This window comes from Somniosus microcephalus, chromosome 13 (assembly GCF_052327205.1).
Source record: "Somniosus microcephalus isolate GS21.2 chromosome 13, FLI_Smic_1.0, whole genome shotgun sequence".
Classification (NCBI taxonomy): domain Eukaryota; kingdom Metazoa; phylum Chordata; class Chondrichthyes; order Squaliformes; family Somniosidae; genus Somniosus; species Somniosus microcephalus.
Genome location: NC_140999.1, coordinates 43,602,968 through 43,891,325, shown reverse-complemented (window position 1 = coordinate 43,891,325; position 288,358 = coordinate 43,602,968). Strand labels below are relative to the sequence as shown.

Below are 288,358 nucleotides of genomic sequence, written 5' to 3'. Positions count from 1 at the left end.
TTTATCCAATAGCGATCATAACATGATCGAGTTCAACGTAGTGTTTTGAAAGGGAGAAATGTGAAACAGCTACTAAGATTCTAGATTTGGGTATGGCCAACTTTAAAGGGATGAGACAGAGACTGTCCACAGTAAACTGAGCAAATCTGTTAATGGGTGAAACGACAGAAGATCAATGGGAGATGTTCAAAAAAGAATTTAACGTGATACAGAACCAGTTTATACCCTTGAGGGGCAAGAGCTCTACTTGCCAAAAAAAACAGCCATGGGTGACTAAAGAGGTGAGGGGCAGCATAAAAAGAAAAGAAAAAGCATACAAAAATGCAAAAAATAGCACAGATCCTGGTGAATGGGAAAGATACAAAGAACAACAAAGGGTCACAAAACAGATAGAGCTACAAAAAGGGAATATGAAAAGGAACTTGCAAGGGATATCAAAATCAACACAAAGAATTTTTACAATTATATTAGGGAAAAGAGGGCGGTCAGGAGCAATGCTGGCCCCTTAAAAACTGAAAGCGGTGATATTGTCAGTGGTAATAAGGAAATGTTGAATAATTACTTTGTGTCAATATTTACAGAAGAGGACAACATGCCACAAATCCCAAGGAAGCTAATATTAAATCAGGGACAGGGACTCAATAAAATTAACGTAAGTAAATTAACAGTAATGAAGAAAATAATGGCACTAAAGAGTGACAAATCCCCAGGACCAGATGGTTTCCATCCCAGGGTTTTAAAGGAAGTAGGTGAGAACATTGCAGATGCCCTAACTATAATCTTCCAAAGATGACTGTTCTGACAAAAGGTCATCGATCTGAAACGTTAACTCTATTTCTCTCTCCACAGATGCTGCCTGACGTGCTGAGTATTTCCAGCATTTTCTGTTTTTATTTATAATCTTCCAAAGTTTTCTTGAGTCAGGAACTGCTCCTTTAGATTGCAAAGTTGTGCATGTCACTCTGCTGTTTAAGAATGGCGAGAGAGGGAAACCAGGGAATTATAGAGCAGTTAGCCTAACATCTGTTGTCGGGAAATTGCTAGAGTCTATAATTAAGGATAGGGCGACTGAACACCTTGAAAATTTTCAGTTGATCAGAGAGAGCCAGCATGGATTTGTGAAAGGTAGATCATGCCTGACAAACTTGATTGAATATTTTGAGGAGGTGACTAAAGTAGTGGACAGGGGAATGTCTATGGATGTAATTTATATGGACTTCCAGAAGGCATTTGATAAAGCCCCACATAAAAGACTGTTAACTAAGGTAGAAGCCAGTGGCAAATTATTGACCTGGTTAAGAAATTGGCTGAGCGGCAGGAGACAGAGAGTAGGGATAATGGGTAGGTACTCAAATTGGCAGGATGTGACTAGTGGTGTCCTGCAGGGATCTGTGTTGGGGCCTCAACTATTCACAATATTTATTAACGACTTAGATGACGGCATAGCAAGTCATATATCCAAATTTGCCGATGACACAAAGATAGGCGGCATTGTAGGCAGTATAGATGAAAGCATAAAATTACAAAGGGATAGCGACTGATTAAGTGTCTGGGCAAAACTGTGTCAAATGGATTTCAGTGTAGGAAAATGTGAGGTCATCCAAAAGGATAGAACAGGGTACTTTCTAAATGGTGAAAAGCTAAAAACAGTGGAGGTCCAAAGAGACTTGGGGGTCCAGGTATATAGATCATTAAAATGCCATGGACAGGTACAGAATAATTTAAAAGGCTAATGGAATGCTGGCCTTTATATTTAGAGGACTAGAATACAAGGGGTTAGAAGTTCTGCTGGAGCTGTACAAAACCCTGGTTAGATCACACCTGGAGCACTGTGAGCAGTTCTGAGCACCACACCTTAGGAAGGATATATTAGCCTTGGAGGGAGTGCAGCGTAGGTTTACCAGAATGATACCTGGACTTCAAGGGTTAAGTCACAAGGAGAGATTACACAAATTAGGGTTGTATTCCCTAGAATTTAGAAGGTTAAGGGGTGATCTGATCGAAGTTTTCAGGATATTAAGGGGAACAGATAGGGTCGATAGAGAAACTATTTCCGTCGGTTGGGGATTCGAGGACTAGGGGGCATAGTCTAAAAATTAGCCAGACCTTTCAGGCGTGAAATTAGGAAACACTTCTACACACAAAGAATGGTAGAAGTTTGGAACTCTCTTCTGCAAATGGCAGTTAATGCTAGATGAATTGTTAATTTTAAATCAGAGATTGATAGCTTTTTGTTAACTAAAGCTATTAAGGGATATGGGCCAAAGGCAGGTATGTGAAGTTACGTCGCAGATCAGCCATGATCTCATTGAATGGTGGAACAGGGTCGAGGGGCTCAATGGCCTACTCCTATTCCTACGTTCCTAGGGAGCCCTGGTGGGTATCATAATGCTCCCTGTACTACTACTGAAAGATAGTGTCAGATAATGGAGAATCTAGAACTCAGGGTTATAGTCTTAGGATAAGGGGTCGGCCATTTAGAACTGAGATGAGAAATTTCTTCGCTCAGAGGGTTGCGAATCTTTGGAATTCTCTACCTCAGCAGGCTGTGGATGCTCAGTCGATGAGTATATTCAAGGCTGAGATCTATAGATTTTTGGGTATTAAGGGATATGGCGATAGTGCGGGAAAGTGGAGTTGATGTAGAAGATCGGCCATGATCTTATTGATTGGCGGAGCAGGCTCGAGGGGCTGTATGGCCTACTCCTGCTCCCATTTCTTACGTTCTTATAACATAAAGGGAAAAACAGTCTAGTTGCAGGAAAGGTTTTATATCTGGTACACAGCAACAGAAATAACATGCTGGTAAATCTAAAATACAAGAGAACTCAGTTTGAAAATCTAGTTCTGAATGAATAATCAATTAAGCTCAGAATTTTCTACTGTAAAACATGAAATTGATAAAGTTTCTGCTCAACTGTCTTGGTCCATCCTAGCATCTGGCAGTGTGTATAACTGATATTAGTACAATGCTTAAAAGCCACTTACGGCAACAGTGAATTTCAGCTTAACTCAGTTGGTGCCCGAGTTCCTGAGTCGGAAGTTTGTAGGTTCTAGCTCCGCTCTAGAACATGAGCACATGATCTAGGCTGACACTCCAGTGAAGTACTATGGCAGCACTGTATCGTCCGAGGTGCTATCTTTAGGATAAGATGGTAAGCTGATGTGCTGTTTGTTTGTTCAGGTGGGACAATCTCGGGGACCTTTCAAAGAAGAGCAGAAAGTTTTCCCACTGTCTGGCTAACGTTCTTCTCAACCAACACCGAAACAGGTTGCTGTTTGAGGGATCTTGCTCTGCAAAACTGCCTTTGCCTACATAACAACTGTGACTGCATTATTGTATGAAATGCTTTGAGACATCCTAAGGACTGTTTAGAGCTAATTGCAACATTCTTAAGCCTAGAGTTCCTGTTTGGTGTAAGGTTTAAATATATTTTAATAGTTCTGTGTTCATTCCTGCAGGTTGTTAAATTGCACACCAAATTGGGTAAGCCGATTCCCTCTACAGAGCCAGTTGTAGTGAATTCAACGTCTGTTACAGTGAATAAGACAGTGAGCAGTGCCACCACAACAGCCACAGTACCAGCAGCCAGCCAGATGCCTCCCAAGCCAGCTGCTGCCTTCACGAACAATACAAGCAAACCACCTACACTAGCAGTGAAGAAGCCTGTAACACCCAAAATAACATTTGTTGGTATGTTAAAAATTTTGAACTATGTCAAATGTGTCTTTTCCTAGCCTCTGGTCTGTTTGCAGTGTAAAGATTCAGCTACTGCATGTAGCTCATTACTCTGTATGTAGCTCTCCTGATAGTTCAGTCTGTAATTATACTGTGGAACAGAGCTGTGCAAACCAGAAAAGTTTGTGGTTCAGTCTCCAGTTGAATAGCTGATCTCGGCGGCAGCAATTGGGGTTGGGAGGGTCGAAACAATCAGCCCGGTTGCTGTTCCTGATCACTATCCAGATCCCTGTTGGAAAGTCTGTTTGTGGATATCAGATGAGGGCTCTGCTGATGCTGCCCACTTCCTGGTGAATACCCTGTCAACGCTCACTGTTTTGGCCACTTGGGCAATGTACTAGAAGGCGCCCATACACTAGAGTGAGTCTGACCTCCGGAGACACGGAGAGGGAAGCTATCCATGGAACAGGTTTTTGTAAGTGTTTTTCATGCTAAATACGGTATGTAAGTACACTTTACACTAGCTTTGTGGAGGGGAACCTATTTTATAAAATACTAATGTTTCTGTTGTGCCAAAATTAATATACATTCAATTCAGATTTTATTAGCTAGGCACCTTGCACATCTAAAAGAAGAATGCAGTCTTGAGTTAATGGGTCAATATAATCTCATCATGTTATTTAATAGGTGGCTGTATCTTTAACTAGAAAATTGAAACACTTCATTATTGGTACACATGGTTTGTGTAATTAAGTGGAAGTTGAAGCACAGTGTGTGTACCTCAGTGTAGGTCAATCCAGATTGAATTTGACACTTGCTATTTGTTGGTGAGCGGTTTTCAATCCTATCTGCTTGATTGGTCTTTTAGGGAAAGAGGTTACTGAATTGGACTTGATGTTAGGTTCCGTGTTAATCGCAGGATACTGTTAAATCAACTGTCCTTTACAACTTGCACTGCAACATTTAAACAAATTGTTCATAAAACTGAGTTCATTTTGGAGAGGCTGCAGAGTGTATAATTTTTATTAGGAGCCATATCCCCAGGTAGACCATGCAAGAATTTATATTCTGTGTGATAAGTGAGCGGGGAGACTCTTGGATTACAGTTGTGTCAGTGCAAACAGGTTTTGCACTAGAGTCTGGGCCCAACTTGACTGGAGCAAAGTGGAGTCGGAGCTTTCATTGCACTCTGGAACAGGTTGGGCCATGACTCTGGATTTGCACTGTTCTGTACCAATGCTACAATTGTAGTACAAATGCATCCTTGAGGAAGGTCTTGCACCTATTACAACAATCTAGGTTTCAGTTTGTGATGATCTGTAATTTCCAGACTAGGTGTACTGGTACAGTAATTGCATGCACTGTATACATTGGCAAATACACACTGCAACCTAGCTTCTGTTTGACGAAATTCAAAGACTTCTCTTCTGCATTCAAAGGAGGAAACAAATTACAGACGATGGGAAACAAAATGGAAGAAGTTAAAGTCCCAAATGCTAAGCCAGAGCCCCAGATGCAGGAATTCAAGCCTGAGCAGATCGCAGCACCAGTGCCAGCTTCCACTATCCCAGCGCAGCTTCAGAACGATGTTCAGCCTGTAGGCCACGATTATGTAGAAGAGGTAGCTATGCCCTCTTCAGTTTTAGTAGCTGTGTCTAAAACATTTATAGAACAATTTACTTATTCCACTATTCACCACTCCAGGGAAGGGAGGTGTTCAGTTCCTAATGGAGAATATTTGTTTAGAACTGAGAATTTTTAATAACTGTTACAATAATGTGTAATAGGGAAGGAGAGTCTACAGAGAATTGTTTTCATTATAAATAATCTTTCCCTTGTTCCTCTTCCCTTACCTACCCCAAATTTCCTTTCCTTTTAACTAACATTTTTTGAGGCAGGCTCCTTGTTACTAATGCACGTTTTATTCATGCTCTGCAGAGTTGAAGAAACTGATAGTTATTCCCAGGACAGTGAGGAGAAAACTTGAGCAGGGTGCCCCTTCTGATTATTTACAGCAACTCCTATGGTATACGCACGCACACACACACGCACACATTGTAGTAGATAGAGTCAAGACCAAGTATCGCCTTCAGGTGAAGTGGGGTTAGAAGCTGGGGGATATTTAGTCCAGGGTGAGCAGATGCAATTTATTGATACAGTGACAAAGTGCATGCAGATGTTGGCCTGGTATTACTAGTTGATCTCCTGTGGCATTGTACACAGTAAGTCAGGGAATGTGATTTCTCTCTTGCCTGTCTCTACTGTCTTTGTGCTGCTGTTTTCTATCTCTCCTCTCTATCTGTCTTCCCTTTTGTGTCGCAGGTGGGCATGGAGCTGCCAACGGCTTCAGGGGCTGCATTTGGGATGGGGGGGGGGGGGGGGGAGGTGGTTGCAGGGGAAATGTGGCCCTCAGCAGCTCCCTTTCTAACTCCCTTCCTCCATCACTTGTGCTCTCGCCTGTGCCATTGTGTTCCATTAGCCCTTCTTTGTACCACTAGCTGCTCCTCTTCCCACCCTCTCGATCCATTTATCCTCTCCCCTCTCGATCCTTTTATCCTCTCCCCTCTCTTTCCCCTTTGCTTTACTGTCACTCGCCTTAACCCTCCATCCACTCCCACTTTTAGAAAATTAAAGTAAATTGATGGAGAAAATTTCTAGAACACAGCTGTGTAATCAGAACGTTTCTCATTCCTTTTTAAAAACAAAACACTGAAATTTGCCTCTATAAAGCTTTGAAACGTGTCCTCTAACCTCAAATAATTTTGAAAATATTTTGAGCAGACTGCTCGAAGCTAAAGGCAAAAATATTCCTTGCTACAGCTGATTGAGCAGTACTGATGCCTCAGGAATTGTGCACATTGCACATGCTCAGACTGCACAGTCCTAATTCACCTTACAGCATCATAGTTCTGGGCAAAGCTATCCGCACCAAGCCCAAGCTTTTGGCAGAGGCTGTGGCCTTTGAGTAAAAACTTCAATGGAGGCATTAAAAGATAATTCAGTGTTTAACTTTAATCATGTTCTGACATAATTAATTTTTTGATTTTTAAAAAATATTTTGATTAAACATTTATTTTGGACATTAGAAATTACAGTTAGAGGGGGGAAAAGCAGATTTAAAACATATTGAGAAACCATTTTGAGAATTGTGGAAGCCAGGAGGCCCGATTGCACAATTAATGATGAGTTTATATAGGTGTTTCCATTTTAAACATCAATAATGGTTGGGAAGTTGGCAAAAACGTGACAACCGATCATGTAGGGAGTTTAAAAAGCTATTTTGACTTGATTGCTTTGCTGTTGCATTTTTGTGACATGTTTCTCAGGTTTTGGTAGTACGTGTCTGCATGTTTGTTCGCCTGTCCTACCCAAGTTAATCTTCCTACTTTGCTCATGCAGTTTCTGTAATTGTACTTCATTTAGGTCCGTAATGATGAAGGAAAAGTGATCAGATTTCACTGTAAGCTTTGTGAATGTAGCTTTAATGATCCTAACGCAAAGGACATGCATTTGAAAGGTCGCAGGCATAGGCTGCAGTACAAGGTAAGGACTTCAATATTGTATGTTTGACTTCAATACACAATTGTGTTTGCTTCTCGTGTTGGGATCGCTGAATATAGGGCATTGGTGCTGGTGCTCTGTGTATGGGGCATTGGTGAATACTGCACTGTGTATGGGGCATTGGTGAATGCTGCACTGTATGGGGCATTGGGGATTGCTGCACTGTGTATGGGGCATTGGGGATTGGTGCACTGTGTATGGGGCATTGGGGATTGGTGCACTGTTTATGGGGCATTGGTGAATACTGCACTGTGTATGGGGCATTGGTGAATACTGCACTGTGTATGGGGCATTGGTGAATACTGCACTGTGTATGGGGCATTGGTGAATACTGCACTGTGTATGGGGCATTGGGGATTGCTGCACTGTGTATGGGGCATTGGTGAATGCTGCACTGTGTATGGGGCATTGGTGAATGCTGCACTGTATGGGGCATTGGGGATTGGTGCACTGTTTATGGGGCATTGGTGAATACTGCACTGTGTATGGGGCATTGGTGAATGCTGCACTGTGTATGGGGCATTGGTGAATGCTGCACTGTGTATGGGGCATTGGGGATTGGTGCACTGTGTATGGGGCATTGGTGATTGGTGCACTGTGTATGGGGCATTGGTGAATGCTGCACTGTGTATGGGGCATTGGGGATTGCTGCACTGTGTATGGGGCATTGGTGAATGCTGCACTGTGTATGGGGCATTGGTGATTGGTGCACTGTGTATGGGGCATTGGTGAATGCTGCACTGTGTATGGGGCATTGGTGAATGCTGCACTGTGTATGGGGCATTGGTGAATGCTGCACTGTATGGGGCATTGGTGAATGCTGCACTGTGTGGGGCATTGGTGAATGCTGCACTGTGTATGGGGCATTGGTGATTGGTGCACTGTGTATGGGGCATTGGTGATTGGTGCACTGTGTATGGGGCATTGGTGATTGGTGCACTGTGTATGGGGCATTGGTGATTGGTGCACTGTGTATGGGGCATTGGTGAATGCTGCACTGTATGGGGCATTGGTGAATGCTGCACTGTGTGGGGCATTGGTGAATGCTGCACTGTGTATGGGGCATTGGTGATTGGTGCACTGTGTATGGGGCATTGGTGATTGGTGCACTGTGTATGGGGCATTGGTGATTGGTGCACTGTGTATGGGGCATTGGTGATTGGTGCACTGTGTATGGGGCATTGGTGATTGGTGCACTGTGTATGGGGCATTGGTGAATGCTGCACTGTGTATGGGGCATTGGTGAATGCTGCACTGTGTATGGGGCATTGGTGAATGCTGCACTGTATGGGGCATTGGTGAATGCTGCACTGTGTATGGGGCATTGGTGATTGGTGCACTGTGTATGGGGCATTGGTGAATGCTGCACTGTGTATGGGGCATTGGTGAATGCTGCACTGTGTATGGGGCATTGGTGAATGCTGCACTGTGTATGGGGCATTGGTGAATGCTGCACTGTGTATGGGGCATTGGTGAATGCTGCACTGTGTATGGGGCATTGCTGATTGGTGCACTGTGTATGGGGCATTGGTGAATGCTGCACTGTGTATGGGGCATTGGTGAATGCTGCACTGTGTATGGGGCATTGGTGAATGCTGCACTGTATGGGGCATTGGTGAATGCTGCACTGTGTATGGGGCATTGGTGAATGCTGCACTGTGTATGGGGCATTGGTGAATGCTGCACTGTGTATGGGGCATTGGTGAATGCTGCACTGTGTATGGGGCATTGGTGAATGCTGCACTGTGTATGGGGCATTGGTGAATGCTGCACTGTGTATGGGGCATTGGTGATTGGTGCACTGTGTATGGGGCATTGGTGAATGCTACACATTTGCGTATAGGGCATAATTGCGTATAGATCTAATTTAGTTTATAAACCGCTTCTTAAGGATTTTTGTTGCGGTACCAGTAAGCCTTCACTGGTATTTTTTTGGAGAATGTTGGGGATTAGGAATGGTGGGGATTAGGAGTACACTGTTTCTGCTGGTTTCTTTGAAGTGGCTAATTAAGTTAAGTAAAGTAAAAGTCCTTCTGCTTTGCAGAGTTGAGGGCTAGGAGTGTGCTGCTTTTCATTGCTGAGTTGATGGATACTTAATAGAACAGAGAGTGTTAATTGGGGATGGAGAAAGCCTCGGTGAGCATCTGTTTGGTTTGCAACCCATGTGGGATGGGAGTATTGCTGTTTGAGTGCAGACTACGGTGGGCCATTCTCCGATGCTTTGAGTGGCATTGTTTTGCTTTGTTGCCACAGCTCCTGAGTGTATCTCTTCATACTGCATATTGTCCATGTCTTGAGTGACTTGACTGGATTTTTAAAAAAAAAAGCATTTTCCTATTTTCTTGGAGTGCAGCTTGCCGTAGCTTTCAATGCTGAGCCGGTTCTTTTCATCTGTGTGCAAAGGCTGTGGTGCTGTTTTGTGTTGGATATTATTGGTCTGCAGCAGTCACGCAGCACAGGAGATGAAGCGTGAAAACGTTTCTAAATATTTAGATCCCTGTAATGTTTTATTTTACTCAGTGAAATCTGGTGCAGCAATCATCTGTTTAAGTTAGTAGTTTTTCTTTTGGCTAAGTGTATAAGTGGCTCACAAATTTGTTTCTGCACCGATTTCAGGTAGTGACTTTATTGTGTGTTGTTCTGACGTTAGTTCAGATTGCCTTTCCTCTGCTCTCCCTGTGACTGGCTCACATATGTCCTGAAAACGGATGTGAGATAAGTGGTTAACATGGTGGTCGCAATGTGCATGTGCCAAGCGCCACAGCATTATTGTGAACAAGTGTGATAAGGTGCCCCCTCGGGGTGGGCCGGGAACATAGAAAAGAAAAGCTGCGCATAGGCATTTAATGGAATAAATCGTGTGTGTTTTATAGAAACATAGAAGATAGGAACAGGAGTAGGCCATTCGGCCCTTCGAGCCTGCTCCGCCATTCAACGAGATCATGGCTGATCATCCAAACCCTAGCACCCGGTCCCGACACCGACAACCATCCCACTCGAGCCCTATCCCCGTAACCCCACGTATTTAATCCCCCCTAACACTAAGGGCCAATTTTTATCATGGCCAATCAACCTAACCCGCACATCTTTGGACTGTGGGAGGAAACCGGAGCACCCGGAGGAAACCCACGCAAACACGGGGAGAATGTGCATCAGATTCCACAGATCTTTGGAGTGCAGCTTGCCGTAGCTTTCAATGCTGCACCGGTTCTTTGCATCTGTGTGCAAAGGCTGTGGTGCTGTTTTGTGTTGGAGCGCAAGCACAGGCCTACAAATCTGGTTCGGCATGTTTAGTGAGCAGGAGTAAAGCACTGGATCTAATGACCGATCTCAAATCTGTGTTTCCTCTGCCGCTGGAATCTTGGTAGTTTTTAATAGCAAGTGCTATCGATGGGCACATGGGTAAAAGCACGGAATCTGGCACTGCAGTGATTGAAAGTTTAATGACTACTGAGTTGGCTGTACATAAAAGCATTTTTGTGTGATATACTTGAAATGGTACTTCACGATTAAGTACAAAGAGTTCTAAATTAAGTGCCAGCCAGCAATCTCTTTTTATAGGACTAATCTAAGCTATAAGGCCATTTCATTCCATGGAGCTGTTTCATGCTGGGAACTTCATCCTCCGGTGCCTGAGGTCCATTAGTTCAGATTTTTGAGTCCTTTACTTCTGTCTAAACGTTTGCTAGGTTTTGGCAGACATTCAAGACCAGCTCTGACCTCCCTGATTGTTCAGCATCTTTCAAAATGCTCCCCTGCTGTAACAGGCCTTTCCTTTCCAAAGACACGTGGAAGGGCATAATTAGTTGTGCCCTATCGCACGTTCATCTTGACCTGTTCTCCGTTCAATCGTGTCTTTAGTTATGTTTGTTCAATATTTGCATTTGTATTTTCAATCATCATTCAAATGCAAAAATAAAATTGCTTTGCTTTGCTGGAAAGGAGGAGCCATATACAGTACAGGTAGACTATCCTTTATCCGCACTTCTGAAAACCGAAAGTTTTTTTGTGGAGCGTAAGTCGTGCGCACGACATAACCCGAGTGGCGCCAAACATGACCCGACGCAGCCGATGCTTTTTGACCTGATTTGCGGGCCAGCTTAGCGTAGGAATCAACCGATATCCGGCTTTCCCACAACTGGCGGCGGCAGTCGAGCCTCAGACTCCCGCTAAGTCAAGGAATTCAGATACGGAGCAGGGGGAGCTGTAAACAGACTGGGAGCGGCAGCACAGAGAAGCAGGAAGGGGAATGAGACATGGAACAGTCGCAAGAGGTAGCCTGAACTTTTAAAATTTATATTAAATACAAATACTAATTACCAAATTAATTTAATGTTCAGAGTTTCCCAGTCTGAAGTAATACCTTCTGAAATCCGAAAATTTCCAAAAACCGAAACACAGCTGGTCCCAAGGTTTTCGGATAAGGGATAGTCGACCTGTACTGGGATAAAATGCAGGAGATGATGATTTTGGTTTATCGGATATTTAGACCTAAGACGACATGCAGGAATTAAAATAACCTAAGCCCAAGGAAATAAAATGAAGAAGTGCTGGAAATGCAAAGCAAGCCAATCAACATCTGAAAGAGTTGCAGGTTAATGTTTCGGGTGAATCCCTGTAGATTGCACCTGAAACATTAATCACGCTCTATCCTTTTCAGATGTTGACCTGCTGTGTGTGTCTGGCATTTTCTGTTCAATTTTCTTTGGCATTTTATAGTTTTTCTCCATTTTAAGCAAGGGGAAATCAGCTGGAATAAATACTGGTTCAGAAATGGATTTGGGTTAAGTTTGGTTAAGAGATCCTTAAATTCAATGGACTTTTTAGCTCTGTTTCTACTGAAGCGTGTGTGTGTGTTAGTTTCTGAAAATATATGTACTGTATCCTTTTTTTATTTTAAGAACTTTTGGTTGAGTCCAGTGAGTGAAGCTGAACTAAAGTATTTTTAATATGTTGCGATAATGCTTATTCATTTTTTTTATTTTAAAAAGAAAAAAGTGAATCCAGACCTTCAGGTTGAAATAAAACCAAGTATCCGAGCCAGGAAAATTCATGAGGAGAAAATGAGGAAACAAATGCAGAAGGAGGAGTACTGGAGAAGAAGAGAGGAGGAAGAGCGCTGGCGAATGGAAATGAGGTTAACACAACATTTTGGCTGGAAGCTGATCCACAAAACTATTCTTTCGGCAGGCTCTTGTCAGTCATGTTCCTTGCATGGCTGCTATAATTTAATCAATCAAAAATCTCGTAATCCTTTTAAGGAATGTTTTTTGAAATTAAGCAAAAATATTGAGAGCCCACATGTAAAAGTTACTGGTAAAGATGGCCTGCCGAGCTGGTGGAGCAGCAAGAGACCTTAAACCTTGGTTGTACTGGTCAGAACTGACACCTTGTAACCTGCATATCACGCTAGATGCTGAATATTGCGGCCTTGCTTTCAGATCAGAGGAAAACCACCTTGTCTGCCTGTGCATTGTGCAATCCAAAGCCCGCTCAGGCTGATGAAGGCTCCTTCACATCGGAGTCTACCAACACTTGTGTAGCAGAAATTTGTACAAGCTGTCATCCCTTTGCATTACATGCAATCCTGTTTTCTATTTGATTGAAAGGTTGTTTCGACTTGCACTAAGAAAAAATGGGCTTTCTAACGGTCCTCTGTCATGAATGGCAGAAATAACTGAACACATTTTTTAAAAAGGGGGACTTCCAGGTTCTTCAGCCATTACCACAAAAAACAGATTAACTGTTCATTCATCTCTCAGCTGTTCATGGAACATTGTGTGCCAAATGGCTGCCACGTTCACCTACATAAGTGACTGCACTTCAAAGTAGTTAATTGTATGGGAGATGCTTTGGGATGTTTGAGTGGTGCAATAAGAGGTACATCTGTGTTTCTAATGTCTTGTTTTCCTCTTTTGCAGGCGGTATGAAGAGGAGATGTATTGGAGGAGGGTGGAGGAAGAGCACATTTACTGGGAAGAGCAACGTCGCAGGTTAGCACCAGACTGGCACCCGCCACCACTCATGGGAAGACTGGGCATGCCACAAGCACCTGCACCCATGGTATGTTTCGCGCCCATGGTATTTCACACTCATTCAAACAGGAGCTCCTTAATGGGTCACAATTTAGAATGCATTGTGCCATAGAAACTGTTTAATCACAAACTGCCCTCTATCCCCCATAGCAGTACTGGAGGGATAAACCGTTCCCTCTACAGCTTTCAAGCACTCAATTCAGTAAATGTAGTCAGCGTTACAGAGCATAATAGTTTTACATTACAGCTATTTAAATATTGTTAAAACTGTTACTAGAATGTTGTCTCTTTCCTCGTTTCACCATCCCCAACTTTTCACAATGTGAACGGAAAACAGCACTCTGCAAATCCACTTTGGAAATGCTTTTGAATATATCTGGCAACCAATGTTCTGGTCCCGCGCAGCTGTTTTACCAGCTTTTCAATGGAAAAACTACGCATGCGCGGAAATTTAAATGGATCGCGCAACCAAAAATTAGAGGGAATATTGCTGGCAACCCTCAAGTCAGTAGTGTACTCACAGTGAATGAATGCTTCAGTTTGCACATTGTGCTTAAATGGCACAGCCTGACTGCTGCAAAAACAATAGCCCTATAAGCTTGCATGTGGTATGTTTTGTCCCTTCATGTTCTGAAGCCATTGACTCATGCTTGACATAAAGGAGATAATTGGCTTGGGTTCCTGCTCCTGATCGCAATTCAGTGATCCCTACTGGAAAAGTACTCGTGACGATTGGGTGAGGACCGGGTCAGGCTTGGCTGTAATTACCCCCACCCCTCAATTGAATAGATTGCCAGCACTCACTTTTAAACTCTTCATGAAGAGTGGACACTGGAGTAAGAGAGCGACCCGTGCCCATGCTGCTGTATCCCAGAAAGAGTTGGTGCCTTTGAGAAGTTGGTTTAGCAGGCGTAATGAGGGGCGGAGAACGCTCCAATAAGGTGGAGAAGCAGTTGGAACAAAGTCTTTGCCAGGCCATTGTGGAGTAGTGTGCACACATACTGGAGAATATTGTATGGCATTAGCCAGCATCAGCTTCTGAAAGCTCCATATAACATTTTCCCCAAATGTAAAGAGAAAATGTGTTTAATGACGTTTGCTGTAGTGAAATTTCCCCTCATACTGAGGGGAATCCTTTATTGGGGCAGAAACCTGAAGGTTCTGTTAGTTTCCTAGGTTCATAGTCTTGCTGCTTCCAACAGGTAAGGGGCTCATCATTCATACTTAATTCTAAAATGACAACAGAAGTTGCTATAGCCTGCTTTGCAGCAGTGTAGTAAATGTTCACACTCTATTTCCTTTTGAAGCGTTCTTGTTACAGAAGAAGGCGTGAGATGTGGCATATGAATATGGCTGTATATTAACTATTGTATTTAAATGTTTCAGCCTCCCCGCCGTCCTGATTCCTCAGACGATCGCTACATCATGACAAAACATGCTAACATCTATCCCACAGAAGAAGAATTGCAGGCCGTGCAGAGGATCGTCTCTCAAACAGAGCGGGCTCTCAAGCTGGTGTCCGATGTTATTTCTGACCAAGAAGGTCTTAAAAAAGATGGAGAAAATAAGGAGAAGGGGTAAGAAACCTGGAGCTGTGACTCTAATGAACCAGGGCAGCCACATCTTGTGATGTTGCCGTAAAACTGGTATATAGGTTTTTTGATGCCGGTTTTTACTGTGGTGATAGAATTTTTATTTAAAAAAGGAACTTGCATTTATACAGTGCCGAAACTGAGTGTTTCAGAACTATGAATTGCAGTAATTAATATGTAAGCAAGTCTGCCGGCCATTTTGCATACAGCAAATTCCCACCCACAGCAACAAAGTGAATCTCCAGCTAATCTGTTTTGTTGATATTGGTTGAGGGATGAATGTTTGCCAGGACACAAGGAGAACTCCCAGCTCCTTTTCCAATAGTGCCAGGAAATCGTTGACGTCCACCTGAATGGGCAGCTGGTGACTCTGTTTAATTTCTTGCTGACAATGCAGCACACTCTCTGTACTACACTGGATTGTGGGAGTTAAACCACAACCTCCTGACTCAGGAAGCGTGTTACCAACTGAGCCAAGTTAACAACTTAAGCAGCTTAATTCACCTGAGTATGATTTCAACCATTAGGGAATGAAATGCAGCACCACAGAACAATTTTCTCAACTCCTAAGATGCCCTCTCCTGCTGGGTTATATGGGTTCATTGGGCACCAGGTGCCCTTCAGTACCTTGTCCAAGTGGTGGTTCTTCACATTTTTAGCCTGGGCCTTCAATGTTACAGAATCATACAGCACAGAAGCAGGCCACTTGGCCTGTCGTGCCTGTGCCAGCTCTTTGAAAGAGCTGTCCAATTTAGTCCCACACCCCGGCCTTTTCCCTATAACCCTGCAAATTAGTCCTCTTCAAGTACTGTACTTGTCAAATTGCCTTTTGAAAGTTCCTGTGGAATCTGATTCCACCACCATTTCGGGTAGTGCGTTCCAGTTCTTAACCCTCTAGAAAAACTTCACCTTTTTTTCTTTTGACAATTATTTTTAAATCTGTGACCTCTGGTTACTGACCCCCACTTGCCAGAGGAAATGGTTCCTCTCTACTTGCTCTATCAAAACCCCAAATAATTTTGAATACCTCTGTTAGGTCTTCCCTTAACCTTATCTGCTCTAACAATTTCAGCTTCTCCAACCTCTCCACATAACTCAGATCCCTCATCCCTGGTAATGTGGCTATGCTACTGGGAAATGGTAGAAGGTCCAAGACGGACCTCATTCTGGTCACCCACGCTATGTCCCCATGTTTCCAGGGAGATTCACTGGGTAAGGAGCAGGAACAATGGATGAGTTTCTCTCTCCCCTCCCCCAAGCCCAATGCAATGGCACTAAGGCCAATCATCATGTCCCCTCCTGCCGCTCATCTCCGATCAGCAAACTCCATGCAAACCAGCAGTTAAACTGGAGACCTTCCTAGTACCACACAAAGCAGTAACCCTCTAGTACCTCACTCGCTGGTGTATTCACCCAATGGCCATCAGAGTTGTGTTGACAAATTTGATTTCACACCTCGTGTATATAAAGTTTGCTAGAATATTCGATTAATGTCTAACAGCCACTTCAACAATGTTCTAATTCAGACTTTTTGTTCATTTTGTTGTATACAAGTAGAGTTGCAGTAAGTTAGCCTCTTAAAAAGATCAGCAGACTTGACTTGACTGACTTTTTGTGACCTGACTGCAATGTCTAGGGTGCAGTACTTGACTGTTATAATCTGCAGTTTATTAATGCTGACTTGTTTTCTGAGGGCTAACTGCTCTTTCACTGTGATCTCAGTTCACAATGAGTAGCTTACTGCAGCTAAGCCCAGGGGAAGGTTACCTCACATATCCTGCTTGTCCTGTCATTTGCCAAATACACTGCCTACAGGATTTCTAATGTGTCTGCCAGCCATTTGTTGTGTATAGTTCAGGCTAGGTTTCCTTTGGTGTATACAAAGATATACTTACTGCACAGTGGGGAAAAAATCTAAAGCTGGTCGTTGGTGGCAACTAGCAAGCCTTTCTACTTGACTGTAATTCAAGCGTCTTTAGAGAATAGATGTTTATTGTGCTCTAATATGCTAGTGTGGTTATTAACTTTTTGTTGCGAGCCATTGAGGGTTGCTGTTGCAGGCCTAACGTGCAGCATCTCTGCCTGCATTAATTAAGTTTTTAAAACAAGCCTCACTTTTGTGACTGGGCAGTTGGAGCTGATTCAATCAGTGGAGTTTAGCGAATCCATCATTGGAGGCAGTCATGCTGTTTTTCCAATCTTTGCACCATTGGATATGGCACTGGTCTCCTGTGGCCCTTCCAACTATTTCTGCCACTAAAGTATAATTGATAACTCTGGATTTTTATCAACCTGTTGTCTAATCCCAGCCGCCTTGATGTGGAGCTTTCAGTAAACCCTCCCTCTGAATAGGATTTTTTTGTTGAGAAAGTATCACTTCATTGTTATCTTATTTCCTATGAGGGATTGCCTGTTCTTCTCTAGGACCCATGTAAAGTATACTATGAGGAGGGAGTAGTATTTTGTGTTAAATGTTGTAAGTGTCAAGTAGGGTTGTTCGGCTATTTTGGGAGATTACCGATAAATAGCTGGGTGAGTCCTCTTCTTGGCTTATCTTTGCTCTAAGCAGCAGACTCTAAACTATGGTGAGGTCAGTGATTGCAAAGGTCTGATCACCCTCTGATCTGTTCGTAGATCAATAAATTGTGTCTGCTGATTATGCCCTCTGTCTCCAGAGTTGGAGTTTTTTCTCTGAGCTTGATCCAAGGGATTGGGATTAGCAGTACCTTTCTCTGGTGTAGCTATCTTATACATTAAGCAATGTTTGCAACCAGCTCTGGCCCTCGTTTCTCACTTCCCCCCCCCGCCCCCCAACCCCAAGAAGAGTTGGATAGGAGACATGTGCCAGGCCTGTCCCCGTTGTCCTTCCCTCTTGTGTTAGCTCTGGAGTCATTTGATGCACATCTCAAAGTCTGCGTAGTAATTGAAGGGATACGGATTGTCGGTAATCTTGCCGTGCACTGATGCATTTGTTTTTTTTGGATTTACTAATGCTTCCCATATTCATTAGTTTGGAAGCCTTTCTGGAGTGTAATTTTTCCAGTTATTACTGATGCCTTAGGATAGTCAATGGCTAGGAGGATGGTTCGAGCTCCACTCCAGGACTTGAGCGCATAATGTAGGCTGCCACTTCAGTATGGTTAGGAGTGTCAGGGGTGCTGTCTTTCTAATGAAGCACCAATCTGTTCAGATAGATTGCATGGCACTATTTAAAGAAGTGCAGTCCGCAGGAAGCTATCCCAAAAGCTATCCTAAAATTACCACCTCAACCAGTGCCATCAAAAGAACATTTCATTGGTCATTATCTCGCTTGTGGGATCTTTCAGTGAGTAAATAGTTATCACGTTTACCCATGTAAGTGACTGCTCTTCAAAACGTAAGTGATTTGGATGTGAAGTGTTGGCCGTTCTCAGAATGTGATAAGGTGCTATATAAAATGCATATTATTTTCTGTTATTGCTACTGTTCTTTTGTCCTCTACTGGCTGCCTTTGTGGCTTCAGACTTGCGATATTTGTGTAGTGTGAATGTTTGTTTTAAAGATGTTGGTAGCTTTGTTAGAAAGTGCGACTGAAATGTGTTTTATTTTTAACAAGACTTTAACAGCAATACAGTGAGTGAATTTAATGCTGCTGCACTCCATGCTTTATCCTTGTTTACCCTGCCCTCTAGTGGCAATAAGGAAGTGATGCAATGATGAGCATGATTGGCTTGCTTGGGACTGTTGTAGATGGACAAATAACTTTGCCAGATTCTACAATGTCAGTTTAAAATTATTTGGGTGCATTACATTTTGAGCTGAATTGCAAACTGACTTAAAATACTTTCATGTGAACATATAACTGAATTGACATTTTGCTAATGCTGTCAGATTACTCGCTATTTAGACCACTTTAGCTGATGTTTAAAGGACTTTCTGCCATGTTTTCACAGAAAAGGTGACCTTGGAACACGGGTGCTGAAAGGAGTCATGCGTGTTGGCGTGTTGGCAAAAGGATTGCTCCTGCGTGGAGATCGGAATGTTAATCTTATCCTGCTCTCTGCCCACAAACCCACAAAAGCCCTTCTGGAGAAAATTTCAGCTAACCTGCCCAAACAACTCTTGGTAACCATCTTTTAACTTCATACTGAAGCGAACGTCTGTTGTATCAGGCTCTACAGAGCTTGTTCTGTGTTCTGACAGATTCTGGGGAAAATCTGACAATCTTATTTAAATTCTTAATAGCCACATTTGACACTTTCAAAGATCTGTCTAGGGCATGAAGATAATTGTGTAAAGTGACTTGGTTACTTCAGTTTAAGGAAACCATTCCATTTCATTTATAGACCGATTTGTACTGCAGTTCTATCCATTATTAAACTGATTTAAAACCCAATGTGAGTTGTCATGATTCTATGAATTGTGCAACTCAGTGAATGCAACCAAATGACCTGAAAGGAAGATGATTTTCTTGCCTCTTATAAAGGTGCTGACTCTTGTTTGGATATGGTTCCACAGGCACCCTTTCGTACCTTGGCCAAGAGGCCGATTGTTCATGTGCAAGTCTAGGTGAGTGGTGGCGGATTGTTTGACTGTGAGGGTGAAATATCACTGCAAAGCCCAATTCTGTATTCACCCACCATCTGCTAACGCACTTTCCAGTAGAATAATGATCATGGGCAGGAACACTGGTTGATTTGTCCCCTCCCTAGCCCCAGGGCACTGAGGCCAATTATAGTCCCTCCTCCAGTAGCTGAAATCAGCTAACTTCAAGCAATAGGAATTAGTCCTGGCTCAGCTCAGCTCAGAATTATTTATCAGTGTTACTGGTTTTGTATTGTTACATTGCACAACAGAAGGAAACTCTGCACCTTGAAAGATTGTCTCATAATTGGCTGTTTTATGGTCTTGGGCTTCAGATTTTTCCACACAAACGGTTTGGATTTTTGCTTCACAGACCGTAACGGAAGAGTTATATGAATTGAAAACCTGCCCCTGTGAGTCTTGCATCTTACTTTCTACGAATAAAGAGCCCAAGATGCAGGTCACAATTTCACTGACATCCCCCGTCATGCGAGACGATGTCGTGAAGGATAAAGGTGAGATTCACACAGTGGTTTTAAATAACGTTGCAAGAAAAACCTACGGGTCACTGGCATTTACCTGAATCACTGGGCTGGAATGGAGTTTGGCCACAAATTTCACAATGGCATGGAGAGATTACAAGTGTAACACAACCTACTTCTAATACAGGTAGCACAAACCTTTTTTCCATTGGTTTTGTGCTTACCGTTTAATTTTCTTCCCCGCTACCCTCAGTTCTGCTCAGCTCACAGTTTCTCAGTTCGTAACTGTAGAAAACTTGTTAACGTTCTGATGGCTTGTTCAGTATTTCAGCTCTCGTTTGCACATCACAACTATTAACTAACTGCTGTACTTTGGGACTATCCCCTCTTTATTTTTAAGATGCAACCACTGCCCCAGTGCAAGATCCGTCAGATGTATTGAACAAGCAAAAATGCCTTGAGGGTCTGGCTGCCCTTCGTCATGCCAAGTGGTTCCAGGTAAAAATATACTGTATAGCAGTTTATTTTTCAGTATTTGTTAACCATAGGCACGGCCACTGATTTATGGTAACTGTCAGATTCCATTTTTGATGGGGATACTGTGATTTCTACCTGGTTTTGGAGTCGCATTACATGATTTGGTCAGTCTTCAGTTAGAGCCATGAATTTATGTTGAGTGACTCAATCAAATTTGTTTCTTTAAAAAAAAAGAAAAGATGAGAGAAAATGCTGGAAATCAAACAAAAAATTCTGGAAATACACAGAAGGTCCCTCAACATTTGGAAAGAAAAAAAAAAGTTAACTCCAACTCTACTAACGAAGGGTCTGCACGCAAACGGTTAACTTGTTTTTTTTAATCTTTACAGCTGCCGACAACCCTGTGTTTTTCTACATTTTTTGTTTCCATTATATTACATGGGATTCCAGCAATTTTAGCTGTATTTTGGGAATCAAACTGTGATACTAGACGATTAATCAGTGGCCTTGGCTACATGCATCCATTTTATTTAGGAATCTTCAGCAGAACCAAGAGAATTGCCGCTCTGTTGAAACTCTTATCTTCTGCAACATGTGCACGGGTGGCTTGGATAATCTATCGGTGAAGCATTTATGGACATTATTCTTAATTTTCAGAAATTTACACATGTACATCTTGCTTCTGTGGCATTTTCAGGAGCACAGTGCTGCAGTAAGTCAGCGTAGTGGTGTGTACTGGAAGAGTGGGTGGGTCTGAGGCGGGCACCTGTAAAACTGGTCCTCCTGCAATGTGAGATCCTTGGACGTGATTATGAACACTTCTCTAAACTGTAGGTGATGGAGTGACCAACAGAATAGACACTGTAAATAGGAGAGGCATATATAACAGAAAAAACAATGGTAATATATGTGTGGAATGAACTTGGATTTAAATAACACTTGATCACATTGCCCAGGATGGCTCATTGTGCTTCAGATCCAATGAATTATTTTCTAAAGTGCAGTTACTGTTGATGTGGTGGGTGAACGTGTAGCTACAGGAAACTTTGGTTTATCCGGAGGTTGTATGTCCAGAATACTCGATCTAATGGCAAAAATCAGGAGCCGTTTTCTCTAAGTTTTTTTTAGATCTCGTTCTTTTTTTTTCTCAGTCAGCCACTGCAAGGTCTGTAGCTATAGCAACAGCTTCAGCTACAGACGCTTGCAGCTGCAGCCGACTCTTTAGAAGCTGTTGCTAAGCAACAGTGTTTGTTGTCAGAAACGGAGATGAAAACCTCCGTATGCTTCAACATTAACTTTGTATGTCCGGCAGTTTTGAGAGATCGGCAACACGCCGGTCCCGTCGGTGCCGGATATCACAAAGTTTCCTGTAGTTCTGTATGTGCATTTTCGATCTACGAGATGACAATTACAGGGCTAGTGATTTGTCATGGGGTTACGTCCTGACACATCAGTTTTAATAGGCAGTATGCTTTTAAAATGCTGGTGTGTTCCAGATGTCTCGGAGCGGCTGCAGGGCATTCTGGGGGGGGGGCGGTGAACAGCCAGTTGTCGTGGTGCATATAGGTACCAACGATATAGGTAAAAAATGGGATGAGGTCCTAAAAGCTGAATATAGGGAGTTAGGAGGTAAATTTAAAAAATAGGACCTCCAAGGTAGTAATCTCAGGATTGCTACCAGTGCCACGTGCTAGTCAGAGTAGAAATAGAAGGATATTTCAGATGAACACGTGGCTAGAAGAATGGTGCAAGGGGGAGGGATTCAAATTCCTGGGACATTGGAACCGGTTCTGGGGGAGGTGGGACCAGTACAAACTGGACGGTTTGCACCTGGGCAGGACCGGGACCGATGTCCTAGGGGGAGTGTTTGCTAGTGCTGTTGGGGAGGGTTTAAACTAAAACGGCAGGGGGTTGGGAACCTGTGCAGGGAGACAGAGGAAAGGGAAGCAAGGATAGAAGCAAAAGACAGGAAGGAGAAAAGCAAAAGTGGAAGTCAGAGAAATCAAGGGTGTAAATCAAACATGGCCGCAATAAACAATAATTCTGAAAGGTCTAAGAGTGTTAAAAAAAACAAGCCTGAAGGCTTTGTGTCTTAATGCGAAGAGCATTCGTAATAAGGTGGATGAATTAGCTGCGCAAATAGATGTAAACAGATATGATATAATTGGGATTACGGAGACATGGCTCCAGGGTAACCAAGGCTGGGAATTCAATATCCAGGGGTATTCAATATTCAGGAAGGACAGGCAAACAGGTGGTGGGGTAGCATTACTGGTTAAAGAAGAGATTAACACAATAGTAAGGAAGGATATTAGCTTTGATGATGTGGAATCTGTATGGATAGAGCTGAGAAATACCAAGGGGCAGAAAACGTTAGTGGGAGTTGTATACAGACCCCCAAACAGTAATGCTGAGGTTGGGGATGGCATTAAACGGGAAATTAGAGATGCGTGCAATAAGGGCACAGCAGTTATCATGGGTGACTTTAATCTACATATAGATTGGTCTAACCAAATTAGTAACAATACTGTGGAAGAGGAATTCCTAACGTGTATACAAAATGGTTTCCTGGACCAATATGTCGAGGAACCAACTAGAGATCAGGCCATCTTAGACTGGGTATTATGTAATGAGAAAGGATTAATTAGCAATCTTGTTGTGCAAGGCCCCTTGAGGAGGAGCGATCATAATATAAAATTCTTCATTAAGATGGAGAGTGAAGTAGTTGATTCAGAGACTTGGGTACTGAATTTAAATAAAGGAAACTACGATGGTATGAGGTGCGAGTTGGCTAGGATGAATTGGGGAATGTTAGTTAAAGGGTTGATGGTGAATAGGCAATGGCAAACATTTAAAGATCGCACGGATGAACTACAGCATTTGTTCATCCCTGTTTGGCATAAAAATAAAACAAAAAAGGTGACTCAACATTGGCTAACAAGGAAATTAGGGATAGCATAAGATCCAAGGAGAAGACATATAAATTGGCCAGAAAAAGCAGCAAACCTGAGGATTGGGAGCAGTTTAGGATTCAGCAAAGGAGGACAAAGGGATTAATTAAGATGGGGAAAATAGATTTTGAGAGTAAGCTTGCAAGGAACATAAAAACTGACTGTAAAATCTTCTATAGATATGTGAAAAGAAAAAGATTGGTAAAGTCAAGCGTAGGTCCCTTGCAGTCAGAATCAGGGGAATTTATAATCGGGAACAAAGACATGGCAGACCAATTAAATACATACTTTGGTTCTGTCTTCACAAAGGAGGACACAAATAAACTCCCAGAGATGTCGGGGAACATAGGGTCCAATGAGAGGGAGGAACTGAATGAAGTCAGTATTTGTAGGGAAATGGTGTTCGGGAAATTGACGGGATTGAAGGCCGATAAATCCCCAGGGCCTGATAATCTACATCCTAGGGTATTTAAGGAAGTGGCCCTAGAAATAGTAGATGCATTGCTGGTCATCTTCCAAAATTCTATAGACTCTGGAACAGTTCCCATGGATTGGAGGGTAGCTAATGTAACCCCACTATTTAAAAAAGGTGGTAGAGAGAAAACGGGGAATTATAGACCGGTAAGCCTGACAGCAGTAGTGGGGAAAATGCTAGAGTCCATTATAAAAAATGTAATAGCAGAGCACTTGGAAAACAGTGACAGGATCGGACAAAATCAACATGGATTTACAAAAGGTAAATCATGCTTGACTAATCTACTGGAATTATTTGAGGATGTAACTGGTAGAATAGATAAGGGAGAACCAGTGAATGTGGTGTATTTGGACTTTCAGAAGGCTTTCGATAAGGTCCCGCATAAGAGACTAGCGTGCAAAGTTTAAAGCACATGGGATTGGGGGTAAGGTACTGACTTGGATAGAAAACTGGTTGGCAGACAGGAAGCAAAGAGTTGGAATAAACGGGTCTTTTTCCGAGTGGAAGGCAGTGACTATTGGGGTACCGCAGGGATCGGTGCTAGGACCCCAGTTATTCATAATATATATTAATGATCTAGATGAGGGAACTAGATGTAATATCTCCAAGTTTGCAGACGACACAAAGCTGGGTGGGCGTGTGTGCTGTGAGGAGGATGCAGAGAAACTCCAGTACGATTTGGACAGATTGGGCAGATGCATGGCAGATGCAGTATAATGTGGATAAATGCGAGGTTATCCACTTTGGTGGCAAAAACAGGAAGGCAGGTTATTATCTGAACGGCAATAGATTGGGAAAAGGGGAAGTGCAACGAGACCTCGGTGTCCTTGTGCACCAGTCGGTTAAGGTAAGCATGCAGGTGCAGCAGGCGGTTAAGAAGACAAATGGTATGCTGGCCTTCATAGCAAGAGGATTCGAGTACAGGAGCAAGGATGTCTTGCTGCAGTTGTACAGGACCTTGGTGAGAACACACCTTGAGCATTGTGTGCAGTTTTGGTCGCCTTATCTGAGGAAGGATGTTCTTGCCATGGAGGGCGTGCAGCGAAGATTCACCAGACTGATACTGGGATGGCAGGAATGACATATGAAGAGAGATTGGGTCGATTAGGCTTATGTTCGCTAGAGTTTAGAAGAATGAGAGGGGATCTCATTGAAACTTATAAAGTTCTAACAGGACTAGACAGACTAGATGTAGGAAGGCTGTTCCCGATGGCGGGGGAGTCCAGAACCAGGGATCACAGTCTAAAGATAAGGGGTAAGCCATTTAGGACTGAGATGAGGAGGAATTTCTTCACCCAGAGAGTGGTGAACCTGTGGCATTCTCTACCACAGAAGACAGTTGAGGCCAATTCATTTAAATATATTCAAGAAGGAGTTAGATATGTTTCTTAAGGCTAAGGGGATCAAGGGATATGGGGGGAAAGCAGGGACAGGGTACTGAATTTGGATGATCAGCCATGATCGCATTGAATGGCGGAGCAGGCCCGAGGGGCCGAATGGCCTATTCCTGCTCCTTTCTTCTATGTTTCTAAGTACAGCTACAGCACTAGCATCTACCCCACAATGTGGATGGCATCCTTAGTCTCTCTTTTCTTGTTATTGGCAACAGGAGAGGGGAAGGGGGTCGTGCAGTTTATGTGTTTTACGAGTACATCTTGTGTTTTTTTTGCTGACGCTGCCCTCGAATCTTTGATACATTACGTTTTCCATAAATTCCTTCCCTCCATCCAAGATATATCTGCCTAATGTTAGCAACTTTAAAATTTATAAAGCACTAACTTTGGCGAAAGCAGTTTCACAATCAGCTGTTGAGTCCACATTACTTTTAGTGTACATCAAAGCTCTTGTGGGTTGTGAATACAGAAATACTTCATGTTACTTTCAAACTATCTCTGCATTGTGGATTTGACGTTGCTGAATAATGTTTCATTTTCTTTCCAAACTTGAAGGCTAGGGCTAATGGCTTGCAATCCTGCGTGATCGTCATACGAATTCTGCGTGACCTGTGTCAGCGAGTGCCAACGTGGGGAGCCTTGCCAGACTGGGTGAGTATGCAACTGCCATGTGGTGAATCTTTCACACCAGATTCTTCTGTTGCGAGGTGATCCTAGTAAAGTTAGAAATCGTTCTCCTCCCCACCTCCCCCCATCAGTTTCTTTTTCCACCCAAAGATTTCTGCTGAGGTATGATTCCACGAGCACAGGCAGCACTCTAGTAATTCACCCAAGTTATTAATATGTAAGCCTAGACACTTCAATTTCAGCAAACTATTCATGAAGACCACCGTAGCTAAATTGAAACCTCCTTATTGGATGTCCATGTGGGAATCACTGGATAATGATCAGGAGTGGAAACCCTGGCTGTTCTTCTTTCTAACCTGTGTCACTGAGGCAAGTTCGAATGTGACCCCCCGCCCCCGTTGCCCAAGCTGTGATTGGCCAACTGAGCACAAACCATGATGGTGCTAATAGATGCTCTGGTCCAATTAAGCCAGTTGCACTTTGAGTCTAATATTTTGTCCATTTCACTTGATGATTGTCCACTATTTCTGGGAGGAGGTTTATTGCTGCTGCTTCCGTCCAAAAAACTGAGGATGATTCCACTGTGTTCCTTCAAATGGTGGAAATGGAATGGCGGCGCGCACAGACGCAGCGGCTTTGCTTCTCCCAGGACGGTGCTATTTACGGTTAATGTTATTTGTACTGGACTCATGGGAGCTTGCAAGATCACATTTTGTTGTTCATGTACTTGTGCATTGAACAATGACAATAAAGTTGAATTATTATTATTATTCAAATCGCGTAGCACCTGTGCTCTCAAATTCCAGGCCACTTGCACTGCAATGGCTGAATCGCTACATCCTGATCTCTTCTGGGACTTTCAAGGCAGCAGTGAAAATAAGGTTTCTTTCAATACTTGAAAGATGCAGTTTCTTCATGTCTCAAGTCTAGTCAGCAGCTGTCAGTTCTCACCTTTGATCACACCGTTAGTCTTCCTTTATCTGTTGATATTTTCGGCCTCTTAATTTTCTTTGACCTCAAGGGGAACTCGCGCATGTAGCACTCGACCATCTTCAGATGGCTGAATACAATGCAGTCACTCCTAAAGGAACCAAGGCCCTGGTGATTTATCTCCGCTGTTGCCACTGCCTTTATTTCCCGCCCCCCCCCCGGCACCATTTCTGCTAGAATGTGGGTTGACAGTGTATTTATGCAAAGGTTGAACTTGTCTATGGTTGGTAATCCAGTTTTGATGTGCTTGAGATGAATAGTTCTTTTCACTTGATATTTTAAATTGAGCTACCCACTACTGTTCTGCAGAAAAGGTCAACTTGCTTTGAGTATACTGTATATAACCCCTTGGAAAATAGGTGCAGAGCAACTTTAATACCCCATTTCTTTTTTAAACAGGCTATGGAGCTGCTTGTGGAGAAAGCCATTAGCAGTTCTTCAGGCCCACTGAGTCCTGGTGATGCAATGCGGAGGGTATTGGAATCTGTTGCCTCTGGAGTTCTCCTTCCAGGTTAGTCTCGCTTGCTTGTTTTGGGAGTAGGGTAAATAGTGAATCTTCTTCCTTTGGCTCATCATCTGTGCAAGGCATTCATTGTCCTTTCTTCAAAATTATATAATGAATTTTGTGCTCAAGGTGAAGGATGTCAGTGTTGGGAATGGAATACCTTCTGTTCTGGGCACCCAGTGGCAGCATCAAATGCTCTCGGGTCAAGTATAGCAATTTTCTGCAGCTTAAAGCTCTCAACACTATCTTATCCAACACTTAAAGCACATTAGTTGCAAGGTGTTGCTCCTTTAACACTGTCCTAATAGTATGAATTATCTCCAACCTTGGATGAGCAACCCTGTTGGAGCATTTTTCCACTTACTATGCCAGCTATTCTATGGCCTCTCTGAGCAAATTAGGGGTGGTTTTATGCTGCGAGATTGTGCCAGATAGGAAGTAGATTGAGACGGCCCTCAGCTCATTTCATGTAGAACTCTTACAACCAGTAGACTGATGAAACATTAATCCGTTCACCCTGGACTGAATTTGAGCCCAGGCACAGACTGTACAATCCTGTGGCTGTCTCCCATTATATATCCGATCCATGGTTTAGAAGGGGGAAATGAGAACAGAAATGTACTGAGCTATTTGTCAACCCTGGTAGTATGCGAGTGAACTTGGACTTCTGCGATAAGATGCAGGATGGTGAGTGGATATCTGTGGACACCCAAGTCTGATTTTGTTAGATGACATTGAAACCTTTCTGCCTCGATTTAAAAAAAAAACTCAAGCATATAGGCACCAGAATGTCATTGTATTACGGCAACGACTTATACTGTTGTGTGCATATGTTTGTTGGATTCATTCTCCATTTTAGCAATCCTGTGGATCTTTCTCAAAATAATTTTTTGTTGTACTGACCATTCTGTTCAGCTTTTAATACAATGAAGACAAAGCCTATTTTTGCACTAAATCTTCACAAAACTAGGGGTGGGGGCTAGCCTCCTGTTCTTCCTTCCCCAACTAAAAAATACCGAATTAGTTTTAAGCATTTTTTCCCCAACTTTGTACCTCTGATAGCCACCCAAGCTATATGGCCAGCTTAGATAGGCCACCGAAGACTGAAATTGCAGCCCAAGGATGATGGACCTTCCACTGGGAAAAAGAAAGGATAGTGTTGGTGCCTTCATGCTGCTTGAGGTTGGCCAGGATAGGGGGGTGCCATGTGTGACAAGACAGGTGCTCTGAGGGATGTTATTTGGGTTTGGAGCTTTGTACAAAAGCTTGCCAAACACTTCTAGCATCACCTGCTAACTCCCCAAACTAGGGTGTGCACAGTAAGGTTTTTGGTGATACGAGAATGATAGGTTTTGTAACTGTTACATCACCAGACACTGAGTAAAGAAACGATTTGAGTGGTAGCCCCAGTTGTATATTTTTTAATTAAAGCCTGGTTGTACAGTTTAACCAGGGAATGCAATTTCTTGCTACAGATGGCCCTGGACTTCTGGATCCCTGTGAAAAAGACCACTCGGATGCCCTGTCCTGCATGAGCCATCAGCAGCGAGAGGATATTACAGCTAGTGCACAGGTGAGGTTTTTGTGCTGGGCTCATGTCCATTGCAGCAGTGTTACTTTTTCTGCAATCAGATTCTCAAAAAATGTGATGAAAGAAAAAAATGCAAATGTCTGGAATCTGAAATGAAAATAGAAAATGCAAGGCAAGTCCAACAACGTCCAAAAGAGGGAGAGGCAACTTTGCTACTTTATTATTTCAGGGGCCTTAGGGATTTTTGCATCTGGTACCCTCCCCTAAGAAATGAGAGACCAACTGTGCACTGCTAACATTTCAGGGGTATTGAAAGTAAGTGGTCTCTGATATCTGATGGTACTGCGCAGACCTTGTTGCGCAGTTACTTAATTGGCTTATTTTCCTCAACAACAAAAAAATTATATCCTAAGAGTAACCATTAATTCTAGGAATGCTGAAAATCCAGCTATTTAATTTCTTGGAGCAGACTAATTCTTATTGGTGGGCCCGCCCACAGCAGGAGCTGACCTGATAAAATGTGCATATCAGGAAAGTGGTTTGCATTGGAACTGTGGGCGCTTAAGTTTCTGTTGCGCTGAAGTAGAGAGACATGTAGGATGCGTTCCAAGGTTGGAGACAGGAAGTGGCTGCCAAGCGGGAGAGGAAAAGAGTTAGCGGTGGCACGACAACGACAGTTTATATAGCGTCTTTAACATAGTAAAATGTCGCAAGTGCTTCAGGAGCGTTATCAAAAAAAATTTGACACTGAGCCACATGAGATATTAGGGCAGATGCTTGGTGAAAGAGGTAGATTTTAAGGAGCGTCTTAAAGGAGGAAAGAGAGGTTTAGAGAGGGAAATCCAGTGCTTAGGGCCTTGGCAGCTGAAGGCACGGCCACCAATGGTTGAGCGATTAAAATTGGGGATGCTCAAGAGGCCAGAATTGGCGGAGATGTGGGGGGAGGTCTGAAGAAGATTAGAGATGGGGACAATTAGAATGGTTGAAGAGACTAATTTTTAAAGGTCCAGGAAACTTTGTGCTATCCGGCACCCACGGGACCGAGCTACTGCCGTTGCCTCAAAACTTCCGGATAGACCAGCGTCAATGTTATCAGATAGGAGCTTTTCATCTCCGTATCTGACAACAAAGACTGTTGCTTAGCAACAGCTTGTCAGCACTCGGCCCGTGGCTTGGAAGCGTCTCTGAAGCTGTTGCTAAGATACAGAGACGCTTTCTAGAGCCTGCCGTATCTGACCACAAACACTGTTGCTCAGCAACAGCTTGTAAACACTCGGCCCAGTAGCTTGGAAGCGTCTCTGAAGCTGTTGCTAAGCGACAAAGACGCTTTCCAGAGCCTGCCTGTGAAAAGAATGCTAGGAGAAGAAAAAAAACCTAACCAAAACGGCTGCTGATTTCTGCCGTTAGAGCGAAGTTGCCGGACATTCAACCTCCGGATAGCACAAAGTTTCCTGTATTTGAAAGCAAGGACGGAGATGCAAATTGGAGGGGTCCAGGAAGGGAATTTAGAGAATAGGGGTGTAATGGATGAATAGCGCAAACTATCTATGCATTTGGCCAGTTGTTGTTGTCGAGCCCCATGCTGGAACATTTATATAATGAGGATGGCCTTCCATTTCAGAGCAAGTCTCTGGATGTTTGTGTTTATTCATTTCTCTCCACTTCTCTTTGAAGATGATGTCTCATGTTGCGCAAGTGACTGTTTTTCGCGTATGAGCGCAAACTGTGAATGTTGGCAGAATATTTGACATGGGGGGGGGTTAATCACACCCGAGCCTGATCCTGTCATCAGCCTAAATCTACACAGGAGAATTGTCCAAGAGTCACTGGATAGTGATCAACAGTGGGAAATTTGACTCTTATTTTGTCTTTGCTCCTCTCGCCCAGGACATTACCCAGCCAGTTGTAGCTGCCCTAAACGTGGGGATTGTGTTTTTTTTAATAAAATCAAACTTTAATGTTCAGTTTTGTCTGATTCAGGATGTGGTATGGGTGCAAAAAGACTGCACTAAAACACCTATTCTGTCAAACTTTTTAAAAATCAAAATTCTTCAATTTTGTGAATGTAAGTTGTGCATTCACTTCAAGTGGAAGACATCTAACCCTGTTCTATGTGCTGTAAGCCACTATAAAAATGAAAAAAATCAGCACTAAAAATCCAAAATAAAAACAGAAAATACTAGAAGTGCACAGCGTGCCCATCAGTATCTGAGAGAAAAGACCGGTTGATGCTTTGGGTGGAGACTCTAGTTTTATCCTGGAGTAACATTTTGTGGGGGGTCCCTTCATTCCTCTTTCAGGTGCATATTTCCAGCATTTTCTGTGATTATTTTTAATGAAAACCAGTGGGGGGGGGTTGTGAGGAGGTGTCCATTGATCATCTTTGTTATTTTAAGTTAATTGTATCTTTACCCTCCCAGCATGCGTTGAGGTTGCTGGCGTTTAGGCAGATTCACAAAGTTCTTGGGATGGATCCACTGCCCCAGGCGAAGCCTCGGTTTAATATGCGAAACCGCAAACGGAGACGGGACACCAGCGAAACAGCAGAAGGGGAAGGAGAAGGAAAGAAAGACAAAAAGGACAGCGATGCAGGAGACGTCTAGACCTGTTCTAAGTGATGCTAAATTTTCAAGATTTCAATTTTTTTATATAAGTTGCTGTTTAGTCTGAGACATTTGCAATTTTAGTGTTTTACTTGAATAACAATGTACTGTAGATTTGTTTTAAACTGTGCTTAATGAGTAATAAATTGCATCATTCCATAAAAGATCATGTTGCCCACGGCAACAGCTCCCCTTCTCTTTCCTCCCACTCACTCACTTCCCCATTCCCCACGAGAAATAAAACCTTTGCCAAGTGAGTTGGCCCAGTCTGAAAACCCATCTTTTCATGATTTTAAAACCAAAGTTGACTCCGTGCTTCCCTGGCTGGGATGAGGCTGCTTTCTGTTATAAACTGGTTAAAATTGGTACGGTATTTTAATTGCATTCAGTTGAAAGATGGGGTATACTTTTGCCAGACAACAAAATAGATGTGCCCTTTTTTGTGTTGAGAGCTGATTTTATAGTTCACACACACTTAACTGAACCTAGCGCTTTATTCCTTGCTGTATTCTACATGAGCACGTTGAGACCGTAGGGCCCCATTTAAGTAAATAAAAATTGTGCAGACCTCAGAAACTCAGCACTAAGATGTGACATCAAATTTGTGGCGCACAGTCTATTTAGAAAATCGGGAGGCCGTCCACTGTGATCATGGAGTCTGGTATGCATGCCATTATGTACACTACAGTGCTGTTTACCGACTCAAAGCGTACACTTATGCTGAAACCAGAGAGGTAGGTTTACAACTTTAGAAATTGTTTTAGGAAAGATTGGTTTGACTGGCCTAACTCCTAAAGCGGCTCTTCTGCTTGGTTTGAAGTTGCCTGTTTCCAATAAGTTTCGCTTTTTGATGGTGCCAGAAATCGGATCCTTTTCCCAACCGTGTCTTTTATTTTCTGAAACTCGACGAGCGGGCCTCTCATTTGGCTCAATACTAAAGTGTTTTCTTTTTGTAGCTCAGCTGAAGAGAGAATTTCTCTAACTACTGTAGACCTCTCCTGCATGGATTTTCGTCAGCAGTGATCATCACCCATGTGTCGGGATACCTTTTGAGGTTCCGGATATTTTTTAAGGTTATTTCCAGCTCCTTTTATTCTATTTCCAGATTTCCCCGTTTTGGTGATTCAAATTTAACAATTCAGTTTTCCAAAACACATTCTCCTGTTGCAGAGCACATGAGGATAAATTAACCTGGCAAACCTGCCATAGAAGCGATCCCTAGTTCAGTAAAATAGTTTACTGTTTGTGTTTTTTTTAAAATGTACTGATAATCCAGTTTGAAGGCAAACCTTTCTCTGTTTTAAAAAAAATAACTTTTTTCTGGTTCCCCAGATTAGATGGAAGTTGATAACCTGGTAATATATGGGCCCTGTGGATGGTTTCGGGTGGGCGGGGAGGAAAGAACCTAAACTCAAAGTCCTTTTTTTTTTAAAGTTCTCTAGCTGATTGTTATTGTAAGACCGTGCCTGCCTTGCGGCACCTTTCAGCCCTCTCGATGGATCGGTCCAGCAGCTATTTGGGTGCTGAATTGTCCTGACACTTGCGTGTTGTGAACTGTGGGTGATATCACGACTCGACAGCTTGTGCACCAAAATTGCCTGGCACTCATAACTATAAAATCCCTTCTAATGTGCATAAAATGTACAGTTAATCCGGTTACACTATTCACATTTGTATAGGTAGGAAATGCCTCTCGCACTGTAAGCATACCCGATTCGGTTTCACCTATTGAAGTGTTATTTCTATTGAAATGTGGCTTTGTCCTCAGCTCTGTGGTATTTAAAAACGTGTATTCAATTTTTTGTCAGCTGTGTATTACAATACTGAACTAGCGTAAAAGTGCTAATGAAAAAAAAAGCAGTGTCGAGGATCTCTATGTAATTGGATCCTTTTTATGCTATGAGGTAGCTGTTGACACACTGCAACTCTATGAAGATAACTGGGAAATAAAATCCTTACTGAACGACTGCATGTTCTGACAGTGCTTTTTGTTGCATCCAGAATTTCTGTAAATATGTTTTTGAATTTCACTGCATAGTGACCGATTTCCCAGTGAGGTGCTGGATTTGTTTGCGAGACATACTTTGGTAAGTCAATAAAGTTTATTCAACGTGGTATCTGTTTACTAAAGGGTTATTTGTGTTTTCATTCGTATCCTCCACATACTGCTGGATTAAACCAGTTGGAAATTGTTGGGGGGGGGAGAGGGGAAAGAGAGTACCTGCAAAATTTTGCATACTAGCTGCCCCCATGGCCTAATGAAGCCACCATCCAGTGCAGTGCTTATCCATAAACCAGAAATGTCGCAAGTGTGACCCCTGGCTGTGCGTTTATCTGATCTCGAAGGCAGTTATTGGGGTATGATAATTGGCCTCCGTGTCACTGAGCTAAGGAGGGGAGAAATCAGCCCGCGTTCTCATTCCTGATCACTATTCAGTGAGCCTTGCTGGGAAGTGAATGTGTGTGGATGTCTGATGGCAAAATCAGACTAGGCTGAGATGCCTTCTGTTGAATAACTCACCAGAATTCAGTTATCTGGGCCACTTCGGCAAGCTAATACTGAGCCTCTTTATTAAGTCCTTCAGTTTTCTGAGAGCTCCGAGTATCGCCATCATTCAGAATTCTATTGGCCAGGTTTCTCTCTATCCTTGTTAAGACTAGCATTTTGAGATTGGGACTGCTAAGATCTAGGCTGTTCTGTCCCATACTTGCTTTAAGTGCTTTGGCAACTTAGCTTTGTAAGTTTAATGGAAATATAATATTCCTGCCAGAAATGGATAATCATTTTGTGGAATCCTTCAGTTAAGATCACCCTCTACATTTATAATTATCATTTTAAGCACTAGCGGATAACACTACTCGCATTAATTTGATACTGTGTTTTTAAAGGAGTGGTGTGTTATTCTGCTAAATTGAATCTTCCCTTTAAGGCTAGAAGGTCTTAATTGAATGAACACTGGCTGAATGCAGTGAATGGTTAACTGGCATTCAGGCTAGTTTTAGTGCAAAGATCCATTAAAAGGTTACAGATATTGTGCCTCTTTACATTCCAAATTTGCTGCTTTTTTTTTTACTGTGTGTCCCAAAAAAATTGCATTAGATGGAAATGAGATGGACAGGAAGTATGCACTGAAATATCATTTTATAATAAATGTATAAACTTTACAGGTGTAACTGTAACCGTAGAGCATTTCCATGGTTTAGTTTTGAAAATTTTGTTGAAACCACATGAATATTGCATGTACACAAAAAATTCCTTGGATGTGACGTATAAATACATAATAAATGTGATGGTAATAAGTTGATAGGAAAAATTGTCATTGGATCAGGTTGAGAAGGTAATGGTGAGGCCTAAATATTAATCAGGATTGGTCAGAATAGAATACTAAATGTGAAGAGGACTTGGTTTGTTGATAAATGAGAATTATTTCTGACCAAGGCAACTCTCTTGAGGATCTTGAATATTTGGGATTAGTGAAGTGTAATTTGGAATCCAGACACCAACTTAACTGGTACGTCACTCAACTGAGCTTGTGTATCTTGCAGCTGGTAGTGTTGGCAACGGCGCAAGTCATAGTCACAACTTGAGAAGAATATACTTAAAAGTAAGGAACCTTAGTACCTAGGGCTGTATTATTTATTTAGTATTGCTTTTGACTGCCAGGGAGGATATTCTGTTTGGCAGAATCACTATTTACAAATCTTGGGTTCAAATCGAAGCCCCTAGTAGAGTACTACTTGGGTAGAATCCGTATGTGGGCAGTAATGAATGGGACATTAACTGGTTTTCATAGATTCATAGAAACTTACAACACAACAGAAGGAGGCCATTCGGCCCGTCGTGCCTGTGCTGGCTCTTTGAAAGCGCAGTCGTGCTTAGTCCCACATCCCCGCTTTTTGTCCCTAACCCTGTAAGTTGCTCATCCTCAAGCACCTGTCCGACTCGGTTTTAAAATTATTTGTGGAATCAGCTTCCACCACCTTTTTCAGGGAGAGCGTTCCAGATCCCAACAACTCTTAAGTGGAAAAAAGTTCTCCTCATCTCCCCTCTAGACTTTTTTCCAATGATTTTAAATCTATGCCCTCTGGTTATTGAGGGAATATTTTTTCCCTATTTACTCCATCAGAACCTCTCATCATCTTAAACATCTATTAGGTCACCTCTTAACCTTCTCTGTTCCAAGGAGAACAGTCCAACCTCTCCTCAAAGCAAGTCCCTCATCCCTGGTAACATCCTGGTAAACCTCTTTATCCTTTCTAAGGCCTTTACATCTTTCCTGAAGTGTGATGCCCAGAATTGTCCACAATACTCCAGCTGAGGCCTAACCAGTAATTTATAAAGTTCTAGCATGATCTCTTTGCTTTTACATTCTATGCCTCTATTTATAAAACCAAGTAACCCATATGCTTTTTTTGACCACATTATCAACTTGCCGTGCCATCTTTAAGAATTTGTTATATGGACACCAAGGTCTCTCTGCTCATCTGCACTTTTCAAAAACATGCCATTTATAGTATACTGTCTTTCCATATTATTCCTCCCAAAGTACATCCACTTCACACTTCTCTGGATTGAACTCCATTTACCATGCTTCTGCCCATTTCACCAGCCTGAAGTCTATAATTATCCTTATGATCATCTATTTTGCCAAGTTTCATATCATCTGCAAACTTTATAATGCTGCTTCCTACACCCGAGTCTAGGTTGTTTATAAAAAATTGCTCCTGTTGCCCATTTTTCTCTCCACCCTTTTCCTTTCCCCAAGGGGCTGACTCTTGGTACAGTTCCACAGATACTTGTCCAAATTCTCATTATTTGTGAGAAAGAAAGAACTTGCAATTATGTAATCCTGTCGTCTGGATGCCCACAGTGCTTTACACATAAGAAGTGCAGTCCCCGTTATGTAGGCAAACACCGTCTTAGGGCATTTTACAACATTAAAGGCGTGTTATAAATCCAATTTGTTGACGGCCAATTTGAGCACAGCAATGTCCTCACATCAGTAAATAGATTAAATAACCTGTTAGTCTCTTTCTGGCGGTGATTGTTGGGGGAGAAATATTGACCAGGATGCAAGGAGAATTCCCTGCTCTTCAGATCGTTTCATGGGATCTGGTGATGGCAGGAATCGGTGGAGAGGAGGAAGGCGGTTGAGACGTCTAACTGAAGAGGAGTGGAGCACAGATGCCAAGGGCTCTCAGTTGGTAGGCCCGATAGCAGACCTCTGGGGGAGCGAGAGAAGTGCCGGAGATGAAGGTAGGCCCGAGAGTGGACCTGTGGAAGAGCGAGCGTCAGGGAGCGAGTTTTTTTAAAGAAAAGCTAAAAGTGACGTCAGCAGAAGGGAAGGAGCTAATTGGTAAGCAGCTGGTGACTTTTTTTAAGTCCTCAGTTTATTTCTGTTAAGTTAGTTAATAGTCTGATAAATAGAGGCATGGCAGGAATAGTGGAATACACATCTTGTGCCATGTGAGAACTCCAGGATGCTTCCCGTGTCCTGGACAACCATATGTGCAGGAAATGTCGTCAGCTGGAGAAGCTGAAGCTCCAGGTTTTGGAGCTTGAGCCAGCAGCAGGTGCATCCGTGAGGCTGAGAACTATGTGGATAGCACCTTTCAGCAGGTGGTTACCTCGCAGCTCAAGAGTGCAGGCAGAGAGGGAATGGGTGACCGCCAGACAGACGAGGAGATCCAGGCAGGTAGTGTAGGAGTCACCTGAGTGCATCGCGCTCTCTAACCAGTGTTCAGGACTGAATACTGGTGAGGGCGATGGTTCCTCTGAGGAGTACGGCCAGAGCCAAGAACGTGGCACCACGGATGGCTCAGCTTTACGGTGGGAGGAGGAAGATGGGGAAAGAAATAGTGGTAGGGGATGCAATAGTATGGGGAACAGACAGGCGTTTCTGCAGCCACAGACATGATTCCAGGATGGCTATGTTGCCTCCCTGGCGCTAGGGTCAAGGATGTCACTGAGCGGCTGCAGGACATTCTGAGGGCGGGGGGGGGGGGTGGTGAACAGCCAGAGGTCGTGGTCCATATCAGTATCAACAACATAGGTAAAAAGAGGGATGAGGTCCTGCAATCGGATTTTAGGGAGCTAGGAAAAAGATTAATAAGCAGGACCTCAAAGGTAGTAATCTCTGGATTGCTCCTGGTGCCACAAGCTAGTGAGTATAGAAATAGGGAGATAGAGCAGATGAATGCGCGGTTGGAGAGATGGTGCAGGAGGGAAGGCTTTTGATTCCTGGAACATTGGGACTGGTTCTGGGGGAAATGGGAACTGTACAGGCTGGATGCGTTGCACCTCAACATAGTCGGGACCAATATCCTCGCAGGGTGGGGGGTTGCTAGTGTTACTGGGGAGGGTTTAAACTAATTTGGCAGGGGGGTGAGCACCAGGATGTAGCATTAAAAAGGAGAAACAAGGCGCACAAAGGATTGGGAGAGACGGATAGCACTAGAGTAAGAGATAGTATGGTATTAGGTGGGGTCAGACAGAGAATACAAGGTCTAAGATAGGTTTACAGTGCGTGTGTGTAAATGCACAAAGCCTGGTAAATGAGATTAGTGAGCTGCAGGTGCAAATAGCTACATGGGAATATGATGATGGAGACCTGGCTCAAAAAAGGACAGAATTGGGTTTTAAATATTCCTGAATATAAGGTGTTCAGGAAAGATAGGGAAGGAAAGAAAGGATGTTGGGTGGCAGTATTGGTTAAGGAGAATATTACAATACTGGAGAGAGATGTCCTGGAGGGGTCAAGGACAGAATCTATTTGGTTAGAGTTAGGAAACAATCGAAGTACCATTACACTACTAGGTGTATTCTATAGATCACCAGCTAGTGGGAAGGATATAGAGGAGCAAATTTGCAGGGAAATTACAGAGGGCTGCCAGAACTATAGAGTAGTGATAATGGGGGACTTCAATTATCCGAATATAGACTGGGATAGTAATAGTGTAAAGGGCAGAGAGGGGGAAGAATTTCTGAAGTGTGTTCAAGCAAACTTTCTTGATCAGTATGTTTCTGGCCCAACAAGGAAGGAGGCATTGCTGGATCTGGTTCTGGGGAATGAGGTGGGTCAAGTGTCAGTAGGGGAGCAGTGATCACAGTATCATAACGTTTAGATTAGCTATGGAAAAGGGCAAGGAGCAATCTAGAGTAAAAATACTTAATTGGAGGAGGGCCAATTTCAGTGGGTCGAGAACGGATCTGGCCCGGGTAAATTGGAATCAAAGATTGGCAGGCAAAACTGTATTCGAACAATGGGCTGCTTTTAAAGAGGCGATGATTCGGGTACAGTCGAGGTACATTCCCACGAGGGGGAAAGGTAGGGCAACCAAAGTCAGACCTCTCTGGATAACGAAAGAGAGAGAGAGAGAGAGTAAGATGAAGCAGATAAAGGGGGCATATGACAGATGTCAGATTGTGGGGAAGCTTTTAGAAACGATAATCCGGGACAAAATTAACAGTCGCTTGGACAAGTCTGGATTAATTAAGGAAAGCTAGCACGGATTTGTTAAAGGCAATTCATGTTTAACTAACTTGATTGAGTTTTTTGATGAGATAACACAGAGGGTTGATGAGGTCAATGCAGTTGATGTGGTGTACATGGACTTCCAAAAGGTGTTTGATAAAGTGCCACATAATAGACTTTCTAGCAAAGTTGAAGCCCATGGAATAAAAGGGACAGTGGCAGCATGGATATGAAATTGGCTAAGTGACGGGAAACAGAGAGTAGTGGTGAGCAGTTGTTTTTCGGACTGGAGGGATCGGTACTAGGACCACTGCTTTTCTTGATATAAATGACTTGGACTTGGGTGGTGTACAGGGCACAATTTCAAAATTTGCAGATGACACAGAACTTAGTATAGTGAACAGTGAGGAGGATAGTGATAGACTTCAAGAGAACATAGGCTGGTAGAATGAGCGGACATGCGGCAGATGAAATTTAACGCAGAAAAGTGTGAAATTATAATTTGGTAGGAAGAACAAGGAGAGGCAATATAAACTAAAGTGTACAATTCTAAAGGGGTGCTGGAACAGAGAGACCTGGGGGTATATGTGCACAAATCATTGAAGGTGGCAGGGCAGGTGGAGAAAGCGGTTAAAAAAGGATACGAGATCTTGGGCTTCATAAATAGAGGCATAGAGTACAAAAGCAAGGAAGTTATGATGAACCTTTATAAAACACTGGTTTGGCCTCAACTGGAGTACTGTGTCCAATTCTGGGCACCGCGCTTCAGGAAGGATGTGAAGGCCTTAGAGAGGGTGCAGAAAAGATTTACAAGAATGGTTCCAAGGATAAGGGACTTCAGTTTTGTGGATAGACTGGAGAAGCTGGAGAAACTGTTCCCATTGGTGGAAGGGTCGAGAACCAGAGGACACAGATTTAAGGTGGTTGGCAGAAGAACCAAAGGCAACGTGAGGAAAAACATTTTTACGCAGCGAGTGGTTAGGATCTGGAATGCACTGCCTGAAAGGGTAGTGGAGGCAGACTCAATCGAGCCTTTCAAAAGGGAATTGGATAAGTTCCTGAAGGAAAAAAATGTGCAGGGCTACGGGGAGAGGGCGCGGGAATGGGACTAGCTGAAGTGCTCTGGCAGAGAGATGGCACGGACTCGACGGGCTGAATGGCCTCCTGTGCTGGAACCATTCTATGATTCTATCTTTTCCAGTCACCTGAACAGGTAGACAAAACCTTGGGTTTGATATCTCGTCTCTGAGTCCCTCAGTACTACACTGAAGTGTCAGCCTAGATTATGTGCTCAAATCCTCCAGTGGAGCTTTATTAACCTCAGACAGGAGTGTGAAACCAATGAGCCAAGGAAACACGTTATCATCTAGTGAATATCTAACTGCTAAATATCACAACCGAGCCAGAACTAGTTCTCTTCCCCATCATATGCCCCCAATGTCCACATGCATGAACCTTTCAGTAAATAAACACATTTTATGCATGAAAAGTGGTTCTTAAACACTTTTGTATCTGTCCATTTTAATCGGAGGACTTGCTGCCAACAAGTGGATGTCATACCTTGTACTGTAAATACGTCCGCTGGGTAGATACATGTTTAACTTTTCTGGTCACCAAAAGCAGGCAAATACCAGAGCTGTCAACATGTGGCAAAACCCAAGTGTGAGCTTTTGCCAGCTATATCCTGATGTATTGGCTCACACCAAAGACACAATTTTGGCTAAAAATGGCAAACTATTTTTGTCACATAGGCCACGTGTGAAGGTCAAGTAGAACTAGCATTTGTGTAGCCTTTTGTGCCTTCCAATTAATTACAGTTGGGTGAACAAGCAGTCAGATGCCTTGTCTTCCTTCCAGTTTGCTTGGCTAAGGGAGTTGCAGATTGATTTATTTCACTCCAATAAAGTGAGCTTCCTATGGCGACAGAACCATCTCCAAGTCCTTAGCAATAGTGAGAGCCCTCTGTTAAACCTATAGGCCTAGAAATTCAGTTGGCTGCGCCAGCCGTTAGCGCCTTAGGAGGAGTAGATGTCGGGCGCTAGGCGGGTTGCACCCGGGCGCAGCGCGAACTGCGCCTCGCCCCAACTTCACTAGCGATTTAGCGCCGGCGCAAAGTCTTTGCGCGCGCTCAGCTGCGCGCGCAGATCATGACGTCATTTGCTCGTGCAACGCCCTTTGTGCGCCCCCAACTGGAACTTCAGTCGCGCCGCCCCATTGTGCGCCTGGCGCCCCTAGCGACTGTGAAGTGGAACGGTGCTCAGCCGATGCGGGGCGCGGGGGACGCAAATTAAAGGGCACTCATCCTGCAATATAAAAGGCTGCCATTTTGCAGCACACCTTCTTGCGAAACGGATCTTTGGAGAGAGACCAAGGTAGGTAGCTTTCTGCTTTGGCCCAACACTCGGACAGGTACTTCTAGGCTTCAGGCCACAGCTTTCAAAAAGTTTTTGCCTTCATTGACGTTGTTTGCCAGCATATTATGGGGGCTGCAATGGGTGTCAACGCAGGCTTTCTCAATTACATCCAAAGGGCTCACAGACGCCGTGAGAGAGTGGCAGCCCTGGTTAGACGGAGAGGGGGCAACAGGCGTCGGCAAAGGAGGCCTTACCCACGCAGGCTATACCGCCAGCAGTTCTCCTATCTCCAGATGTCTGAGGAGCAGTGTGTTCGGAGGCTGCGATTCAGAAGGGAGGTGGTCACAGAGATCTGCCAGCTGCTTGCCATTGATCTGCAGCCACAGCTGAGGAGCAGGACGTCTCTGTCGGTGGCAGTGAAGGTGACGGTGGCTCTCAACTTTTGTGCCACCGGCTCCTTCCAATCCGCTACTGGGGACATTGCCAACATCTCCCAGTTCGCCGTGCATTGCTGCATCCGCCAGGTGACCAATGCCCTTTTCAAAAGGAGACGTCAGTTCATCTCCTTCTCCATGGCTCTTGACAAGCAGCAACAGCGTGCAATGGGCTTTGCAGCATTCACGGGCTTCCCCATGGGGCAGGGCGCCATTGACTGCGCGCATGTGGCTTTGCGGGCACCTCTGGAGAATGCCGAGGATTACCGCAACCGGAAGGGCTACCATTCGCTGAACGTACAGCTGGTGTGTAACCACAGGCAGCTCATCCTAGCTGTCAATGCCCGCTTTCCAGGCAGCAGCCACGATGCCTTCATCCTGCGACAGACTTCTGTGGCAGACATGTTCCAGGCACAGCCTCGCCCACGAGGATGGCTTATCGGGGACAAAGGCTATCCTTTGTGTACCTGGCTGATGACCCCGCTCCGTGCGCCCAGCACCCCTGCTGAAGAGCGATACAACGAGAGCCATCAAGCGACCAGGAACATCATCGAACAAACAATCGGCGTCCTGAAGCAACGGTTCCGCTGTCTCGATCGTTCCGGTGGAGCCCTGCAGTATTCTCCGGAGCGAGTCTCCCATTGCGTGGTCGTTTGCTGCATGGTGCACAACCTGGCTATCCGCAGGACTCAGCCACTGCCACCACAGATTGAAGGACCACCTCAGGAGGAGGAGGAGGAGGAGGAGGACCAGCACAGGAGGGAGGCACAAAGTGCAAGGGCCGCCCGTCGCCGGCTTATTGAACGTCGGTTCTAGGCCCCCTCTCGGACTGGCTTGTACCAATGTCAGCAGATGAATGTAGCCGCTCCACAAGCCCTCAGCCGAGCAGGGCAACCAGGACTTAACCAAAAAACCATGCACACTGCAATTTAACAACAAAAATTTATTGAACACCTCTGCCCTTCACACATTACATGCTCATGTGGAGAAGCCCCCTCCAAAAACACAAAACTACCAGTCTCGGCCTTACAAAAAGAAAGAAGGACACCAGTCTCGGCCTTACAAAAATAAAGAAAGACACCAGTCTCGGCCTTACACAAATAAAGAAAGACACCAGTCTCGGCCTTACACAAATAAAGAAAGACACCAGTCTCGGCCTTACACAAATAAAGAAAGACACCAGTCTCGGCCTTACACAAAAAAAGATAGACACCAGTCTCAGCCTTACACAAAAAACGATAGATACCAGTCTCGGCCTTCATATATCAAAAAACACAACAGCCTCGGCCTTCATATATAAAAAAACCTTCTCGGCCTCATACATAAAAAAAAACACATGGCCACACTTCTACTTTTTCTCCTGCGAGGGTGATCCACCTCGCTTCCGCGAGTGGCCCCTTCCTGCCCTGCAGCTCCTCCTCAATGGGACCCCAGCGGCTGCAGCAAGGCTGGGGGAAGGCTGCTGAGGGGCAGATGGCGAGACGGCAAATGCCCTTGGGGGTCGGCCTGCACCAGCTCTGGCCTTGGAGTGGCCGGCTGCTGACTGCTCCAACTCTTGCTGGGCGGCAGCAGTGTGTCCAGCAGCTCCTGGCAGCTGCAATGGCGGAGTGGCAGTGTCGGCTGCAGGAATGGTGGCAACCTGGCAGATCGCAGGTGCTCACTGGTCGCCTGACACATTGGCACTTGCACGGGCCAGCACTGCAGCATGCGCAGCAAACAGCTGAAGGACAGACTGCTGGGCTGCTGCTGCGCGGCGAGTGCCCTGGCGATGCCTGGCTGATCCAACGAGGGTGGCAGCAGTTAGTGCCCGTGTGGCCCTGGTCTGTGTCTGCATCACACCAGCCAGTGAATGGACGGCACGACTGAGCACTTGGCTAGAAGCCGACTGTGCTGCCGCGAAGTCCTGCAGACTCCTGGCCTGTGCTGCCGCAATGTCCTGCAGACTGCTGGCCTGTGCTGCATTGATGTCCTGCAGACTCCTGGCCTGTGCTGCATTGAACTGTTCCAGACTCCTGGCCTGTGCTGCACTGAATTGTTGCAGACTCCTGGCCTGTGCTGCCCCGAATTCCTGCACACTCCTTGCCAGTGACTCTATGGAGTCAGGCATCCTTCCCACTGCAGCCATGAGCTCAGTGTGCCTGCGCTCAGCCTGGATGGCCATTTCCTCTAGGAGGCGCACCTCCTCTGCGCTGACCGTCGCAGGACTGGAGGCCGCACTCACCCTCTGGGGAAAAGTCCGCCGAGCTTCCCCACCCCTCCCGCGTTGCTGCAGGCTGCTGGGCCCCGGAGCTTCACTCTCCTCCAACCCTTCCCCCCGGCTCCCCTCCAGGGAAGACGTGTCCCCTACATCGCCATGGGCTGGCACGGCTGAGGGTGGCACTGATGGGCCGGCTTCCTCCTCTTCCTCGTCTTCCGAAGGGCTGACAGTGGCAGCTTGAGGGCCCGCCTCCTCACCTGGCGATTCACCATCTGAAAGCAGGAAGGCACAAGAGTAGCTTTAGAGTGAGGACAGGGCGGCAGCGAGGGAGGCATGAGTGGTGCCATTCACCGCATTGGTCGGACAGTGGCAAAGGATGCTGATCTGATGCGCAAGTGGAACGAGAGAGGTCCAAAAGGTGGTGCCCTTACCATTGGTGCCCAGAACAGGGTCGGCATCTCCAGTGGCGACGGGGCCAATCAGCCGGCCTCCCATAATGCGCTCCACACGCTGGTTGAGGTCGGAGAGCTCTTTGAGGTCAGGACGGCCTCCCCCGGTCTCAGTTTGGTTGCGCCGGTTGTGCGCAATTTTGGCCTGCAAGAGAAAGGACGGCCTCTAAGTACAGTGTGTAGCCCTGATCTTGTCTGCACTGCCTCCCATGGTCGAATAGCTTGTACAGTGTGTAGCCCTGATCTTGTCTGCACTGCCTCCCATGGTCGAATAGCTTGGACAGTGTGTAAAGTGCTGAATGTGCAATTGATTTTCATGCCAGGCCCATAGCTGCTAGATGAGGGCTGGCCATTAGGGCTTTCAGGTCCCTTTGCCCACAATGTGAGGTGCACATGCAAGGATGAGGAGGACACTGGAAAGGGTACTCACCCTGACAATCCGAGTGAGGTCGTTGAACTTCTTCCGGCATTGTACAGGAGTCCTGGCAAGCACGCTGTTGGAAGACACCCTGTTGGACACCTCCCTCCAGGCTTTCCGGTAGGCGCTGGGCAGCGGCCTCTTGCCACCTTCTGGGTACAAAACATGGCGCCTGCGCTCCACTGTGCCAACCAGCAGCCTCAGGTCACCATCACTGAAGCGCTGCGCTCTCTCCCTGGCTTTCTCCATAGTCCTGGGCATTGTACAGGTGAAGCTGAAGTGGTCAGGCCTAGGTTGAGGGCTTCAGTGTGCAGGGCGTGGCAGGCAAACAAATCCACCCTCCCCCTTTAAGAGATGACCGGCGCCAGAGTGTCTGCCGTCAATCAAGAACTCGCCGCACCTGCGCTGCGCCCGGCCTCGGGGGTATCGCTCAGCACCGCCGGCTTAGCGCCTAAAGATAGTCGTGCATCGCCTGTTTTTGCGCAGCAGCAACCTCTTGGGGCGATGCGACTGAATATCAGCGAACGGGGCGTGACTTTGCGCCGGGCGCAAACTTTAGCGGCCGCCCGACTTTACCGCCCCAAAAGTGGCTATACTGAATTTCTAGGCCATAGTGCCTATTGGGCTTTTACTGCCACTCTGCTGAGATAGCCCCTCCCCTACCTCTGCTCCCGCTCCATATTGATGGGCGCAATTTTGCCAGCCCTGGGGAGGCGGGTATGGAGGTGGGACTGCAGGGAAAATGGCAGAACATGGAGGCGGGTAGGGATTAAAACCTATTAACTGCCTGTTAACAGGTAGTTAACAGGCACAAAATAGGATTAGCCCCTTTTTTCCTTCAAGTGTGGGCTTCCCGAAGGCTCTGAAACCTGCCAGGTCAGCGAGGCGAGTACTGGGCTTGCGGGGGTCGGGGGGTGCAAAAGTGTGCTGTGAAGGTAAGTGATGGGTGCAAGAGTGGAGAGGTGAGTATCTGAGGTAAGTGCAAAGTGTTAGTAAAAGTGTACTTTGTTTCTTCCTGCAGGTTTCAGTTGGATTGTATGCGGAGAGTCTCGGACCTCCGTGGTAGAGATGACAGATGGCAGTTGCATTCTCAGATGCAACAACCATCTCATTTCTGCAAAAGAAAGAGGTTTGATGAGGTCTTGAATCAAGACCTCATCAAACCACAGAGAATGTCACTGTTTGACAGCTTCACAGAGCTGGGCGGGCTTAACGAGGCCAATCAAAGGAAAATAGCGTGGGTTGGCCAGAAGTTGATGGAGGCGGGACTGAAACCCGACAAGTGGGAGTCCCGCCTCCAAAAGCTCCTCATTGAGAAAATCACCCCCCATGTTTCTCAAGCGGGAGGATGGAAGATTGCAATTTCTTGAGTGAAAAGCATGCTTTGGTAGGTATGACGAACTGAAAATGAAAATGGAAGAGTGAAAATCCCACAGCCAAGAGGGCTGTGAAAATGAGATGGGAATAAAAGCATAAAGATACTTTGTCGTCCTTGCAATGACTTGTCCAGTGTTGATGGCTCTGAATATAAAGTGTCTGTTTGCACCCAAGTGGTTCAGTAAATGCACCACCCGGTCATGCAAACTGGGAAAATCACAGGTTCTATCCCTGGAGTCTGATCAACGGGGGTGACAGATGGAAGACCAAGTCCTATACTGCAGGATGTCATTGGAGTCGATGAGACAGAAGACATAGTAAATCAAGAAGTAGTGTTTAATTTACTCCCAAGTTTTGGTTTTTAAAGCCTGTGGACTGGAAGAAGAGGGGAAGACTGGCGGGGGTAACAAATGTAGTTAAAATAAGAAATAAAAACAGAAAATGCTGGAGAAACTCAACAGGTCAGGCAGCATCTGTGAAGAGAGAAACAGTTAACGTTTCAGGTTGATGACCTTTCGTCAGAACTGACTAGTTAATGTAAGAGTGTGATTGGGTCTTCAGCATAGCAGGATGCGGGCACAAGCATGACTAGTAATGTTGAGGGAAGGACAAGCTATCAGATGACAAGTGATTGGATTGTCGCTGTATGATCCAATTCTCACTTCCTGCTACCATATAATCCTCGGCTGGTTGTGATGTAAGCCCCCAAAGTGTGGACTAAGTGATATACAAAGTCGACAACACTGGCTTGTTGTAAGAAAGACAGACCCAATAATTGAAGTAAAAACGGTTTATTCAGGCCTGGGGAGCTATGGCTCTTGCGTCCCAACACAAGGCTCCAACTCCACCGAATCTCTTGAGGTTCACACAGTTATACAAAAATTAAGGCCCTGCCCTAAAGGCGGGGATAAGCTTATTAACATATACAGAATTATAGTTAAATTGTAATTATAAAACCGTGACATTCCATTCTTCCAGTCGCTTACAAATCTCACATTTCGTTATCAGTTGGTCCTGTTACTTTCTCATGACCCCGGGCCTCAACTTTATTACTTTACGATCGTCCATTTGCTGTTGTCAGATGGCTTGGTCTTTTTAAGTATTTCTCTAAGATAGTAGATCTTTCCAAAGCGGGCAATCCGCAGACTTTCTGTCTCTCCCTTGAATTATTTCTACAGAGCAAAAACACTTTAGTTAGTTAAAAGAATAGAACCCAGTTGAGCTTCACACTTAACAAACCCTTAAGTGCAAAGGTGTCGACTCGCGTGGCCGAACCCATATATCTCTCCCTCTTTCTAAGGGGTTGTTTTGACAGTTTTAATCTCTCAGCAGTTAACCCGTAGTCCTGTTTAAACCTTATCTAGGTTTATACAACTTTTACAGACTTCTATTGTTCAACTCAGAGCACGAATTAACCTATTCCCTCCATTTTGTATATTGGTGTTACAGATGAATCCTGGTTTGTTTCACCTTATTAAATCCAATTTTTAATATCTTACTTCAGTTGCATTCGCCCAATCCTATTATGGGCCTCCTGTGTGCAACCGTGGGAGCAAAACAAAAATTCAGGATTTTTTTTCAAAACGATCAAAAAATGCGAATACCACAAAATCTGAAATAGAAAATGCTGGAAATAGGCAGCAGGTCTGTCAACATCTGGAGAGAGAAATGACAGGCTAGCGTTTTGGGCGAGAACCCACAGTCGGGGAACAAAGAAGAGTTGAGAGAAGAACTGCTGCTCTTTAACGGGAGCCAATATGCCTGACTTGTCACCATTGCCTGTGCTTCCCTCCCCTTTGTTTAATTTAGTCCAATAAAGGACTTAGCGTCCAATTCAGGAGAGTCCCCACTTACCTTTTCCCTTTCCAGATGTGGAATGGACCTGCTGTGTATTTCCAGCATCTTCTGTTTTTTACAGTGCTGAAATTACATCAAAGCTATTACAAATAATCCAAGTATCAGTTTCAAGGTTTGTAGTGTTGTTTTGACTCAATTCTTCTATTCCTAAATAAAGTAAGAGAAAGAAGAACTTGCAATTATATAGTACTTTCACATCCTCCGTGCATTCCAAAATGCTTCACCGTTAATTTTTTTAAACTTTTTCTGAAGTGTAATTGCTGTGTTGTGTTGGCAGCCAATTTGCACATACTAAGGTCCCACAAAAGAGCAATTAATCTGTTTTGTGGTGGGATGAAGAATGGGCAGGTCACCAGGAAAACTCCCTGCTCATGTTTGGAGGAAAATGCCATGGCATCTTTCACATCCACCTGAACAGAGGGGGCCTCTGTTTCTCATTGCATCTGAAAGACGACAACTCCCACAGTGCAGCACTCCTTCAGCACTGCCTAGGTTATGTGTTCATGGTCTGACTCGGGTAAGTGAGCTATCACTGAGCCAAGCTGGCACCTGGGTTACTGCAGAGCCTGTTATGTGATACTGCGTAAAAGTGGACCATACGTTTTGATTCTTCATCTATGCTGAGTTAACTGACCTCGGGGAGAATGGCAGTAGGGGTGGTACAGTTAGCCTCTTGTGTGGGACCTTATCGAAGGCCTCCTGAAAATCCAAATACACCACATCTACCGGTTCCCCTTTGTCTACTCCACTAGTTACATCCTCAAAGAACTCCAATAAGTTTGTTAAACAGGATTTCCCTTTCATAAATCCATGTTGACTCTGCCCAATCTTTTAGTCTCTAAGTGCCCAGTTATTACATCCTTTATAATAGATTCCAGCATTTTCCCAACTACTGATCTGAGGCTAACAGGTCTGTAATTCCCTGTTTTCTCTCTCCTTTCTTAAATAGCAGGGTTACATTTGCTATCCTCCAATCTACAGGAACCGTTACAGAATCTAGAATTTTGGAAGTTGACAACCAATGTGTCCACTATCCCAATGGCCACCTCTTTCAAAACCCTAGGATGTAGGTCATCCAGTCCTTGGCATTTATCGACTTTTAGTCCCATTAATTTTGCTAGTACTGTTTTTTTCTAATAATTTCTTTAAGTTCCTCATTCTCGCCACACCCTTGGTTTTCTTGTATTTCTGGGAGGTCTTTTGTGTCTTCCTCCGTAAAGACAGAAACAAAGTATTTAATTTCTCTGCCATTTCTTCATTCCCCATTATAAATTCTCCCATCTCTGACTATAAAGGACCTACATTTACCTTGGCCAGTCTTTTCCTTTTCACATACCAACATTGGTCTATTTCTGCGCTGTAAATACATTCGGCCCAACAGATCCGTGCCGGTGTTTATGCTCAACACGAGCCTCCTCCCACCCTTCTTCATCTAACGCCATCAACATTTCCTTCTATTCCTTTCTCCCTCATGTGTTTATCTAGCTTCCCCTTAAATGCATTTCTGCTAGTCACCGCAGCTCGACATCATCCAGGACAAAACAGCCTGCTTGATTATCACCCCATCCACCACCTTAAACATTCATTCCCTCCACCACCGGCGTACTGTGGCTGCAGTGTGTACCATCTACAAGATGTACTGCAGCAACTCCCAAACCCGCGACCTCTACCACCTAGAGGGACAAGGGCAGCATGCGCATGGGAACACCACCACCTCCAAGTTCCCCTCCAAGTCACACAACATCCTGACTTGGAAATACATTGCCGTTGCTTCATCGTCACTGGGTCAAAATCCTGGAACTCCCTCCCTAACAGCACTGTGGGAGTACCTTCATCGCATGAACTGCAGCGGTTCAAGAAGGCGGCTTACCACCACCTTCTCAAGGGCAATTAGGGTTGGGCAATAACTGCTGGCCTTGCCAGCAATGCGCACATCCCAAGAACTATTTTTTTTTTAAAGTACTTCTTGTGGTAGCAAGTTGCACATTCTAACCATGCTCTGGGTAAATAAGTTTCTCCTGAATTCCCTATTGGATTTATCAGTGACTTTTATATTTTGGCCCCTAGTTCTAGTTTCCCCCGCATGTGGAAACATTTTCTTTACATCTACCCTATCAAACCCTTTCATAATCTTAAAGACCTCTATCAGGTCACCCCTCAGTCTTCTCTTTTCTAAAGAAAAGAGCCCCAGCCTATTGAATCTTTTCTGATGGGTATAACCTCTCAGTTCTGATATCATTCTAGTAAACCTTTTTTGCACCTTCTCCAGTGCCTCTATCTTTTTTATAATATGGTGACCAAAACTGTTCACTGTTTTCCAAGTGTGGACTAACCAAGGTTCTATATAAGTTTAACATAACTTCTCTGCTTTTCAATTCTATCTCTAGAAATTAACCCGAGTGTTTGGTTTGCTTTTCTTTTTATGGCCTTAACCTGTGTTGCTACTTTTATTGGAAGTTAAAGTAAGTTTTGGGATAATTCTTGCTGATCTTCTCTGCACTCTGCCTGTATACCTCTTTTGAAGTGTGAAGGCCAGAATTGCACACAATATTCCAACTGAGGTCTTAAAGAAAGACTTGTATTTATATAGCAAGACCTAAGGACATCCCAAAGTGCTTTACAACCAATTAAATACTTTTGAAGTGTAGTAACCGTACCATCATTGTCAGTTCCCTTACCATGAACACCTTGGGTGGGGTGGGGTGGGGTTACCATTCACCAGCAGCTTAACTGGACCAGTCATAACACCATGGTTACAAGAGCAAGGCAGATGCTGGGTTCTCAGATGAGCGGCTCATCTCCTGATCCCTTAAAACCTCTTCACCAACTACAAGGCAGGCGTGTGAACTTAAGAACATAAGAAATAGGAGCAGGAGTAGGCCATTCGGCCCTTCGAGCCTGCTCCACCATTCAATAAGATCATGGCCAATCTTCTACCTCATCTCCACTTTCCTGCACTATCCCCATATCCAGTGAGTCCCTTAATATCCAAAAATATATCGATCTCTGTCTTGAATATACTCAACAACTAAGCATCCACAGCCCTCTGGGGTAGAGAATTCCAAAGATTCACCAGCCTCTGAGTGAAGACATTTCTCCTCATCTCAGTCCTAAATGGCCGACCCCTGGTTCTAGACTCCCCAGCCAGGGGAAACATCCTCCCTGCATCTACCCTGTCAAGCCCTGTAAGAATTTTGTATGTTTCAATGAGATCACCTCTCAGTCTTCTAAACTCTAGAGAATATAGGCCTAGTCTACCCAATCTCTCCATCCCAGGAATCAGTCTGGTGAACCTTCATTGCACTCCCTCTATGGCAAGTATATAGTGGGATGGAATACTCACCACTTACTTGGGTGGGTGTAGCTGCAACACTCAAGGAGCTTGACACAATCTAATATGGAGCAGTCTGCTTGATTGGTGCACCTACCTCAATATCCACCCCTTCATTACCAGTGCATTGCAGCAACTCACCAAGCTTACTTAGACAGCACCTCCCAGAAGGACAAGAGCAGCAATAGCATTGTAATGAAATCTGTTTGTCTTGGTCCTGTATTCGTTTTGCACTCATGTATATTACCCTCCCCCACTGTGTATAGTTTCACTTCCTCTTTCCTGACTAACCTGGGAGGTTCCAGGTCTTGGCTCTTGGCTCCGCCCCTGACTTCTCTTACATAAAGATCCCAGGATCTGTATGACTCATTCCTGTGAACCAGTCGGCGTGTTGAGATGTTAGCTCTGATCTTAGTGACTAAAAACCAACTTGTTTAAGTCTATAACTTCTAGTTTTGTGGTTATTGAAGGCCCATCAATTTTAATCACTAAAGAATACTAGGATGGATCGACTCCTAAAACCAGAGCGTCTGGACTTGGATCCACATTCTGCTGGAGCATCAAATCAATTTGGACAATGTCACTATCTGCTGGCACAACCAGCAAGACCACGATCTAAATCTTGCGAGATTTTTAAAAACTGCCCTAAAGCTGAATCTAACCTACAACGAAGACAAATGTGTCTTCAACACAACCTGTCTCTGTATCCTCGGCTGTGTGGTGGAAGATGGTGTAATTGGACCGGACCCTGACTGATTACGCCCCCTAAAGGAACTACCCCTGCCACACAATCCCAAAGCTTTAAAAAGGTGCCTGGGATTTTTTTCGTATTATGCCCAATGGGTGCCCAATTACTCTGATAAGGCCCGACCCCTCATTAAATCGACGTCCTTCCCACTATCAGTTGAAGCTCAGGAGGCTTTCACCAGTATTAAACAGGACATTGAAAGGGCTGCAGTGTGTGCAGTGGACGAATGCATTCCCTTTCAAGTCGAAAGCGATGCGTCAGACTTTGCCTTAGCTGCGACCTTCAATCAGGCTGAGAGAGATTGTGGCCTTCTTCTCCCGAACCCTTCAGGGACCTGAAATCAGGCACTCTTCTGTCGAGAAGGAGGCACAGGCTATAGTGGAGGCAGTGCGGCACTGGAGACACTACCTAGCCGGCAAACATTTCACCCTGCTCACCGACCAGCGGTCGGTGGCTTTCATGTTTAATAACAAAGGGGGAAAATCAAGAATGACAAAATACTCAGGTGGAGGATCGAACTAGCCACGTTCGACTATGATATTATGCACAGGCCGGGAGCCCTTAATGAACCCCCAGATGCCCTATCGCAGGGAATGTGTGCCAGCATTCATACGGACAAATTACAGGGTCTCCACAATGACCTCTGTCACCCAGGGGTCACCCGACTATACCATTTTATAAAGTCCCGCAATCTGCCCCACTCCATCGAGGAGGTCAGGGCAATGACCAGAGCCTGCCGCATCTGTGCGGAATGCAAGCCTCGTTTCTACAGGCCTGACCGTGCACACCTTATCAAAGCCACACGGCCATTCGAGCGCCTAAGTCTGGACTTCAAGGAACCCCTTCCCTCTGCTGACCGTAACGTATACTTCCTCAATATCATTGATGAATATTCCCGCTTCCCCTTCGCCATTCCCTGCCCAGACATGACCAGTGCCACGGTCATCAAGTGTCTCTGTAATCTATTCTGCATGTTTGGCATGCCGAACTACATACACAGCGATAGGGGGACGTCATTCATGAGTGACGAGCTGCACCAGTTCTTGCTCTCGAAGGGGATAGCCACTAGCAGAACCACTAGCTAAAACGGACCCCCTTGTGGAAAAGGTACAGCTCCATGCAAACCCTCAGTACGCCTATATCGAATACTCTGACGGGCGAGAGGACACTGTTTCCATAAATGACCTCGCTCCCTCGGGGAGCGGAGAGAACGATGGGAGACTACCCGATGAAGACCCACACTACAAAGAGACAGGACGCCCAGAGGTATCAATACCCAACTTTAACCTGGAGGACACTGCAGATAACCTGGAAGACACTGCGGAGGCCCGGACAGCGGAGGAACCAGAATCCACTCCCCTAGAGGCACCCCAACCGGCTTTGCGCCGATCACTGAGAACTGCAAAACCTCCTGACAGACTCACTTATACCAACTTTTAAGAAACATCACCCCGATGGACTAAATCTATAGAAGGGGTGAATGTAATGAAATCTGTTTGTCTTGGTCCTGTATTCGTTTTGCACTCATGTATATTACCCTCCCCCACTGTGTATAGTTTCACTTCCTCTTTCCCGACTAACCTGGGAGGTTCCAGGTCTTGGCTCTTGGCTCCGCCCCTGACTTCTCTTACATAAAGATCCCAGGATCTGTATGACTCATTCCTGTGAACCAGTCGGCGTGTTGAGATGTTAGCTCTGATCTTAGTGATTAAAAGCCAACTTGTTTAAGTCTATAACTTCTAGTTTTGTGGTTATTGAAGGCCCATCAAGCATAGAACATTATTACCTCCAAGTTACCATCCTGACTTGGGTATATACCACTGTTTCTTCTTTGTTGCTGGGTCAAACTCCTGGAATTACCTAATTAATGCCATTGTGGGAGCACTATCACCACAACAACAATTTGTATTTATATAGTGCCTTTAGCATAGTAAAACATCCCCACGCGATTCACAGGAGCATTATCAAACAAAATTTGACACCGAGCCACATAAGGAGATATTAGGACAGGTGTACAAAAGCTTGGCCAAAGGCGTGTCTTAAAGGAGGAGAGAGAGATAGAGAGGTGGAGAGGTTTAGGGAGGAAATTCCAGAGCCTAGGGCCCAGGCAGCTGAAACCACATTTCCATTAGGGTATATCCAGTTAATATTAGGTTAGTTGAAGCCACCCATTATTTCTATATTATTACCGGTACAGATCATTCTAATCTTATCCTGTTGTCATTCTCCTTTATCTACTCTGGCGGGCTGTAGCAGACTCCAATTGTTATCCCACTTTAACTCTATCCAGATTGTTGCATTTTTTTTTCTTTCCCTGAACTATTGCTTCAATTTCTTTGACATTCAGGTTTTCCCATGCACGTAAAGCTGCCTCTCCTCCCCTATTATTTCTATCTTTTCTGAACAATATCTTTGAATATTGAATTCACTCCCAACGAACAATGTTTGCGCAGTCCCGATGACATCAAAATTCCTTCTGTTATGTTTTTTCCAGTTCCAGCATTTTATTCCTCGAGCTTCCAGCATTCAGGTAAAGACACAAGGAAAAGCTCCCCTTCTGCACTTCCAGCACATACCGAGAGTTGGGAGTGCACATCACTAAACTGCACACACCCAGCCCATGATTTACAATTCAAAAAAAAATTTGCATTATTGCACCTTCAATCTTAACTTGGGGTCTTCATTAATTTTATTTATTACGCTTAAAATCAATTCCTTTATCTTCTCCTTACCCCTAAGCCTTGATCCCAACCTCTATTATTCACTGAATTTCTTGTTCCCGTCCTATTTAGATGCAGCCCATCTTTCCTCTGCTGGGAAGTGTGTGTGTACACAGGACCTGGGTCGGCCGTGAAACTTCCTGCAGTTGAGCAGCTGGCTGGCAAACTATCCAGCGTCACACAAGAGGAATAGCCGTTTGGAGGACATACTAGAGGGCAAGGGAGTACTGCTGCACCCAGTGGGAGTCAGCTCCTCCAGGAGAGGAAAGGGGGGTAAAAGGCTTCAGTGTTTAAACTGCCACATAGATAGGCCAGTTATTTTTGACACAATAACACATTTGTTTAATGACCTGTGTGTCCTTTGGAACAGGTGCCTTAACAAAATGCCCATGCCCTATAAAAAGGCATGTACGGATCACACACCCCTATTTCTAGGCTCAGACTTCGGTGCATACTGAGGGAGTGCTGCATTGTCAGAGAGATGAGATGTTAAAATGTCAGCCTGTTCAGGCGGACATAAAAGATCCTGTGGCGACAATAACAACTTGCATTTATATAGCACCTTTAACGTAGAAAATGGGCTATTGAAAAAAGCACGACCTGTATGGCTGAATTTCACAGTGGGCAGAAAGGAGACACTGACTTGTCGAAAACATGGGAGCACGGGACTGAGATTCACGCACAATGAGAGAGTTACTGGTAGACTCAAATTTCTCTCACCCCAGCGAGGAACAGTGACAGATTGCCAGTTTCCTGAGAACACGGGGAACTTAAAACCACTACATTAACTTGAAACATTGGCCAGCAAGCCCTGTCAGCAAGCCTGCTCTGAGTTAGGCAAATGCAATGATAGCGGGTTGCTCCCTCTAAATCAGTGCCAGTAGCAGAGGCTATTCCTTTACCTTGTTGGCAAATATTTATTACCAAAATACGCCAGTATTCCTGTGAAAAGTGTCAACATCATTCTCCAACGCTGGAGCTCAGATCAGAAGAGGAAATGATCCAGCTGATCAGCAACCAACAGGAAGAGCTCTCCTTGGGTAACTAACGTTGAAACACTAATTAGCTGTGTGCTTCAGTGAAACCATTGACGTGACTTCTCTGCATCCTCTTTTTATGTCAAAGTGAAATGCAACGATAGAGAATCTGCACAGTTTCTGCCTTCCTGGCAATTGCGCAAGATTACCACAATACAAGCAATTAGCTGTGGGCTTCCTCCGAATGCCAGGAGACGGCAGCCCTGAAACTGTAATCACTGATTCCCATACAAAGCCCTGTGCGGTAAGTAACAGCACTCATTTCTGCTCGCTGACTGTAATCTCTCTCATATCGTTTGGTTAACTGATTAAAATAAGGTTGTCTTGAGATTAACAATGACCACAGACCTTTTGCCAGCTTGTCCTTTACTGAAGCTGCTCTCATGAGGATTTTGCCCCTGCTCTTCTCATTGTGTGATTTCGATTGGCATATGGGGGAGGGGGGGCATGGCTCTTTGAAATAAATGTTATTGAGAAACACCAGGACAAGTTCTATTGTGCAGCAAGGCTGCAAAAATGTTAAACTGAAGATGAGGTAAACGAAGTAGTTGTTATTAAGCACTCCCAAGCTTGAGTTTATAAAGTCTGTAGATTAGGAGAGGGAAGGGAAGACTCAAGGAGGTTATAAAAAAAAGAAAGACTTGCATTTATATAGCGCCTTTCATGACCACCGGACGTCACCGTGCACTTTACAGCCAATGAAGTAGTTTTTGAAGTGTAGTCACTGTTGTAATGTAGGGAACATGGCAGCTAATGTGTGCACAGCAAGGTCCCACAAACAGCAATGTGATAATGACCAGATATTCTGTTTTAGTGATGTTGATTAAGGGATAAATATTGGCTGGGACACCGGGGATAACTCCCCTACTCTTCTTCCAGATAGTGCTATGGGATCTTTCACGTCCACCTGGGGGCCTCAGTTTAACGTCTCAACCAAAAGACAGCACCTCCGACAGTGCAGCACAGCACTGGAGTGTCAGCCTAGATTTTTGTGCTCAAGTCTCTGGAGTGGGACTATGAACCCACAACCTTCCGACTCAGAGGTGAGGGCGCTACCCACTGAGCCACAGCTGACATAGTTAACAGTTCCACAGTTTTGAAGTCCTGGGAAAGATGACAGTAGGAGACAGTGCAATTAGTCTCTCTGCGGAGTAACCTCTCTTAAATCAGTCCACTCAAAATTCTCAAATTGGTTACTGTATTCTGCTCACTGCTGGCCAGTGTCTGAAATGCTCTTGTTTCAATGGGTCATTTCCCATAACTTAAAGGGAGTGGCTTTTTTTTAACTTGTATATTTAAAATAAAACTAAAATGAACTTGTCTTTGTTTCAGAGGAAGTTGCTAAATTTAGCTTGGAAAATACCTGAACTACCAGTGCTGTTTAGTGCAGTTTTATCATCTTGCCAGATAGATAATGGCAGCTCAGAAGTTTCAGAGTTTGAGAAATATTAATACAGAATTTACAAATCATGTCCTTTGTTACAATAATGTTTGTGGTAATTTGTGAAAATTAGAATCTAACTCATATTACTGAGGTGGCCAAGACATGGTTCATGAGCCACCTGCGGGGCTTTGGATATGATTGTCAGTAGATTGGCTCTCTGCTTGGATGGACATCCCGAATGCTGTACTCGGAAGTACCATTTTCTGTAGAAGCAAATTTTCAGGGAAGTGGGATTTGGCGGGGAGCAGGAGCGGCACTAGCGTTTTATAAGCAGGACTGAAGCGAGACCAGGACTTTATAGGTGGGACCAGCACTCACTGACCACCAGGTTAGTGTTGAGGGAGCAGAAGTGAGCAAATTGACCAATACCTGATGACTGTGCCATGGATTAACGTCAGATTCAGCTTTGTTGCCAATAACGGATTGTAGGGTTTCAGCCTCAATAACCCAAATCCTGAAATTTTCTGCATATTGGATTCCTTTTGGGGAGTGGGTAGGGGTTGCCAACCCTCCAGGACTGCCCTGGAGTCTCCAGGAATTAAAGATTAATCTCCCAGACACTGCGAGCAAGCCCGGAAACAAATCATAGGGGCAATAAAATAAAATGGTGTGTTTTTTTTTTCCATTTTCTCTAAACACTTTTGTTTATTAGTTCTTAAAATATTGGAGATGGCCGGGGTGAGGCGATTGGAGATGGGGGGTCATGTGATGAAATCTCCAGGAATACGTCCAACCAGAGATGGCAACCCTAGGATTGGGGGAGTGAAGTGAAACCCAGCAGTATGATGTGAAATCTTTGTAACAAAGGCGAGGGGAAATGGGCAGAAATCGCACACAAGTGTCTCGACCGATGCTGAGCTGAAGTCTTTCCACCCAAGGTGGGCCGTGCAAGTGTTTTAAAAGTGTCGGCACTGCATTGAAGTACAGGTGATCAGTTCTTGTGCTTTCGATGACACTCCTGAGCACAAATGAACCGACCTCTGTAAAACTGATGGCTCTGTGGAGGTGAATCTTGGCATCTCTCTCAAGCGGTAATGGAAAAGGACTTGTTCTTTGTCAGATGCAAATTTATTTTTCCGGCTCTTAAGCTTCGAAAGGATGCCCTCCTCCCGAATATTGCAAGTTTGTCTTCTGGCGATGTCACTTCAGGCATTTCTTTCTGATACAAAATATTTATTTTGCAGATCAGCCTCTTATAATCTAGCAAAGATTACATCCTATCATAAAAATAGTGCCATTGCAAGTTTCTCCACATCTCTCCTGAAGGAGTCTTGCTGGCGTACAGATCTTCAAGCAGGCGCCAGTACCTTTCCATTCTTCACGTGTGAGCCTAGACAGTGAATCTCATCAGGGTATTCGGCCATTGGGGCATCACAGCCGAGTCTGCTATGGTCCTCAGCAAGCACCCATCCTGTGCACTTTCCAGTAGGAGTCACTGGACTGACTGCTGCCCCAGTTCAGGTCACTAGCTCAGTGCAAAATGAGGTCAAACCTGGGATCTTCTGATCTGTTTTGATCAGCACCACACAGGGCACTGCATTTACCCAAAGATCCAGTGGGGGAAGCCATGGGTTCGATTAAAAGGCAAAAGTTAATCTTAGTCAACTACATCATGCAGAAATAAGTTCGAATTTGCTCCCCCGGTATCTCAGTTGCTTAAAGGCCAGAAAGGTTTGATCCCTGGTATGTGTTAGGTTAGCCAATCACAGCAATGCCCTCAGTAACCCTGGGCGAAGGAGAGGAAAGTAAGCCAGGGTTCCTACTCCTGAGCACTATGCAGTGTCTTCTGCTGGTCACTGAGCCAAGAGAGGATTGAGCTCATCTGGGATGCCCCAACTTGCCTCCCTGTTGACAACTAAGTCACAAGTTTCTGTGGATCCCACTCCTGGTGTAAGACCACCAGGAGTGCAGCAGCAGCAGCAGGGCTGATGAACTACCTGGCTTAAGCAGCTTGGGGTGGAATCTCTGCCCACACTCTCTCCCCACCACCCCACCCCACGCCGCCAATATAGTCCAAGACAACAGGCAGGGCTGAGCTCGAGGGGGGGAATTCCCAAGCCGCAAATTTCCCTGGTTCCAGCCTCCTTACTGCTGAGTGCCCTGTACACTGGGATCATTCCTGGATCCTGGCCTGGACCCTCCCCCCAAACATTTGCCTCCACCACAGTGCTGGCTGGTGGGGCCTAATAGAGCGTGCTCCCTGTGTTGGTAGTGCCAGCAATAAACGGCTGGCCAGCGATACATTTCCTCCCTCCTGGCAACCCAAGACCCATCCAAAATGGCACGGGCACCCACCAATTAGATGCTAATGAGGTGGCCTCCCACTGACCCAGGATACTTTGGCGAGGGCAGAGGCAGAGGTCGCCAGCAGCTCCTCCACCGCACTTACGTCAATGGGACAGTTCTGCGTTTTTTTGGTCTAAACTCTTCTATGAAGAACTTTGCTGAGGTGCTAGGGTGGGAGGCGACACAACAGAGGGCCATGTCCCAGCGCCAGATAACGTTGGGCTAGAAATTTGTCTTAGGCATCAGCACAAAATGGGCGCTATTGGATCGGATTGACTGCCATATTGGGCGGGGAGCGTAACAGCCAGTCAATACAATACCGCCTGTTTTGCGCTACTGCCCAAGTTCAATTTCTACCCCAACATTTTCAGTAGAGGAGCAAAGTTGGGGTAAGCGATTGGAAATAAGATCACATTTGGACCACCACAGATTATAGCTCAGAGTCTGCACAAGGTAAGAACAAGTTTGGCGTGTGACTATGAAAGGGGAAGTATTATGTTCATGTCAAACATCTGTTTTGTTCATATTTAGAACAAGTATAGGGTTACTGAGCTCAGTTGGAACACTTGAACAAAGATATGTGGTTGCACCTGCTGATGTAGGGCCCCTGGCTATTAAAGCTTATTTTGGGATAAGGAGTTTCAAGAGGAAACTGATTAACATACCATAGGTTGCTGGTTAACTAAACGGTGCAGACTGACATTCAGCTTCGTGACAATTACTCGCTGTCTGTGGCTTTAATGCTCAGCAATTTATTGGTATCAATTTCTCTGCAACAAGCCTGCACATGCTGAGGGGAACTGGGCAATGCAGTGGGGTTAATAAAAAGACTTTTCACCTTGGGCCTGAGCTCATAATCCAGCCCCAACAGAGAGGATGATAGTTGATAGGATGATAATGCAGGGTCAAGGGGCTAAATGGCCTACTCTTGTTCCTATCGTCTCTATCTTCTGGCTGTAAAAGTGCCATGTAAACTGAGTTTGGGCAGTGGGAACAGAGTTCCTAGTGAGTGTAGTCCCGGAGCATAAACCTGACCTTAAACAACAATCTCAAATGGCTAGTATCTAACCTGTACTGTACCTGACCTAGGCATGTTTGATGGGACAGTGTAGAGGGTGCTTTGCTCTGTAATCCAGTATAGACTAAGGACCAGCTATCCCAGTACAGACTGAGGACCAGCTATTGCAGTACAGACTGAGGACCAGCTATCCCAGTACAGACTGAGGACCAGCTATCCCAGTACAGACTGAGGACCAGCTATCCCAGTACAGACAGAGGACTAGCTATCCCAGTACAGACTGAGGACCAGCTATCCCAGTACAGACTGTGGACCAGCTATCCCCGTACAGACTGAGGACCAGCTATCCCAGTACAGACTGAGGACCAGCTATCCCAGTACAGACTGAGGACCAGCTATCCCAGTACAGACTGAGGCTAGCTATCCCAGTACAGACTGAGGCTAGCTATCCCAGTACAGACTGAGGACCAGCTATCCCAGTACAGACTGAGGCTCAGCTATCCCAGTACAGACAGAGGACCAGCTATCCCAGTACAGACAGAGGACTAGCTATCCCAGTACAGACTGAGGACCAGCTATCCCAGTACAGACTGTGGACCAGCTATCCCCGTACAGACTGAGGACCAGCTATCCCAGTACAGACTGAGGACCAGCTATCCCAGTACAGACTGAGGACCAGCTATCCCAGTACAGACTGAGGCTAGTTATCCCAGTACAGACTGAGGCTAGCTATCCCAGTACAGACTGAGGACCAGCTATCCCAGTACAGACTGAGGCTCAGCTATCCCAGTACAGACAGAGGACCAGCTATCCCAGTACAGACTGAGGACCAGCTATCCCAGTACAGACTGAGGACCAGCTATCCCAGTACAGACTAAGGACCAGCTATCCCAGTACAGACTGAGGACCAGCTATTCCAGTACAGACTGAGGACCAGCTATCCCAGTACAGACTGAGGACCAGCTATCCCAGTACAGACAGAGGACTAGCTATCCCAGTACAGACTGAGGCCCAGCTATCCCAGTACAGACTGAGGGCCAGCTATCCCAGTACAGACTTGTGAAGGAATAAGCCATATTTCAGAAAGATACACCATAATATGAACAGAATTCTGATGTTTATTAATACATGATATACTGGGTTTAAAAATCTAAAGCCTCGGAGACACAGGCTGCAAACAGAAATACAGGCTTCTGAGATAAAGATCAGTTGTTTAACAAAGTTGTAAACATACAGGCCTAGAAATTCAGTTGCTTGCGCCACCAGTTTGCGCCCAAAGAGGCCACTCAGAGGCTTTAGCGCCTCTGGCCACAACCACCGCGATATTTAGCGGGGCGCTAATGGCAGCATTAGCCTGTAGCGCTGCGCCGCCACCGATGATGTCATCGGTGTGCGCAGCACCCCGCTACCGCCCCGAGTGCCATATTAGGTCGCGCCCGCCTCTTCCGCGCCGGCCGCAAACAGCGACCGGTACACAGGGGCCTACCTGTGGCGGTAGTGGGGCGAGTTAAGGTGGAGGTGCGGCCGGCCACTTTTTCGGCGGCCGCCTGCCCGCACCTCCGTCCCCGGCCTCCTACACCCCCCCCCTCGCGGCATTGCCGGCTGTTTCCCGAGAGCCCGGCACTTCTCCTTGGTGCCGGGCTCATTTGCCGGCACTCGTGAGCGGGGATCGCGCTGTTGCAGGCACCTCCCCCTTAACAGTGGGAGGAAGGCCTGCAGTACCGCAGCCTGCCGTGCCGCAGCGGGTGGCGCTACGGCACTTTGTGCACCGATATTCAGTTTCAGCGCCCCAAGCGGGGCGCCGAAAGCCTTGTTTAGCAGCCGGCTTCCACTTGGGGCGCTGAAACTGAATATCCCGATGGCGCAAGTGGCTCCGCGCGCAGCGGTAATTCCTGTGCCCAGGCGAGCTTGGCGCCCCAAACTGAATTTTTAGCCCACAAGCTTTGAAATGGGAATTAGTTAAATGTACTAAAACAATGACCCTATTGAAATGGCAGTTTGACGTTCCAGAGGGTCTGGAGTTTGGGAAAAACACAATGAAAAGACCCAAGTGAAGTGTTGGAAACCAACACGTTGAACAGAAACACAAACATTAAAAGAGGCATGTGCCTTTGAAAAGATGACATCAAGTAAAAGAAACACCTGCTGGTCAAATAGTTTTTATGTTAAACTTGGAAGACAGGAAACACAAGATTGAGATAGCTAGAAAACAAGTAAACACTCAGTCAAAGTGTCTTTAATTTATACATAGTAAATATGATACCAACACTTTGAAGATATGACTTCAATAGATACACCAAGCAATTACATTGTGTTTGTATTGAACTTGGAGCAGTTAGGAGACTCGAAGTCTGTTAAACCAGCTAAAAGTGATATTAAGAATTGAATGGAAAATCTTCGATAAGAATGGCATCAAACAGAAACCATTGCTGTCATATTGTTTTTATGGTGGTTTTTGAAACACCTAAAGGTAGAGACATAATTATGCATGCAGCAGTTGAATTGACAGTAAGAATAGAAGGCATTCAACAGAGAAAATGAATAAGACAATTAGCTTACATCAGCAGAGAACTTCAAAGAATAAACCACTGCAAAAAGGGTATAATAGATAGACCTTTTCAAATAGAAAGTCAGAAGTCGCTGAGCGGGCCAAGCATTTCTCAACTTTACAGGCACCATCTGTAAGTTTTTAACTTTGAGTCTCGGGGATCAAACGGTACTATAACTTGATTTTGGTGGATGTTCTGGATTTAGAGATAAATAAGAAATGTAGAAATGTAACGAAGTAAAGATTTGAGAATAAGGATCTCTGAGAAATAAGAAATGTAAGCTATTTGTATTTTGAATTGTTAATGTTGCGACTGACTCAACAGCTGTTAAATGAATGTCGGCTCTTAAATAAAACTATATATTTTTATAATTGTCTCAGAGTATTTCTGTATAAACTCATAAACCCGATTTCTGTACACTCTTTTGTAAGGAGTTCCAGAATTCTGGGGGGGTATTCCGGACCCTCATAATATCCGGAAGGTTACAGTCTAGTTAAACTTATTAAAAGTGCAATCTGGAGGATGGTAACATCTTCAGTCATTTCTTTTCTTTAGGGAGAGATAGCCTGAACCTTTAGACCCATTTAAGCATCTTATAGAATTCGGCTATCTCTAACTTTAGTTGAAGGTGAACGTCTGGGGAATGCACCTGATCTGGGGTAGCCCGAAAATGGCTAGGACTTGTAATTATCCCTTCAGACTGAGGCCCTTATCCCAGTAGAGACTGAGGCCCAGCTATCCCAGTACAGACTGAGGCCCAGCTATCCCAGTACAGACTGAGGCCCAGCTATCCCAGTACAGACTGAGGCCCAACTATCACAGTACAGACTGAGGCCCAGCTATCCCAGTACAGACTGAGGCCCAGCTATCCCAGTACAGACTGAGGCTAGCAATCCCAGTACAGACTGAGGCTAGCTATTCCAGTACAGACAGAGGACTACCTATCCCAGTCCAGACTGAGGGCTAGCTATCCCAGTACAGACTGAGGACTAGCTATCCCAGTACAGACTGAGGACCAGCTATCCCAGGACAGACTGAGGACCAGCTATCCCAGTACAGACTGAGGACCAGCTATCCCAGTACAGATTGAGGCCCAGCTATCCCAGTACAGACTGAGGCCCAGCTATCCCAGTACAGACTGAGGCTAGCTATCCCAGTACAGACTGAGGCTAGCTATCCCAGTATAGACTGAGGACCAGCTATCCCAGTACATACTGAGGACCAGCTATCCCAGTACAGACTGAGGCCCAGCTATCCCAGTACAGACTGAGGCTAGCTATCCCAGTACAGACTGAGGACTGGCTATTCCAGTACAGACTGAGGACCAGCTATCCCAGTACAGACTGTGGACCAGCTATCCCCGTACAGACTGAGGACCAGCTATCCCAGTACAGACTGAGGACCAGCTATCCCAGTACAGACTGAGGGCCAGCTATCCCAGTACAGACTTGTGAAGGAATAAGCCATATTTCAGAAAGATAAACCATAATATGAACAGAATTCTGATGTTTATTAATACATGATATACTGGGTTTAAAAATCTAAAGCCTCGGAGACACAGGCTGCAAACAGAAATACAGGCTTCTGAGATAAAGATCAGTTGTTTAACAAAGTTGTAAACATACAAGCTTTGAAATGGGAATTAGTTAAATGTACTAAAACAATGATCCTATTGAAATGGCAGTTTGACGTTCCAGAGGGTCTGGAGTTTGGGAAAAACACAATGAAAAGACCCAAGTGAAGTGTTGGAAACCAACACGTTGAACAGAAACACAAACATTAAAAGAGGCATGTGCCTTTGAAAAGATGACATCAAGTAAAAGAAACACCTGCTGGTCAAATAGTTTTTATGTTAAACTTGGAAGACAGGAAACACAAGATTGAGATAGCTAGAAAACAAGTAAACACTCAGTCAAAGTGTCTTTAATTTATACATAGTAAATATGATACCAACACTTTGAAGATATGACTTCAATAGATACACCAAGCAATTACATTGTGTTTGTATTGAACTTGGAGCAGTTAGGAGACTCGAAGTCTGTTAAACCAGCTAAAAGTGATATTAAGAATTGAATGGAAAATCTTCGATAAGAATGGCATCAAACAGAAACCATTGCTGTCATATTGTTTTTATGGTGGTTTTTGAAACACCTAAAGGTAGAGACATAATTATGCATGCAGCAGTTGAATTGACAGTAAGAATAGAAAGCATTCAACAGAGAGAATGAATAAGACAATTAGCTTACATCAGCAGAGAACTTCAAAGAATAAACCACTGCAAAAAGGGTATAACAGATAGACCTTTTCAGACAGAAAGTCAGAAGTCGCTGAACGGGCCAAGCATTTCTCAACTTTACAGGCACCATCTGTAAGTTTTTAACTTTGAGTCTCGGGGATCAAACGGTACTATAACTTGATTTTGGTGGATGTTCTGGATTTAGAGATAAATAAGAAATGTAGAAATGTAACGAAGTAAAGATTTGAGAATAAGGATCTCTGAGAAATAAGAAATGTAAGCTATTTGTATTTTGAATTGTTAATGTTGCGACTGACTCAACAGCTGTTAAATGAATGTCGGCTCTTAAATAAAACTATATATTTTTATAATTGTCTCAGAGTATTTCTGTATAAACTCATAAACCCAATTTCTGTACACTCTTTTGTAAGGAGTTCCAGAATTCTGGGGGGTATTCCGAACCCTCATAATATCCGGAAGGTTACAGTCTAGTTAAACTTATTAAAAGTGCAATCTGGAGGACGGTAACATCTTCAGTCGTTTCTTTTCTTTAGGGAGAGATAGACTGAATCTTTAGCCCCATTTAAGCGTCTTATAGAATTCGGCTATCTCTAACTTTAGTTGAAGGTGAACATCTGGGGAATGCACCTGATCTGGGGTAGCCCGAAAAAGGCTAGGACTTGTAATTATCCCTTCAGACTGAGGCCCTTATCCCAGTAGAGACTGAGGCCCAGCTATCCCAGTACAGACTGAGGCCCAGCTATCCCAGTACAGACTGAGGCCCAGCTATCCCAGTACAGACTGAGGCCCAGCTATCCCAGTACAGACTGAGGCCCAGCTATCCCAGTACAGACTGAGGCCCAGCTATCCCAGTACAGACTGAGGCTAGCAATCCCAGTACAGACTGAGGCTAGCTATTCCAGTACAGACAGAGGACTACCTATCCCAGTCCAGACTGAGGGCTAGCTATCCCAGTACAGACTGAGGACTAGCTATCCCAGTACAGACTGAGGACCAGCTATCCCAGGACAGACTGAGGACCAGCTATCCCAGTACAGACTGAGGACCAGCTATCCCAGTACAGACTGAGGCCCAGCTATCCCAGTACAGACTGAGGCCCAGCTATCCCAGTACAGACTGAGGCTAGCTATCCCAGTACAGACTGAGGCTAGCTATCCCAGTATAGACTGAGGACCAGCTATCCCAGTACAGACTGAGGCTAGCTATCCCAGTACAGACTGAGGACCAGCTATCCCAGTACAGACTGAGGACCAGCTATCCCAGTACAGACTGAGGCTAGCTATCCCAGTACAGACTGAGGACCAGCCATCCCAATACAGACTGTGGACCAGCTATCTCAGTACAGACTGAGGACCAGCTATCCCCATACAGACTGAGGACCAGCTAGCCCAGTACAGACTGAGGCTAGCAATCCCAGTACAGACTGAGGCTAGCTATTCCAGTACAGACAGAGGACTACCTATCCCAGTCCAGACTGAGGGCTAGCTATCCCAGTACAGACTGAGGGCTAGCTATCCCAGTACAGACTGAGGACCAGCTATCCCAGTACAGACTGAGGACCAGCTATCCCAGTACAGGCTGAGGACCAGCTATCCCAGTACAGGCTGAGGCCCAGCTATCCCAGTACAGACTGAGGCTAGCTATCCCAGTACAGACTGAGGACCAGCTATCTCAGTACAGGCTGTGCACCAGCTATCCCCATACAGACTGAGGACCAGCTATCCCAGTACAGACTAAGGACCAGCTATCCAAGTACAGACTGAGGTCCAGCTATCCCAGTACAGGCTGAGGCCCAGCTATCCCAGTACAGACTGAGGACTAGCTATCCCAGTACAGGTTGGGTGATTGGGCAGATGTATGGCAGATGCAGTATAACATGGATAAATGCGAGGTTATCCACTTTGGTGGCTAAAACAGGAAGGCAGATTATTATCTGAATGGCAATAGATTGGGAGAAGGGAAAGTGCAACGAGACCTGGGTGTCCTTGTGCACCAGTCGCTGAAGGTAAGCATGCAGGTGCAGCAGGCGGTTAAGAGAGCAAATGGTATGTTGGCCTTCGTAGCGAGAGGATTCGAGTAGAGGAGCAAGGATGTCTTGCTGCAGTACAGGGCCTTGGTGAGACCACACCTTGAGTATTGTGTGCAGTTTTGGTCGCCTTATCTGAGGAAGGATGTTCTTGCCTTGGAGGGAGTGCAGCGAAGATTCACCAGACTGATATCTGGGATGGCAGGAATGACGTATGAGGAGAGATTGGGTCGATTGGGCTTATACTCGCTGGAGTTTAGAAGAATGAGAGGGGATCTCATTGAAACTTATAAAATTCTAACAGGACTAGACAAACTAGATGCAGGAAGGATGTTCCCGATGGCGGGGGAGTCCAGAACCAGGGGTCACAGTCTAAAGATAAGGGGTAAGCCATTTAGGACAGAGATGAAGAGGAATTTCTTCACCCAGAGAGTGGTGAACCTGTGGAATTCTCTACCACAGAAGGCAGTTGAGGCCAATTCATTAAATATATTCAAGAAGGAGTTAGATATATTTCTTAAGGCTAAAGGGATCAAGGGATATGGGGAGAAGGCAGGGACAGGGTACTCAGTTTGGATGATCAGCCATGATCTCATTGAATGGCGGAGCAGGCTCGAGGGGCCGAATGGCCTACTCCTGCTCCTATCTTCTATGTTTCTATGTTACAGACTGAGGACCAGCTATCCCCGTACAGACTGAGGACCAGCTATCCCAGTACAGACTGGGGACCAGCTATCCCAGTACAGACTGAGGACCAGCTATCCCAGTACAGACTGATGACCAGCTATCCCAGTACAGACTGAGGACCAGCTATCCCAGTACAGACAGAGGACTACCTATCCCAGGACAGACTGAGGACCAGCTATTCCAGTACAGACTGAGGACCAGCTATCCCAGTACAGACTGAGGACCAGCTATCCCAGTACAGACTGAGGACCAGCTATCCCAGTACAGACTGAAGACCAGCTATCCCAGTACAGACTGAGGACCAGCCATCCCAGTAAAGACTGAGGACCAGCTATCCCAGTACAGACTGATGACCAGCTATCCCAGTACAGACTGAGGCCCAGCTATCCCAGTACAGACTGAGGACCAGCTATCCCAGTACAGACTGAGGCCAGCTATCCCAGTACAGACTGAGAGCCAGCTATCCCAGTACAGACTGAGAGCCAGCTATCCCAGTACAGACTGAGGACCATCTATCCCCGTACAGACTGAGGACCAGCTCTCCCAGTACAGAGTGAGGACCGGCTATCCCAGTACAGACTGAGGACCAGCTATCCCAGTGCAGACTGAGGACCATCTATCCCCTTTCAGACTGAGGACCGGCTATCCCAGTACAGACTGAGGACCAGCTATTCCAGTACAGACTGAGGACTAGCTATCTCAGTACAGACTGAGGACCAGCTATCCCAGTACAGACTGAGGACCAGCTATCTCAGTACAGACTGAGGACCAGCTATCCCAGTACAGACTGTGGACCAGCTATCCCGGTACAGACTGAGGAACAGGCATCCCCGTACAGACTGAGGACCAGCTATCCCAGTACAGACTGCGGGCCAGCTATCCCAGTAGAGACTGAGGACCAGCTATCCCAGTACAGGCTGAGGCCCAGCTATCCCAGTACAGACTGAGGACCAGCTATCCCAGTACAGACTGAGGACCAGCTATCCCAGTACAGACTGAGGACCAGCTATCCCAGTACAGACTGAGGCCCAGCTATCCCAGTACAGACTGAGGACTAGCTATCCCAGTACAGGTTGGGTGATTGGGCAGATGTATGGCAGATGCAGTATAACGTGGATAAATGCGAGGTTATCCACTTTGGTGGCAAAAACAGGAAGGCAGATTATTATCTGAACAGCAATAGATTGGGAGAAGGGGAAGTGCAACGAGACCTGGGTGTCCTTGTGCACCAGTCGCTGAAGGTAAGCATGCAGGTGCAGCAGGCGGTTAAGAGGGCAAATGGTATGTTGGCCTTCGTATCGAGAGGATTCGAGTACAGGAACAAGGAAGTCTTGCTGCAGTTGTACAGGGCCTTCGTGAGACCACACCTTGAGTATTGTGTGCAGTTTTGGTCGCCTTATCTGAGGAAGGATGTTCTTGCCTTGGAGGGAGTGCAGCGAAGATTCACCAGACTGACATCTGAGATGGCAGGAATGACGTATGAGGAGAGATTGTGTCGATTGGGCTTATACTCACTGGAGTTTAGAAGATTGAGAGGGGATCTCATCGAAACCTATAAAATTCTGTCAGGCAGGAAGGATGTTTCTGATGGCCGGGGAGTCCAGAACCAGGGGTCATAGTCTAAGGATAAGGGGTAAGCCATTTAGGACTGAAATGAGGAGGAATTTCTTCACCCAGAGAGTGGTGAACCTGTGGAATTCTCTGCCACAGAGGGCGGTGGAGGCCAGTTCATTAAATATATTCAAGAAAGAGTTGGATATATTTCTTAAGGCTCAAGGGATCAAGGGATATGGGGAGAAGGCAGGAACAGGGTACTGAGTTTGGATGATCAGCCATGATCTCATTGAATGGCGGAGCAGCTCGAGGGGCCGAATGGCCAACTCCTGCTCCTATCTTCTATGTTTCTATGTTACAGACTGAGGACCAGCTATCCCCGTACAGACTGAGGACCAGCTATCCCCGTACAGACTGAGGACCAGCTATCCCAGTACAGACTGGGGACCAGCTATCCCAGTACAGACTGGGGACCAGCTATCCCAGTACAGACTGAGGACCATCTATCCCAGTACAGACTGAGGACCAGCTATTCCAGTACAGACTGATGACCAGCTATCCCAGTACAGACTGATGACCAGCTATCCCAGTACAGACTGAGGACCAGCTATCCCAGTACAGACTGAGGACCAGCTAACCCCATACAGACTGAGGACCAGCTATCCCAGTACTGACTGAGGACCAGCTATCCCAGTACAGACTGAGGACCAGCTATCCCAGTACAGACTGAGGACCAGCTATCCCAGTACAGACTAATTCAGAGACAATGTAGCACTTGGTGAAAATGTGACTCTGAGGATTGCCGGGCTTTGACATGGGCATGTCATGTTTGCATGTTAATGGTTTTTCATTCAGTGTTAAATGGGCCCTGAATTTAACACTGCAGAGATTTGGCTTCCTTTAAATAGTTACTAAGGCTGCAATCGTGTGAAATATTTCCCAATATACAGGCAGGACATGAAACATTTTCTTCCTTGTTCTGGACATTATGGAGACGTGAAAAGCTTCTCTGGCCAAAATGAGCCAGTGTAAATAGTCACTGACCACTGTTTTCAATCTGGTATTACAATGGCCAGTTTAAGTAAGTTAGAGCTGGACACAAAATAGCAACAGAAAATGCTGGAAAAACTCAGTAGGCCAGGCAACATCCGTGGAGAGAAATTAGAGTTGACGTTTCGGGTCTAACCCTTTTTCAAAACTGGACACATCCTGGCTGAGCAGGGCCTCCAGATCTGGTGTCTGTACCAGAATCTGCAGTCACTTTCAAAGCCCCCCAACAAAACGTCAGTTGCCCAGCTGGTTCACCCTGAACCAGAGTAAGAAGGTATGGGCACCCCAGGTTCAAGATGTATGAGGTCACATTGAGAGGGGAGGGGCCAGGGGGAGGGGGAGAGTTGCGCAGGGATGACCCTGAGGATGCCAACACAAAAACAATTCTGGTTCCCTCAGAACCAGTCAAGCTAGAACAAGTTCCTACTGTGTTTGAGGAATGCTATCATTCAAAGAATGACTAGGGTCAGTTGATGCATTGTATCTAATCTTCCCTGGTAGCCTATTGCACAACTTGTAGTGTATGTGCTTTAAGTCAGAACTACTTTTTACAGCTCCTGTATACTGTAGTACCGGCAGTGACCACACCGGTATATAAGCTGTGCTCATGCCTCTGTACCCCAGTCTAGAGATCACCCTCCTCCAGTAAAGACCTGTTATTTGTTTATGTACAGCATCCGTGTAATTATTTATCCACTGAACCACGGATCTAACAGTGGCGACGAGTGTTGATGCGAATCTACCTGCAACATAAAAAATAAAAAAAATAAAAATAGTCGAGTCCAGGAACACGGGCGTCGACCGCGAGCAACCGCCCAGCAGTCAGGCAGAGATCCAACTTCGCTGGGGAGGCTGTGGAGAGCCGGGCTTGGTTCCCCAGCCACAACGAGCAGTAAGAGACCGACGACAGGTCCAGAGCAGACCCTTCCCGAGCAGCGGCGGCTGGAGCCGACCGACGGCATAGAGAGAGAGCCGGGCAGCATCGACGGGGTAAGAAAGAGGGTGAAGAGAGCAGGGCGCAGCCAGGGGTTGATCATCGAACGGCGTCGAGGAAAAATACTGCAAACCGGAGAGAGAGAGGGTAAGAAACAGCCGGGTTCTAGACTGAGCGGCGTCGACAAATATCAAGAGAAGAACGCGCAGAGCACAGCCAGGGATCACGGGCTGATCAGGGTCCGCGGGGCGAAGCAAGGGGAGACGCCATTGAGCCGCGGAGAAGCAGGGAGAGTGCGGGAGGCGCCATTGAGCCGCGGAGAAGAAGGAAGAGCGCGGGAGACGCCATTTTGCAAAGCCGCAGCGGAGAAGACGGGCGCGCGCGGGATGGAAGGAAAGCGCGGGAGATGCCATTTTGTGCCAGCGGAGAAGAAGGGGAAGCGCGGGAGGCGCCATTGGGGATAGTTAACGCACAACCAAGGATGCCGAAGAGTGGCAGTATCTCTACATTCGACAATGAAGTCGAAGATTGGGCGACATATGTGGAACGTATTGAGGTGTACTGCAGGGCGAATGAAGTGCCAGATGTTAATAAAGCACTGGTTCTGTTAAATTCCATGGGTGCAAAAACTTATGGGTTACTGCGAAATCTAATAACCCCAGAGAAGCCGGTAAACAAGAATTTTGAAAGTATAGTAGAAATCCTACAGGACCACTTAAATCCCACACCGCTGCTGATAGCAGAACGATTTAAGTTCCATAAAAGGAACCAACACAAAGACGAAAGCAATGCTGAGTACCTAACGGAACTGCGCAAGCTATCGAAATACTGCCAGTTTGGAGCGGGACTAGCAGACACGTTAAGGGACAAGTTTGTGTGTGGGCTACAAAGTGAAGGAACCCAGAAACGGCTTCTATCAGAAAAGGACCTTACGCTGGACAAAGCTTTCAATATGGCAGTATCACACGAAGCAGCCGCAAGGGGCGCTGCAGAGATACAACGGAGACCACAAGAATATGGCACCAACGAAATGACCTATGGAACAGGGAAGTGCTATCGCTGCGGCAGAACAACACATGACCAGAAAGATTGTTGGTTCAAGGACCAAGTGTGCAGACAGTGTGGGAAAGCAGGACACATAGCAAGAGTCTGCAGGTCGTACAAAAAGGTACACCAGGTGATGGACAGTGGTTCAGACGAACAGAAAAGTGACACAGACTCCGGAAGCAAGGAGCTGGGTTGTCTGAAACTACATAATGTAACCGAAATGGAGGATCAACAGACTATCTGGGTTACACTCAAGATAGACGGAGTCCAAGTGGAAATGGAATTGGACACAGGGTGAGCTCTAACAGTCATAAATCAAAGAGACTGCAAGCCGCTATTTTCACACATACCCTTGAAAGCTACAGAGATTGTCTTGAAGACGTATACGGGGCAAAAAGTCTACCCCAAAGGAAAAATAAGGGTGAAAGTGACATATAAAGGTCAGGAAATACCTAAAATTGATATATATGTATTGCCAAATGGAGGACCACCACTGCTAGGACGTGAATGGATCCGGAAGATACATTTAGATTGGCATTCCATACAGGCACTGAAGGTGGAGGCCAAAAAGGATGACGACGTTACACCTGGATGACTGTCAAAAATGCTAACTGACGCAAAAGAAGTGTTCCAGGAGGGACTAGGAACACTAAAAGGAATAACAGCAACAATTAAAATAGAGGATAATGCAAGCCCAAAGTTTCTGAAGGCCAGACCAGTGCCTTATGCGATCAGACCAGCGGTTGAAGCAGAGCTGGAAGGGTTGGAGCGTTCAGGAGTACTGTCCAAAGTGGACTGGAGCGAGTGGGCTACACCCATCATTCCTGTAATGAAGAGGTCGTTGAGTAATACGCCTGGGGAACCAAAGAAGGTCCGCATCTGTGGGGATTTTAAGGTGACAGTGAACCCAGTCCTTCACACGGTGCAATATCCGCTTCCACGAATTGAGGATATTTTCGCCTCGCTATCTGGTGGTAAACGCTTCACCAAAATTGATCTAGCCCAGGCGTACTTGCAAATGGAGGTAGAAGAAGCTTCGAAACATTACCTTACGATCAACACCCATAAATGTCTCTATCAATACAACCGGCTGGTGTTTGGAGTAGCCTCGGCTCCGGCTATCTGGCAAAGGGCGATGGATCAGGTCCTGCAAGGGATTCCAGGGACCCAGTGTTATTTGGATGACATCTTGGTCACGGGCGAAAATGACGGTGATCACCTCGCTAACTTGGAGAAGGTGCTCGCTAGATTAAAGGAATATGGGCTATGAGCTAATCGCCACAAGTGCGAGTTTTTCCAGAAACAGATCTCGTATTGCGGCCACGTCATCGATGAAGAGGGGTTACATAAGTCCCCTGACAAGATTGAGGCAGTAGTCAAGGCTCCAGCACCGGAAAATGTGTCACAATTGAGGTCGTTCCTCGGGCTGGTAAACTATTACCACAAGCCAAATTTGTCTATGGTATTACACCCGCTGAACACCCTACTGCAAACAGGGGTACCATGGAAGTGGGATGACGAACGTAGACGAGCTTTCCAGAAGTGTAAAGAATTGATCACATCAAAAGAGGTGTTGGTCCATTTCAACCCAGCACTACCAATTCGTTTGGCATGTGATGCATCACCCTACGGCATTGGAGCGGTGCTGTCGTACAAATTCCCAGACGGGTTGGAGAGGCCAGTAGCCTTTGCGTCTCGGTCACTAACCTCAGCCGAGCGGAACTACGCCCAGATTGACAGGGAGGCCCTCAGCCTAGTATGGGGAGTAAAAAAATTCAACCATTATCTGCATGGGCAGAAGTTCACCTTGCTGACTGACCACCAACCACTTGTCTCCATCTTTAATCCTAAGAAGGGCGTTCCAGTGATGACTGCACAGCGGTTACAAAGATGGTCCCTGTTTCTAGGGGCGAATCAATATGAAATAGAATATAAAGGCACGAAACAGCATGGGACGCTGATGGGCTATCGCGCCTGCCACTGCCTACGGTGGAGGAAGCACCAGCAGTGGACCCTATCGAGATATTTTATTCGTCGATAATTGAACGATTGCCAGTAACAAACGCGGATATAGAGAAGGAGACCCGCAATGATCCGACGCTGTCACGGGTATATGAATTGACGGTGAGGGGATGGCCAACACATGGCGACTCACTGTTGCCAGCATTCTCATCCAGAAGAGAACAGCTGTCAGTATGCCAGGGGACAGTGATGTGTGGATCCAGTGGTGATTCCACCCAAGTTAAGGGAGAGAGTGCTAAAGGAGCTACATGAAGATCATCTGGGGGGAGTGAAAATGAAAAGCCTTGCTAGGGCTTATGTGTGGTGGCCGGGAATCGATCAACAAATCGAAGACCTAACTAAGAGCTGCTTAGGATGCCAGAAGGTCCAAAATGCACCACCACATGCCCCTCTACACCCATGGGAGTGGCCCTCCTCTCCATGGCAACGGGTGCACATTGATTTCGCTGGTCCATTCATGGACTCAATGTTCTTAATAGCAGTGGATGCTCATTCAAAGTGGCCTGAGGTGATAAAGATGTCTTCAACCACTACAGAGAAAACGATTGCAGTCCTACGGACCATATTTGCCAGAAACGGTTTGCCAGAGCAGATCTGCTCTGATAATGGACCACAGTTTGTGTCCGACGAGTTCCAAAAATTCATGAAAAGGAATGGGGTAAGGCATTACACATCCGCCCCGTATCATCCAGCCACCAATGGATTGGCTGAGAGGTTCGTACAAACCTTTAAGAAGGCGATAAAGGCCATGTGCGACGAGGAAATTCCACTACAGCATAAGATGGACAATTTCTTATTAGCCTACCGAAACGCGACACATGCAGTTACCAACCAGACCCCGGCCATGATGTTCTTTAACCGAAGGTTGAGATCTCGTCTGGATTTGCTCAGACCAAATGTGCGAAGAAATGTTGAGGACAAACAATTCCAGCACATCAACGAGAAGCCGACAAGGAGCTTCAATGTAGTGCAACCAGTCTTGGGCCGGGACTATCGAACAGAGAAGTGGCAACCCGGGGCCATTAATATACACAGTGGATGTCGAGGAGAACATTGTGAGACGCCACGTCGATCAGATCTTAGCGTCACAGGAAGGCGTCAACCCCATGTCTCGAGTACCTGGGGATGAACCCGACATACCGGTAGCATCTACTTCAGACCCAGTAGCAGTGGAACCCGATGAACTACCCGATGAAAAGGGGTCAGAATCGCCTCTGCACCAAGAACAAGAACCTCCGGAAAGGTGCTATCCCGAAAGGGTCAGGAAGCCGCCCCAAAGACTGAATCTATAAATGGACTTTTGTTATTGAATGTACATGTAAAAATGTAATTGTTATTTGAATATTAAGGGGGTATTATTAATCTAAAAAGGGAGGAATTGTAGTGTATGTGCTTTAAGTCAGAACTACTTTTTACAGGTCCTGTATACTGTAGTACCGGCAGTGACCACACCGGTATATAAGCTGTGCGCATGCCTCTGTACCCCAGTCTAGAGATCACCCTCCTCCAGTAAAGACCTGTTATTTGTTTATGTACAGCATCCGTGTAATTATTTATCCACTGAACCACGGATCTAACACAACTCAATTACCCTTTTGATTGATAAAGCTCCCCTGTCTTCCCTTCTTAATCTTAACTTCCTCATGTTAACCTGTACCCCCCTTGTTTTTGAATCCTTTAGACAGGGAACAATTTGCCTGAATCAACTTAGCCAAGGCCCTTCAACATTTTGAAAACTTCAATTAGGATGCCTCAAAGTCTCCTCTTCTCCAAAGTAAACTAACACAACTTCCTAAACCTCTGTGTCAGCCATAGCTTAGTTGGTAGAACTCTCACCTTTGAGTTTGTGGGTTCAAGTCCCACTCCAGGGTCTTGAGCACAAAAATCTAAGCTGACACTCCAGTGCAATACTGAAGGAGTGTTCCACTGTTGGAGGTGCAGTCTTTCGGATGAGATGTTAAACCAATGTCTGCCCACTCCGGTGGATGTAAAAAGATCCCATGGCACGATTTTGAAGAAGAGCAGGAGAGTTATCCCCAGTGTCCTAGAAAGTTACAGCACAAAAGGAGGCCATTTCGGCCCATCGTGTCTGCGCCAGCCAACAAAGAGCTATCCAGCCTAATCCCATTTCCCAGCTCTTGCTCCGTAGCCCTGCAGGTTAGAGCATCCCAAATGCACATCCAAGCACTTTTTAAATGTGGTTAGGGTTCCTGCCTCTACCATCCTTTCAGGCAGTGAGTTCCAGACCCCCACAACCCTCTGGGTGAAAAAAAATCCCCTCAAATCCCCTCTAAACCTTCCACCAATTACTTTAAATCTGTGCCCCCTGGTTTTTGACCCTTCTGCTAAGGGAAATAGGTCCTTTCTATCCACTTTATCTATGCCCCTCGTAATTTTATACACCTCAATAAGGTCTCCCCTCAGCCTCCTCTGTTCCAAGGAAAACAGACCCAGCCTATCCAGTCTTTCCTCATAGCTAAGATTCTCTACTCCTGGCAACATCCTTGTAAATCTCCTCTGTACTCTCTCTAGTGCAATCACATCTTTCCTGTAATGTGGTGACCAGAACTGCACGCAGTACTCTAGCTGAGGCCTAACTAGTGTTTTATACAGTTGAAGCATAACCCCCCTGCTCTTATATTCTATGCCATGGCTAATAAAGGCAAGCATTCTGTATGCCTTTTTAACCACCTTAGCTACTTGGCCTGCTACCTTCAGGGATCTGTGGACATGCACTCCAAGGTCCCTTTGTTCCTCTACGCTACTCAGTGTCCTACTGATTAATGTGTATTCCCTTTCCTTGTTAACCCTACCCAAATGCATTACCTCACACTTCTCCGGATTGCATTCCATTTGCCACTGTTCTGCCCACCTGACCAATTTATTGATATCTTCCTGCAGTCTACAGCTTCCTTCTTCAGTATCAACCACACAGCCAATTTTAGTATCATCTGCAAACTTCTTAATCATACCCCCTATATTCAAATCAAGATCGTTGATATATACCACAAAAAGCAAGGGACCTAGTACTGAGCCCTGCAGAACCCCACTGGAAACAGCCTTCCAGTCACAAAAACACCCATCAACCATTACCCTCTGCTTCCTGTCTCCGAGCCAGTTTTGAATCCAACTTGACACTTTGCCCTGGATTCCATGGGCTTTTAACTTCGTAACCAGTCTGCCATGTGGAACCTTATCAAAAGCCTTGCTAAAGTCCATATACACTACATCAAACGCACTACCCTCATCTACCCTCCTTGTTACCTCCTCAAAAAATTCAATCAAGTTGTCAGACACGACCTTCCCTTAACAAATCCGTGCTGACTATCCTTGATTAATCCATGTCTTTCTAAATGAAGATTTATCCTGTCCTTCAGAATTCTTTCCAATAATTTTCCCACCACCAAGGTTAGGCCAACTGGCCTGTAATTACTCAGTCTATCCTTTTCGCCCATTTTAAACAAGAGTACCACATTAGCAGTCCTCCAGTCCTCCGGCACCACACCAGAAGCCAGAGAAGATTGAAAAATGATGGTCAGGGCCTCTGCTATTTCCTCTTTTGCTTCGCTTAACAGCCTGGGATACATTTCATCCGGGCCTGGGGATTTAGCCGCTTTTAAAACTGCTAAACCCCTTAATACTTCCTCTCTCACTATGTTTATTTCATCTAATACTTTACACTCCTCCCCCCGATAGCAATGTCTGCTTCACCCCTCCTTTGTGAAAACAGATGCAAAGTATTCATTAAGAACCCTACCGACGTCTCCCGCCTCCACACACAGATTACCCACATGATCTCTAATAGACCCTATTCTTTCTTTAGTTATCCTCTTACTCTTAATATATTTATGAAACATCTTTGTGTTTTCCTTGATTTTACTTGCCAATAATTTTTCATGCTCTCTCTTTGCTTTCCTAATATCATTTTTAATTGCACCCTTGCACTTTCTGTACTCTAAAGATTCTGGAGTATTTAGCCCTCAGTATCTGTCATATGCCTCCCTTTTTTTCATTATCCTACCCTCTATGTCTCTAGACATCCAGGGGGCTCTAGATTTGTTGGTCCCACCTTTTTTCTTTAAGGGCACATATTTGGTCTGAACCCTCCTGGCCAATATTTATCCCTGAACCAACATCACAAAACAGATTATCAGGTCATTATCACATTGCTGTTCGTGGGACCTTGCTGTGTGCAAATTGGCTGCCGTGTTTCCTACATTATAACAGTGACTACACTTCAAAAGTACTTCATTGGCTGTAAAGCGCTTTGGGACGTCTTGAGGTCATGAAAGGCGCTATATAAATGCAAGTCTTTCTTTTTTCTTCTCAGAACTTAAATTCAATGGGGGAAAAATTCAGTTGTTTGCGCCTCCCGTTAGCGCCTTAAGAGGGCGCTAATGGGGCGCAAAGCAACTAGCGCCCGGGCGCGGCGATGTTTGCGCCTAATGCAAAACTAATTAGACATTTTGCGGCGGCGCTAAACACTACCGCCACGATCTCTTGCGCCGGCAGATCGTGACGTCAGTCGAGTGTGCAATGCCCCGGTAGCGCCCCGGACCAGATATTGAGTGGCGCCCCCTGCCTTACTGCCTGCTGCTAGCAATGACAGGTTGAGGGGAGCGTTTTGCAGTCAGAAAGGGACTGGGGGAGCGCTATTTAAAGGCGACCGCTTCCTGCCTTTTTTTGTTGGTGACATTTGTGCACCACACATTCTTAGAGAGAGAGAGAGACTTCTGGAGAGATTCAATGCTGTGTGAAGGAGTTTTGGGTACTGAGCAGCACTTTGCAGGTTCATTTTGATATGCACTTCCTTGCTTCGCCAGCGCTCTGACGTAGCGCCTCGCTCCTCAGACTTTGCACCTTAAGACAGGTGTGAAGTGCCTGATTTAGCGCTCCAATCACCTCCAGGGGCGATAAAAGCCAAGTTTGCCGTCGGAGGCAATAATTAGCGCCAGGTGCTAAACTTTGCGCACGGCCGATAATGGCGCCCCAAACGGAGCGATACTGAATTTTTCCCTCAATATATCCAGAATCATCTTCATCTACAGACCAGGTTTTAGCTAGAGTTGGGGATATTCAAGTGGTTCCCATTATTTGCTGCATTTGTATTCTTTGCTCATTGGGCCTGCTGTCTGGAACCAATAGGGTAGGCGCCTAGCCTGATCCCAGGCTTCCACCAATGCCTAGGAGGCTTCAGGGAGGACCCAGGTGTGACACTCCTCTCTGGTTGCCACCCCCCCCCATCTCAAGTGGGAGATGCGGTAGATGTTGTGTATGTAACCTGTTCCACCTTAAGAGAGCTTAAGCCTGTTCCACCTTAAGAGATGTACTACTTTCTCAGGCTGCTGTAGACATAATACCGGGGGTGAACACACCGGTATATAAGCACTGTGCAGTAATCTTGTATTCAGAATAGTCCCTACCTCCAACCAGTAAAGACCTGTTTTTGATTGTTATTAATTAGTCTGTGTCTTAATTAACTAGATAACTCACAGATTTAACACTGGCGACGAGTCTGATTCGGACCCTGCGGCAGTCACTCCACGGCAGCTTCGTCCACAGCCAGGACGTTGCAGAGAGGTTTCCACCCTCTCCACCCCACTGGAAGACATCCTGACCTCGGAGCCTCCATCGGCGACCGTCAGCTTCTTCTCCAGCTTGGTGGTGGGTAAGCCGTTGTCTGAGCCGGGCAGCGACGCGACAGGCAGTCGACCGCGTTGGCCGCACGAACGGGGCTGGGGGAGCCGGAGGAATAGGGCGCGAGAGCCGCTTCGAGCGGGAGGCGTTTCAACAGAGCGATCGCATCTCCTGATAAGGGCCGAGAGCCGCGAGAGCGATCGCATCTCCAGATAAGGGCCGGGAGCCGCGAGAGCGATCGCATCTTCAGATAAGGGCCGCACTCGGGCTGACAGCGTTGGGGGACGGGTGAAGACCGCTAAGCGCGGGAAAACCGCCATTTTGGGGGCGGAGGACGACAGCAAGAGCAGGAAGCCGCCATCTTTGATTGTAAAAAAAAACATCTGAGGAATTACAAATCTGATAAAGTACTACAATGCCTAAACACGGGAATATTAGCACCTTTGATAGTGACATCGAAGATTGGGCCATATATGTTGAAAGAGTAAAAAATTATTGTAAGGCCAATAAAATTCGTGACCAAGATAAAGCTCTAACATTATTAAATTTAATGGGTGCGAAGACATACGGGCAATTGAGACACCTGTTATCACCAGATGAACCGGCGGATAAGACGTTCGATGAGATTGTTACTGTCCTGAAAGATCATCTAAACCCCACGCCGCTGATGCTAGCGGAACGATTTAAATTTTACGACAGAAGGCAACTACAGAATGAAAGCAATGCTGAATATTTACTGGAATTGCGTAAATTAGCGAAATATTGTCAGTTTGGAACGGGACTGACAGATGCACTACGAGACAAATTTGTGTGTGGTTTATTTAAACAAGATACACAAAAGCGACTGCTCGAGGAGAATGAGCTGACGCTTGAGAAGGCGGTCACTATGGCAGCAGCACACGAAGCCGCAGCGAGAGGCACGGCAGTAATGCAGCTACGGTCACTGGAGCTCAGTGCAAACAAATTGGAGTGGAGTTCTGTCAAATGTTATCGTTGTGGAAAGACAACGCATGATCAGAACCAGTGTTGGTTTAAAAACCAAGAATGTAGAACATGTGGTAGGCTTGGACATATAGCTAGAGTATGCAGGTCAGGGAAGAAGACCAGCAACAAGAAGTCACCGCAAGGAAAATACGCAAAGGTACACAAGGTGACCGAACAGGAGTCCAATTCAGACGCTAGCAGTAATGAACTGGCTAGCTTAAGCTGTAATGAACTGGCTAGCTTAAGAGTACTCAACGCTGGTAAGGGTGCAGACCTCCAGACAATTTGGGTCACTCTTCAGATAGAAGGAGTCCAAGTAAAACTGGAATTGGACACTGGATCGGCATTGACGGTCATGAATAAGAAAGATTACGGAAAGTTACTCCAACATATTCCCCTACAGGATACGGGGATTATATTGAAAACATACACGGGGCAAAGAGTGTACCCCATCGGGAAAATAGAGGTTGCAGTGGTCTACAAGGGCGAAGACAGTCAAATAATGGACTTATATGTGATATCTGAAGGAGGTCCTCCACTACTAGGACGGGAGTGGATTAGGAAAATGAATATGGACTGGCATTTCCTACAAACAATAACGAGTGAGAACTCGGTGAAGATAGTCAGCCCAGACTCTGGAACGGATGATGGTAAGCCCAACTCAGGTGCAAAAGACAAAGTTTCAGCACAGAATTCCACTGAGCAACAACAACATAGTTTAACTGTGGATTCTGAGTCTGGCAAGTCTACTGATGTGCCCATTTCTGAGGGACACCGGGCTCGAACTCAACTCCATTTCAAACTACAACAGCAATTAGAACAAATGCTTCGCCGTTTTGAGCAAGAGTTGAATGCAACGAAAGAGTTCTTTGATATAGAGTTGGAGAATCTGGAAAGACAACAGAAGCAGCTGATGGAGAAAATGGAGCAGGAGCACACAAAACGTCTGATGTCAGAGGAGTTAACGGTCAGCCAACTCCTGCATATGCTGAAGGACAGGACTCTGAAATGGGAAAAACTTGAACACGAACTTCAATATTCAAACGAAAGGGGTTTGGAGCTCTCAAAGGTTATTGGAAGAGCTGAGGTGGCAACACAGACTGAGATGACTGCAACAGAGCAGCCCTTGGATGCCAAAAGTACGCTGACTCACGTCAACGTAGAACAACAGACCGCTGAAACAGCTGCTCCGGTAGAGGGATTGAATAGTCCGATCAATCAATCTCCAAAAGAAGTTGAAGTAGTAAAATCTCAAATGAGGTCATTAGTAAGCGACTTGCTGAAAGCCCAGAAAAAGCTGGATGAAGAGGTACGCATGAAGAAGTCTCTTCAGGAAAGATGTCTGGACTTGGAACAAAAGCTGGCTAACGCCCAGCTGGGTATGGAGGAAATAGAAGACCCTCTCGCTGGCCTAGATCAGGACGACACCGAATATTACCATGACCTATTGAGTGACACTGAATATTATAGTGACCTGGTCTGCCCAGCTTGTGATGAAAACTCCCAAAGTGCAGAAACCATGATGAATCACAAAAAGTCTAAGAAACACCGGGAGATGGTGGCGCTACTACTGAAAAAGGAGGAAGAGAAGGAGAAACTTTGCATGCAGCTGGCAGCTGACAGTGGAGCCCAGAGAGGATCCAAGAAGCAGAAAAGGAAAAGTCGAAACAGAAGATGACCCATCTGAACCATTATCACCTCTACCAGATCACACACGTGGTCCCTCCGAGCGGAGCCAAATCAGTTCGGAAGTTCAAGCTGTTAAATCCATGAAAGGACTATTGAATGAGTAACGTGAACCGACTACACCACAGAGATTGAATCTGTGAACTGTTTTCCGCAGAGACTGAATCTGTGATCTGTTTTGACATGAAGTTATATATGTATATATGTTATTATGTTACGTTAAACATGAAGTTATATATGTATATCTGTTATTACGTTAGGTTAAATGGGGGGATGACTATAAAGCTAAGAAGGGAGGAGTGTTGTGTATGTAACCTGTTCCACCTTAAGAGAGCTTAAGCCTGTTCCACCTTAAGAGATGTACTACTTTCTCAGGCTGCTGTAGACGTAATACCGGGGGTGAACACACCGGTATATAAGCACTGTGCAGTAATCTTGTATTCAGAATAGTCCCTACCTCCAACCAGTAAAGACCTGTTTTTGATTGTTATTAATTAGTCTGTGTCTTAATTAACTAGATAACTCACAGATTTAACAGTAGACATTGATGCCTTCCTGTTTGCTGCAGCTCCAATCTGGAGCCAAGTGGAGTGGGACTTACACTTGTTTCTGGTCCTGTTTTGTGGCAAAATCAATTCCCCAAGAATTTCCTTGAGGTTTTCTCCCACTCTGCCACCATAACTTTGGCGGAAACCCCGTTTACGTGCGTAATTGGAATTTCTGCCAAAGTTACAGACTTGGAGTGGAGCGGCCCTGAGGAAATTACCAGCGATAATGCTTAAGAAATTTGTTTTTCTGCACTTGGCTCCTAGAGAGCTGGGTTTGCTTTAAATAACTTCCCACAATGACACTGAGGAAAGCTGATTCCCAGGAACCAGTAGAACAGCATTCCCACAGGGTAATTGTGTCTCTATCGCGCCAGTCCTTTCACAGGATAAGGAACCTTTGTGTTGTGTCTCCTTGTGTTCTTATATACTATATATATTACAGACACTTTTAGTTCATTTTAGTTAGTGCTTTTACTTAGCTGTATTCTTGCTTTTGTTACAGTGCTGCCGCATGGTGCGGAGTGATACAAGATGTCCGGCGCTGCACTGTGCACAGTGTGCCACATAGCAATATAACTACACCATACCAAAGTAGTTCCATTTAACGATGTGATACTATAACAATGTAACATCCCTCTTTCTCAAAAAACTAAAACATGAAATTTAACAATTTAAATTAACAAATATTATATCTAAACTATTATTATCAACTACAAAGAATCATGAGTTTTTTTTTATTCGCGATATCGCTCAGGTGGTTGGATGTTGTCCCTCCATCTTGTGGATTTGGTGGTGACCATTCCTCTCTGCGGTGTTTTGGTGTGTTCCGCTCTCGTTGTTGCTGTTGCTGTCGCCTTTGGAGTTGGAGTGTGCATGCTCGTGGTTGTTTGTTTTGTAGCGCTTGTTTCTGGTGTTGTACTGCTTGTGGTAGCTGGTGTTGTCAATGTTGCTGATGTTGCCTGCTGCTTATCCAGTTCAGGTGAAGGTCTGATGTGGAGTCTGTTCCGTCTGTATTGGTTACCAGGTTCAGTCTCTATGAAGTAGGATCTTGGGAGTATCAGCTTTTCCAATGACCTTGGCTGGATTCCAATTTTCAACACCGGGTCTTGCACATGCACTAATTGTCCATTCAGCAATTCTGGTAGCGTCTTTGCATGTTTATTGTAATGTTTGCTTCCTACGATTTGTGCTTCTGCCAGCTTTTGTCTGAAGTCCTCCTGGTCCTGGGGAGGATGTATTTTTGCTGGTAGTGTAGTCTTAAACTTCCTCCCATTCAGCAATTCCACAGGTGATTTCATGTCTGCTTTCAGTGGTGTTGATCTGAGTGAAAGGAGGGCAAGGTCTTGGTCTTCCCCCATCTCACTACTTTTGATGAGAGCTCTCTTGACAGTCTGGATCTGTCTTTCGATGAACCCGTGTCCCCTTGGGAAATGTGAGGATGAGGTTACTATTTTGAACCCATACTTTTCTGCCAAAGCTCTGAATTCACTCGATGTGAACTAGGTTCCATTGTCGCAGATTACCTTTTCCGGGATTCCTTGTTCAGCAAACAAGCTCTTTGTAATCCTGGTGGTAGTTGTAGCTCTCAAGTCTTTCATCCTTCTCACAAAAGGAAACTTGGAATAGTAATCTGCCACTATGAGATACCATTCTTGATTGCACATGAAGAGATCTGCCCCAACAGTGTGCCATGGTCTTGACGGTATTTCACTAGGTATCATCTCCTCTTTCTGTTGTGCATTTCTGTATTTCTGGCATATACCACATGCAGAGACCATCTGTTCAATATTTTTGTACATGCCTATCCAGTATACAGCTGATCTGGCTTTCAGCTTGCATTTTTCCATTCCCATATGGCCTTCATGTATGAGATGGAGAAGTTGTGTCTGCATCGTCTTTGGCACGATGATCCTCAATCCAGCAAGGAGAATACCATCTTCTACTGCAATATAGTCTTTAATCATCCAGTATTGACGAATTGCCGCCTGTACCTGCTGGATTCTTTCCGGCCACCCCTGTATTACTTGTTGTGTGAGTAGTTGCAATTCCTCATCTTTGCTAGTCTCATCTCTGATTTGACTGAGCTTTGTAGGGGTAACATTCACTAGGTGGTGGATTTTTACTGTTAGGCCCTCCACCTCATGTTTCTCATAAGGTGACAATCGAGACAACGCATCTGCTAGCACCATTTCCTTCCCTGGCTTATATTTAAGCGTGAAGTCATAGCTTTGGAACCTTAGAAGTAGCCTTTGCAGTCTTGCAGGCGCTTTGCACAGATTCTTCTTAATGATCTGTTCTAGTGGACGATGGTCACTCTCTATTGTAAATCGCCTGCCATATAGGTATGTATGGAATTTCTCGCATCCGTACACTACTGCTAATAGTTCTCTTTCTATGTTGGCGTATCTTGTCTCGGCTGGCGTCAAGGCCTTTGATGCGAAAGCTATCGGCTTTCCTTCCTGCACCAGAGCTGCCCCTAGTCCTCTGGTAGAAGCGTCTACTTGCAGAGTGACTGGTTTTCTTCTGTCATAATATGACAGACTTGTTTCCTTGCACAACAGTTCTTGAAGTTGTTTGAAATTCCTTTCGTGTGATTCAGACCATTGGTATTCGGCGTCTTCTTTCAATAGCTCTGTGAGATTTGTTGTATGTTCCGACATGTGTGGGATGAAAGAACTCATGTATTGGACCAAGCCGAGGTAACTCCTCAGCTCTTTCTTATCTTTGGGTGGTTTCATTTCAGCAATCGCCGCAGTCTTCTCTGGACTTGGCTTGACTCCCTCTGGTGTATAAATCATACCGAAGAATTGGCATTCCTTGACTTTAATTATGCACTTATCTGCATTTAACTTGATGCCAGCCTTCCTGGTACGCTCCATGGCCTCATGTAGGTGCATGTCATGGTCTCTTTCATCTGCTCCATAGATCTGAATATCATCAGCTATTCCTATAGCTCCTTCACAGCCTCTGTATGTCTCGTCTATTTTCTGTTGAAAGATATCTTGACTGACCTTTAACCCGAATGGTAGCCTCAGGAATTTGTAACTATAATGTATATACTTTTAAGGAGGGAACTACTTTTTACAGCTCATGTATACCGCAGTACCGGCAGTAACCACACCTGTATATAGCACTGAGTAGTAATCTGTACAGTTCAGTTCCAGAGTGAGCCACGTTGAGTAAACACCTGTTGTACCGTTCCTCCCTGCAGTCTTGTGTCTTATTACTCTCGGACACAACATTGGCGACGAGACAAATTCGATCCTACCTGCAACTCTGCATCACCTCCCAGGGATTTGTTCCTGGAGACCAGTAGATTGGAGGTCAAGGCCAGAGACACGGGCGTCAACCATGGGCAACCGCCCAGTCATCCAGCAGAGACTTGAGAATTGCGGGGGAGGCTGTCGAGAGCCAGGCTTGGCTTTCCAGTCACGGTGGTCCAGCGAAACGGGCTGGCAACAGGTAGTGCGCAGACCCTTCCCGGACAGCGGCGGGCTAGAGCCCGACCGAGCGGCACAGCAAAGGGCCGAGCAGCGTCGACGGGGGAGAGAGAGAGAGGGCAGAGCGCACAGGGCGTAGCCGGTGTTCAGGGGCCGAGCAGCGTCGAGGAGAGGGAGAGAGACGCGCAGAAACCCACGTGGCGCCGCCATTGCCATGAGGACCGCCGAGAGCGGCGTTGGCAGCAGCGCAGGAGAAGCGCGCGAAACCTACAGGGCGCCGCCATTGCCACGAGGACCGCCGAGAGCAGCGTTGGCAGCAGCGGGGGAGGAAGGAAAGCGCGGGAGACGCCATTTTAAGCCATTTTAAACCACACCCAAAATGCCGAAGAGTGGCAGTATCACCGCATTTGACAATGAAGTCGTAGATTGGACTACATATGTCGAACGAATAGAGGTATACTGCAAGGCAAATGAGGTGTCAGATGACAAGAAAGCGCCGGTATTGTTAAATTTAATGGGTGCAAGGACGTATGGCTTATTACGAAATCTAGTAACCCCAGCGAAGCCAGTGGAAAAGAGTTTTGGAGACATAGTGACGATACTACAGGAACATTTAAACACCACACTGCTGCTGATAGCAGAAAGATTCAAGTTTCACAAACGGAACCAGCATAAGGATGAAAGCAATGCTGAATATTTAACAGAACTGCGCAAACTATCGAAACACTGCCAGTTTGGAACGGGACTGGCAGATACCTTAAGGGACAAGTTTGTGTGTGGGCTTCAAAGTGAAGGAACCCAGAAACGGCTTTTATCTGAAAAGGACCTTACGCTGGACAAGGCTTTCAGCATTGCGGTATCATATGAAGCAGCAGCACGGGGCGCTGCAGAGATACAACAGAGACCGCAAGAATATGGCACAAACGAAATGTCATACAGAACAGTGAAGTGCTATCGCTGTGGCAGAACAACACACGACCACAATGATTGCTGGTTCAAAGACAAAGTGTGCAGACAGTGTGGAAAAGTAGGACACATAGCACGAGTCTGCAGGTTGGGAAAGAAAACCAGCAATAAGAAATCTCCAAAAGAAAAGTACAAGAAGGTACATAAGGTGACGGAGAATAGTTCAGATGAACAAAAGAGTGATACTGACTCCGAAAACAGGGAGCTGAGTTGTCTGAAACTACATAATGTGATCAAAACGGAGGATCACCGAACCATTTGCGTCACTCTCAAGATAGCAGGAGTCCAGGTAAAAATGGAATTGGACACAGGATCAGCCCTAACAGTCATAAACTGACGGGACTACGAGCGGCTATTCTCACACATACCCTTGAGAGACACAAAAATTATTTTGAAGACGTACACGGGGCAAAAAGTCTACCCCAAAGGGAAAATAAGGGTGACCGTTATATATAACGGTAAGGAAACACCAAAACTAGACCTGTATGTATTGTAAGATGGAGGACCACCATTACTGGGATGTGAATGGATCCGGAAAATACAGCTGGATTGGCATTCCATACAAGCATTGACAGTGGCTGCCAAAAAGGATGATGACGTCACACCTCGGCGACTGTCAAAGATCCTAACCGACGCGCAAGAAATGTTCCAGCAAGGACTCGGAACACTAAAAGGCATGACAGCAACAATTAAAATCGAAGAAAACGCAAGCCCAAAATTTTTTAAGGCCAGACCGGTACCTTATGCGATCCGCCCAGCCATCGAAGCAGAGCTGGAGAGTTTGGAACATTCAGGAGTACTGTCCAAGGTAGACTGGAGCGAGTGGGCTACACCCATCATCCCTGTGATGAAAAAGTCGTTGAGCAGCACGCCTGGGGAGCCAAGGAAGGTTCGCATCTGTGGGGACTTTAAGGTAACAGTGAACCCGGTCCTTCACACCGTACAATATCCACTTCCGCGGATTGAAGATATTTTCGCCTCGCTATCTGGAGGGAGACGCTTCACTAAGATTGATCTGGCCCAGGCGTATCTGCAAATGGAGATAGAAGAAGCATCAAAAAAATACCTCACAATCAACACCCATAAAGGTCTCTACCAATACAACCGGCTGGTATTCGGGGTAGCACCAGCTCTGGCTATTTGGCAAAGGGCAATGGGTCAAGTCCTGCAAGGGATTCCAGGGACCCAGTGTTATTTGGACGACATCCTGGTCATGGGCGAAAATGACAGTGATCACCTCGCCAACCTGGAGCAGGTGCTCACTAGATTGAAGGAATATGGGCTCCGAGCTAATCGCCACAAATGCGAGTTTTTCCAGAAGCAGATCTCGTATTGTGGCCACGTTATTGATGAAGAGGGGTTACATAAGTCCCCTGAAAAAATTGAGGCAGTAGTCAAGGCTCCAGCAGCAGAAAATGTGTCACAACTGAGGTCGTTCCTCGGGCTGGTGAACTACTACCATAAGTTCTTGCCGAATTTGTCTACAGTACTACACCCACTGAACACCCTACTGCAAACGGGGGTACCATGGAAGTGGAATGACGAATGTAAACGAGCTTTCCAGAAGTGCAAAGAATTGATCACATCAAAAGAGGTGTTGGCTCATTTCAACCCAGCACTACCAATTTGGTTGGCGTGTGATGCATCACCCTATGGTATTGGTGCGGTTCTGTCGCACAAATTCCCGGACGGCTTGGAGAGGCCAGTAGCCTTTGCGTCTCAGTCACTAACCTCAGCCGAGCGTAACTACGCCCAGATTGACAGGGAGGCCCTCAGCCTAGTGTGGGGAGTAAAAAAGTTCAACCACTATCTGCACGGGCAGAAGTTCACCTTGTTGACTGACCACCAACCACTTGTCTCCATCTTTAATCCAAAGAAGGGCGTTCCGGTGATGACTGCGCAACGGCTACAAAGATGGTCCCTTTTTCTAGGGGCGAACCAATATGAAATAGAGTATAAGGGCATGAAACAGCATGGAAACGCTGATGGGCTATCACATCTGCCACTGCCTACTGCGGAGGAAGCACCAGCAGTGGACCCTGTCGAAATATTTTATTCGACTATAATTGAACGCTTGCCAGTAACTAACGCGGATATAGAGAAGGAGACCCGAAATGACCCGACACTGTCTCGGGTATATGATTTGACGGTAAAGGGATGGCCAACACATGGCGACTCACTGTTGCCAGCATTCTCATCCAGAAGAGAACAGCTGTCAGTATGCCAGGGGACCTTGATGTGTGGATCCCGAGTGGTAATTCCACCCAAGTTAAGGGAGAGAGTGCTCAATGAGCTTCACGAAGGCCATCTGGGAGGGGTGAAAATGAAAAGCCTTGCTAGGGCTTATGTGTGGTGGCCGGGGATTGATCAGCAAATCGAGGACCTGACAAAGAGCTGCTCAGGATGCCAGAAGGTCCAAAATGCACCACCACATGCCCCTCTACACCCATGGGAGTGGCCCTCCTCTCCATGGCAACGGGTGCATATTGATTTTGCTGGTCCATTCATGGACTCAATGTTCTTAATAGCCGTGGATGCGCACTCGAAATGGCCTGAGGTGATCAAAATGTCCTCCACCACCACGGAGAAAACGATTGCAGACCTACGGACCATATTTGCCAGGAACGGCTTGCCAGAGCAGATTTGCTCTGATAACGGACCACAGTTTGTGTCCGAAGAGTTTCGGAAATTTATGAGAAGGAATGGGGTAAGGCATTACACATCCGCCCCGTATCATCCAGCCACAAATGGATTGGCGGAGAGGTTCGTACAAACCTTTAAAAAGGCAGTAAGGGCCATGTGCGATGACGACATTCCACTGTAGCATAAGGTGGACAGTTTCCTGTTAGCCTACAGAAATGCGACACATGCAGTTACCAACCAGGCCCCGGCCATGATGTTCTTTAACCGAAGGTTGAGATCTCGTCTGGATTTGCTCAGACCAAATGTACGAAGAAATGTTGAGGATAAGCAATTCCAGCACATCAATGAGAAGCCGACAAGGAACTTCAATGTAGGCCAACCAGTCTTGGCCCGCGACTACCGAACAGAGAAATGGCAACCAGGAATGATATGCACATGGCAGGGGCCACTAATGTACACAGTGGATGTTGGGGAGAACATTGTGAGATGCCATGTCGACCAGATACTAGCGTCACAGGAACGAGTCAACCCCGTGTCTCGCGTACCTGGTGATGAACCGGACATACAGGTAGCATCTACCCCAGAAACAGTAGCATCGGAAGCTGATGAACCAACCGACGATAGGGGGGCAGAATCGCCTCCGCACCAAGAGCAAGACACTCAGGAAAGGCGCTATCCAGAAAGGATCAGGAAGCCGCCCCAAAGACTGAATTTATAAATGGACTATTTTCAGTTAATGTTGCATGTTAAAAGTGTTAACTGTTAAATGAATGTTATGGTACTGTTAATCTAAAAGGGGAGGAATTATAGTGTGTGTACCTTTAAGGGGAGAACTACTTTTTACAGCTCCTGTATACTGTAGTACCGGCAGTGACCACACCTGTATATAAACCCTGAGTAGGGATCTGTACTTTTAGTTTTAGAGTAACCCTCATCCAGTAAACACCTGTTGATTGTTCCTCTGCAGTCTCTGTCGATTTATTGAAGGACACCATGCCGCAAAATTCACGGATTTAACAATCTTCAGTGACGTTTCTGTCAGCTCGTGATGCACTGAGATCAATCTCAACTTCTCGCAGCTGTTTAATCCCAGGATCGCTGGCCCCTCAGTGTTGGTGACATAGAACATGCAGTTGATGTAATTTCTTTTATGTGTCCCTTTGATAAAAGTTATTCCGAGTTGTTTAATCTCACTCCCCCCGTATGTTGTCAGCGTGACATTACTTGCCTTTAAACAACCGCTTTTCGGTTAGCCATCTTCTCTCAGGTTTTTGGGAAAGATCTGCTGGTACAGTCTAAATGGGAGAATGTTGCTCTGAGCCCCTGTGTCATAGAAACATAGAAACATAGAAGATAGGAGCAGGAGTAGGCCATTCGGCCCTTCGAGCCTGCTCCGCCATTCAATGAGATCATGGCTGATCATCCAAATTCAGTACCCTGTCCCTGCCTTCTCCCCATATCCCTTGATCCCTTTAGCCTTAAGAAATATATCCAACTCTTTCTTGAATATATTTAATGAACTGGCCTCCACCGCCCTCTGTGGCAGAGAATTCCACAGGTTCACCACTCTCTGGGTGAAGAAATTCCTCCTCATTTCAGTCCTAAATGGCTTACCCCTTATCCTTAGACTATGACCCCAGGTTCTGGACTCCCCGGCCATCAGAAACATCCTTCCTGCATCTAGTCTGTCCAGGCCTGACAGAATTTTATAGGTTTCGATGAGATCCCCTCTCAATCTTCTAAACTCCAGTGAGTATAAGCCCAATCGACACAATCTCTCCTCATACGTCATTCCTGCCATCCCAGGTATCAGCCTGGTGAATCTTCGCTGCACTCCTTCCATGGCAAGAACGTCCTTCCTCAGGTAAGGCGACCAAAACTGCACACAATACTCAAGGTGCGGTCTCACCAAGGCCCTGTACAACTGTAGCTAGACATCCTTGTTGCTGTACTCGAACCCTCTTGCTACGAAGGCCAACATACCATTTGCCTTCTTAACCGCCTGCTGCACCTGCATGCTTACCTTCAGCGACTGGTGCACAAGAACACCCAGGTCTCTTTGCACTTCCCCTTCTCCCAATCTATTGCCATTCAAATAATAATCTGCCTTCCTGTTTTTGCCACCAAAGTGGATAACCTCACATTTATCCACATTATAGTGCATTTGCCATGTTTCTGCCCAATCACCCAACCTGTCCAAATCGTACTGGAGTTTCACGACATCCTCCTCACAGCTTACCCTCCCACCCAGCTTTGTGTCGTCGGCAAATTTGGAGATATTACATCCAATTCCCTCGTCCAGATCATTAATATATATTGTGAACAGCTGGGGTCCTAGGACCGATCCTTGCGGTACCCCACTAGTCACTGCCTGCCACTCGGAAAACGACCCGTTTATTCCAACTCTTTGCTTTCTGTCCGCCAACCAGTTCTCTATCCAAGTCAATACCTTGCCCCCAATCCCATGTGCCTTAATTTTGCACGCTAATCTCTTATGTGGGACCTTATCGAAAGCCTTCTGAAAGTCCAAATACACCAGCTTCAACTTTAAGTTGATGGTTGTGGGCTGACCTTTGACCTTTTTTTCAATTTGGATGATGGTGTGCAATTCTCTCCTCGGAGTATTTTCCGCTCTGGACATCTCGTGAAGCTGTATCTTTATGGTTTCGATGTTTAGTGCATTGTCGTGATCATCATCATCATCCTGCTCATCCATGGCATGGATATTGTGTTTCTTTCTCTGGTTCTGCTGTCCGCCTTTATTTTTGATGTATGTTCCTCCTTTCTTCATTCTACACCTCTTTTCCCAGTGGTTTAGTTTGCCACATGCATTGCAGCTTGTTCCATATGCTGGACATTTCCTCTTGTCTGTGTAATCGTGCGGTCTTCCACAATTTCTGCACGTTTCCCCCGTTGTCATGTGCATGCCTTTGTGTGTTGTACTTTTCTTTCACTACATCCACTCTGTTGTCCGTCTCAGAAGCCGTCCGCATGTCAGCCGTTTGAGAAATCAGCGTATTCATTTGCTGCTTCATGGCTTCATGAGCTCTCGCAGTATCTATAGCCTCTGTTATTCCGAGCTTTTTTTTTCCTATCAGGGCTTTTTGTACCTCTACATGCGCTGACCCCCATATTAGCTGGTCCACAAGCCTTTCCTCCATTTCCTTAAATTTACACTTGCTGGCTTCATTTCTCAGCCTTGTCAGGAAATTGTCGGATGGTTCACCGGGTTCCTGTCTTAGACTCTGGAATTTGTATCTGTGTATACGGTGATTGGATTTAGGCTCTAGATGGTTGCTGAATTTATCAAAAATTGTCGCTGGGTTTTCCTTTTCCTCTTCAGTCAAACTCCAGCTATTATACAAATCTAGGCCTTTTTCTCCTGTCCACAACAGAATGTAACTAACCTTTTCCTCATTGGTAGTACCCTTCAGGAAGCTGTTGAATGTAAGCTCACATTTCTGTTTGAACTTGCGGAATGCTTCTACTATATCGTCAGCTTCCCAGTTCATGAGGGGTTGCATTTGCACAGTCAGTGCAGCAGCAGCTGTCATTTTAGTTTCCCGTACGATTCACTTTCAATCACCGCAGACACCGGCACTCACAATCAGCTCATAAAATCACTTTTTGTCTTATTCGTAGTTCGTATAGCAGAATTTGTACTCACTTATACCGCTGCCACCATGTTGTGTCTCCTTGTGTTCTTATCTATATATATAAATCGGTACATCTGTCTGTCTGTCTGTCTGTCATTCTGTCATTCTGTCTGTCATTCTGTCTGTCATCGCCTGTGCGTCTGTAGGGCTATGCGCTCAAAAGTTACAGGGCGTACCTACGCGCGCGTTACCTCCAAAGAAAGCTTACGCTTCCAAGACGGTTTTAAGCGTATTTACGTTTCGGCCGGGCTAAAATCGCACCCGCGGTATCCCAAAAACCTTCAACATTCCGCTCATTAGCATCTCATTATCCGCTCATTAGCGACAGAGTGACCTCGAGCTCGACCAATCGTACGCCGGGTTGCTGGCGTGTGCCGCCGGGCCAATCGGTGCGTGTGTGGCCAGGCCTTATCGTTCTGAACCGAGGTGAGTCGCCGCCATCTTGATTCCATACTTTTCCTTTCTTTTTCCCGCTTTCTGCGTCTTTAAAAAAAATGTTGCTTTTAAAACACATATTGTTTTAAAAAAAATGATTTAGAAACGAATTAACTTATCTAATCTCATTAATTTTCCTACATTTCCCCGTTTTTCCAGGTAGGCCTCGAAGCCTCGGCTTCTCCTTCGCACCCACGCCCGAGCTAGGCAGCTCCCGGCCCCACTCGAAGGCTGGAGGGCTGAACCTCAGCCCAGCGCCGCTAGGGTGCGCGCGCAGCAGGAGCTGAGACGCGGCGTCTCTCTCTGGCTCGGCCGGGGGGCGGGGCTTGCTGAGCGTCAAGCGTCACCCTGGCAACCGGCCCCCCGGCCGTCTCGCACAGCCGCAATCGGCGGTCTTCACCTCGGGGGGGGAGGGCCGCGACCCTCGGGGGAGGCCGCGACCCTCGGGGGGGGCGCGACCCTCGGGGGGGGACGAGACCCTCGGGGGGGCGCGACCCTCGGGGGGGGCCGCCAAGTGTCACCCTGGCAACCGCCCCCCCCGGCAGTCTCGCACAGCCGCAATCGGCGGTCTTCACCTCGGGGGGGGGGGCGCGACACTCGGGGGGGCCGCGACCCTCGCGGGGGGCCGCGACCCTCGGGGGGGCGCGACCCACGGGGGGGCCGCGATCCTCGGGGGGGGCGTGACCCTCGGGGAGGGGCCGAGACCCTCGGGGGGGCCGCGACCCTCGGGGGGCCGCGACCCTCGGGGGTCCCCCCGCCCTCCCTCCCCCCCGCGCACCCCCTCCCCTCCCTCCCCCGCCCCTTCCCCTCCCCCTCCCCCCTTCCCTTCCCCCCCCTTCCCCGCCCCCTCTCCCCTTCCCCTCCCCCTCCCCCCTTCCCTTCCCCCCCCTTCTCCCCCCTTCCCTTCCCCCCCTCCCTTCCCCCCTGCCCTCCCTTCCCCCCCACCCCCCCGCCCTCCCTTCCCCCCCTCCCCCCCTTCCCCTCCCCCCTCCCTCCCCTCCCCCCCCCAGTCGCTCTCTCTCTCTCTCTTCCAACAACAACATGCCCTCGAAAAAGCCTCGGCACCGCCGGGCACTTCAGCTAGTCTATATATATAAATCGGTACTTCTGTCCTTCTGTCCTTCTGTCTGTCTGTCTGTCATCGCGTGTGCGTCTGGGGGGTATGCGCTCGAAAGTTACAGGGTGTACCTACACGCGCGTTACCTCCAAAGAAAGCTTACGCTTCCGAGACGGTTTTAAGCGTATTTACGTTTCGGCTGGGCTAAAATCGCGCCCGCGGTATCCCAAAAACCTTCAACGTTCCGCTCATTAGCATCTCATTATCCGCTCATTAGCGACAGACCCTCGGGGGGGGGCCGCGACCCCCGGGGGGCCGCGACCCCCGGGGGGGGCCGCGACCCTCGGGGGGGCCCCCCACCCTCCCTCCCCTCCCTCCCCCCCCCGCACCCCCCCTCCCTCCCCCCCGCACCCCCTCCCTCCCCCCCTTCCCTTCCCCCCTCCCCCCTTCCCCCTTCCCTCCTTCCCCCCTCCCCCTTCCCTTCCCCCCTCCCTTCCCCCCCCCCTCCCTTCCCCCCCTCCCTCCCCCCTCCCTCCCCCCCTCCCTCCTCCCCCCCCCAGTCGCTCTCTCTCTCTCTCTTCCAACAACAACATGCCCTCGAAAAAGCCTCGGCACCGCCGGGCACTTCAGCTAGTACTATATATATTACAGACACTTTTAGTTCATTTTAGTTAGTGCTTTTACTTCGTTGTATTCTTGCTTTTGTTACAGTGCTGCCGCATGGTGCGGAGTGATACAAGATGTCCGGCGCTGCACTGTGCACTGCCCGTGCACAGTGTGCCATATAGCAATATAACTACACCATACCAAAGTAGTTCCATACCAAAGTAGTTCCATTTAACGATGTGATACTATAACAATGTAACACTTTGCTATGCCAGCGTTCTATTCATTTCCTGGGGTAAGTGTTATCAGCTGGGAAGCAGCTCACCTGATCCCCATCCCCAGCGTGTCATCTGTTACTTACAAGAGAAAAATTATTAGTCTTGTGCTGATCACAGTTTGTTAAGTAATGCCTCGATTTTAAAATTCTCATCCTTGTTTTCAAATCCCTCCATGGCCTTGGCCCCTCCCTATCTCTGTAATCTCCTCCAGCTCCACAACCCTCCAAGATATCTGCGCGCCTCTAATTCTGGCCTCTTGAGCAGACCCGATTTTAATCGCTCCACCATTGGTGGCCGTGCCTTCAGCTGCCAAGGCCCTAAGCTCCGGAATTCCCTCCCTAAACCTCTCCGCCTCTCTTTCCTCCTTTAAGATACTCCTTAAAACCTACCTCCTTGACTAAGCTTTTGGTCATCTGCCTTGATATCTCCCTTTGTGGCTTGGTGTCAAATTTTGTTTGATAACGCTCCTGTGAAGCGCCTTGGGATGTTTTACTACATTAACGGTGCTATATAAATACAAGTTGTTGTTGTTGAAGACCTTTCTATTTTCCTTTTATTAATTTGAATTTGTAGCTCCTTGCTCTACTCTTGCAATTTAACTTAAGGTATTTTCCAGATTTACCATTTTCATACTGTCTGGTATCTTATATACCTCCATAAGGTCACCTCTGAGATGTCTCATTTCAAGCCCAAGTCTCTCCAGCCTTCCTTCATAACTCAAGACATTTGATACTAGCAATGAAATCTTGTGGCTCTTCTTTGCACTGCCTCAATGCTTGAATGGCTCCTTGTACCTTGGTAACCAGAATTGGACACAGTACTAAAGGTGTGGTCTGACCAGAATGGCCTCCCCTGACTTGTATTCTACTGTTTTGCCTCTGTCGTTCAACATCCTATTGGCTTTGTTGATTGCTACTCTTCATTGGTTGGTTATGCTGAACGTCAAGTCTACTAAGTCTCCTAGGTCTCTTTCAGCTCTATCTTTAGGTATTTGAACACCATTCATCGAGTAATGTGTTTCTTAGTTTTCTTTCCTATGTACAGTACTTTGCATTTGTCTGCAATAAATTTCATCAACCACTGTTCTGCCCACTTACATACTTGGTGGTATATAAAATAGTAAATGGTATAGAAAAGGTAAATGTGGAACATCGCTTCAAATTAAAATGTAACAGTAGGATAAGGAGGCATGGGTTGAAACTGGCAAAAGGCACATCTAGGACTAATGTCAGGATGTTCTCCACATAGTGATCAACACACGGAATGGACTTCTGAGTAGAGTATTGGAAACAAAAGCCCTGGAATCGTTTAAGAGGTGATTGGATGCTGTGTTGAGGAGATGGTAGCCTCTTTCTGGATGGACAAACTAAGATGGGCCAAATGGCCTTCCTTATCCATATCTATCTTGTGGTTTGGAAACGTGGCGTATCCATCAGGAAAGAAACCTTAAACAAAGTTGCAGACATTTGGGAACACCCTTGGATCAGGAATCCTGGATGATCTGGGGGGGAGAGAATGCCTTGAGTCTGGAATGGAGCCTGTGAAGGATGTATATGTGAGGCTAGACAGAAACAGAGGTTTGATGGTAACGCCTGTGTGTCTCTGTGGTGTTGTTGTTGATTCAGCCCACATGAGTACTTCCTGCTTTGTTACTGGCCTCACTATTAGCTTGGTGCATGAGTCAAGCTGAGGCAGACTAACAGGAGGGTCCGTGGGTGTTGGAGTGGAATGTGGGGAAGTGGGCACCTCACTGCACAGCTGCAAAATCCTCCAGCCGTTACCTTCTTGGAGCTTGTAAGTGCTGTTTTCTATTTTCATCTTCTGACAGACAAATGGAGGTAAAGAATAGAATGTAAAGCTCAGAAAAGGCAGTCAACTTTTGTGTTCATAACCACAAGTAAGAAATTCACTGCAGCTGTTTTTACAGTCACTTCCTCCTGCAAATTCAAACATTCTTTAAAGTCAAATAATTTGAAACCAGATTAGTGATCTGACCCCATGCAGTGTCAGTCTGTAGCTACAGTCCAATTCTTCCAATTTTTTCCACCTTCTCTTACTCTTACTGGGATGCCCCCAGATGTCCTCCGATACCACACCCACGTGTTCTGATATGTCGTTCTTGAAAGAAGAAAGAAAGACTTGCATTTATATAGTACCTTTCATGACCTCAGGACCTCCCAAAGGACTTCACAGCCAATTAAGTACTTTTGAAATGTATTCACTGACGTAATGTAAGAAATGCAGCAGCCAAGTTGCGCACGGGAAGGAACCTCAAACAGCAATGAGATAATGACCAGATTATCTGTTTTTTAGTGATGTTGGTTGAGAGATAAATATTAACCAGGACAGCGGGGAGAACTTCACTGCTCTTCTTCAAAATAGTGCCACGGATCTTTTCCCGAGAGAGCAGACAGGGCCTCGGTTTAACCTCTCATCAAAAAGACGGCATTTCCGACAATGCAGCACTCCCTCAGCACTGCACTGGGAGTATTAACCTAGATTTCATGCTCAAATCTCTGGAGTGGGACTTGAACCTAGAACCTCTGACTCAGAGGTGAGAGTGCTATCAACTAAGCCACAGCTAACATCTTTGAGGGTCTCAATAATCTGACAGTAAAAGGTGAAGGAATAACAACCAGATTTATGGTGATTTCAGGCACCTTTACATACAACAGCTCACTGTTGTCTTACAAATGCCAGCTTGCAGACTAAGTTAACTTGTTCAGTCAGGATTCAACCGCTTGTTGCTCATTTCTAACATTGGTACTTACGGGAACATTTCTAAATGTTCTATTTCCAGGACAAATATGGCAACGCCCATGTTCCTGCTGCATGACTGAATAGTAAAGACTCCTAATATAATGAAATTATTTCTGTGTTTACAGTCAACGCTAGAAATCTAATCCTGCACTGTCCAGTCCCAGGGGATCAGTGCCCACCTGACTGGAAGGGATCCAGATCCCTCCCACTGGAAGAATCTCCCTCACTTTGTAAGACCATTGTTTGAGACTGCTCACATTCTCTGGTCCCGCTGGTTAATTTTCTCCAAGAGTTACTTTTTCCTAAATAGGTTAATCCCCAGGGGTTCTTCTTTTTCATTTTTTATTTTGTCCTTTGATGCGCCTCAATGACTTCAAGACTCAAAGTTAACTGAATAAAACAAGGCTTTTATTAGCAAAGAAAAGATGCCTGTAGCTTCACCTAGCATGCTGCTGTTCTGCTGCAAGACAAGCCTGGGCTTGTCTTAAGTAGGGCCAGGTATGGGCGGAGCTGACACACAAAGGGGGCGGTCCACTATACACAATACAAGGTAAAGCACCGGAGCAGGCAATACAATATATGTAGTTAACTACAGAGTCTGATGAATGACATATTTCATCACATTCACCCCTTCTACAGATTTAGTCTGTCCGGGGGTGTGATAGTCCTCTGTGACCGACATAACGGTTGCGGTGCCGCGGGTGCCGGCTGGGTGTCCCGGGTGGTCTCCTGGGTCTCTGCCGGGGGCGCCACCGGGGTTGTTGAAGGAGTAGGTGGTGGGGGTACCGTTGGCTGGTGTTCTTCCGGGGGTGATGAAAGAATAGTGGGTGGAGTGGGTGGGTAATAGTTGTTGTGGTTGTTGTTGTTGTTGTTGTAGTCGTTGTCGTTGTTGCTGTTGTTACCGGCTGGGGCGAGGTCTTTTATGGACACAGTGTCCTTCCGTCCGTCGGCGTGCTGGACATACGCATATTGTGGGTTGGCGTGGAGCAGGTGCACTGGCTCCACGAGAGGGTCCGTCTTGTGGCCCCTCACATGCTTCCGCAAAAGTACCGGACCTGGGGTGGAGAGCCATGACGGTATGGATATGCCTGAGGTGGATTTCCGGGGAAACACAAACATTAGCTCATGAGGCGTGGCATTAGTGGCGGTACACAATAGTGACCGTATTGAGTGGAGCACATCTGGGAGGACTTCCTGCCAGCGGGAGATAGGGAGGCCCTTGGTCCTTAGAGTTAGGGTGACTGCCCTCCATACTGTCCCATTCTCTCGCTCCACCTGACCGTTACCCCGGGGGTTGTAGCTGGTGGTACGGCTCGTGGCAATCCCCTTGGATAGCATGTACTGGCGTAGCTCTTCACTCATGAAGGACGCCCCCCTATCCGTGTGGATATAGCTTGGCATCCCGAACAGGCAGAACAGGCTGTTGAGGCATTTAATGATCGTGGCGCTGGTCATGTCTGGGCAGGGGAAGGCGAATGGGAAACGGGAGTATTCGTCCACAATGTTCAGGAAGTAAACATTGCGGTCGACGGACGGGAGGGGGCCCTTGAAACCTAAGCTAAGCCGCTCGAAGGGCCGTGTAGCTTTGATTAGGTGGGCTCTATCAGGGCGGTAGAACCGAGGCTTGCACTCAGCGCAAGTGCGGCAGTTCCTGGTCAGGGACCGAACTTCCTCAATCGAGTAGGGTAAGTTGCGGGACTTTATGAAGTGGAACAGCCGTGTGACCCCTGGGTGGCAGAGGTCGTTGTGGAGGGTCTGTAGCCGATCCCCGGTGGCGTTGGCACACATCCCTCGTGAGAGGGCGTCGGGGGATTCGTTAAGGGCCCCCGGCCGGTATATGGTGTCGTACTCGAAGGTGGAGAGCTCGATCCGCCACCTAAGAATCTTATCATTTTTAATCTTCCCCCTCTGTTTATTATTGAACATAAACGCTGCCGACCGCTGGTCGGTAAGTAGGGTGAAGCGTTTGCCGGCTAGGTAGTGCCGCCAGTGGCGCACTGCCTCCACGATGGCTTGGGCCTCCTTTTCCACGGAGGAGTGTCTGATCTCGGGCCCCTGGAGGGTCCTCGAGAAGAAAGCTACGGGCCGCCCCGCCTGGTTGAGGGTGGCCGCCAGGGCAAAGTCAGACGCATCACTTTCCACTTGAAAGGGAGTGTTCTCGTCCACTGCCTGTAGCGTGGCCCGCTCAATATCCTGCTTAATGCTTTTGAAGGCAGCATGGGCCTCAGCAGAGAGCGGGAAAGCGGATACTTTCAAGAGGGGGCGGGCTTTATCGGAGTAGTTGGGGACCCATTGGGCATAATACGAGAATAACCCCAGGCACCTTTTCAGGGCTTTGGGAGTGTTGGGCAGGGGCAGCTCCTGTAGGGGGCGCAATCGGTCGGGGTCTGGTCCGATTTCCCCATTCTCCACCACGCTGCCTAGTATGCAGAGGCGCGTGGTGTTGAAAACGCACTTGTCCTCGTTGTAGGTGAGGTTGAGTTTTTGTGCGGTTTTCAGAAACCTCGCGAGGTTTGAGTCGTGGTCCTGTTGGTTGTGGCCGCAGATGGTGACGTTGTCGAGATAGGGGAAGGTTGCCTGCAAGTGGTGGTCATCGACCATGCGGTCCATCTCCCTCTGAAAGACCGAGACCCCATTCGTCACCCCAAAGGGGACTCTGAGGAACTGGTAGAGGCGTCCGTTTGCCTCGAAGGTGGTGTACGAACGGTCCTCTGATCTGATAGGGAGCTGGTGATACGCTGACTTGAGGTCGATGGTGGAGAACACCCGGTATTGGGCGATTTGGTTCACCATCTCGGATATGCGGGGTAGCGGGTAGGCGTCTAGTTGGGTATAGATGTTGACTGTTTGACTATAGTCAATCACCATCCGCTTCTTCTCGCTACCCCTCACCACCACCACTTGGGCGCGCCACGGGCTGTTGCTGCGTTCAATAATGCGCTCCCTCAGGAGCCTGTCTACCTCGGTCGCGATAAACCGCCTGTCCTCCCAGCTGTACCTCCTGCTTTTGGTCGCTATTGGCCGGCAGTTAGGGGTAAGGTTCGCGAATAGCGAAGGCGACTTTACCTTCAGGGTAGCCAGACCGCACACTGTGAGGGGCGGCTGGGTCCCACCGAAATTGAGCGTGATGCTTTGGTGGTAGCACTGAAAATCCAGGCCCAAGATCACGCTCACACATAAATCCTTCATAATTAACAGTTTAAAATTATTATATACAGTGCCTTTAACGGACAATCGTACCGCGCAGTAACCCGCAATAGTCGATATCTGGGTTTTGTCGGCCATGGAGATCCTGCCCTGAGTAGGGACTATAGTTAGAGAGAGTCGTTGTACCAGATCAGGGTGAATGAAGCTCTCCATGCTCCCGCTGTCAATTAAACATTTAACCTTGCACCCGTTTACCTCGATGTCCACCATCGATTTGGATAGTGGGTGCGGTCTGGACTGGTCCACTGTGATCGACGCCACTGTAGGGCCCTGATCGGGACAAGATGGTGGGCCACACGAGGCCGGGTAAGATGGCGTCCACGATGTCTGCTCGCGAGATGGCGGACCCCACGAGGCCGGACAAGATGGCGTCCAAGATGGCCGCTCCCACGGTGCGCACGCGGCGGTGGCGGTTTTGCCTGCGGGGATCCCTCTGCACACCTTCCCAAAGTGCCCCTTCTTACCGCACTTACAGCAGGTGGTGCCTTTCACCGGGCACAGGTTCCTGGTGTGCTTCGGCTGCCCGCAGAAGTAGCATTTGGGGCCCCGATGCGTCGCGGCGGTCGTAGGGCTTCTGGGGGGAGAGCAAGGCCCCGACGGTGTTGGGCTACCGGGCGGGGAAGCAGAGGCGGCGTGGGCCGCGCGGCCTGACGAGTAGGAATCAGAGTTCTTCTGAGCCACATCCAGCGATCGCGCTGTGTCCACAGCCTGTGTCAGATCTAGGCCCGTTTTCTCTAGCAGTCTCTGCCGGATGTAATTAGAGCTAAGGCCTGCGATAAAGGCATCCTGAATAAGCTCGTCTGTGTATACCGTGGCTTTCACGTCTTTGCATTTGCGTCTTTGCCAAGCACTTTTAGGGTGACTAGAAAGTCCTCTAGCGACTCTCCGGGTCGCTGTGTGCAGGTAGCAAGCAGGTGCCTGGCGTACACCTCGTTGGTAGGCCACTGATAGTGGGCCTTTAGAATGTTGCAGGCATCCAGGTAGGTGGCGGCGTCTTGGATGAGTGGAAAAACCCGGTGGCTTACCCGATTCTGCAGGATCCCGAGTTTCACATCTCCGGTGGCTTTAGAGAATGTGATGGCTTCGGAGTTGGCCATAAAGAATTCCAAGCACTGGAACCAGTGTCCAAACCGTGCTGATGCATCCGAAGCATGCGGGTCCAAATCCAAGCGTTCCGGTTTCAAAAGTTGATCCATCGTTAAAGTTTGCTAATAAAATTGATGCGCCTCAATGACTTCAAGACTCAAAGTTAACTGAATAAAACAAGGCTTTTATTAGCAAAGAAAAGATGCCTGTGGCTTCACCTAGCATGCTGCTGTTCTGCTGCAAGACAAGCCTGGGCTTGTCTTAAGTAGGGCCAGGTATGGGCGGAACCGACACACAAAGGGGGCGGTCCACTATACACAATACAAGGTAAAGCACCGGAGCAGGCAATACAATATATGTAGTTAACTACAGAGTCTGATGAATGACATATTTCATCACATCCTTTTCCTCAGTAATCTGGTGCAATCCATCCACTGAGCTCCCTGCAACATCATTTTCTTTATCTGCCTTAAGTAACAGTTCCTTCTGTTAAGAAACCACTGGTGAGAGGCTGAGGCTTATAACGCAGGACACCACTACACAGTGAAAGAGTAGCTAAATCAGGAAGTAGTGCTTTAGGATAAGCCAATGTTGAATTTTAAAAAGCCTGCAATTGTAGGAGGATGGAAGACTGAGGGAGGTGAGGAGTTCCACAGCTTTTAATATCCTGAGAAAGAATGAGTTAGAGCGGGAGACAGTGTGACAAGTCCTGATTTCAACAATGCAGGAACAGCGATGAAACAAGAGATGAAAATTTGGAGAAGCAATAGTCTTGCTGCCTGAGGAACTTCACCAACTGTTTGAGTTCCTACAACCTCCTGTCGTTTGAGATTTCTACAATTGTCTTATGTAATAATTTATATTTAATGTTTACCTGGCCTTTTAAAAAGATTTATTTTGGTGGATTACTGTGCTCCTGAATGAGTCAATGACCTTTCTCCGCTTTGGGCTTCCCACGATCAGCATAAAGGAGTGATTAATTTGACCTGTGGTCTCTGATCACTTGATTCAAAGCCACATTTGAGAGCCAAGCCCTGCCCTTTGTCCCTCCCATCCTTCTTTCTCCTCTCATATTCTTTTTTTAAAGGCCAGTATTTATAGCCCATTCCTAATTGCCCTTGAGAAGGTGCTGGTGAGCTGCCTTCTTGAACTGCTGTTCTTTGGTACAACTGAGTGGCTTGCTAGGCCACTCAGTTAAGAGTCAACCACATTGCTGTGTGGTCTGGAATCACAGAGACCAGACCAGGTAAGGATGTTAGTGGACATTAGTGAACCAGATGGGTTTTTATGACAATCCAGTAGTTTCATGGTCAACATTACTGATACTAGCTTTTTTAATTCCAGCTATTGTACGGTAGGGGCTGTGAAGTTTAAACAGTTTCTGTGTCTGTTATTTTTCCAAGGAAACAGCAAAAGTAACTAATAAAAATCTCCTCCCGACTCCTCTGATGGTGCCTCTGCCCCTTCACCGCCTTGCGATCACTAGCTTGTGAGTTTGTAATGTAACCTGCCAACTTTTCGCTTTGAACCACAGCAACAACGTGCATATGGATAGCACCATAACTGTAAGGAACATGCCATGTGTGCTTCGCAGATAGGCAGATGGAGAAGTGGATGATCAGCATTTAGACCGAAAGCCGAAAGGAACGATTCAGGCTTCCTACGTGGCACTTTACTCAGCCACCCCCTCAGTTTAAGCTTCTGCTCAGACGTGTTGCCACAGCATGTGGTTTCTACGCTCTACAGCCACTGGACAGGACTCATGGTGAAGAGGCTGGCGAGAGATTACAGGGGGTTCAACTTGATCTGAGGGAGTGCTGCATTGTCGGAGGTGCCGTCTTTTGGATGATATTTTAAACCGCCTCCATCCGCCCTCTTAGGTGGATGTAAAAGTTTCGATGATACTATTTGAAGAAGGGCAGGGGTGGTTTACTGGCCAACATTTATCCCTCAACCAGCATCACTAAAACTAATTATCTGGTGACTTACCTAATTTGCTGGTTGTGGGACCTTGCTGTGTGCAAAATGGCTGCTGCATTACAAACAGTGACTACATTTCAAAAGTGCTTCATTGGCTGTGGAGCAATTTGGGATGTCCTGAAAGGCGCCTTTATCTGCCTCAAGTAACAGGTGAGAGGCCGAGGCCTATAACACAGGACACTGCTACACAGTGAAAGAGTAACTAACTGGGACTGGACAGTCCTGAAAATAGAAAGTTCTTTCTTTCTATTTTTTTCTCTTTGCAACAGGGTAATGGTTGAGGGGCATTTTAACGACTGGAAGGCTGTTTCCAGTGGGGTTCCACAGGGCTCAGTACTCGGTCCCTTACTTTTTGTAGTATATATTAATGATTTAGACTTAAATGCAGGGGGCATGATAAAGAAATTTGCAGATGATACAAAAATTGGCCGTGTGGTTGGCAGTGAGGAGGAAAGCTTTAGACTGCAGGAAGATATCGATGAACTGGTCAGTTGGGCAGAAAAGTGGCAAATGGAATTCAATCCAGGAAAGTGAGGTAATGCATTTGGGGAGGGGCAACAAGGCAAGGGAATACACAATTAATGGGAGGTGTGGAGTGTAGGTCCACAGATCCTTAAAGGTAGCAGGACAGGTCGATAAAGTAATTAAAAAGACATACGAAATGCTTTCCTTTATTAGCTGAGGCATAGAATATAAGAGCAGGGAGGTTATGCTAGAACTGTATACAACACAGGTTAGGCCACTGCTTGAGTACTGCATGCAGTTCTGGTCACCACATTACAGGAAGGATGTGATTGCACTGGAGAGGGTGCAGAGGAGATTTACGAGGATGTTGCCAGGTCTGGAAAACTTTAGCTATGAGGAAAGATTGGCTAGACTGGGGTTCTTTTCCTTGGAACAGAGGAGGCTGAGGGGAGATTTAATTGAGGTGTATAAAATTATGAGGGACCTAGATAGAGTGGATAGGAAGGATCTATTTCCCTTAGCAGAGGGGTCAAGAACCAGGGGGCATAGATTTAAAGTAGTTGATAGAAAGATTAGAGGGGAGATGAGGAAAATTATTTTCACCCGGAGGGTGATGGGGGTCTGGAGCTCACTGCCTGAAAGGGTGGTAGAGGCAGAAACCCTCATCACATTTAAAAAGTACTTGGATGTGCACTTGAAGAGCCGTAACCTACAGGGCTACCGACCTAGTGCTGGAAGGTGGGATTAGGCTGGGTAGCTCTTTCCTGACCGGCATGGACACGATGGGCTGAATGGCCTCCTTCAGTGTTGTAATTTTTCGATGATTCAATATAAATGATAGCCGTCCTGAGTTACAAGCTCATGTCCCACTGGACTTTCAGTATAATTACCCATTCTTGTTTTGACATGGCATAAGCCTATGTTCAAGGCTGTTTCAAAATGTCAGCTCTTTTGAAACTATTGGTCAGCTTCTGCTATTTTCCTGTGGTGCCATGTAGTTCAATGATATAAATCAGGAAGTTGAGGTTACGTGATTTCAAAACTGTGGTTTTAAGAGCCTGTAGATTGTAAGAAAAATGAAAGACTGAGGGAGATGAGGACCAATTTTGAGGTCCCAGGGAAGAATGAGTTAGAGTAGGAGGTGGCGCAATGAATCATAATTTCCATATGTAAAGATGTAGGGTAGGGCTGGGAAATAGGGTGCAGGACCTGGTATATGGAGCTTAGGAGGGACAAGACAGTAAAGTTAAATTCTCTCGATGCCTTCCTGGAATCATATTACCGAAATATAGCTATGGTTTTATCAGACTTGTTCCCCTCACAATCCCACCCATCTCGGGAGCATGTCATCAGCATCGAAACCAACTTACTACTGGACTACCTGAGAACATCCACTTTAATTTAATTTTCTACGGCAATTCATTTAATGAAAGAAATGCAAACAGAAAGAGCTGTGAGTACAGAGCAGGTTGGGCCAGCAACTGGGGGAAAAAAATAAGACAGGTTCACATTATGAACAGTAAGGCCCATTCCAAACATTCACTGTTATTTGGAGCAGAGAAGGGCAAGAGGTGATTTGAGAGATGTGTTTAAAATCATGAAGGGTTTAGATAGAGTAACTAAAGAGAAACTGTTTCCAATGGCTGAAGGGTTGATAGCCAGAGGGCACAGATTTAAGGTGATTGGTGAAAGAACCAGAGGCGACATGAGGAAAAAAATGTTTACGCGAATGGTTAGGATTTGGAATGCACTGCCTGATAGGATGGTGGAAACAGATTCAATAGTAGCCTTCAAAAGGGAATTGGATAAATACTGGAAGGAGAAAAAATTGCAGGGATCTGGGGAAAGAGCTGGGGAGTGGGACTAACTGGATTGCTCTTCGAAAGAGCCAGCGCAGACTCGATGGGCCGAATGGCCTCCTTCTGTGCTGCACTATTCTATGATTCTATGATTTTTCCCTCTTCCTGCGCATTTTCTGTGTTTAATTTCAGATGCCCAGCGATTGTACTTTTTGTATCTCACTGTAGACGTATTTTAAGTCTTCTTCTGAAGTCATCACTGTGATATTTTGGCATTGTGTGACAAATCTTTGAATCGTACGAGAGCTGGCACCAGATTCTGATGCTGGAGGCAATTGTGTCCCAAGGAAACATCTATCACGAGCCTCCGTGCCAGTGTTCTGCCTTCTGGGACGAGATAACATCGCCTATTAGAGCCACATTTCAGGCCGGGTGGCGTGGCCTCTCCCAATGTACAAGCACATCATTTTCACAGAGTGCAAGAAACATAAAAGTCTCATTACACAGCAATAAGGCAAGCAATTAGGTTTGTTATTTTAACCTACTTTGCCCACCCATGGTTTACTTAGAAGCTTTTTTTCAATTATTATTTCCGATTCCTTTGAAGTCACTTTTGCTGCTGGACTGATTGAATAACTAAGTCTCTCTCTGTCTCTCTCTCTCAGTTGTTCAGTGCTACTAAAATCAGGCCTCCTCTTGACTTCCTCTTCGTGGTTATCCTAAGCTCTAAATGCCCCCATGCCACACACACTTCTTCCACATTGTGTGGAAATCGAGACTCATCACGTGGTCCCCTACTCTAATTCATTCTTTCGTAGGACCTCAAAACCCATGGAACTCTTCACCTCCCTCAGACTCCCTTTCCTGCCACTATCATCAGTATTTTAAAACCCGAGCTTGGTGTCACCCGACCACTTCTTCTAGATTTACCTCTTCTCTCTTACTCGTTCTGCCATTGGTGATGTCCTGTACTCTGCACCTTAGCCCTTCACCTTAAGTAAAGTTGATATACCGATGGGGTGAGAAGATATACTGATAGGGTGAGAGGATATACTGATGGGGTGAGAGGATATACTGATGGGGTGAGAAGATATACTGATAGGGTGAGAGGATATACTGATGGGGTGAGAGGATATACTGATGGGGTGAGAGGATATACTGATAGGGTGAGAGGATATACCGATGGGGTGAGAAGATATACTGATAGGGTGAGAGGATATACTGATGGGGTGAGAGGATATACTGATAGGGTGAGAGGATATACTGATGGGGTGAGAGGATATACTGATAGGGTGAGAGGATATACCGATGGGGTGAGAGGATATACTGATGGGGTGAGAGGATATACCGATGGGGTGAGAGGATATACTGATGGGGTGAGAGGATATACCGATGGGGTGAGAGGATATACTGATGGGGTGAGAGGATATACTGATGGGGTGAGAGGATATACTGATGGGGTGAGAGGATATACTGATAGGGTGAGAGGATATACTGATGGGGTGAGAGGATATACTGATAGGGTGAGAGGATATACTGATGGGGTGAGAGGATATACTGATGGGGTGAGTGGATATACTGATAGGGTGAGAGGATATACTGATAGGGTGAGAGGATATACTGATAGGGTGAGAGGATATACTGATAGGGTGAGAGGATATACTGATGGGGTGAGAGGATATACTGATGGGGTGAGAGGATATACTGATGGGGTGAGAGGATATACTGATGGGGTGAGAGGATATACTGATAGGGTGAGAGGATATACTGATGGGGTGAGAGGATATACTGATGGGGTGAGAGGATATACTGATGGGGTGAGTGGATATACTGATGGGGTGAGAGGATATACTGATGGGGTGAGAGGGAGTAAGTTGGGAGGAGACTCATGTGGAGCATAAACACGGGCATAGACCATTTGGGCCGAATGGCCTGTTTCTACGCTGTAAATTCGATGTAATTCTAAATAAAGTTCTAAATGAAGTTACAGAATGCTGTACAGAGACATCAGTTCCACAAACTAAATGTCAATATTTCATAATACCCAGGAGGGACACACTTCTAAATGCTGCATGTTTTCTTGGAAATAACTCACTTTCTGTCATTTACTGTATTGTAAGCCTGATTTAGAAGCATGCCACTTTATTGAAAAAATATTTTTGTTGGGGTAATTCCTTCCTTATCCTTTTAACAGATTTGTAAAGCTAGAGACAGTAATATGTCTGGAGCGAGCCTTTGGCTTCAGTGGTAGCATTCCCGCCTCTAGAGTCAGAAGGTGCAGGGTTCAAACCCCACTCCAGACGGTCCCAATGAGTGGAGTTGGTGCTCCGACTCTGTCCCAATGAGTGGAGTTGGTGCTCCGACTCTGTCCCAATGAGTGGAGTTGGTGCTCCGACTCTGTCCCAATGAGTGGAGTTGGTGCTCCGACTCTGTCCCAATGAGTGGAGTTGGTGCTCCGACTCTGTCCCAATGAGTGGAGTTGGTGCTCCGACTCTGAATTCTGGGTTGACATCTAGCGGGAAACGCGTGTCTGGTGGGTGTGGTTGACACCCTCCCCCCCAATCCTTTCATTGTATGTGTTGTGTGATTCCATAAAACCCTCCTGCCACACAGGACTAACCACCCTATCAGCTGGTATAAAGATAGTTATGGCCATGGAAGGAGCGTTCATATCGCAGCCTGACAGATCGTTAATCAGCCTACAAATCCTTCCACTACTTCACGCTGTTTGCAAACTAAAACCATCTGTGTAGGGAACTTCCAGTGGCTGCATGGCTTATCTAAGCCTCTTCAATTTACCTGGTCTTGAGTTCTGACTGAGTGAAATGTTGTATCCCTGATTTGCGACCTAACTCCATAAACCTGCCTTTGGCCCACATCCCTTAATGTCTTCGGTCCTGAAATTCATGCTCTCCAACGTTACTGAGGGGAAAAGACAGGATTTGAAAGTACACAATTCAACCCAATTCTGTCTACAGTATCTGTTCTGTCCTTGTTCTGTATTAGATTAATGTAAAAACATATCTATATTCTTACAACTTTCACCATAGCAGGCAGGCTCAGTTGGTAGTTCTCCCGTCTCGAAGTTAGAATTTGGTGTGTTCAAGCCCCAATCCAGGACTTGAGCACATAATCTAGAAGGACGTTCCAATGCATTACAGACTGGAGGTGCCATCCTTCAGCTAAGGCATTAAACTGAGGCCCATCTGCTTGTTCCAGTGGCTCATCTGGATGTAAAAGATCACGTGGCACCAATGTTCCCTCTAATTTTTTGGGGGGTGCGCGGCCCCTTTAACGGGCTGTGTGGCCCATTCAAACTTCCCCACATGGGCGGTTTTTCCATTTAAAAGCCGGTGAGCCGGCTGTGTGGGACCTCCATTGCATGGTACTATTCAAAGAAGAGCAGGGAGTTCTTCCGGTGCCTTGGCCAACATTCCTCCCTCAACCAACATCACAGGAAAAACATGGTCATTTTTCCTACTGATGTTTGTGGGAGTTTGCTGTGCATAAAATGGTTGCTGTATTTGCCCACATAACAGCTGTGCATTGTGCTTCAAAATAATTCCACATTACGCACCTTGCCAATGTTTTTGAGATATGATAAGCATCTTCTTTTCTTAATCTGCTAGTCACAGAAAAGGAGCAATGTCCATGTCTGGGCGGAGTCCTATCTCCCCACAACAAACATGGCTCAAACACCTCTGGCACGAATGCTGGCAGAATGAGTGATATTCAGGGCCACCTGGAACTGGCGAGGCAGCAGCTAGTTTAGGGTAACCTCTGGGAGACCCTATGGCAGTCCTGGGTGAGATCAACTAATGCAGCATTCAAACCTAAGGTCCCTCCTTGCCTGAATGACTAAGTACCACATGAAGCAGGGCATTTATCAACTGCGCTATCAGGGTAGCTTGGGTGATATCTATAAGCTATTCGATCTCTCATGCTGTTATCTGAACAGCCTTGCAGCCTGTAGTGTATGTACCTTTAAGAGAGAACTACTTTTACAGCTCCTGTATACTGTAGTACCGGCAGTGACCAGACCTGTATATACGCCTTGAGCAGGCATCTGTACTGTTAGTCTTTAGACTACCCTCCTCCAGTAAACACCTGTTGATTGTTAATCTGCAGCCTCCGTCTAGTTATTGAAGAACACCATACCTTAAGATTTACGGATTTAACAGTGGCGACGAGGTCGATTCGAATCTACCTGCAACTCTGCATTTCCTTCCAAGGATTCGCTCTGGGAGGACGGTGGAAGAAAGTCGATGCCAGAAGCACGGGCGTCGACCACGAGCAACCGCCCAGTCATCCGGCAGAAAGTGAACATCGCAGGGGAGGCTGTTGAGAGCTGGGCTTGGTTCTTCAGCCACGACGATCCAGCAACAGACTGGCAACAGGTACAGCGCAGACCCTTCCCGGACAGCGGCGGTTGGAGCCGACCAACGGCACAGAAAAGGCCGAGCAGCGTCGACGGGGTAAGAGAGAGGGTAGAGCGCACAGGGCGCAGCCGGGGGTTGAAGGCCGAGCGGCGTCGACGGAAAACAAAAAGAGAGGGTAAAGCACAGCCGGGGTTCAGGACCGAGCAGCGGCAACGAGAGAGGTGCACAGGAGAACATGCAGAGTGCAGCCAGGGCTCAAGGGCTGAGCAGCATCCGCGGGGAAAGAAAGGGCGCGCGGGAGATGCCATTTGAGCTGCGGAGAAGAAGGGAGAGCATGGGAGACGCCATTTTTGAAGCCGCAGCGGAGAAGAAGGGCGAGCGCGGGAAGAAAGGAAAGCGCGGGAGACGCCATTTTGAGCCAGCGGAGAAGAAGGGAGAGCGCGGGAGACGCCATTTTAGAAAGTCTAACCACACCCAGGGATGCCGAAGAGTGGCAGTGTCACTGCGTTCGACAATGAAGTCGAAGATTGGGCAACATATGTGGAACGCATTGAGGTGTACTGCAAGGCGAATGAAGTGCCAGATGCCAGGAAAGCACTGGTTTTGTTGAATTCCATGGGTGCAAAAATGTATGGCTTACTGCGAAACCTAATAACCCCAGAGAAGCCAGTGGATAAGGATTTCGAAAGCATAGTGGAAATTCTACAGGACCACTTAAACCCCACACCGCTGCTGATAGCAGAAAGATTTAAGTTCCACAAAAGGAACCAGCAGAAAGACGAAAGTAATGCTGAGCATTTAACGGAACTGCGCAAGCTATCGAAACACTGCCAGTTTGGAATGGGACTAGCAGATACGTTAAGGGACAAGTTTGTGTGTGGGCTTCAAAGTGAAGGAACCCAGAAACGGCTTCTATCAGAAAAGGATCTTACGCTGGACAAGGCTTTCAGCATGGCAGTGTCACACGAAGCAGCCGCACGGGGCGCTGCCGAGATACAACGGAGACCGCAAGAATATGGCACCAATGAAATGTCATATGGAGCAGGGAAGTGTTATCGCTGTGGCAGAACAACACACGACCAGAAGGATTGTTGGTTCAAAGACCAAGTGTGCAGACAGTGTGGAAAAGCAGGACACATAGCAAGAGTCTGCAGGTCAGGGAAGAAAACCAGCAGCAAGAAATCTCCACAGGAGAAGTACAACAAGGTACATAAGGTGATGGACAGTAGTTCAGACGAACAGAAAAGTGATACAGACTCTGGAAGCAAGGAGCTGGGTTGTCTGAAACTACATAATGTAATCAAAATGGAGGATCACCAGACTATCTGGGTCACGCTCAAGATAGACGGAGTCCAAGTGAAAATGGAATTGGACACAGGATCAGCCCTAACAGTCATAAACCGAAGGGACTACAAGCGGCTATTCTCACATATACCCTTGAAAGCTACAGAGATTGTCTTGAAGACGTACACGGGCAAAAAGTCTACCCCAAAGGAAAAATAAGGGTGAGCGTGATATGCAAAGGCCAGGAAATACCAAAAATGGACCTATATGTATTGCCAGATGGAGGACCACCACTACTAGAACGTGAATGGATCCGGAAGATACAATTAGATTGGCATTCGATACAGACACTGAAGGTTGAGGCCAAAAAGGATGACGACGTCATACCTGGACGACTGTCAAAAATGCTAACTGACGCACAAGAAGTGTTCCAGGAGGGACTCGGAACAGTAAAAGGCATAACAGCAACGATTAAAATAGAGGAAAATGCAAGCCCAAAGTTTTTTAAGGCCAGACCGGTGCCTTATGCGATCCGACCAGCCGTCGAAGCAGAGCTGGAAGGTTTGGAACGTTCAGGAGTACTGTCCAAAGTGGACTGGAGCGAGTGGGCTACACCCATCATTCCTGTAATGAAGAGGTCGTTGAGTAATACGCCTGGGGAACCAAAGAAGGTCCGCATCTGTGGGGATTTTAAGGTGACAGTGAACCCAGTCCTTCACATGGTACAATATCCGCTTCCACGGATTGAAGATATTTTCGCCTCGCTATCTGGAGGTAAACGCTTCACTAAGATTGATCTGGCCCAGGCGTACCTGCAAGTGGAGGTAGAAGAAGCCTCGAAACAATACCTCACGATCAACACTCATAAAGGTCTCCACCAATACAACCGGCTGGTGTTTGGGGTGGCATCGGCTCCGGCTATTTGGCAAAGGGCAATGGATCAAGTCCTGCAAGGGATTTCAGGGACCCAGTGTTATTTGGACGACATCCTGGTCACGGGCGAAAATGACAGTGATCACCTCGCCAACCTGGAGAAGGTGCTCACTAGATTAAAGGAATAAGGGCTACGAGCTAATCACCACAAGTGCGAGTTTTTCCAGAAGCAGATCTCGTATTGTGGCCATGTTATTGATGAAGAGGGGTTACATAAGTCCCCTGAAAAGATTGAGGCAGTAGTCAAGGCTCCAGCACCAGAAAATGTGTCACACTGAGGTCGTTCCTCGGGCTGGTGAACTACTACCATAAGTTCTTACCAAACTTGTCTACAGTATTACACCCACTGAACACCCTACTGCAAACGGGGGTACCATGGAAGTGGAATGACGAATGTAAACGAGCTTTCCAGAAGTGCAAAGAATTGACCACATCAAAAGAGGTTTTGGCCCATTTCAACCCAGCACTACCAATTCGGTTGGCGTGTGATGCATCACCCTATGGTATTGGAGCGGTGCTGTCGCACAAATTCCCAGACGGGTTGGAGAGGCCAGTAGCCTTTGCGTCTCGGTCACTAACCTCAGCCGAGCGCAACTACGCCCAGATTGATAGGGAGGCCCTCAGCCTAGTATGGGGAGTAAAAAAATTCAACCACTATCTGCATGGGCAGAAGTTCACCTTGCTGACTGACCACCAACCACTTGTCTCCATCTTTAATCCAAAGAAGGGCGTTCCGGTGATGACTGCACAACGGCTACAAAGATGGTCCCTTTTTCTAGGGGCGAACCAATATGAAATAGAGTATAAGGGCATGAACAGCATGGAAACGCTGATGGGCTATCACGCCTGCCACTGCCTACTGTGGAGGAAGCACCAGCAGTGGACCCTATCGAAATATTTTATTCGTCGATAATTGAACGCTTGCCAGTAACTAACGCGGATATAGAGAAGGAGACCCGAAATGATCCGACACTGTCTCGGGTACATGATTTGACGGTGAAGGGATGGCCAACACATGGCGACTCACTTTTGCCAGCATTCTCATCCAGAAGAGAACAGCTGTCAGTATGCCAGGGGACAGTGATGTGTGGATCCCGAGTGGTAATTCCACCCAAGTTAAGGGAGAGAGTGCTCAATGAGCTTCACGAAGGCCATCTGGGAGGGGTGAAAATGAAAAGCCTTGCTAGGGCTTATGTGTGGTGGCGGGGATCGATCAACAAATCGAGGACCTAACAAAGAGCTGCTCAGGATGCCAGAAGGTCCAAAATGCACCACCACATGCCCCTCTACACCCATGGGAGTGGCCCTCCTCTCCATGGCAACGGGTGCATATTGATTTTGTTGGTCCATTCATGGACTCAATGTTCTTAATAGCAGTGGATGCGCACTCGAAATGGCCTGAGGTGATCAAAATGTCCTCCACCACTACAGAGAAAACAATTGCAGTCCTACGGACCATATTTGCCAGGAACGGCTTGCCAGAGCAGATTTGCTCTGATAACAGACCACAGTTTGTGTCCGAAGAGTTTCGGAAATTTATGAGAAGGAATGGGGTAAGGCATTACACATCCGCCCCGTATCATCCAGCCGCAAATGGATTGGATGAGAGGTTCGTACAAACCTTTAAAAAGGCAATAAGGGCCATGTGCGATGATGACATTCCACTACAGCATAAGGTGGACAATTGCCTGTTAGCCTACAGAAATGCGACACATGCAGTTACCAACCAGACCCCGGCCATGATGTTCTTTAACCGAAGGTTGGGATCTCGTCTGGATTTGCTCAGAACAAATGTGCGAAGAAATGTTGAGGATAAGCAATTCCAGCACATCAATGAGAAGCCGACAAGGAGCTTCAATGTAGGACAACCAGTCTTGGCCCGCAACTACCGAACAGAGAAATGGCAACCCGGAACGATATGCACACGGCAGGGGCCACTAATGTACACAGTGGATGTCGGGGAGAATATTGTGAGACGCCACGTCGACCAGATCCTAGCGTCACAGGAACGAGTCAACCCCATGTCTTGCGTACCTGGGGATGAACCCAACATACCGGTAGCATTTACCCCAGAAACAGTAGCAGCGGAAACTGATGAACTAACTGACGAAAGGGGGCCAGAATCGCCTCCGCACCAAGAACAAGACACTCAGGAAAGGCGCTATCCAGAAAGGATCAGGAAGCCGCCCCAAAGACTGAATCTATAAATGGACTATTTCAGTTAAATGTGCATGTTAAAGTGTTAACTGTTATTTGAATGTTATGGGTACTGTTAATCTAAAAGGGGAGGAATTGTAGTGTGTGTACCTTTAAGAGAGAACTACTTTTACAGCTCCTGTATACTGTAGTACCGGCAGTGACCACACCTGTATATAAGCCTTGAGCAGGCATCTGTACTGTTAGTCTTTAGACTACCCTCCTCCAGTAAACACCTGTTGATTGTTAATCTGCAGCCTCCGTCTAGTTATTGAAGAACACCATACCTTAAGATTTACGGATTCAACACAGCCCACTTCTGGTCAGTTGTTTTTTATGAGTAAATGTACAGTGCCACATTACCCTGCTGGTGTTTGGTTCAAATCAAAATGGCGGTAAGAGAGGATCCTGTTGTAAAGTGTAACAAGATTAACGCTCCTCCGTTCCCTCATTACATTTTCATTTGTTCCCTCAGGAAAATCACTCTTCAGCCCATTGAGCTGGTCCATGAGGAAGCAGGAAACTTGAGATGGCATTGGTGAGTTGCAGTTAAGGATTCTGCAGCATCTTCAGTGTTGATTGACTCAGCAAACCGGCGAACGGGAACAAAACAGGATCATTGGGAATGTTTTCTGAAGTACACGTATGTGAAGATTGGGTGAAAGAAAGAAAGACTTACATTTATATAGCGCCTTTCATGACCACCGGACATCTCAAAGCGCTTTACAGCCAATTAAGTACTTTTGAAGTGTAGTCACTGTTGTAATGTGGGAAATGCGGCAGCAAATTTGCGCACAGCAAGCTCCCACAATGTGATAATGACCAGATAATCTGGTTTTGTTCTGTGGATTGAGGGATAAATATTGCCCAGGACACCGGGGATAACTCCCCTGCTCTTCTTCAGAATAGTACCTCGGGATCTTTTACGTCCACCTGAGAGAGCAGACGCGGCCTCAGTTTAACGTCTCAGCCGAAAGACGGCACCTCCGACAGTGCAGCACTCCACTAGAGTGTCAGCCTAGATTTATGTGCTCAGGTCCCTGGGACTTAAACCCACAACCTCCTGACTCAGGGGCAAGTGTGCTACCAACTGAGCCACAGCTAACACTGGGGGTGAGAACAGGACTGGGTTGTGCTACGTAACGTGCCCTCCCCCTACATATTTGTGCAATGTTTCATTGACTTCTCTCCGATGAATTATCAAGGAAATGTTAATTGAATTCAGCTATTTGCGTAAATTGCTTATCGATGTAAGATGTTAGCTCTGGGATTCATTTCCATCCACTGATTTACACAGTGATCAGAGACTGAGGCTGTTTTGTGCCCTCCGTGCACTGCTCCTCTGAGCCTCCCAGTAAGGTGGAGATAGCTTGGATTTGAAGACGGGATCCCTTGGTGACTCAGTAATTGTCCTGCTCACTTGGGACTGAGCCGCACAGATCAGCAAGGCTCCCGGTTTGTTCCCCTGTCTATGCCGAATTAGCTCATCTTAGCTGGGGTAGTGGTGGGCGACAATCAGCCTTGGTGCTACTGGGCTACGGAGAGGGGTAAAAAAAAAATCAGCTGGCATCTGCTATCCAGTGCCTCCTGCTGTTGTGTAAATTGGGTGAGGACAGAGCTGGACTTGACTGTGATTGTTCCTCCCCACCCACTTCCTAGGCCCACGGTTAAATACCCGACTGACACTCACTGCCCAGGCTCATGCTTGACGAATGGCCTTTTGGACAAGGTACTGGAGGGCTGCAGACACCCATTAAACTGTACCCCAGCCAGGAGAGGATGGGAGAAAACCTGGGAAAGAACAAGTGCACTCGTGCATTGAATTTGTAAACCTACAAGTGAAGTACAATTCCTAATCACAATACACCACCATAGAATTGAATGGGATGGCTTTTAAAATTGGAAGCATTACCCAGAGTGTGGGACCAACCAATATCTCATTAAAGACCATGCAAACTGCCACCTCTGTAACCTCTGCATTATCAGCATGAGATGGCAAAGTAAGATCCCAAGCACTGAGTTCCTGGCTGATGCTGGCCTGCCAGGGGTTGAGGCAGTGCTGACTGAGACCCACCTGAGATGGTTTGGGCACGTTTCGAAGATGTCTAACGTTCCCATGGAGGAGGACGGTTTGAATGTTTGAGGCCATATTGATAACAAGCCAAAATACTTTTTTACATTCATTCTCAGGATGTGGGCATCGTTGGAAAGGCCAGCATTTATTGCCCATCACAAGCTGCCCTGAGAAGGTGGTGGTGAGCCTTCTTCTTGAACTGCTGCATACAGTGGTTTGATACAACTGAGTGGCTTGCTCGGCCACTTCAGAGGGCAGTTAAGGGTTAACCATGTTGGTGTGGGTCTGGGGTCATATATAGGTCAGACCTTCATATTTCCTTTCCCTAAAGGACATTAGTGAACCAGTTGAGTTTTTACAACAATACGACAGCTTCATGGTCACACTTACTGATACCAGCTTTTTATTTCCGAAGTTGTTTAAGCATGAATTCAAATTCTCAAATTGCCATGGTGGGATTTGAATTCACATTCTCTGGATTGACTAATCCAGTAACATAACCACGACACTACTGCACCCTGGGTGAGAGCAGTATGGCATGCTGGGAGCAGCTTGCTGCTGGGAGGTAGCAGAATGCCAGTTGCCAAGGCAGATCCACTTTGAGAGACAGTGTGCTGATGTGGAACAATGAAGAAAGACAGGCTGGCAACCAGACTGGAATAATAAAATCAGAATTCTCCAATTTTTCTCCCAAATTTTCCTTCTCAGGATGTGGGCATTGCTGGCAAGGCTGCATTTGTTGCCCATCCCTGAGAAGGTGGTGGTGGTGGGCCTTCTTCTTGAACCGCTGCATGTAGTGGTTTGGACCCCCAACTCCCCCCCCACCCCCTGCCCCACCCCCCATGAAGCTGTTGACTCCTTCTTATGATCTGATGTCAGAAGTGCCTCTGGTAGTTCAGCCATTCTTTGTGTTAGCCTCGATGGTGAGTGTTTTCAGACTATTCAGCTGCAGGGTGCATCACAGCAGGTGTCCAGACACATATAATTTGTAGCAGGAGTCACAGGATAACAATCAGAAGCAGGAACCCAGACTGATTTATTCCCTCCCTCTCTTAACCCAGGGTTGTGGAGGCCCGACTGCCACTCTGGCTGGGATCAGCCAACTATTGACCTCAGACTTATTGAATACGGATTGCGCTGTACATGCTAATAAAGCTTTCAAATGGGAAGTGGTGACCTCTGACAAATGGCCTGGAGAAAGGCAATTTGATTCCCAAGCATCGCAGCATGAATGAGCTATTGTCGTTCTCTTTTCCTTTAATTGTATTTAGTAATTCTTTTGTTTAACATTACATTTTAATTTTATTTCTGCAGAAAGGCTGGGATCCTGGGACACAATGTATAGCTAAGCGTGACCACAAAACGTCAAAGAAAGATGAGCTATCATTTCACAAAGGAGATATCCTGACTATTATTGAGGTTGTCAATGTGAGTATATAATAGCTAGTGTTTGTATTATCCCCTTACATCTTGTTTCCTGTTTGGCAAGGTGTTTCTTTTATAATTTAGGATGTGAAGAGTGCGAGGTGTCACCTTGCTGTCCGGGACACCATGTGAGTGGAATATATCGCTTTCACACTTTGCCCTTTTGAAGGGCTCGCACTGCTCTATACAAATCCAACAACTGAGAAAACTGGCTCATCTAGATCCTTGGTGTATAATTTCTTCTCCTCTCCTCTCCCCCCACTCCCCCTCCCCCCACTCCCCCTCCCCCCACTCCCCCTCCCCTCACTCCCCCTCCCCTCACTCCCCCACCCCCTCCTCCCACTCCCCCTCCTCTCCCTCCCCCCTCCTCCTCCTTCTCCATACAGCACATATTCCAAACAGCAATTCAATTCAAATTGCTTTATTGGCATGATGACAAGGTACATCTTATGTTGCCAAAGCACAGAAAAACATGTATGATTGAACACGTAAACGCAGATCTAGACATACAGTGTATAGACAGATATATCCCTGTATATATAAATATACACACATATAATATGCATATAATCTTTTCTTAGATTTAATGGTTGTCCCTCTGCTTATGGCAAGCTGTAACATAGTTTGCCGCTAAAGTTACGCAATTTCTCTGTTCCCCTAATAGATATGGGAGTTTTTGGTGGTCATTCAAATTTTTGAATTCAGGGCATATTTTTATGAATTTTGGGTAGAAATTCCCCCTTATGTCCTGATAGTTTCCACAAGTTGTGAGGAAGTGCATCTCTGTCTCCACCACTCCCTGACTGCAGTGAGAGCATATCCTGTCCTGTGAGCATCCACTCACCAAAGTTCAACACAGATAAATGTGAGATATTACATTTTGGTAGGAAGAATAAGGAGGTCACTTATCACTTGGAGGGTGCGAGTCTAGGTGGGGTAGAGGAACAAAGGGATCTAGGAGTGCAAATACACAAATCACTAAAGGTTGTGACGTAGGTTAGCAAGGCCATAAAAGAATGGCAAACCAAGCACTAGGGTTTATTTCTAGAGGGATAGAATTGAAAAGTAGGGAAGTTATGCTAAACTTGTATCGAACCTTGGTTAGACCACACTTGGAGTACTGCGTACAGTTCTGGTCGCCATATTATAAAAAGGATATAGAGGCACTGGAGAGGGTGCAGAGAAAATTTACAAGGATGAGACCAGAAATGCGAGGGTATACACATCAGGAAAGGATGAACAGCCTGGGTCTCTTTTCTCTTGAAAAAAGAAGGCTGAGGGGTGGCCTAATAAGAGGTCTTTAAAATTATGACTCATTTTGATAGAGTGGATACAGAGAGAATGTTTCCACTTGTGGGGAAGAGCATCAAGAGGCCATCAATGTAAAATAGTCACTAAGAAATTTAATAGGGAATTCAGAAGAAACTTCTTTACCCAGAGAGTGGTGAGAATGTGGAACTCACTACCACAGGGAGTGGTTGAAGCGAATAGTATAGATGCATTTAAGGGGAGGCTAGACAAGCATATGAGGGAGAAGGGAACAGAGGGTTATGCTGATAGAGTTAGATGAGGAAAGACAGGAGGAGGCTTGAGTGGAGCATAAACACCGGAATGGACTGGTTGGGCCGAATGGCCTGTTTCTGTGCCGTATATCCTATGTAATGTAATTCGCACATCCCAATCAACTCTCCCATCCACACATCCCAATCAACTCTCCCATCCACACATCCCAATCAACTCTCCCATCCACACATCCCAATCAACTCTCCCATCCACACATCCCAATCAACTCTCCCATCCACACATCCCAATCAACTCTCCCATCCACACATCCCAATCAACTCTCCCATCCACACATCCCAATCAACTCTCCCATCCACACATCCCAATCAACTCTCCCATCCACACATCCCAATCAACTCTCCCATCCACACATCCCAATCAACTCTCCCATCCACACATCCCAATCAACTCTCCCATCCACACATCCCAATCAACTCTCCCATCCACACATCCCAATCAACTCTTCCATCCACACATCCCAATCAACTCTCTCATCCACACATCCCAATCAACTCTTCCATCCACACATCCCAATCAACTCTCTCATCCACACATCCCAATCAACTCTCTCATCCACACATCCCAATCAACTCTCCCATCCGCACATCCCAATCAACTCTCCCATCCACACATCCCAATCAACTCTCCCATTCGCACATCCCAATCAACTCTCCCATCCACACATCCCAATCAACTCTCCCATTCGCACATCCCAATCAACTCTCCCATCCACACATCCCAATCAACTCTCCCATCCACACATCCCAATCAACTCTCCCATCCACACATCCCAATCAACTCTCCCATTCGCACATCCCAATCAACTCTTCCATCCACACATCCCAATCAACTCTCTCATCCACACATCCCAATCAACTCTTCCATCCACACATCCCAATCAACTCTCCCATCCACACATCCCAATCAACTCTCTCATCCACACATCCCAATCAACTCTCTCATCCACACATCCCAATCAACTCTCCCATCCACACATCCCAATCAACTCTCCCATCCACACATCCCAATCAACTCTCCCATCCACACATCCCAAACAATCCAAAGGATTGCACGAAGATGGGAAAACTGAGGGAGGTGAGGAGTTCCCAGGAAATAACAAACTGGAGTCATAGATAGTGTGATAAGTTGATTTCAAAATTGCAAGGATGCTGGGAGGAGGGAGAATGCGTAGGATGGGGTATTGGGAGCTTAGGAAGAACAAGAGAGAAAAATTCAGCAAAAGCAAAATAATGCGGATGCTGGAAATCTGAAATAAAAACAGAAAATGCTGGAAATGCTCAGCTGGTCAGACAGCATCTGTGGAGAGAGAAACAGAGTTAATGTTTCAGGTCGGTGACCCTTTGTCAGAACTGGCAGCTGTTGATGATTCTGCCATTTGCACCACATCTAGAGTCATCTTTTGTTTCTTAACTTGTTCCATTACCATCTCATTTTGCCTTGCACCATCATCTCTTTTGTCATTTAATCACTCCTGCCTTCCACCCTATCACAGACCTTCCCTTTTGTTCTTTCCTCCCCTCCCCCCTTTCCCTGCCCCTGCACTTGCTTAAAAATCTGTTACATCTCTAACTTTTTCCAGTTCTGACAAAGGGTCATCGACCTGAAATGTTAACTGTGTTCCTCTCTCTCCACAGATGCTGCCTGACCTGCTGAGTACTTCCAGCATTTTCTGTTTTTATATTAGAGAAAAGTCCAGCACTGATCGAAGTGGTATCAGTAAGATAGAGTGACAGGAACAATAGCAATGAGGGAGAGAGAGATGTTGGATGACAGAAGGGAGAGAAGGATTATAACTGTATAATGTCTAGGTTCATTAGTTACCTATCTGTGTCCTTTCTATTGTAACCAGAGCAAGGGTCGGTATAGAGCAAAAAATAACAAGACCGAGGAGGAAGGTCTGATATCCAGAAGCAACTTACGTGAGCGTGAGGCCATTCGAGATGACCCCAACATCAGTCTGATGCCGTAAGTACCTGGATTTGGAGGGATAGATGTTGGCCAGGACACCAGGAGAACTCTCCTGCTATTCTTCCAATAGGACCATGGGATCGCTGACAGCGCCTCAGTTTAACATCTCATCCGAAAGGTGACACCTCCACCAGTCCAGCACTCCATCAGTACAGAAGTGTCAGCCTAGGTTATAAGCTCAAGTCTAGGAGTGGGGCTTAAATCCATGACTTTCTAACTCAGAAGCAAGACTGCTCCTACTGTGCCAAGGCTGACATCCCTGATTAGCAATGACAGCTTGCCTATTCAATGTAAATGAGGTTCAACTTCAAACATTGATCAGACTTCCCTCTGACTGTATTGGATGGGCGCATCAGACAACACCACCCAACGGTATACACTGGAAATGAAAATCACCTCCTCTATTTCCCAATATTGAGGGCACATTCTCTTCCTGTTTGGATGCACCCCACTTAAACCTAGCTCCAAAGAGCTTAGGCACAGATCTGGCAAAACCCAGGGTTAGGGACCCCCAAGTGTGCTGGAGTTTAATCACCTAAAAATATTCTTCTTGCCAACACAGAGCACCAGTAGACTTCCTACTGCCTATCCAGCCAGGGCCACCCTTTCTGTTAGGGCATGGACCACATGAGGTTATCTTGAATTGAGGGGAAAGAATCCCAGCCTCCAGTGACAGGTCGATGCCTCCAGGTTCCCATTAATGAGCCACGCTGGGTGGAGCACTGGAGTACAGCAGACCTGCCTGGCTCACGCGTTAGATTACTGAGTCTGTCACAGAGGACCCGCTGGTTTCAGTCTCCCTAGTATATATCGGGTACAGTAACATAGTGGTTATGTCACTGGACTAATAATCCAGAGGCTTGGACTAATGATCTGGAGACTGCATTCAAATCCCACCATGGCAGCTGGGGAATTTAAATTCAGTTACTAAATCTGGAATTAAAAAAAGCTAGTATTAGTAATGGTGACCATGAAACTACCAGATTGTTGTGTAAAACCCATCTGGTTCACTAATGTCCATGCCCACATCCTGTGAATGAATAAATAACAAAAAAAGATCTTAGATGGGTTATTTAAGGAAGGTTCATCTCTGTTCCTTGAGGAAGGGCCTCTCTTAAGTGATCTAGAGCTGAGAAGTTGTAAGGAAGGTTACGAGTGAGACTGCTTCCTAATGGTAAATAAAACTCCAGTAACCAGAGGAGACAGATTTCAGATAATTGGCAAAAACGTCAGTGGGCAGATGAGGAGAAACTTTTTTATTCAGCGAGTTGTTATGATCTGGAATGCATTGCCTGAAAAGGTGGAGGAAGTGGATTCAATAGTAATTTTCAAGAGGGAAGCGGATAGATACTTAGAAAGGAAAAATTTGCAGGGCTATGGAGAAAGAGCAGGAGAGTGGGACTAATTGTATAGCTCTTTCAAAGAGCTGGCATAGGCATGACGGGACGAATGGCCTCCTTCTGTACGATTCTATGATTCTATAACACCCATCCTACATTATAGATCCATATCATGGAATCTCCATGCTGCCAACAGCTCAGGGGTCATCATGTTCCACACAGGAAACAATCATCTATGTCTGTTCCGATCCCTTCACCCTCAGTCTCATTCCCAGCCAGATATTTCAGCTCTTTTTTAAAAAAAGTTTTCAGTCAACCCAACATTGACTGTTGGTAGTCTATCCCAAGTATCAACTGCTCTGTGAAAGAAAAAACATACCTATAATCTCAAGTCTTGCTTAAGGTTCATTCACTTCATCCTCCTGTTCTCTAGCTCTGTGCTCACATTCATGTCCCTTCCTCAACCTCTGGCGCTCAGTGTGTAAAACCTGGAACATGTCCGCTCCCAATCTTCTCATTTCCAACAGCAACAACTTGTATTTATATAGCACCTTTAACGCAGTAAAACTTCACAGGAGCTTTATCAAACAAAATTTGACACTGAACCACATAAGGAGAAATTAGGACAGATGACCAAAAGCCTGGTCAAAGAGGTAGGTTTTAAGGAGCGTTTTAAAGGAGGAGAGAGAGGCGGAGAGGTTTAGGGAGGGCTCCAATCAAAACAAATTCAGCTACCACAAGTCTCCACATAACATGGTGCCCTAAATTGTAGTGGATAAATGCACTGCCCGCTGTGGTACTGAGCCCCACAGACCAGGAAGACCCCAGGCTAGGTCTCCAGTCTGAGTTCATTGATCTCAGATGAGTCAACAGCTTCAGGCACTACAATTGGCATCAGTGATCCATAGCTACAGAGGAAATGCATCAATAGGACCCACTCCTTATTGTTTTCGAGTGATTCATGCTGGAAAGTGCACGAAGTAGATCTTGACGTTGTGCGATAAGTCAATGGAAATAATAATCGGGAGAGATGTAAAAAGAGCTGCTGATTCGCTATCACCCGTTCTACACTATCGAACAAAATCAAGATCTACCTCCATGTGTCTGGGGTTCATCTGTCATTCGCCGCACAGTTGAATAGCTTGTCAGCACTCATCGTTTGGCCTCACACATGAAGAATGGTCACTTGGGTGAGGTACCCAAGAGCAGCTGGCACCAGTGGAGTGTTCCTTCAGCCTGAGTCAGCACCTTCAGGAGAAGTGGGGAGAAAATCGGCAAAAAGATTAATACACAAGAACGAGGGTGGGAAGAATTTGGGGTTTTGAAAAATGATTAGTTTAAAGGGGTTAAATAGTTGCCTGAGGAGAGAGGATATCTTGGGACTACCTTGCTAACATTTGTTTGTTCTTCACTCTTGGTGAGGTGGTTCCACGGGAAGATCAGTGGCGAAGATGCAGTGAAGGTGCTCCAGCCCACAGAAGATGGCCTCTTCCTGGTGCGAGAGTCCATTCGACATCCTGGTGACTATGTGCTGTGTGTCAGCTCGAAAGAGGAAATCAGTCATTATCGCGTCATTTACAAAGACAATAAACTAACGATTGATGAAGAAAACTATTTTTACAACCTCATTGAACTCATTGAGGTGAGCTATATCCAGTTTCTGTTCATGCGACCATTTTTGCATTACACAATGAAAGATCATGGGGAGCAGGTTATCTGAGATCAAAGTGTGCAATAAATGACATTTTCTCCCCTCCTCACGCTGACTCGTGCTGGGCATGATTCCACAGGCACCCTCCGGGACTTTGCCCAGGTAGCCCTCCTTCATGCATGAGTCTAAACAGTGAATTTGGGCAGGCTAATCAACGAGGGAAGGCATCTCAGCCAAGCCTGATCCAGTCATCACCTCATGTGTGAACTTTCCAGCAGGAGTCTGTGTTTGGCAATCAGGAATATGATCCCTGGCTGATTTTCTCCTCCCTAATCCTGAGATAATGAGGCCAGATGTAGTACCCGCTACTTCACCCCAGCTGAGATCAGCTAACTCAGCACTAAGGATCAAACCTAGGACCTTCCTGATCTGTAGACCTCAGTGCCAGGCATCCTAACCAACTGAACCACTGGGGAACTCTTGGTAATATTCTTTCATAAAACATCAGCAAAAGTGCTTTCTGCAGATTTTAGATGGTGACTATCATAGAGTCAAACTAGAAAGATTTAAGGGGTGAATTTCCTCAGTACATTTGTTGAACTTCTGCTGAAGCTACTGTGACGGAGAGGGAGAATCTCCAAGGAAATCCATTCTCACAAAGGAGCATCAAACCAGCACTCTGATTTTCCCTCTTTCCCTGTGAGGAAGTGTTGAGTCTCTCTGCGATGGTACAGATGGTGACAGTACAGACACATCTACAGCTAACCAATCCTTAGCCTACCTCCAATGTGCTACATCACCCTACAGCCCAATGGCTCTTTTTCTTTGTTGGAAAAACCTAAGTGAGATAAATTAGGTAACACAAAGTTTGAGCTTTAAAAGCCTGTAGATCATAGGAGCAAGTGAAGACTGAGGGAGGTGAGGAGGCCATGGGATAGATGTATTAGGGTGGGAGATGGCGCAACGAGTCTTGATTTCAACATTGAGAATTCAAGGAGGAGGAAGAGTGTCGTACATCGCATTCGGAACTTAGGACAAACAAGACAGACAAGTTGTACAGTGAGTGGAGGAAAGACAAGAGCAAAAGATCCAACGTTTATAATTTTCAGCCTCTCTATTAAACTGCTGCTGTAAATATTAACACACACGCGATCACAAATTACAGGGTCTGAGACCTTAGTTTGGAGGTTAACCCCAGGAAGGGTGTCCTCTCCTTTGTCCTTCCTCCCATATTTACAATCTTTGCTTCACCAAACTATACACCAAATATCGCTGTGGGATTAATTAAACGCACATATTCCCCCACCCCTAAATTTATAAACCCTAGTTTTGACACCTAGAGTGTAATGGAAACTTTACTGGTCTCAGAGTGTAAGTAATGGGAAGTGTTTCTGCAAACAGCATTAAACAAAGCAACACAGAGGAAGTTCAAAAATAGCCCAGAACTGTGTCGTAAACTGAAGAGAGATTAGGGTGGGGGGCTCTGGGATGTAAGAAAGGAAGTTAAATTGTCTTCGCACAGACTTTTTACAGCAGATGTAGTGGAACAAAGTTAAAAGGGAGAAATGTTAAAAATATATTAATTTCCTCTGTACAAAAGCAAAATACTGCGGATGCTGGAAATCTGAAATAAAAACAGAAAATACTGAAAATACTTCGTCAGACGAAGGGTCAGCGACCTGAAACGTTAACTCTGTTTCTCTCTCCACAGATGCTGCCTGACCTGCTGAGTATTTCCAGCATTTTCTGTTTTTATTTTTAATTTCCTCTGTGTTTGCTAAATTTACACTTAGATGTTACAGGCTTTTGTTTGGTTCTAAGTAAGTGCTGATGTTGCCTAGGTTTAAAGTTAAACTGGAAGCTGGCTATTTGTTTTTTTTTTTTAAACAATTTTCTTTCCTCCTTTCTGAAGGCCCCAGTTCTTCCTGGGGTACATAGGATTACACAGGATATACGGCACAGAAACAGGCCATTCGGCCCAACCAGTCCATGCCAGCGTTTATGCTCCACTCGAGCCTCCTCCCGTCTTTCCTCATCTAACTCTATCAGCATAACCCTCTATTCCCTTCTCCCTCATATGCTTGTCTAGCCTCCCCTTAAATGCATCTATACTATTCACTTCAACCACTCCCTGTGGTAGCAAGTTCCACATTCTCACCACTCTCTGGGTAAAGAAGTTTCTTCTGAATTTCCTATTAGAGTTCTTGGTGACTATCTTATAGTTATGCTCTTCCCCACAAGTGGAAACACTCTCTCTGTATCTACTCTATCAAAACCTTTCATAATTTTAAAGACCTCTATTAGGTCATCCCTCAGCCTTCTTTTTTCAAGAGAGCAGCAACTTCACTGGCGGTAGTTCAGTCAATTCAGAGACTTGGTTCGAATTCTCAAGTCACCACACATCCTGTGTTACATCCAGTACCTGTAATGGTACAGCTACTTGAAAGATGTGCAGCAAATAAACCGCCAAAATTCAACTATTTCAGTTTCTTTCCATTTTTGTCTCTTCTTGTCCTTCAGCCAGTAACTCTTGCTGGGGCATGGGCCATCCTCTGTTGGATCGACCACGTGCTCATTCTTCATGTGTGTACTTGGATAATGATTGTCAGCTGGCTATTCCACCATTGGCGTGAGGGGGGGGGGGGCGTGACAGTCTACTCAACCACATTATCAACAATCTTAGCAATAAGACATTTCCCCAGACAAATGTAATATAGAGTATAGATGCCTGTGATATAGGGTATAGATGCCTGCAATGTATGGTATAGATTTCTAAATATATGGTAATAGGGTGACTGTAATATATGATATAGATGCATAAACATGTGGCGTAGACAGCTGTGATATATGATATATATATAGATGCATACATATAGGGCACTAACGGGAGGCACAAAACAACCCAATGTTTCCCCCCTATAGGTTTATTACAGTTATAAAAGAAGCTACAATACAAGAAATAAAGAAGTTAAAATACAAAGCTTATACTTAAAACATAGTAAATAAAACATTGAGATACAGCCTGCTAAACAATACAAGGTTCCAAGATGATCAAACTCAAGTTGTCTTGCAGTCACCTGAGTCCAGTTCCGCTCCGAGGAACGTTTAACATTCTATACTTTAAGTCTGCCTTACATACATTAATCACTCATTACACTATGGGTACCCTGAGCCTGCTGTTGTGCCTGCATGTCAATCAATCTCAATGTTTCCCAAGCCAAGCAGCCTCCTAACAATTCCCTCACATTCCACAATAGGCAAAAACAGTCAACTAATGGTTCCCATGCGATGATCCCATAAACATAAGATAACCAAAGTATGTCTATCTACATAGGTTTATTAAGGACTGTTCATAAACTTCAGACAAGAACAACTTTGAATCTAAAAAGCATATTCTACAGAAAAACCTGCAAAAAGTACTTTTCTCAGGCCCCGCTCGCTCTAAGTTCAGGGGCCATGTTTGCGACAGATGGAGGTTCTTCCCTAAATAGGCCCTCCTCCCCTGGGGACCTGGTGTACCCAGGTCCCATGACAATTTCCAGCCCCTCCACCGCATTCTTGCCAGAATTATACTGGGGGGTGCACTGCTAGGGGCCCGGACTTTCGGCCCATTGTTTTGGAAATATCTGCCGGGATGTGTAATCCAGCCCAAGGAAACCAAATCTGGACTTTACAATAACCATAACTGCACTTCAAAGTAACTTATGTGAAGCACTTTGGGACTGAGAGGCACAATAAGGTGCTTTATAAATGAAATTCTTTCTTTTAGATAAACATTTGGTAGATGTGTTCATGTGTGACATATGCTTACTTGTTTTCCTTTAACTGAACAACCCAACTGAAGGATTGAGCGCATTGTGCAGGACACCATCTAAGGTTGAAAAGAGGAGAGAAGACAATGTGATAGATTTTCAACTTGGAACCCGAGCATAAACTAGCATTGTGGATCTGCCACCCATTATAGAAACTGCCTAATTTTCATTTCCAATTCCACTTTTATACTCAGGCGGCAAGCTGAAAATCTACTCCAAGATAAATCAAGATGTCTGAATGTAAATTATGCCAAATTTGGTTTCATTGCGGGATGGAAGTGAAAGATGGGAGGAAAGGAAAATAATGAAAAATGGTCTCAGGGTTTCAGATCACTGTAGGCCTCAAAAGTATCTGGCAGGGGTGGTATCCCTGGCCACCCAAGAAGGTCTACCACTTTTAACATGGGGTTTTTGGAACCATTATAGAGTGACTACATGATGCAAAAGTTGGGTGTGAATATAGGAACAGGAGTAGGCCATTTAGCCCCTCGAGCCTGTTCCGCCCTTCAATTAGATCATGGCTGATCTACATCTTAGAACCAGGCAGGTAGATGGAGTTATCAGCTTAATACCTTTGCCTAACAAAAATCTATCAATCTCAGGTTTGAAATTTTCAATTGATCTAGCCTCAACAGCTTTGAGAGGAGGGAGAGAAGATACAGTTGATGGGGAAGAACCACCAAGGGAAAGATGTCCTATTTCAGCCAGGTAGTTCATGGTGGCAATTTTAGATGGACAACTCAATGGAAAATGAAGGTGACACCCACAGAAATCAGGGTTTGACAGCATACAGCTGTGATCTAACAAAAAGAATTCACCCTGTAGACAGTGCTCACAACTCGCAAGATTTGTTAAACCTTATGTAGACCTGTGCAGCTACAGCTACCAACCCTGCTCAACGGAGTCCAGATTAAAGTACAGTATGATGCAACAGTGTGCAGATGCACGGAGGCAAAGAATTAATGGTTGACTGAAAAACTAGTGAAAAAAACACTTTCCTTACAGACATGTTACAGAGACACATTTGTATTTCACACCCTAGGTAACTTTTTTAATGTGGTTGGTTATTAGACTACAACATTTATTAAATAGAAAACATATTTACATGAAATCATAGAGTCATAACGGCACAGAAGGAGGCCATTCGACCTATCGAGTCTGTGCCGACTCTCTGTAGAGCAAACCAGTCAGTCCCATTCTCCCACTCTATCCCTGTAGCCCTGCAAGTTTATTTCCCTCAAGTGCCTATTATGTCTCCCCTTGAAAACATTGAGTGTGTCCGTTTCCGCCACTTCCGTCGGCAGCGAGTTCCATGTCCTCACCACTCGCTGCGTAAAAAGTTTTGCCTCACATCCCCTCTCTATCTCTTGCCCAAAATCTTAAATCTGTGTCCCCTAGCCCTCGTACCATCAACTAGTGGGAACAGCCTTTCCCTGTCTAGCCTATGTAAACCTGTCATAATCTTGTACACCTCTATCAAATCACCCTGCAACCTCCTTTGCTATAATGAAAACAAATCCAGCTTCTCCAACCTGTCCTTGTAGCTAAGATCCCCCATCCCCGGAACCATTCTGGTAAATCTCCTCTGCACCCTCTCAAGGACCTTCACATCCTTCCTAAAGTGTGGTGGCCAGAACTGGGCGCATTTCTCCAGTTGTGGCCTAACCAGTGCTTTATAGCGGTTCAGCATAACTTCTCTACTTTTGTACTCAATACCTCTATTTATGAAGCACAAGGTCCCATATGCTTTGCTAACCACTCTCTCAATATGTTTCTCAATATTTTATACATTTAGTATAAAATAGCTCATGCAGAGTTTGCTAAAATGTAACTCTTCCAACATCAATTCTATGGGATTATTGGGGGAGTACATCGCTCTGGGCGTGGGACCGGGGATATTTTGATTAACCCGTTGTTCAACTGAGTTTCTCATAGATGTATTTTGAAGAACCTCTGTGATGGCTCAGTTGGTAAATACACCACCCAGTGTGGAGCTGAGGCATACAGACAGGAAGGGCCCAGGTTAGATCACTGCTCTGTGTTGAGCTGATTGATCCAAGCCAGGGCTTGGATCAAGTGGGGGTACCTGTTGAGCTTGAGAAAGGGTAAAAATATCCCAATCCTGGTCGCTATTCAGCAACCTCTGCTGGACATTGTATGTTTGTAGATGTTGGATGAGGACAGGATTGGTCTCGGCTAGGACACCATCTCAATGCTGAATACTCCGCTAAAGCTCAGTGTCCAGGGTCACACGTGAAGAACGGACACTTGGGTGAGGTACCAAAGGGCTCCTGCTGGCATGAGTCCGCACCTGAGCAGGGGATCAAAGTGAAACAGTAATAAAGCTGGAAGACTGTTCAGCACTTGAAGGTTGAGTGTTCCCTGGAAAACTGTATGAGGCAAACTTGTAGGTTACCTGGCTCAATGATCTCAAGAAAAATCACGAGTCAGAGTCTGGCTGCGGAGAATGTACTGTTTGTTCTCAGCCCACAAGAGAAATGGGTTCATGATAAAGCAGACTGTACATGGGGCTGTGGCAGGAGGGGCTGAATGGCCTCTCATTCTGTGCTTTGAGTCTGCTGACCTCTAATTTGTAACACACAAATGAATACTCATCATCTTTTCTTGCTTGCAAGGAGCAAAATAACTGACAATAAATGTCCAGCATAATGTGCCATTGCTCTACATACATGTCTTGGTGCTGGTTCCTGAGCATGGTTCCAGGATGCACTGGGTGGTGCTAATCACTGGGACTGCTCATCTACAGGTGATGAATATCTCAACAGAGTGGCTGGGCTGCCAATAAGTGAAGGACCAAAAGTCTGAATCTGTTCTTCTTTGTCCTTTTTATTTTATTTAGCATTATATGAAAGATGCATGTGGACTCATCACTAGATTAACAAAACCCAAACTTAAGGAGGGCACAAAGTCAGCTGCCGAGGAGTTCTCGAAAGGTAAACAGTTCAAAGTGAGCAAGCTGTTGTAAACACCTGTGGGTGAGTCCTTCACGTTTACAGAACCTTTTCTTCCATTCTATACTGTTCAAGGCATAGCCAGCCCGTCGGCTCACCATGAAAGCGGGTTTGTATTAAGCAGGGTACGGGGTGTTCATTTGCTCTGGAGCATTAGAAATTTTAGGAACAGACCCTCCCGCAACAGGGTTTTGTTCTTTCTCTCTTCTCCTGTCTCAATAGGATGTTTCTCCCACCTAGCAGGGTCTCACTGCCCCCTCCTTCAACAGGATATTCCCCCCTCAACAGTCTTTCTGTCTCTTCCCCCTTGGCAGTTCCCCATCACCCTCACCAGATCTTGTCCTTTCACCCCCACAACCGTGTCTCTTTCAGTCTCTTCTTGTCCAGTGTTAAACAGGATCTTTCTCAACCTCTTTCCCTTTCTCTTGCTTCTGCTGCTTCTCCTCATCCCTTAGGCAAGAGAGTCCCTCTGCCTCTCCCTCTTTATTATAATGACATCGTTGCAACATTAGTTTTCGGGAAGAAATTACTTTCTGCCCTTCTCTCCTAACGGCACTGATTCTTGTTGGGCTACGGATTCCACAGATGCTGTTCTTTGATGGGGTACAGTTCCACAGACACTGACTCTCACTGGGGTACAGTTCCACAGACACTGACGCTCACTGGGGTACAGTTCCACAGACACTGACTCTCACTGGGGTACAGTTCCACAGACACTGACTCTCACTGGGGTACAGTTCCACAGACACTGACTCTCACTGGGGTACAGTTCCACAGACACTGACTCTCACTGGGGTACAGTTCCACAGACACTGACTCTCACTGGGGTACAGTTCCACAGACGCTGAATCTCACTGGGGTACTGTTCCATAGACACTGATTCTCACTGGGGTAAAGTTCCACAGACACTGATTCTCACTGGGGTACAGGTCCACAGAAACTGACTCTCACTGGGGTACAGTTCCACAGGCACCGACTCTCACTGGGGTACAGTTCCACAGAAACTGACTCTCACTGGGGTACAGTTCCATAGACACTGACTCTCACTGGGGTACAGTTCCACAGATGCTGACTCTCACTGGGGTACAGTTCCACAGACACTGACTCTCACTGGGGTACAGTTCCACAGACACTGACTCTCACTGGGGTACAGTTCCACAGACGCTGAATCTCACTGGGGTACTGTTCCACAGACACTGATTCTCACTGGGGTAAAGTTCCACAGACACTGATTCTCACTGGGGTACAGGTCCACAGACACTGACTCTCACTGGGGTACAGTTCCATAGACACTGACTCTCACTGGGGTACAGTTCCACAGACACTGACTGTCACTGGGGTTCCGTTCCACAGACACTGACTCTCACTGTGGTACAGTTCCACTGACGCTGAGTCTCACTGGGGTACAGTTCCACAGACACTGACTCTCACTGGGGTACAGTACCACTGACGCTGACTCTCACTGGGGTACAGTTCCACAGACACTGACTCTCACTGGGGTACAGTTCCACAGAAACTGACTCTCACTGGGGTACAGTTCCACAGAAACTGACTCTCACTGGGGTACAGTTCCACAGATACTGACTCTCACTGGCGTACAGTTCCACAGACACTGACTCTCACTGGGGTACAGTTCCACAGACACTGACTCTCACTGGGGTACAGTTCCACAGACGCTGAATCTCACTGGGGTACAGTTCCACAGACACTGATTCTCACTGGGGTACAGGTCCACAGACCCTGACTCTCACTGGGGTACAGTTCCACAGACACTGACTCTCGCTGGGGTGCAGTTCCACAGAAACTGACTCTCACTGGGGTACAGTTCCACAGACACTGACTCTCACTGGGGTACAGTTCCACAGATACTGACTCTCACTGGGGTACAGTTCCACAGACGCTGACTCTCACTGGGGTACAGTTCCACAGACACTGACTCTCACTGGGGTACAGTTCCACAGACGCTGAATCTCACTGGGGTACTGTTGCACAGACACTGATTCTCACTGGGGTACAGTTCCACAGACACTGATTCTCACTGGGGTACAGTTCCACAGACACTGACTCTCACTGGGGTACAGTTCCACAGACACTGACTCTCACTGGGGTACAGTTCCACAGACACTGACTGTCACTGGGGTACAGTTCCACAGATACTGACTCTCACTGGGGTACAGTTCCACTGACACTGACTCTCACTGCGGTACAGTTCCACTGATGCTGAGTCTCACTGGGGTACAGTTCCACAGACACTGACTCTCACTGGGGTACAGTTCCACAGACACTGATTCTCACTGGGGTACAGTTCCACAGAAACGGACTCTCACTGGGGTACAGTTCCACAGATAATGATTCTCACTGGGGTACAGTTCCACAGACACTGATTCTCACTGGGGTACAGGTCCACAGACACTGATTCTCACTGGGGTACATTTCCACAGAAACTGATTCTCACTGGGGTACAGTTCCACAGAAACTGACTCTCACTGGGGTACAGTTCCACAGATACTGACTCTCACTGGGGTACAGTTCCACAGACACTGATTCTCACTGGGGTACAGTTCCACAGACACTGATTCTCACTGTGGTACAGGTCCACAGACACTGATTCTCACTGGGGTACAGTTCCACAGAAACTGACTCTCACTGGGGTACAGCTCCACAGATACTGACTCTCACTGGGGTACAGTTCCACAGAAACTGACTCTCACTGGGGTACAGTTCCACAGAAACTGACTCTCACTGGGGTACAGTTCCACAGAAACTGACTCTCACTGGGGTACAGTTCCACAGATACTGGCTCTCACTGGGGGACAGTTCCACAGACACTGACTCTCACTGGGGTACAGTTCCACAGACACTGACTCTCACTGGGGTACAGTTCCACAGAAACTGACTCTCACTGGGGTACAGTTCCACAGACACTGAATCTCACTGGGGTACAGTTCCACAGATACTGACTCTCACTGGGGTACAGTTCCACAGACACTGATTCTCACTGGGGTACAGTTCCACAGACACTGACTCTCACTGGGGTACAGTTCCACAGACGCTGAATCTCACTGGGGTACAGTTCCACAGACACTGATTCTCACTGGGGTACAGGTCCACAGACACTGACTCTCACTGGGGTACAGTTCCACCGACACCGACTCTCACTGGGGTACAGTTCCACAGAAACTGACTCTCACTGGGGTACAGTTCCATAGACACTGACTCTCACTGGGGTACAGTTCCACAGATACTGACTCTCACTGGGGTACAGTTCCACAGACACTGACTCTCACTGGGGTACAGTTCCACAGACACTGACTCTCACTGGGGTACAGTTCCACAGACGCTGAATGTCACTGGGGTACTGTTCCACAGACACTGATTCTCACTGGGGTAAAGTTCCACAGACACTGATTCTCACTGGGGTACAGGTCCACATACACTGACTCTCACTGTGGTACAGTTCCACAGACACTGACTCTCACTGGGGTACAGTTCCACAGACACTGACTGTCACTGGGGTTCCGTTCCACAGACACTGACTCTCACTGGGGTACAGTTCCACTGACACTGACTCTCACTGCGGTACAGTTGCACTGACGCTGAGTCTCACTGGGGTACAGTTGCACAGACACTGACTCTCACTGGGGTACAGTACCACTGACGCTGACTCTCACTGGGGTCCAGTTCCACAGACACTGACTCTCACTGGGGTGCAGTTCCACAGACACTGACTCTCACTGGGGTACAGTTCCACAGCACTGACTCTCACTGGGGTACAGTTCCACAGACGCTGAATCTCACTGGGGTACTGTTCCACAGACACTGATACTCACTGGGGTACAGGTCCACAGACACTGATTCTCACTGGGGTGCAGGTCCACAGACAGTGACTCTCACTGGGGTACAGTTCCACAGACACTGACTCTCACTGGGGTACAGTTCCACAGACACTGACTCTCGCTGGGGTACAGTGCCACAGACACTGACTCTCACTGGGGTACAGTTCCACAGAAATTGACTCTCACTGGGGTACAGTTCCACAGATACTGACTCTCACTGGGGTACAGTTACACAGACACTGACTCTCACTGGGGTACAGTTCCACAGACACTGATTCTCACTGGGGTACAGGTCCACAGACACTGACTCTCACTGTGGTACAGTTCCACAGACACTGACTCTCACTGGGGTACAGTTCCACAGACACTGACTGTCACTGGGGTACAGTTCCACAGATACTGATTCTCACTGGGGTACAGTTCCACTGACAATGACTCTCACTGCGGTACAGTTCCACTGACGCTGAGTCTCACTGGGGTACAGTTCCACAGACACTGACTCTCACTGGGGTACAGTTCCACTGACGCTGACTCTCACTGGGGTACAGTTCCACAGACACTGATTCTCACTGGGGTACAGTTCCACAGACACTGACTCTCACTGGGGTGCAGTTCCACAGACGCTGAATCTCACTGGGGTACAGTTCCACAGGCACTGATTCTCACTGGGGAACAGGTCCACAGACACTGACTCTCACTGGGGTACAGTTCCACAGACACCGACTCTCACTGGGGTACAGTTCCACAGAAACTGACTCTCACTGGGGTACAGTTCCATAGACACTGACTCTCACTGGGGTAGAGTTCCACAGATACTGACTCTCACTGGGGTACTGTTCCACAGACACTGACTCTCACTGGTGTACAGTTCCACAGACACTGACTCTCACAGGGGTACAGTTCCACAGACGCTGAATGTCACTGGGGTACTGTTCCACAGACACTGATTCTCACTGGGGTAAAGTTCCACAGACACTGATTCTCACTGTGGTACAGGTCCACAGACACTGACTCTCACTGGGGTACAGTTCCACAGACACTGACTCTCACTGGGGTACAGTTCCACAGACACTGACTGTCACTGGGGTTCCGTTCCACAGACACTGACTCTCACTGGGGTACAGTTCCACTGACACTGACTCTCACTGCGGTACAGTTCCACTGACGCTGAGTCTCACTGGGGTACAGTTCCACAGACACTGACTCTCACTGGGGTACTGTACCACTGACGCTGACTTTCACTGGGGTACAGTTCCACAGACACTGACTCTCACTGGGGTACAGTTCCACAGACACTGACTCTCACTGGGGTGCAGTTCCACAGACACTGACTCTCACTGGGGTACAGTTCCACAGACACTGACTCTCACTGGGGTACAGTTCCACAGACGCTGAATCTCACTGGGGTACTGTTCCACAGACACTGATACTCACTGGGGTACAGGTCCACAGACACTGATTCTCACTGGGGTACAGGTCCACAGACACTGACTCTCACTGGGGTAAAGTTCCACAGACACTGACTCTCACTGGGGTACAGTTCCACAGACACTGACTCTCGCTGGGGTACAGTGCCACAGACACTGACTCTCACTGGGGTACAGTTCCACAGAAATTGACTCTCACTGGGGTACAGTTCCACAGATACTGACTCTCACTGGGGTACAGTTACACAGACACTGACTCTCACTGGGGTACAGTTCCACAGACACTGATTCTCACTGGGGTACAGTTCCACAGACACTGAATCTCACTGGGGTACAGTTCCACAGAAACTGACTCTCACTGGGGTACATTTCCACAGATAGTGACTCTAACTGGGGTACGGTTCCACAGACACTGACTCTCACTGGGGTACAGTTCCACAGACACTGACTCTGACTGGGGTACAGTTCCACAGACACTGACTGTCAATGGGGTTCCGTTCCACAGACACTGACTCTCACTGGGGTACAGTTCCACTGACACTGACTCTCACTGGCGTACAGTTCCACAGACACTGACTCTCACTGGGGTACAGTTCCACAGACACTGACTCTCACTGGGGTACAGTTCCACAGACGCTGAATCTCACTGGGGTACAGTTCCACAAACACTGATTCTCACTGGGGTACAGGTCCACAGACCCTGACTCTCACTGGGGTACAGTTCCACAGACACTGACTCTCGCTGGGGTGCAGTTCCACAGAAACTGACTCTCACTGTGGTACAGTTCCACAGACACTGACTCTCACTGGGGTACAGTTCCACAGATACTGACTCTCACTGGGGTACAGTTCCACAGACGCTGACTCTCACTGGGGTACAGTTCCACAGACACTGACTCTCACTGGGGTACAGTTCCACAGACGCTGAATCTCACTGGGGTACTGTTGCACAGACACTGATTCTCACTGGGGTACAGTTCCACAGACACTGATTCTCACTGGGGTACAGTTCCACAGACACTGACTCTCACTGGGGTACAGTTCCACAGACACTGACTCTCACTGGGGTACAGTTCCACAGACACTGACTGTCACTGGGGTACAGTTCCACAGATACTGACTCTCACTGGGGTACAGTTCCACTGACACTGACTCTCACTGCGGTACAGTTCCACTGATGCTGAGTCTCACTGGGGTACAGTTCCACAGACACTGACTCTCACTGGGGTACAGTTCGACAGACACTGATTCTCACTGGGGTACAGTTCCACAGACACTGATTCTCACCGTGGTACAGGTCCACAGACACTGATTCTCACTGGGGTACAGTTCCACAGAAACTGACTCTCACTGGGGTACAGTTCCACAGATACTGACTCTCACTGGGGTACAGTTCCACAGAAACTGACTCTCACTGGGGTACAGTTCCACAGAAACTGACTCTCACTGGGGTACAGTTCCACAGAAACTGACTCTCACTGGGGTACAGCTCCACAGAAACTGACTCTCACTGGGGTACAGTTCCACAGAAACTGACTGTCACTGTGGTACAGTTCCACAGAAACGGACTCTCACTGGGGTACAGTTCCACAGATAATGATTCTCACTGGGGTACAGTTCCACAGACACTGATTCTCACTGGGGTACAGGTCCACAGACACTGATTCTCACTGGGGTACATTTCCACAGAAACTGATTCTCACTGGGGTACAGTTCCACAGAAACTGACTCTCACTGGGGTACAGTTCCACAGATACTGACTCTCACTGGGGTACAGTTCCACAGACACTGATTCTCACTGGGGTACAGTTCCACAGACACTGACTCTCACTGGGGTACAGTACCACTGACGCTGACTCTCACTGGGGTACAGTTCCACAGACACTGACTCTCACTGGGGTACAGTTCCACAGAAACTGACTCTCACTGGGGTACAGTTCCACAGAAACTGACTCTCACTGGGGTACAGTTCCACAGATACTGACTCTCACTGGCGTACAGTTCCACAGACACTGACTCTCACTGGGGTACAGTTCCACAGACACTGACTCTCACTGGGGTACAGTTCCACAGACGCTGAATCTCACTGGGGTACAGTTCCACAGACACTGATTCTCACTGGGGTACAGGTCCACAGACCCTGACTCTCACTGGGGTACAGTTCCACAGACACTGACTCTCGCTGGGGTGCAGTTCCACAGAAACTGACTCTCACTGGGGTACAGTTCCACAGACACTGACTCTCACTGGGGTACAGTTCCACAGATACTGACTCTCACTGGGGTACAGTTCCACAGACGCTGACTCTCACTGGGGTACAGTTCCACAGACACTGACTCTCACTGGGGTACAGTTCCACAGACGCTGAATCTCACTGGGGTACTGTTGCACAGACACTGATTCTCACTGGGGTACAGTTCCACAGACACTGATTCTCACTGGGGTACAGTTCCACAGACACTGACTCTCACTGGGGTACAGTTCCACAGACACTGACTCTCACTGGGGTACAGTTCCACAGACACTGACTGTCACTGGGGTACAGTTCCACAGATACTGACTCTCACTGGGGTACAGTTCCACTGACACTGACTCTCACTGCGGTACAGTTCCACTGATGCTGAGTCTCACTGGGGTACAGTTCCACAGACACTGACTCTCACTGGGGTACAGTTCCACAGACACTGATTCTCACTGGGGTACAGTTCCACAGAAACGGACTCTCACTGGGGTACAGTTCCACAGATAATGATTCTCACTGGGGTACAGTTCCACAGACACTGATTCTCACTGGGGTACAGGTCCACAGACACTGATTCTCACTGGGGTACATTTCCACAGAAACTGATTCTCACTGGGGTACAGTTCCACAGAAACTGACTCTCACTGGGGTACAGTTCCACAGATACTGACTCTCACTGGGGTACAGTTCCACAGACACTGATTCTCACTGGGGTACAGTTCCACAGACACTGATTCTCACTGTGGTACAGGTCCACAGACACTGATTCTCACTGGGGTACAGTTCCACAGAAACTGACTCTCACTGGGGTACAGCTCCACAGATACTGACTCTCACTGGGGTACAGTTCCACAGAAACTGACTCTCACTGGGGTACAGTTCCACAGAAACTGACTCTCACTGGGGTACAGTTCCACAGAAACTGACTCTCACTGGGGTACAGTTCCACAGATACTGGCTCTCACTGGGGGACAGTTCCACAGACACTGACTCTCACTGGGGTACAGTTCCACAGACACTGACTCTCACTGGGGTACAGTTCCACAGAAACTGACTCTCACTGGGGTACAGTTCCACAGACACTGAATCTCACTGGGGTACAGTTCCACAGATACTGACTCTCACTGGGGTACAGTTCCACAGACACTGATTCTCACTGGGGTACAGTTCCACAGACACTGACTCTCACTGGGGTACAGTTCCACAGACGCTGAATCTCACTGGGGTACAGTTCCACAGACACTGATTCTCACTGGGGTACAGGTCCACAGACACTGACTCTCACTGGGGTACAGTTCCACCGACACCGACTCTCACTGGGGTACAGTTCCACAGAAACTGACTCTCACTGGGGTACAGTTCCATAGACACTGACTCTCACTGGGGTACAGTTCCACAGATACTGACTCTCACTGGGGTACAGTTCCACAGACACTGACTCTCACTGGGGTACAGTTCCACAGACACTGACTCTCACTGGGGTACAGTTCCACAGACGCTGAATGTCACTGGGGTACTGTTCCACAGACACTGATTCTCACTGGGGTAAAGTTCCACAGACACTGATTCTCACTGGGGTACAGGTCCACATACACTGACTCTCACTGTGGTACAGTTCCACAGACACTGACTCTCACTGGGGTACAGTTCCACAGACACTGACTGTCACTGGGGTTCCGTTCCACAGACACTGACTCTCACTGGGGTACAGTTCCACTGACACTGACTCTCACTGCGGTACAGTTGCACTGACGCTGAGTCTCACTGGGGTACAGTTGCACAGACACTGACTCTCACTGGGGTACAGTACCACTGACGCTGACTCTCACTGGGGTCCAGTTCCACAGACACTGACTCTCACTGGGGTGCAGTTCCACAGACACTGACTCTCACTGGGGTACAGTTCCACAGCACTGACTCTCACTGGGGTACAGTTCCACAGACGCTGAATCTCACTGGGGTACTGTTCCACAGACACTGATACTCACTGGGGTACAGGTCCACAGACACTGATTCTCACTGGGGTGCAGGTCCACAGACAGTGACTCTCACTGGGGTACAGTTCCACAGACACTGACTCTCACTGGGGTACAGTTCCACAGACACTGACTCTCGCTGGGGTACAGTGCCACAGACACTGACTCTCACTGGGGTACAGTTCCACAGAAATTGACTCTCACTGGGGTACAGTTCCACAGATACTGACTCTCACTGGGGTACAGTTACACAGACACTGACTCTCACTGGGGTACAGTTCCACAGACACTGATTCTCACTGGGGTACAGGTCCACAGACACTGACTCTCACTGTGGTACAGTTCCACAGACACTGACTCTCACTGGGGTACAGTTCCACAGACACTGACTGTCACTGGGGTACAGTTCCACAGATACTGATTCTCACTGGGGTACAGTTCCACTGACAATGACTCTCACTGCGGTACAGTTCCACTGACGCTGAGTCTCACTGGGGTACAGTTCCACAGACACTGACTCTCACTGGGGTACAGTTCCACTGACGCTGACTCTCACTGGGGTACAGTTCCACAGACACTGATTCTCACTGGGGTACAGTTCCACAGACACTGACTCTCACTGGGGTGCAGTTCCACAGACGCTGAATCTCACTGGGGTACAGTTCCACAGGCACTGATTCTCACTGGGGAACAGGTCCACAGACACTGACTCTCACTGGGGTACAGTTCCACAGACACCGACTCTCACTGGGGTACAGTTCCACAGAAACTGACTCTCACTGGGGTACAGTTCCATAGACACTGACTCTCACTGGGGTAGAGTTCCACAGATACTGACTCTCACTGGGGTACTGTTCCACAGACACTGACTCTCACTGGTGTACAGTTCCACAGACACTGACTCTCACAGGGGTACAGTTCCACAGACGCTGAATGTCACTGGGGTACTGTTCCACAGACACTGATTCTCACTGGGGTAAAGTTCCACAGACACTGATTCTCACTGTGGTACAGGTCCACAGACACTGACTCTCACTGGGGTACAGTTCCACAGACACTGACTCTCACTGGGGTACAGTTCCACAGACACTGACTGTCACTGGGGTTCCGTTCCACAGACACTGACTCTCACTGGGGTACAGTTCCACTGACACTGACTCTCACTGCGGTACAGTTCCACTGACGCTGAGTCTCACTGGGGTACAGTTCCACAGACACTGACTCTCACTGGGGTACTGTACCACTGACGCTGACTTTCACTGGGGTACAGTTCCACAGACACTGACTCTCACTGGGGTACAGTTCCACAGACACTGACTCTCACTGGGGTGCAGTTCCACAGACACTGACTCTCACTGGGGTACAGTTCTACAGACACTGACTCTCACTGGGGTACAGTTCCACAGACGCTGAATCTCACTGGGGTACTGTTCCACAGACACTGATACTCACTGGGGTACAGGTCCACAGACACTGATTCTCACTGGGGTACAGGTCCACAGACACTGACTCTCACTGGGGTAAAGTTCCACAGACACTGACTCTCACTGGGGTACAGTTCCACAGACACTGACTCTCGCTGGGGTACAGTGCCACAGACACTGACTCTCACTGGGGTACAGTTCCACAGAAATTGACTCTCACTGGGGTACAGTTCCACAGATACTGACTCTCACTGGGGTACAGTTACACAGACACTGACTCTCACTGGGGTACAGTTCCACAGACACTGATTCTCACTGGGGTACAGTTCCACAGACACTGAATCTCACTGGGGTACAGTTCCACAGAAACTGACTCTCACTGGGGTACATTTCCACAGATAGTGACTCTAACTGGGGTACGGTTCCACAGACACTGACTCTCACTGGGGTACAGTTCCACAGACACTGACTCTCACTGGGGTACAGTTCCACAGACACTGACTGTCAATGGGGTTCCGTTCCACAGACACTGACTCTCACTGGGGTACAGTTCCACTGACACTGACTCTCACTGGCGTACAGTTCCACAGACACTGACTCTCACTGGGGTACAGTTCCACAGACACTGACTCTCACTGGGGTACAGTTCCACAGACGCTGAATCTCACTGGGGTACAGTTCCACAAACACTGATTCTCACTGGGGTACAGGTCCACAGACCCTGACTCTCACTGGGGTACAGTTCCACAGACACTGACTCTCGCTGGGGTGCAGTTCCACAGAAACTGACTCTCACTGTGGTACAGTTCCACAGACACTGACTCTCACTGGGGTACAGTTCCACAGATACTGACTCTCACTGGGGTACAGTTCCACAGACGCTGACTCTCACTGGGGTACAGTTCCACAGACACTGACTCTCACTGGGGTACAGTTCCACAGACGCTGAATCTCACTGGGGTACTGTTGCACAGACACTGATTCTCACTGGGGTACAGTTCCACAGACACTGATTCTCACTGGGGTACAGTTCCACAGACACTGACTCTCACTGGGGTACAGTTCCACAGACACTGACTCTCACTGGGGTACAGTTCCACAGACACTGACTGTCACTGGGGTACAGTTCCACAGATACTGACTCTCACTGGGGTACAGTTCCACTGACACTGACTCTCACTGCGGTACAGTTCCACTGATGCTGAGTCTCACTGGGGTACAGTTCCACAGACACTGACTCTCACTGGGGTACAGTTCGACAGACACTGATTCTCACTGGGGTACAGTTCCACAGACACTGATTCTCACCGTGGTACAGGTCCACAGACACTGATTCTCACTGGGGTACAGTTCCACAGAAACTGACTCTCACTGGGGTACAGTTCCACAGATACTGACTCTCACTGGGGTACAGTTCCACAGAAACTGACTCTCACTGGGGTACAGTTCCACAGAAACTGACTCTCACTGGGGTACAGTTCCACAGAAACTGACTCTCACTGGGGTACAGCTCCACAGAAACTGACTCTCACTGGGGTACAGTTCCACAGAAACTGACTGTCACTGTGGTACAGTTCCACAGAAACGGACTCTCACTGGGGTACAGTTCCACAGATAATGATTCTCACTGGGGTACAGTTCCACAGACACTGATTCTCACTGGGGTACAGGTCCACAGACACTGATTCTCACTGGGGTACATTTCCACAGAAACTGATTCTCACTGGGGTACAGTTCCACAGAAACTGACTCTCACTGGGGTACAGTTCCACAGATACTGACTCTCACTGGGGTACAGTTCCACAGACACTGATTCTCACTGGGGTACAGTTCCACAGACACTGATTCTCACTGTGGTACAGGTCCACAGACACTGATTCTCACTGGGGTACAGTTCCACAGAAACTGACTCTCACTGGGGTACAGCTCCACAGATACTGACTCTCACTGGGGTACAGTTCCACAGAAACTGACTCTCACTGGGGTACAGTTCCACAGAAACTGACTCTCACTGGGGTACAGTTCCACAGAAACTGACTCTCACTGGGGTACAGTTCCACAGATACTGGCTCTCACTGGGGGACAGTTCCACAGACACTGACTCTCACTGGGGTACAGTTCCACAGACACTGACTCTCACTGGGGTACAGTTCCACAGAAACTGACTCTCACTGGGGTACAGTTCCACAGACACTGAATCTCACTGGGGTACAGTTCCACAGATACTGACTCTCACTGGGGTACAGTTCCAAAGACACTGATTCTCACTGGGGTACAGTTCCACAGACACTGACTCTCACTGGGGTACAGTTCCACAGACGCTGAATCTCACTGGGGTACAGTTCCACAGACACTGATTCTCACTGGGGTACAGGTCCACAGACACTGACTCTCACTGGGGTACAGTTCCACCGACACCGACTCTCACTGGGGTACAGTTCCACAGAAACTGACTCTCACTGGGGTACAGTTCCATAGACACTGACTCTCACTGGGGTACAGTTCCACAGATACTGACTCTCACTGGGGTACAGTTCCACAGATACTGACTCTCACTGGGGTACAGTTCCACAGACACTGACTCTCACTGGGGTACAGTTCCACAGACGCTGAATGTCACTGGGGTACTGTTCCACAGACACTGATTCTCACTGGGGTAAAGTTCCACAGACACTGATTCTCACTGGGGTACAGGTCCACATACACTGACTCTCACTGGGGTACAGTTCCACAGACACTGACTCTCACTGGGGTACAGTTCCACAGACACTGACTGTCACTGGGGTTCCGTTCCACAGACACTGACTCTCACTGGGGTACAGTTCCACTGACACTGACTCTCACTGCGGTACAGTTCCACTGACGCTGAGTCTCACTGGGGTACAGTTCCACAGACACTGACTCTCACTGGGGTACAGTACCACTGACGCTGACTCTCACTGGGGTCCAGTTCCACAGACACTGACTCTCACTGGGGTACAGTTCCACAGCACTGACTCTCACTGGGGTACAGTTCCACAGACGCTGAATCTCACTGGGGTACTGTTCCACAGACACTGATACTCACTGGGGTACAGGTCCACAGACACTGATTCTCACTGGGGTACAGGTCCACAGACAGTGACTCTCACTGGGGTACAGTTCCACAGACACTGACTCTCACTGGGGTACAGTTCCACAGACACTGACTCTCGCTGGGGTACAGTGCCACAGACACTGACTCTCACTGGGGTACAGTTCCACAGAAATTGACTCTCACTGGGGTACAGTTCCACAGATACTGACTCTCACTGGGGTACAGTTACACAGACACTGAATCTCACTGGGGTACAGTTCCACAGACACTGATTCTCACTGGGGTACAGTTCCACAGACACTGAATCTCACTGGGGTACAGTTCCACAGAAACTGACTCTCACTGGGGTACAGTTCCACAGATACTGAATCTCACTGGGGTACAGTTCCACAGACACTGATTCTCACTGGGGTACAGGTCCACAGACCCTGACTCTCACTGGGGTACAGTTCCACAGACACTGACTCTCACTGGGGTGCAGTTCCACAGAAACTGACTCTCACTGGGGTGCAGTTCCACAGACACTGACTCTCACTGTGGTACAGTTCCACAGACACTGACTCTCACTGGGGTACAGTTCCACAGACACTGACTGTCACTGGGGTACAGTTCCACAGATACTGATTCTCACTGCGGTACAGTTCCACTGACAATGACTCTCACTGCGGTACAGTTCCACTGACGCTGAGTCTCACTGGGGTACAGTTCCACAGACACTGACTCTCACTGGGGTACAGTTCCACTGACGCTGACTCTCACTGGGGTACAGTTCCACAGACACTGATTCTCACTGGGGTACAGTTCCACAGACACTGACTCTCACTGGGGTGCAGTTCCACAGACGCTGAATCTCACTGGGGTACAGTTCCACAGGCACTGATTCTCACTGGGGTACAGGTCCACAGACACTGACTCTCACTGGGGTACAGTTCCACAGACACCGACTCTCACTGGGGTACAGTTCCACAGAAACTGACTCTCACTGTGGTACAGTTCCATAGACACTGACTCTCACTGGGGTACAGTTCCACAGATACTGACTCTCACTGGGGTACTGTTCCACAGACACTGACTCTCACTGGTGTACAGTTCCACAGACACTGACTCTCACTGGGGTACAGTTCCACAGACGCTGAATGTCACTGGGGTACTGTTCCACAGACACTGATTCTCACTGGGGTAAAGTTCCACAGACACTGATTCTCACTGTGGTACAGGTCCACAGACACTGACTCTCACTGGGGTACAGTTCCACAGACACTGACTCTCACTGGGGTACAGTTCCACAGACACTGACTGTCACTGGGGTTCCGTTCCACAGACACTGACTCTCACTGGGGTACAGTTCCACTGACACTGACTCTCACTGCGGTACAGTTCCACTGACGCTGAGTCTCACTGGGGTACAGTTCCACAGACACTGACTCTCACTGGGGTACTGTACCACTGACGCTGACTTTCACTGGGGTACAGTTCCACAGACACTGACTCTCACTGGGGTACAGTTCCACAGACACTGACTCTCACTGGGGTACAGTTCCACAGAAACTGACTCTCACTGGGGTACAGTTCCACAGACACTGAATCTCACTGGGGTACAGTTCCACAGATACTGACTCTCACTGGGGTACAGTTCCAAAGACACTGATTCTCACTGGGGTACAGTTCCACAGACACTGACTCTCACTGGGGTACAGTTCCACAGACGCTGAATCTCACTGGGGTACAGTTCCACAGACACTGATTCTCACTGGGGTACAGGTCCACAGACACTGACTCTCACTGGGGTACAGTTCCACCGACACCGACTCTCACTGTGGTACAGTTCCACAGAAACTGACTCTCACTGGGGTACAGTTCCATAGACACTGACTCTCACTGGGGTACAGTTCCACAGATACTGACTCTCACTGGGGTACAGTTCCACAGATACTGACTCTCACTGGGGTACAGTTCCACAGACACTGACTCTCACTGGGGTACAGTTCCACAGACGCTGAATGTCACTGGGGTACTGTTCCACAGACACTGATTCTCACTGGGGTAAAGTTCCACAGACACTGATTCTCACTGGGGTACAGGTCCACATACACTGACTCTCACTGGGGTACAGTTCCACAGACACTGACTCTCACTGGGGTACAGTTCCACAGACACTGACTGTCACTGGGGTTCCGTTCCACAGACACTGACTCTCACTGGGGTACAGTTCCACTGACACTGACTCTCACTGCGGTACAGTTCCACTGACGCTGAGTCTCACTGGGGTACAGTTCCACAGACACTGACTCTCACTGGGGTACAGTACCACTGACGCTGACTCTCACTGGGGTCCAGTTCCACAGACACTGACTCTCACTGGGGTACAGTTCCACAGCACTGACTCTCACTGGGGTACAGTTCCACAGACGCTGAATCTCACTGGGGTACTGTTCCACAGACACTGATACTCACTGGGGTACAGGTCCACAGACACTGATTCTCACTGGGGTACAGGTCCACAGACAGTGACTCTCACTGGGGTACAGTTCCACAGACACTGACTCTCACTGGGGTACAGTTCCACAGACACTGACTCTCGCTGGGGTACAGTGCCACAGACACTGACTCTCACTGGGGTACAGTTCCACAGAAATTGACTCTCACTGGGGTACAGTTCCACAGATACTGACTCTCACTGGGGTACAGTTACACAGACACTGAATCTCACTGGGGTACAGTTCCACAGACACTGATTCTCACTGGGGTACAGTTCCACAGACACTGAATCTCACTGGGGTACAGTTCCACAGAAACTGACTCTCACTGGGGTACAGTTCCACAGATACTGAATCTCACTGGGGTACAGTTCCACAGACACTGATTCTCACTGGGGTACAGGTCCACAGACCCTGACTCTCACTGGGGTACAGTTCCACAGACACTGACTCTCACTGGGGTGCAGTTCCACAGAAACTGACTCTCACTGGGGTGCAGTTCCACAGACACTGACTCTCACTGTGGTACAGTTCCACAGACACTGACTCTCACTGTGGTACAGTTCCACAGACACTGACTGTCACTGGGGTACAGTTCCACAGATACTGATTCTCACTGCGGTACAGTTCCACTGACAATGACTCTCACTGCGGTACAGTTCCACTGACGCTGAGTCTCACTGGGGTACAGTTCCACAGACACTGACTCTCACTGGGGTACAGTTCCACTGACGCTGACTCTCACTGGGGTACAGTTCCACAGACACTGATTCTCACTGGGGTACAGTTCCACAGACACTGACTCTCACTGGGGTGCAGTTCCACAGACGCTGAATCTCACTGGGGTACAGTTCCACAGGCACTGATTCTCACTGGGGTACAGGTCCACAGACACTGACTCTCACTGGGGTACAGTTCCACAGACACCGACTCTCACTGGGGTACAGTTCCACAGAAACTGACTCTCACTGTGGTACAGTTCCATAGACACTGACTCTCACTGGGGTACAGTTCCACAGATACTGACTCTCACTGGGGTACTGTTCCACAGACACTGACTCTCACTGGTGTACAGTTCCACAGACACTGACTCTCACTGGGGTACAGTTCCACAGACGCTGAATGTCACTGGGGTACTGTTCCACAGACACTGATTCTCACTGGGGTAAAGTTCCACAGACACTGATTCTCACTGTGGTACAGGTCCACAGACACTGACTCTCACTGGGGTACAGTTCCACAGACACTGACTCTCACTGGGGTACAGTTCCACAGACACTGACTGTCACTGGGGTTCCGTTCCACAGACACTGACTCTCACTGGGGTACAGTTCCACTGACACTGACTCTCACTGCGGTACAGTTCCACTGACGCTGAGTCTCACTGGGGTACAGTTCCACAGACACTGACTCTCACTGGGGTACTGTACCACTGACGCTGACTTTCACTGGGGTACAGTTCCACAGACACTGACTCTCACTGGGGTACAGTTCCACAGACACTGACTCTCACTGGGGTGCAGTTCCACAGACACTGACTCTCACTGGGGTACAGTTCCACAGACACTGACTCTCACTGGGGTACAGTTCCACAGACGCTGAATCTCACTGGGGTACTGTTCCACAGACATTGATACTCACTGGGGTACAGGTCCACAGACACTGATTCTCACTGGGGTACAGGTCCACAGACACTGACTCTCACTGGGGTACAGTTCCACAGACACTGACTCTCACTGGGGTACAGTTCCACAGACACTGACTCTCGCTGGGGTACAGTGCCACAGACACTGACTCTCACTGGGGTACAGTTCCACAGAAATTGACTCTCACTGGGGTACAGTTCCACAGATACTGACTCTCACTGGGGTACAGTTACACAGACACTGACTCTCACTGGGGTACAGTTCCACAGACACTGATTCTCACTGGGGTACAGTTCCACAGACACTGAATCTCACTGGGGTACAGTTCCACAGAAACTGACTCTCACTGGGGTACAGTTCCACAGATAGTGACTCTCACTGGGGTACGGTTTAACAGACACTGACTCTCACTGGGGTACAGTTCCACAGACACTGACTCTCACTGGGGTACGGTTCCACAGAAACTGACTCTCACTGGGGTACAGTTCCACAGAAACTGACTCTCACTGGGGTACAGTTCCACAGATACTGACTCTCACTGGGGTACAGTTCCCCAGACACTGACACTCACTGGGGTACAGTTCCACAGACACTGACTCTCACTGGGGTACAGTTCCACAGACGCTGAATCTCACTGGGGTACAGTTCCACAGACACTGATTCTCACTGGGGTACAGGTCCACAGACCCTGACTCTCACTGGGGTACAGTTCCACAGACACTGACTCTCACTGGGGTGCAGTTCCACAGAAACTGACTCTCAATGGGGTACAGTTCCACAGACACTGACTCTCACTGGGGTACAGTTCCACAGATACTGACTCTCACTGGGGTACAGTTCCACAGACGCTGACTCTCACTGGGGTACAGTTCCACAGACACTGACGCTCACTGGGGTACAGTTCCACAGGCGCTGAATCTCACTAGGGTACTGTTGCACAGACACTGATTCTCACTGGGGTACAGTTCCACAGACACTCATTCTCACTGGGGTACAGGTCCACAGACACTGACTCTCACTGGGGTACAGTTCCACAGACACTGACTCTCACTGGGGTACAGTTCCACAGACACTGACTGTCACTGGGGTACAGTTCCACAGATACTGACTCTCACTGGGGTACAGTTCCACTGACACTGACGCTCACTGCGGTACAGTTCCACTGACGCTGAGTCTCACTGGGGTACAGTTCCACAGACACTGACTCTCACTGGGGTACAGTTCCACTGACGCTGACTCTCACTGGGGTCCAGTTCCACAGACACTGACTCTCACTGGGGTACAGTTCCACAGACACTGACTCTCACTGGGGTACAGTTCCGCAGACACTGACTCTCACTGGGGTACAGTTCCACAGACACTGACTCTCACTGGGGTACAGTTCCACAGAAACTGACTCTCACTGGGGTACAGTTCCACAGACACTGAATCTCACTGGGGTACAGTTCCACAGATACTGACTCTCACTGGGGTACAGTTCCAAAGACACTGATTCTCACTGGGGTACAGTTCCACAGACACTGACTCTCACTGGGGTACAGTTCCACAGACGCTGAATCTCACTGGGGTACAGTTCCACAGACACTGATTCTCACTGGGGTACAGGTCCACAGACACTGACTCTCACTGGGGTACAGTTCCACCGACACCGACTCTCACTGGGGTACAGTTCCACAGAAACTGACTCTCACTGGGGTACAGTTCCATAGACACTGACTCTCACTGGGGTACAGTTCCACAGATACTGACTCTCACTGGGGTACAGTTCCACAGATACTGACTCTCACTGGGGTACAGTTCCACAGACACTGACTCTCACTGGGGTACAGTTCCACAGACGCTGAATGTCACTGGGGTACTGTTCCACAGACACTGATTCTCACTGGGGTAAAGTTCCACAGACACTGATTCTCACTGGGGTACAGGTCCACATACACTGACTCTCACTGGGGTACAGTTCCACAGACACTGACTCTCACTGGGGTACAGTTCCACAGACACTGACTGTCACTGGGGTTCCGTTCCACAGACACTGACTCTCACTGGGGTACAGTTCCACTGACACTGACTCTCACTGCGGTACAGTTCCACTGACGCTGAGTCTCACTGGGGTACAGTTCCACAGACACTGACTCTCACTGGGGTACAGTACCACTGACGCTGACTCTCACTGGGGTCCAGTTCCACAGACACTGACTCTCACTGGGGTACAGTTCCACAGCACTGACTCTCACTGGGGTACAGTTCCACAGACGCTGAATCTCACTGGGGTACTGTTCCACAGACACTGATACTCACTGGGGTACAGGTCCACAGACACTGATTCTCACTGGGGTACAGGTCCACAGACAGTGACTCTCACTGGGGTACAGTTCCACAGACACTGACTCTCACTGGGGTACAGTTCCACAGACACTGACTCTCGCTGGGGTACAGTGCCACAGACACTGACTCTCACTGGGGTACAGTTCCACAGAAATTGACTCTCACTGGGGTACAGTTCCACAGATACTGACTCTCACTAGGGTACAGTTACACAGACACTGAATCTCACTGGGGTACAGTTCCACAGACACTGATTCTCACTGGGGTACAGTTCCACAGACACTGAATCTCACTGGGGTACAGTTCCACAGAAACTGACTCTCACTGGGGTACAGTTCCACAGATACTGAATCTCACTGGGGTACAGTTCCACAGACACTGATTCTCACTGGGGTACAGGTCCACAGACCCTGACTCTCACTGGGGTACAGTTCCACAGACACTGACTCTCACTGGGGTGCAGTTCCACAGAAACTGACTCTCACTGGGGTGCAGTTCCACAGACACTGACTCTCACTGTGGTACAGTTCCACAGACACTGACTCTCACTGGGGTACAGTTCCACAGACACTGACTGTCACTGGGGTACAGTTCCACAGATACTGATTCTCACTGCGGTACAGTTCCACTGACAATGACTCTCACTGCGGTACAGTTCCACTGACGCTGAGTCTCACTGGGGTACAGTTCCACAGACACTGACTCTCACTGGGGTACAGTTCCACTGACGCTGACTCTCACTGGGGTACAGTTCCACAGACACTGATTCTCACTGGGGTACAGTTCCACAGACACTGACTCTCACTGGGGTGCAGTTCCACAGACGCTGAATCTCACTGGGGTACAGTTCCACAGGCACTGATTCTCACTTGGGTACAGGTCCACAGACACTGACTCTCACTGGGGTACAGTTCCACAGACACCGACTCTCACTGGGGTACAGTTCCACAGAAACTGACTCTCACTGTGGTACAGTTCCATAGACACTGACTCTCACTGGGGTACAGTTCCACAGATACTGACTCTCACTGGGGTACTGTTCCACAGACACTGACTCTCACTGGTGTACAGTTCCACAGACACTGACTCTCACTGGGGTACAGTTCCACAGACGCTGAATGTCACTGGGGTACTGTTCCACAGACACTGATTCTCACTGGGGTAAAGTTCCACAGACACTGATTCTCACTGTGGTACAGGTCCACAGACACTGACTCTCACTGGGGTACAGTTCCACAGACACTGACTCTCACTGGGGTACAGTTCCACAGACACTGACTGTCACTGGGGTTCCGTTCCACAGACACTGACTCTCACTGGGGTACAGTTCCACTGACACTGACTCTCACTGCGGTACAGTTCCACTGACGCTGAGTCTCACTGGGGTACAGTTCCACAGACACTGACTCTCACTGGGGTACTGTACCACTGACGCTGACTTTCACTGGGGTACAGTTCCACAGACACTGACTCTCACTGGGGTACAGTTCCACAGACACTGACTCTCACTGGGGTGCAGTTCCACAGACACTGACTCTCACTGGGGTACATTTCCACAGACACTGACTCTCACTGGGGTACAGTTCCACAGACGCTGAATCTCACTGGGGTACTGTTCCACAGACATTGATACTCACTGGGGTACAGGTCCACAGACACTGATTCTCACTGGGGTACAGTTCCACAGACACTGACTCTCACTGGGGTACAGTTCCACAGACACTGACTCTCGCTGGGGTACAGTGCCACAGACACTGACTCTCACTGGGGTACAGTTCCACAGACACTGACTCTCACTGGGGTACGGTTCCACAGAAACTGACTCTCACTGGGGTACAGTTCCACAGAAACTGACTCTCACTGGGGTACAGTTCCACAGATACTGACTCTCACTGGGGTACAGTTCCCCAGACACTGACACTCACTGGGGTACAGTTCCACAGACACTGACTCTCACTGGGGTACAGTTCCACAGACGCTGAATCTCACTGGGGTACAGTTCCACAGACACTGATTCTCACTGGGGTACAGGTCCACAGACCCTGACTCTCACTGGGGTACAGTTCCACAGACACTGACTCTCACTGGGGTGCAGTTCCACAGAAACTGACTCTCAATGGGGTACAGTTCCACAGACACTGACTCTCACTGGGGTACAGTTCCACAGATACTGACTCTCACTGGGGTACAGTTCCACAGACGCTGACTCTCACTGGGGTACAGTTCCACAGACACTGACGCTCACTGGGGTACAGTTCCACAGGCGCTGAATCTCACTAAGGTACTGTTGCACAGACACTGATTCTCACTGGGGTACAGTTCCACAGACACTCATTCTCACTGGGGTACAGGTCCACAGACACTGACTCTCACTGGGGTACAGTTCCACAGACACTGACTCTCACTGGGGTACAGTTCCACAGACACTGACTGTCACTGGGGTACAGTTCCACAGATACTGACTCTCACTGGGGTACAGTTCCACTGACACTGACTCTCACTGCGGTACAGTTCCACTGACGCTGAGTCTCATTGGGGTACAGTTCCACAGACACTGACTCTCACTGGGGTACAGTTCCACTGACGCTGACTCTCACTGGGGTCCAGTTCCACAGACACTGACTCTCACTGGGGTACAGTTCCACAGACACTGACTCTCACTGGGGTACAGTTCCGCAGACACTGACTCTCACTGGGGTACAGTTCCACAGATACTGACTCTCACTGTGGTACAGTTCCACAGACACTGATTCTCACTGGGGTACAGTTCCACAGACACTAATTCTCACTGTGGTACAGGTCCACAGACACTGATTCGCACTGGGGTACAGTTCCACAGAAACTGACTCTCACTGGGGTACAGTTCCCCAGACACTGACACTCACTGGGGTACAGTTCCACAGACACTGACTCTCACTGGGGTACAGTTCCACAGACGCTGAATCTCACTGGGGTACAGTTCCACAGACACTGACTCTCACTGGGGTACAGTTCCACAGACACTGACTGTCACTGGGGTACAGTTCCCCAGACACTGACACTCACTGGGGTACAGTTCCACAGACACTGACTCTCACTGGGGTACAGTTCCACAGACGCTGAATCTCACTGGGGTACAGTTCCACAGACACTGATTCTCACTGGGGTACAGGTCCACAGACCCTGACTCTCACTGGGGTACAGTTCCACAGACACTGACTCTCACTGGGGTGCAGTTCCACAGAAACTGACTCTCAATGGGGTACAGTTCCACAGACACTGACTCTCACTGGGGTACAGTTCCACAGATACTGACTCTCACTGGGGTACAGTTCCACAGACGCTGACTCTCACTGGGGTACAGTTCCACAGACACTGACGCTCACTGGGGTACAGTTCCACAGGCGCTGAATCTCACTAAGGTACTGTTGCACAGACACTGATTCTCACTGGGGTACAGTTCCACAGACACTCATTCTCACTGGGGTACAGGTCCACAGACACTGACTCTCACTGGGGTACAGTTCCACAGACACTGACTCTCACTGGGGTACAGTTCCACAGACACTGACTGTCACTGGGGTACAGTTCCACAGATACTGACTCTCACTGGGGTACAGTTCCACTGACACTGACTCTCACTGCGGTACAGTTCCACTGACGCTGAGTCTCACTGGGGTACAGTTCCACAGACACTGACTCTCACTGGGGTACAGTTCCACTGACGCTGACTCTCACTGGGGTCCAGTTCCACAGACACTGACTCTCACTGGGGTACAGTTCCACAGACACTGACTCTCACTGGGGTACAGTTCCGCAGACACTGACTCTCACTGGGGTACAGTTCCACAGATACTGACTCTCACTGTGGTACAGTTCCACAGACACTGATTCTCACTGGGGTACAGTTCCACAGACACTGATTCTCACTGTGGTACAGGTCCACAGACACTGATTCGCACTGGGGTACAGTTCCACAGAAACTGACTCTCACTGGGGTACAGTTCCACAGATACTGACTCTCACTGGGGTACAGTTCCACAGACACTGATTCTCACTGGGGTACAGTTCCACAGACGCTGAATGCCACTGGGGTACTGTTCCACAGACACTGACTCTCACTGGGGTACAGTTCCACAGACACTGACTGTCACTGGGGTTCCGTTCCACAGACACTGACTCTCACTGGGGTACAGTTCCACTGACACTGACTCTCACTGCGGTACAGTTCCACTGATGCTGAGTCTCGCTGGGGTACAGTTCCACAGACACTGACTCTCACTGGGGTACTGTACCACTGACGCTGACTCTCACTGGGGTACAGTTCCACAGACACTGACTCTCACTGGGGTACAGTTCCACAGACACTGACTCTCACTGGGGTGCAGTTCCACAGACACTGACTCTCACTGGGGTACAGTTCCACAGACACTGACTCTCACTGGGGTACAGTTCCACAGACGCTGAATCTCACTGGGGTACTGTTCCACAGACACTGATACTCACTGGGGTACAGGTCCACAGACACTGATTCTCACTGGGGTACAGGTCCACAGACACTGACTCTCACTGGGGTACAGTTCCACAGACACTGACTCTCACTGGGGTACAGTTCCACAGACACTGACTCTCGCTGGGGTACAGTGCCACAGACACTGACTCTCACTGGGGTACAGTTCCACAGAAATTGACTCTCACTGGGGTACAGTTCCACAGATACTGACTCTCACTGGGGTACAGTTACACAGACACTGAGTCTCACTGGGGTACAGTTCCACAGACACTGATTCTCACTGGGGTACAGTTCCACAGACACTGAATCTCACTGGGGTACAGTTCCACAGAAACTGACTCTCACTGGGGTACAGTTCCACAGATACTGACTCTCACTGGGGTACGGTTCCACAGACACTGACTCTCACTGGGGTACAGTTCCACAGACACTGACTCTCACTGGGGTACGGTTCCACAGAAACTGACTCTCACTGGGGTACAGTTCCACAGAAACTGACTCTCACTGGGGTACAGTTCCACAGATACTGACTCTCACTGGGGCACAGTTCCCCAGACACTGACACTCACTGGGGTACAGTTCCACAGACACTGACTCTCACTGGGGTACAGTTCCACAGACGCTGAATCTCACTGGGGTACAGTTCCACAGACACTGATTCTCACTGGGGTACAGGTCCACAGACCCTGACTCTCACTGGGGTGCAGTTCCACAGACACTGACTCTCACTGGGGTGCAGTTCCACAGAAACTGACTCTCAATGGGGTACAGTTCCACAGACACTGACTCTCACTGGGGTACAGTTCCACAGATACTGACTCTCACTGGGGTACAGTTCCACAGACGCTGACTCTCACTGGGGTACAGTTCCACAGACACTGATGCTCACTGGGGTACAGTTCCACAGACGCTGAATCTCACTGGGGTACTGTTGCACAGACACTGATTCTCACTGGGGTACAGTTCCACAGACACTCATTCTCACTGGGGTACAGGTCCACAGACACTGACTCTCACTGGGGTACAGTTCCACAGACACTGACTCTCACTGGGGTACAGTTCCACAGACACTGACTGTCACTGGGGTACAGTTCCACAGATACTGACTCTCACTGGGGTACAGTTCCACTGACACTGACTCTCACTGCGGTACAGTTCCACTGACGCTGAGTCTCACTGGGGTACAGTTCCACAGACACTGACTCTCACTGGGGTACAGTTCCACTGACACTGACTCTCACTGGGGTCCAGTTCCACAGACACTGACTCTCACTGGGGTACAGTTCCACAGACACTGACTCTCACTGGGGTACAGTTCCGCAGACACTGACTCTCACTGGGGTACAGTTCCACAGATACTGACTCTCACTGTGGTACAGTTCCACAGACACTGATTCTCACTGGGGTACAGTTCCACAGACACTGATTCTCACTGTGGTACAGGTCCACAGACACTGATTCGCACTGGGGTACAGTTCCACAGAAACTGACTCTCACTGGGGTACAGTTCCACAGATACTGACTCTTACTGGGGTACAGTTCCACAGAAACTGACTCTCACTGGGGTACAGTTCCACAGAAACTGACTCACACTGGGGTACAGTTCCACAGAAACTGACTCTCACTGGGGTACAGTTCCACAGAAACTGACTCTCACTGGGGGACAGTTCCACAGATACTGACTCTCACTGGGGGACAGTTCCACAGACACTGACTCTCACTGGGGTACAGTTCCACAGACACTGACTCTCACTGGGGTACAGTTCCACAGAAACTGACTCTCACTGGGGTACAGTTCCACAGACACTGAATCTCACTGGGGTACAGTTCCACAGATACTGACTCTCACTGGGGTACAGTTCCACAGACACTGATTCTCACTGGGGTACAGTTCCACAGACACTGACTCTCACTGGGGTACAGTTCCACAGACGCTGAATCTCACTGGGGTACAATTCCACAGACACTGATTCTCACTGGGGTACAGGTCCACAGACACTGACTCTCACTGGGGTACAGCTCCACAGAAACTGACTCTCACTGGGGTACAGTTCCACAGACACTGACTCTCACTGGGGTACAGTTCCACAGACGCTGACTCTCGTTGGGGTACAGTTCCACAGACACTGACACTCACTGCGGTACAGTTCCACAGGCACTGACTGTGGCTGGGGTACAGTTCCACAGACGCTAACTCTCGCTGGGGTACAGTTCCACAGACACTGACTCTCGCTGGGGTACAGTTCCACAGACACTGACTCTCGCTGGGGTACAGTTCCACAGACACTGACACTCACTGGGGTACAGTTCCACAGACACTGACTCTCGCTGGGGTACAGTTCCACAGACACTGACTGTCACTGGGGTACAGTTCCACAGACACTGACTCTCGCTGGTATACAGTTCCACAGACGCTGACTCTCGCTGGGGTACAGTTCCACAGACACTGATTCTCACTGGGGTACAGGTCCACAGACACTGACTCTCACTGGGGTACAGTACCACAGACTGATTCTCACTGGGGTACAGTTCCACAGACACTGACTCTCGCTGGGGTACATTGCCACAGGCACTGACTCTTCCTGGGGTACAGTTCCACAGACACTGACTCTCACTGGGGTACAGTTCCACAGACGCTGACTCTCGCTGGGGTACAGTTCCACAGACACTGACGCTCGCTGGGGTACAGTTCCACAGACACTGACTCTCGCTGGGGTACAGTTCCACAGACACTGACTCTCGCTGGGGTACAGTTCCACAGACACTGACTCTCGCTGGGGTACAGTTCCACAGGCACTAACTCTCGCTGGGGTACAGTTCCACAGACACTAACTCTTGTTGGGGTACAGTTCCACAGTCACTGACTCTCGCTGGGGTACAGTTCCACAGACACTGACTCTCGCTGGGGTACCGTTCCACAGACACTGACTCTCGCTGGGGTACAGTTCCACAGATACTGACTCTCGCTGGGGTGCAGTTCCACAAACACTGATTCTCAATGGGGTACTGTTCCACAGACACTGACTCTCACTGGGGTACAGTTCCACAGACACTGAATCTCACTGGGGTACAGTTCCACAGATACTGACTCTCGGTGGGGTACAGTTCCACAGACACTGACTCTCGCTGGGGTACAGTTCCACAAACACTGATTCTCACTGGGGTACTGTTCCACAGACACTGACTCTCACTGGGGTACAGTTCCACAGACACTGAATCTCACTGGGGTACAGTTCCACACACACTGACTCTCACTGGCGTACAGTTCCACAGACGCTGAATCTCACTGGGGTACAGTTCCACAGACACAGATTCTCACGGGGTACAGTTCCACAGACACTGATTCTCACTGGGGTACAGGTCCACAGACACTGAGTCTCACTGGGGTACTGTTCCACAGAAACTGACTCTCACTGGGGTAAAGTTCCACAGATACTGACTCTCACTGGGGTACATTTCCACAGAAACTGACTCTCACTGGGGTACAGTTCCACAGAAACTGACTCTCACTGGGGTAAAGTTCCACAGATACTGACTCTCACTGGGGTACATTTCCACAGAAACTGACTCTCACTGGGGTACAGTTCCACAGAAACTGACTCTCACTGGGGTACAGTTCCACAGAAACTGACTGTCACTGGGGTACAGTTCCACAGAAACTGATTCTCACTGGGGGACAGTTCCACAGACACTGACTCTCACTGGGATACAGTTCCACAGACACTGACTCTCACTGGGGTACAGTTCCACAGACGCTGAATCTCACTGGGGTACAGTTCCACAGACACTGATTCTCACTGGGGTACAGGTCCACAGACCCTGACTCTCACTGGGGTAAAGTTCCAAAGACACTGACTCTCACTGGGGTGCAGTTCCACAGAAACTGACTCTCAATGGGGTACAGTTCCACAGACACTGACTCTCACTGGGGTACAGTTCCACAGATACTGACTCTCACTGGGGTACAGTTCCACAGACGCTGACTCTCACTGGGGTACAGTTCCACAGACACTGACGCTCACTGGGGTACAGTTCCACAGACGCTGAATCTCACTTGGGTACTGTTGCACAGACACTGATTCTCACTGGGGTACAGTTCCACAGACACTCATTCTCACTGGGGTGCAGGTCCACAGACACTGACTCTCACTGGGGTACAGTTCCACAGACAATGACTCTCACTGGGGTACAGTTCCACAGACACTGACTGTCACTGGGGTACAGTTCCACAGATACTGACTCTCACTGGGGTACAGTTCCACTGACACTGACTCTCACTGCGGTACAGTTCCACTGACGCTGAGTCTCACTGGGGTACAGTTCCACAGACACTGACTCTCACTGGGGTACAGTTCCACTGACGCTGACTCTCACTGGGGTCCAGTTCCACAGACACTGACTCTCACTGGGGTACAGTTCCACAGACACTGACTCTCACTGGGGTACAGTTCCGCAGACACTGACTCTCACTGGGGTACAGTTCCACAGATACTGACTCTCACTGGGTTACAGTTCCACAGAAACTGACTCACACAGGGGTACAGTTCCACAGAAACTGACTCTCACTGGGGTACAGTTCCACAGAAACTGACTCTCACTGGGGGACAGTTCCACAGATACTGACTCTCACTGGGGGACAGTTCCACAGACACTGACTCTCACTGGGGTACAGTTCCACAGACACTGACTCTCACTGGGGTACAGTTCCACAGAAACTGACTCTCACTGGGGTCCAGTTCCACAGACACTGAATCTCACTGGGGTACAGTTCCACAGATACTGGCTCTCACTGGGGTACAGTTCCACAGACACTGATTCTCACTGGGGTACAGTTCCACAGACACTGACTCTCACTGGGGTACAGTTCCACAGACGCTGAATCTCACTGGGGTACAATTCCACAGACACTGATTCTCACTGGGGTACAGGTCCACAGACACTGACTCTCACTGGGGTACAGCTCCACAGAAACTGACTCTCACTGGGTTACAGTTCCACAGACACTGACTCTCGCTGGGGTACAGTGCCACAGACACTGACTCTCACTGGGGTACAGTTCCACAGAAATTGACTCTCACTGGGGTACAGTTCCACAGATACTGACTCTCACTGGGGTACAGTTACACAGACACTGACTCTCACTGGGGTACAGTTCCACAGACACTGATTCTCACTGGGGTACAGTTCCACAGACACTGAATCTCACTGGGGTACAGTTCCACAGAAACTGACTCTCACTGGGGTACAGTTCCACAGATAGTGACTCTCACTGGGGTACGGTTCCACAGACACTGACTCTCACTGGGGTACAGTTCCACAGACACTGACTCTCACTGGGGTACGGTTCCACAGAAACTGACTCTCACTGGGGTACAGTTCCACAGAAACTGACTCTCACTGGGGTACAGTTCCACAGATACTGACTCTCACTGGGGTACAGTTCCCCAGACACTGACACTCACTGGGGTACAGTTCCACAGACACTGACTCTCACTGGGGTACAGTTCCACAGACGCTGAATCTCACTGGGGTACAGTTCCACAGACACTGATTCTCACTGGGGTACAGGTCCACAGACCCTGACTCTCACTGGGGTACAGTTCCACAGACACTGACTCTCACTGGGGTGCAGTTCCACAGAAACTGACTCTCAATGGGGTACAGTTCCACAGACACTGACTCTCACTGGGGTACAGTTCCACAGATACTGACTCTCACTGGGGTACAGTTCCACAGACGCTGACTCTCACTGGGGTACAGTTCCACAGACACTGACGCTCACTGGGGTACAGTTCCACAGGCGCTGAATCTCACTAAGGTACTGTTGCACAGACACTGATTCTCACTGGGGTACAGTTCCACAGACACTCATTCTCACTGGGGTACAGGTCCACAGACACTGACTCTCACTGGGGTACAGTTCCACAGACACTGACTCTCACTGGGGTACAGTTCCACAGACACTGACTGTCACTGGGGTACAGTTCCACAGATACTGACTCTCACTGGGGTACAGTTCCACTGACACTGACTCTCACTGCGGTACAGTTCCACTGACGCTGAGTCTCACTGGGGTACAGTTCCACAGACACTGACTCTCACTGGGGTACAGTTCCACTGACGCTGACTCTCACTGGGGTCCAGTTCCACAGACACTGACTCTCACTGGGGTACAGTTCCACAGACACTGACTCTCACTGGGGTACAGTTCCGCAGACACTGACTCTCACTGGGGTACAGTTCCACAGATACTGACTCTCACTGTGGTACAGTTCCACAGACACTGATTCTCACTGGGGTACAGTTCCACAGACACTGATTCTCACTGTGGTACAGGTCCACAGACACTGATTCGCACTGGGGTACAGTTCCACAGAAACTGACTCTCACTGGGGTACAGTTCCACAGATACTGACTCTCACTGGGGTACAGTTCCACAGACACTGATTCTCACTGGGGTACAGTTCCACAGACGCTGAATGCCACTGGGGTACTGTTCCACAGACACTGACTCTCACTGGGGTACAGTTCCACAGACACTGACTGTCACTGGGGTTCCGTTCCACAGACACTGACTCTCACTGGGGTACAGTTCCACTGACACTGACTCTCACTGCGGTACAGTTCCACTGATGCTGAGTCTCGCTGGGGTACAGTTCCACAGACACTGACTCTCACTGGGGTACTGTACCACTGACGCTGACTCTCACTGGGGTACAGTTCCACAGACACTGACTCTCACTGGGGTACAGTTCCACAGACACTGACTCTCACTGGGGTGCAGTTCCACAGACACTGACTCTCACTGGGGTACAGTTCCACAGACACTGACTCTCACTGGGGTACAGTTCCACAGACGCTGATACTCACTGGGGTACAGGTCCACAGACACTGATTCTCACTGGGGTACAGGTCCACAGACACTGACTCTCACTGGGGTACAGTTCCACAGACACTGACTCTCACTGGGGTACAGTTCCACAGACACTGACTCTCGCTGGGGTACAGTGCCACAGACACTGACTCTCACTGGGGTACAGTTCCACAGAAATTGACTCTCACGGGTACAGTTCCACAGATACTGACTCTCACTGGGGTACAGTTACACAGACACTGAGTCTCACTGGGGTACAGTTCCACAGACACTGAATCTCACTGGGGTACAGTTCCACAGAAACTGACTCTCACTGGGGTACAGTTCCACAGATACTGACTCTCACTGGGGTACGGTTCCACAGACACTGACTCTCACTGGGGTACAGTTCCACAGACACTGACTCTCACTGGGGTACGGTTCCACAGAAACTGACTCTCACTGGGGTACAGTTCCACAGAAACTGACTCTCACTGGGGTACAGTTCCACAGATACTGACTCTCACTGGGGCACAGTTCCCCAGACACTGACACTCACTGGGGTACAGTTCCACAGACACTGACTCTCACTGGGGTACAGTTCCACAGACGCTGAATCTCACTGGGGTACAGTTCCACAGACACTGATTCTCACTGGGGTACAGGTCCACAGACCCTGACTCTCACTGGGGTGCAGTTCCACAGACACTGACTCTCACTGGGGTGCAGTTCCACAGAAACTGACTCTCAATGGGGTACAGTTCCACAGACACTGACTCTCACTGGGGTACAGTTCCACAGATACTGACTCTCACTGGGGTACAGTTCCACAGACGCTGACTCTCACTGGGGTACAGTTCCACAGACACTGATGCTCACTGGGGTACAGTTCCACAGACGCTGAATCTCACTGGGATACTGTTGCACAGACACTGATTCTCACTGGGGTACAGTTCCACAGACACTCATTCTCACTGGGGTACAGGTCCACAGACACTGACTCTCACTGGGGTACAGTTCCACAGACACTGACTCTCACTGGGGTACAGTTCCACAGACACTGACTGTCACTGGGGTACAGTTCCACAGATACTGACTCTCACTGGGGTACAGTTCCACTGACACTGACTCTCACTGCGGTACAGTTCCACTGACGCTGAGTCTCACTGGGGTACAGTTCCACAGACACTGACTCTCACTGGGGTACAGTTCCACTGACACTGACTCTCACTGGGGTCCAGTTCCACAGACACTGACTCTCACTGGGGTACAGTTCCACAGACACTGACTCTCACTGGGGTACAGTTCCGCAGACACTGACTCTCACTGGGGTACAGTTCCACAGATACTGACTCTCACTGTGGTACAGTTCCACAGACACTGATTCTCACTGGGGTACAGTTCCACAGACACTGATTCTCACTGTGGTACAGGTCCACAGACACTGATTCGCACTGGGGTACAGTTCCACAGAAACTGACTCTCACTGGGGTACAGTTCCACAGATACTGACTCTCACTGGGGTACAGTTCCACAGAAACTGACTCTCACTGGGGTACAGTTCCACAGAAACTGACTCACACTGGGGTACAGTTCCACAGAAACTGACTCTCACTGGGGTACAGTTCCACAGAAACTGACTCTCACTGGGGGACTGTTCCACAGATACTGACTCTCACTGGGGGACAGTTCCACAGACACTGACTCTCACTGGGGTACAGTTCCACAGACACTGACTCTCACTGGGGTACAGTTCCACAGAAACTGACTCTCACTGGGGTACAGTTCCACAGACACTGAATCTCACTGGGGTACAGTTCCACAGATACTGACTCTCACTGGGGTACAGTTCCACAGACACTGATTCTCACTGGGGTACAGTTCCACAGACACTGACTCTCACTGGGGTACAGTTCCACAGACGCTGAATCTCACTGGGGTACAATTCCACAGACACTGATTCTCACTGGGGTACAGGTCCACAGACACTGACTCTCACTGGGGTACAGCTCCACAGAAACTGACTCTCACTGGGGTACAGTTCCACAGACACTGACTCTCACTGGGGTACAGTTCCACAGACGCTGACTCTCGTTGGGGTACAGTTCCACAGACACTGACACTCACTGCGGTACAGTTCCACAGGCACTGACTCTGGCTGGGGTACAGTTCCACAGACGCTAACTCTCGCTGGGGTACAGTTCCACAGACACTGACTCTCGCTGGGGTACAGTTCCACAGACACTGACTCTCGCTGGGGTACAGTTCCACAGACACTGACACTCACTGGGGTACAGTTCCACAGACACTGACTCTCGCTGGGGTACAGTTCCACAGACACTGACTGTCACTGGGGTACAGTTCCACAGACACTGACTCTCGCTGGTATACAGTTCCACAGACGCTGACTCTCGCTGGGGTACAGTTCCACAGACACTGATTCTCACTGGGGTACAGGTCCACAGACACTGACTCTCACTGGGGTACAGTACCACAGACTGATTCTCACTGGGGTACAGTTCCACAGACACTGACTCTCGCTGGGGTACATTGCCACAGGCACTGACTCTTACTGGGGTACAGTTCCACAGACACTGACTCTCACTGGGGTACAGTTCCACAGACGCTGACTCTCGCTGGGGTACAGTTCCACAGACACTGACGCTCGCTGGGGTACAGTTCCACAGACACTGACTCTCGCTGGGGTACAGTTCCACAGACACTGACTCTCGCTGGGGTACAGTTCCACAGACACTGACTCTCGCTGGGGTACAGTTCCACAGGCACTAACTCTCGCTGGGGTACAGTTCCACAGACACTAACTCTTGTTGGGGTACAGTTCCACAGTCACTGACTCTCGCTGGGGTACAGTTCCACAGACACTGACTCTCGCTGGGGTACCGTTCCACAGACACTGACTCTCGCTGGGGTACAGTTCCACAGATACTGACTCTCGCTGGGGTGCAGTTCCACAAACACTGATTCTCAATGGGGTACTGTTCCACAGACACTGACTCTCACTGGGGTACAGTTCCACAGACACTGAATCTCACTGGGGTACAGTTCCACAGATACTGACTCTCGGTGGGGTACAGTTCCACAGACACTGACTCTCGCTGGGGTACAGTTCCACAAACACTGATTCTCACTGGGGTACTGTTCCACAGACACTGACTCTCACTGGGGTACAGTTCCACAGACACTGAATCTCACTGGGGTACAGTTCCACACACACTGACTCTCACTGGCGTACAGTTCCACAGACGCTGAATCTCACTGGGGTACAGTTCCACAGACACAGATTCTCACTGGGGTACAGTTCCACAGACACTGATTCTCACTGGGGTACAGGTCCACAGACACTGAGTCTCACTGGGGTACAGTTCCACAGAAACTGACTCTCACTGGGGTAAAGTTCCACAGATACTGACTCTCACTGGGGTACATTTCCACAGAAACTGACTCTCACTGGGGTACAGTTCCACAGAAACTGACTCTCACTGGGGTAAAGTTCCACAGATACTGACTCTCACTGGGGTACATTTCCACAGAAACTGACTCTCACTGGGGTACAGTTCCACAGAAACTGACTCTCACTGGGGTACAGTTCCACAGAAACTGACTGTCACTGGGGTACAGTTCCACAGAAACTGATTCTCACTGGGGGACAGTTCCACAGACACTGACTCTCACTGGGATACAGTTCCACAGACACTGACTCTCACTGGGGTACAGTTCCACAGACGCTGAATCTCACTGGGGTACAGTTCCACAGACACTGATTCTCACTGGGGTACAGGTCCACAGACCCTGACTCTCACTGGGGTAAAGTTCCACAGACACTGACTCTCACTGGGGTGCAGTTCCACAGAAACTGACTCTCAATGGGGTACAGTTCCACAGACACTGACTCTCACTGGGGTACAGTTCCACAGATACTGACTCTCACTGGGGTACAGTTCCACAGACGCTGACTCTCACTGGGGTACAGTTCCACAGACACTGACGCTCACTGGGGTACAGTTCCACAGACGCTGAATCTCACTGGGGTACTGTTGCACAGACACTGATTCTCACTGGGGTACAGTTCCACAGACACTCATTCTCACTGGGGTGCAGGTCCACAGACACTGACTCTCACTGGGGTACAGTTCCACAGACAATGACTCTCACTGGGGTACAGTTCCACAGACACTGACTGTCACTGGGGTACAGTTCCACAGATACTGACTCTCACTGGGGTACAGTTCCACTGACACTGACTCTCACTGCGGTACAGTTCCACTGACGCTGAGTCTCACTGGGGTACAGTTCCACAGACACTGACTCTCACTGGGGTACAGTTCCACTGACGCTGACTCTCACTGGGGTCCAGTTCCACAGACACTGACTCTCACTGGGGTACAGTTCCACAGACACTGACTCTCACTGGGGTACAGTTCCGCAGACACTGACTCTCACTGGGGTACAGTTCCACAGATACTGACTCTCACTGGGTTACAGTTCCACAGAAACTGACTCACACAGGGGTACAGTTCCACAGAAACTGACTCTCACTGGGGTACAGTTCCACAGAAACTGACTCTCACTGGGGGACAGTTCCACAGATACTGACTCTCACTGGGGGACAGTTCCACAGACACTGACTCTCACTGGGGTACAGTTCCACAGACACTGACTCTCACTGGGGTACAGTTCCACAGAAACTGACTCTCACTGGGGTCCAGTTCCACAGACACTGAATCTCACTGGGGTACAGTTCCACAGATACTGGCTCTCACTGGGGTACAGTTCCACAGACACTGATTCTCACTGGGGTACAGTTCCACAGACACTGACTCTCACTGGGGTACAGTTCCACAGACGCTGAATCTCACTGGGGTACAATTCCACAGACACTGATTCTCACTGGGGTACAGTTCCACAGACACTGACTCTCACTAGGGTACAGCTCCACAGAAACTGACTCTCACTGGGTTACAGTTCCACAGACACTGACTCTCACTGGGGTACAGTTCCACAGACGCTGACTCTCGTTGGGGTACAGTTCCACAGACACTGACACTCACTGCGGTACAGTTCCACAGGCACTGACTCTGGCTGGGGTACAGTTCCACAGACGCTAACTCTCGCTGGGGTACAATTCCACAGACACTGATTTTCGCTGGGGTACAGTTCCACAGACGCTGACTCTTGCTGGGGTACAGTTCCACAGACACTGACTCTCGCTGCGGTACAGTTCCACAGACACTGACTCTCGCTGGGGTACAGTTCCACAGACACTGACACTCACTGGGGTACAGTTCCACAGACACTGACTCTCACTGGGGTACAGTTCCACAGACACTGACTGTCACTGGGGTACAGTTCCACAGACACTGACTCTCGCTGGTATACAGTTCCACAGACGCTGACTCTCGCTGGGGTACAGTTCCACAGACACTGATTCTCACTGGGGTACAGGTCCACAGACACTGACTCTCACTGGGGTACAGTACCACAGACTGATTCTCACTGGGGTACAGTTCCACAGACACTGACTCTCGCTGGGGTACATTGCCACAGGCACTGACTCTTACTGGGGTACAGTTCCACAGACACTGACTCTCACTGGGGTACAGTTCCACAGACGCTGACTCTCGCTGGGGTACAGTTCCACAGACACTGACGCTCGCTGGGGTACAGTTCCACAGACACTGACTCTCGCTGGGGTACAGTTCCACAGACACTGACTCTCGCTGGGGTACAGTTCCACAGACACTGACTCTCGCTGGGGTACAGTTCCACAGACACTGACATTCACTGCGGTACAGTTCCACAGACACTGACTCTCGCTGGGGTACAGTTGCGCAGACGCTAACTCTCGCTGGGGAACAGTTTCACAGGCACTAACTCTCGCTGGGGTACAGTTCCACAGACACTAACTCTTGTTGGGGTACAGTTCCACAGTCACTGACTCTCGCTGGGGTACAGTTCCACAGACACTGACTCTCGCTGGGGTACCGTTCCACAGACACTGACTCTCGCTGGGGTACAGTTCCACAGATACTGACTCTCGCTGGGGTACAGTTCCACAAACACTGATTCTCACTGGGGTACTGTTCCACAGACACTGACTCTCACTGGGGTACAGTTCCACAGACACTGAATCTCACTGGGGTACAGTTCCACAGATACTGACTCTCAGTGGGGTACAGTTCCACAGACACTGACTCTCGCTGGGGTACAGTTCCACAAACACTGATTCTCACTGGGGTACTGTTCCACAGACACTGACTCTCACTGGGGTACAGTTCCACAGACACTGAATCTCACTGGGGTACAGTTCCACACACACTGACTCTCACTGGCGTACAGTTCCACAGACGCTGAATCTCACTGGGGTACAGTTTCACAGACACAGATTCTCACTGGGGTACAGTTCCACAGACACTGATTCTCACTGGGGTACAGGTGCACAGACACTGAGTCTCACTGGGGTACAGTTCCACAGAAACTGACTCTCACTGGGGTAAAGTTCCACAGATACTGACTCTCACTGGGGTACATTTCCACAGAAACTGACTCTCACTGGGGTACAGTTCCACAGAAACTGACTCTCACTGGGGTAAAGTTCCACAGATACTGACTCTCACTGGGGTACATTTCCACAGAAACTGACTCTCACTGGGGTACAGTTCCACAGAAACTGACTCTCACTGGGGTACAGTTCCACAGAAACTGACTGTCACTGGGGTACAGTTCCACAGAAACTGATTCTCACTGGGGGACAGTTCCACAGACACTGACTCTCACTGGGATACAGTTCCACAGACACTGACTCTCGCTGGTATACAGTTCCACAGACGCTGACTCTCGCTGGGGTACAGTTCCACAGATGCCGACTCTCACTGTGGTACAGTTCCACAGACACTGACTCTCACTGTAGTACAGTTCCACAGACACTAACTCTCGCTGGGGTACAGTTCCACAGACACTAACTCTTGCTGGGGTACAGTTCCACAGTCACTGACTCTCGCTGGGGTACAGTTCCACAGACACTGACTCTCGCTGGGGTACAGTTCCACCGACACTGACTCTCGCTGGGGTACAGTACCACAGACACTGACTCTCGCTGGGGTACAGTTCCACAGACACTGATTCTCACTGGGGTACAGTTCCACTGACACTGACTCTCACTGGGGTACAGTTCCACTGACACTGACTCTCACTGGGGTACAGTTCCACAGACACTGACTCTGAATGGGGTACAATTCCACAGACACTGACTCTCAATGGGGTACAGTTCCACAGACACTGACACTCACTGGGGTACAGTTCCACAGACACTGACTCTCACTGGGGTACAGTTCCACAGACACTGACTGTCGCTGGGGTACAGTTCCACAGATGCTGACTCTCGCTGGGGTACAGTTCCACAGATGCTGACTCTCACTGGGGTACAGTTCTACAGACACTGACACTCACTGGGGTACAGTTGCACAGACCCTGACACTCACTGGGGTACAGTTCCACAGACACTGACTCTCGCTGGGGTACAGTTCCACAGACACTGACTCTCGCTGGGGTACAGTCCCACAGACACTGACTCTCACTGGGGTACAGTTCCACAGACACTGACTCTCACTGGGGTACAGTTCCACAGATGCTGACTCTCGCTGGGGTACAATTCCACAGACACTGACTCTCACTGGGGTACAGTTCCACAGATGCTGACTCTCGCTGGGGTATAGTTCCACAGACACTGACTCTCACTGGGGTACAGTTCCACAGACACTGACTCTCACTGGGGTACAGTTCCACAGAAACTGACTCTCACTGGGGTACAGTTCCACATAAACTGACTGTCACTGGGGTACAGTTCCACAGAAACTGACTGTCACTGGGGTACAGTTCCACAGAAACTGATTCTCACTGGGGTACAGTTCCACAGACACTGACTCTCACTGGGGTACAGTTCCACAGACACTGACTCTCGCTGGCATACATATCCACAGACGCTGACTCTCGCTGGGGTACAGTTCCACAGATGCCGACTCTCACTGTGGTACAGTTCCACAGACACTGACTCTCAATTTTTTTTTTTTTTTTTTTTTTACAATTTAAATCGCTTTATTGGCATGATAAGTTACATCTTATGTTGCCAAAGCATCAAAATACATTTATGGTTTAGCACATAAACGCAGTTCTATTCATACAGTGTATAAACAGGTATATCCCTGAGTGTATAAATATACATTCGCATTGTTTATATATATTTTTTTCTTAGTTTACTGGTTGTCCCTCTGTTCATGGCAAGCTGTAACATAGTGCGCCGCCAGTGTTATACAGCTTCTCTCCTCTCCCAGTAGGAATGGGAGTTTTTGGTTGTCATTCAGATTTCTGAAATCAGGGCATACTCACTGTAGTAAAGTTCCACAGACACTAACTCTCGCTGGGGTACAGTTCCACAGACACTAACTCTTGCTGGGGTACAGTTCCACAGTCACTGACTCTCGCTGGGGTACAGTTCCACAGACACTGACTGTCGCTGGGGTACAGTTCCACAGACACTGACTCTCGCTGGGGTACAGTACCACAGACACTGACTCTCGCTGGGGTACAGTTCCACAGACACTGATTCTCACTGGGGTACATATCCACAGACACTGACTCTCACTGGGGTACAGTTCCACAGACACTGATCCTCACTGGGGTACAGTTCCACAGACACTGATTCTCACTGGGGTACAGTTCCACAGACACTGATTCTCACTGGGGTACAGTTCCACAGACACTGACTCTGAATGGGGTACAATTCCACAGACACAGACTCTCAATGGGGTACAGTTCCACAGACACTGACACTCACTGGGGTACTGTTCCACAGACACTGACTCTCACTGGGGTACAGTTCCACGGACACTGACTGTCGCTGGGGTACAGATCCACAGATGCTGACTCCCGCTGGGGTACAGTTCCACAGATGCTGACTCTCACTGGGGTACAGTTCTACAGACACTGACACTCACTGGGGTACAGTTGCACAGACCCTGACACTCACTGGGGTACAGTTCCACAGACACTGACTCTCGCTGGGGTACAGTTCCACAGACTCTGACTCTCGCTGGGGTACAGTCCCACAGACACTGACTCTCACTGGGGTACAGTTCAACAGACACTGACTCTCACTGGGGTACAGTTCCACAGACACGAACTCTCGCTTGGGTACAGTTCCACAGGCACTAACTCTTGCTGTGGTACAGTTCCACAGTCACTGACTCTCGCTGGGGTACAGTTCCACAGACACTGACTCTCGCTGGGGTACAGTTCCACAGATGCTGACTCTCGCTGGGGTACAGTTCCACAGACACTGACTCTCACTGGGGTACAGTTCCACAGATGCTGACTCTCGCTGGGGTATAGTTCCACAGACACTGACTCTCACTGGGGTACATTTCCACAGACACTGACTCTCACTGGGGTACAGTTCCACAGACACTGACTCTTGCTGGGGTACAGTTCCACAGAGACTGACTCTCGCTGGGGTACTGTTCCACAGACACTGATTCTCACTGGGTTACAGGTCCACAGACACTGATTCTCACTGGGGTACAGGTCCACTGACTCTCACTGGGGTACAGTTCCACAGACCCTGACTCTCACTGGGGTACAGTTCCACAGACACTGACTCTCGCTGGGGTACAGTGCCACAGACACTGACTCTCACTGGGGTACAGTTCCACAGACACTGACTCTTACTGGGGTACAGTTCCACAGACACTGACACTCACTGGGGTACAGTTCCACAGACGCTGACTCTCGCTGGGGTACAGTTCCAGAGGCACTGACTCTCACTGGGGTACAGTTCCACAGACACTGACTCTCGCTGATATACAGTTCCACAGACGCTGACTCTCGCTGGGGTACATTTCCAGAGATGCCGACTCTCACTGTGGTACAGTTCCACAGACACTGACTCTCACTGTAGTACAGTTCCACAGACACTAACTCTCGCTTGGGTACAGTTCCACAGACACTAACTCTTGCTGGGGTACAGTTCCACAGTCACTGACTCTCGCTGGGGTACAGTTCCACAGACACTGACTCTCACTGGGGTACAGTTCCACAGACACTGACTCTCGCTGGGGTACAGTTCCACAGACACTGACTCTCGCTGGGGTACAGTTCCACAGACACTGACTCTCGCTGGGGTACAGTTCCACAGACACTGACTCTGGGGTACAATTCCACAGACACTGACTCTCAATGGGGTACAGTTCCACAGACAGTGACACTCACTGTGGTACAGTTCCACAGACACTTACTCTCACTGGGGTACAGTTCCACAGACACTGACTCTCGCTGGGGAACAGTTCCACAGATGCTGACTCTCGCTGGGGTACAGTTCCACAGACGCTGACTCTCACTGGGGTACAGTTCCACAGACACTGACTCTCACTCGGGTACAGTTCCACAGACACTGACACTCACTGCGGTACAGTTCCAGAGACACTGACACTCACTGGGGTACAGTTCCACAGACACTGACTCTCGCTGGGGTACAGTTCCACAGGCACTGACTCTCGCTGGGGTACAGTCCCACAGACACCGACTCTCACTGGGGTACAGTTCCACAGACACTGACTCTCGCTGGGGTACAGTTCCACAGATGCTGACTCTCACTGGGGTACAGTTCCACAGACACTGACTCTCGCTGGGGACAGTTCCACAGATGCTGACTCTCGCTGGGGTACAGTTCCACAGACACTGACTCTCACTGGGGTGCAGTTCCACAGACACTGACATTCACTGAGGTACAGTTCCACAGACACTGACACTCACTGGGTACAGTTCCACAGACACTGACTCTCGCTGGGGTACAGTTCCACAGGCACTGTCTCTCGCTGGGGTACAGTCCCACAGACACCGACTCTCACTGGGGTACAGTTCCACAGACACTGACTCTCGCTGGGGTACAGTTCCACAGATGCTGACTCTCACTGGGGTACAGTTCCACAAACAGTGACTCTCGCTGGGGTACAGTTCCACAGACACTGACTCTCGCTGGGGTACAGTTCAACAGACACTGACTCTCCCTGGGGTACAGTTCCACAGACACTGACTCTCGCTGGTATACAGTTCCACAGACGCTGACTCTCGCTGGGGTACAGTTCCACAGACGCTGACTCTCGCTGGGGTACAGTTCCACAGACACTGACTCTCACTGGGGTACAGTTCCACAGATGCTGACTCTCGCTGGGGTATAGTTCCACAGACACTGACTCTCACTGGGGTACATTTCCACAGACACTGACTCTCACTGGGGTACAGTTCCACAGACACTGACTCTTGCTGGGGTACAGTTCCACAGAGACTGACTCTCGCTGGGGTACTGTTCCACAGACACTGATTCTCACTGGGTTACAGGTCCACAGACACTGATTCTCACTGGGGTACAGGTCCACTGACTCTCACTGGGGTACAGTTCCACAGACCCTGACTCTCACTGGGGTACAGTTCCACAGACACTGACTCTCGCTGGGGTACAGTGCCACAGACACTGACTCTCACTGGGGTACAGTTCCACAGACACTGACTCTTACTGGGGTACAGTTCCACAGACACTGACACTCACTGGGGTACAGTTACACAGACGCTGACTCTCGCTGGGGTACAGTTCCAGAGGCACTGACTCTCACTGGGGTACAGTTCCACAGACACTGACTCTCGCTGATATACAGTTCCACAGACGTTGACTCTCGCTGGGGTACATTTCCAGAGATGCCGACTCTCACTGTGGTACAGTTCCACAGACACTGACTCTCACTGTAGTACAGTTCCACAGACACTAACTCTCGCTTGGGTACAGTTCCACAGACACTAACTCTTGCTGGGGTACAGTTCCACAGTCACTGACTCTCGCTGGGGTACAGTTCCACAGACACTGACTCTCGCTGGGGTACAGTTCCACAGACACTGACTCTCGCTGGGGTACAGTTCCACAGACACTGACTCTCGCTGGGGTACAGTTCCACAGACACTGACTCTCGCTGGGGTACAGTTCCACAGACACTGACTCTGGGGTACAATTCCACAGACACTGACTCTCAATGGGGTACAGTTCCACAGACAGTGACACTCACTGTGGTACAGTTCCACAGACACTGACTCTCACTGGGGTACAGTTCCACAGACACTGACTCTCGCTGGGGAACAGTTCCACAGATGCTGACTCTCGCTGGGGTACAGTTCCACAGACGCTGACTCTCACTGGGGTACAGTTCCACAGACACTGACTCTCACTCGGGTACAGTTCCACAGACACTGACACTCACTGGGGTACAGTTCCACAGACACTGACTCTCGCTGGGGTACAGTTCCACAGGCACTGACTCTCGCTGGGGTACAGTCCCACAGACACCGACTCTCACTGGGGTACAGTTCCACAGACACTGACTCTCGCTGCGGTACAGTTCCACAGATGCTGACTCTCACTGGGGTACAGTTCCACAGACACTGACTCTCGCTGGGGACAGTTCCACAAATGCTGACTCTCGCTGGGGTACAGTTCCACAGACACTGACTCTCACTGGGGAACAGTTCCACAGACACTGACACTCAGTGAGGTACAGTTCCACAGACACTGACTCTCACTGGGGTACAGTTCCACGGACACTGACTGTCGCTGGGGTACAGATCCACAGATGCTGACTCCCGCTGGGGTACAGTTCCACAGATGCTGACTCTCACTGGGGTACAGTTCTACAGACACTGACACTCACTGGGGTACAGTTGCACAGACCCTGACACTCACTGGGGTACAGTTCCACAGACACTGACTCTCGCTGGGGTACAGTTCCACAGACTCTGACTCTCGCTGGGGTACAGTCCCACAGACACTGACTCTCACTGGGGTACAGTTCAACAGACACTGACTCTCACTGGGGTACAGTTCCACAGACACGAACTCTCGCTTGGGTACAGTTCCACAGGCACTAACTCTTGCTGTGGTACAGTTCCACAGTCACTGACTCTCGCTGGGGTACAGTTCCACAGACACTGACTCTCGCTGGGGTACAGTTCCACAGATGCTGACTCTCGCTGGGGTACAGTTCCACAGACACTGACTCTCACTGGGGTACAGTTCCACAGATGCTGACTCTCGCTGGGGTATAGTTCCACAGACACTGACTCTCACTGGGGTACATTTCCACAGACACTGACTCTCACTGGGGTACAGTTCCACAGACACTGACTCTTGCTGGGGTACAGTTCCACAGAGACTGACTCTCGCTGGGGTACTGTTCCACAGACACTGATTCTCACTGGGTTACAGGTCCACAGACACTGATTCTCACTGGGGTACAGGTCCACTGACTCTCACTGGGGTACAGTTCCACAGACCCTGACTCTCACTGGGGTACAGTTCCACAGACACTGACTCTCGCTGGGGTACAGTGCCACAGACACTGACTCTCACTGGGGTACAGTTCCACAGACACTGACTCTTACTGGGGTACAGTTCCACAGACACTGACACTCACTGGGGTACAGTTCCACAGACGCTGACTCTCGCTGGGGTACAGTTCCAGAGGCACTGACTCTCACTGGGGTACAGTTCCACAGACACTGACTCTCGCTGATATACAGTTCCACAGACGCTGACTCTCGCTGGGGTACATTTCCAGAGATGCCGACTCTCACTGTGGTACAGTTCCACAGACACTGACTCTCACTGTAGTACAGTTCCACAGACACTAACTCTCGCTTGGGTACAGTTCCACAGACACTAACTCTTGCTGGGGTACAGTTCCACAGTCACTGACTCTCGCTGGGGTACAGTTCCACAGACACTGACTCTCACTGGGGTACAGTTCCACAGACACTGACTCTCGCTGGGGTACAGTTCCACAGACACTGACTCTCGCTGGGGTACAGTTCCACAGACACTGACTCTCGCTGGGGTACAGTTCCACAGACACTGACTCTGGGGTACAATTCCACAGACACTGACTCTCAATGGGGTACAGTTCCACAGACAGTGACACTCACTGTGGTACAGTTCCACAGACACTTACTCTCACTGGGGTACAGTTCCACAGACACTGACTCTCGCTGGGGAACAGTTCCACAGATGCTGACTCTCGCTGGGGTACAGTTCCACAGACGCTGACTCTCACTGGGGTACAGTTCCACAGACACTGACTCTCACTCGGGTACAGTTCCACAGACACTGACACTCACTGCGGTACAGTTCCAGAGACACTGACACTCACTGGGGTACAGTTCCACAGACACTGACTCTCGCTGGGGTACAGTTCCACAGGCACTGACTCTCGCTGGGGTACAGTCCCACAGACACCGACTCTCACTGGGGTACAGTTCCACAGACACTGACTCTCGCTGGGGTACAGTTCCACAGATGCTGACTCTCACTGGGGTACAGTTCCACAGACACTGACTCTCGCTGGGGACAGTTCCACAGATGCTGACTCTCGCTGGGGTACAGTTCCACAGACACTGACTCTCACTGGGGTGCAGTTCCACAGACACTGACATTCACTGAGGTACAGTTCCACAGACACTGACACTCACTGGGTACAGTTCCACAGACACTGACTCTCGCTGGGGTACAGTTCCACAGGCACTGTCTCTCGCTGGGGTACAGTCCCACAGACACCGACTCTCACTGGGGTACAGTTCCACAGACACTGACTCTCGCTGGGGTACAGTTCCACAGATGCTGACTCTCACTGGGGTACAGTTCCACAAACAGTGACTCTCGCTGGGGTACAGTTCCACAGACACTGACTCTCGCTGGGGTACAGTTCAACAGACACTGACTCTCCCTGGGGTACAGTTCCACAGACACTGACTCTCGCTGGTATACAGTTCCACAGACGCTGACTCTCGCTGGGGTACAGTTCCACAGACGCTGACTCTCGCTGGGGTACAGTTCCACAGACACTGACTCTCACTGGGGTACAGTTCCACAGATGCTGACTCTCGCTGGGGTATAGTTCCACAGACACTGACTCTCACTGGGGTACATTTCCACAGACACTGACTCTCACTGGGGTACAGTTCCACAGACACTGACTCTTGCTGGGGTACAGTTCCACAGAGACTGACTCTCGCTGGGGTACTGTTCCACAGACACTGATTCTCACTGGGTTACAGGTCCACAGACACTGATTCTCACTGGGGTACAGGTCCACTGACTCTCACTGGGGTACAGTTCCACAGACCCTGACTCTCACTGGGGTACAGTTCCACAGACACTGACTCTCGCTGGGGTACAGTGCCACAGACACTGACTCTCACTGGGGTACAGTTCCACAGACACTGACTCTTACTGGGGTACAGTTCCACAGACACTGACACTCACTGGGGTACAGTTACACAGACGCTGACTCTCGCTGGGGTACAGTTCCAGAGGCACTGACTCTCACTGGGGTACAGTTCCACAGACACTGACTCTCGCTGATATACAGTTCCACAGACGTTGACTCTCGCTGGGGTACATTTCCAGAGATGCCGACTCTCACTGTGGTACAGTTCCACAGACACTGACTCTCACTGTAGTACAGTTCCACAGACACTAACTCTCGCTTGGGTACAGTTCCACAGACACTAACTCTTGCTGGGGTACAGTTCCACAGTCACTGACTCTCGCTGGGGTACAGTTCCACAGACACTGACTCTCGCTGGGGTACAGTTCCACAGACACTGACTCTCGCTGGGGTACAGTTCCACAGACACTGACTCTCGCTGGGGTACAGTTCCACAGACACTGACTCTCGCTGGGGTACAGTTCCACAGACACTGACTCTGGGGTACAATTCCACAGACACTGACTCTCAATGGGGTACAGTTCCACAGACAGTGACACTCACTGTGGTACAGTTCCACAGACACTGACTCTCACTGGGGTACAGTTCCACAGACACTGACTCTCGCTGGGGAACAGTTCCACAGATGCTGACTCTCGCTGGGGTACAGTTCCACAGACGCTGACTCTCACTGGGGTACAGTTCCACAGACACTGACTCTCACTCGGGTACAGTTCCACAGACACTGACACTCACTGGGGTACAGTTCCACAGACACTGACTCTCGCTGGGGTACAGTTCCACAGGCACTGACTCTCGCTGGGGTACAGTCCCACAGACACCGACTCTCACTGGGGTACAGTTCCACAGACACTGACTCTCGCTGCGGTACAGTTCCACAGATGCTGACTCTCACTGGGGTACAGTTCCACAGACACTGACTCTCGCTGGGGACAGTTCCACAAATGCTGACTCTCGCTGGGGTACAGTTCCACAGACACTGACTCTCACTGGGGAACAGTTCCACAGACACTGACACTCAGTGAGGTACAGTTCCACAGACACTGACACTCACTGAGTACAGTTCCACAGACACTGACTCTCGCTGGGGTACAGTTCCACAGGCACTGTCTCTCGCTGGGGTACAGTCCCACAGACACCGACTCTCACTGGGGTACAGTTCCACAGACACTGACTCTCGCTGGGGTACAGTTCCACAGATGCTGACTCTCACTGGGGTACAGTTCCACAAACAGTGACTCTCGCTGGGGTACAGTTCCACAGATGCTGACTCTCGCTTGGGTACAGTTCCACAGACACTGACTCTCACTGGGGTACAGTTCCACAGACACTGACACTCACTGGGGTACTGTTCCACAGACACTGACTCTCGCTGGGGTGCAGTTCCACAGACGCTGACTCTCGCTGGGGTACAGTTCCACAGACACTGACTCTCGCTGGGGTACAGTTCCACATACGCTGAATCTCGCTGGGGTACAGTTCCACAGACACTGACTCTCGCTGGGGTACAGTTCCACAGACACTGACTCTCGCTGGGGTACAGTTCCACAGACACTGACACTCACTGGGGTACAATTCCACAGACACTGACTCTCGCTGGGGTACAGTTCAACAGACACTGACTCTCACTGGGGTACAGTTCTACAGACACTGACTCTCGCTGGTATACAGTTCCACAGACGCTGACTCTCGCTGGGGTACAGTTCCACAGACGCTGACTCTCGCTGGGGTACAGTTCCACAGACACTGACTCTCGCTGGGGTACAGTTCCACATACGCTAACTCTCGCTGGGGTACAGTTCCACAGACATTGACTCTCGCTGGGGTACAGTTCCACAGACACTGACTCTCGCTGGGGTACAGTTCCACAGACACTGACACTCACTGGGGTACAGTTCCACAGACACTGACTCTCACTGGGGTAGAGTTCCACAGATACTGACTCTCACTGGGGTAAAGTTCCACAGACACTGACTCTCGCTGGTATACAGTTCCACAGACGCTGACTCTCGCTGGGGTACAGTTCCACAGATGCCGACTCTCACTGTGGTACAGTTCCACAGACACTGACTCTCACTGTAGTACAGTTCCACAGACACTAACTCTCGCTGGGGTACAGTTCCACAGACACTAACTCTTGCTGGGGTACAGTTCTACATTCACTGACTCTCGCTGGGGTTCAGTTCCTCAGACCCTGACTCTCGCTGGGGTACAGTTCCACAGACACTGAATCTCGCTGGGGTACAGTACCACAGACACTGACTCTCGCTGGGGTACAGTTCCACAGACACTGATTCTCACTGGGGCACAGTTCCACAGACACTGACTCTCACTGGGGTACAGTTCCACAGACACTGACTCTGAATGGGGTACAATTCCACAGACACTGACTCTCAATGGGGTACAGTTCCACAGACACTGACACTCACTGGGGTACAGTTCCACAGACACTGACTCTCACTGGGGTACAGTTCCACAGAAACTGACTGTCGCTGGGGTACAGTTCCACAGATGCTGACTCTCGCTGGGGTACAGTTCCACAGATGCTGACTCTCACTGGGGTACAGTTCCACAGACACTGACTCTTACTGGGGTACAGTTCCACAGACACTGACACTCACTGGGGTACAGTTCCACAGACCCTGACACTCACTGGGGTACAGTTCCACAGACACTGACTCTCGCTGGGGTACAGTTCCACAGGCACTGTCTCTCGCTGGGGTACAGTCCCACAGACACCGACTCTCACTGGGGTACAGTTCCACAGATACTGACTCTCGCTGGGGTACAGTTCCACAGATGCTGACTCTCACTGGGGTACAGTTCCACAGACAGTGACTCTCGCTGGGGTACAGTTCCACAGATGCTGACTCTCGCTGGGGTACAGTTCCACAGACGCTGACTCTCACTAGGGTACAGTTCCACAGACACTGACACTCACTGGGGTACTGTTCCACAGACACTGACTCTCGCTGGGGTGCAGTTCCACAGACGCTGACTCTCGCTGGGGTACAGTTCCACAGACACTGACTCTCGCTGGGGTACATTTCCACATACGCTGAATCTCGCTGGGGTACAGTTCCACAGACACTGACTCTCCTGGGGTACAGTTCCACAGACACTGACTCTCGCTGGGGTACAGTTCCACAGACACTGACACTCACTGGGGTACAGTTCCACAGACACTGACTCTCGCTGGGGTACAGTTCAACAGACACTGACTCTCACTGGGGTACAGTTCCACAGACACTGACTCTCGCTGGTATACAGTTCCACAGACGCTGACTCTCGCTGGGGTACAGTTCCACAGACGCTGACTCTCGCTGGGGTACAGTTCCACAGACACTGACTCTCGCTGGGGTACAGTTCCACATACGCTAACTCTCGCTGGGGTACAGTTCCACAGACACTGACTCTCGCTGGGGTACAGTTCCACAGACACTGACTCTCGCTGGGGTACAGTTCCACAGACACTGACACTCACTGGGGTACAGTTCCACAGACACTGACTCTCGCTGGGGTAGAGTTCCACAGACACTGACTCTCACTGGGGTACAGTTACACAGACACTGACTCTCGCTGGTATACAGTTCCACAGACGCTGACTCTCGCTGGGGTACAGTTCCACAGATGCCGACTCTCACTGTGGTACAGTTCCACAGACACTGACTCTCACTGTAGTACAGTTCCACAGACACTAACTCTCGCTGGGGTACAGTTCCACAGACACTCACTCTTGCTGGGGTACAGTTCCACATTCACTGACTCTCGCTGGGGTTCAGTTCCACAGACACTGACTCTCGCTGGGGTACAGTTCCACAGACACTGAATCTCGCTGGTGTACAGTTCCACAGACACTGATTCTCACTGGGGCACAGTTTCACAGACACTGACTCTCACTGGGGTACAGTTCCACAGACACTGACTCTGAATGGGGTACAATTCCACAGAAACTGACTCTCAATGGGGTACAGTTCCACAGACACTGACACTCACTGGGGTACAGTTCCACAGACACTGACTCTCACTGGGGTACAGTTCCACAGACACTGACTGTCGCTGGGGTACAGTTCCACAGATGCTGACTCTCGCTGGGGTACAGTTCCACAGATGCTGACTCTCACTGGGGTACAGTTCCACAGACACTGACTCTCACTGGGGTACAGTTCCACAGACACTGCCACTCACTGGGGTACAGTTCCACAGACCCTGACACTCACTGGGGTACAGTTCCACCGACACTGACTCTCGCTGGGGTACAGTTCCACAGACACTGACTCTCACTGGGGTACAATTCCACAGATGCTGACTCTCGCTGGGGTACAGTTCCACAGACACTGACTCTCACTGGGGTACAGTTCCACAGATGTTGACTCTCGCTGGGGTACAGTTCCACAGACACTGACTCTCACTGGGGTACAGTTCCACAGACACTGACACTCACTGGGGTACTGTTCCACAGACACTGACTCTCGCTGGGGTGCAGTTCCACAGACGCTGACTCTCGCTGGGGTACAGTTCCACAGACACTGACTCTCGCTGGGGTACAGTTCCACATACGCTGAATCTCGCTGGGGTACAGTTCCACAGACACTGACTCTCGCTGGGGTACAGTTCCACAGACACTGACTCTCGCTGGGGTACAGTTCCACAGACACTGACACTCACTGGGGTACAATTCCACAGACACTGACTCTCGCTGGGGTACAGTTCCACATACGCTAACTCTCGCTGGGGTACAGTTCCACAGACACTGACTCTCGCTGGGGTACAGTTCCACAGACACTGACTCTCGCTGGGGTACAGTTCCACAGACACTGACACTCACTGGGGTACAGTTCCACAGACACTGACTCTCACTGGGGTAGAGTTCCACAGATACTGACTCTCACTGGGGTAAAGTTCCACAGACACTGACTCTCGCTGGTATACAGTTCCACAGACGCTGACTCTCGCTGGGGTACAGTTCCACAGATGCCGACTCTCACTGTGGTACAGTTCCACAGACACTGACTCTCACTGTAGTACAGTTCCACAGACACTAACTCTCGCTGGGGTACAGTTTCACAGACACTAACTCTTGCTGGGGTACAGTTCTACATTCACTGACTCTCGCTGGGGTTCAGTTCCTCAGACCCTGACTCTCGCTGGGGTACAGCTCCACAGACACTGAATCTCGCTGGGGTACAGTACCACAGACACTGACTCTCGCTGGGGTACAGTTCCACAGACACTGATTCTCACTGGGGCACAGTTCCACAGACACTGACTCTCACTGGGGTACAGTTCCACAGACACTGACTCTGAATGGGGTACAATTCCACAGACACTGACTCTCAATGGGGTACAGTTCCACAGACACTGACACTCACTGGGGTACAGTTCCACAGACACTGACTCTCACTGGGGTACAGTTCCACAGAAACTGACTGTCGCTGGGGTACAGTTCCACAGATGCTGACTCTCGCTGGGGTACAGTTCCATAGATGCTGACTCTCACTGGGGTACAGTTCCACAGACACTGACTCTTACTGGGGTACAGTTCCACAGACACTGACACTCACTGGGGTACAGTTCCACAGACCCTGACACTCACTGGGGTACAGTTCCACAGACACTGACTCTCGCTGGGGTACAGTTCCACAGGCACTGTCTCTCGCTGGGGTACAGTCCCACAGACACCGACTCTCACTGGGGTACAGTTCCACAGATACTGACTCTCGCTGGGGTACAGTTCCACAGATGCTGACTCTCACTGGGGTACAGTTCCACAGACAGTGACTCTCGCTGGGGTACAGTTCCACAGATGCTGACTCTCGCTGGGGTACAGTTCCACAGACGCTGACTCTCACTAGGGTACAGTTCCACAGACACTGACACTCACTGGGGTACTGTTCCACAGACACTGACTCTCGCTGGGGTGCAGTTCCACAGACGCTGACTCTCGCTGGGGTACAGTTCCACAGACACTGACTCTCGCTGGGGTACATTTCCACATACGCTGAATCTCGCTGGGGTTCAGTTCCACAGACACTGACTCTCCTGGGGTACAGTTCCACAGACACTGACTCTCGCTGGGGTACAGTTCCACAGACACTGACACTCACTGGGGTACAGTTCCACAGACACTGACTCTCGCTGGGGTACAGTTCAACAGACACTGACTCTCACTGGGGTACAGTTCCACAGACACTGACTCTCGCTGGTATACAGTTCCACAGACGCTGACTCTCGCTGGGGTACAGTTCCACAGACGCTGACTCTCGCTGGGGTACAGTTCCACAGACACTGACTCTCGCTGGGGTACAGTTCCACATACGCTAACTCTCGCTGGGGTACAGTTCCACAGACACTGACTCTCGCTGGGGTACAGTTCCACAGACACTGACTCTCGCTGGGGTACAGTTCCACAGACACTGACACTCACTGGGGTACAGTTCCACAGACACTGACTCTCGCTGGGGTAGAGTTCCACAGACACTGACTCTCACTGGGGTACAGTTCCACAGACACTGACTCTCGCTGGTATACAGTTCCACAGACGCTGACTCTCGCTGGGGTACAGTTCCACAGATGCCGACTCTCACTGTGGTACAGTTCCACAGACACTGACTCTCACTGTAGTACAGTTCCACAGACACTAACTCTCGCTGGGGTACAGTTCCACAGACACTAACTCTTGCTGGGGTACAGTTCCACATTCACTGACTCTCGCTGGGGTTCAGTTCCACAGACACTGACTCTCGCTGGGGTACAGTTCCACAGACACTGAATCTCGCTGGTGTACAGTTCCACAGACACTGATTCTCACTGGGGCACAGTTCCACAGACACTGACTCTCACTGGGGTACAGTTCCACAGACACTGACTCTGAATGGGGTACAATTCCACAGAAACTGACTCTCAATGGGGTACAGTTCCACAGACACTGACACTCACTGGGGTACAGTTCCACAGACACTGACTCTCACTGGGGTACAGTTCCACAGACACTGACTGTCGCTGGGGTACAGTTCCACAGATGCTGACTCTCGCTGGGGTACAGTTCCACAGATGCTGACTCTCACTGGGGTACAGTTCCACAGACACTGACTCTCACTGGGGTACAGTTCCACAGACACTGCCACTCACTGGGGTACAGTTCCACAGACCCTGACACTCACTGGGGTACAGTTCCACCGACACTGACTCTCGCTGGGGTACAGTTCCACAGACACTGACTCTCACTGGGGTACAATTCCACAGATGCTGACTCTCGCTGGGGTACAGTTCCACAGACACTGACTCTCACTGGGGTACAGTTCCACAGATGTTGACTCTCGCTGGGGTACAGTTCCACAGACACTGACTCTCACTGGGGTACAGTTCCACAGACACTGACTATCACTGGGGTACAGTTCCACAGACACTGACTCTCGCTGGGGTACTGTTCCACAGACACTGATTCTCTCTGGGTTACAGGTCCACAGACACTGATTCTCACTGGGGTACAGGTCCACTGGCTCTCACTGCGGTACAGTTCCACAGACACTGACTCTCGCTGGGGTACAGTTCCACAGGCACTGACTCTCCCTGAGGTACAGTTCCACAGACACTGACTCTCGCTGGTATACAGTTCCACAGACGCTGACTCTCGCTGGGGTACATTTCCACAGATGCCGACTCTCACTGTGGTACAGCTGAACAGACACTGACTCTCACTGTAGTACAGTTCCACAGACACTAACTCTCGCTTGGGTACAGTTCCACAGACACTAACTCTTGCTGGGGTACAGTTCCACAATCACTGACTCTCGCTGGGGTACAGTTCCACAAACACTGACTCTCGCTGGGGTACAGTTCCACAGACACTGACTCTCGCTGGGGTACAGTTCCACATACGCTGACTCTCGCTGGGGTACAGTTCCACAGACACTGACTCTCGCTGGGGTACAGTTCCACAGACACTGACTCTCGCTGGGGTACAGTTCCACAGACACTGACACTCACTGGGGTACAGTTCCACAGACACTGACTCTCGCTGGGGTAGAGTTCCACAGACACTGACTCTCACTGGGGTACAGTTCCACAGACACTGACTCTCGCTGGTATACAGTTCCACAGACGCTGACTCTCGCTGGGGTACAGTTCCACAGATGCCGACTCTCACCCTGGTACAGTTCCACAGACACTGACTCTCACTGTAGTACAGTTCCACAGACACTATCTCTCGCTGGGGTACAGTTCCACAGACACTAACTCTTGCTGGGGTACAGTTCCACATTCACTGACTCTCGCTGGGGTTCAGTTCCACAGACACTGACTCTCGCTGGGGTACAGTTCCACAGACACTGAATCTCGCTGGGGTACATTACCACAGACACTGTCTCTCGCTGGGGTACAGTTCCACAGACACTGATTCTCACTGGGGCACAGTTCCACAGACACTGACTCTCACTGGGGTACAGTTCCACAGACACTGACTCTGAATGGGGTACAATTCCACAGACACTGTCTCTCAATGGGGTACAGTTCCACAGACACTGACACTCACTGGGGTACAGTTCCACAGACACTGACTCTCACTGGGGTACAGTTCCACAGACACTGACTGTCGCTGGGGTACAGTTCCACAGATGCTGACTCTCGCTGGGGTACAGTTCCACAGATGCTGACTCTCACTGGGGTACAGTTCCACAGACACTGACTCTCACTGGGGTACAGTTCCACAGACACTGACACTCACTGGGGTACAGTTCCACAGACCCTGACACTCACTGGGGTACAGTTCCACAGACACTGACTCTCGCTGGGGTACAGTTCTACAGACACTGACTCTCGCTGGGGTACAGTCCCACAGACACTGACTCTCACTGGGGTACAGTTCCACAGACACTGACTCTCACTGGGGTACAATTCCACAGATGCTGACTCTCGCTGGGGTACAGTTCCACAGACACTGACTCTCACTGGGGTACAGTTCCACAGATGTTGACTCTCGCTGGGGTATAGTTCCACAGACACTGACTCTCACTGGGGTCCAGTTCCACAGACACTGACTCTCACTGGCGTACAGTTCCACAGACACTGACTCTCACTGGGGTACAGTTCCACAGACACTGACTCTCGCTGGGGTACTGTTCCACAGACACTGATTCTCACTGGGTTACAGGTCCACAGACACTGATTCTCACTGGGGTACAGGTCCACTGGCTCTCACTGCGGTACAGTTCCACAGACACTGACTCTCGCTGGGGAACAGTTCCACAGGCACTGACTCTCACTGGGGTACAGTTCCACAGACACTGACTCTCGCTGGTATACAGTTCCACAGACGCTGACTCTCGCTGGGGTACATTTCCACAGATGCCGACTCTCACTGTGGTACAGTTCCACAGACACTGACTCTCACTGTAGTACAGTTCCACAGACACTAACTCTCGCTTGGGTACAGTTCCACAGACACTAACTCTTGCTGGGGTACAGTTCCACAATCACTGACTCTCGCTGGGGTACAGTTCCACAGACACTGACTCTCGCTGGGGTACAGTTCCACAGACACTGACTCTCGCTGGGGTACAGTTCCACAGACACTGACTCTCGCTGGGGTACAGTTCCACAGACACTGACTCTCACTGGGGTACAGTTCCACAGGCACTGACTCTGGGATACAATTCCACAGACACTGACTCTCAATGGGGTACAGTTCCACAGACACTGACACTCACTGGGGTACAGTTCCCCAGACACTGACTCTCACTGGGGTACCGTTCCACAGACACTGACTCTCGCTGGGGTACAGTTCCACAGATGCTGACTCTCGCTGGGGTACAGTTCCACAGATGCTGACTCTCACTGGGGTACAGTTCCACAGACACTGACTCTCACTGGGGTACAGTTCCACAGACACTGACACTCACTGGGGTACAGTTCCACAGACACTGACACTCACTGGGGTACAGTTCCACAGACACTGACTCTCGCTGGGGTACAGTTCCACAGACACTGACTCTCGCTGGGGTACAGTCCCACAGACACTGACTCCCACTGGGGTACAGTTCCACAGACACTGAATCTCGCTGGTGTACAGTTCCACAGACACTGATTCTCACTGGGGCACAGTTCCACAGACACTGACTCTCACTGGGGTACAGTTCCACAGACACTGACTCTGAATGGGGTACAATTCCACAGAAACTGACTCTCAATGGGGTACAGCTCCACAGACACTGACACTCACTGGGGTACAGTTCCACAGACACTGACTCTCACTGGGGTACAGTTCCACAGACACTGACTGTCGCTGGGGTACAGTTCCACAGATGCTGACTCTCGCTGGGGTACAGTTCCACAGATGCTGACTCTCACTGGGGTACAGTTCCACAGACACTGACTCTCACTGGGGTACAGTTCCACAGACACTGCCACTCACTGGGGTACAGTTCCACAGACCCTGACACTCACTGGGGTACAGTTCCACCGACACTGACTCTCGCTGGGGTACAGTTCCACAGACACTGACTCTCACTGGGGTACAATTCCACAGATGCTGACTCTCGCTGGGGTACAGTTCCACAGACACTGACTCTCACTGGGGTACAGTTCCACAGATGTTGACTCTCGCTGGGGTACAGTTCCACAGACACTGACTCTCACTGGGGTACAGTTCCACAGACACTGACTATCACTGGGGTACAGTTCCACAGACACTGACTCTCGCTGGGGTACTGTTCCACAGACACTGATTCTCTCTGGGTTACAGGTCCACAGACACTGATTCTCACTGGGGTACAGGTCCACTGGCTCTCACTGCGGTACAGTTCCACAGACACTGACTCTCGCTGGGGTACAGTTCCACAGGCACTGACTCTCCCTGAGGTACAGTTCCACAGACACTGACTCTCGCTGGTATACAGTTCCACAGACGCTGACTCTCGCTGGGGTACATTTCCACAGATGCCGACTCTCACTGTGGTACAGCTGAACAGACACTGACTCTCACTGTAGTACAGTTCCACAGACACTAACTCTCGCTTGGGTACAGTTCCACAGAAACTAACTCTTGCTGGGGTACAGTTCCACAATCACTGACTCTCGCTGGGGTACAGTTCCACAAACACTGACTCTCGCTGGGGTACAGTTCCACAGACACTGACTCTCGCTGGGGTACAGTTCCACATACGCTGACTCTCGCTGGGGTACAGTTCCACAGACACTGACTCTCGCTGGGGTACAGTTCCACAGACACTGACTCTCGCTGGGGTACAGTTCCACAGACACTGACACTCACTGGGGTACAGTTCCACAGACACTGACTCTCGCTGGGGTAGAGTTCCACAGACACTGACTCTCACTGGGGTACAGTTCCACAGACACTGACTCTCGCTGGTATACAGTTCCACAGACGCTGACTCTCGCTGGGGTACAGTTCCACAGATGCCGACTCTCACCCTGGTACAGTTCCACAGACACTGACTCTCACTGTAGTACAGTTCCACAGACACTATCTCTCGCTGGGGTACAGTTCCACAGACACTAACTCTTGCTGGGGTACAGTTCCACATTCACTGACTCTCGCTGGGGTTCAGTTCCACAGACACTGACTCTCGCTGGGGTACAGTTCCACAGACACTGAATCTCGCTGGGGTACAGTACCACAGACACTGTCTCTCGCTGGGGTACAGTTCCACAGACACTGATTCTCACTGGGGCACAGTTCCACAGACACTGACTCTCACTGGGGTACAGTTCCACAGACACTGACTCTGAATGGGGTACAATTCCACAGACACTGTCTCTCAATGGGGTACAGTTCCACAGACACTGACACTCACTGGGGTACAGTTCCACAGACACTGACTCTCACTGGGGTACAGTTCCACAGACACTGACTGTCGCTGGGGTACAGTTCCACAGATGCTGACTCTCGCTGGGGTACAGTTCCACAGATGCTGACTCTCACTGGGGTACAGTTCCACAGACACTGACTCTCACTGGGGTACAGTTCCACAGACACTGACACTCACTGGGGTACAGTTCCACAGACCCTGACACTCACTGGGGTACAGTTCCACAGACACTGACTCTCGCTGGGGTACAGTTCTACAGACACTGACTCTCGCTGGGGTACAGTCCCACAGACACTGACTCTCACTGGGGTACAGTTCCACAGACACTGACTCTCACTGGGGTACAATTCCACAGATGCTGACTCTCGCTGGGGTACAGTTCCACAGACACTGACTCTCACTGGGGTACAGTTCCACAGATGTTGACTCTCGCTGGGGTATAGTTCCACAGACACTGACTCTCACTGGGGTCCAGTTCCACAGACACTGACTCTCACTGGCGTACAGTTCCACAGACACTGACTCTCACTGGGGTACAGTTCCACAGACACTGACTCTCGCTGGGGTACTGTTCCACAGACACTGATTCTCACTGGGGTACAGGTCCACTGGCTCTCACTGCGGTACAGTTCCACAGACACTGACTCTCGCTGGGGAACAGTTCCACAGGCACTGACTCTCACTGGGGTACAGTTCCACAGACACTGACTCTCGCTGGTATACAGTTCCACAGACGCTGACTCTCGCTGGGGTACATTTCCACAGATGCCGACTCTCACTGTGGTACAGTTCCACAGACACTGACTCTCACTGTAGTACAGTTCCACAGACACTAACTCTCGCTTGGGTACAGTTCCACAGACACTAACTCTTGCTGGGGTACAGTTCCACAATCACTGACTCTCGCTGGGGTACAGTTCCACAGACACTGACTCTCGCTGGGGTACAGTTCCACAGACACTGACTCTCGCTGGGGTACAGTTCCACAGACACTGACTCTCGCTGGGGTACAGTTCCACAGACACTGACTCTCACTGGGGTACAGTTCCACAGGCACTGACTCTGGGATACAATTCCACAGACACTGACTCTCAATGGGGTACAGTTCCACAGACACTGACACTCACTGGGGTACAGTTCCACAGACACTGACTCTCACTGGGGTACCGTTCCACAGACACTGACTCTCGCTGGGGTACAGTTCCACAGATGCTGACTCTCGCTGGGGTACAGTTCCACAGATGCTGACTCTCACTGGGGTACAGTTCCACAGACACTGACTCTCACTGGGGTACAGTTCCACAGACACTGACACTCACTGGGGTACAGTTCCACAGACACTGACACTCACTGGGGTACAGTTCCACAGACACTGACTCTCGCTGGGGTACAGTTCCACAGACACTGACTCTCGCTGGGGTACAGTCCCACAGACACTGACTCCCACTGGGGTACAGTTCCACAGACACTGACTCTCGCTAGGGTACAGTTCCACAGATGCTGACTCTCGCTGGGGTACAGTTCCACAGACACTGACTGTCGCTGGGGTACAGTTCCACAGACACTGACTCTCACTGGGGTACAGTTCCACAGACACTGACACTCACTGGGGTACAGTTCCACAGACACTGACTCTCGCTGGGGTACAGTTCCACAGACGCTGACTCTCGCTGGGGTACAGTTCCACAGACACTGACTCTCGCTGGGGTACAGTTCCACATACGCTGACTCTCGCTGGGGTACAGTTCCACAGACACTGACTCTCGCTGGGGTACAGTTCCACAGACACTGACTCTCGCTGGGGTACAGTTCCGCAGACACTGAATCTCGCTGGGGTACAGTACCACAGACACTGACACTCGCTGGGGTACAGTTCCACAGACACTGATTGTCACTGGGGTACAGTTCCACAGACACTGACTCTCGCTGGTATACAGTTCCACAGACGCTGACTCTCGCTGGGGTACAGTTCCACAGATGCCGACTCTCACTGTGGTACAGTTCCACAGACACTGACTCTCACTGTAGTACAGTTCCACAGACACTAACTCTCGCTGGGGTACAGTTCCACAGACACTAACTCTTGCTGGGGTACAGTTCCACAGTCACTGACTCTCGCTGGGGTACAGTTCCACAGACACTGACTCTCGCTGGGGTACAGTTCCACAGACACTGACTCTCGCGGGGGTACAGTACCACAGACACTGACTCTCGCTGGGGTACAGTTCCACAGACACTGGTTCTCACTGGGGTACAGTTCCACAGACACTGACGCTCACTGGGGTACAGTTCCACAGACACTGACTCTGAATGGGGTACAATTCCACAGACACTGACTCTCAATGGGGTACAGTTCCACAGACACTGTCACTCACTGGGGTAGAGTTCCACAGACACTGACTCTCACTGGGGTACAGTTCCACAGACACTGACTGTCGCTGGGGTACAGTTCCACAGATGCTGACTCTCGCTGGGGTACAGTTCCACAGATGCTGACTCTCTCTGGGGTACAGTTCCACAGACACTGACTCTCACTGGGGTACAGTTCCACAGACACTGACACTCACTGGGGTACAGTTCCACAGACCCTGACACTCACTGGGTTACAGTTCCACAGACACTGACTCTCGCTGGGGTACAGTTCCACAGAAACTGACTCTCGCTGGGGTACAGTCCCACAGACACTGACTCTCACTGGGGTACAGTTCCACAGACACTGACTCTCAGTGGGGTACAGTTCCACAGATGCTGACTCTCGCTGGGGTATAGCTCCACAGACACTGACTCTCACTGGGGTACAGTTCCACAGACACTGACTCTCACTGGGGTACAGTTCCACAGACACTGACTCTCGCTGGGGTACTGTTCCACAGACACTGATTCTCACTGGGTTAGAGGTCCACAGACACTGATTCTCACTGGGGTACAGGTCCACTGACTCTCACTGGGGTACAGTTCCACAGACACTGACTCTTACTGGGGTACAGTTCCACAGACCCTGACACTCACTGGGGTACAGTTCCACAGACACTGACTCTCGCTGGGGTACAGTTCTACAGACACTGACTCTCGCTGGGGTACAGTCCCACAGACACTGACTCTCACTGGGGTACAGTTCCACAGACACTGACTCTCACTGGGGTACAATTCCACAGATGCTGACTCTCGCTGGGGTACAGTTCCACAGACACTGACTCTCACTGGGGTACAGTTCCACAGATGTTGACTCTCGCTGGGGTATAGTTCCACAGACACTGACTCTCACTGGGGTCCAGTTCCACAGACACCGACTCTCACTGGCGTACAGTTCCACAGACACTGACTCTCACTGGGGTACAGTTCCACAGACACTGACTCTCGCTGGGGTACTGTTCCACAGACACTGATTCTCACTGGGTTACAGGTCCACAGACACTGATTCTCACTGGGGTACAGGTCCACTGGCTCTCACTGCGGTACAGTTCCACAGACACTGACTCTCGCTGGGGAACAGTTCCACAGGCACTGACTCTCACTGGGGTACAGTTCCACAGACACTGACTCTCGCTGGTATACAGTTCCACAGACGCTGACTCTCGCTGGGGTACATTTCCACAGATGCCGACTCTCACTGTGGTACAGTTCCACAGACACTGACTCTCACTGTAGTACAGTTCCACAGACACTAACTCTCGCTTGGGTACAGTTCCACAGACACTAACTCTTGCTGGGGTACAGTTCCACAATCACTGACTCTCGCTGGGGTACAGTTCCACAGACACTGACTCTCGCTGGGGTACAGTTCCACAGACACTGACTCTCGCTGGGGTACAGTTCCACAGACACTGACTCTCGCTGGGGTACAGTTCCACAGACACTGACTCTCACTGGGGTACAGTTCCACAGGCACTGACTCTGGGATACAATTCCACAGACACTGACTCTCAATGGGGTACAGTTCCACAGACACTGACACTCACTGGGGTACAGTTCCACAGACACTGACTCTCACTGGGGTACCGTTCCACAGACACTGACTCTCGCTGGGGTACAGTTCCACAGATGCTGACTCTCGCTGGGGTACAGTTCCACAGATGCTGACTCTCACTGGGGTACAGTTCCACAGACACTGACTCTCACTGGGGTACAGTTCCACAGACACTGACACTCACTGGGGTACAGTTCCACAGACACTGACACTCACTGGGGTACAGTTCCACAGACACTGACTCTCGCTGGGGTACAGTTCCACAGACACTGACTCTCGCTGGGGTACAGTCCCACAGACACTGACTCCCACTGGGGTACAGTTCCACAGACACTGACTCTCGCTAGGGTACAGTTCCACAGATGCTGACTCTCGCTGGGGTACAGTTCCACAGACACTGACTGTCGCTGGGGTACAGTTCCACAGACACTGACTCTCACTGGGGTACAGTTCCACAGACACTGACACTCACTGGGGTACAGTTCCACAGACACTGACTCTCGCTGGGGTACAGTTCCACAGACGCTGACTCTCGCTGGGGTACAGTTCCACAGACACTGACTCTCGCTGGGGTACAGTTCCACATACGCTGACTCTCGCTGGGGTACAGTTCCACAGACACTGACTCTCGCTGGGGTACAGTTCCACAGACACTGACTCTCGCTGGGGTACAGTTCCGCAGACACTGAATCTCGCTGGGGTACAGTACCACAGACACTGACACTCGCTGGGGTACAGTTCCACAGACACTGATTGTCACTGGGGTACAGTTCCACAGACACTGACTCTCGCTGGTATACAGTTCCACAGACGCTGACTCTCGCTGGGGTACAGTTCCACAGATGCCGACTCTCACTGTGGTACAGTTCCACAGACACTGACTCTCACTGTAGTACAGTTCCACAGACACTAACTCTCGCTGGGGTACAGTTCCACAGACACTAACTCTTGCTGGGGTACAGTTCCACAGTCACTGACTCTCGCTGGGGTACAGTTCCACAGACACTGACTCTCGCTGGGGTACAGTTCCACAGACACTGACTCTCGCTGGGGTACAGTACCACAGACACTGACTCTCGCTGGGGTACAGTTCCACAGACACTGGTTCTCACTGGGGTACAGTTCCACAGACACTGACGCTCACTGGGGTACAGTTCCACAGACACTGACTCTGAATGGGGTACAATTCCACAGACACTGACTCTCAATGGGGTACAGTTCCACAGACACTGTCACTCACTGGGGTAGAGTTCCACAGACACTGACTCTCACTGGGGTACAGTTCCACAGACACTGACTGTCGCTGGGGTACAGTTCCACAGATGCTGACTCTCGCTGGGGTACAGTTCCACAGATGCTGACTCTCTCTGGGGTACAGTTCCACAGACACTGACTCTCACTGGGGTACAGTTCCACAGACACTGACACTCACTGGGGTACAGTTCCACAGACCCTGACACTCACTGGGTTACAGTTCCACAGACACTGACTCTCGCTGGGGTACAGTTCCACAGACACTGACTCTCGCTGGGGTACAGTCCCACAGACACTGACTCTCACTGGGGTACAGTTCCACAGACACTGACTCTCAGTGGGGTACAGTTCCACAGATGCTGACTCTCGCTGGGATTTAGCTCCACAGACACTGACTCTCACTGGGGTACAGTTCCACAGACACTGACTCTCACTGGGGTACAGTTCCACAGACACTGACTCTCGCTGGGGTACTGTTCCACAGACACTGATTCTCACTGGGTTAGAGGTCCACAGACACTGATTCTCACTGGGGTACAGGTCCACTGACTCTCACTGGGGTACAGTTCCACAGACACTGACTCTTACTGGGGTACAGTTCCACAGACACTGACTCTCACTGGGGTACAGTTCCACAGACGCTGATTCTCGCTGGGGTACAGTTCCACAGACACCGACTCTCGCTGGGGTACAGTTCCACAGAGACTGACTCTCGCTGGGGTACAGTTCCACAGACACTGACACTCACTGGGGTACAGTTCCGCAGACACTGACTCTCGCTGGGGTACAGTTCCACAGACGCTGACTCTCGCTGGGGTACAGTTCCACAGACACTGCCTCTCGCTGGAGTACAGTTCCACAGACGCTGACTCTCGCTGGGGTACAGTTCCACAGCCACTGCCTCTAGCTGGGGTACAGTTCCAGAGACACTGACTCTCGCTGGGGTACAGTTCCACAGACACTGACACTCACTGCAGTACAGTTCCACAGACACTGACTCTCGCTGGGGTACAGTTCTACAGGCACTGACTCTCATTGGGGTACAGTTCCACAGACACTGACTCTCGCTGGTATACAGCTCCACAGACGCTGACTCTCGCTGGGGTACATTTCCACAGATGCCAACTCTCACTGTGGTACAGTTCCACAGACACTGACTCTCACTGTAGTACAGTTCCACAGACACTAACTCTCGCTTGGGTACAGTTCCACAGACACTGACTCTCGCTGGGGTACAGTTCCACAGTCACTGACTCTCGCTGGGGTACAGTTCCACAGACACTGACTCTCGCTGGGGTACAGTTCCACAGACACTGACTCTCGCTGGGGTACAGTTCCACAGACACTGACTCTCGCTGGGGTACAGTTCCACAGACACTGACTCTCACTGGGGTACAGTTCCACAGACACTGACTCTGAATGGGGTACAATTCCACAGACACTGACTCTCAATGGGGTACAGTTCCACAGACACTGACACTCACTGGGGTACAGTTCCACAGACACTGACTCTCACTGGGGTACAGTTCCACAGACACTGACTCTCGCGGGGGTACAGTTCCACAGATGCTGACTCTCGCTGGGGTACAGTTCCACAGACGCTGACTCTCACTGGGGTACAGTTCCACAGACACTGACTCTCACTGGGGTACAGTTCCACAGACACTGACTCTCGCTGGGGTACAGTTCCACAGATGCTGACTCTCGCTGGGGTACAGTTCCACAGACACTGACTCTCACTGGGGTACTGTTCCACAGATGCTGACTCTCGCTGGGGTATAGTTGCACAGACACTGACTCTCACTGGGGTACAGTTCCACAGACACTGACTCTCACTGGAGTACAGTTCCACAGATACTGACTCTCACTGGGGTACCGTTCCACAGATACTGACTCTGACTGGGGTACAGTTCCACAGATACTGACTCTGGCTGGGGTACAGTTCCACAGATGCTGACTCTCACTGGGGTACAGTTCCACAGACACTGACTCTCGCTGGGGTACAGTTCCACAGACGCTGACTCTCGCTGGGGTACAGTTCCACAGACACTGACTCTCGCTGGGGTACAGTTCCACATACGCTGACTCTCGCTGGGGTACAGTTCCACAGACACTGACTCTCGCTGGGGTACAGTTCCACAGACACTGACTCTCGCTGGGGTACAGTTCCGCAGACACTGAATCTCGCTGGGGTACAGTACCACAGGCACTGACTCTCGCTGGGGTACAGTTCCACAGACACTGATTGTCACTGGGGTACAGTTCCACAGACACTGACTCTCGCTGGTATACAGTTCCACAGACGCTGACTCTCGCTGGGGTACAGTTCCACAGATGCCGACTCTCACTGTGGTACAGTTCCACAGACACTGACTCTCACTGTAGTACAGTTCCACAGACACTAACTCTCGCTGGGGTACAGTTCCACAGACACTAACTCTTGCTGGGGTACAGTTCCACAGTCACTGACTCTCGCTGGGGTACAGTTCCACAGACACTGACTCTCGCTGGGGTACAGTTCCACAGACACTGACTCTCGCTGGGGTACAGTACCACAGACACTGACTCTCGCTGGGGTACAGTTCCACAGACACTGGTTCTCACTGGGGTACAGTTCCACAGACACTGACGCTCACTGGGGTACAGTTCCACAGACACTGACTCTGAATGGGGTACAATTCCACAGACACTGACTCTCAATGGGGTACAGTTCCACAGACACTGTCACTCACTGGGGTAGAGTTCCACAGACACTGACTCTCACTGGGGTACAGTTCCACAGACACTGACTGTCGCTGGGGTACAGTTCCACAGATGCTGACTCTCGCTGGGGTACAGTTCCACAGATGCTGACTCTCTCTGGGGTACAGTTCCACAGACACTGACTCTCACTGGGGTACAGTTCCACAGACACTGACACTCACTGGGGTACAGTTCCACAGACCCTGACACTCACTGGGTTACAGTTCCACAGACACTGACTCTCGCTGGGGTACAGTTCCACAGACACTGACTCTCGCTGGGGTACAGTCCCACAGACACTGACTCTCACTGGGGTACAGTTCCACAGACACTGACTCTCAGTGGGGTACAGTTCCACAGATGCTGACTCTCGCTGGGATTTAGCTCCACAGACACTGACTCTCACTGGGGTACAGTTCCACAGACACTGACTCTCACTGGGGTACAGTTCCACAGACACTGACTCTCGCTGGGGTACTGTTCCACAGACACTGATTCTCACTGGGTTAGAGGTCCACAGACACTGATTCTCACTGGGGTACAGGTCCACTGACTCTCACTGGGGTACAGTTCCACAGACACTGACTCTTACTGGGGTACAGTTCCACAGACACTGACTCTCACTGGGGTACAGTTCCACAGACGCTGATTCTCGCTGGGGTACAGTTCCACAGACACCGACTCTCGCTGGGGTACAGTTCCACAGAGACTGACTCTCGCTGGGGTACAGTTCCACAGACACTGACACTCACTGGGGTACAGTTCCACAGACACTGACTCTCGCTGGGGTACAGTTCCACAGACGCTGACTCTCGCTGGGGTACAGTTCCACAGACACTGCCTCTCGCTGGGGTACAGTTCCACAGACGCTGACTCTCGCTGGGGTACAGTTCCACAGCCACTGCCTCTAGCTGGGGTACAGTTCCAGAGACACTGACTCTCGCTGGGGTACAGTTCCACAGACACTGACACTCACTGCAGTACAGTTCCACAGACACTGACTCTCGCTGGGGTACAGTTCTACAGGCACTGACTCTCATTGGGGTACAGTTCCACAGACACTGACTCTCGCTGGTATACAGCTCCACAGACGCTGACTCTCGCTGGGGTACATTTCCACAGATGCCAACTCTCACTGTGGTACAGTTCCACAGACACTGACTCTCACTGTAGTACAGTTCCACAGACACTAACTCTCGCTTGGGTACAGTTCCACAGACACTGACTCTCGCTGGGGTACAGTTCCACAGTCACTGACTCTCGCTGGGGTACAGTTCCACAGACACTGACTCTCGCTGGGGTACAGTTCCACAGACACTGACTCTCGCTGGGGTACAGTTCCACAGACACTGACTCTCGCTGGGGTACAGTTCCACAGACACTGACTCTCACTGGGGTACAGTTCCACAGACACTGACTCTGAATGGGGTACAATTCCACAGACACTGACTCTCAATGGGGTACAGTTCCACAGACACTGACACTCACTGGGGTACAGTTCCACAGACACTGACTCTCACTGGGGTACAGTTCCACAGACACTGACTCTCGCGGGGGTACAGTTCCACAGATGCTGACTCTCGCTGGGGTACAGTTCCACAGACGCTGACTCTCACTGGGGTACAGTTCCACAGACACTGACTCTCACTGGGGTACAGTTCCACAGACACTGACTCTCGCTGGGGTACAGTTCCACAGATGCTGACTCTCGCTGGGGTACAGTTCCACAGACACTGACTCTCACTGGGGTACTGTTCCACAGATGCTGACTCTCGCTGGGGTATAGTTGCACAGACACTGACTCTCACTGGGGTACAGTTCCACAGACACTGACTCTCACTGGAGTACAGTTCCACAGATACTGACTCTCACTGGGGTACCGTTCCACAGATACTGACTCTGACTGGGGTACAGTTCCACAGATACTGACTCTGGCTGGGGTACAGTTCCACAGATGCTGACTCTCACTGGGGTACAGTTCCACAGACACTGACTCTCACTGGGGTACAGTTCCACATAAGCTAACTCTCGCTGGGGTACAGTTCCACAGACACTGACTCTCGCTGGGGTACAGTTCCACAGACACTGACTCTCGCTGGGGTACAGTTCCACAGACACTGACACTCACTGGGGTACAGTTCCACAGACACTGACTCTCGCTGGGGTAGAGTTCCACAGACACTGACTCTCACTGGGGTACAGTTCCACAGGCACTGACTCTCGCTGGTATACAGTTCCACAGACGCTGACTCTCGCTGGGGTACAGTTCCACAGATGCCGACTCTCACTGTGGTACAGTTCCACAGACACTGACTCTCACTGTAGTACATTTCCAGACACTAACTCTCGCTGGGGTACAGTTCCACAGACACTAACTCTTGCTAGGGTACAGTTCCACATTCACTGACTCTCGCTGGGGTTCAGTTCCACAGACACTGACTCTCGCTGGGGTACAGTTCCACAGACACTGAATCTCGCTGGGGTACAGTACCACAGACACTGACTCTGGCTGGGGTACAGTTCCACAGACACTGATTCTCACTGGGGCACAGTTCCACAGACACTGACTCTCACTGGGGTACAGTTCCACACACACTGACTCTGAATGGGGTACAATTCCACAGACACTGACACTCACTGGGGTACAGTTCCACAGACACTGACTCTCACTGGGGTACAGTTCCACAGACACTGACTGTCGCTGGGGTACAGTTCCACAGATGCTGACTCTCGCTGGGGTACAGTTCCACAGATGCTGGCTCTCACTGGGGTACAGTCCCACAGACACTGACTCTCACTGGGGTACAGTTCCACAGACACTGACTCTCACTGGGGTACAATTCCACAGACACTGACTCTCACTGGGGTACAGTTCCACATAAGCTAACTCTCGCTGGGGTACAGTTCCACAGACACTGACTCTCGCTGGGGTACAGTTCCACAGACACTGACTCTCGCTGGGGTACAGTTCCACAGACACTGACACTCACTGGGGTACAGTTCCACAGACACTGACTCTCGCTGGGGTAGAGTTCCACAGACACTGACTCTCACTGGGGTACAGTTCCACAGGCACTGACTCTCGCTGGTATACAGTTCCACAGACGCTGACTCTCGCTGGGGTACAGTTCCACAGATGCCGACTCTCACTGTGGTACAGTTCCACAGACACTGACTCTCACTGTAGTACATTTCCAGACACTAACTCTCGCTGGGGTACAGTTCCACAGACACTAACTCTTGCTAGGGTACAGTTCCACATTCACTGACTCTCGCTGGGGTTCAGTTCCACAGACACTGACTCTCGCTGGGGTACAGTTCCACAGACACTGAATCTCGCTGGGGTACAGTACCACAGACACTGACTCTGGCTGGGGTACAGTTCCACAGACACTGATTCTCACTGGGGCACAGTTCCACAGACACTGACTCTCACTGGGGTACAGTTCCACACACACTGACTCTGAATGGGGTACAATTCCACAGACACTGACACTCACTGGGGTACAGTTCCACAGACACTGACTCTCACTGGGGTACAGTTCCACAGACACTGACTGTCGCTGGGGTACAGTTCCACAGATGCTGACTCTCGCTGGGGTACAGTTCCACAGATGCTGGCTCTCACTGGGGTACAGTTCCACAGACACTGACTCTCACTGGGGTACAGTTCCACAGACACTGACACTCACTGGGGTACAGTTCCACAGACCCTGACACTCACTGGGGTACAGTTCCACAGACACTGACTCTCGCTGGGGTACAGTTCCACAGACACTGACTCTCGCTGGGGTACAGTCCCACAGACACTGACTCTCACTGGGGTACAGTTCCACAGACACTGACTCTCACTGGGGTACAATTCCACAGATGCTGACTCTCGCTGGGGTACAGTTCCACAGACACTGACTCTCACTGGGGTACAGTTCCACAGATGTTGACTCTCGCTGGGGTATAGTTCCACAGACACTGACTCTCACTGGGGTACAGTTCCACAGACACTGACTCTCACTGGGGTACAGTTCCACAGACACTGAGTCTCACTGGGGTACAGTTCCACAGACACTGACTCTCGCTGGGGTACTGTTCCACAGACACTGATTCTCACTGGGTTACAGGTCCACAGACACTGATTCTCACTGGGGTACAGGTCCACTGGCTCTCACTGCGGTACAGTTCCACAGACACTGACTCTCGCTGGGGTACAGTTCCACAGGCACTGACTCTCCCTGGGGTACAGTTCCACAGACACTGACTCTCGCTGGTATACAGTTCCACAGACGCTGACTCTCGCTGGGATACATTTCCACAGATGCCGACTCTCACTGTGGTACAGCTCCACAGACACTGACTCTCACTGTAGTACAGTTCCACAGACACTAACTCTCGCTTGGGTACAGTTCCACAGACACTAACTCTTGCTGGGGTACAGTTCCACAATCACTGACTCTCGCTGGGGTACAGTTCCACAGACACTGACTCTCGCTGGGGTACAGTTCCACAGACACTGACTCTCGCTGGGGTACAGTTCCACATACGCTGACTCTCGCTGGGGTACAGTTCCACAGACACTGACTCTCGCTGGGGTACAGTTCCACAGACACTGACTCTCGCTGGGGTACAGTTCCACAGACACTGACACTCACTGGGGTACAGTTCCACAGACACTGACTCTCGCTGGGGTAGAGTTCCACAGACACTGACTCTCACTGGGGTACAGTTCCACAGACACTGACTCTCGCTGGTATACAGTTCCACAGACGCTGACTCTCGCTGGGGTGCAGTTCCACAGATGCCGACTCTCACTGTGGTACAGTTCCACAGACACTGACTCTCACTGTAGTACAGTTCCACAGACACTAACTCTCGCTGGGGTACAGTTCCACAGACACTAACTCTTGCTGGGGTACAGTTCCACATTCACTGACTCTCGCTGGGGTTCAGTTCCACAGACACTGACTCTCGCTGGGGTTCAGTTCCACAGACACTGAATCTCGCTGGGGTACAGTACCACAGACACTGACTCTCGCTGGGGTACAGTTCCACAGACACTGATTCTCACTGGGGCACAGTTCCACAGACACTGACTCTCACTGGGGTACAGTTCCACAGACACTGACTCTGAATGGGGTACAATTCCACAGACACTGTCTCTCAATGGGGTACAGTTCCACAGACACTGACACTCACTGGGGTACAGTTCCACAGACACTGACTCTCACTGGGGTACATTGCCACAGACACTGACTGTCGCTGGGGTACAGTTCCACAGATGCTGACTCTCGCTGGGGTACAGTTCCACAGATGCTGACTCTCACTGGGGTACAGTTCCACAGACACTGACTCTCACTGGGGTACAGTTCCACAGACACTGACACTCACTGGGGTACAATTCCACAGATGCTGACTCTCGCTGGGGTACAGTTCCACAGACACTGACTCTCACTGGGGTACAGTTCCACAGATGTTGACTCTCGCTGGGGTATAGCTCCACAGACACTGACTCTCACTGGGGTACAGTTCCACAGACACTGACTCTCACTGGGGTACAGTTCCACAGACACTGACTCTCACTGGGGTACAGTTCCACAGACACTGACTCTCGCTGGGGTACTGTTCCACAGACACTGATTCTCACTGGGTTACAGGTCCACAGACACTGATTCTCACTGGGGTACAGGTCCACTGGCTCTCACTGCGGTACAGTTCCACAGACACTGACTCTCGCTGGGGTACAGTTCCACAGGCACTGACTCTCACTGGGGTACAGTTCCACAGACACTGACTCTCGCTGGTATACAGTTCCACAGACGCTGATTCTCGCTGGGGTACATTTCCACAGATGCCGACTCTCACTGTGGTACAGTTCCACAGACACTGACTCTCACTGTAGTACAGTTCCACAGACACTAACTCTCGCTTGGGTACAGTTCCACAGACACTAACTCTTGCTGGGGTACAGTTCCACAATCACTGACTCTCGCTGGGGTACAGTTCCACAGACACTGACTCTCGCTGGGGTACTGTTCCACAGACACTGACTCTCGCTGGGGTACAGTTCCACAGACACTGACTCTCGCTGGGGTACAGTTCCCCAGACACTGACTCTCACTGGGGTACAGTTCCCCAGACACTGACTCTCACTGGGGTACAGTTCCACAGACACTGACGCTGGGATACAATTCCACAGACACTGACTCTCAATGGGGTACAGTTCCACAGACACTGACACTCACTGGGGTACAGTTCCACAGACACTGACTCTCACTGGGGTACCGTTCCACAGACACTGACTCTCGCTGGGGTACAGTTCCACAGATGCTGACTCTCGCTGGGGTACAGTTCCACAGATGCTGACACTCACTGTGGTACAGTTCCACAGACACTGACTCTCACTGGGGTACAGTTCCACAGACACTGACACTCACTGGGGTACAGTTCCACAGACACTGACACTCACTGGGGTACAGTTCCACAGACACTGACTCTCGCTGGGGTACAGTTCCACAGACACTGACTCTCGCTGGGGTACAGTCCCACAGACAGTGACTCTCACTGGGGTACAGTTCCACAGACACTGACTCTCGCTAGGGTACAGTTGCACAGATGCTGACTCTCGCTGGGGTACAGTTCCACAGACAGTGACTCTCACTGGGGTAGAGTTCCACAGATGCTGCCTCTCGCTGGGGTATAGTTCCACAGACACTGACTGTCGCTGGGGTACAGTTCCACAGACACTGACTCTCACTGGGGTACAGTTCCACAGACACTGACACTCACTGGGGTACAGTTCCACAGACACTGACTCTCACTGGGGTACAGTTCCACAGACGCTGACTCTCGCTGGGGTACAGTTCCACAGACACTGACGCTCGCTGGGGTACAGTTCCACATAGGCTGACTCTCGCTGGGGTACAGTTCCACAGAAACTGACTCTCGCTGGGGTACAGTTCCACAGACACTGACTCTCGCTGGGGTACAGTTCCACAGACACTGAATCTCGCTGGGGTACACTACCACAGACACTGACTCTCGCTGGGGTACAGTTCCACAGACACTGATTCTCACTGGGGTACAGTTCCACAGACACTGACTCTCGCTGGTATACAGTTCCACAGACGCTGACTCTCGCTGGGGTACAGTTCCACAGATGCCGACTCTCACTGTGGTACAGTTCCACAGACACTGACTCTCACTGTAGTACAGTTCCACAGACACTAACTCTCGCTGGGGTACAGTTCCACAGACACTAACTCTTGCTGGGGTACAGTTCCACAGTCACTGACTCTCGCTGGGGTACAGTTCCACAGACACTGACTCTCGCTGGGGTACAGTTCCACAGACACTGACTCTCGCTGGGGTACAGTACCACAGACACTGACTCTCGCTGGGGTACAGTTCCACAGACACTGATTCTCACTGGGGTACAGTTCCACAGACACTGACTCTCACTGGCGTACAGTTCCACAGACACTGACTCTGAATGGGGTACAATTCCACAGACACTGACTCTCAAATGGGTACAGTTCCACAGACACTGACACTCACTGGGGTAGAGTTCCACAGACACTGACTCTCACTGGGGTACAGTTCCACAGACACTGACTGTCGCTGGGGTACAGTTCCACAGATGCTGACTCTCGCTGGGGTACAGTTCCACAGATGCTGACTCTCTCTGGGGTACAGTTCCACAGACACTGACTCTCACTGGGGTACAGTTCCACAGACACTGACACTCACTGGGGTACAGTTCCACAGACAATGACACTCACTGGGGTACAGTTCCACAGACACTGACTCTCGCTGGGGTACAGTTCCACAGACACTGACTCTCGCTGGGGTACAGTCCCACAGACACTGACTCTCACTGGGGTACAGTTCCACAGACACTGACTCTCAGTGGGGTACAGTTCCACAGATGCTGACTCTCGCTGGGGTACAGTTCCACAGACACTGACTCTCACTGCGGTACAGTTCCACAGATGCTGACTCTCGCTGGGGTATAGCTCCACAGACACTGACTCTCACTGGGGTACAGTTCCACAGACACTGACTCTCACTGGGGTACAGTTCCACAGACACTGACTCTCGCTGGGGTACTGTTCCACAGACACTGACTCTCACTGGGGTACAGTTCCACAGACACTGACTCTGGGATACAATTCCACAGACACTGACTCTCAATGGGGTACAGTTCCACAGACACTGACACTCACTGGGGTACAGTTCCACAGACACTGACTCTCACTGGGGTACCGTTCCACAGACACTGACTCTCGCTGGGGTACAGTTCCACAGATGCTGACTCTCGCTGGGGTACAGTTCCACAGATGCTGACTCTCACTGGGGTACAGTTCCACAGACACTGACTCTCACTGGGGTACAGTTCCACAGACACTGACACTCACTGGGGTACAGTTCCACAGACACTGACACTCACTGGGGTACAGTTCCACAGACACTGACTCTCGCTGGGGTACAGTTCCACAGACACTGACTCTCGCTGGGGTACAGTCCCACAGACACTGACTCTCACTGGGGTACAGTTCCACAGACACTGACTCTCGCTAGGGTACAGTTGCACAGATGCTGACTCTCGCTGGGGTACAGTTCCACAGACAGTGACTCTCACTGGGGTAGAGTTCCACAGATGCTGCCTCTCGCTGGGGTATAGTTCCACAGACACTGACTGTCGCTGGGTTACAGTTCCACAGACACTGACTCTCACTGGGGTACAGTTCCACAGACACTGACACTCACTGGGGTACAGTTCCACAGACACTGACTCTCGCTGTGGTACAGTTCCACAGACGCTGACTCTCGCTGGGGTACAGTTCCACAGACACTGACTCTCGCTGGGGTACAGTTCCACATAGGCTGACTCTCGCTGGGTTACAGTTCCACAGACACTGACTCTCGCTGGGGTACAGTTCCACAGACACTGACTCTCGCTGGGGTACAGTTCCACAGACACTGAATCTCGCTGGGGTACAGTACCACAGACACTGACTCTCGCTGGGGTACAGTTCCACAGACACTGATTCTCACTGGGGTACAGTTCCACAGACACTGACTCTCGCTGGTATACAGTTCCACAGACGCTGACTCTCGCTGGGGTACAGTTCCACAGATGCCGACTCTCACTGTGGTACAGTTCCACAGACACTGACTCTCACTGTAGTACAGTTCCACAGACACTAACTCTTGCTGGGGTACAGTTCCACAGTCACTGACTCTCGCTGGGGTACAGTTCCACAGACACTGACTCTCGCTGGGGTACAGTTCCACAGACACTGACTCTCGCTGGGGTACAGTACCACAGACACTGACTCTCGCTGGGGTACAGTTCCACAGACACTGATTCTCACTGGGGTACAGTTCCACGGACACTGACTCTCACTGGCGTACAGTTCCACAGACACTGACTCTGAATGGGGTACAATTCCACAGACACTGACTCTCAATGGGGTACAGTTCCACAGACACTGACACTCACTGGGGTAGAGTTCCACAGACACTGACTCTCACTGGGGTACAGTTCCACAGACACTGACTGTCGCTGGGGTACAGTTCCACAGATGCTGACTCTCGCTGGGGTACAGTTCCACAGATGCTGACTCTCTCTGGGGTACAGTTCCACAGACACTGACTCTCACTGGGGTACAGTTCCACAGACACTGACACTCACTGGGGTACAGTTCCACAGACCCTGACACTCACTGGGGTACAGTTCCACAGACATTGACTCTCGCTGGGGTACAGTTCCACAGACACTGACTCTCGCTGGGGTACAGTCCCACAGACACTGACTCTCACTGGGGTACAGTTCCACAGACACTGACTCTCAGTGGGGTACAGTTCCACAGATGCTGACTCTCGCTGGGGTACAGTTCCACAGACACTGACTCTCACTGCGGTACAGTTCCACAGATGCTGACTCTCGCTGGGGTATAGCTCCACAGACACTGACTCTCACTGGGGTACAGTTCCACAGACACTGACTCTCACTGGGGTACAGTTCCACAGACACTGACTCTCGCTGGGGTACTGTTCCACAGACACTGATTCTCACTGGGGTACAGGTCCACTGACTCTCACTGGGGTACAGTTCCACAGACACTGACTCTCACTGAGGTACAGTTCCACAGACACTGACTCTCACTGGGGTACAGTTCCACAGACACTGACTCTTACTGGGGTACAGTTCCACAGACACTGACTCTCACTGGGGTACAGTTCCACAGACGCTGACTCTCGCTGGGGTACAGTTCCACAGACACCGACTCTCGCTGGAGTACAGTTCCACAGAGACTGACTCTCGCTGGGGTACAGCTCCACAGACACTGACTCTCACTGGGGTACAGTTCCACAGACACTGACTCTCGCTGGGGTACAGTTCCACAGACGCTGACTCTCGCTGGGGAACAGTTCCACAGACACTGACTCTCGCTGGGGTACAGTTCCACAGACGCTGACTCTCGCTGGGGTACAGTTCCACAGCCACTGCCTCTCGCTGGGGTACAGTTCCACAGACACTGACTCTCGCTGGGGTACAGTTCCACAGACACTGACACTCACTGCAGTACAGTTCCACAGACACTGACTCTCGCTGGGGTACAGTTCCACAGGCACTGACTCTCATTGGGGTACAGTTCCACAGACACTGACTCTCGCTGGTATACAGTTCCACAGACGCTGACTCTCGCTGGGGTACATTTCCACAGATGCCGACTCTCACTGTGGTACAGTTCCACAGACACTGACTCTCACTGTAGTACAGTTCCACAGACACTAACTCTCGCTTGGGTACAGTTCCACAGACACTGACTCTCGCTGGGGTACAGTTCCACAGTCACTGACTCTCGCTGGGGTGCAGTTCCACAGACACTGACTCTCGCTGCGGTACAGTTCCACAGACACTGACTCTCGCTGGTGTACAGTTCCACAGATGCTGACTCTCGCTGGGGTACAGTTCCACAGACGCTGACTCTCACTGGGGTACAGTTCCACAGACACTGACTCTCACTGGGGTACAGTTCCACAGACACTGACTCTCGCTGGTGTACAGTTCCACAGATGCTGACTCTCGCTGGGGTACAGTTCCACAGACACTGACTCTCACTGGGGTGCTGTTCCACAGATGCTGACTCTCGCTGGGGTATAGTTCCACAGACACTGACTCTCACTGGGGTACAGTTCCACAGACACTGACTCTCACTGGAGTACAGTTCCACAGATACTGACTCTCACTGAGGTACCGTTCCACAGATACTGACTCTGGCTGGGGTACAGTTCCACAGATACTGACTCTGGCTGGGGTACAGTTCCACAGATGCTGACTCTCACTGGGGTACAGTTCCACAGACACTGACTCTCACTGGGGTACAGTTCCACAGATACTGACTCTGGCTGGGGTACAGTTCCACAGACACTGACTCTCACTGGGGTACAGTTCCACAGACACTGACTCTCGCTGGGGTACAGTTCCACAGACACTGACTCTCACTGGGGTACAGTTCCACAGATACTGACTCTGGCTGGGGTACAGTTCCACAGACACTGACTCTCACTGGGGTACAGTTCCACAGACACTGACTCTCGCTGGGGTACAGTTCCACAGACACTGACTCTCACTGGGGTACATTTCCACAGACACTGACTCTCACTGGGGTACAGTTCCACAGATACTGACTCTCGCTGTGGTACAGTTCCACAGACACTGACTCTCGCTGGGGTACAGTTCCACAGACACTGACTCTCACTGGGGTACAGTTCCACAGACGCTGACTCTCACTGGGGTACAGGTCCACAGACACTGATTCTGGCTGGGGTACAGTTCCACAGACACTGACTCTCACTGGGGTACAGGTCCACAGACACTGATTCTGGCTGGGGTACTGTTCCACAGACACTGCCTCTCACTGGGGTACAGTTCCACGGACACTGACTCTCACTGGGGTACAGTTCCACAGACACTGACTCTCGCTGGGGTACAGTTCCACAGACACTGACTCTCGCTGGGGTACAGTTCCACAGACACTGACACTCACTGGGGTACAGTTCCACAGACACTGACTCTCGCTGGGGTAGAGTTCCACAGACACTGACTCTCACTGGGGTACAGTTCCACAGACACTGACTCTCGCTGGTATACAGTTCCACAGACGCTGACTCTCGCTGGGGTACAGTTCCACAGATGCCGACTCTCACCCTGGTACAGTTCCACAGACACTGACTCTCACTGTAGTACAGTTCCACAGACACTATCTCTCGCTGGGGTACAGTTCCACAGACACTAACTCTTGCTGGGGTACAGTTCCACATTCACTGACTCTCGCTGGGGTTCAGTTCCACAGACACTGACTCTCGCTGGGGTACAGTTCCACAGACACTGAATCTCGCTGGGGTACAGTACCACAGACACTGTCTCTCGCTGGGGTACAGTTCCACAGACACTGATTCTCACTGGGGCACAGTTCCACAGACACTGACTCTCACTGGGGTACAGTTCCACAGACACTGACTCTGAATGGGGTACAATTCCACAGACACTGTCTCTCAATGGGGTACAGTTCCACAGACACTGACACTCACTGGGGTACAGTTCCACAGACACTGACTCTCACTGGGGTACAGTTCCACAGACACTGACTGTCGCTGGGGTACAGTTCCACAGATGCTGACTCTCGCTGGGGTACAGTTCCACAGATGCTGACTCTCACTGGGGTACAGTTCCACAGACACTGACTCTCACTGGGGTACAGTTCCACAGACACTGACACTCACTGGGGTACAGTTCCACAGACCCTGACACTCACTGGGGTACAGTTCCACAGACACTGACTCTCGCTGGGGTACAGTTCTACAGACACTGACTCTCGCTGGGGTACAGTCCCACAGACACTGACTCTCACTGGGGTACAGTTCCACAGACACTGACTCTCACTGGGGTACAATTCCACAGATGCTGACTCTCGCTGGGGTACAGTTCCACAGACACTGACTCTCACTGGGGTACAGTTCCACAGATGTTGACTCTCGCTGGGGTATAGTTCCACAGACACTGACTCTCACTGGGGTCCAGTTCCACAGACACTGACTCTCACTGGCGTACAGTTCCACAGACACTGACTCTCACTGGGGTACAGTTCCACAGACACTGACTCTCGCTGGGGTACTGTTCCACAGACACTGATTCTCACTGGGTTACAGGTCCACAGACACTGATTCTCACTGGGGTACAGGTCCACTGGCTCTCACTGCGGTACAGTTCCACAGACACTGACTCTCGCTGGGGAACAGTTCCACAGGCACTGACTCTCACTGGGGTACAGTTCCACAGACACTGACTCTCGCTGGTATACAGTTCCACAGACGCTGACTCTCGCTGGGGTACATTTCCACAGATGCCGACTCTCACTGTGGTACAGTTCCACAGACACTGACTCTCACTGTAGTACAGTTCCACAGACACTAACTCTCGCTTGGGTACAGTTCCACAGACACTAACTCTTGCTGGGGTACAGTTCCACAATCACTGACTCTCGCTGGGGTACAGTTCCACAGACACTGACTCTCGCTGGGGTACAGTTCCACAGACACTGAGTCTCGCTGGGGTACAGTTCCACAGACACTGACTCTCGCTGGGGTACAGTTCCACAGACACTGACTCTCACTGGGGTACAGTTCCACAGGCACTGACTCTGGGATACAATTCCACAGACACTGACTCTCAATGGGGTACAGTTCCACAGACACTGACACTCACTGGGGTACAGTTCCACAGACACTGACTCTCACTGGGGTACCGTTCCACAGACACTGACTCTCGCTGGGGTACAGTTCCACAGATGCTGACTCTCGCTGGGGTACAGTTCCACAGATGCTGACTCTCACTGGGGTACAGTTCCACAGACACTGACTCTCACTGGGGTACAGTTCCACAGACACTGACACTCACTGGGGTACAGTTCCACAGACACTGACACTCACTGGGGTACAGTTCCACAGACACTGACTCTCGCTGGGGTACAGTTCCACAGACACTGACTCTCGCTGGGGTACAGTCCCACAGACACTGACTCCCACTGGGGTACAGTTCCACAGACACTGACTCTCGCTAGGGTACAGTTCCACAGATGCTGACTCTCGCTGGGGTACAGTTCCACAGACACTGACTGTCGCTGGGGTACAGTTCCACAGACACTGACTCTCACTGGGGTACAGTTCCACAGACACTGACACTCACTGGGGTACAGTTCCACAGACACTGACTCTCGCTGGGGTACAGTTCCACAGACGCTGACTCTCGCTGGGGTACAGTTCCACAGACACTGACTCTCGCTGGGGTACAGTTCCACATACGCTGACTCTCGCTGGGGTACAGTTCCACAGACACTGACTCTCGCTGGGGTACAGTTCCACAGACACTGACTCTCGCTGGGGTACAGTTCCGCAGACACTGAATCTCGCTGGGGTACAGTACCACAGACACTGACACTCGCTGGGGTACAGTTCCACAGACACTGATTGTCACTGGGGTACAGTTCCACAGACACTGACTCTCGCTGGTATACAGTTCCACAGACGCTGACTCTCGCTGGGGTACAGTTCCACAGATGCCGACTCTCACTGTGGTACAGTTCCACAGACACTGACTCTCACTGTAGTACAGTTCCACAGACACTAACTCTCGCTGGGGTACAGTTCCACAGACACTAACTCTTGCTGGGGTACAGTTCCACAGTCACTGACTCTCGCTGGGGTACAGTTCCACAGACACTGACTCTCGCTGGGGTACAGTTCCACAGACACTGACTCTCGCTGGGGTACAGTACCACAGACACTGACTCTCGCTGGGGTACAGTTCCACAGACACTGGTTCTCACTGGGGTACAGTTCCACAGACACTGACGCTCACTGGGGTACAGTTCCACAGACACTGACTCTGAATGGGGTACAATTCCACAGACACTGACTCTCAATGGGGTACAGTTCCACAGACACTGTCACTCACTGGGGTAGAGTTCCACAGACACTGACTCTCACTGGGGTACAGTTCCACAGACACTGACTGTCGCTGGGGTACAGTTCCACAGATGCTGACTCTCGCTGGGGTACAGTTCCACAGATGCTGACTCTCTCTGGGGTACAGTTCCACAGACACTGACTCTCACTGGGGTACAGTTCCACAGACACTGACACTCACTGGGGTACAGTTCCACAGACCCTGACACTCACTGGGTTACAGTTCCACAGACACTGACTCTCGCTGGGGTACAGTTCCACAGACACTGACTCTCGCTGGGGTACAGTCCCACAGACACTGACTCTCACTGGGGTACAGTTCCACAGACACTGACTCTCAGTGGGGTACAGTTCCACAGATGCTGACTCTCGCTGGGGTATAGCTCCACAGACACTGACTCTCACTGGGGTACAGTTCCACAGACACTGACTCTCACTGGGGTACAGTTCCACAGACACTGACTCTCGCTGGGGTACTGTTCCACAGACACTGATTCTCACTGGGTTAGAGGTCCACAGACACTGATTCTCACTGGGGTACAGGTCCACTGACTCTCACTGGGGTACAGTTCCACAGACACTGACTCTTACTGGGGTACAGTTCCACAGACACTGACTCTCACTGGGGTACAGTTCCACAGACGCTGATTCTCGCTGGGGTACAGTTCCACAGACACCGACTCTCGCTGGGGTACAGTTCCACAGAGACTGACTCTCGCTGGGGTACAGTTCCACAGACACTGACACTCACTGGGGTACAGTTCCACAGACACTGACTCTCGCTGGGGTACAGTTCCACAGACGCTGACTCTCGCTGGGGTACAGTTCCACAGACACTGCCTCTCGCTGGGGTACAGTTCCACAGACGCTGACTCTCGCTGGGGTACAGTTCCACAGCCACTGCCTCTAGCTGGGGTACAGTTCCAGAGACACTGACTCTCGCTGGGGTACAGTTCCACAGACACTGACACTCACTGCAGTACAGTTCCACAGACACTGACTCTCGCTGGGGTACAGTTCTACAGGCACTGACTCTCATTGGGGTACAGTTCCACAGACACTGACTCTCGCTGGTATACAGCTCCACAGACGCTGATCTCGCTGGGGTACATTTCCACAGATGCCAACTCTCACTGTGGTACAGTTCCACAGACACTGACTCTCACTGTAGTACAGTTCCACAGACACTAACTCTCGCTTGGGTACAGTTCCACAGACACTGACTCTCGCTGGGGTACAGTTCCACAGTCACTGACTCTCGCTGGGGTACAGTTCCACAGACACTGACTCTCGCTGGGGTACAGTTCCACAGACACTGACTCTCGCTGGGGTACAGTTCCACAGACACTGACTCTCGCTGGGGTACAGTTCCACAGACACTGACTCTCACTGGGGTACAGTTCCACAGACACTGACTCTGAATGGGGTACAATTCCACAGACACTGACTCTCAATGGGGTACAGTTCCACAGACACTGACACTCACTGGGGTACAGTTCCACAGACACTGACTCTCACTGGGGTACAGTTCCACAGACACTGACTCTCGCGGGGGTACAGTTCCACAGATGCTGACTCTCGCTGGGGTACAGTTCCACAGACGCTGACTCTCACTGGGGTACAGTTCCACAGACACTGACTCTCACTGGGGTACAGTTCCACAGACACTGACTCTCGCTGGGGTACAGTTCCACAGATGCTGACTCTCGCTGGGGTACAGTTCCACAGACACTGACTCTCACTGGGGTACTGTTCCACAGATGCTGACTCTCGCTGGGGTATAGTTGCACAGACACTGACTCTCACTGGGGTACAGTTCCACAGACACTGACTCTCACTGGAGTACAGTTCCACAGATACTGACTCTCACTGGGGTACCGTTCCACAGATACTGACTCTGACTGGGGTACAGTTCCACAGATACTGACTCTGGCTGGGGTACAGTTCCACAGATGCTGACTCTCACTGGGGTACAGTTCCACAGACACTGACTCTCACTGGGGTACAGTTCCACATAAGCTAACTCTCGCTGGGGTACAGTTCCACAGACACTGACTCTCGCTGGGGTACAGTTCCACAGACACTGACTCTCGCTGGGGTACAGTTCCACAGACACTGACACTCACTGGGGTACAGTTCCACAGACACTGACTCTCGCTGGGGTAGAGTTCCACAGACACTGACTCTCACTGGGGTACAGTTCCACAGGCACTGACTCTCGCTGGTATACAGTTCCACAGACGCTGACTCTCGCTGGGGTACAGTTCCACAGATGCCGACTCTCACTGTGGTACAGTTCCACAGACACTGACTCTCACTGTAGTACATTTCCAGACACTAACTCTCGCTGGGGTACAGTTCCACAGACACTAACTCTTGCTAGGGTACAGTTCCACATTCACTGACTCTCGCTGGGGTTCAGTTCCACAGACACTGACTCTCGCTGGGGTACAGTTCCACAGACACTGAATCTCGCTGGGGTACAGTACCACAGACACTGACTCTGGCTGGGGTACAGTTCCACAGACACTGATTCTCACTGGGGCACAGTTCCACAGACACTGACTCTCACTGGGGTACAGTTCCACACACACTGACTCTGAATGGGGTACAATTCCACAGACACTGACACTCACTGGGGTACAGTTCCACAGACACTGACTCTCACTGGGGTACAGTTCCACAGACACTGACTGTCGCTGGGGTACAGTTCCACAGATGCTGACTCTCGCTGGGGTACAGTTCCACAGATGCTGGCTCTCACTGGGGTACAGTTCCACAGACACTGACTCTCACTGGGGTACAGTTCCACAGACACTGACACTCACTGGGGTACAGTTCCACAGACCCTGACACTCACTGGGGTACAGTTCCACAGACACTGACTCTCGCTGGGGTACAGTTCCACAGACACTGACTCTCGCTGGGGTACAGTCCCACAGACACTGACTCTCACTGGGGTACAGTTCCACAGACACTGACTCTCACTGGGGTACAATTCCACAGATGCTGACTCTCGCTGGGGTACAGTTCCACAGACACTGACTCTCACTGGGGTACAGTTCCACAGATGTTGACTCTCGCTGGGGTATAGTTCCACAGACACTGACTCTCACTGGGGTACAGTTCCACAGACACTGACTCTCACTGGGGTACAGTTCCACAGACACTGAGTCTCACTGGGGTACAGTTCCACAGACACTGACTCTCGCTGGGGTACTGTTCCACAGACACTGATTCTCACTGGGTTACAGGTCCACAGACACTGATTCTCACTGGGGTACAGGTCCACTGGCTCTCACTGCGGTACAGTTCCACAGACACTGACTCTCGCTGGGGTACAGTTCCACAGGCACTGACTCTCCCTGGGGTACAGTTCCACAGACACTGACTCTCGCTGGTATACAGTTCCACAGACGCTGACTCTCGCTGGGATACATTTCCACAGATGCCGACTCTCACTGTGGTACAGCTCCACAGACACTGACTCTCACTGTAGTACAGTTCCACAGACACTAACTCTCGCTTGGGTACAGTTCCACAGACACTAACTCTTGCTGGGGTACAGTTCCACAATCACTGACTCTCGCTGGGGTACAGTTCCACAGACACTGACTCTCGCTGGGGTACAGTTCCACAGACACTGACTCTCGCTGGGGTACAGTTCCACAGACACTGACTCTCGCTGGGGTACAGTTCCACAGACACTGACTCTCGCTGGGGTACAGTTCCACATACGCTGACTCTCGCTGGGGTACAGTTCCACAGACACTGACTCTCGCTGGGGTACAGTTCCACAGACACTGACTCTCGCTGGGGTACAGTTCCACAGACACTGACACTCACTGGGGTACAGTTCCACAGACACTGACTCTCGCTGGGGTAGAGTTCCACAGACACTGACTCTCACTGGGGTACAGTTCCACAGACACTGACTCTCGCTGGTATACAGTTCCACAGACGCTGACTCTCGCTGGGGTGCAGTTCCACAGATGCCGACTCTCACTGTGGTACAGTTCCACAGACACTGACTCTCACTGTAGTACAGTTCCACAGACACTAACTCTCGCTGGGGTACAGTTCCACAGACACTAACTCTTGCTGGGGTACAGTTCCACATTCACTGACTCTCGCTGGGGTTCAGTTCCACAGACACTGACTCTCGCTGGGGTTCAGTTCCACAGACACTGAATCTCGCTGGGGTACAGTACCACAGACACTGACTCTCGCTGGGGTACAGTTCCACAGACACTGATTCTCACTGGGGCACAGTTCCACAGACACTGACTCTCACTGGGGTACAGTTCCACAGACACTGACTCTGAATGGGGTACAATTCCACAGACACTGTCTCTCAATGGGGTACAGTTCCACAGACACTGACACTCACTGGGGTACAGTTCCACAGACACTGACTCTCACTGGGGTACATTGCCACAGACACTGACTGTCGCTGGGGTACAGTTCCACAGATGCTGACTCTCGCTGGGGTACAGTTCCACAGATGCTGACTCTCACTGGGGTACAGTTCCACAGACACTGACTCTCACTGGGGTACAGTTCCACAGACACTGACACTCACTGGGGTACAGTTCCACAGACCCTGACACTCACTGGGGTACAGTTCCACAGACACTGACTCTCGCTGGGGTACAGTTCCACAGACACTGACTCTCGCTGGGGTACAGTCCCACAGACACTGACTCTCACTGGGGTACAGTTCCACAGACACTGACTCTCACTGGGGTACAATTCCACAGATGCTGACTCTCGCTGGGGTACAGTTCCACAGACACTGACTCTCACTGGGGTACAGTTCCACAGATGTTGACTCTCGCTGGGGTATAGCTCCACAGACACTGACTCTCACTGGGGTACAGTTCCACAGACACTGACTCTCACTGGGGTACAGTTCCACAGACACTGACTCTCACTGGGGTACAGTTCCACAGACACTGACTCTCACTGGGGTACAGTTCCACAGACGCTGATTCTCGCTGGGGTACAGTTCCACAGACACCGACTCTCGCTGGGGTACAGTTCCACAGAGACTGACTCTCGCTGGGGTACAGTTCCACAGACACTGACACTCACTGGGGTACAGTTCCACAGACACTGACTCTCGCTGGGGTACAGTTCCACAGACGCTGACTCTCGCTGGGGTACAGTTCCACAGACACTGCCTCTCGCTGGGGTACAGTTCCACAGACGCTGACTCTCGCTGGGGTACAGTTCCACAGCCACTGCCTCTAGCTGGGGTACAGTTCCAGAGACACTGACTCTCGCTGGGGTACAGTTCCACAGACACTGACACTCACTGCAGTACAGTTCCACAGACACTGACTCTCGCTGGGGTACAGTTCTACAGGCACTGAATCTCATTGGGGTACAGTTCCACAGACACTGACTCTCGCTGGTATACAGCTCCACAGACGCTGATCTCGCTGGGGTACATTTCCACAGATGCCAACTCTCACTGTGGTACAGTTCCACAGACACTGACTCTCACTGTAGTACAGTTCCACAGACACTAACTCTCGCTTGGGTACAGTTCCACAGACACTGACTCTCGCTGGGGTACAGTTCCACAGTCACTGACTCTCGCTGGGGTACAGTTCCACAGACACTGACTCTCGCTGGGGTACAGTTCCACAGACACTGACTCTCGCTGGGGTACAGTTCCACAGACACTGACTCTCGCTGGGGTACAGTTCCACAGACACTGACTCTCACTGGGGTACAGTTCCACAGACACTGACTCTGAATGGGGTACAATTCCACAGACACTGACTCTCAATGGGGTACAGTTCCACAGACACTGACACTCACTGGGGTACAGTTCCACAGACACTGACTCTCACTGGGGTACAGTTCCACAGACACTGACTCTCGCGGGGGTACAGTTCCACAGATGCTGACTCTCGCTGGGGTACAGTTCCACAGACGCTGACTCTCACTGGGGTACAGTTCCACAGACACTGACTCTCACTGGGGTACAGTTCCACAGACACTGACTCTCGCTGGGGTACAGTTCCACAGATGCTGACTCTCGCTGGGGTACAGTTCCACAGACACTGACTCTCACTGGGGTACTGTTCCACAGATGCTGACTCTCGCTGGGGTATAGTTGCACAGACACTGACTCTCACTGGGGTACAGTTCCACAGACACTGACTCTCACTGGAGTACAGTTCCACAGATACTGACTCTCACTGGGGTACCGTTCCACAGATACTGACTCTGACTGGGGTACAGTTCCACAGATACTGACTCTGGCTGGGGTACAGTTCCACAGATGCTGACTCTCACTGGGGTACAGTTCCACAGACACTGACTCTCACTGGGGTACAGTTCCACATAAGCTAACTCTCGCTGGGGTACAGTTCCACAGACACTGACTCTCGCTGGGGTACAGTTCCACAGACACTGACTCTCGCTGCGGTACAGTTCCACAGACACTGACACTCACTGGGGTACAGTTCCACAGACACTGACTCTCGCTGGGGTAGAGTTCCACAGACACTGACTCTCACTGGGGTACAGTTCCACAGGCACTGACTCTCGCTGGTATACAGTTCCACAGACGCTGACTCTCGCTGGGGTACAGTTCCACAGATGCCGACTCTCACTGTGGTACAGTTCCACAGACACTGACTCTCACTGTAGTACATTTCCAGACACTAACTCTCGCTGGGGTACAGTTCCACAGACACTAACTCTTGCTAGGGTACAGTTCCACATTCACTGACTCTCGCTGGGGTTCAGTTCCACAGACACTGACTCTCGCTGGGGTACAGTTCCACAGACACTGAATCTCGCTGGGGTACAGTACCACAGACACTGACTCTGGCTGGGGTACAGTTCCACAGACACTGATTCTCACTGGGGCACAGTTCCACAGACACTGACTCTCACTGGGGTACAGTTCCACACACACTGACTCTGAATGGGGTACAATTCCACAGACACTGACACTCACTGGGGTACAGTTCCACAGACACTGACTCTCACTGGGGTACAGTTCCACAGACACTGACTGTCGCTGGGGTACAGTTCCACAGATGCTGACTCTCGCTGGGGTACAGTTCCACAGATGCTGGCTCTCACTGGGGTACAGTTCCACAGACACTGACTCTCACTGGGGTACAGTTCCACAGACACTGACACTCACTGGGGTACAGTTCCACAGACCCTGACACTCACTGGGGTACAGTTCCACAGACACTGACTCTCGCTGGGGTACAGTTCCACAGACACTGACTCTCGCTGGGGTACAGTCCCACAGACACTGACTCTCACTGGGGTACAGTTCCACAGACACTGACTCTCACTGGGGTACAATTCCACAGATGCTGACTCTCGCTGGGGTACAGTTCCACAGACACTGACTCTCACTGGGGTACAGTTCCACAGATGTTGACTCTCGCTGGGGTATAGCTCCACAGACACTGACTCTCACTGGGGTACAGTTCCACAGACACTGACTCTCACTGGGGTACAGTTCCACAGACACTGACTCTCACTGGGGTACAGTTCCACAGACACTGACTCTCACTGGGGTACAGTTCCACAGACGCTGATTCTCGCTGGGGTACAGTTCCACAGACACCGACTCTCGCTGGGGTACAGTTCCACAGAGACTGACTCTCGCTGGGGTACAGTTCCACAGACACTGACACTCACTGGGGTACAGTTCCACAGACACTGACTCTCGCTGGGGTACAGTTCCACAGACGCTGACTCTCGCTGGGGTACAGTTCCACAGACACTGCCTCTCGCTGGGGTACAGTTCCACAGACGCTGACTCTCGCTGGGGTACAGTTCCACAGCCACTGCCTCTAGCTGGGGTACAGTTCCAGAGACACTGACTCTCGCTGGGGTACAGTTCCACAGACACTGACACTCACTGCAGTACAGTTCCACAGACACTGACTCTCGCTGGGGTACAGTTCTACAGGCACTGACTCTCATTGGGGTACAGTTCCACAGACACTGACTCTCGCTGGTATACAGCTCCACAGACGCTGATCTCGCTGGGGTACATTTCCACAGATGCCAACTCTCACTGTGGTACAGTTCCACAGACACTGACTCTCACTGTAGTACAGTTCCACAGACACTAACTCTCGCTTGGGTACAGTTCCACAGACACTGACTCTCGCTGGGGTACAGTTCCACAGTCACTGACTCTCGCTGGGGTACAGTTCCACAGACACTGACTCTCGCTGGGGTACAGTTCCACAGACACTGACTCTCGCTGGGGTACAGTTCCACAGACACTGACTCTCGCTGGGGTACAGTTCCACAGACACTGACTCTCACTGGGGTACAGTTCCACAGACACTGACTCTGAATGGGGTACAATTCCACAGACACTGACTCTCAATGGGGTACAGTTCCACAGACACTGACACTCACTGGGGTACAGTTCCACAGACACTGACTCTCACTGGGGTACAGTTCCACAGACACTGACTCTCGCGGGGGTACAGTTCCACAGATGCTGACTCTCGCTGGGGTACAGTTCCACAGACGCTGACTCTCACTGGGGTACAGTTCCACAGACACTGACTCTCACTGGGGTACAGTTCCACAGACACTGACTCTCGCTGGGGTACAGTTCCACAGATGCTGACTCTCGCTGGGGTACAGTTCCACAGACACTGACTCTCACTGGGGTACTGTTCCACAGATGCTGACTCTCGCTGGGGTATAGTTGCACAGACACTGACTCTCACTGGGGTACAGTTCCACAGACACTGACTCTCACTGGAGTACAGTTCCACAGATACTGACTCTCACTGGGGTACCGTTCCACAGATACTGACTCTGACTGGGGTACAGTTCCACAGATACTGACTCTGGCTGGGGTACAGTTCCACAGATGCTGACTCTCACTGGGGTACAGTTCCACAGACACTGACTCTCACTGGGGTACAGTTCCACATAAGCTAACTCTCGCTGGGGTACAGTTCCACAGACACTGACTCTCGCTGGGGTACAGTTCCACAGACACTGACTCTCGCTGGGGTACAGTTCCACAGACACTGACACTCACTGGGGTACAGTTCCACAGACACTGACTCTCGCTGGGGTAGAGTTCCACAGACACTGACTCTCACTGGGGTACAGTTCCACAGGCACTGACTCTCGCTGGTATACAGTTCCACAGACGCTGACTCTCGCTGGGGTACAGTTCCACAGATGCCGACTCTCACTGTGGTACAGTTCCACAGACACTGACTCTCACTGTAGTACATTTCCAGACACTAACTCTCGCTGGGGTACAGTTCCACAGACACTAACTCTTGCTAGGGTACAGTTCCACATTCACTGACTCTCGCTGGGGTTCAGTTCCACAGACACTGACTCTCGCTGGGGTACAGTTCCACAGACACTGAATCTCGCTGGGGTACAGTACCACAGACACTGACTCTGGCTGGGGTACAGTTCCACAGACACTGATTCTCACTGGGGCACAGTTCCACAGACACTGACTCTCACTGGGGTACAGTTCCACAGACACTGACTCTGAATGGGGTACAATTCCACAGACACTGTCTCTCAATGGGGTACAGTTCCACAGACACTGACACTCACTGGGGTACAGTTCCACAGACACTGACTCTCACTGGGGTACATTGCCACAGACACTGACTGTCGCTGGGGTACAGTTCCACAGATGCTGACTCTCGCTGGGGTACAGTTCCACAGATGCTGACTCTCACTGGGGTACAGTTCCACAGACACTGACTCTCACTGGGGTACAGTTCCACAGACACTGACACTCACTGGGGTACAGTTCCACAGACCCTGACACTCACTGGGGTACAGTTCCACAGACACTGACTCTCGCTGGGGTACAGTTCCACAGACACTGACTCTCGCTGGGGTACAGTCCCACAGACACTGACTCTCACTGGGGTACAGTTCCACAGACACTGACTCTCACTGGGGTACAATTCCACAGATGCTGACTCTCGCTGGGGTACAGTTCCACAGACACTGACTCTCACTGGGGTACAGTTCCACAGATGTTGACTCTCGCTGGGGTATAGCTCCACAGACACTGACTCTCACTGGGGTACAGTTCCACAGACACTGACTCTCACTGGGGTACAGTTCCACAGACACTGACTCTCACTGGGGTACAGTTCCACAGACACTGACTCTCGCTGGGGTACTGTTCCACAGACACTGATTCTCACTGGGTTACAGGTCCACAGACACTGATTCTCACTGGGGTACAGGTCCACTGGCTCTCACTGCGGTACAGTTCCACAGACACTGACTCTCGCTGGGGTACAGTTCCACAGGCACTGACTCTCACTGGGGTACAGTTCCACAGACACTGACTCTCGCTGGTATACAGTTCCACAGACGCTGATTCTCGCTGGGGTACATTTCCACAGATGCCGACTCTCACTGTGGTACAGTTCCACAGACACTGACTCTCACTGTAGTACAGTTCCACAGACACTAACTCTCGCTTGGGTACAGTTCCACAGACACTAACTCTTGCTGGGGTACAGTTCCACAATCACTGACTCTCGCTGGGGTACAGTTCCACAGACACTGACTCTCGCTGGGGTACTGTTCCACAGACACTGACTCTCGCTGGGGTACAGTTCCACAGACACTGACTCTCGCTGGGGTACAGTTCCCCAGACACTGACTCTCACTGGGGTACAGTTCCACAGACACTGACTCTGGGATACAATTCCACAGACACTGACTCTCAATGGGGTACAGTTCCACAGACACTGACACTCACTGGGGTACAGTTCCACAGACACTGACTCTCACTGGGGTACCGTTCCACAGACACTGACTCTCGCTGGGGTACAGTTCCACAGATGCTGACTCTCGCTGGGGTACAGTTCCACAGATGCTGACACTCACTGTGGTACAGTTCCACAGACACTGACTCTCACTGGGGTACAGTTCCACAGACACTGACACTCACTGGGGTACAGTTCCACAGACACTGACACTCACTGGGGTACAGTTCCACAGACACTGACTCTCGCTGGGGTACAGTTCCACAGACACTGACTCTCGCTGGGGTACAGTCCCACAGACAGTGACTCTCACTGGGGTACAGTTCCACAGACACTGACTCTCGCTAGGGTACAGTTGCACAGATGCTGACTCTCGCTGGGGTACAGTTCCACAGACAGTGACTCTCACTGGGGTAGAGTTCCACAGATGCTGCCTCTCGCTGGGGTATAGTTCCACAGACACTGACTGTCGCTGGGGTACAGTTCCACAGACACTGACTCTCACTGGGGTACAGTTCCACAGACACTGACACTCACTGGGGTACAGTTCCACAGACACTGACTCTCACTGGGGTACAGTTCCACAGACGCTGACTCTCGCTGGGGTAAAGTTCCACAGACACTGACGCTCGCTGGGGTACAGTTCCACATAGGCTGACTCTCGCTGGGGTACAGTTCCACAGACACTGACTCTCGCTGGGGTACAGTTCCACAGACACTGACTCTCGCTGGGGTACAGTTCCACAGACACTGAATCTCGCTGGGGTACACTACCACAGACACTGACTCTCGCTGGGGTACAGTTCCACAGACACTGATTCTCACTGGGGTACAGTTCCACAGACACTGACTCTCGCTGGTATACAGTTCCACAGACGCTGACTCTCGCTGGGGTACAGTTCCACAGATGCCGACTCTCACTGTGGTACAGTTCCACAGACACTGACTCTCACTGTAGTACAGTTCCACAGACACTAACTCTCGCTGGGGTACAGTTCCACAGACACTAACTCTTGCTGGGGTACAGTTCCACAGTCACTGACTCTCGCTGGGGTACAGTTCCACAGACACTGACTCTCGCTGGGGTACAGTTCCACAGACACTGACTCTCGCTGGGGTACAGTACCACAGACACTGACTCTCGCTGGGGTACAGTTCCACAGACACTGATTCTCACTGGGGTACAGTTCCACAGACACTGACTCTCACTGGCGTACAGTTCCACAGACACTGACTCTGAATGGGGTACAATTCCACAGACACTGACTCTCAAATGGGTACAGTTCCACAGACACTGACACTCACTGGGGTAGAGTTCCACAGACACTGACTCTCACTGGGGTACAGTTCCACAGACACTGACTGTCGCTGGGGTACAGTTCCACAGATGCTGACTCTCGCTGGGGTACAGTTCCACAGATGCTGACTCTCTCTGGGGTACAGTTCCACAGACACTGACTCTCACTGGGGTACAGTTCCACAGACACTGACACTCACTGGGGTACAGTTCCACAGACAATGACACTCACTGGGGTACAGTTCCACAGACACTGACTCTCGCTGGGGTACAGTTCCACAGACACTGACTCTCGCTGGGGTACAGTCCCACAGACACTGACTCTCACTGGGGTACAGTTCCACAGACACTGACTCTCAGTGGGGTACAGTTCCACAGATGCTGACTCTCGCTGGGGTACAGTTCCACAGACACTGACTCTCACTGCGGTACAGTTCCACAGATGCTGACTCTCGCTGGGGTATAGCTCCACAGACACTGACTCTCACTGGGGTACAGTTCCACAGACACTGACTCTCACTGGGGTACAGTTCCACAGACACTGACTCTCGCTGGGGTACTGTTCCACAGACACTGACTCTCACTGGGGTACAGTTCCACAGACACTGACTCTGGGATACAATTCCACAGACACTGACTCTCAATGGGGTACAGTTCCACAGACACTGACACTCACTGGGGTACAGTTCCACAGACACTGACTCTCACTGGGGTACCGTTCCACAGACACTGACTCTTGCTGGGGTACAGTTCCACAGATGCTGACTCTCGCTGGGGTACAGTTCCACAGATGCTGACTCTCACTGGGGTACAGTTCCACAGACACTGACTCTCACTGGGGTACAGTTCCACAGACACTGACACTCACTGGGGTACAGTTCCACAGACACTGACACTCACTGGGGTACAGTTCCACAGACACTGACTCTCGCTGGGGTACAGTTCCACAGACACTGACTCTCGCTGGGGTACAGTCCCACAGACACTGACTCTCACTGGGGTACAGTTCCACAGACACTGACTCTCGCTAGGGTACAGTTGCACAGATGCTGACTCTCGCTGGGGTACAGTTCCACAGACAGTGACTCTCACTGGGGTAGAGTTCCACAGATGCTGCCTCTCGCTGGGGTATAGTTCCACAGACACTGACTGTCGCTGGGTTACAGTTCCACAGACACTGACTCTCACTGGGGTACAGTTCCACAGACACTGACACTCACTGGGGTACAGTTCCACAGACACTGACTCTCGCTGTGGTACAGTTCCACAGACGCTGACTCTCGCTGGGGTACAGTTCCACAGACACTGACTCTCGCTGGGGTACAGTTCCACATAGGCTGACTCTCGCTGGGTTACAGTTCCACAGACACTGACTCTCGCTGGGGTACAGTTCCACAGACACTGACTCTCGCTGGGGTACAGTTCCACAGACACTGAATCTCGCTGGGGTACAGTACCACAGACACTGACTCTCGCTGGGGTACAGTTCCACAGACACTGATTCTCACTGGGGTACAGTTCCACAGACACTGACTCTCGCTGGTATACAGTTCCACAGACGCTGACTCTCGCTGGGGTACAGTTCCACAGATGCCGACTCTCACTGTGGTACAGTTCCACAGACACTGACTCTCACTGTAGTACAGTTCCACAGACACTAACTCTTGCTGGGGTACAGTTCCACAGACACTAACTCTTGCTGGGGTACAGTTCCACAGTCACTGACTCTCGCTGGGGTACAGTTCCACAGACACTGACTCTCGCTGGGGTACAGTTCCACAGACACTGACTCTCGCTGGGGTACAGTACCACAGACACTGACTCTCGCTGGGGTACAGTTCCACAGACACTGATTCTCACTGGGGTACAGTTCCACAGACACTGACTCTCACTGGCGTACAGTTCCACAGACACTGACTCTGAATGGGGTACAATTCCACAGACACTGACTCTCAATGGGGTACAGTTCCACAGACACTGACACTCACTGGGGTAGAGTTCCACAGACACTGACTCTCACTGGGGTACAGTTCCACAGACACTGACTGTCGCTGGGGTACAGTTCCACAGATGCTGACTCTCGCTGGGGTACAGTTCCACAGATGCTGACTCTCTCTGGGGTACAGTTCCACAGACACTGACTCTCACTGGGGTACAGTTCCACAGACACTGACACTCACTGGGGTACAGTTCCACGGACCCTGACACTCACTGGGGTACAGTTCCACAGACATTGACTCTCGCTGGGGTACAGTTCCACAGACACTGACTCTCGCTGGGGTACAGTCCCACAGACACTGACTCTCACTGGGGTACAGTTCCACAGACACTGACTCTCAGTGGGGTACAGTTCCACAGATGCTGACTCTCGCTGGGGTACAGTTCCACAGACACTGACTCTCACTGCGGTACAGTTCCACAGATGCTGACTCTCGCTGGGGTATAGCTCCACAGACACTGACTCTCACTGGGGTACAGTTCCACAGACACTGACTCTCACTGGGGTACAGTTCCACAGACACTGACTCTCGCTGGGGTACTGTTCCACAGACACTGATTCTCACTGGGTTAGAGGTCCACAGACACTGATTCTCACTGGGGTACAGGTCCACTGACTCTCACTGGGGTACAGTTCCACAGACACTGACTCTCACTGAGGTACAGTTCCACAGACACTGACTCTCACTGGGGTACAGTTCCACAGACACTGACTCTTACTGGGGTACAGTTCCACAGACACTGACTCTCACTGGGGTACAGTTCCACAGACGCTGACTCTCGCTGGGGTACAGTTCCACAGACACCGACTCTCGCTGGGGTACAGTTCCACAGAGACTGACTCTCGCTGGGGTACAGCTCCACAGACACTGACTCTCACTGGGGTACAGTTCCACAGACACTGACTCTCGCTGGGGTACAGTTCCACAGACGCTGACTCTCGCTGGGGAACAGTTCCACAGACACTGACTCTCGCTGGGGTACAGTTCCACAGACGCTGACTCTCGCTGGGGTACAGTTCCACAGCCACTGCCTCTCGCTGGGGTACAGTTCCACAGACACTGACTCTCGCTGGGGTACAGTTCCACAGACACTGACACTCACTGCAGTACAGTTCCACAGACACTGACTCTCGCTGGGGTACAGTTCCACAGGCACTGACTCTCATTGGGGTACAGTTCCACAGACACTGACTCTCGCTGGTATACAGTTCCACAGACGCTGACTCTCGCTGGGGTACATTTCCACAGATGCCGACTCTCACTGTGGTACAGTTCCACAGACACTGACTCTCACTGTAGTACAGTTCCACAGACACTAACTCTCGCTTGGGTACAGTTCCACAGACACTGACTCTCGCTGGGGTACAGTTCCACAGTCACTGACTCTCGCTGGGGTGCAGTTCCACAGACACTGACTGTCGCTGCGGTACAGTTCCACAGACACTGACTCTCGCTGGTGTACAGTTCCACAGATGCTGACTCTCGCTGGGGTACAGTTCCACAGACGCTGACTCTCACTGGGGTACAGTTCCACAGACACTGACTCTCACTGGGGTACAGTTCCACAGACACTGACTCTCGCTGGTGTACAGTTCCACAGATGCTGACTCTCGCTGGGGTACAGTTCCACAGACACTGACTCTCACTGGGGTGCTGTTCCACAGATGCTGACTCTCGCTGGGGTATAGTTCCACAGACACTGACTCTCACTGGGGTACAGTTCCACAGACACTGACTCTCACTGAGGTACCGTTCCAGAGATACTGACTCTGGCTGGGGTACAGTTCCACAGATACTGACTCTGGCTGGGGTACAGTTCCACAGATGCTGACTCTCACTGGGGTACAGTTCCACAGACACTGACTCTCACTGGGGTACAGTTCCACAGATACTGACTCTGGCTGGGGTACAGTTCCACAGACACTGACTCTCACTGGGGTACAGTTCCACAGACACTGACTCTCGCTGGGGTACAGTTCCACAGACACTGACTCTCACTGGGGTACAGTTCCACAGATACTGACTCTGGCTGGGGTACAGTTCCACAGACACTGACTCTCACTGGGGTACAGTTCCACAGACACTGACTCTCGCTGGGGTACAGTTCCACAGACACTGACTCTCACTGGGGTACAGTTCCACAGACACTGACTCTCACTGGGGTACAGTTCCACAGATACTGACTCTCGCTGTGGTACAGTTCCACAGACACTGACTCTCGCTGGGGTACAGTTCCACAGACACTGACTCTCACTGGGGTACAGTTCCACAGACGCTGAGTCTCACTGGGGTACAGGTCCACAGACACTGATTCTGGCTGGGGTACAATTCCACAGACGCTGACTCTCACTGGGGTACAGGTCCACAGACACTGATTCTGGCTGGGGTACTGTTCCACAGACACTGCCTCTCACTGGGGTACAGTTCCACGGACACTGACTCTCACTGGGGTACAGTTCCACAGACACTGACTCTGGCTGGGGTACAGTTCCACAGACACTGACTCTCACTGGGGTACAGTTCCACAGATACTGACTCTCACTGGGGTACAGTTCGACAGATACTGACTCTGACTGGGGTACATTTCCACAGATACTGACTCTGGCTGGGGTACAGTTGCGCAGATACTGACTCTGGCTGGGGTACAGTTCCACAGACACTAGCTGTCCTCTGATAGCCTGTCATCACACACAAGCACTTTTCAGCAGGTGTCACTGGATAGCAAGTGATTAGGAATTGTTTTAAGAGCTGCTGTGAGGAGTTGTTTTTGTTTTGTTTTCATTCTATATCCCGGGGTCCTGAGGTCAATTGTAGCACCCCTACTGCTGTTCCATTTGAGATCAGCAAAGATCGGAATCAGACCTGGGACTCACCTGGTCGATTTGACTCATCGTCACAAATCCCTGAGACCTTGTTCCATGTTCTGTTTTACCATCGTACTCTGGGTTGGGTAAATATTCTGTGTTGTTCACTCTGTCCCTATGCTTTCTTTCAGCTGGCTGGCTACTTAACATGCAACAACTAACATTAGGAGATCAGATAGGGGAAGGGGAATTTGGAGGTGAGTGTTCAATGAATTAATTCCTAATCTCTTAATTGTTTGTTTGTTAATAGGTTCTGCACTCACCCAGGTGAGGGATGTTAATGCTGGGAAATGGTACATTTCCTCATTTCAGGCAACCAGTGTCAGAGCACTTCTAGCTCAGGTACAGCATGGGGTAGATGCAGAGTAAAGCTTCCTCTACACTGCCCCATCAACCACTCCCAGTCATGGGTTAGATGCAGAGTAAAGTTCCCTCTACACTGCTCCATCAAACACTCCCAGAGCAGGTACAGCATTGGTTAGACAGAGTAAAGCTCCCTCTACACTGCTCCATCAAACACTCCCAGAGCAGGTACAGCATTGATTAGATACAGAGTAAAGCTCCCTCTACACTGCTCCATCAAACACTCCCAGAGCAGGTACAGCATTGGTTAGACAGAGTAAAGCTCCCTCTACACTGCTCCATCAAACACTCCCAGAGCAGGTACAGCATTGATTAGATACAGAGTAAAGCTCCCTCTACACTGCTCCATCAAACACTCCCAGGTCAGGCACGGCATGGGTTAGACACAGAGTAAAGCTCCCTCTATATTGCCCCATCAAACACTCCCAGGTCAGGCACGGCATGGGTTAGACACAGAGTAAAGCTCCCTCTACACTGTCCTATCAAACACTCCCAGGTCAGGCACGGCATTGGTTAGACACAGAGTAAAGCTCCCTCTACACTGTCCCATCAAACACTCCCAGGTCAAGCACGGCATGGGTTAGACACAGAGTAAAGCTCCCTCTACACTGCCCCATCAAACACTCCCAGGTCAGGTACAGCATTGATTAGATACAGAGTAAAGCTCCCTCTACACTGCTCCATCAAACACTCCCAGGTCAGGCACGGCATGGGTTAGACACAGAGTAAAGCTCCCTCTATATTGCCCCATCAAACACTCCCAGGTCAGGCACGGCATGGGTTAGACACAGAGTAAAGCTCCCTCTACACTGTCCTATCAAACACTCCCAGGTCAGGCACGGCATTGGTTAGACACAGAGTAAAGCTCCCTCTACACTGTCCTATCAAACACTCCCAGGTCAGGCACGGCATTGGTTAGACACAGAGTAAAGCTCCCTCTACGCTGTCCCATCAACGTTTTCAGACCCAGCCTCAAGAATGCTCCCAGCTGCACTACTTTGACATTTTATCCACTTCCCATACCAGCTGTCCTTGGACCTCTGTGAGTGAAATTGATATTAAATTGGGAATTAGTGATAAACTGAGGGTCGTTTTGTGCTGTGGGCCCAAACTCACTAGAAACCTTCCCACACAGAGGATACCCACAGTCCAGGCTGATTCCCAGTCAAGGTTGCAGAGGTGAGAATTAGTGTGGAACCACCTAGTTCCATCCCCACCCACCCCGCAAAATAACAATATTAACCATTTATTCACAATAGAATTCTCTGCCTTATCTTATGGAAAATTCTAAACATAAGTTAAGATACTTGCGCGAGTCGCCTCATTTTCACATTTGTTCCTGCGTAAGCAAAGCTGTTTCAGGGTTTTTTTTACATGCTGCTTCTTTTTAATTTCCTTGCGAGATGTTAGCTGGTTATTGGAAGTGCGCTTTGGATTTAATGAGTCAAATTTCTGTGGTAACCCCTAAATGTGGCTGCAAAGCACTTCAGTGGGGCTCAGTCTAACGTGCACTCTGTGTCCTTGTAGCTGTGTATCAAGCTGAATACATTGGGCAGAAAGTGGCTGTAAAGAACATCAAATGTGATGTCATGGCTCAGTCCTTCTTAGAGGAGACCTCCGTCATGACGTAAGTGTGTCTTTTCGATGCTTTTCATCCTTCCTTTCCTGAAACTGCTGACTCTTGCTGTGCTACAGTTCTACAGGTGTCAATAATGTGTGAGCTACGGCTTGTTATTCAACCATCTCCTCATTCAACATCTACATCTATACACTTTCCAGTGATGGGTCAGTGGATAGTAATCAGGAGTGAGAACCCTGGCTGATAATTCCCACCCATCCCTATCCCAGGGGCCCGAATGCCAATTGTATCGGCCCTGGCTGAGATCAGGTAACTCAGCACAGACCAGGTATTTAACCTGGGACTTGCCCAGCCTGCATGACTCAGTACACTGGGTGATGCAACGATCGAGCCACCAAAGGACCTAGAGTGTATTGTTCCCAATATTTTAACCAATTACATGTTAAAGAGAAAAAACGTACAGTGCTGTTTCCTAAAGGTTAATGAACAAAGACCCTCCACCATACTCGAGTGAGTCTGTAAAAGGAACACCTGCAGATGGATAAAGTGCTGTGGTCCCTCAGTACCCACACTTTACCAAGAATAACATTCATGCCATGCCAGCTGATTCAGATAATAACATGATTCTTTTCAAATATTGGTGGTGATATTTTTAATATATTGAGTGCTGGTTGAGGGGACGGGTCTGGTTAGATGTTGAATCTGGTTGCGTGGGCTTGGATTTGGTTCAGTGGACACAGAGTCTGACTGAGTGGGAGTGGGTCCGGTTCAGTGAGTGTGGGTCCGGTTCAGTGAGTGTGGGTCTGGTTCAGTGACTGTGGGTCTGGTTCAGTGAGTGTGGGTCCGGTTCAGTGAGTGTGGGTCCGGTTCAGTGAGTGTGGGTCCGGTTCAGTGAGTGTGGGTCCGGTTCAGTGAGTGTGGGTCCGGTTCAGGGAGTGTGAGTCCGGTTCAGTGAGTGTGGGTCCGGTTCAGTGAGTGTGGGTCCGGTTCAGTGAGTGTGGGTCCGGTTCAGTGAGTGTGGGTCAGGTTCAGTGAGTGTGGGTCTGGTTCAGTGAGTGTGGGTCCGGTTCAGTGAGTGTGGGTCCGGTTCAGTGAGTGTGGGTCCGGTTCAGTGAGTGTGGGTCCGGTTCAGTGAGTGTGGGTCCGGTTCAGTGAGTGTGAGTCCGGTTCAGTGAGTGTGGGTCCGGTTCAGTGAGTGTGGGTCCGGTTCAGTGAGTGTGGGTCCGGTTCAGTGAGTGTGGGTCCGGTTCAGTGAGTGTGGGTCCGGTTCAGTGAGTGTGGGTCCGGTTCAGTGAGTGTGGGTCCGGTTCAGTGAGTGTGGGTCCGGTTCAGTGAGTGTGGGTCCGGTTCAGTGAGTGTGGGTCCGGTTCAGTGAGTGTGGGTGCGGTTCAGTGAGTGTGGGTCCGGATCAGTGAGTGTGGGTCCGGTTCAGTGAGTGTGGGTCCGTTCAGTGAGTGTGGGTCCGGTTCAGTGAGTGTGGGTCCGGTTCAGTGAGTGTGGGTCCGGTTCAGTGAGTGTGGGTCCGGTTCAGTGAGTGTGGGTCCGGTTCAGTGAGTGTGGGTCCGGTTCAGTGAGTGTGGGTCCGGTTCAGTGAGTGTGGGTATGGTTCAGTGAGTGTGGGTTTGGTTCAGTGAGTGTGGGTCCGGTTCAGTGAGTGTGGGTCTGGTTCAGTGAGTGTGGGTCTGGTTCAGTGAGTGTGGGTCCGGACTGAGTAAAGGATAGCAAACTGAGAAAAACCTTGACAAGGTACAGACTTAGTGAACATAGCCTGGCGATCGAAAAAGGCAGACACAGACAGGCCCGGCTGCCAAGAGAGGACAGGATATGCTCTCACTGCAGTCAGGGAGTGGTGGAGACAGAGATGCACTTCCTCACAGCTTGTGGAAAATATCAGGGCATCAGGGAGAATTTCTACCAACAATTCACACAAATATGCCCTAAATTCAGAAATTTGAATGACGACCAAAAATTCCCATACCTACTAGGGGAACAGAGAAACTGTGTAACCTTAGCGGCACACTATATTACAGCTTGCCATAAACAGAGGGACAACCAGTAAACCTAAGAAAAGAGAATATACAAATTATACGAATGTATATTTATACACTCAGGGATATATCTGTTTATACACTGTATGAATAGATCTGCGTTTATGTGTTCAACCATAAATGTTTTTCAATGCTTCGGCAACACAAGATGTACTTATCATGCGAATAAAGCAATTTGAATTGAATTGAATTGAATTGAGTGTGGGTCCGGTTCAGTGAGTGTGGATCCGGTTCAGTGAGTGTGGATCTGGTTCAGTGAGTGTGGGTCCGGTTCAGTGAGTGTGGGTCCGGATCAGTGAGTGTGGGTCCGGTTCAGTGAGTGTGGGTCCGGTTCAGTGAGTGTGGGTCCGGTTCAGTGAGTGTGGGTCCGGTTCAGTGAGTGTGGGTCTGGTTCAGTGAGTGTGTGTCCGGTTCAGTGAGTGTGGGTCCGGTTCAGTGAGTGTGGGTCCGGTTCAGTGAGTGTGGGTCCGGTTCAGTGAGTGTGGGTCCGGTTCAGTGAGTGTGGGTCCGGTTCAGTGAGTGTGGGTCCGGTTCAGTGAGTGTGAGTCCGGTTCAGTGAGTGTGGGTCCGGTTCAGTGAGTGTGGGTCCGGTTCAGTGAGTGTGGGTCCGGTTCAGTGAGTGTGGGTCTGGTTCAGTGAGTGTGGGTCCGGTTCAGTGAGTGTGGGTCCGGTTCAGTGAGTGTGGGTCCGGTTCAGTGAGTGTGGGTCCGGTTCAGTGAGTGTGGGTCCGGTTCAGTGAGTGTGGGTCCGGTTCAGTGAGTGTGGGTCCGGTTCAGTGAGTGTGGGTCCGGTTCAGTGAGTGTGGGTGCGGTTCAGTGAGTGTGGGTCCGGATCAGTGAGTGTGGGTCCGGTTCAGTGAGTGTGGGTCCGGTTCAGTGAGTGTGGGTCCGGTTCAGTGAGTGTGGATCCGGTTCAGTGAGTGTGGGTCCGGTTCAGTGAGTGTGGGTCCGGTTCAGTGAGTGTGGGTCCGGTTCAGTGAGTGTGGGTATGGTTCAGTGAGTGTGGGTCTGGTTCAGTGAGTGTGGGTCCGGTTCAGTGAGTGTGGGTCCGGTTCAGTGAGTGTGGGTCCGGTTCAGTGAGTGTGGGTCCGGTTCAGTGAGTGTGGGTCTGGTTCAGTGAGTGTGGGTCTGGTTCAGTGAGTGTGGGTCCGGAGTGAGTAAAGGATAGCAAACTGAGAAAAACCTTGACAAGGTACAGACTTAGTGAACATAGCCTGGCGATCGAAAAAGGCAGACACAGACAGGCCCGGCTGCCAAGAGAGGACAGGATATGCTCTCACTGCAGTCAGGGAGTGGTGGAGACAGAGATGCACTTCCTCACAGCTTGTGGAAAATATCAGGGCATCAGGGAGAATTTCTACCAACAATTCACACAAATATGCCCTGAATTCAGAAATTTGAATGACGACCAAAAACTCCCACATCTACTAGGGGAACAGAGAAACTGTGTAACCTTAGCGGCACACTATGTTACAGCTTGCCATAAACAGAGGGACAACCAGTAAACCTAAGAAAAGAGAATATACAAATTATACGAATGTATATTTATACACTCAGGGATATATCTGTTTATACACTGTATGAATAGATCTGCGTTTATGTGTTCAACCATAAATGTTTTTCAATGCTTCGGCAACACAAGATGTACCTTATCATGCGAATAAAGCGATTTGAATTGAATTGAATTGAATTGAGTGTGGGTCCGGTTCAGTGAGTGTGGATCTGGTTCAGTGAGTGTGGGTCCGGATCAGTGAGTGTGGGTCCGGTTCAGTGAGTGTGGGTCCGGTTCAGTGAGTGTGGGTCCGGTTCAGTGAGTGTGGGTCCGGTTCAGTGAGTGTGTGTCCGGTTCAGTGAGTGTGGGTCCGGTTCAGTGAGTGTGGGTCCGGTTCAGTGAGTGTGGGTCCGGTTCAGTGAGTGTGGGTCCGGTTCAGTGAGTGTGGGTCCGGTTCAGTGAGTGTGGGTCCGGTTCAGTGAGTGTGGGTCCGGTTCAGTGAGTGTGGGTCCGGTTCAGTGAGTGTGGGTCCGGTTCAGTGAGTGTGGGTCAGGTTCAGTGAGTGTGGGTCCGGTTCAGTGAGTGTGGTTCCGGTTCAGTGATTGTGGGTCCGGTTCAGTGAGTGTGGGTCCGGTTCATTGAGTGTGCATCTGGTTCAGTGAGTGTGGGTCTGGTTCAGTGAGTGTGGGACCGGTTCAGTGAGTGTGGGTCCGGTTCAGTGAGTGTGGGTCCGGTTCAGTGAGTGTGGGTCTGTTTCAGTGAGTGTGGGTCCGGTTCAGTTAGTGTGGGTCCGGTTCAGTGAGTGTGGGTATGGTTCAGTGAGTGTGGGTCCGGTTCAGTGAGTGTGGGTCTGGTTCAGTGAGTGTGGGTCTGGTTCAGTGAGTGTGGGTCCGGTTCAGTGAGTGTGGGTCCGGTTCAGTGAGTGTGGGTCCGGTTCAGTGAGTGTGGGTCTGGTTCAGTGAGTGTGGGTCCGGAGTGAGTAAAGGATAGCAAACTGAGAAAAACCTTGACAAGGTACAGACTTAGTGAACATAGCCTGGCGATCGAAAAAGGCAGACACAGACAGACCCGGCTGCCAAGAGAGGACAGGATATGCTCTCACTGCAGTCAGGGGGTGGTGGAGACACAGATGCACTTCCTCACAGCTTGTGGAAAATATCAGGGCATGAGGGAGAATTTCTACCAAAAATTCACACAAATATGCCCTGAATTCAGAAATTTGAATGACGACCAAAAACTCCCATACCTACTAGGGGAACAGAGAAACTGTGTAACCTTAGCGGCACACTATGTTACAGCTTGCCATGAACAGAGGGACAACCAGTAAACCTAAGAAAAGAATATATACAAATTATACGAATGTATATTTATACACTCAGGGATATATCTGTTTATACACTGTATGAATAGATCTGCGTTTATGTGTTCAACCATAAATGTTTTTCGATGCTTTGGCAACATAAGATGTACCTTATCATGCCAATAAAGCGATTTGAAGTGAATTGAATTGAATTGAGTGTGGGTCCGGTTCAGTGAGTGTGGGTCAGGTTCAGTGAGTGTGGGTCCGGTTCAGTGAGTGTGGGTCCGGTTCAGTGAGTGTGGGTCCGGTTCAGTGAGTGTGGGTACGGTTCAGTGAGTGTGGGTCTGGTTCAGTGAGTGTGGGTACGGTTCAGTGAGTGTGGGCCGGTTCAGTGAGTGGGGGTCCGGTTCAGTGCGTGTGGGTCCGGTTCAGTGAGTGTGGGTCCGGTTCAGTGAGTGTGGGTCCGGTTCAGTGAGTGTGGGTCCGGTTCAGTGAGTGTGGGTCCGGTTCAGTGAGTGTGTGTCCGGTTCAGTGAGTGTGGGTCCGGTTCAGTGAGTGTGGGTCCGGTTCAGTGAGTGTGGGTCTGGTTCAGTGAGTGTGGGTCCATTCAGTGAGTGTGGGTCCGGTTCAGTGAGGGTGGGTCCGGTTCAGTGAGTGTGGGTCCGGTTCAGTGAGTGTGGATTCGGTTCAGTGAGTGTGGGTCCGGTTCAGTGAGTGTGGGTCCGGTTCAGTGAGTGTGGGACTGGTTCAGTGAGTGTGGGTCTGGTTCAGTGAGTGTGGGTCTGGTTCAGTGAGTGGGGGTCTGGTTCAGTGAGTGTGGGGCTGGTTCAGTGAGCGTGGGTCCGGTTCAGTGAGCGTGGGTCAGGTTCAGTGAGTGTGGGTCCGGTTCATTGAGTGAGGGTCTGGTTCAGTGAGTGTGGGTCCGGTTCAGTGAGTGTGGGTCCGGTTCAGTGAGTGTGGGTGCGGTTCAGTGAGTGTGGGTCCGGATCAGTGAGTGTGGGTCCGGTTCAGTGAGTGTGGGTCCGTTCAGTGAGTGTGGGTCCGTTCAGTGAGTGTGGGTCCGGTTCAGTGAGTGTGGGTCCGGATCAGTGAGTGTGGGTCCGGTTCAGTGAGTGTGGGTCCGGTTCAGTGAGTGTGGGTCCGGTTCAGTGAGTGTGGGTCCGGTTCAGTGAGTGTGCGTCTGGTTCAGTGAGTGTGGGTCTGGTTCAGTGAGTGTGGGTCTGGTTCAGTGAGTGTGGGTCTGGTTCAGTGAGTGTGGGTCCGGAGTGAGTAAAGGATAGCAAACTGAGAAAAACCTTGACAAGGTACAGACTTAGTGAACATAGCCTGGCGATCGAAAAAGGCAGACACAGACAGACCCGGCTGCCAAGAGAGGACAGGATATGCTCTCACTGCAGTCAGGGAGTGGTGGAGACAGAGATGCACTTCCTCACAGCTTGTGGAAAATATCAGGGCATCAGGGAGAATTTCGACCAAAAATTCACACAAATATGCCCTGAATTCAGAAATTTGAATGACGACCAAAAACTCCCATACCTACTAGGGGAACAGAGAAACTGTGTAACCTTAGCGGCACACTATGTTACAGCTTGCCATAAACAGAGGGACAACCAGTAAACCTAAGAAAAGAGTATATACAAATTATACGAATGTATATTTATACACTGAGGGATATATCCGTTTATACACTGTATGAATAGATCTGGGTTTATGTGTGATATACCTATCAATTCGTCCAATAAAAAGCGACGAGTTAGGAACGTAACTAAAGGTTTTTATTGACTAAATAACAGAGCCCACCCTCGTGGGTGATCGGGTCCAACAAGGAGGAATACCAGCCAGTCGACTACCTTTATACCTGGGCAGGTAGGTGGAGCCATGGGCGGAGTCAGAGGTGGTCAGCCCAGGTATAACAGCGCGACAAGAGGCGACCTCGTATCGTGATACAACAGTGATAACGGTGATAACAATACAACAGTGATAACTATAGTGTAACGATAAAAGTGGTTTACCACATTCACCCCTTGTTTAGATTTGAGTCCAGCGGGGTGAAGTGTACTACCAGTTCTGGTATGTCAGTCTGTCCGGAGGCCTCGTCAGCCTCTCCGATCGTCGCAGCGGCGGTGCTGCATTATCCGGTGTTAGTGCTGGTGTCTGCGTGGTCGGCGAAGGCTCGTGGGGTTCCGGCATGCCGTCTACCTGGGCTGGAATTGGGGGGGTGGTGGGGGGGGGTAAAGGTGGTGTCTCCGGAGTGCCCGAGGGTGCGAGGTCTCGTAAGGAGACAGTGTCCTCCCGCCCGTCTGTGTAAGCCACGTAGGCGTACTGGGGGTTGGCGTGCAGGAGGTTCACCCTTTCGACCAGGGGGTCTGTTTTATGGGCCCTCACGTGCTTTCGCAGCAAGACGGGCCCCGGAGAGGTCAGCCAGGTTGGTAGAGTGGTTCCCGTAGTCGACTTCCTGGGGAAAACAAACATTCGTTCATGGGGGGTGGCGTTAACGGCAGTGCAAAGTAGTGACCGGATGGAGTGCAGCGCTGTCGGGAGGACTTCCTGCCAGCGGGAGGTTGGGAGGCCCTTAGACTTTAAGGCTAAGAGGACGGCCTTCCATACCGTCGCGTTCTCTCTTTCCACCTGGCCGTTCCCTTGGGGGTTGTAGCTGGTGGTCCTACTTGCTGCAATACCTCTCGCTAGTAGGAACTGACGGAGTTCCTCGCTCATGAAAGAGGAGCCCCGGTCACTATGTATATAGTTTGGGAACCCGAACAAGGCGAAGAGGTCGTTCAGGCATTTAATGACCGTGGTACTGGTCATGTCTGGGCAGGGGAAGGCAAAGGGGAAACGGGAGTACTCATCAACAATGTTGAGGAAGTACACATTACGGTCAGAGGACGGGAGGGGCCCCTTAAAGTCGATGCTCAGGCGCTCGAAGGGGCGGGTGGCCTTGATCAGGCTTGCTCTGTCCGGCCTAAAGAAGTGCGGTTTGCACTCGGCGCAGGTCTGGCAGTTCCTGGTTATGGTCCTGACCTCCTCGATGGAGTAGGGCAGGTTGCGGGCCTTAATGAAGTGGTAAAGTCTGGTGACCCCGGGGTGGCAGAGGTCGTTGTGGAGGGTCTGAAGTCTATCACTTTGCGCGCTGGCGCATGTAATTCGTGACAGAGCATCGGGGGGTTCGTTCAGCTTACCTGGCCGGTACAAGATATCATAATCGTAGGTGGAGAGCTCGATTCTCCACCTCAAGATCTTGTCATTCTTGATTTTGCCCCTCAGCTTGTTATTAAACATAAAAGCGACCGAACGTTGGTCGGTAAGGAGGGTAAATCGTTTGCCTGCCAGGTAGTGCCTCCAGCGTCGTACCGCCTCCACAATCGCCTGGGCCTCCTTCTCGACCGACGAGTGTCGGATCTCAGGGCCCTGTAGGGTCCTTGAGAAGAAGGCCACCGGTCTCCCCTCCTGGTTAAGGGTGGCGGCTAGGGCGAAGTCGGATGCATCGCTCTCGACTTGGAAGGGGATGGACTCATCCACTGCGTGCATAGTGGCCTTGGCAATGTCTCCCTTAATGAGGGAGAAGGCTGCGCACGCTTCCTCCGTAAGGGGGAAGGATGTGGACTTCATGAGGGGTCTGGCTTTGTCCGCATAATTGGGCACCCATTGGGCATAGTAGGCGAAGAGCCCCAGGGTTCTCTTAAGTGCCTTAGGGCAGTGGGGGAGGGGTAGCTCCATGAGGGGGCGCATTCTTTCGGGGTCGGGGCCGATGAGTCCGTTCTCTACTACACAGCCAAGGATGGCAAGGCGCGAGGTGTTAAACACACATTTCTCCTTATTGTAGGTGAGGTTCAGCCGTTGGGCTGTACGGAGGAATTTCTCCAGATTCACGTCGTGGTCCTGCCGGTCGCGGCCGCAGATGGTGACGTTATCTAGGTAGGGGAATGTGGCCTGCAGTCCGTTCTGGTCAACCATCCGGTCCATCTCCCTTTGGAAGACCGAGACCCCGTTGGTGACACCGAAGGGGACCCTAAGGAAGTGGTATAGGCGCCCATTCGCCTCGAAGGCGGTGTACTGGCGGTCCTCGGGGTGGATAGGGAGTTGGTGGTAGGCCGACTTAAGGTCGATGGTCGAGAATACGCGGTATTGTGCAATCTGATTGACCATGTCAGATATGCGGGGAAGGGGGTATGCGTCCAGCTGGGTGTATCTGTTTATGGTCTGGCTGTAGTCGATGACCAGGCGATTTTTATCGCCGGTCTTAACGACCACGACCTGGGCACGCCAGGGGCTGTTGCTCCCCTCGATGATGCCCTCCTTCAGGAGACGCTGCACCTCAGAGCTAATGAAAGCTCTGTCCCCAGCGCTGTACCGCCTGCTCTTGGTAGCGACGGGTTTGCAGTCGGGGGTGAGGTTAGCGAACAGGGAAGGTGGCGGCACCTTGAGGGTGGATAGGCTGCAGGTGTTACGCGGTGGGCGGTTTAACCTTCGCTGGTTGTCGACTGTGAGTGGGGGGAGGGGTCCACCGTATGCTAGGGTTACAATATGGAGGTGGGATTGGAAGTCCAGCCCTAGTAGGACGGCAGCTTAGAGCTGGGGGAGGACGAGGAGTTTAAAGTTTTTATACTCTGTACCCTTAACCGACAAGGTCACAGCACAGTAGCCGCTAATGTCCGTGGCGTGGGACCTCGATGCCATCGAGATTCGGTTGCGCGTTGGCAGGACAGGGAGGGAGTAGTGGCTCACCGTGTCTGGGTGGATGAAGCTCTCCGTGCTTCCGCTGTCGAACAGGCAGGTCGTGGCGTGGCCGTTTACTTTGATGTCCATCATCGACTTGGACAGGTGGTGTGGGCGGGCTTGATCCAGAGTGACGGAGGCTAGCGTGTAGGTAAGCGAGTCGTTGTCGTCTGCGGGCGAGGCGGTCGTCGGGTCCGGGGGCCCGGTGGCAGTCGGGCGTGGTGGGTAAAATGGCGTCTCCCACGAGGTAGGACAAAATGGCGGAGAAGATGGCTGCCCCCATAACTCACATGAGGCACTATTGGGGTCGGTTGCCTTGATCAAAGATGGCCACCCCCATGACTCACGTGTGGGGATACTGGCCTCAGTTGCCGTGAAAGAAGATGGCCGCCCCCACAGTTCGCATGAGGCACTGCTGGCCTCTGAAGATCCGCTCCTGCAGGCCTTAGAGAAATGGCCTTTCTTCCTGCAGGTTGTGCAGGTAGAGTTCCTGGCTGGGCAGCGCGACCTCGGGTGCTTCTCCTGGCCGCAAAAGAAGCAGCCGGCGGCCCGATCGCGGGTGCCCGATGTCGGAGCCGGTACCGGGGGTGGCGGGCCCGGTCGGGTCCGGGACGCCGACGCTGAGGTAGGTCCCGGGGGCGGCGCTGCGAAGGGTATTGCGGTAGGGGTCGGGCCCGAGTCCCAGGGTCGCGAGCAGTACCTGGAAAACGCCTCCTGGTCCTGATGGGCCACCTCCAGGGAGAGAGCGAGGGCTTCAGCTTTGTCCAGGTCGAGGTCTTTAGCTTCAAGCAGTCTTTGCCGTGAGTAGTCGGACCGTAGGCCTTTCACAAAGGCATCGCGGATATTATCTTCCGTATTTTCAACAGCCGTCACCGCTTTAAAGTCACAGTTCCTGCCGAGTGCTCTTAGCGCCCGTAAAAATTCAGCTACAGACTCTCCTGGCTGTTGCGGGCGGGATCTTAGGAGGTGCCTGGTGTACATGTAATTTACCGGGCTGCGGTACTGCTGTTTCAGTAGGTTGATAGCGGCCTCGTACGTAGTCGTGTCCTGTATGAGTGCGTATACTCTCGGGCTCGCTTGGGCGTTCAGAAGTCTTAGTTTGGATCTCTGCGGGGTGCCGGATTCTTCCAGGTAGGATTCGAAGCAGTCCAGCCAGTGTTTGAAGTTGAGGGCTGCGTTTGCTGCCTGTGGGTTTAGATCCAGGTACGGTGGTTTGAGGGCTTGCAGCCAAGCCGGCTGGTGTGGCTGTGCTTCTGGGAGGGCTTCTGGCTGGCCAGTAGTAGACATCTTTAAAATTTAGTCAATAAAATTGATATACCTATCAATTCGTCCAATAAAAAGCGACGAGTTAGGAACGTAACTAAAGGTTTTTATTGACTAAATAACAGAGCCCACCCTCGTGGGTGATCGGGTCCAACAAGGAGGAATACCAGCCAGTCGACTACCTTTATACCTGGGCAGGTAGGTGGAGCCATGGGCGGAGTCGGAGGTGGTCAGCCCAGGTATAACAGCGCGACAAGAGGCGACCTCGTATCGTGATACAACAGTGATAACGGTGATAACAATACAACAGTGATAACTATAGTGTAACGATAAAAGTGGTTTACCACAATGTGTTCAACCATAAATGTTTTTCGATGCTTTGGCAACATAAGATGTACCTTATCATGCCAATAAAGCGATTTGAATTGAATTGAATTGAATTGAGTGTGGGTCCGGTTCAGTGAGTGTGGGTCTGTTTCAGTGAGTGTGCGTCCGGTTCAGTGAGTGTCGGTCCGGTTCAGTGAGTGTGGGTCTGGTTCAGTGAGTGTGGGTCCGGTTCAGTGAGTGTCGGTCCGGTGCAGTGAGTGTGGGTCCGGTTCAGTGAGTGTGGGTCCGGTTCAGTGAGTGTGGGTCCGGTTCAGTGAGTGTGGGTCCGGTTCAGTGAGTGTGGGTCCGGTTCAGTGAGTGTGGGTCCGGTTCAGTGAGTGTCGGTCCGGTTCAGTGAGTGTGGGTCCGGTTCAGTGAGTGTGGGTCCGGTTCAGTGAGTGTCAGTCCGGTTCAGTGAGTGTGGGTCCGGTTCAGTAAGTGTGGGTCTGGTTCAGTGAGTGTGTGTCCGGTTCAGTGAGTGTGGGTCCGGTTCAGTGAGTGCAGGTCCGGTTCAGTGAGTGTGGGTCCGGTTCAGTGAGTGTGGGTCTGGTTCAGTGAGTGTGGGTCCGGTTCAGTGAGTGTGGGTCCGGTTCAGTGAGTGTGGGTCTGGTTCAGTGAGTGAGGGTCTGGTTCAGTGAGTGAGGGTCTGGTTCAGTGAGTGTGGGTCCGGTTCAGTGAGTGTGGGTACCGTTTAGTGAGTGTGGGTCCGGTTCAGTGAGTGAGGGTCTGGTTCAGTGATGTGGGTCCGGTTCAGTGAGTGTGGGTCCGGTTCAGTGAGTGTGGGTCCGGTTCAGTGAGTGTGGGTCTGGTTCAGTGACTGTGGGTCTGCTTCAGTGAGTGTGGGTCCGGTTCAGTGAGTGTGGGTCCGGTTCAGTGAGTGTGGGTCCGGTTCAGTGAGTGTGGGTCCGGTTCAGTGAGTGTGGGTCCGGAGTGAGTAAAGGATAGCAAACTGAGAAAAACCTTGACAAGGTACAGACTTAGTGAACATAGCCTGGCGATCGAAAAAGGCAGACGCAGACAGACCCGGCTGCCAAGAGAGGACAGGATATGCTCTCACTGCAGTCAGGGAGTGGTGGAGACAGAGATGCACTTCCTCACAGCTTGTGGAAAATATCAGGGCATGAGGGAGAATTTCTACCAAAAATTCACACAAATATGCCCTGAATTCAGAAATTTGAATGACGACCAATAACTCCCATACCTACTAGGGGAACAGAGAAACTGTGTAACCTCAGCGGCACACTATGTTACAGCTTGCCATAAACAGAGGGACAACCAGTAAACCTAAGAAAAGAGTATATACAAATTATACGAATGTATATTTATACACTCAGGGATATATCCGTTTATACACTGTATGAATAGATCTGCGTTTATGTGTTCAACCATAAATGTTTTTCAATGCTTCGGTAACACAAGATGTACCTTATCATGCCAATAAAACGATTTGAATTGAATTGAATTGAATTGAGTGTGGGTCCGGTTCAGTGAGTGTGGGTCTGGTTCAGTGAGTTTGGGTCCGGTTCAGTGAGTGTGGGTCTGGTTCAGTGAGTGTGGGTCCGGTTCAGTGAGTGTCGGTCCGGTTCAGTGAGTGTGGGTCCGGTTCAGTGAGTGTGGGTCCGGTTCAGTGAGTGTGGGTCCGGTTCAGTGAGTGTCAGTCCGGTTCAGTGAGTGTCGGTCCGGTTCAGTGAGTGTGGGTCTGGTTCAGTGAGTGTGTGTCCGGTTCAGTGAGTGTGGGTCCGGTTCAGTGAGTGTGGGTCCGGTTCAGTGAGTGTGGGTCCGGTTCAGTGAGTGTGGGTCCGGTTCAGTGAGTGTGGGTCCGGTTCAGTGAGTGTGGGTCCGGTTCAGTGAGAGTGGGTCCGGTTCAGTGAGTGTGGGTCCGTTCAGTGAGTGTGGGTCCGGTTCAGTGAGTGTGGGTCCGGTTCAGTGGGTGTGGGTCCGGTTCAGTGAGTGTGGGTCCGGTTCAGTGAGTGTGGGTCTGATTCAGTGAGTGTGGGTCCGGTTCAGTGAGTGTAGGTCCGGTTCAGTGAGTGTGCGTATGGTTCAGTGAGTGTGGGTCTGGTTCAGTGACTGTGGGTCTGGTTCAGTGAGTGTGGGTCCGGTTCAGTGAGTGTGGGTCCGGTTCAGTGAGTGTGGGTCCGGTTCAGTGAGTGTGGGTCTGGTTCAGTGAGTGTGGGTCCGGAGTGAGTAATGGATAGCAAACTGAGAAAAACCTTGACAAGGTACAGACTTAGTGAACATAGCCTGGCGATCGAAAAAGGTAGACACAGACAGACCCGGCTGCCAAGAGAGGACAGGATATGCTCTCACTGCAGTCAGGGAGTGGTGGAGACAGAGATGCACTTCCTCACAGCTTGTGGAAAATATCAGGGCATGAGGGAGAATTTCTACCAAAAATTCAGACAAATATGCCCTGAATTCAGAAATTTGAATGACGACCAAAAACTCCCATACCTACTCGGGGAACAGAGAAACTGTGTAACATTAGCGGCACACTATGTTACAGCTTGCTATAAACAGAGGGACAACCAGTAAACCTAAGAAAAGAGTATATACAAATTATACGAATGTATATTAATACACTCAGGGATATATCTGTTTATACACTGTATGAATAGATCTGCGTTTATGTGTTCAACCATAAATGTTTTTCGATGCTTTGGCAACATAAGATGTACCTTATCATGCCAATAAAGCGATTTGAATTGAATTGAATTGAATGGAGTGTGCGTCCGGCTCAGTGAGAGTGGGTCTGGTTCAGTGAGTGTGGGTCCGGTTCAGTGAGTGTGGGTCCGGTTCAGTGAGTGTGGGTCCGGTTCAGTGAGTGTGGGTCCGGTTCAGTGAGTGTGGGTCCGGTTCAGTGAGTGTGGGTCCGGTTCAGTGAGTGTGGGTCCGGTTCAGTGAGTGTGGGTCTGGTTCAGTGAGTGTGGGTCCGGTTCAGTGAGTGTGGGTCTGGTTCAGTGAGTGTGGATCTGGTTCAGTGAGTGTGGGTCCGGTTCAGTGAGTGTGGGTCCGGTTCAGTGATTTTGGGTCTGGTTCAGAGAGTGTGTGTCCGGTTCAGTGAGTGTGGGTCCGGTTCAGTGAGTGTGGGTCTGGTTCAGTGAGTGTGGGTCTGGTTCAGTGAGTGTGGGTCTGGTTCAGTGAGTGTGTGTCCGGTTCAGTGAGTGTGGGTCCGGTTCAGTGAGTGTGTGTCCGGTTCAGTGAGTGTGGGTCCGGTTCAGTGAGTGTGGGTCTGGTTCAGTGAGTGTGTGTCCGGTTCAGTGAGTGTGGGTCCGGTTCAGTGAGTGTGGGTCTGGTTCAGTGAGTGTGGGTCCGGTTCAGTGAGTGTGGGTCCGGTTCAGTGAGTGTGGGTCCGGTTCAGTGAGTGAGGGTCCGGTTCAGTGAGTGTGGGTCCGGTTCAGTGAGTGTGGGTCCAGTTCAGTGAGTGTGGGTCCGGTTCAGTGAGTGTGGGTCCGGTTCAGTGAGTGCGGGTCCGGTTCAGTGAGTGTGGGTCCGGTTCAGTGAGTGTGGGTCCGGTTCAGTGAGTGTGGGTCCGGTTCAGTGAGTGTGGGTCCGGTTCAGTGAGTGTGGGTCCGGTTCAGTGAGTGTGGGTCCGGTTCAGTGAGTGTGGGTCCGGTTCAGTGAATGTGGGTATTGTTCAGTGAGTGTGGGTCTGGTTCAGTGAGTGTGGGTCCGGTTAAGTGAGTGTGGATCCGGCTCAGTGAGTGTGGGTCCGGTTCAGTGAGTGTGGGTACGGTTCAGTGAGTGTGGGTCCGGTTCAGTGAGTGTGGGTCCGGTTCAGTGAGTGTGGGTCCGGTTCAGTGAGTGTGGGTCCGGTTCAGTGAGTGTGGGTCCGGTTAAGTGAGTGTGGATCCAGTTCAGTGAGTGTGGGTCCGGTTCAGTGAGTGTGGGTCCGGTTCAGTGAGTGTGGGTCCGGTTCAGTGAGTGTGGGTCCGGTTCAGTGAGTGTGGGTCCGGTTCAGTGAGTGTGGGTCCGGTTCAGTGAGTGTGGATCCGGTTCAGTGAGTGTGGGTCCGGTTAAGTGAGTGTGGATCTGGTTCAGTGAGTGTGGGTCCGGTTCAGTGAGTGTGGGTCCGGTTCAGTGAGTGTGGGTCCGGTTCAGTGAGTGTGGGTCCGGTTCAGTGAGTGTGGGTCCGGTTAAGTGAGTGTGGATCCGGTTCAGTGAGTGTGGGTCCGCTTCAGTGAGTGTGGGTCCGGTTCAGTGAGTGTGGGACCGGTTCAGTGAGTGTGGGTCCGGTTCAGTGAGTGTGGGTCCGGTTCAGTGAGTGTGGGTCCGTTTCAGTGAGTGAGGGTCCGGTTCAGTGAGTGTGGGTCCGGTTCAGTGAGTGTGGGTCCAGTTCAGTGAGTGTGGGTCCGGTTCAGTGAGTGTGGGTCCGGTTCAGTGAGTGTGGATCCGGTTCAGTGAGTGTGGGTCCGGTTCAGTGAGTGTGGGTCCGGTTCAGTGAGTGTTGGTCCGGTTCAGTGAGTGTGGGTCCGGTTAAGTGAGTGTGGATCCGGTTCAGTGAATGTGGGTCCGGTTCAGTGAGTGTGGGTCCGGTTCAGTGAGTATGGGTACGGTTCAGTGAGTGTGGGTCCGGTTCAGTGAGTGTGGGTCCGGTTCAGTGATTGTGGGTCCGGTTCAGTGAGTGTCGGTCCGGTTCAGTGAGTCTGGGTCCGGTTCAGTGAGTCTGGGTCCGGTTCAGTGAGTGTGGGTCCGGTTCAGTGAGTGTGGGTCCGGTTCAGTGAGTGTAGGTCCGGTTCAGTGAGTGTGGGTCCGGTTCAGTGAGTGTGGGTCCGGTTCAGTGAGTGTGGGTCCGGTTCAGTGAGTGTGGGTCCGGTTCAGTGAGTGTGGGTCCGGTTCAGTGAGAGTGGGTCCGGTTCAGTGAGCGTGGGTCCGTTCAGTGAGTGTGGGTCCGGTTCAGTGAGTGTGGGTCCAGTTCAGTGGGTGTGGGTCCGGTTCAGTGAGTGTGGGTCCGGTTCAGTGAGTGTGGGTCCGGTTCAGTGAGTGTGGGTCCGGCTCAGTGAGTGTGGGTACGGTTCAGTGAGTGTGCGTATGGTTCAGTGAGTGTGGGTCTGGTTCAGTGAGTGTGGGTCTGGTTCAGTGAGTGTGGGTCTGGTTCAGTGAGTGTGGGTCCGGTTCAGTGAGTGTGGGTCTGGTTCAGTGAGTGTGGGTCCGGTTCAGTGAGTGTGGGTCTGGTTCAGTGAGTGTGGGTCTGGTTCAGTGAGTGTGGGTCAGGTTCAGTGAGTGTGGGTCCGGTTGATTGAGTGTGGGTCTGGTTCAGTGAGTGTGGGTCCGGTTCAGTGAGTGTGGGTCCGGTTCAGTGAGTGTGGGTCCGGTTCAGTGAGAGTGGGTCCGGTTCAGTGAGTGTGGGTCCGTTCAGTGAGTGTGGGTCCGGTTCAGTGAGTGTGGGTCCAGTTCAGTGGGTGTGGGTCCGGTTCAGTGAGTGTGGGTCCGGTTCAGTGAGTGTGGGTCCGGTTCAGTGAGTGTGGGTCTGGTTCAGTGAGTGTGGGTCCGGTTCATTGAGTGTGCATCTGGTTCAGTGAGTGTGGGTCCGGTTCAGTGACTGTGGGTCCGGTTCAGTGAGTGTGGGTCCGGTTCAGTGAGTGTGGGTCCGGTTCAGTGAGTGTGGGTCCGGTTCAGTGAGTGTGGGTCCGGTTCAGTGAGTGTGGGTCCGGTTCAGTGAGTGTGGGTCTGGTTCAGTGAGTGTGGGTCCGGTGTGAGTAAAGGATAGCGAACTGAGAAAAACCTTGACAAGGTACAGACTTAGTGAACATAGCCTGGCGATCGAAAAAGGCAGACACAGACAGACCCGGCTGCCAAGAGAGGACAGGATATGCTCTCACTGCAGTCAGGGCGTGTTGGAGACAGAGATGCACTTCCTCACAGCTTGTGGAAAATATCAGGGCATCAGGGAGAATTTCTACCAAAAATTCACACAAATATGCCCTGAATTCAGAAGTTTGAATGACGACCAAAAACTCCCATACCTACTAGGGGAACAGAGAAACTGTGTAACCTTAGCGGCCCACTATGTTACAGCTTGCTATAAACAGAGGGACAACCAGTAAACCTAAGAAAAGAGTATATACAAATTATACGAATGTATATTTATACACTCAGGGATATATCTGTTTATACACTGTATGAGTAGATCTGCGTTTATGTGTTCAACCATAAATGTTTTTCGATGCTTTGGCAACATAAGATGTACCTTATCATGCCAATAAAGCGATTTGAAGTGAATTGAATTAAATTGAGTGTCGGTCCGGTTCAGTGAGTGTGGGTCTGGTTCAGTGAGTGTGGGTCCGGTTCAGTGAGTGTGGGTCCGGTTCAGTGAGTGTCGCTCCGGTTCAGTGAGTGTGGGTCCGGTTCAGTGAGTGTGGGTCCGGTTCAGTGAGTGTGGGTCCGGTTCAGTGAGTGTGGGTCCGGTTCAGTGAGTGTGGGTCCGGTTCTGTGAGTGTGGGTCCGGTTCAGTGAGTGTGGGTCCGGTTCAGTGAGTGTGGGTCCGGTTCAGTGAGTGTGGGTCCGGTTCAGTGAGTGTGGGTCCGGTTCAGTGAGTGTGCGTCCGGTTCAGTGAGTGTGGGTCCGTTTCAGTGAGTGTGGGGCCGGTTCAGTGAGTGTGGTTCCGGTTCAGTGAGTGTGGGTCCGGTTCAGTGAGTGTGGGTCCGGTTCAGTGAGTGTGGGTCTGGTTCAGTGAGTGTGGGTCCGGAGTGAGTAAAGGATAGCAAACTGAGAAAAACCTTGACAAGGTACAGACTTAGTGAACATAGCCTGGCGATCGAAAAAGGCAGACACAGACAGACCCGGCTGCCAAGAGAGGACAGGATATGCTCTCACTGCAGTCAGGGAGTGGTGGAGACAGAGATGCACTTCCTCACAGCTTGTGGAAAATATCAGGGCATCAGGGAGAATTTCTACCAAAAATTCACACAAATATGCCCTGAATTCAGAAATTTGAATGACGACCAAAAACTCCCATACCTACTAGGGGAACAGAGAAACTGTGTAACCTTAGCGGCACACTATGTTACAGCTTGCCATAAACAGAGGGACAACCAGTAAACCTAAGAAAAGAGTATATACAAATTATACGAATGTATATTTATACACTCAGGGATATATCTGTTTATACACTGTAAGAATAGATCTGCGTTTATGTGTTCAACCATAAATGTTTTTCGATGCTTTGGCAACATAAGATGTACCTTATCATGCCAATAAAGCGATTTGAATTGAATTGAATTGAATTGTGTGTGGGTCCGGTTCAGTGAGTGTGGATCTGGTTCAGTGAGTGTGGGTCCGGTTCAGTGAGTGTGGGTCGGGTTCAGTGAGTGTGGGTCCGGTTCAGTGACTGTGGGTCCGTTTCAGTGACTGTGGGTCCGGTTCAGTGAGTGTGGGTCTGGTTCAGTGAGTGTGGGTCCGGAGTGAGTAAAGGATAGCAAACTGAGAAAAACCTTGACAAGGTACAGACTTAGTGAACATAGCCTGGCGATCGAAAAAGGCAGACACAGACAGACCCGGCTGCCAAGAGAGGACAGGATATGCTCTCACTGCAGTCAGGGAGTGGTGGAGACAGAGATGCACTTCCTCACAGCTTGTGGAAAATATCAGGGCATCAGGGAGAATTTCTACCAAAAATTCACACAAATATGCCCTGAATTCAGAAATTTGAATGACGACCAAAAACTCCCATACCTACTAGGGGAACAGAGAAACTGTGTAACCTTAGCGGCACACTATGTTACAGCTTGCCATAAACAGAGGGACAACCAGTAAACCTAAGAAAAGAGTATATACAAATTATACGAATGTATATTTATACACTCAGGGATATATCTGTTTATACACTGTATGAATAGATCTGCGTTTATGTGTTCAACCATAAATGTTTTTCGATGCTTTGGCAACATAAGATGTACCTTATCATGCCAATAAAGCGATTTGAATTGAATTGAATTGAATTGTGTGTGGGTCCGGTTCAGTGAGTGTGGGTCGGGTTCAGTGAGTGTGGGTCCGGTTCAGTGACTGTGGGTCCGTTTCAGTGACTGTGGGTCCGGTTCAGTGAGTGTGGGTCTGGTTCAGTGAGTGTGGGTCCGGAGTGAGTAAAGGATAGCAAACTGAGAAAAACCTTGACAAGGTACAGACTTAGTGAACATAGCCTGGCGATCGAAAAAGGCAGACACAGACAGACCCGGCTGCCAAGAGAGGACAGGATATGCTCTCACTGCAGTCAGGGAGTGGTGGAGACAGAGATGCACTTCCTCACAGCTTGTGGAAAATATCAGGGCATCAGGGAGAATTTCTACCAAAAATTCACACAAATATGCCCTGAATTCAGAAATTTGAATGACGACCAAAAACTCCCATACCTACTAGGGGAACAGAGAAACTGTGTAACCTTAGCGGCACACTATGTTACAGCTTGCCATAAACAGAGGGACAACCAGTAAACCTAAGAAAAGAGTATATACAAATTATACGAATGTATATTTATACACTCAGGGATATATCTGTTTATACACTGTATGAATAGATCTGCGTTTATGTGTTCAACCATAAATGTTTTTCGATGCTTTGGCAACATAAGATGTACCTTATCATGCCAATAAAGCGATTTGAATTGAATTGAATTGAATTGTGTGTGGGTCCGGTTCAGTGAGTGTGGATCTGGTTCAGTGAGTGTGGGTCCGGTTCAGTGAGTGTGGGTCGGGTTCAGTGAGTGTGGGTCCGGTTCAGTGACTGTGGGTCCGGTTCAGTGAGTGTGGGTCCGGTTCAGTGAGTGTGGGTCCGGTTCAGTGAGTGTGGGTCGGGTTCAGTGAGTGTGGGTCCGGTTCAGTGAGTGTGGGTCCGTTTCAGTGACTGTGGGTCCGGTTCAGTGAGTGTGGGTCCGGTTCAGTGAGTGTGGGTCCGGTTCAATGAGTGTGGGTCCGGTTCAGTGAGTGTGGGTCCGGTTCAGTGAGTGTGGGTCTGGTTCAGTGAGTGTGGTTCTGGTTCAGTGAGTGTGGGTCTGGTTCAGTGAGTGTGGGTCCGGTTCAGTGAGTGTGGGTCCGGTTCATTGAGTGTGGGTCCGTTTCAGTGAGTGTGGGTCTGGTTCAGTGAGTGTGGGTCTGGTTCAGTGAGTGTGGTTCTGGTTCAGTGAGTGTGGGTCCGGTTCAGTGAGTGTGGGTCCGGTTCAGTGAGTGTGCATCTGGTTCAGTGAGTGTGGGTCCGGTTCAGTGAGTGTAGGTCCGGTTCAGTGAGTGTGGGTCCGGTTCAGTGAGTGTGGGTCCGGTTGAGTGAGTGTGGGTCCGGTTCAGTGAGTGTGGGTCCGGTTCAGTGAGTGTGGGTCTGGTTCAGTGAGTGTGGGTCCGGTTCAGTGAGTGTGGGTCCGGTTCATTGAGTGTGGGTCCGTTTCAGTGAGTGTGGGTCTGGTTCAGTGAGTGTGGGTCTGGTTCAGTGAGTGTGGTTCTGGTTCAGTGAGTGTGGGTCCGGTTCAGTGAGTGTGGGTCCGGTTCAGTGAGTGTGGGTCCGGTTCAGTGAGTGTGGGTCCGGTTCAGTGAGTGTGGGTCCGGTTCAGTGAGTGTGGGTCCGGTTCAGTGAGTGTGGGTCTGGTTCAGTGAGTGTGGGTCCGGTTCAGTGAGTGTGGGTCCGGTTCAATGAGTGTGGGTCCGGTTCAATGAGTGTGGGTCCGGTTCAGTGAGTGTGGGTCTGGTTCAGTGAGTGTGGGCCCGGAGTGAGTAAAGGATAGCAAACTGAGAAAAACCTTGACAAGGTACAGACTTAGTGAACATAGCCTGGCGATCGAAAAAGGCAGACATAGAGAGACCCGGCTGCCAAGAGAGGACAGGATATGCTCTCACTGCAGTCAGGGAGTGGTGGAGACAGAGATGCACTTCCTCACGGCTTGTGGAAAATATCAGGGCATCAGGGAGAATTTCTACCAAAAATTCACACAAATATGCCCTGAATTCAGAAATTTGAATGACGGCCAAAAACTCCCATACCTACTCGGGGAACAGAGAAACTGTGTAACCATAGCGGCACACGATGTTACAGCTTGCCATAAACAGAGGGACAACCAGCAAACCTAAGAAAAGAGTATATACAAATTATACGAATGTATATTTATACACTCAGGGATATATCTGTTTATACACTGTATGAATAGATCTGCGTTTATGTGTTCAACCATAAATGTTTTTCGATGCTTTGGCAACATAAGATGTACCTTATCATGCCAATAAAGCGATTTGAATTGAATTGAATTGAATTGAGTGTGGGTCCGGTTCAGTGAGTGTGGGTCCGGTTCAGTGAGTGTGGGTCCGGTTCAGTGAGTGTGGGTCCGGTTCAGTGAGTGTGGGTCCGGTTCAGTGAGTGTCAGTCCGGTTCAGTGAGTGTGGGTCCGGTTCAGTGAGTGTGGGTCCGGTTCAGTGAGTGTGTGTCCGGTTCAGTGAGTGTGGGTCCGGTTCAGTGAGTGTGGGTCCGGTTCAGTGAGTGTGTGTCCGGTTCAGTGAGTGTGGGTCAGGTTCAGTGAGTGTGGGTCCGGTTGAGTGAGTGTGGGTCAGGTTCAGTGAGTGTGGGTCCGGTTCAGTGAGTGTGGGTCCGGTTCAGTGAGTGTGGGTCCGGTTCAGTGAGTGTGGGTCCGGTTCAGTGAGTGTGGGTCCGGTTCAGTGAGTGTGGGTCCGGTTCAGTGAGTGTGGGTCCGGTTCAGTGAGTGTGGGTCAGGTTCAGTGAGTGTGGGTCCGGTTCAGTGAGTGTGGGTCCGGTTCAGTGAGTGTGGGTCCGGTTCAGTGAGTGTGGGTCTGGTTCAGTGAGTGTGGGTCCGGAGTGAGTAAAGGATAGCAAACTGAGAAAAACCTTGACAAGGTACAGACTTAGTGAACATAGCCTGGCGATCGAAAAAGGCAGACACAGACAGACCCGGCTGCCAAGAGAGGACAGGATATGCTCTCACTGCAGTCAGGGAGTGGTGGAGACAGAGATGCACTTCCTCACAGCTTGTGGAAAATATCAGGGCATCAGGGAGAATTTCTACCAAAAATTCACACAAATATGCCCTGAATTCAGAAATTTGAATGACGACCAAAAACTCCCATACCTACTAGGGGAACAGAGAAACTGTGTAACCTTAGCGGCACACTATGTTACAGCTTGCCATAAACAGAGGGACAACCAGTAAACCTAAGAAAAGAGTATATACAAATTATACGAATGTATATTTGTACACTCAGGGATATATCTGTTTATACACTGTATGAATAGATCTGCGTTTATGTGTTCAACCATAAATGTTTTTCGATGCTTTGGCAACATAAGATGTACTTTATCATGCCAATAAAGCGATTTGAATTGAATTGAATTGAATTGAGTGTGTGTCCGGTTCAGTGAGTGTCGGTCCGGTTCAGTGAGTGTGGGTCCGGTTCAGTGAGTGTGGGTCCGGTTCAGTGAGTGTGGGTCCGGTTCAGTGAGTGTCAGTCCGGTTCAGTGAGTGTGGGTCCGGTTCAGTGAGTGTGGGTCGGGTTCAGTGAGTGTGTGTCCGGTTCAGTGAGTGTGGGTCCGGTTCAGTGAGTGTGGGTCCGGTTCAGTGAGTGTGGGTCCGGTTCAGTGAGTGTGGGTCCGGTTCAGTGAGTGTGGGTCCGATTCAGTGATTGTAGGTCCGGTTCAGTGAGTGTGGGTCCGGTTCAGTGACTGTGTGTCCGGTTCAGTGAGTGTGGGTCCGGTTCAGTGATTGTGGGTCCGGTTCAGTGAGTGTGGGTCCGGTTCAGTGAGTGTGGGTCCGGTTCAGTGATTGTGGGTCCGGTTCAGTGAGTGTGGGTCCGGTTCAGTGAGTGTGGGTCCGGTTCAGTGAGTGTGGGTCCGGTTCAGTGAGTGTGGGTCCGGTTCAGTGAGTGTGGGTCCGGTTCAGTGAGTGTGTGTCCGGTTCAGTGAGTGTGGGTCCGGTTCAGTGAGTGTGGGTCCCGTTCAGTGAGTGTGGGTCCGGTTCAGTGAGTGTGGGTCCGGTTCAGTGAGTGTGGGTCCGTTTCAGTGAGTGTGGGTCCGGTTCAGTGAGTGTGGGTCCGGTTCAGTGAGTGTGGGTCCGGTTCAGTGAGTGTGGGTCCGGTTCAGTGCGTGTGGGTCCAGTTCAGTGAGTGTGGGTCCGGTTCAGTGAGTGTGGGTCCGGTTCAGTGAGTGTGGGTCCGGTTCAGTGAGTGTGGGTCCGGTTCAGTGAGTGTGGGTCCGGTTCAGTGAGTGTGGGTCCCGTTCAGTGAGTGTGGGTCTGGTTCAGTGAGTGTGGGTCCGGTTCAGTGAGTGTGGGTCCGGCTCAGTGAGTGTGGGACCGGTTCAGTGAGTGTGGGTCCGGTTCAGTGAGTGTGGGTCCGGTTCAGTGAGTGTGGGTCCGGTTCAGTGAGTGTGGGTCCGGTTCAGTGAGTGTGGGTCCGGTTCAGTGAGTGTGGGACCGGTTCAGTGAGTGTGGGTCCGGTTCAGTGAGTGTGGGTCCCGTTCAGTGAGTGTGGGTCCGGTTCAGTGAGTGTGGGTCTGGTTCAGTGAGTGTGGGTCCGGTTCAGTGAGTGTGGGTCCGGTTCAGTGAGTGTGGGTCCGGTTCAGTGAGTGTGGGTCCGGTTCAGTGAGTGTGGGTCCGGTTCAGGGAGTGTGGGTCCGGTTAAGTGAGTGTGGGTCCGGTTCAGTGAGTGTGGGTCCGGTTCAGTGAGTGTGGGTCCGGTTCAGTGAGTGTGGGTCCGGTTCAGTGAGTGTGTGTCCCGTTCAGTGAGTGTGGGTCTGGTTCAGTGAGTGTGGGTCCGGTTCAGTGAGTGTGGGTCCGGTTCAGTGAGTGTGGGTCCGGTTCAGTGAGTGTGGGTCCGGTTCAGTGAGTGTGGGTCCGGTTCAGTGAGTGTGGGTCCGGTTCAGTGAGTGTGGGTCCGGATCAGTGAATGTGGGTCCGGTTCAGTGAGTGTGGGTCCGGTTCAGTGAGTGTGGGTCCGGTTCAGTGAGTGTGGGTCTGGTTCAGTGAGTGTGGGTCCGGTTCAGTGAATGTGGTTCTGGTTCAGTGAGTGTGGGTCTGGTTCAGTGAGTGTGGGTCTGGTTCAGTGAGTGTGGGTCTGGTTCAGTGAGTGTGGGTCCGGTTCAGTGAGTGTGGGTCTGGTTCAGTGAATGTGGGTCTGGTTCAGTGAGTGTGGGTCCGGTTCAGTGAATGTGGTTCTGGTTCAGTGAGTGTGGGTCTGGTTCAGTGAGTGTGGGTCTGGTTCAGTGAGTGTGGGTCCGGTTCAGTGAGTGTGGGTCCGGTTCAGTGAGTGTGTGTCCCGTTCAGTGAGTGTGGGTCTGGTTCAGTGAGTGTGGGTCCGGTTCAGTGAGTGTGGGTCCGGTTCAGTGAGTGTGGGTCCGGTTCAGTGAGTGTGGGTCCGGTTCAGTGAGTGTGGGTCCGGTTCAGTGAGTGTGGGTCCGGTTAAGTGAGTGTGGGTCCGGTTCAGTGAATGTGGGTCCGGTTCAGTGAGTGTGGGTCCGGTTCAGTGAGTGTGGGTCCGGTTCAGTGAGTGTGGGTCCGGTTCAGTGAGTGTGGGTCCGGATCAGTGAATGTGGGTCCGGTTCAGTGAGTGTGGGTCCGGTTCAGTGAGTGTGGGTCCGGTTCAGTGAGTGTGGGTCTGGTTCAGTGAGTGTGGGTCCGGTTCAGTGAATGTGGTTCTGGTTCAGTGAGTGTGGGTCTGGTTCAGTGAGTGTGGGTCTGGTTCAGTGAGTGTGGGTCTGGTTCAGTGAGTGTGGGTCCGGTTCAGTGAGTGTGGGTCTGGTTCAGTGAATGTAGGTCTGGTTCAGTGAGTGTGGGTCCGGTTCAGTGAATGTGGTTCTGGTTCAGTGAGTGTGGGTCTGGTTCAGTGAGTGTGGGTCTGGTTCAGTGAGTGTGGGTCCGGTTCAGTGAGTGTGGGTCTGGTTCAGTGAGTGTGGGTCCGGTTCAGTGAATGTGGTTCTGGTTCAGTGAGTGTGGGTCTGGTTCAGTGAGTGTGGGTCCGGTTCAGTGAGTGTGGGTCTGGTTCAGTGAATGTGGGTCTGGTTCAGTGAGTGTGGTTCCGGTTCAGTGAGTGTGGGACTGGTTCAGTGAATGTGGGTCTGGTTCAGTGAGTGTGGGTCCGGTTCAGTGAGTGTGGGTCCGGTTCAGTGAGTGTGGGTCTGATTCAGTGAATGTGGGTCCGGTTCAGTGAATGTGGGTCCGGTTCAGTGAATGTGGGTCTGGTTCAGTGAGTGTGGGTCCGGTTCAGTGAGTGTGGGTCTGGTTCAGTGAGTGTGGGTCTGGTTCAGTGAATGTGGGTCCGGTTCAGTGAGTGTGGGTCCGGTTCAGTGAGTGTGGGTCTGGTTCAGTGAGTGTGTGTCTGGTTCAGTGAGTGTGGGTCCGGTTAAGTGAGTGTGGGTCCGGTTCAGTGAATGTGGGTCCGGTTCAGTGAGTGTGGGTCCGGTTCAGTGAGTGTGGGTCCGGTTCAGTGAGTGTGGGTCCGGTTCAGTGAGTGTGGGTCCGGATCAGTGAATGTGGGTCCGGTTCAGTGAGTGTGGGTCCGGTTCAGTGAGTGTGGGTCCGGTTCAGTGAGTGTGGGTCTGGTTCAGTGAGTGTGGGTCCGGTTCAGTGAATGTGGTTCTGGTTCAGTGAGTGTGGGTCTGGTTCAGTGAGTGTGGGTCTGGTTCAGTGAGTGTGGGTCTGGTTCAGTGAGTGTGGGTCCGGTTCAGTGAGTGTGGGTCTGGTTCAGTGAATGTAGGTCTGGTTCAGTGAGTGTGGGTCCGGTTCAGTGAATGTGGTTCTGGTTCAGTGAGTGTGGGTCTGGTTCAGTGAGTGTGGGTCTGGTTCAGTGAGTGTGGGTCCGGTTCAGTGAGTGTGGGTCTGGTTCAGTGAGTGTGGGTCCGGTTCAGTGAATGTGGTTCTGGTTCAGTGAGTGTGGGTCTGGTTCAGTGAGTGTGGGTCCGGTTCAGTGAGTGTGGGTCTGGTTCAGTGAATGTGGGTCTGGTTCAGTGAGTGTGGTTCCGGTTCAGTGAGTGTGGGACTGGTTCAGTGAATGTGGGTCTGGTTCAGTGAGTGTGGGTCCGGTTCAGTGAGTGTGGGTCCGGTTCAGTGAGTGTGGGTCTGATTCAGTGAATGTGGGTCCGGTTCAGTGAATGTGGGTCCGGTTCAGTGAATGTGGGTCTGGTTCAGTGAGTGTGGGTCCGGTTCAGTGAGTGTGGGTCTGGTTCAGTGAGTGTGGGTCTGGTTCAGTGAATGTGGGTCCGGTTCAGTGAGTGTGGGTCCGGTTCAGTGAGTGTGGGTCTGGTTCAGTGAGTGTGTGTCTGGTTCAGTGAGTGTGGGTCCGGTTCAGTGAGTGTGGGTCTGGTTCAGTGAGTGTGGGTCCGGTTCAATGAACGTGGGTCTGGTTGAGTCGAGTTGAATATAGGGTACATCTGATTGAATATAGGAGGGTCCAGCTAAGTGTAGGGTGGGTCTGGCTGCATGTAGAGTGGGTCCAGTTGAGGGGAGAGGTAGATCTCACCGTCCTCGTCCTCTTGCATTGTTCCACGGAAGCTCCGTGTAATCTCGAGGAACAGCACCTCATCTTTCGATTAGGCACTTTACAGCCTTCTGGACTCAAAATAGAGTTCAATAATTTCAGAGCATAACCTGGCCCCTATCATATATATATTTTTTATCCACACTTTTTGTATGTGCCTTCTGTTCTTCTCCCCCACATGGCAGCTGTCTTTCATTCTGCCACCGCAATTTACACTTCATCTGGAGCCATCCTTTGTTTCTTAACCTGTCCCATTACCATCTCCTCTTGCCTTGAATCTCTCTTAATGTCTCTTCACCCCTCCTGCCTTCTACCCTATCACAGGCCTTCCCTTTTGTTCTTTCCTCCCCTCCCCCCTTTCCCAGCTCCCACACTTGCTTAAAAATCTGTTCCATTTCCTGCTTTTTTCCAGTTCTGATGAAAGGTCATCGACCTGAAACGTTAACTCTGTTTCCCTCTTCACAGATGCTGCCTGACCTGCTGAGTATCTCCAGCATTTTCTGTTTTTATTTCAGATTTCCAGCATCTGCAGTATTTTCTTTTTGTGTTGGAGAGGTAGATCTAGTTGAGTGGGAGTCTGGTTCATTGGGTACTGCTCTGTTTTATTTTATATATATTTTTTAAGGGTAGTTTATTTTTGTATTTAAATGTTAATATTCCAGTACGGGAATGGGACTGGTCCTATTCTGTAGTGGTGCAAAGAGGTCAGAGTTTGAATAGTGGAGATTAGCTTGGGGATCAGGGAGTTTTGATACAGAACTTTTATGCAAGAGATTAAATGTATGGGGTAGAGTTTGTGATAGGGTAGACTGTACATGGGCTAGGTAATGAGTGAGCTTGATGGGTCTTTTCTCATTCCATGCTTTCTTTGGTTCTCCTGAACAGGGACTCCACCAGCATTGTATATTTAGCTTGTAAAAGAAAGACCTGCAGTTCTATAATGCCTCTCAGAAACATCTCAAAGCTCTTCACATGCAATGACTTGAAAGTACAGTAAATACTGTGTACAATAATGCAGGAGCCAGTTTGCACAGAGCAAGATCCCACAAACTGCAATGAGCTGAATGACCAGCTAAATAAGTTTTAGGTGGTGGTGATTGAGGGGGGAATGTTGGCTCGAACATTGGGAGAACTTCCTAGTCTTCAAATAGTGCGATGGGATCTTTAACATTCAGTTGAACTAGTAGAACAGGCAGGCGGGGCCTTAGTTTAACAGCTCACCCAAAAGACGGCACCTCTGACAGTGCATCACTCCTTCAGTACTCAACTGAAGTGTCAGCCTGGATTATGTGCTCAAGTCTAGGTGTGGGGCTCGAACCCAAAACCTTCTGACTGAGAGACCAGAAAGTGCTAACAGAGCCAAACTGACAGTAATTTAATAAAGTGGAAGTGTAGTCAAGTTTTAATAATTAAAAAAAAAAGATTAACTGTAAAATGATCAAATCTGTGCTGCTTTTGTGTGAAGTTCATTTGTAAAGCACAATTTTTGGGAGGTCACTGTGTGGTTAGCAGTTTTGTAATGTGTCCACTAGGTGGGACAACAGTCCCTATATTTATCCAATTTCCCAAACTTGTCAGCGCTAATATCCCAGCATTATGTAATCATTAGACGAAGGTTGCTCTGGGCCTCCCCCAGCATCTGAGTGAGTGAACACACTGCCCGGTCTGGGGCTGAAGCAGGCTGACCAGAAAGGTGCCTGGTCAAACCTGGCTCTTGCTGGGGCTCGGTTTTCTGGATACTAGCACCCCTCCTGTACCTTGCTCAAGGGGCCATTCTGCCTGTGTGAGCCTAGACCGTGAGTGTTCGCAGGCTATTCTGGGAGTATCGCAGCAAGGTCCGACCCAGCCCTCCGACAATTCTAACAATTCAAGCTCCCTCCCGATGCCTTTGTCTGACGGCCAAAGCGACAGGTCCACCTCCACATGCAAGCTGCTGCTTCCTAACCAGCAAAACGTGACCTTGTGCAGGCAGTAATCTGGGATAGTGTGCCCCAGGTCAACAGTGAACCCATTTATTGCTACTGGATCGCACATAACAGTTCCATTAGGCCTCAAAAGCAAAGTAGATGCTGGAATTCTGAAATAAAAACAGAAAAGGCTGGAAATACTCAGCAGGCCAAGCAGCAGCTGTGGAGAGAAACAAGGAGGGCTAATGTTTCAGGTCGATGACCTTTCATCAGAACTGGTCTCACACCACTTAGATTGGAGGCACCCAATGTTGCTAAGGTCATTGGGTGTACCTTCCTCATTTACAACCCATTACAGGGCACCGTCCACATGTGGCGGGAGTATTGTGCGCTCGAACCAAACTGTCAGGAATTCTGACAGTGCCGGAAAGGGACGGAACCCTGGTGGGCCCAGGTCTGCCCAAAATCTGCCCTCTTCCTCCTCCTCGCCCACTGCCAGTGCACTGCAAAAACCGCCCTCCCTATCCCCAGGAACGTCGGGGCTCTGATCTCGGAGCCAAGATGTTGGGTTTCAAATGAACGAGTGGCATTTTAAAAACCTAATTTGAACCAAAGGCTGTAAGGAAACCACAAACGCAACATTCCAATGTTTCTGTCACATCACCTGATGCCCACACACGGGTGCACTTTCCAGCAAGAGTCACTGGATAATGACCAGGACCTTGTCCAATTTTCTTCCCCCTCCCTGACACAAGGCACTGAGGCCAACTGTAGTGCCACTGACTAGGGATCGAATCGGGAGCCTTCCTAGTCCTAAGGCTCAGTATCGCACTGGGTGGGTGTGTATATTCAGCCTTTCTGTGTGTGTGCTACCCCGGCTGTGGAAAGCTTACACAAGGCTAGGGTTGCCAACCCTCCAGGATTGCCCTGGAGTCTCCAAGGATTAATCTCCTGGACACGGCTGCCAGCAATTCTGGGAGAAAAATCATAGGGGCATAAAAAAAAGTTGTGTTTTTAAAAACATTTCTTTGAACATTTTTGTTTATTATATTGGAGACGGGGGTGGGGGGGGGGTGGGTGGAGGTGAAAGGTCATGTGACGAAACCTCCAGGAATACATCCAAGCAGAGTTGGCAACCCTGCACAAGACAAACATGTGTGTGAGGTCCAAATTAAAAAGCACGTGTGTGGGAAATACTAGAGCAAAACATTCCTCATATTTTGAATTCTTTACTTTCTCCTTTCAGGTGCTAGATCCTGTTGTCTTGCCTCTGCACTTCCTGTTTTGGTTAGGAGGGCATATTCGCCATGGTTACCATTAGTGCTTTTTTTATGCCTGGCTGGTTGGAGGTTCTGCTGCTGTGTGGTGCACTCCTGCTCCCCGCCCCTACCACACAGGGGTGGGGAGGGGGGGATAGTAGCTGAGAGATAATTTTATTAAACTCTCATGGTCACGGTGATGGAGAGAGGGTGGAAAAATCAGTCATGGCCCCCTCTTTCCAATCATTATCCGATCCGACTGAGAAAGTGTGGGCGGCAGGTAAGGACAGGATCAGGCCCGGCTACGGTGCCCCAACACAGTCAAATCTCCCGCTGACTCTGTTTCTGCTCAGGCAGGGAGAATGGTCACATGGGTGAGAGCCTGGTGTTCACGTAGCCACACCTCAGCAAGAGCTGGCTGGGGGGGGGGGGAGGAGGAGGAGGGTAAACTGGTTGGTTAAAAAAAAAACTGCCAGAAAACAGACAGACTCCGCGGTGATGGATTTTGCTCTCTCATTTCACTCTTTTTGTAAAAAAAACAGGAAACTGCAGCACGGGAACCTGGTGAAATTGTTGGGAGTTATAGTACACAATGGACTGTATATCGTGACTGAGTTCATGGGCAAGGTATGACCCTGTTTATTTTAAAACCCTCAGTCTCTCTGTATTTCTCTTTCCATCTCCCCCGAGGTCCTCCATCAGCCAATAGACTTGTGATGTAGATACTGGGCCATGTGTTCAACTCACTGTAGCAGTGTGGCGATGTTTACCATGCTATTGTCATGCACGGTGACCCAGAAACTATTACAGTAACATATCCACTGAAACATTAGGAATGGATTTATTATTGGAATGGCAGCCCCAAACGATTAAAAACATTTTAAGTCTATTATGTGTAAAAAAAATTAAAAGCTTTCATTCTGCTTTCTGTCTTCCTGTACCTCTCTCCCGCCCTTGTTTAAATTTAACTTGTTTCTGTAAAATCGGTTCCTTTTTCTTGTATGAAAATCCAGCTTTGACACATTGCCATCAGAGGTGAAGGCGGCCATGTTTTCTGACAGACCACTTACCAGTAAAGTGGCTTTCAATTCGCTGTTTCTTATGTGGACCACTGAGAAAATTACAAGGCCCGAAATAAAGTCACGAATCGGGCCTTAAATCCACACGTGTGTGAGGGTGTATACATGGCGGGTAGTTTTTCCCCCTCGCTGTTCTGGCTGTTGTGTATCTGTCATGTTATGCAAACGTGCATTGTTGAGTCATTCCTTGGAGTATGAGCCTGTGGCTGGAAAGTGAGTATCTTTATCTGCCTGGAGGTTTTAACTGGTACAGTTTGAGGAGAATTTTGTCCATTCTTGTGTGAAAATCATAAATCATATGGCCTCGCTAATAACCCTTCGTGTGAAAAAAATTCTCCTAACCCCCTTTTTTTTGTGCTTATAACATTAGGCCCCAAGTCGAAGTCTAAGCCCCCTTGTTAGCATTTCCCCAACCAGCGAAAATAATCTTTCACTATTAACCCTCCCAGCTGCAGTTGCAAATAGAAAGAAGCTGACTTGTTCCATTGGCTTCACTTTTACACAGTTGTTGGGAGCGGCGACCAGATTCATGAGCTTTGCTTCTGGCCTGTTGAATGGGCGGAGTCTGTTTAGTACATCAGACATTAAAATCAAGAACTGGTCAATTAAAACCCTCGTATTGAAACGGAGCCCTCACACACACAGAAAGGCGGCCCTGTATTCCCAATTAGCATCCTACAGCCTAACGGAGCATTGTCAAGGGCTCCTTATAGGCCTCTCCCCAAACTGCAGTGTTGTTAGCAACCACAAGTTAAAAGGCCCTTAGATTTTGCAGTAAAGAAAGATTACAGCATTTTTATAGCACTTTTCATGTCCAAAAACATCTCACAGCCAATTAAGTACTTTTGAAGTGTAGTCACTATCGTAAAGAACTGCGGCAGCCAATTTGCGCACAGCAAGGTCCCTCAAGTAACAATGAGATAAACGGCCAGTAGGAAAGTTTCACCATCTTTAAACGTTCTGTTCTCTGTCCTTTCAAGGGTAACCTCGTCAACTATTTGAGAACGAGAGGCAGATCGGTCGTCACACTGAAGCAGCTGATCCAGTTCGGGCTGTGAGTTTCAAATCTTTTTCTGTTATACTTTCCCGGACCCTCCACTGTTCTTTCCTCTTCTGCTGAGGGCATCGATTCGTGCCAAGGTACAGTTCCGCGGGCACCCACGGGTCCAACGTCCAAACCCCACAGAGCAGGAACAGAGCCAGGTCCAGGTCCCGCTCCACGTGGTATTGATCGGAGTCCGGCAGAGTGCGAGGCAGAAAGCACTAAACCTGGGAATTGGGCAAAATGGTGAAACTCCTGCTGTTAAATACAGAAGCACTGAATTTGTGCAAGACCTTGGTAGGGCCAGAGCTGGAGTTAGTGCATACAGAGAGAAGCCCTCTGCTATAGCACGGACATTAGAATCGTGGAAAGAGTTCAGTGAAGATTCACTAAAAAGGAAAAACAGATTTGCATTTATATAATAAATTATTTCACTACCTTGGGATGTCCCAAAACACTTCACAGCCAATGAAGTACTTTTAAAGTGTAGTTACTATTGTAATGTGGGAAACGCAGCAGCCAATTTGCGTACAGCAAGCTCCCACAAACAGCAATGAGATAAATGTTCCGAAAATCTGTTTTTCTGTTGGTTGAGGGATGAATATTGATCAGGACGCCAGGGATAATGCCCCGGCTCCTCTTCAAATTGGGATCTTTTATGTCGACCCAAGAGGCCAGACTGGGCCTCGGTTAAACGTTCCATCTGAAAGACGGCGCCTCCGACAGTGCAGCACTCCCTCAGTACCTCACTGGAGTGTCAGCCTGGATTTTGTGCTCAAGTCTCATGGAGTCTGCGGACTCAGAGGCGAGAGTGCGGCCCACTGAGCCACGGCTGAGGCCCACTCAGTGGGCGCAGGCTCAACACCTTTCTTCTCCTTTAAATGAAGGACGATTATGACCGGAATGACTTGGGGTGTCGTGTTGCAGAAATAGAAGCCACGCTTAAACTGAGCGCAGGGGAGATCGGTGTGCTCATTAATGCCCACCCATTTTACTGCAATAAACTCCATATACATATTATTACAGAATACGCTGCCCCTCACTCCTCACTGTTGCAACATTGAAACAGGCCAACAATGTTTAAACTGCATCCCGCTCACCCAGGGAACGTCCTGTGGATAGTCTGGGACTGGGAGAGTGACGCTGCACTGCATTGACACACAGACCATTGTACTGGCCTCAGCCTTGTCCCAGCCCTCTGGGGATGCTCAATCCAGGTAGCTCCCTGACTACAGGGAGAAGGTCCTTTACCTACTCAACCAGGATTAGCAATTCCTAAATTGTTTAAATAGTGAGGTCATTGGATGGCAATCTGTATGTCAGGCAGTTGTCAAATGTTATTTGGTTAACTCTGCCCTCTGCTTGTTCCAGCTAATTACCACTAATGACCGATTAATGGTTGCTTTATCACAATCCACTTTAGGAATTAGGACTTGGTATTTTGAAGAGTAAAGTTCCAATTTAGTGAAAGGTGTGTTATGGACAGCAATGCTCACCAGCCTTCTCCAGCTTGTTTTGAAAGTGTGTTTTTAAAATACCCATTCTCCCTCCCGAATTCATGTCCAGTTTACATCGCGGGGCCTGTCCCACAGCACCAGTCCCAAAGAGAGACAGAGAAGTCAGCCAGCATCTGTAAGGGCTTAAAACATTCAAATTTTTCCTTTCTTTACAGATGCTGCCTGACTTGCTGAGCATTTCCAATATTTTCTGTTGGATTTTCAGTGTCTGCAGTCTTCTGTTTCACAGTTGTTCAAAGTCCTGGCTGTGGCTTTCATTCCCGACCCAATGACCGGAGGCCGAGGGTCAGCCCAAGGAGGTGGCTACGGCCATTTACTCTGCTGGCTCTGGTGTCATGGCGCAGCGACGAATTGTCATTTCCCACCCCACCTGCCTCTTAAGAGCCCGCACTGGAGAATGGGTCGATGGGGCTCAGCCTCTCTCCTTCCATAGCTCATCAAGTGTCCATTCATCATGTGGGAGCCTAGACAGTCAGCTGGTTATTCCATGGGGTGATCACAGCCTGTGCTGATCCTGGATCTCTCCTGCCTCACACACCTCAGCTTTCATACTCACACCTGTTTCAGCAGGAGTTAATGGATAACACTCTAGCAGCCGGAGACTTGACTGCTTTCACCCCCCCCTCCCCCTCCCTGCCAGCTTTCTTAACCCAGGGGCACTGAGGCCAATTGTAGCACCTCTAACTCAGCTCTGGCTGAAGTCAACTAACTTGGTACGGACCAGAAATCCAACCTGGACCTTCTGTTTCCTACAGTTCAGAACCACACCACATGGTCCTGTTAATCAACAGAACTATGAGTAGTCTCTCACCCCCTCGCACAGTCTCACCTCTGCCTTCAGTAATTGAATTGTATGTCTGCTTTCCCGCTGTTTCCTGTTGCCAGTGACGTTTGCGAGGGGATGGAGTACCTGGAATCGAAAAAGCTTGTTCACCGAGACTTGGCAGCCCGGAACATTCTGATCTCGGATGAAAATATCGCCAAAGTGAGCGACTTCGGCCTGGCCAAAGGGGTGTCCAGTACTCGGGACCGAGCGAAGCTGCCGGTGAAGTGGACAGCACCAGAGGCACTCAGACAGCACGTAAGGGCAGGAGAGCCTGTTCTCATTTGAAGCAGGCAGATTGAACAGTGGGCGTCATGGAGCCTCCTCATTGCACACCGTTATAGCAAGACTGTGAGAATTAGCCATGATCTGGTCAGTAAAGGAGTAGATTCGTATTTGTATATCTTCTCCACCTCCTGGGGACACCATTCCTAGACAGACCACCCTCTGGTACCTCACCCCACTGACCATTCTACACGTGAGCCTAGACACAGTGTTGTCAGAATATTGGCCCATAGGGGAGCATTGCAGTGAAGACCGATCCTGTTCTCACCTGACATCCACATCCACACACTCACGCACCAATGCACACTCACACACACACACACACACACACACACACACACACACACACACACACACACCATACACACACACACACACACACCATACACACGCACACTCTCACGCACCAATGCACACTCACACACACACACACACACACACTCACACACACACACACACACACACACACACACACACACACACACACACACACACACACACACCATACACACGCACACTCTCACGCACCAATGCACACTCACACACACACACACACACACACACCATACACACGCACACACTCACGCACCAATGCACACTCACACTCACACACACACACCATACACACGCACACACTCACGCACCAATGCACACTCACACTCACACACACACACACACACACACACACACACCATACACACGCACACTCTCACGCACCAATGCACACTCACACACACACACACACACACACCATCCACATCCACACACTCACGCACCAATGCACACTCACACACACACACACACACACACACACACACACACACACACACACACCATACACACGCACACTCTCACGCACCAATGCACACACCCACCCATGCATGCACACACACACACCCAAGCATGCACACGCACGCACATGTACACACATGCATATGCACACACACATACACACAAACATGCGTACATGCACACACACAAACACACGCGCATGTTCTAGGACTGCTGGGCAAGATACAGTAGGGCAGCCAGTGCCCATTTCAGTGCCTTCAGGAGAGAGGTAGAGCAAATTGTTAGGCACCTCATTCCAGTTTCATAGACATCACCGAGCTGCACCTTAGATCTAAGTGGGTAAAAGAGCCTTGGCAATAGTCACCGAGAAAATCCCTCCTGTAGCACAGCAGCTGGGGGGCACAATACTGACACTTAAATTTACAGTCATTATACCTCAATCTCTTCAAACCTGCCAGAATCCATTCAGCTGCCTTAATCTAGGATTTCCTCTAAATTACAGCCAGACACGAGATATTCTAACTCTTCCTCTGTGCCTCTCCTATTCTTTCTGAACTGTGCTCCATTGAACTATTGTGTGTGGACTGTGTTGGCCTGGGCCGACACAGAGCAATGGTAACTCTATCCCTTCCTCTGATTGAATTGGCCACTTAAACCCCACAGGCCTTGCTACTTAAATGGCAGCCTGTCGCCAACCCATTGAGTGAGAGAGAGAGAGAATGAAGGGCCCACCGGTTTATTTTCTGCCAAGGTGTTAAGATTATTACACTTGTAATTGTCTAGGGGAGGAGTGTCTATAACAAGTTTTCTGACTCCTTCTAACAGAAATTCTCCACCAAATCGGATGTCTGGAGTTACGGAATTCTTCTGTGGGAGCTGTTTTCGTACGGCCGGACTCCCTATCCTAAGTTGGTGAGTGCTTTCGACCTGCCACTCACTCTTCAGATTTTGTTAATTGTTTCACAGGATATGGTTCTCTCTAAAACCACCGTCAAGTCATCGAAGGCCATCAGGGAAAGGACAAACAGTGGGCTCTGTGTTTTCCACTATTCACTCCAAGCCCCTCTCTACTTCTTGCCTATAATTAACCCTTCTATTCGCAACACCAACAGAGCTTTCATTCATTTGAAAACCAAAACTGTACAAAGTCTAATCATAAATCAAAGAATATCCTCAGTGCCTGAAAGAGAAAGACTTGGTCAGTGCTTCAGGTGGAGTCCCTTCAGCAGAATGGATCCCTGCCCAAGTGGAATTCTTCATGCGTGGGTCTAGACAGTGAATTCTTCACGTGTGGGTCTAGACAGTGAATTCTTCACATGTGGGTCTAGACAGTGAATAGTCGTCAGGTGGCAGCCTATTCAACTGTGGTGGGCATCACAGCCAAGCCTGGCCAGAGGCACTGGATAGTGAGCAGGAATGGGAATCCCGGCTATGTACTGGCATATAACGGATGGGGCAGGGAATGGATAAGGGGTTGGGGCTGGTATAGGGGCAGGGCATGTGGGAGTGGAATAAGGGATGGGACAGTGGATGGATAATGGGCAGGGTGGGTATAGGGACAGGACGGAGCGAGGCGAGGGGGGGAGGTTTCAGGCTTGTTTAGCCGCTGATGAAAATTCAATTAAAACTGAAATAACAAAAGGCTCATCACGAGGCACAGGAGCAAAGTGGAACAATAGGCCGATATTCAAAAACCCCAGATAAAGGGCCCGATTTTAACCTAATCAGCCCGGCGGGAATGGGCGGGTTCGGGTCGAACACTCAGTTTACGCCCCGCCCCATTTTACGTTGCATTGGCTTCAATGGAGCATGAGATGGGGCGGGGTTTAAGCTGGGCCGTCGACCCGAAGCCACCCCATTCCTCCCGGGTGGCTCAGGTTAAAATCAAAGGATTAGTTCACATTTTAGAAAGTCTTGGGCTGCCCATTCGATCCCCATAATCTGGGGGAGATTTACTCGGTGTGCAAAGAAGCTGTAAGCCTGGTCTTTATAAAACCGAACCGTCTTGTACAAATCTGGATGGGGTGACATTACATTTCACGGGGCAAGGATTCCCGATTTAGGGGAGTGATGCGCCATCAATTACTCAAAAGACTGAGGTTGAGCGAGTAACAATCAGGCTTTTATTAACTAAAGAATGAAGGTCTTGTCTCGAGTGGTCGACCCGTCCAGAATACTAAGGGACTGGGAGGTAGTCACTTATATACCTGGAATAGTGGGAGGAGTCAGCCGAGGCATGTCCAGACCTGTACCTAGTGGAATACACATACAGACACAGACAGGTATAACAGTGGTTTACCACATTCACCCCTTGTTTAAAAATGAGTCCGGCGGGGTGAAGTGTATTTAAAAGTTCATGTATTGGAGTCTCTCCAGAGGTCTTGTCTGCCGCTGTGATCGACGTGGCGACGGCAGGGGTGGTGGAGCTTCCGGCGTCGCGTCCCGTGTAGGCTGGGGCCCTGGAGTGTAGTCCTCGTGGGTGACGGTCCAAGGCGAGCCGGCTGCTGGGGTTGGATATCGGGTCGTGGGGGGGGGGGTGGTAATGGGTAGTGGGTTACAGCGGTCCCCGAGGGTGCGAGGTCTCGTATGGAGACTGTGTCGTAGTGGGTTACGGCGGTCCCCGAGGGTGCGAGGTCTCGTATGGAGACTGTGTCCTCCCGCCCGTCCGGGTACTCAATGTAAGCGTACTGGGGGTTGGCGTGGAGGAGGTCGACCCTCTCGACCAGGGGGTCCGTTTTATTGGCCCTCACGTGTCTTCTCAGTAGTACCGGCCCTGGGGACGTCAGCCATGGCGGTAACGATGTCCCCGATGTGGACTTCCTTGGGAAGACAAACATTTTCTCGTGAGGGGTGGCATTGGTGGCAGTGCAGAGCAGTGACCGAATCGAGTGGAGCGCATCGGGGAGCACCTCCTGCCAGCGGGAGGTCGGAAGGCCCCTAGACTTTAAGGCTAGTAGGGCGGCCTTCCAAACTGTTGCATTCTCTCTTTCCACCTGTCCGTTCCCCCGGGGGTTGTAACTGGTGGTCCTGCTTGTGGCTATACCCCTAGCGAGCAGGTACTGGCGGAGTTCGTCGCTCATAAACGATGAGCCCCGGTCGCTATGGATATAGCTGAGGAAACCGAACAGGGTGAAGAGGCTGTTCAGAGATTTAATGACCGTGGCACTGGTCATGTCCGGGCAGGGGATAGTGAACGGGAACCGGGAGTACTCGTCAATGATGTTGAGGAAGTACACATTGCGGTCGGAGGAGGGGAGAGGCCCTTTGAAATCGACGCTCAGGCGTTCGAAAGGGCGAGTGGCTTTTATCAGGTGGGCTCTGTCTGGTCTATAAAAGTGCGGTTTGCACTCAGCGCAGACTTGGCAGTTCTTGGTCATGGTCCTGACCTCCTCGATGGAGTAAGGCAGGTTGCGGGCCTTGATGAAGTGGAAGAACCTGGTGACCCCCGGGTGGCAGAGGTCATTGTGGAGGGCCCTCAGCCTATCGATCTGCGCGCTGGCGCAGGTGCCACGCGATAGGGCATCTGGGGGTTCATTGAGCTTCCCAGGCCGGTACAAGATCTCGTAATTGTAGGTGGAAAGTTCGATTCTCCACCTCAAGATCTTGTCATTTTTGATTTTGCCCCTCTGCTTGTTGTTGAACATAAAAGCAACTGAACGCTGGTCAGTGAGCAGGGTAAATCGTTTTCCGGCCAGGTAGTGCCTCCAATGACGCACAGCCTCCACGATAGCCTGGGCCTCCTTCTCGACCGCGGAGTGTCTGGTCTCCGGGCCCTGGAGGGTTCGTGAGAAGAATGCCACAGGTCTCCCCGCCTGATTAAGGGTGGCGGCCAGAGCGAAGTCGAACGCATCGCTTTCCACCTGGAAGGGGATGGATTCGTCCACTGCGGCTTTGGCAATGTCTTCCTTGATACGGTGGAAGGCTAAGCGGGCCTCTGCCGTCACGGGAAAAGAGGTGGACTTGATCAGCGGACGGGCTTTGTCTGCATAGTAGGGGACCCACTGAGCGTAGTAGGAAAAAAACCCTAGGCACCTCTTCAGAGCTTTTAGGCAGTGGGGCAGTGGGAGTTCCATAAGGGGACGCATCCGGTCCGGGTCGGGACCGATGACCCCGTGTTCCACAACACAGCCAAGGATGGCAAGGCAGTCTGTGTGGAATATGCACTTCTCCTTGTTATATGTCAGGTTCAGGAGTTGGGCGGTGCGGAGGAATTTCTCGAGGTTTGCGTCATGGTCCTGCAAGTCATGGCCGCAGATGGTCACATTATCTAGGTAAGGGAAAGTGGCCTGCAGCTCGTTTTGATCGACCATCCGGTCCATCTCCCTTTGGAAGACGGAGACCCCGTTGGTAACACCGAAGGGAACCCTAAGGAAGTGATAGAGGCGGCCGTTTGCCTCAAAAGCAGTATACTGGCGGTGTTCAGGGCTGATGGGGAGCTGGTGGTACGCTGATTTCAGGTCAATGGTCGAAAAGACACGGTACTGCGCGATCTGGTTGACCATGTCAGCTATGCGGGGGAGTGGGTAGGCGTCCAGCAGGGTGTAGCGGTTTATTGTTTGGCTGTAGTCGATGACCAGGCGTTGTTTCTCGCCGGTCTTAACGACCACAACCTGGGCTCGCCAGGGGCTGGAGCTGCCCTCAATAATCCCCTCCTTCAGGAGCCGTTCCACTTCGGTTTTGATGAAAACCCTGTCCCCGGCACTGTATCGCCTGCTCTTTGTGGCGATGGGCTTACAGTCGGGGGTGAGGTTAGCAAACAGTGGGGGGGGGTGGGACTCTGAGTGTGGAGAGGTTGCATCTGGTGCGCGGCGGGCAATTTGGAGGCTGCTGGCTGCGGACTGTGAGTGGGGGGAGGGGGGCCACCGTACGCCATCGTAACGCTTTTGAGGTGGCACTGGAAATCCAACCCCAGTAGAACGGCAGCGCAGAGGTCGGGCAGGACCAGGAGTTTAAAATTATTGAACACAGTCCCGTCTACTACTAGTGTCACCACGCAGTAGCCGCCAATGTCCGCTGACTGGGACTCGGAGGCCATAGAAATCCGCTGGTGCGCAGGCAGGACTGGGAGAGAGCAACGCCGCACCGTGTCGGGGTGGATGAAGCTCTCTGTGCTCCCGGAGTCAAAAAGGCAGTTTATTGCATGGCCGTTTACCTTAACGTCCATTTTGGACCGAGCTAGCTGGTGTGGTCTCGTTTGGTCCAGCGTCACAGAGGCCAGCGTAGGGGTTGGTGTGTCACTGCGAGTATCAGATGGGGGGGGGGGGGGTTGGCGGTCTGCTGCGTCCCGGCTGGTGTCCAAGATGGCGTCGTCCATGATTCCCATGTGGCTGGAGTCGTCCAAGATGGCTGCTGCTGCGGTGGTTCGCACATGGCTGGGGAGGCCCAAGATGGCGGCCCGCACGGCCCACACGCGGCGCTGTTGGGGGCCCAAGATGGCGGCTCGCACGGCCCACACGCGGCGCTGCTGGCGTTCGGGGTGGCTTTGGCCTTGCAGACGCTGGCGTAGTGTCCCTTTTTCCCGCAGCCCGAGCAGGTCGCATTCTTCGCCGGGCAGCGCCCTCTGGGGTGTTTGGCCTGGCCACAGAAGTAGTATTTCTGGCCTTGGGATACTGCTGTCTGGCTTTGGGACACTGCTGCGGTAGTTGGGCCGTTGTTGGGCTGTGGCTGGGGTGGCACGGTGCTATGGGGCTGTCCTACCGTGTCCCAGGTTGTTGTTCCCCGCGGCGTCCACGGTGCAGAGGAGTAGGCATCCATGCCCCGGAAGGCTGCGTCCAGCGTTAGTGCGATGTCGGAGGCTTTGTCGAGGGTGAGGTCACTCTGCTCCAGCAGTCGCTGTCGGGTGTAGTTGGACCTGTGGCCCGCTACGAAGGCATCCCGGATCAGTTCCTCCGTGTACTTAGTGGGCGTTACCGCCTTACACCCACAGGCCTGGCCAAGCACGGACAGTGCTTGGAGGTATTCCTCAGTCGATTCCCCAGGTTGTTGCTTGCGACTCCCAGAAGGTGCCTAGCGTATACTTCGTTCACAGGGCGCGTGTACTGGGTCTTGAGGAGCTGGAGGGCGGCTGTGTACGAGGTCGCGTCCCGGATGACTGAGTACACTCGGTGGTTCATCTTGGAGAACAGGACAGACAGTTTGTCCGCATCCGTTTCGACCGCAGTGGAGGCAGTCTGGAATGTCTCGAAGCACGTGAGCCAGTGAGCAAACTTGGTGGAAGCGTCCGCTTCCCGACTGTCCAGGTCCAGGCATGCTGGTGTGAGGATCTTCTCCATTATAAAAAATTTAGTTAATAAAATTGATGCGCCATCAATTACTCAAAAGACTGAGGTTGAGCGAGTAACAATCAGGCTTTTATTAACTAAAGAATGAAGGTCTTGTCTCGAGTGGTCGACCCGTCCAGAATACTAAGGGACTGGGAGGTAGTCACTTATATACCTGGAATAGTGGAAGGAGTCAGCCGAGGCATGTCCAGACCTGTACCTAGTGGAATACACATACAGACACAGACAGGTATAACAGTGGTTTACCACAGGGAGGTCTGTAACTCTTTTTTTACAGCAGTGCGTTCCTTCTTGAACTCCCCGCCTACCAAAAATACACTGGACTGAAATGATCGAAGAGCGGGTCACGTTTCAAGCGTACCGCTTGGATGAAGGGTCTCCACCCGAAACTCTGACCTCGCTTTTCTCTTTCAGATGCTGACAGCCCTGCTGTGCATTTCCAGCAATTTCTGTTTCCATTTCAGATTTCTAATCATTTACACTTTTTGCCTTTCCATTTCTGCCCCAAGAATCAGGCAGGCGTAAACCAATTAACCAAAAGAAAGTTTACACAGAGCTCCCTCGCACCCCCCATCCCAGGCCACGTACTCTGTGTTGAAATGATAATGTTGCTGATGACCCCTGGGCCCTTAAAGGGTTAAAAACCTGCGCTGAACGTGCTTGACCTTCCTTGGCTCGTTCACCGCCTGCCCTCGTCTCAAGATGCCCTTGGCAGCACTGTTGCCGTGGAAATAAAACTTCCTGCTGTAATCCTCCATTATCCCCCCTTTCTTTATCCTCATGTGACACTTAATTACTTGCTAAATTGGAACAGCTCCTTCCAGAGTCACAACTAGAGGTTAACACATTACGCAGATGTGGTCACGCTGGAATGACAGAGTGCTGCGCCAAGGCATTTATTCCTTGTCATCTTTAAAATGAGGGCATTCTGATTGGCTCCGCCCTCCAAAAACGTTTCCCCGTTAAAAATAAAGGAGTTGAAATAAGTATCTGATAGCGGGCAAATTTGATTATCTTCAGGAGATGGTGCACATAGCAGATATATCCTTGATTGTTCTTACTGAGAAAGTGTTGCAATTGAAATATTCACTGGTTTGGTATTTTGTATGCTTAATTAGAATTAGATGCTGATAGTAGATCATTGCTGTGATATAACAGAGCGTGGCAATTAAACTTACAGAATTTACAATCAGATGTAGAAATTTGCAGGGCTACGGGGAATGGGCGGAGGAGTGAGACTAGCGGAAGTGCTCTTGCAGAGAGCCGGCACGGGCTCGATGGGTCAAATGGCCTCCTTCTGTGCTGTAACTATTCTATGATTTCTATGTTTTTATTTTGTGTGTGTGACCAATGAATTTCAACACAGAAAAGTGTGCGGTATTACATTTTGACAAGAAAAATAAGGAGGTCACGTATTACTTGGAAAATAAGAATCTAAATGGGGTAGAGGAGCAAAGGGATCTCGGAGTACAAATACACAAATCACTAAAAGTTGCGACACAGGTTAATAAGGCCATAAAAAAAGCAAACCAAGCACTAGGGTTTATTTCTAGAGGGATAGAATTGAAAAGTAGAGAAGTTATGCTAAACTTGTATCGAACCTTGGTTAGACCACACTTGGAGTGCAGCGTACAATTCTGGTCGTCATATTATAATAAGGATATAGAGGCACTAGAGAGGGTGCAAAAAAGATTTACAAGGATGATACCAGAAATGCGAGGGTATACCGATCAGGAAAGGATGAACAGGCTGGGTCTCTTTTCTCTTGAAAAAAGGCTGAGGTGACCTAATAGAGGTCTTTAAAATTATGATAGGTTTTGATAGAGTGGATAGAGAGAGAATGTTTCCACTTGTGGGGAAGAGCAACACTAGAGGCCATCAATATAAAATAGTCACCAAGAAATCAAATAGGGAATTCAGAAGAAACTTCTTTACCCAGAGAGTGGTGAGAATGTGGAACTCGCTACCACAGGGAGTGGTTGAAGCGAATAGTATAGATGCATTTAAGGGGAGGCTAGACAAGCATATGAGGGAGAAGGGAATAGAGGGTTATGCTGATAGAGTTAGATGAGGAAAGACTGGAGCAAGCTCGAGTGGAGCATACACAACGGCATGGACTGGTTGGGCTGAATGGCCTGTTTCTGTGCTGTATATCCTATGTAATCCTGTGTATAAATTAAGCAGTTTAATTTAAGGACAGTATATTGCGATATAATTTGCTTTATTATTAATGCTGTATGTAAATATTCTAGGGGCCTATTTCTTCAGGCATTTTACTACACATTTGTGCTTTAATAGATCGGGGAGGGGAGAGGGGGTGTTGTGCGGGGGTGCGGAGGGACCCCCGAATGACCTTGATGCTCGGGGCCCCTGAATTCTTAATTCAGCTCTGCAAAATTACGACAGGCTTTTTGGGTCGAGTGACCTTTTTCTGTTCCAAAATATTCTCTCTTCCTCAATTCACTTCGGATCAATGCATCCCAAGACAACGTCGAACTCCTGGTGCTGATCCTGACTTTAAAGCCTGTCTTGCGGGTCTAGTTTTCCAGATACAAAACTGGGTTCCAAGCTGCCCCTGAAATGCCGGTGTTTATCGCTCTCTGTTTCCTTGCAGTCACTGATGGACATGGCAGACAGAGTGGCGAAGGGATATCGCATGGAATCTCCAGAAAAGTGTCCCGCCTCGGTGTACGACATGATGAAATCCTGCTGGGAGCACGATCCCGGGAAACGTCCCACCTTTAAAAAACTCAAGGACAAACTGGAAAAAGAAGGACGGAAATCAGATTATGTTTGAAGCAAGGACAGTTTGAAAAGCAACTTGGGGTCAGGTTCAAATAGCCTCAATATCTCTTATTGAACTAGCGTTCTGGGATGGATCATTTCTAGGATCTTACAATTGAAGTGAGCAGCAGCACTGGGTGAAGAAGCACTGATTATACACAAAGGGATAAAAGAAAAACCCCTCAGTTTCCTGCTGGATTCCACTATTCACACTCTGATGGTTCGCATCCATGTTTAACTCACCCCCCTTTGTCTTTCCAGTTTCCATTCACATCTCAACTGAGCTGGCCTCTGTAAGTTGTGTTTTCTCGCATATGAGATTAGAAATTGACATCACTGTTTGGGGAATCGGGGGAGTGGGTTTATAGAGGGTCACATCAACCTCCGCTTTCACTCCTGGTGAAGCAATTTCACCAAAGACATTTCACCACAGGGCATAATCACACCAACCCATTACAATCAGCACCGCACCACCCATTACAATCAGCACCACACTGACCCGTTACAATCAACACCGCACTGACCCGTTACAATCAGCACCACACTGACCCGTTACAATCAGCACCACACTGACCCGTTACAATCAGCACCACACTGACCCGTTACAATCAGCACCACACTGACCCGTTACAATCAACACCGTACTGACCCGTTACAATCAACACCGCACTGACCCGTTACAATCAGCACCACACTGACCCATTACAATCAGCACCACACTGACCCGTTACAATCAGCACCACACTGACCCGTTACAATCAGCACCACACTGACCCGTTACAATCAACACCGCACTGACCCGTTACAATCAGCACCACACTGACCCGTTACAATCAGCACCACACTGACCCGTTACAATCAGCACCGCACTGACCCGTTACAATCAACACCGCACTGACCCGTTACAATCAACACCGCACTGACCATTACAATCAGCACCACACCACCCATTACAATCAGCACCACACTGACCCGTTACAATCAACACCGCACTGACCATTACAATCAGCACCACACCACCCATTACAATCAGCACCACACTGACCCGTTACAATCAACACCGCACTGACCCGTTACAATCAACACCGCACTGACCCGTTACAATCAACACCGCACTGACCCGTTACAATCAGCACCGCACTGACCCATTACAATCAGCACCGCACTGACCTGTTACAATCAGCACCACACTGACCCGTTACAATCAGCACCGCACTGACCCGTTACAATCAGCACCGCACTGACCCGTTACAATCAGCACCGCACTGACCCGTTACAATCAGCACCGCACTGACCCGTTACAATCAGCACCGCACTGACCCGTTACAATCAACACCGCACTGACCCGTTACAATCAGCACCACACTGACCTGTTACAATCAACACCACACAGACCCGTTACAATCAGCACTGCACCAACCGTTACAATCAGCACTGCACCAACCGTTACAATCAGCACCACACTGACCCATTACAATCAGCACCGCACTGACCCGTTACAATCAGCGCTGCACCAACCGTTACAATCAGCACCACACTGACCCGTTACAATCAGCACCACACTGACCCGTTACAATCAGCACCGCACTGACCCGTTACAATCAACACCGCACTGACCCGTTACAATCAACACCGCACTGACCATTACAATCAGCACCACACCACCCATTACAATCAGCACCACACTGACCCGTTACAATCAACACCGCACTGACCATTACAATCAGCACCACACCACCCATTACAATCAGCACCACACTGACCCGTTACAATCAACACCGCACTGACCCGTTACAATCAACACCGCACTGACCCGTTACAATCAACACCGCACTGACCCGTTACAATCAGCACCGCACTGACCCATTACAATCAGCACCGCACTGACCCGTTACAATCAGCACCACACTGACCCGTTACAATCAGCACCGCACTGACCCGTTACAATCAGCACCGCACTGACCCGTTACAATCAGCACCGCACTGACCCGTTACAATCAGCACCGCACTGACCCGTTACAATCAGCACCACACTGACCTGTTACAATCAACACCACACAGACCCGTTACAATCAGCACTGCACCAACCGTTACAATCAGCACTGCACCAACCGTTACAATCAGCACCACACTGACCCATTACAATCAGCACCGCACTGACCCGTTACAATCAGCGCTGCACCAACCGTTACAATCAGCACCACACTGACCCGTTACAATCAGCACCACACTGACCCGTTACAATCAGCACCGCACTGACCCGTTACAATCAACACCACACTGACCCGTTACAATCAGCACCGCACTGACCCGTTACAATCAGCACCACACTGACCCGTTACAATCAGCACCACACTGACCCGTTACAATCAGCACCGCACTGACCCGTTACAATCAGCACCACACTGGCCCATTACAATCAGCACCACACTGACTCGTTACAATCAGCACCGCACTGACCCATTACAATCAGTACCGCACTGACCATTACAATCAGCACCACACTGACCCGTTACAATCAGCACCGCACTGACCATTACAATCAGCACCACACCACCCATTACAATCAGCACCGCACTGACCCGTTACAATCAGCACCACACCACCCATTAAAATTAGCACCACAATGACTCGTTACAATCAGCACCGCACTGACCATTACAATCAACAGGGGATAAGGGTGTTTTTATACAGAACTCTCCTTATGGAGATGAAATGGGTGGGCTGGAGCCCATGATAGGGTAGATTGTACATGGGCTTTAAGACGAGCAGGGCTGCTGGACTGAATGGCCTTCTCTCATTCCATGCTTTGTTTTCCCTACATTACAACAGTGACTACACTTCAAAAGTACAAATTGGCTGTAAAGCACTTTGGGGATTTTTAGGTCATGAAAGGTGCTATATAAATGCAAGTCTTTTCTTTCTTTATGTCTTTTTTTTACTTGTTCCGAAGTCCTTACTCTTTGTGGTGCCTACTGACTAGTGGAGCAGATTTGTACCTCAATGGACAGCTGCTGCACATATTCCTTCTCAGTGTTTCATTAAATGTTGATGTGATCGTGCACCCCCGTGTTTACAATAAATTAAAGCCTTTTTTTACTGAGATGTTGTAACTTGACATGGGCACATTGCGGAGGGAGCACACTCTGCCTCTAACCCAGTGGTACTCGGTCCATGGCCCTCTTGGGCTGTTTATCGAGTTGCCAACTCTCCAGGATTGGCCTGGAGGTCATGTGATGAATCCTCCAGGAATGCGTCCAACCAGATTTGGCAACCCGAGCTGTTTACCACCCCATCGCCTTAGCAAACTGCCCATTTCATCTGCTCCTGGCACTCTATCCATGGCTGTGGGATGTAGATCAAATGAGGCCTCGGTCTCAAGGCTGTCAACTTCCCAGCAAAATCAGGTAAAGGGATGCTGTTGGAAGGCAGGGCTATCCCAGTTTCCACACATTGAATGAAGGGGCGCCACTAAAATACATCTATTGGGCCAGTGGGGGGAGACACCGACCGCACGGCGGGCGAGACACCGATCGCACGGCGGGCGTGACACCGGCCGCACGGCGGGCGAGACACCGACCGCCCAAGCGCTTGTGCTTCCGCAGTGACGGCCTCTGCCAACCTGAACCATACAATCCTGCAAGGTCCAGATTGGATCGTCAGTCTGCACTGAGCGTGGCAGTGAGATGGGTGTTATAATGGGCCACCTGACTAGAGAGGAAGGGAAGGAAACAGCCTGTGTGTCCTCTCTTGAACACTCTTTACTGCCCCTTGCTGGAAAATGCATGTATGTGGATTGAGATTGACTGTAATGCCTTTCAGAGTTGAATAGCCCACCAATACACAGTCCAGGCTGACACATGAAAAATGGATGAGGTATTGAAGGCCGTGAGACTGCAACCTAACAAGTTCCATCACCCTCAGGAAAGGAGAGGGAAAATATTGTAGAAAAACATGGTTTTGATGTCTTGTGCCTCATGATAGTAATCCTCCTGTTGGCATGTTTTCAAAGATTCTCACATGGTATAATCCCCAATATTGAAAAATGAAGAGGAAATCTTCTGAGATTACATTGGTTCTGCCTCACAGCCCCATGTAAATCTGTAAGAGTACATCACAAATCCCAGGGACTGCACTAAATCCCTACAATACATGTCAACGGTATAAAGAGGTGATAACAAAGCGCACAGTGAAACTTCACCAACTGCAAGGTTTGCTTAAAAACAGAAGTGCTAAAAGTATAGAGCAGGACAGTCAGCCTCGGAGTGAAAATCCACATGAATGTTGCAGGTAGAGAAGCTTCACCAGAACAACTAGACCCTGTTCTGGAGGGGACAGCACATCGAAACTTTAAGTTAGTCTGTCTTCACCGCAGCACAAGATGCACTGACTCCTTCTATAGTACCATTCCACAGACACTGACTCTCGCTCGGGTACAGTTCCACAAACACTGACTCTCACTGGGGTACAGTTCCACAGACACGGACTCTCGCTGGGGTACAGTTCCACAGACACTGACTGTCACTGGGGTACAGGTCCACAGACACTGACTCTCACTGGGGTACAGTTCCACAGACACTGACTCTCACTGGGGTTCAGTTCCACAGACACTGACTCTCACTGGGGTACAGTTCCACAGATGCTGACTCTCCCTGGGGTACAGTTCCAAAGACGCTGACTCTCACTGGGGTACAGGTCCACAGACACTGACTCTCGCTGGGGTACAGTTCCACAGAAACTGATTCTCACTGGGGTACAGTGCCACAGACAATGACTCTCACTGGGGTACAGTTCCACAGACGCTGACTCTCACTGGGGTACAGTTCCACAGACGCTGACTCTCACTGGGGTACAGGTCCACAGACACTGACTCTCACTGGGGTACAGTTCCACTGACGCTGACTCTCACTGGGGTACAGTTCCACAGACACTGACTCTCGCTGGGGTACAGTTCCACAGACACTGACTCTCAATGGGGTACAGTTCCACAAACGCTGACTCTCACTGGGGTACAGTTCCACAGGCACTGACTCTCACTGGGGTACAGTTCCACAAACATTGACTCTCACTGGGGTACCGATCCACAGATACTAACTCTCGCTGGGGTACAGTTCCACAGACACTGACTCTCGCTGGGGTACAGTTCCACAGACACTGACTCTCGCTGGGGTACAGTTCCACAGACAATGACTCTCACTGGGGTACAGTTCCACAGACAATGACTCTCACTGGGGTACATTTCCACAGACACTGACTCTCGCTGGGGTACAGTTCCACAGACACTGACTCTCACTGGGGTACATTTCCACAGACACTGACTCTCGCTGGGGTACACTTCCACAGGCTCAAATATAGCGACTGCCCTGCTCTGATTGGTTCAGCACAGCACCAGTGTGCGGATCAGGCGTGCTGTATCGTTTTCAATTTAAACCATTCAGTTTTAGCGCAGTGCTGATAACCACCGTCTTTAATAATCTATTTGATCGCAACGCTTTGCCTCTAAGATAATCCAATCTCTTTAAATCTGACTCAGAGACTCATTTGGCTGCTGATATGATCTATTATTGTTTGCGATTGAGCCATTTATCTAATTAGGTAATAATGGATGTGTGAATGGACTGTCGTACCATATTATACACAGGCAGGATGAACAGAGGACACGACCGAAGTCTGAGCCTAGCAATCACTCTCATCCCAGCCTGGGTACAGCTGGATATTTACATTCATTGCGGATTTTCCTTTAGGGGTGGGCCCATTTTTCCGAAGCAGAGGTTAGGGTGGACTGGGATGGATGGGGCTGGAACGGGACAGGGTTCAAGTTCTCGGTATAGTGCTGCGTTATCTCACCAGTTATGTAAGTTGGTCTCTGTTTCTCATTGACCTTCCAGGATCGAGCGTAATTACCCAAAGATTGACATATGCCTTCAGAGCATGCACCAGCCTTCACCACCTACTTTAATGCAGAGCCCTGTGATTTGTGGAGCGAGTGAAACTGGCTCACACTCCCAGCCCCGCTCCCCACTCTGTTGGTGCAGGGAACTTTATTCTTTCAAACTATCTTTTCTTTTGATTTGCAGCCTTGGGGCTCATTGCCCTCACTGCCCCTGACCCCAGCCTCACTGCCCCTGACCTCAGCCTCACTGCCCCTGACCCCAGCATCACTGCCCCTGACCCCAGCCTCACTGCCCCTGACCTCAGCCTCACTGCCCCTGACCCCAGCATCACTGCCCCTGACCCCAGCATCACTGCCCCTGACCCCAGCCTCACTGCCCCCGACCCCAGCCTCACTGCCCCCGACCCCAGCCTCACTGCCTCCGACCCCAGCCTCACTGCCCCCGACCCCAGCCTCACTGCCCCCGACCCCAGCCTCACTGCCCCCGACGCCAGCCTCACTGCCCCCGACCCCAGTCTCACTGCCCCTGACCCCAGCCTCACTGCCCCTGACCCCAGCCTCACTGCCCCTGACCCCAGTCTCCCTGCCCCTGACCCCAGTCTCCCTGCCCCTGACCCCAGCCTCACTGCCCCTGACCCCAGTCTCCCTGCCCCTGACCCCAGCCTCACTGCCCCTGACCCCAGTCTCACTGCCCCTGACCCCAGTCTCCCTGCCCCTGACCCCAGCATCACTGCCCCTGACCCCAGCCTCACTGCCCCTGACCCCAGCCTCACTGCCCCTGCCCCCAGTCTCCCTGCCCCTGCCCCTGACCCAGTCTCGCTGCCCCTGACCCAGCATCACTGCCCCTGACCCCAGACTCACTGCCCCTGACCCCAGTCTCACTGCCCCTGACCACAGTCTCCCTGCCCCTGACCCAGTCTCGCTGCCCCTGACCCCAGCATCACTGTCCTTGACCCCAGCCTCACTGCCCCTGACCCCAGTCTCCCTGCCCCTGACCCCAGCCTCACTGCCCCTGACCCCAGTCTCCCTGCCCCTGACCCCAGTCTCCCTGCCCCTGACCCCAGCCTCACTGCCCCTGACCCCAGCATCATTGCCCCTGACCCCAGTCTCCCTGCCCCTGATCCCAGCATCACTGCCCCTGACCCCAGTCTCACTGCCCCTGACCCCAGCATCACTGCCCCTGACCCCAGTCTCCCTGCCCCTGATCCCAGCATCACTGCCCCTGACCCCAGTCTCACTGCCCCTGACCCCAGCATCACTGTGCCTGACCCCAGCCTCACTGCCCCTGACCCCAGCCTCACTGCCCCTGACCCCAGCCTCACTGCCCCTACCCCCAGTCTCCCTGCCCCCAGTCTCCCTGCCCCTGACCCCAGCATCACTGTCCCTGACCCCAGCCTCACTGCCCCTGACCCCAGTCTCCCTGCCCCTGACCCCAGTCTCCCTGCCCCTGACCCCAGTCTCCCTGCCCCTGACCCCAGCATCACTGCCCCTGACCCCAGTCTCCCTGCCCCTGATCCCAGCATCACTGCCCCTGACCCCAGTCTCACTGCCCCTGACCCCAGCATCACTGTCCCTGACCCCAGCCTCACTGCCCCTGACCCCAGCCTCACTGTCCCTGCCCCCAGTCTCCCTGCCCCCAGTCTCCCTGCCCCTGACCCCAGCATCACTGCCCCTGACCCCAGCCTCACTGCCCCTGACCCCAGCCTCACTGCCCCTGACCCCAGCATCACTGCCCCTGACCCCAGTCTCCCTGCCCCTGATCCCAGCATCACTGTCCCTGACCCCAGTCTCCCTGCCCCTGACCCCAGCCTCACTGTCCCTGACCCCAGTCTCCCTGCCCCCAGTCTCCCTGCCCCTGACCCCAGCATCACTGTCCCTGACCCCAGCCTCACTGCCCCTGACCCCAGCCTCACTGCCCCTGACCCCAGTCTCCCTGCCCCCAATCTCACTGCCCCTGACCCCAGCCTCACTGTCCCTGACCCCAGCCTCACTGCCCCTGACCCCAGCCTCACTGCCCCTGACCCCAGCCTCACTGCCCCTGACCCCAGTCTCCTTGCCCCTGACCCCAGCATCACTGCCCCTGACCCCAGCCTCACTGTCCCTGACCCCAGCCTCACTGCCCCTGACCCCAGCCTCACTGCCCCTGACCCCAGTCTTACTGCCCCTGACCCCAGTCTCACTGCCCCTGACCCCAGTCTCACTGCCCCTGACCCCAGCCTCACTGCCCTCGACCCCAGCCTCACTGCCCCTGACCCCAGCATCACTGCCCCTGACCCCAGTCTCCCTGCCCCTGACCCCAGCATCACTGCCCCTGACCCCAGCATCACTGCCCCTGACCCCAGTCTCACTGCCCCTGACCCCAGTCTCACTGCCCCTGACCCCAGCATCACTGCCCCTGACCCCAGCCTCACTGCCCCTGACCCCAGTCTCCCTGCCCCTGACCCCAGCATCACTGCCCCGGACTCCAGTCTCACTGCCCCTGACCCCAGTCTCCCTGCCCCTGACCCCAGCATCACTGCCCCTGACCCCAGCATCACTGCCCCTGACCCCAGTCTCCCTGCCCCTGACCCCAGCCTCACTGTCCCTGACCCCAGCCTCACTGCCCCTGACCCCAGTCTCCCTGCCCCTGACCCCAGTCTCCCTGCCCCTGACCCCAGCATCACTGCCCCTGACCCCAGTCTCCCTGCCCCTGACCCCAGCATCACTGCCCCTGACCCCAGCATCACTGCCCCTGACCCCAGCCTCACTGCCCCTGACCCCAGCCTCACTGCCCCTGACCCCAGTCTCCCTGCCCCTGACCCCAGTCTCCCTGCCCCTGACCCCAGTCTCCCTGCCCCTGACCCCAGCCTCACTGCCCCTGACTCCAGTCTCACTGCCCCTGACCCCAGTCTCCCTGCCCCTGACCCCAGTCTCCCTGCCCCTGACCCCAGCCTCACTGCCCCTGACCCCAGCCTCACTGCCCCTGACCCCAGTCTCCCTGCCCCTGACCCCAGCATCACTGTCCCTGACCCCAGTCTCCCTGCCCCCAGTCTCCCTGCCCCTGACCCCAGCATCACTGTCCCTGAGCCCAGCCTCACTGCCCCTGACCCCAGTCTCCCTGCCCCTGACCCCAGTCTCCCTGCCCCTGACCCCAGCCTCACTGCCCCTGACCCCAGTCTCCCTGCCCCTGACCCCAGTCTCACTGCCCCTGACCCCAGCATCACTGCCCCTGACCCCAGTCTCCCTGCCCCTGATCCCAGCATCACTGTCCCTGACCCCAGTCTCCCTGCCCCTGACCCCAGCATCACTGTCCCTGACCCCAGCCTCACTGCCCCTGACCCCAGCCTCACTGCCCCTGACCCCAGCCTCACTGCCCCTGACCCCAGCCTCACTGCCCCTGACCCCAGCCTCACTGCCCCTGACCCCAGTCTCCCTGCCCCCAGTCTCCCTGCCCCTGACCCCAGCATCACTGTCCCTGACCCCAGCCTCACTGCCCCTGACCCCAGTCTCCCTGCCCCTGACTCCAGCCTCACTGCCCCTGACCCCAATCTCACTGCCCCTGACCCCAGCCTCACTGTCCCTGACCCCAGCCTCACTGCCCCTGATCCCAGCATCACTGCCCCTGACCCCAGTCTCACTGCCCCTGACCCCAGCCTCACTGCCCCTGACCCCAGCCTCACTGC

At 49.7% G+C, this 288,358-nt stretch overlaps 2 protein-coding genes and 2 long non-coding RNA genes across 10 annotated transcripts in view; 2 read left to right on the top strand and 2 right to left on the bottom strand.

Moving 5' to 3' along the window:
• The window catches only part of LOC147108284 (zinc finger RNA-binding protein-like), a 100,913-nt gene extending 67,333 nt beyond the window's left edge, over positions 1-33,580 (top strand). For all 6 annotated transcript variants that reach the window (XM_086004853.1, XM_086004852.1, XM_086004850.1 and 3 more), the window contains 13 exons: positions 3,463-3,694; positions 5,119-5,300; positions 7,103-7,222; positions 12,232-12,377; positions 13,162-13,303; positions 14,662-14,852; positions 18,800-18,971; positions 19,804-19,945; positions 20,313-20,410; positions 25,765-25,860; positions 27,226-27,337; positions 28,807-28,904; positions 31,283-33,580. In XM_086004853.1, the coding sequence (XP_085860979.1) occupies positions 3,463-3,694; positions 5,119-5,300; positions 7,103-7,222; positions 12,232-12,377; positions 13,162-13,303; positions 14,662-14,852; positions 18,800-18,971; positions 19,804-19,945; positions 20,313-20,410; positions 25,765-25,860; positions 27,226-27,337; positions 28,807-28,904; positions 31,283-31,465 (1,914 nt within the window). In that variant the 3' untranslated portion in view covers positions 31,466-33,580. The remainder of the gene's footprint in view (positions 1-3,462; positions 3,695-5,118; positions 5,301-7,102; positions 7,223-12,231; positions 12,378-13,161; positions 13,304-14,661; positions 14,853-18,799; positions 18,972-19,803; positions 19,946-20,312; positions 20,411-25,764; positions 25,861-27,225; positions 27,338-28,806; positions 28,905-31,282) is intronic.
• A 13,364-nt stretch (positions 33,581-46,944) lies between these two features.
• On the bottom strand, positions 46,945-55,856 carry LOC147108283 (uncharacterized). The gene is made up of 2 exons (XR_015080560.1): positions 55,728-55,856; positions 46,945-47,341 (listed from the first exon to the last, which is right to left on the bottom strand). It is a non-coding gene; the product is annotated as an uncharacterized LOC147108283 (long non-coding RNA).
• A 161-nt stretch (positions 55,857-56,017) lies between these two features.
• On the top strand, positions 56,018-281,906 carry matk (megakaryocyte-associated tyrosine kinase). Of its 2 annotated transcripts, XM_086004846.1 has the most exons (13): positions 56,018-56,106; positions 117,237-117,299; positions 120,150-120,263; positions 123,694-123,809; positions 126,575-126,794; positions 133,476-133,569; positions 232,588-232,653; positions 234,347-234,446; positions 264,743-264,827; positions 266,260-266,333; positions 268,724-268,919; positions 270,564-270,650; positions 278,634-281,906. In XM_086004846.1, exons 2-13 carry the CDS (start codon positions 117,291-117,293, stop codon positions 278,814-278,816), a joined length of 1,344 nt encoding a protein of 447 aa, XP_085860972.1. In that variant the 5' UTR covers positions 56,018-56,106; positions 117,237-117,290; the 3' UTR covers positions 278,817-281,906. The 2 variants fall into 2 exon arrangements, with proteins under 2 accessions (XP_085860972.1, XP_085860971.1); XM_086004845.1 differs by lacking the exons at positions 56,018-56,106; positions 117,237-117,299 and adding an exon at positions 117,311-117,404.
• Positions 265,101-268,733, bottom strand: LOC147108282 (uncharacterized). The gene is made up of 2 exons (XR_015080561.1): positions 267,422-268,733; positions 265,101-266,710 (listed from the first exon to the last, which is right to left on the bottom strand). It is a non-coding gene; the product is annotated as an uncharacterized LOC147108282 (long non-coding RNA).
• Positions 281,907-288,358: the final 6,452 nt, after the last annotated feature.

What these genes read in the sequence shown, in the direction of transcription:
- matk (XM_086004845.1), top strand. An exon ending in TGCCGAGGAGTTCTCGAAAG is followed by an intron (nt 133,570 to 232,587) that starts GTAAACAGTTCA and finishes GCTTTCTTTCAG; the next exon opens with CTGGCTGGCTACTTAACATG. An exon ending in TGACTGAGTTCATGGGCAAG is followed by an intron (nt 264,828 to 266,259) that starts GTATGACCCTGT and finishes TGTCCTTTCAAG; the next exon opens with GGTAACCTCGTCAACTATTT.